The 288,358-nt window shown below is 37.7% G+C and overlaps 2 protein-coding genes and 1 long non-coding RNA gene across 11 annotated transcripts; 2 read left to right on the top strand and 1 right to left on the bottom strand.

Moving 5' to 3' along the window:
* Nucleotides 1-27,103: 27,103 nt before the first annotated feature.
* On the bottom strand, nucleotides 27,104-64,470 carry SLC35F5 (solute carrier family 35 member F5). 8 transcript variants are annotated; one of them, XM_087920340.1, is made up of 19 exons: nucleotides 64,292-64,470; nucleotides 58,189-58,256; nucleotides 56,473-56,545; nucleotides 53,610-53,691; nucleotides 52,520-52,573; nucleotides 51,675-51,941; nucleotides 50,252-50,395; nucleotides 46,713-46,775; nucleotides 44,093-44,174; nucleotides 42,183-42,373; nucleotides 36,585-36,666; nucleotides 35,441-35,528; nucleotides 33,230-33,294; nucleotides 32,747-32,851; nucleotides 32,448-32,607; nucleotides 30,699-30,789; nucleotides 28,769-28,923; nucleotides 28,182-28,273; nucleotides 27,104-27,700 (listed from the first exon to the last, which is right to left on the bottom strand). In XM_087920340.1, the coding sequence occupies exons 6-18, from the start codon at nucleotides 51,897-51,899 to the stop codon at nucleotides 28,189-28,191; spliced, it is 1,536 nt and encodes a 511-aa protein (XP_087776466.1). In that variant the 5' UTR covers nucleotides 51,900-51,941; nucleotides 52,520-52,573; nucleotides 53,610-53,691; nucleotides 56,473-56,545; nucleotides 58,189-58,256; nucleotides 64,292-64,470; the 3' UTR covers nucleotides 27,104-27,700; nucleotides 28,182-28,188. The 8 variants fall into 8 exon arrangements, with proteins under 8 accessions (XP_087776466.1, XP_087776467.1, XP_087776471.1 ...); XM_087920341.1 differs by lacking the exon at nucleotides 52,520-52,573 and having other exon boundaries at nucleotides 53,622-53,691; XM_087920345.1 differs by lacking the exon at nucleotides 52,520-52,573 and having other exon boundaries at nucleotides 51,675-51,882.
* A 101-nt stretch (nucleotides 64,471-64,571) lies between these two features.
* On the top strand, nucleotides 64,572-79,362 carry LOC148128004 (uncharacterized). Of its 2 annotated transcripts, none has more exons than XR_015740802.1 (5): nucleotides 64,572-64,730; nucleotides 67,022-67,103; nucleotides 68,838-68,886; nucleotides 76,359-76,406; nucleotides 77,008-79,362. It is a non-coding gene; the product is annotated as an uncharacterized LOC148128004 (long non-coding RNA). The 2 variants fall into 2 exon arrangements; XR_015740801.1 differs by having other exon boundaries at nucleotides 64,573-64,679.
* Nucleotides 79,363-93,745: 14,383 nt separating this feature from the next.
* Nucleotides 93,746-134,092, top strand: ACTR3 (actin related protein 3). Its single transcript, XM_026714663.2, has 12 exons — nucleotides 93,746-93,879; nucleotides 118,601-118,656; nucleotides 122,160-122,284; nucleotides 122,678-122,788; nucleotides 123,556-123,651; nucleotides 125,214-125,321; nucleotides 126,078-126,221; nucleotides 127,520-127,693; nucleotides 129,313-129,405; nucleotides 130,262-130,387; nucleotides 132,068-132,151; nucleotides 132,945-134,092. The coding sequence occupies exons 1-12, from the start codon at nucleotides 93,836-93,838 to the stop codon at nucleotides 133,038-133,040; spliced, it is 1,257 nt and encodes a 418-aa protein (XP_026570448.1). The 5' UTR covers nucleotides 93,746-93,835; the 3' UTR covers nucleotides 133,041-134,092.
* The last annotated feature ends 154,266 nt before the right edge of the window (nucleotides 134,093-288,358 follow it).

The raw sequence follows: 288,358 nt of genomic DNA on the forward strand, positions 1-288,358 counted from the left end.
CAAGCCTCTGAATTTTGCTCACATGACTATGGGGATGCTGCGATGGTCATAAGTGTGAAAAACGGTCATCAGTCACTTTTTTCAGCGCTGTTGTCCCTTTGAATGGTCACCAAATGAACTGTGGAAAGTTGGGGTTTAACTGTACTTAGGATTCAGAAGCTTATGTCCAGAATGCTAGACTTCTATACTAATGAGGGAAACTTGTTTCTCACTATTTAACTTGGGAAGGCTTCTTCATTAAAGAGTCAGTACGATGACTCAGTTCTAGAAATGTCATCCCATTCCCTGGCATTTTTATGCTCCAGGGTCTACCTTGCATCGGGGCAGTGGCTTACATGTGTATTATTATTATTATTATTATTATTATTATTATTATTATTATTATTATTATTATTATTATTATTATTATTATTATTATTATTATTCCTATACTTTAATTCTTTTGGGCAGATTAAAATATCAAAAATGAATCTGTGAGTGACTAACTTCCAGTCAGTCTAGTCCAGGGGTGTCAAACTCACATCATTACAGTGGCGTCACATAACGTATCAGGACGTTTTTCCCCTTTACTAAACCGGGCGTGGGTGTGGCCAGCGCGTGATGCCACAGGCTGGGAGTTTGACAGCCCCAGTCTAGTCTAATCCAATCCAGGCTAGACTAAATGTTATAATACTTTATTCCTAGTGTGTGCATCGGTTTTATATAGCTTTACCCTTTTAATATTGTAAACTACTCAGAGTTACCCTAGACTAAGATGAGTGGCCAATAAATTTCATAAAATAAATTCTGTATTTGAGAACCAGCAAAACTGGCTGGCATTCTCATTTGAGCTCAGGATGACATATATGATGAAATAAAGTCTATCAGAAGCATTGATTTTTGTTTGCTTTGCCAAAAATATAGGATATCTGGATCATTTTCTCCCTTCTTTCTTCCATAGATTTTACATAGTCTACATTACATACAGGAGAGTATTTTGCCTGGCCACAAATTAGACCAAACTGAAGCAGGAAGCAAGTATTTGGCCACAAACTTTTACAAAGAAACATGACTCTAAAGATCAAACAAATTAATAATTACTCGAGCAGGAAAGGGATAGAATTTTCAAATATAAGTCAAAAAGTAGCTCCATGTGTGAAATACTAAAATACCAGTAAGAGAACAGGCTTGTAATGAGATCTTACCTGAATTAAAAAGGGTGAAACACCTTTTAAGTGAAAGAAAGAAAGAGCAAGCAGTCATGTGGCCCTCTGCGTGCTTCTAGCATGGCCACACTTGGAAGAAATAGATGGATGAGTGAAATGAAGACTAAATTGATGCAGGCTATCTGGAAGGAGATAGTCCTGGAGACTGGCAAGCCTAGCTGTTAAAATTGAGTTGCTCCAAGGGGCAATTTCATAGTGTGGTTTACTGGCAGACATCAATGATAAATATTTGTATCTTGTAGAAGTGATCTCCAGAGTGCAACCTACTGTTAAAGTACTTAATTGTGAGAAAACGTTCCCAGAACTTAGGATTGATTGATAAACCCACATTAAATGTAGGATGCTTAGAAAAGGGATGTCTAGAGGGTTGGAAGACTGACAGTCTCATAAGTGTGGTATGAACGAAAAACAATTGAATTAAAGCAGACTCAATTCTGACTCCAGCAGGATAATTTTCACTATTGATATGCATACTCCTGGAATTCGTCATATAATATCTACACAAGATGTAAACAATTACTGACATTACAGCTCCTCATCATATTTGTTAATGCTACAGAGCCAAAATAGTCATTAGTTTTTGGAGCCTCTTCAGATGATAGCCAGATGAACACTGTGATGACCCGGGGCATGGCACAAAGGCAACACAGTCAAATACGCCATAAGAGTCCCTTTATTATCTCCAACTTTGCCCCCAATGTCCAGGTTACCTTCTGGCTGGAGAAAAAACTCTCCCAGGAACAGTCTTTGACTGCAGAAAATGAAGTGCAAAACAAACTGTAGCTTAAAGTCCAAACAAGCCAAACTGAAGTAATTAGGATAGGAACAAGAATTTCAGACATGAAAACAGGGCAAAACTCACACAATTGGGAAGATGCCAGGAACATAGATAAGCCACGACAATACAAGATAATCACATTTGCTCCCAACAGCCTGCATGCAGTTTGCCCTTTTTATACACGGTGTTCCCAGCTGCAGCTAATGAAGGGAATCAGAGCCCTTTCTTCTCCTGTAAGCCACACAACTCACGTTGCTCTCTTCTCCGTTCCTCCCTGTGTAGCCTGGGATGAAGAGGGGGTGGGCCTGGGTCTTCCTCTGAATTCCCTCTCCTCTGATCTGCCCAGCCGGATTTTGCCCTTCCCCAGTTTCCTCCAGAGCCAACAGAGCCACACTCCCACTCCCTGTCATCTGTTCGGCTTCCTCCTCGGATTCAGACTCCGACAGGGGCATGACAAACACCAGCATTATGCTGTTCTTCCAATATCACAATGAAGGATACAAAAAAGACTCGTACTGCCTCTCCCATTGCATTTTTAGAGTGGTGGTGATGAAAGATCAAGAGGCATTTTATTGTGGGCATTAAAAAAAAAATAAGGCATTGCTCTTAATTTAGTTTTATTATCTACATTTAAAATGTTAACTTAGGAAGCTTATGGATAACAACCGGCATCTGAACTTTAGGACAGAAGGCAGACTGTGAATATTTTAATAATAGACAAATAAAACATGATAGAACCTTTGGCCTTTATAGGAATATTCAAAACCATGCATAGAGAAAGACTAGAGAGATGTTTTGCACCTGTGCTTGGCCTTTACCACATTTTCTTGTTTTGGAGAAATAATGCCTTTGAAAGACCTATTTTTTAATAAGTCTCCAATACCTGTTAAGTACATTGTACTACATGCACTTTATTCATTCATTCATTAGATCTACGTGGCCACTCATCTTATGAAACACAACTCTGGGTGGCTCACAGCAGTAATAAAAACCAAATGGTTTAATAATCAATAGCTGTTAATCAGCTGTTAGAAAACTCCAATACGTCTTGATTAAGAATTATAGAATCACTTGTGTGCTATGGATCTCTTTGACTGGGGTCTCAGTTCAATTTCTCAATTTGCTTCTGGGCTATAGAATGGCTTCCTGTTACATATCACTGGCATGGTTCAAAAAATGGCAATCTGTTGTTTTTTTTTTAACTAGATTTGAGATGGGAGTTTGTAGGTGGGAATGAGAGATTTTTCTCACCCTAAACTGCCTACCGCTCCTAAACAATTGGAACATTATTATTATTGAACATTAGCTATTTTGATGAGTGGGTGGGGTGGCCCAGAGGTGGAGCTCTCACTTCACAATCAGGAGGCTGTGAGTTCGATCCTAGGTAGAGGCAGATATTTCTCTGTCTGGGCACACTGAGAATGTATCTGTGGAAACAAACTCTGCATTGGTGACAGGAAGGGCATCTGGTCAGTAAACACTCAGCTCCATTCAGCTGCCCAGACTCCACCCCACAAGGTATGGTGGAGGACGAGCCATTTTTGATCCTGGGGTGCTTTGGAGGCTGCAAATCAGGTGTGGGACATCATATTCAACCACAGGTAGTCCTCCACTTATGGCCATGACTGAGCCCAACATTTCTGAGACAGTTATTAAGTGAGTTTTGCCCCATTTTACGATGTTTCCTGCCACAGTTGTTAAGTGAATCCCTTCAGTTGTTGACTTAGTAATACAGCTGTTAAGTGAATCTGGCTTCCTCATTGACTTTGCTTGTCAGAAGGTTCCAAATGGTTGCATGACCCCGGGACACTGCAACTGTCATAAATATGAGTCAAAATACACGCCGGTTGCCAACCGTCTGAATTTTGATCACATGACCATGGGGATGCTGCAATGATTGTAAGTGTGAAAAACAGTCACAAGTCATTTTTTTCAGTTCTGTTGTAATGTCAAATAGTTACTAAATGAAGGATTGCAAGTCAAGAGCTACCTGCATAAGCCCTGAATGGGCTACTCATGTATTACAGCTACGTTCAGCTACGTACAATGCAGCAGTGCTAAATTATGGATGAAAAGAACCACCTGTCAAGTCATCTGCTTCTGAGCATTTCATCAAGTGAAGAACACCTTGATAGTCATGAAAAAATAAATAAACTAATTCCTTGGCTCCATAATGAATGGAGCCCTGTAAATAAACTCCAGAAAATATTGCACCCTGGGAGAAGGAGATATACAAACAACTTTTCTTTTGAGACCTAGACCTGAGCTTTCTTTGAGCAATAGCTTCCTATTCCAGCAGAACTTTCACTTGTTTTTCAATAAAGTTCCCCTTACTGTGCGTAAAACAATTTTCATACATTACTTTCTTCGTTGCTTACCCTTCGTTTGTGACAATTAAGTTAAATATGCACAAACAGTGTGAAGAACACAGCTCTTCTTCATCAATTGAAGTAATTAGCCAGCTTTTGTGGAAGAGTCATCTTCATGGCCTAGGAAAATAATGATCCACCAACACTGTTGTGGGAGTAAAGGAAATGCCACCTATTTTCTTCTAGTTGTTTTCTCTTAAAGCTATTTTCAAATGTCTTTACAAGACAAATCCCATCTTGTTTTCTTTCATTTGTAGCACTTCAACAATTCTATGTCTCCACAGTGGTTTAAATTAGTACCAACAATGCATTCTTTTATACTTTAGGCATTCTAATACTTGAAATGATGGATCCATTTTCCCATCCTTTATGATACACTCCAAAAATAACCCCCCTGTTGTGCAGCGGATCAAGGGGTTATAAGAATGAAAAGGTTTGGGTTTTAAAATTATTATTATTGCAAGGACAATTATAGCATCTGCCTTCTACATTGCCTGTAATATTTCCTTGTTCTTTTTTGAGTTTAACAACAATCCTCCTAATGGGTTTTTTTTTTTTTTGAGGGAAGAGTGAGGGAGTGAGGTGTGTGGATCTTCCTACAAATATTTTTGCCTCATCTATTCCTATTGTAACGCAAATTGATTTTAATTGTGAAGGTCTTGACTAATTAATTGAGAATTATTAGTGTTTCAAGATTCCTAGTGAAGCTTAAAAGTGCTAGAACTCCTTGAGTCCATCTGTATGGGTGGATGAGTGGTACTTTAAAATCAGTCTTGACTCCTGGCAATTGCCTAAACAAGTTTCTGTAGTTTTGTTGGCAAGATTTTTGGAAGTGGTTTTCCTGCTTCCTAGGACTGAGAGCGACTGTCCATGCTCATCCATTTAGCTTTGTACTCAAGACAGGACTAGAATTCATAATCTCCTAGTTTTTAACTTGGTGCCCTTAACTTCTACATGAAGTTGGCTGAAACTGAAGATTATTTATTTATTTATTTGTTTATTTATTTATTCATTTTATTGAATTATATTGCTGCCTATTCACCCATGGTGACTCGAGGCAGCTTACAGAATGTAAAACCATATTTTTTTTAAAAAAAAACTAACAAAAAGAATCAAATAAATTAATAAAGTACAATAGAACAAAATCTGGAAAATAAATAAGTAATCACCCCCCAACTCCCACCCCCGGCCCTGATGACAGCAGATCACATGATGCTCAAGAGTTTCAGAAACACTCTTTAAAGCACATCGAAATGCAATAGTGAGAAGATGAATTTTGTAAGAAGATGGCAATGACTGGGTATTGGATGCTCCAATGTTCATAGAAATCAGAGAGTCGTCACTGCAGTACTAAAAAGAAAGAAATCTAAAATGTATGAGACTTTTTGTGGGGGTTATACAAACTCACTAATAACACATTTTCAAGACGATGTGCTAATTTCACATCTCTAGCCCATTCATTTCACTGTTGTTGAAGTGAAATGGAGGTATAAGACATACCCAGCTTCTATTTTTTTTCCATTTTTTTGGTACTATCAGTACATTAAATGTTATTTAATAGTGACCTATCTTATAATCACCATTTATAAGATCCTTTGGAAAGAAAGAGCTTTTCTCTGCAGCGTTGTACTCATGGCCTTTGGTCATTGGATGCTCCTCCCAACACAGACATGGACACGTATAACCAGAAATTAACTTAATGCAGAAGAATGGACAAGATGGCAGAGCATGCGAAGAATATTCTAATACAGGTAGTCCTCAACTTATGACCACAATTGAACCCAACATTTCTGTTGCAAAGTGAGATAGTTGAGTTTTACCCCATTTTATGACCTTTCTTGCCACAGTTGTTCAGTAAACCGTTGCAGGTGTTAAGTTAGTCTGACAGTTGTTAAATGAGTCTGACTTAGTCACTGTCTTTGCTTGTCAGAAGATTTCAAAATGACCTTGGGACACTGCAACCATCATAAATATGAGCCAGTTGCCAAGCACCTGAATCTTTATTATGTGACCATGGGCATGCTGCAACAGTCATAAGTGTGAAAAACAGTCATAATATCAACTTCAAAATGACCAAGGCCGATGCCATATTTATTTTGCTTCATTTCTTAGTTGCCACTCTTTGGGGAGAGGAGGGGAGTTAGAAAGAACTGGATTGCAGTGCCTGAGCCCACTAGACCAAACATCCACCAGATGCTGTTTCATGTAGTGTAAGTAAGCACACTACAGGCCATTGCTGTGCAGAAACCATTTTACTAGAGAGAGTGATGAATGGGAAACGCATCACAGGAACACTAGAGAGGAATCCTAGAGTGGCAATATGATACAGTCGAGAGGAATGATAGAGCTAACAATCGAGAGGAATGATAGAGCTGCATGTAAGGTAGACATGACACCTGTAATAGATGCAGTGTGTGAACCAAGGTCATGACAACAAACATCTGCTAAGACAGAAGGGGAAGATCCTGCTGGATTGATTGGTTAACATGACCCAGGACACCTGAAAGGGGTGGGAAGGTTCTATTCTTTTTATTATTCTGAAGCATGGGAATTACCCAGAGCTAGCTTCAACTTTGTAAGTGCCGACACGATGTACTCAATAAAAGGTCTTCCAAGCTTGAATGGAGCTTCTGAGTCCTGATTCAATTGGTTTCATTGCTCAGAACCATGACAAATAAGTCACTTTTTAAGGTGCTGTCCTAACTTTGAACAGTCACTAAACAAAAGTAAGTAGAGGACCATCTCTATGCCATGTTAAAACAAATTCATGGGTTTCCTAATTGCAAAGCAAATGATGTTCAAGAGTGTGTTGTGGTATTCAAGGCTCTAAAAAGAACATCCTCTGGTTTGTGGTCTTTGGAAAGACATGTGGTGGTGGTGGGAAGACTTCTCCAATTTCAGTCTGAGATATAAATTAGCACAACTATTTTTTGCTTCCTATCCTTTTTGACAATCCTCCCTGAGGTTGCTATTCAATTCACTGAAAATGAATGGCTGCAGCATGCTTCCACAACACTCTTCAACATAAATTTTGTTTTCTGCTACGCTTGGTTGTATGGGCCTCTTGTTCTGACAACTGCTTCTCTTCATCAAACCCTTCACATGATCCTGCAATCTGCAAAATCATTGAACAAATCCTTTCAGTCATAGTGAACATGGAGGTGCAATCCAAAGGTTAGGCCACGGTGCCGATTAACTCTAAATAAAACCACCGTCAAGGACTGATGAAGCACAGTTTTTGTTAAGGCTGATATTATTTAAGAAAGGCTGAACAGCAGTGACACATACCGAGCGCACTGCAATAGCTCCCTCTGCTGGCCAAATCAAGAGAAACAACCTCCTGCAGGAAAATGAGCAATCCTGTCTAGATTTAAAATGAGGTCTTCTCTCATGCAGTTGATTTGCCTATTTTAAAGATCTCTCTGGTTCTTATGTTCATGAAAATTTAATCTGTTGTGTGTGTCCAATCAGCCTAGGAAAAAAATCTCTCATCCCAAACAAAATAACATTATTGTCAGTATACCTTTGCATGAAGAGACATGCCGTATGAGGATTTTTTAAAATTGAACAGAAGTGCCTTGTAAATGGAAAAGATGGCTTCAGGTTTACTTTCCTGTTCTTAAATTTTGAGAGGTAATATTTTGGTAGTAAAATGTTTCTATTTAATGGTGGTAAAAATATTTATATTTCAACAAGGAAGGATACAGTAAGCATATCCAAGAACTGGAAGGGATCATTTATTTTAGTCTTGGCTGGAGCTGAAATCCACATCTTAAAGTTTCTGAGGTTGAGAAGCACTGAATTTTAGTTTCCTGAGTCCAACTCCCTGCACATTGTAGAAATCCAGATTAAAATGGGCCAGGCAAATAGTTGTTCAGTTTTGGCTTACATAGAAACTGAATCAATGTGTGTATTGCTGACTTGGTGTTTTGGAACACCTGAACTAGAAACTACTTTTTGCAACTTAAGGAAAGTGGTGAGATTCAGTTGGTTCACACCCGTTCACATGAACCGGTTGTTAAATCCTTCCCTCCGCTATCAAAGTGGATCCTGGGTCCTGTGCTGTGCTGCAATGGAGAAATGAACAATGGAGTCGCTGGCATGAGGAAGGAGAAGGTTGTTTTTCGTCTTTCTTCTGCATGGTTTTCCTCCTTCCCTCATGACAGCTGCTCCATTTCCCATTTCTCCATTACAATGCAGTGCAGCGCCAAGGATCCATGGATGGGCTCCTGTGTGGCAGAGCTGGAGGATGGGGATGGGCCACGCCTCCAATGATAGCCAACCTGACCCTGGGCGAACCGGTTGTTACATTATTTGAATCCCACCGCTGATTTAAGGTCACCCTGAAATAGCAGAAAACAGGTCCTGTTTTACCTCTATGTGACACTCGCTCAGGTAATTTATTTGATTGGTCTTTTTTTAAGGGGTTTCAAATCCAGTTCTTTTTATCTTAGCTTACAATTCAGTTTCCAGTCCTGTGAATCTGATTACTACATCGCTTCCAATTTCTCCAATTGTTCCTTAAAACATGTATTTGCCATTTTTAAAACCAACTGAGTGTGCAGAGAACTAATGTAAGTGCCAGATCCAATGACTGACTTGTAAACAATCAAAATCAGGAGTATGAAGCAAGAAGCAAAACGTTCTTTGAGATATGTATATTTATGTATTCTAACCCAAGCCTCCTTCAAAGCAAACAAACACAAAAGAGATAAAAGCAAAACCTTTTTAATGCTTCTCTGTGAATTCTGTTCATTCACAGTAAAACACTATTAAAAACTAATTGTCCCAGATAAGAACAAGCCTTGCCAAGGTTGTGCAAGGCTGCCAAGAACACTAGATTAAATTGCAAGAAAATAATCAAACCCAAAAGTCTCCAAACACAAACCAGGATAGTCCGAACTTCCACAAGACTTGAAATGCAAGAACTTCTTTGCTTCCTGCAGAGAATCCCACCTCTGAGGGCTGGCTTTTATCCCTTAAAGGAAGGGCCATCACCTTGGAGCCTTACTCCTGAGTCACCCTTGCTGCTGCAGCTGCTCTTTCCTGCATGTGCACTGGGCACAGGCTCCTCGGGGTCCTCTGCATCACTGCTGCCAGCCTCCACAAGCTTCGAAGGCAGCACTCCACTCTCTGATAGTCCTGGCCCCATCCCTGCATCACATGCAGGTCTCTCACCTGAATGCTTGCTCTCCGAGACTTCAGCCATCCGCACCTGCTGCCGGTGAACCACAACAATATATCTTTGTCTGTCTGAGAGAGGAGAAGAAAGTGAGACAGCCAGAGAGAGCATAAATTTGATTGTGTAGTAAAAAAAAAAACTAAAATAATTAATATGCCATTGTCACCATGAACCGAATTATTATTAGGTTCTTCTCTGAACTCTCCATCACTTAAAGAAAAGTGGTACCCAACAATCTTCTCCTGTTAAAATCCAGTGCTATTTTATGATCCAGCTTCTTATTTCAAAGAACTTATATCAAAAAGAATGAAATGAACAAAATAGGCTGGGGGTGCGGAGCAAGGAGTGGGAGGTTGTAGAAAGAAAGGCCAGCGTGGTTCCCAAGGAGACAAGTGCATTTAGTCCCAGATTACAAAATCTATCCTGCTGTTTCCTTGTTTCCAAATATTGTTTCATTGGCAGAATACTATGATTAGCATGTTACTCTCTGTATGCATGTCTTCATTAAACTACGGAAATTAGAAAATGACATGACATTTTTCCTGTGGGAATAGTTCATCGAGCCTTCGCTCACAAGACTCATATGAATTAGGTTGCATCCTGCATTTGGCATACAATATTTTAAAGATTGGGTTTTGTTCCAAAGGTCCAAATAGCAAAAAAGCTATAGATATTATACCCGGCAGGTTCATGCACTTTTGAACCCTGAATCTAGAAATGAGCCCAATCATTCATTGATTGAATATTGATCATCCTGATTCTATGTGTGGTTTGGTTACATTTTCAGAAGATACTCAGTCAAAACTGGAACAAGTGTAAAGAAGGACAATAAGGTGATAAAAACTCATACAAGAGATTAAAGGAACTGAACATGGCCTTGATAAAAAACGGAATAAGGATGGGGGGGAAAAGTCAAGTAGCTGAAGGTTTTACTGAATTCTGAATGATTTTGAGGCTAAGGTGATACCTCGTATTCCTTATAGATATCCTGTCTTTTCTAATAAAGGTGGTTTGGTAATAATCCAATTGAAATTTCTTTGAGCTATTTTTAACTGTATGGCTGTATATCCAACACTATCTTCTATTTGAATGTGAGGATGATACCAATTCAAGCAAGATCACAGATTTATGAAACTAATTATTGGTTTCAACTGTCAATCTTTCCTCAGAAATTGCTGGAGCTTTTGCCACCTCTTCTCGATAACTTGCAATATGTACAGAAATTTCTAGGTGAAGTTTAATGTAGGTTTTCTACTCAGCCCTTTCCTCGGAGGGTCAATAGGCCTAAATCCTTTTTGTGCAATGATTTAGAGCTACAAAATAATTAATCTGGTTCTTGTTCTCCCCTCTGTCCTTAACTTTACTCAAATTAACTACAGCAGAATATTTATCTTTAGCCACTTTGTTTCTTAAATGTATTTGCGTTGTTGTTGCTTATGATTTAGATTTTTCTTCTCTTGACTGAACTGAAATGTTGTTGTATCATGAATCTTTGACAATCCTACGCAGGACAGGAAGCAAAGGTCTTACAGGGAGACATTTTCTGTCTCAACATTAAGAAAACTTCCCAATGACATGGGCAGTTCAACAGTGGAACCAATTATTAAATGAAGGTGATTGGTTCCCCTTTGATGAAGCTGTCGAGATAAAAGCTGAAATGCTTTAATCTGGATTCCTGAACTGAGAAAAGGACAGCATAATTAGCATCTTCTTACTGGGTTTATACCCCAAAACATTAAACATAAAACTTTGACTTCATTTCATTGCTCTGTGACAATGCATTGGGCTAATTGAAACTTTGCAAAATGGATCATAAAAGAGATTGTAATATTAATGAGAGTTCTGTTGTTTTTTGCACAACTATCTGCCTAATGTGACCAGGATTATTTCAGACATTATCTGAAGTTTAGTCATACAATTATTACGGATGTTTGTTTATCACCTTGAAGGGTGGGGAATTATAGGAATGCAAATCTTTCCACCTGACCTTGAGTGCACAATTATCTTTTTTCCAGATCAGCAGTGCAGGAGCGCTGCTCATTTAATGCAATTAAAATATACAGTAAAATTGTGAGAGATTAGATTTAATAGAGTATATCAGTATCAAGCTGAGAGTTGGATTATGTTTTCAGATTTTCAAAAACATAAAGGATTGGGGAAAATGTCCATTAATATAATGAAATAGACTATAAAAACCCCGTATTGAGTTGAATGTTTAAGCGCAATGGCAGGTGGCTGGCAATTAATCTTGAGATCATACTCCTGAATCTAATTGATAAACATCATATTATATGAGTCCATCCAACCTAACAAATTAAATCTCAAAGTCAGCATTAATGAAACATCAGTAGGAAGAAACATTCCATAGATAGAAGGTTTTAACCTAAATTTCAATAAGATCTGAACAAGAAAATTATCTATAAAAAAATCATAACACAATCCTGTTGTACTGGAAGAACATTTAAGGTGTGTGGTGCTCATACCCGTAAAAACAATGGACCAAAATTTAACATTTAATAAAACAAAACCAAATGTTATAAAAGTCTATCAAAAGCTCTCAACTAGAATGTTTTCACATAAAAGCATATATATATATATATATATATATATATATATATATATATATATATATATATATATATTCTTAAGTTTTAGTAGGTACTTACATGTATGGTATTCAGCTTTGTTGGGTATTTTCCCATGTCATTATAGTTGTGCTTTTAAAGTTGTAGCAACGCTTTGGCAGAATCTCATCTGCCATCATCAGGCTTCTGTATTGATCATCCTGATTCTATGTGTGGTACAATACAGAAGCCTGATGATGGCAGATGAGATTCTGCCAAAACGTTGCTACAACTTTAAAAGCACAACTATAATGATGTGGGAAAATACCCGAACAAAGCTGAATACCATACATACATACATACATACATACATACATACACACATACATACATATTTTCTTAAGTTTTAAGAAAACTTCAGCCCTAGCTAATGCCACCCACAAACCCAAACTATGATTAAGATACATCAAAGACACATTTGTGATTTGGCCCCATGGAAAAGAAAACCTAAACAATTTCCTAACACACCTAAACAGCACCCCACCCCCCAAAATCAAGTTCACCATGGAAACGAAAAAAAGCAAACAACTACCATTCCTAGATGTACTAATCTACAAAAAAACAGATGGCACACTAGGACACACCATATACCAGAAGAAAACACACACCAACTGCTACCTCAACGCCCAATCCCACCACCACCCAGCACAGATAAACTCCATGGCCAAAACACTAATCACCAGAACCAAACGCCTGGCAGACAAGACACACATAAAGACTGAATTATGCACCCTGACTAAAGTACTGACAGCTAACGGCTTCCACAAAAGCAAAATCACTGGCTTGATCCACAAAAACACACTGAGATATAATGGAGACCTAGAAGATGAACAGACCTATGGAACAGCTGTCCTGCCCTACATAAGAGGTACTACAGACAAAATCAGTAAGATACTATACAGGCATCACATCAAGACTGCCTTTAAAACAGACAGAAAAATAGCAGTCATCCTAAGAAACCCCAAAGATATAATTGACCTGGAAAACCAAGGCATATATGAAGTCCCCAGCGCATCATGCCCTGCCACATACATTGGACAGACCAATAGAAGAATAAGTACCTGCCTAGATGAACACAAAAATGTAGTAAAAAAGCTGGAACACATTTCCTCACTAGTCCAACACATGAAAGCAACAGGTCATAGCATTGATTTCAATGGTACCAAAACCCTAGCCACTATAGAAAACCCCAGCCACAGAATTATCAGAGAAGCCATAGAGATTGAAAAAAGACCTGAAAGCATGAATAGAAGAGATGATTCCACCTGGCTGTCAATTATTTGGAAGCCTACACTCACAAACAAAAAAATCTCCACACTGCAAGCCAGGCACCTGGGCACAAACAGATCCCCCCTGATACCTCCAGCTCAAAAACACCCCAACCAGGCACCCAGATGAAACCTAGCTTCCTAATAAATGATAGCCATCCATTTACTCGGAGCCAAGCTGCACTAAAAGCCTCCAATACAGGAACACAATGTTGCCAGCCAATCAAGACAAAAAAAGTCACAAAACAGACAAAAGATATTAGAAACACCAATCAAGCAGAACACAGCAAACTCCAAGACCAATAAACACAGACTCCCAACCAATCAGGATAAAGAAAAAACCATTCTGGCACAGCAGTAGGCTAGCCCCAAATTTAAAACAGAAAAGGCTGTGAAAGCCTTTCATCTGACTCACAGATGAACACAATACAGAACCTGATGATGGCAGATAAGATTCTGCCGAAACGTTGCTACAACTTTAAAAGCACAACTATAGTGACATCGGAATATACCCGAACAAAGCTGAATACCATACATATAAGTACCCGTGAAAACTTAAGAAAACACACACACACACATATATATATATTTGTGATAAATCAATAAATATTAATAATTTTCATTCTGTTAACTGTGCTTCAGTTGACTCCTATAGTTGTTAAATAACTTGAGAATGCACACTTTGTGCATGATACCATGCACCAATTATATGTAAATATTTATATTAATTATTTAATATACTGTTAAGCTTAATAAAATTGTCCTAAGATTTTCTTCACTGACCATCTATCAGTGGAAAGGACATATTTAAGGGAATGGATTCCATTGATTGATCCTCCAGGTATGTATAGTGGTGGACATATTGTCTACAAAGCAAAGCAAGCAAGAGTAAAATCCTGTTCTGGGGATTTGTAGAGATTCTTAGTTATCCGGTCATGGTTGTCCCAAGGGTGCTTTTTCAGGAGACAACTGGACTTCCTTGGGTTTTCTTTTTTTAAAGAGGTTTTGCTTCTCATCCAAGAAGCTTCTTCAGCTCCGACAGGATTGTAGGGAACCCGAAGAAGCTTCTTGGATGAGAAGTGAAACATCTTCAAAGAAAAAACAAGAAAGTCCAATTGCCTCCTGAAAAAGTACCTTTGGGATTGTTCTGGAGGTTTAATTCAAACAATATTGCATGGTGCTCAGGATATGAAGTCTTTACACACTTCCATTTCCTTCTAATGTCAGAAGAATCCTTAATAGAAAGCTGTAATTGGCAGATAAAATAACTGATGAAATGGAGTTTAGTCAATTAACATTTATGACAATAAAAATTTGTCCTTAGGATGTTACAATGTCTGTTACCCTGATGCAAATTTATGGGAACTGAAAACATTGGGTAATTTCCTTCTATTTATTGCTACTTCATACTTCCTCTCTTCTTGTCCCGTGTGTTGACTTCTGCTTGAGGGCTCCTCAGGCTATCTGCCAGTCCTTTCATACTCTGTAAAATTCTGCATGCATGGAGGTTGCTGTTAAGAACAGTACATTGGCCTATGGTTTACCTGCAGCAAAAGTATATTTCATGTGGAGTGGCATAAAATGGCAAATACATAATTTTTGTTCTTTGATCTATTTTGCAAACTTTGTTTTTCAGGGCCATCATCAACACCATCATCCCACATTAATCCACTGCAAATTATGGATCACAATCTATTAATTCAGAGCAAACTGGTACATTGAAATGTTTCACCTTCTGAGTCAAGGACTAAGACTGAGTGAATGGCCCGAAATTACCCTGTAAGCTTCAGGGTCTAAGGGAGGATAAGAGCAGGGGTGGGATTCTCTTGGTTCGGGAGAACCCCTAGCTCCAATGATCAGCTGACTCTGAAATGGTTCACTCTGCTGATCACATGGCTCCATCCACCTGCCCTTGCACTGTACTCACCTCTATCTGCTCAGGTGATTTGTGTGGCATAGTGGATTGCTGTACCTCAGCTGTGTTACTCCCCTGAAGTAACATCGAAAGTAAATAATTTTGAAAGCTGTGCATGTGCACACAGCGCACATCAGGTGCATGCAAAGCATGCAATTAGCAAACCAGTTGTTACACTGGCAGCATCCCACCACTGGATAAGAGCCTGGGCCGACCCACTCCCAGTTTAACAACTATATCACATTGCGTCTCATATGTATGCATATTGTGTAAGTATGTGAACATATCCACATAAACACTTCCCCACAAAGTATACATGTTAAATATCTCTCTCTCTCTCTCTCTCTCTCTCTCTCTCTGTGTGTGTGTGTGTGTGTGTGTGTGTGTGAAGAGAAGTGAGAAACTGGCCCAAAATCACTTAGCTGGCTTCTGTGTCTAAGGGGGGACTGGAACCTGGGTCTCTCATTCCTAGTCTCAATCTTTTAACCACCATATATTAATGATTCATATTTCTAATGTGTGTGTGTGTGTGTGTGTGTGTAGGTCTAGGTGTGTTCAGGTCTTTTCCCGTGGAAGATTAAGAGTATCTTGGTGACGTTTTGGTGAGGTCCCACTCGCCATCCTCAGGCTGGTGCTTTCTGCTTTGTGCCAGTGCAAGCAGTGTGTGATTGGAGCTGCCGTCTCTCTATAAATACTGGTGGGGTGGGGTGGTGTGCTGGGCTGGTTGGCTGCGCTACTGCCTCTTGATTGGTTGATGGAGTTGATGTTGGTATAATGGGCTGTGTGATGCCCTTGTGGGTTTTGTTGTGGAGATATCCTGGATCTTGTGCTGTAATCTCTTGGGTCGTTTGTTTTGTAGTGATCTTTTTTCCATTAGCCTCCCGTGTTTTAACAGCTTGGGTAATGGATTGTGTGATGGTCTTGAGAGTTCTTTTGTTGTGGTATCCTGGGTCTTGCGTTGTGATCTCTTGGGTCATATGTGTTCTGATCTCTTTTCCATTAGCCTCCTGTGTTGTAACGGCTTGGGTAATGGGTTGTATGATGACCTTATGAGTTTTATTGCTGTGGTATCCTTGGTCTTGTGCTGTGATTTCCTGGGTTGTTTGCTGTGTTGCAATTTCTTGAGTTTTTGTGGTGTAATTTCTTGAGTTTTCTGATGTGATATCCTGAGTGGGTGGCTGTAATGTAGTATTCTGGGTTTTGGTCTGGCTTCGAGTTTGGAGTCTGGGTCTGTGTTCTTGGCGTGTGTCAGCTTGTTTGATTTTGGAGTCAGGGGTGCAACAACTGGTGAAGCAGTCATGGTCTGGTTTCTGGACGGTGGTTGTCCTTCATTTATAGGATCGGTGTGGGCCTGGGTCTGATGAGGAGGATTGGTGGTGGTATCCCGTGTTGTTTTGGGTCTGGTGTTGGTTTTTGTTTTGGGACTCGTTTGTTGGTGAGGGCTAGTTTCCAGATGTCTGGTAGGTGGGAGGTATCGTCCCGTTTATTCATGTTTTGGGGGTGTTTCTCTATTTCGATGACTTCCCTGATTATTCTCTTGCTGGGGTGTTCAGTGTTGGATATTAATTTAGTTCCTTCAAAATTAATTTCATGTCCTGTGGCTTTAAGGTGCTGGAAGAGGGAGGAAGTATTTTCTTCTTTTCTGACTATTTACAGAGAGACAGCAGCTCCGATCACACAATGCTTGCACTGGCACAAAGCAGAAAACACCAGCCTGAGGATGGCGAGTGGGACCTTGCCGAAATGTTGCCAAGATACTCTTAATCTTACATGGGAAAAGACCCGAACACACCTAGACCTACATACCTGTACCCGTGAAAATCTACGAAAACAAATATATATATATACATAAGTTTTCGCGGGTACTTACATGTATGGTATTCAGCTTTGCTCGGGTATTTTCCCACGTCATTGTAGTTGTGCTTTTAAAGTTGTAGCAACATTTTGGCAGAATCTCATCTGCCATCATCAGGCTTCTGTATAGTGTTCATCTGTGAGTCAGACTAAAAAGTCTGCACACACACACACACATTAGATATATCAATCCCATTTCCAAGTGGTTCCAAGTCATAAAAGACAAGGAATCTTATCTCTTTAGGCTAACACTCAAAAGCTGGTATTTACTCAACTTTATAAATACGAATCTAACTTTTAATACTTTGTTTTGTTCATTATTGTAAAGGGATATTTGCAAATTGTTGTTCAGAACAGAACTTCCTATTTTGTTATCTTTATAATTTAAAGAAGTACTGGCAGCAGGATCCACGGCGGGAGGTCAAAATCAGCAAAGTCATGGATGGAGTGTCACAATGCAAGTTCTGTCTTTTGTATATGTAAGTTAATATCATATGAATATTCAGATGGGCAAGCATGCATTGCAGGGTTGTGTCTGCTCTTTTGCAGATTTTGAAGCTCTCCCCAAGGACACTATTGATTATAGATTGATAATTACGTTTCCTAAATAAAGAAGAATCCTGCAACAACTATTTGCTAAAAAAAGATTCGGCCAAATTTTTTCCTTCAAAAAAACTGGGAAAAACAACAGTACCATTCTGCACACTCAAAGATAACATAGGATTAAAATATCTAAAATATCATTTTGCTTTGTATTTCTAATCCTGCCATTCCTGGCTAAATAGGGTATTTGAGGAAACTATTATCCTGTTCACTCCAGTATTGCTGCTATCCTGATGCTTATTGTAGCATTCTGGAAAAACTTAGAATATAAACATTTTTGTTGGGATACCTTTTGAATTTTTTTTCTACTGGAGGGGAGGCGGTTCACTTCCTTTCTTTTGTACTAATCTGTCTTTTTTTTTAATTTATTAAACATTGCTTCCTTGAAATTACAAAAAAAGCCATTTAGGATTTTTTTTTCTTTTATAAATACAAAAATTGCACAATGTGAGCACCAATTTTTGCCAGCCATATTTCCTAAAAATGCCACAAGTATTTTCCCCCAAACTGTGCTAGTTTCCAAACCTTTCAGTAATTAGACACTCAGACTTAAAAGTTGAGTTTTTCTTTTGACTGCAGTATTGTTAATGCAAATCACAACTGTTTGCCAATCTCTGGCTTGGGAAAAACCTAGCATCTTAATCAGAAATGCAAACCCAGAGACAGCAATGTGTATTGTAACCAAGGTTATAGTCTAGGGACACAGTCAGGAATAAGAAAGCATGAATAAAACAAGGCAAAATACAGAAGAAGCAATGCACATGAAATAACCTAGCTAGAAACATTTTTTTTTAAAAAAAAACAGCAATAATGGGGAATGAACAATTAGAGGAGCCAGCTCATTTATTACCCAATCAGAGAAAAGAAAATTTAAATTATCTTCAACCAAGTTACTTGTTGGTAATTTGGGTCTATCCTAAATTTACCTTGTGAATGTTTTGCTAAATTACTTGCCTTTGTAATTCATCCAAAATAATGAAAAAAAAACAACCTCCCCATTTTCACCTAGAGCAGTGTTTTAAGATGTGTGGACTTCATTTCTCAGCATTCCTCAGCCAGCAGAAGTTTTGGGATTGAAATCCACATATCTTAAAGTTGCCAAGGTTGAGAAACACTGATCTAGAGGTATGGAATATTAATTTCATTATGCACACCCATTTCAGTGGAAATTGAAGTCATCTTATACAGGTGGAAAGGCTTTTTTTCGGCTGCACATGGGGTTCTTGGATAAGAGAACATTGAATGAAGTTCAAGAGTTTGTCAGAAACATTGACTTTACTTGACACAAACAGTGTAGAAAATGAGGCTAAATATGCTTCAAGATCTTCAGTTATAAATGCTTAAGATGTGGTGTACCACAAAGCACTACAAATTATTTGAGGAACTGTACGAACAATGTCTGTTGAAAGAAAGTGTTGTGTAATCTTTTCCAAGTTTCAAGATATCTGCTTGTAGTGAATGAGGAAATAAGAAGTTGAAATGAGTAAGGTTCAAGATATTTTTGTATGAAAACACACATGAATCCGTTTGCTGATTTACAGCTTTATATATTGTCTCCCCATTACAAAATTGTTTTAAATATTAAGTAGGTCTAACTTGATCCTTAACAAAATGTGTAACAAATAGCTCCCAATATTATGAAGCTAAACATTGAGGTTAATTTTTGACATAGAAAGCTAGATAAAACCAGGTGCAGATCCATATTATTTAACACTAAGTTCAGTTATAACTATACTAATGTATGTTTAAAAAATTTGGGGGGAAATTTTTTTTTACTTGTAATGTATTGCTAAAGCATGGTAAAATAATACTCTGAAAATACGTTTTATTGAGCGGATATTAAAAAAAATCGTAATGCAAGAGAAAACCAGACCTGTCAATGCCTAGTCTAACAGGTATTGTTTTAGTGTCTTTGACAAAATAAACCAAGCATATGTTTGAAACTTTCCCTCCCACAATTCTGCTATGTAAAAGGCATAGAATCATCGAGTTGGAAGGGCTATCAATATATTTTTATAAAAATAAATAGAATGAGAAAAGTACAACAAGGATTTATAAAATGTAAAAATTACATTAACATTCCCAAAATATTAAATTAAACCATTTATTCTACATTTTGCCCTCTGGAAAAAGAAGAGCAGCTTTCTTCTATACATTAACTATTCCAGTATTTGACAAGTGTTATGATATCTTTCCTCTAGTCTTTTTTTAAGACTAAACCTACTAGCTATTTCCATCTCTGTTTATAGGATTTAGTCTCTCTGATAATATTTGTGCCTTTTTCTGATCCTGTTTCAATTTGTCTAATCCTCATTAAAATGTATTGCCCATAATGGACATAGTATTTGAAGTAGGATCTAATTAAAACAGAATTGAATGATCCTGTGATTCATTAATTGTGGAATATATATATTCAGAAGCCAAAAATCAAATCTGCCATCTTTGCAACCATATTGTGATGCAATCAATTTGCAATCAACAACGGTTCCAAAATTATGATTGTAAGTACTGTTACTTAAACCAGGTACTTAGCATCCTGTAGCTGTATTTAATTTCTGTTCTCTAACTGAATAATTTTGCATTCCTTTATGTTAAACATTGTTTATTTTCAGTACTTTTATCCAGATTGTCATGATTTTTGTCTTTTGTAGTATTATTGTCCTATCTCAACCACTTGTGTTCGTATACAGATTCACAAAATATTCCATCCACTTATTAATCCAAAGCAGTAATAAAAATATTGTAGACAACCCCAGAGAAACCCCTGTGAGATACCCATTCAAACATTACCAGTTTGATGAGGAACCATCGACAAACATTCTTTAAGGAAGATTTTTCAGCCACCATAATTGGTGTACCATTGACCCTATCTTAACTAACTTCTTAAACAGCATTTATGGGGTATTATGTTGCTGGATTCAAGTTATATGCTCATAGTATTCCCACTATCTGTTAGGTGCTTACAGATTATCTATTTATACTCTATTCTAGGATCTTCCAATATTTATGTCAAGTCTTTGATTTGCTGGAACTTTCTTTTTCTCATTTTTCAAGGCAGCACCATTTACTATGAAGACATAATTTAGTCAGGAGCTATCATTTAACCATGTGTGTCTGCCATTCTCAATCAAATAGTAACATATTAATCATTACTGCATGCTTGTTTTTACTGGGGAAAACATTTGTACATTTGTAGTGCTGGTATTTCAACTGTAAGGGCAAGTCCCCATAGTTGCACTGCTGGAATTTCTTCCCATGCCAAAGCCAGTAGGATATCAAGCCATTTTAAATCTTGCTTCCCTCACAAACAGGTCGTGTACCTGGAACAGATCTGCCTTGTACTGTTCTTCATACAGTAGCTTTAGCACATGCTATTCCAGGACTCAGAAAAGCTATGAAAGCCATAACCCAATTAGCAGAGCAAACCAGCTGATTATAAATTATCAAAAATCTAAAATGCTGTTTTTTTTCAAGGAAAGCAAAGCAATTTAGTTGAAGAATAAATAGAAATAAAATCTGGGGAAGGTTTTCCATTTGCAGGGGACTTAGAAAGCCCCTGTGGAAGATGTAGCTTCAAAGTCCTCCACAGCTATCAAGAAATTGTCTTACTCTAAAGAAGAACTAATGGAATGGGATTGATACCAGCAGCCTTAAAACTGACCAAGGCCAAAACCCTTATCCAAGTTTATCTACATTTTATAAAAAGTGAGCTTATGCAAGCAAAAAAATTAGGATCCTGTGGGAATGACTTTGGAGACATGAGGAAGGGCTGCAGGGTAGACAATGATTAGAAAAGAGGAAGCTAAGCCCACAGAAGGAATGGGAGTGTGATAAATGTCTTAGAATGGACATTTGGAAAAGTGATGGGGAAACTGATGTACTTTTAGACTTGCACGGTTCTGTTGATTAGCTTCACAATAAAGATGGAACTAATTCTCCTGGGTGTGCTTTTTATCTAAGCTGACAGTTCTTTACATGCAGCCCCAAGGAGTGCAGCCCTCAGGCTTGAGAGGCGAATGCCCAAATTAGAAACAACGAATTTAGTCTTGATAGACTGGAAGCTGATTACACTCTTCCTTATTAGTTGGTTATGCAAATATTCTTGGAGGACTACCCATCAACATGGTTATCAGCAGTGAGCCAGAAACAGAGGTATTCTGGACTTGTCATGGATTTGTTCTTAGCTTCTATTTTTGATCAGGTAAGAAAGACAGTTCCCCAAAGACTGAAGGGTATCAGGTGTCAAAATGTAAGTATATAAGGGAGCATCTTCTCTTGGGATATAAGAACTCTGATATATTTTGCAAATTGCAAGTTTGTATTGTCCTTCCTCAGACTGAGAATGATTTCTTTCAGAACCAGACATATTACTACAGAATTTCTGCTGGCTAATTCCAGGGTGGCAAGGTTTAGGGCTCTCTCCCAATGCTCACTTATATAGACCTACCCCGTAGAGGCCAGTTCCCTGATCCAGCTTCTGCATAGCCAGAGTGGGATGAAAAATGAAATGGTAAGTTTCCTTCAAGTTGCCCCAGGTTTCTTTTAAATTAACTAATGTACTTATTCCCAAATCAAACAAGCATAAATACTGTCTCTTCCTACTGAGACAGACAGACAAATAGTCAAGAAAAATATAATGTATTGCCCATAATGGACATAGTATTTGCACGGAAGACAAATTCCTTGTGTTTACAATCACACTTGGCCAATAAAGAATTTATTCTATTCTATTCTATTCTGTTCTGTTCTGTTCTATTCTAATTCCATTCTATTCCAATCTATTCTATTCTATTCCATTCCATTCTAAGAAGGATCTAATTAAAACAGAATAGAGTTGAACGATCCTGTGATCAGTGAATTTGTTATTAGATGGATGAACGAAGAGTGGAACCCCCAATAGCAGTGGCGTTGTGCTCTGACTTCACAATGAAACAAAGAAACTGCAGAGGAAGCACCTTACCCTTTCTATTGTGTGAAGAAATGGGGCAAGATGGTTAGTTTTAGAATGGTGTAGTGTTTGCATAAACAAGCTGTCTGCTTTTGTCTTCATGCAACTGCTATTAATGCTATTGAGGACCTGTTTAAAATTGAAAGCATAGTCCAGAGTTGCGGGGGGGTGGGTGGGGGCTCTTTCTCAGAGAGGAAAGTGACCAAAAAAGCTTGGAATCTTTGGTTTGCAGGGAGAGCAAAGGTAGTTTGCTCTCCTGGTAGTTCAGTGTATATCTAACAGTTATGCAGATAAGTGCTTTAGTCTGGCAAGATTTCTGGCAAGCAGCAGTAAAGAAACTACTCTGAAGTAACTCGTGTCATTCTTGGTTTTTTGGGGATGACATCAAAGGAACTTGGGATCTGGTCTCCACAGCCAAAAGAGGACGAATGGATGGGGGAAAATGTCCAGGATCAGAGAGAACAGGACAATCCACAGAACCAACTGTAGCCACATCATTATTCACATGGAACATGTCCTTTCAAGTCATTTTTTTTTTCAATTACTATACCTGCAGGGAAAACTTGAGGCATGACAAGAGGGAAAATATTTGTCAGACGTACAAGAAACTTGTCTTTGAACTGCTCAACATGGATTGCCTTTGAAACCCAGGTGGGGGCAAGGAATCAGTGGGTGAGTCATGCTTGCAGTGGCTGAGTGGAGTTTGTGCAGGTTGAGCAAATTCATCTTTCTCAAGCAATTTTATGGTTTTATTGGAGAAAAAAAAAATCTGTGTCAAGTGAATGGTTGCAGCGTTATCAGGAGCCAATTATAATCAGTTTGAAAGGAATCGAAGGCACAGACTTGTCATGAACCTTCCATCAGTTTTTTTAACACAAAGTAACACCTGTCTATTTCTTTTTAAAGCTTATGTTTGAAATCTGAAAAAAAAAATACTGTACGAGTAAGACACACACAAATATTGATTCTGAAAAACAATTGAAATAGACAAAACAAAATACAATCAAAAGGCTTCTTGAATTAAGCTTTGTTTTTGGTTTATGCCAAAATGTTTCACTGCATAGGCGTTATCAGTCTCCACCTCAGGTATTTTTCCCAGTAAAGCCATCGGCTTTGATCTTAAAATATCTAGGAGAATGATTCCATCCACAGGAGGACTCTACTGGCAAAAGAATGGGATAATTTTAGATTCCCCGCTTTACCCTAAAACATGTCTAGTACAGTTGCAGAAAGTTTTGGACAGTGGAGACAGTACTGACAATCTTGGCAGAAATAATATTTCTGTTGATGAGTTTACCCAACAGAGAGGATTCCTTTGAAGAGTTAGAGATATCCACTTCCTAGTTTCTAAAATATGAAAAGAGACTGTCTCTGTGTCTCCAACATTAACTCAGTGTAAATAAATTCAGAATTTCTACCACTAAGTGAGGCAGCCATAAAGCATGATATCATGTGACCCATCACTTAGCAATGGCAATCTTGGCACTACTTGTTGTCATGTAACCGAAACCCACTGGTTGTTAAGATAGGATCTATCCCGATTCAAGCCTTCTCAGCTTGGTCCCTGCCAGCCTTGAACTTGGCCAGCAAGTCACTGGCTTCTCTTCAACTTTTCATCTCTCTGCTCTTTTGGCCTTGCTTCTGCCAGCCTTGCTGCCCTGCACAGTGGTCGCTGAGTGAAGGCCATAACTTGAAGACTACCTATAAACATTTCCTCAGAATATAGTGAAAGTACTTCCTGAAAAGGTCAACATTGTTTTAGCACCATCATCTTACATATGTAGTGCACCCTTGAATTCCACCACAATTGGGACTAGAATTTCTGTTGTAAGTTGCGATTGTAAGTAAAGTCAGACCTGCTTTTACAACAGTTTTTACAATGGTAATTGATTAATGGTGATTAAGCAAACCTACCCTTCCCAATGGGTGATTTTTGCTGGATATCAGGGGGAAAAAAGTAGCAAATTGTAATCACATGCTCACAGGATAATGCAACCAGTCACAAAGATAAGCTGGTTGCCAAGTATCTGAATTGCAATCACATGACCACTGAGGTGGTGTGATGGTCATAAATGGGAGTACAGATCATAGATCACTCCCCCTTCCAACGTTGGCAAAATTTTGAACCATTGTTGAAAGTCGTAAGTTGAGGATTAATTGTATTCAGAAGTTGAACTACAGTAGCAAAAGTCGTATGTTTGACCCCTATGGATGTCAGCTTTTTTTTCCAAGTTGGAAAACTCTTTGGTATCCATAAAACCTTTTATCCAAAAGTACTACTTGAGAATCACAGGAAAACCATATTTCTGGTTCACTGGTGATAACCATGTTGATGGGTAATCATCCAAGAATATTTGCATAAATATCCAACTCTGTAGTTCTGTTGTTTCCAGCATTCATTTCCATAATGATATGCAGAATGCTGTGTATCATTGTGTAATGTAAAAGTTATGGCTGATCAAATCAAAGCCTCTCCTAACTCAATACATTATTTTTTTCAGTTCCTTCTGTATCCAGAATATAAATACCTTTAATAGGATTTGTGAACCCCCTTGGGCTGGTTCAATGCAATTATCTGTAATACAGGTAAATGCACGTTTAACTGCTTCCTTCTTAAGCATCTGTTCATTTATGACAGTGATAAGCAATTTTATGACCAATCCTCATATTTATGACCTTCGCAAATTTGTAAAATAAAGCAGAGTTGCAGTTTCACTTAGCAAGCACTTCGCTTACTGACCATGTTGTCAGTCCCAGTTGTGGTTGCTAAATGAAAACTATCTTTATGTAGATAAAACTCCATTGACTTTTGCATTTTGTTCCAACTGAATGGTCTATATGTACTTTCCATTTTAAAACCATCACACTTATTCTGTAAAAAATAGTTGCCATAGTTAAGGAATATAGGTGGTCCTTGATGTACGGGAGATCATTGAATGATTGTTCAAAGTTCTAATGGCACTGAAAAAAGTGACTTATGACTATTTTTCACACTTATGACCTTTGTAGCATTCCCATGGTCATAGGATCAAAATTCAGATGCTTTTTAATTGGTTCATACTTACGATCTTTGCTGTGTCCTAAGTTCATGTGATCATTTTTTGCAACCTTTGGACAAACAAAACCAATGGGGAAATCAGATTCACTTAACAACCATATTACTAGCTTATCAACTGCAGTGATTCACTTAACAACTATGGCAAGAGATATTGTAAAATGGGGCAAAACTCACTTGATGAAAGACTCACTTAACATAAATGTTGGGCTCAATTGTGGTCATAAATTGAGCCCTACCTGTAGTTTTGTTCTTTCCCCGTTTCAGTCAGCATGCTATAGAATAGATAATCCTTGAGTTACATCCACTTGTTCAACAACCATTCAAAGTTCTAGTGGCATTGAAAAAAATGGAATTATGACCAGTCTTCAAAGTTCTGGCCATCACAGGGCACCCGAAGTCATGTGAACAAAATTTGAGCCATTTCACCTCTGCTGCCTTCCCTATTCCTTCAGCTGCCTTGACATGCAAAGAAGCCCTTAGCCAAGGAGCTGTTAGAAATCACCACTAGGCATCCTGGTTATGCCTGAAGGAGGACCCATAGAAATATCCCCACCTTGCTACTCAGTGGAAGGATAGGCCTGGCCGGTAGCGATGCTTGTCATAGAGGACTTCCAGCCTTGGTCACCTCCCTTCTTAGAAGGGTGCCAGTATCCAGCTGCCTGCCTGTCTATACTTCCTCTCACCTGCCTATTGCCCCTCCCTGCCTGTACTCCCTGGCTCTCTCCCTTCAGCTTCACTTGACTGGGACTCCCATCTTTTTCCGCATTGTGGTTACGTGAAGCCCTCACTTAATGATTTGAACAATTGTAAGGTTACAAGGGCATCCTGGATAGCAATGGAGTCTTGTGATATCACAATTGATGACTGCGTCATGTAGCAATGGAAATTTTGGTTCCAGTTGCCATCATAATGAGGTCACTACCTGTATTTTTGTTGTTGTTGTTAAACTGTTTCCTAAAAGCAATAAAGCTGATTTACAAACTGGCCAGTAAATTCAAAATGTTTCTATCATTAAGTCATGGCATCTTGAAATATTCAATGTGCAAGAAGAATCAATATGCAAGAACCTGGTACTAGATTTTGACCTTTTTGCATTGAATCACACAATTTTTGGTCATACATTAGCCCATATTCCCTAGTTGCAAAACTGATCTATTTTGCATTCTACCCAAAAATCTATTGTTTTCAATGGAATACGGAATGATTTAATTTGAAAATGTGTAAAACGTCTATGAAGTGAATAGTAATATATTATGAAGAAATTTTATCTACAAAAGTGAGACAGTACCTGTAACTATCTTTGTACATTATTTTTTTAAATCTTGAATTTATTATGACATAATAGATATCACAAGGCACCCATATGATTACCAACGCTTTCATATATATGAAGATATGTATAGTATTTGAAAGCCACAATAACTTCTGCAATAATAAAGTTATTCAATAAATTTGTTTTTTTCATTATTCAAGTAGAGTTTATACATCACAAAGTGATAATTCGTACCTATTACAGGTAAACTGATGTTTTATCTTTCCATTTGAAATTTTTTACAAAATTATGACTTTTTACAGAAAATGAAAAGTATTTGTAAAAATATCCAGTACTCAACAAAAATATGAATGTTTTCTTTTTTTAAAAGAAAATCACTAGAACAGCATTCTCTTTGATTTGTCAAGTAATTTCACCAGCTGAGTTCTTTAAGGCAAGCTGGTTTCGTAAAGGATTGGCATTTCCTCTAACTGGTTAAATACTGGAAACTGAAAAAGAATCTGTATATTTTTAAGTTTCAAAAGAACTGAAACATTTAAAGATTCAGAGGAGGTACTGAAACATGATTCCATAAGGACTTTCCAAGTGATTGTCTCTTCGCTGAGTTTTCATGACATCTTACGCTATTAAAAAAATGGGAAAACATATCATTAATGCTCTTGTATTACAGTATACATTTCTTTGATAGGATATTTTAATCTGTATTAATTAAACTTGTTACTGATGATTAACTGAATCCAAGCATGTAATTGTGTACCATCCTGCTCAGTATTTTACTCCATAAAGAGAACTATAGACTATAAAAATGGAAGGTATGTTTTCCTCATATGATTTGACCTGCACCATGGGAATTAACATATTTGGCATGTTTACTTTGCAAGGTAATGAGCAATTATTTCTATTTATTTTTATTTAATTATAAAATTATTTTGCAAAAGGATTCTCATCAAGGTTAAAGATATTGTTTACAAGTTCTCTAAAATGGAGCTGGGAAGGACTGGCCTTTAGCTAGGCTTGAACTAAGGGGTGGGCCTCATTCTGGTTCAATATATATTAACATATTTCTCTGTTATCACAGGATGAAGTTAGTTTACAATTACGTACCTGTTGCCTAAGAACAACCACATTCTCCATCTTCTTGGGAAACATTATGAACTGCAATGAGACTTTCACATTGCTCACTTTCTTCAGATGTTCTATAAGACGTTAACAGACTTGTGAGTCTTATTATTATTATGTTTATAAAAAACATAACTACAGCAATTACTGTATTGTACTGATGAATCTTATTTTACATGGCCAATAAGAAATTGTTAAGGACAAACAATACTGTACTTAAAATACTGTAGCAAATGTTGAGACTTCTGTTTATATTAGTTATTCAAGCAAATTCTTTTGAACAACTAAAATCAGAACTCTCCAGTATAATGTCAAGAAAAGATAGTAACACATCAAAACACTACTGAAAATAAATTATAAAAATAGGAGATTCAGTGTTCAAATATTTAGATCAAAGTAGAAGGAAAGCATACCAGTCAGACAGTTTTAAAACCAGATCCTGCAAAGTTCAGAAAGATCTCTACAAAATTCATTTTGAAATGATTTGTGATAAAAATTAAGACATAGTAAAGATATAGTTGAAAAGAAAGAAAGACGAAGTGGGTAGGAAAGAAGCAAATAAATCACCCTACCTCTGAATACGATGCTTTCGGCAGATAAATACAAAAACTCTTCTAATTCCCACCATTACTGGATCCCAATTGTTGTAGTGACATAAAAGTGTTGCAATGAAAAAGGAAAAAAATACAGGGATTGCCCCTGCAAAAAATAACCAAGAAAACTGGACCTGAAATTAAAAGATCAATTTGATATTTTATCAAGAGTAAAAGTAGGTTAATGGAAAGACAAATATCCCATAAGTTTGGATCAGGAAAGAGACATTTGGAGGGCAGTAAGGAGCTGTAGAAAAGGAAAAGGGGACATGAGAGGAATATTTAGCCAGAATCTTAAGTAAGTCATGGTTACAGTAATGTCTACCCAATCTGGACTCTTAAGCTCCATAATGACATCAACCTTGGCTATGGTTGATGCTTGTTAGTCAGATGCTTTCCACTCCTCATGCCCCGTTGTGTGTTCATGTTGAATTCACTAAATAATGGTTTCTCTCTGCTCTTTGCAATTTTATCAGAAAAGGTGAAAGAAAAGAGTGTAGAAGCATATGGCTCTCTGGGGTGTTTCTCTAATGATGAAATATAGTGTTCATTCAGACGAAATCAAATGCAGAAAAGGATGAGGCTACTTTCCATAAAGGGGGTCACACTTCTTTGATGGTTCTTCTAAATTAGTTACAAATTTCAAGTTCCTGAAGCAGCTATGCAGATCTTTAAAGTTAGAAATGTTTGATCTGTTTTGGTAACAGATGAACTTTATAGCTTGGATGGGGAAAGGAAAGTGGTAGAAGAGAATAAAGCTCACAAGATAAAATAATCTCATATCTGGGATGAAAAACATTTCAGGAATGGACACCAGATAAAGTGTGAATCCTTTAATTTAAGAGGCAGAACTGTGTGAGTAACATAGACATCAATCAAGGCTACAGCTGACAGTTAAAACTGACAGTTGCATTAAATGCTAATTTCACACTATCTGTGAAATATCTCACTTTAGAGTGAAAGTGTCACAGTGAGGGTGATTTTTACCAATGTTAGAAATAAATATGGAGAACAGATAATATTTTTACTGTTGCTGGTAAGACAATTAAACCTAACTGGGTGACTCTGGGCCAATCATTCATTCTCAGCCCAAACCACCTCACAGGGTTGTTTTGGAGGAAATAGGAGGAGGAAAGCGTTTTGGATATGTTCACTACCTTGAGTTATTTATATAAATAATAAAGAAAAAAGAAAAAAAGTTAATAAATGAATGGATGGCAGGTTCATATCAACACACAATTGACTGCAGTTACCATTACATCCTGCCTTATTCTGATTCCTGAAGCAAAACACCCCAAGGGGAGAGAACACCCTATTTAGGAAAGTATTTCATTTGGGGAATTTACAATGAACACCATGGACATCTATTTGAGGCTTTCTGAAAACAGTGGGTTTGTGTTGCAGTGCTTTTGTTACTTGCAAACAAACACCTGCATTTTATGAATGGAGAGCCAGTTTGGTGTAGTGGTTAATATGCCAGCCTGGAAAATGGGAGACTGTGAGTTCTAGGCCTCTTTTAAGCATGAAAACTGACTGGGTCACTTTGGGCTAGTCACTCACTCATAGCCCAGATCACTCTACGGGGCTGTTGTGGGGAAAACAAGAGGCAGGAATGTTAAATATGTTCACTGGCTCAAATTATATATAAAATGGTAGGATAAAATAAAAACAAGAACAGCAACAACAGCATTAAAATCCTATTATCTACAATTTAATACATTTATTTTTGTAACAGCATTAGAACTTTTTTCTTATTCATGAAGATTCCATTAGGAATTTTTAAGATTTTCTTAAATTTAAAATAATGAAAAGGTGAACTTGGTTTTTAGTTTTAAAAATTTGAATTTTAAAAATTTCTGTTGGAATTTTGTGTAATATTTACCATTGCCTTCAATACAATTTATATTACCTTTTGCATGCATATGTCAGCAATTATGGACAGAGGTATTGTAAGGCTCAGGGCAAGTGTTCCTATCAGTGATGAGGTAAGAAAGCAGCCCCTGGAAAAATGTTAAAATACAAAGATTTGAGTTAAAAAAAAATAGAGGTACAGAAACAAATTTCACAAGTGTAAACCAGAGTTTTGCAGAATTTGTAGGTACTTTGGCCTTGTTATATTGATTAAACTTGTTATATCGATTAAAGATACTTAGGAAACTCATAATTTTCTTCTTAATTTATTGATCAGATCTCTCTAGTCCTACCCTGTATTTCTGCTATACATCTTTATTTGTGTATCATGTATGCTAATTTGACACACATATATCATATCAGAGCTTAGTGTAACCTGTCAAAGAAGTCAAAGGATAACTACCTCCTCTGCTAAGCCTCAAGATTTTCAGATGCAGTTAATGAAGTCTAATGTTATGCATCTAGAATAACTGATTCCAAAAAGTATACTTGCTATCTGTAACTGCTGCTAACAGGCACTGCCATGTTTCAACAGAGGTACTCCTCATTTAGCAACCATAATTGGGACCAGCAATTTAGTTATTAAGTAAAGTGGTTGCTAAGTGATACCACAACTGTGCTTATGACCTTATTTCAGCCTTCCTTTGATATACAGATCTGCAAGATTCATAAATGAGAGGACTGGCCACAAAGTTATTTTTTGAAAACTGCAAAATGGTTGCTAAATGATGCAGTTAAACAAGAACTATGTCTCTCTCTCTCTCTCTCTCTCTCTCTCATTTGGCTCTGAAAAATTTCTTCAGACTCAGAGTATTATGCCAAAGATATACTGCTCTTGTCTTTATAGTAATATATGAAGATTTTCACCATTTAGTGATTAAAGAAAAGACTAAGTCATCTATATGCACAGATAGCAACACTTACATAGCTTATCCTTCAAACGTGAATATCCATAACTTGATTTTAAGGAATCACTTCAAACTAATTAGAAAATGTTGGCAAGATATGTCTAGACATATCTAGACATAATGGTTCCGATTAAAAACCATGCAGATAGAACTTTGCTGTTTCAATTATAAAGTTCTCCTTCTCTTCTATTGTCATTCATTTATGGCCAGCAAATTCTTCTCCAAGCAAAGAATTGGCAATGAAGTTGCACCTGCTATTAAGCTGATGTAACTTTGCTTCATTTGTGATATCCCTATAGTCTTAGGTTTGCTGGAAAATGCACAAATTTCATAATTGCACACTAGCATTCTAGGATCAATCCTAAACAATCACTTGAAATTAGTATCTACTATGTCTGGACAAGCAGCCATATGTCATATCATGTCACATGTTGTGATGGCTACTAAAACCATTGCAATATACACTGAGTTAAGCAGTAGATTAATATAGTTTGATGTGTGAACTCAGCCTTAATGGCTTATTAACCAAATTATGGCCATAATTTGTAGGTCTAACTCTAAAGGCTTTTAAAAATATGATTTATTGTATGATATATGTAAAACCATGATATCTATTTTTTAAACCACATTCTATTTTTTAATATTTAATAAGCAACGGTAGTCGAGGGTGTGTGTGACAGCAGATACTTTTCAATGTATGTATGGTATTGTGTTGCAATCAATACCAGTAAAGACAGCAGTTTCCAAAACATACATTATGGAAAAATAATTTCATTTGGTCCTAAAATATATAGACTGTTTATTGTTCAGAAACCTAATAATCAAAACAACAAACATACCACAACCAGAGGAATTCAGACAGAACAGTTCCAACAAGGCCATTAATGACTATGCACATTAAGGTTAATTTATTGGGAAATTCAAAGACTTCAAATCCAGTATAATGAAGTAGAAAGAAGCCTGGCCAAAGCAACAGCAAATTAAACAAGCCAACAAAACCTGCAGGAACAGAATAAACAAACAGATCACATAACAAAGAGTTAGTCTTACATTGCAAAATATACTTTGCAAAACTTAAATTATCAAGTTAAAGATTCAGTCCTAAGCTGAAAAACGGTGTCTTAAAATTTGTTCTTACCAAAAAACATTGGAATATCGAGCTTATCTTCTCTGTCAACTTTTCGTTTTATCATAACTATATAGATTGCATACAGCACAGCTCCCATCAGAGACCAGAGAGACCCTGTAAATAAGAAAGCAAGGTATTGCCACTGGATTAATTAAATGTAATCTATTTGTTTAACAGGCTATTAAAGGTGTTGTTTTTATTCAAATAAATAATTTATGCAAAATTAAAAAACTGGTAGGATCCTGCAGCAAATTATTTCACTTTTTTTTAAAAAAAACCTTGATTCCCTCAAAATAAATACATTTCTATAATACATTTATTTATTTAGAGGCATTTTTGCTTCTTACTCATCATAATGGCAATCAAATATCACTACGGATTCAACTATTAAAATGGAGTTTCTTTATGTATTTTTGTCATTTTTAAAAAAAATAAATAAAGCAATATTCTTCAATCACTTCAATTTATTGTGAGGAATTAAAAAAAAAATACCTATTGTATCTCTTCCTGAAGATTTCTCAGATCCAGACAAATTCACCATAACAACACCTCCAATGCTATTTTAGAAATAAAGCATTATATTCCAGTTAATTTAGTCAAATAGTTTGTATGTTAAGAGTTAACAATAAAGAGTGTTTACAATTGCTTTAATACCACATATTGTTGTAGTTCAATGGTCCTCAAAATTATATATAATTTATAGGGACTAAATAATAGTAAATTTTCTTAAAATTACAGGAAAAAAGGGAATTTTAAAGAAAAAGAACATTTCTTTGCAAGTATAGAAGGAAATTGGAGAACTAGAAAGGAAGATTATACATTAGCAGAAGCCATTCCCAAGCGCATCACGTCAAGACAAGAAGAAGAAAAATGGGAGGTTTGAGGTGAATATTTCCCTATAAATAACAAACTAGGCTTGGGAATAGTCACTTCTCAGGGGGTGAGTTCATATATCATGTGAAACTAATTATGGCTTATTTGAATAGACCATTAATCCAAATACCATCAGTGACAAACCATGGTTTACAAACCAAAACAACTATAAATTTAAGAGTTGAAGCCGGAGCTTGGTTGCTTTGGTTCTGTTTCCATGTACCACAGAAGTACAGTATATTAGGACAGGGTTTTTTTTCCTGCTTTTGGAAGAAAATAAAGTAGAAAATAGAAACCTTACAGAAGCAAAATGGGTGCACCTCATTAGCACGGCTATCACTTTTTTCCAAAGCTGCTCTGTAGGAGAGGTCAAGCACACACGAAGCAAGCTGTACAAACACAAAGTCCACAGTCCCAACTGGGACCTGCTTTGCAAATCAATGCGGTCTTTTCCCTTCTAAAAGCCAAGTTTAAAAAAACCTACCATATTGCTTCCCTCTGCTCTGCTTTATAGATTTGCCTCACTGCAGTATTTGCAGAGGGGACTCCCCCAGCTTTGACCAGCCTTTGCAAAGCTGGAAGAGTCAGACTGCAAAAAGGAAAACAAAGGGCCTCACTCTAGCAAACTGCAGTCATTTTGCTTCCATGAAGAGAATCACATCACCGGCGTGGCAGGAAGCTCTTCATGGAACTTTGCCCAGCCTAATCTAGAATAAAGTATAACATATCTTTTCCCCTCACCACTTCTGATAGGTGCCCATCAGGAGGTTTAGTGCAAATATGGGTGAAAGAGAGTAAGGTGGAACCTTCATGGTTGCGAAGTTTCCAATTCCTGCATGGTTTCAATTCCTTTGATTTGCTAGAGATTACGGTCTGCAATAAATGAATGCCTGGGATGATTTGTTGGAGGGGATAACATTGAACTATGTGAATGTGTATGCAGCACAAACAAGCCTAGGATTATGCATTCTGCTCTTCTACATTCCTCTTCTGGTGAGATCACATCACTTGGGCTCCCTGGTTCTGGATTCATACCTCATTTTAAATCAATCCAATGATTTAACACAGTTTAATTGTGCAGAGTAAATTGATGTCTTACAGATAGCTGACTTACAACCACAATTGAGCCCAAAATTTCCATTGCTGAGCAAAGCAGTTGTCAAGTGAGCTTTGCCCCGTGGTCATGTGATCGCCATTTGTAACCTTCAAAGCCAGCATCTGACAATCAAAATCAATGGGGAAGTCATGGTCATGTGACATCACTCTTAACAACTGTGGGTAATTTGCTTAACAGCCAAGCTGGAACTCATATAAATTGGCATGGTCATGTGATCTTTCACTTTACATCCCCACCACTTAGCAACGGAGTTGCCAGTCTCAATTGCGGTCAGTAAGTAAAGATTACTTATATTTGGTTTTAATTTATGTATTGTATGAATCCATCCACCACAGTTTATTCCATAAAACATGGTTAGTAAATGTTAAACCAAAGTTTAAGATCACACGTATACTTAATTTTCAGTGATGCCACAGAATTATCTGATTTAAGAAGGTTCACTTGATGATATTAAACCAACAAGACTCAAGAGAGCTCATAACGCAGCTGAGAAATGGCCACTTTAGTAGGGCAGTAGCAATACAGAAGCAGTACTTCTAGCACACATTCTGTAGATTACTTTGAATATATTTTCATGTAGCTGTATACAACTAGCTGTATCTAAAAATAGTAATAAAATCTCCATTATTAAATCCAACTATCTAGAAGAACATAAGAAAACTCAAGCCGGTTGGGGAGAAGAAAATGGAAGATTAAGGAGTCTATATTCCTACCTTAAAATGACAGCTAACAATTTTGAGAGGGTAAATCTATCTCCACTATTACTTGGAAACACTGCAGCAAGGATTAAGGTAAATAATCCTGTGAAAAGAACAAAAGAATATTCTATGCATGATCAAATAAAAAAAATGTAAGACTGAAAACATAATAATCAAAAGATAATGGTTTTAATTAATTTCAGGCCTAAATGAAATTAAAATCTAAAATCAAAAAACATTTTATTGGATTTCTTAGACTTTAAAAACATTGTATACAATTTTATTGATTTAAAAAAACTGCATTTCTTTAAGTAAAGTTAAAATATTATCAGAATCCCTTTTTAAAAATGGAATGTCTCGGATTCATATATATATATTTGCAAAAAGAAATTAAATGAGGTTAATTTTTATTTAACAAAGCTTTCACTGTTTTTATTTATTTATTCATCACATTTACAAATGAATGATGCTGACTTTCGGAAAACTATGAACACTACACTCCTTTACACTACTTTTTGGAGACTGAGTGATACCCAGAACTGAATTTGATTTGTTAATTTACTAACTGTGTTAATTTGTTTGACTTTATTTTGATCTGCTGTTATTGTACTGCTTTGGCTTAATTTTGTTGCATACTACCAGGAGGTGATTACAGTTTAGCAGCATATACATCTGATGCTTTGGTAAGATGGATGGCCAATACATTTGATAAACAAACACATAAAATACTAATATGTTCAAATGTATGCAAAAATAAATGTTTTCTTACTACAGCTGTTTGCTTTTCTTGTATCCCCACACTTATTCAGCAAAAGCAAATACTGCAGAAATTGTAACAGTCACACACATGCTAGTTTACTATTACTGCTATCACAATATGGGAATCAATGCTAAGTGACAATCAGCGTAACTTTTAAACAATCCCATTGATGAGGCTGCTGAATAAACCTCTATGGGTCTGCTTGTTGAACCTGAACTCTTAATGATGGCATGTGATACCTCACACTATAGTTTCCTTTTTTTCAAAAAAAAGAAACCCTTCAACAACGCTGTCTTCCTCATTAGGAGTGATACAAAATAGATAACTATATTTTTCTTAAATATGAGGCCATTTGAGTGAAGTAGGACAAGTGTTTTAGAATATATCTTCATTTCTTACCAGAGGTTGATGACAGAATGTTAACTATTGCCACTTGAGTGTCTGAAAGTGCTTCTTGATAAGAGAAATTTGCCAAGAACCACTAGAACATGAAACAGTAGATGTTAGCATAACATTCAATTTCTTGTTTGAATAACTGCTTTGAAAGTCGGAAAAAAAGCCTTGCAAAACATTAAAAAAGATTGTTTAAACGATCTATATTTAGAGCATAGCAAGAGCATACACACAATAACATTGGCCTGTATCAAGAAAAAAAGGAGAAGCTGAACTTATTGTAAATTACTCTTCTGATCCCAGAATGAAACCCCACAGAAAGGTTAACCCTATCTATTCTGAAAGGAGTTCTTCCTGTTCCAGAAGAAAACCCTCCTTCAGTCACTTTAGACCTCTGGCTTCAACAAAAAAAAAACTTAAAAAAAAAACTAGATAACTCCTGCGTTGGCACAAGTGTTTGTAACTGACAAGAGGAATGTAGAAATGTAGAAAAGGGCAATATCCATCAGTTATCACATCCTGATAGTAAGCGGTACACAGAGGAATCTGACTTCCGGCTGTTTGTACTGATTCCTGTCCCTGATTGCAGGGTGGGAAGTCTGAATCTTTTAGGGTTCCAAAGAGTAATTTGCTGTTAAGCTCCACAACACTTTCGGTCACCAAAAATGGAGTGGAGAGCAAAAGGATCTACTGCAGCAGTATTCATAGGGAGGGAGAGTAAAAATTAAAGCACTTTCTGTAGAACCATGTGACCAAAAGTAGCATCTGCTGAGGCAAACTGGTCTATCTGGTAATGTCTAATGAATGTAAACAATTTCATGCATGTAGTTTCCTTACAAATGTCTATTAGCAGGAGTACTTCGATGGTATAGTTGCAACGTTAGAAGGAAGCTGTTTCTTGCTGGCAGAATATTTCAACATAACGCATTCAACTAACCCCTTCAGTTGACACTGAATTGTGTAATTCTCACATTATCTGTTTTGTGAGAAAGGAAAAGATTACTGGCCTCCAAAACTCCAAGGGAACATTTGAAATATATTATTAACACTCTTAACTGATAAAGTGTCATCAAGTTGGTGTCAATTTATAGTGACTACACTGGTGAGTTTCTCCAAGAATTGTTCTCAGCCTTTTGGGACTCTCAATGGCGCACTCAATACTGTCATAATCAAGTCCATCCGCTTTGCTGCTGCCATCTTTTTCTTCTTCTTTTTCCTTCCAATTTCCTCAGCATTATAGATTTATTAAAGGAAACAATGACAATTCCCATCAATATCCCAATAGAGGATATCCCAATAGAGGATAGGCTTGCATCTTTGAAGAAGTGAGGTATTTGAATGTGGCAAGATAGAGATGCATTTGCTGAACAGAACACGAGGCAAATGCTTGTCTACACAATATGGTTGTACCCTTCTGCTAGGAACTCCAGAATCTCCTCATTCAAAAGTGCACCAAATCACTTGGTAGATGTAGATGGAGCCTGGGCATCTGATTATTAAGATGGACTCCACTGCCAAACTTGAAAAGCTGGAGCTCAGATCTTCCCACCCAATTTCTAGGTATAAATCCAGATAATGAATTGGGACTTGACATCTATTTGGTGTCCTTTGTATTTCTAGGAAAAGAACTGGCATCCATATACGCAGTCCTTCGCTTTGTTTTAAGATTTTGTATTTTCTCTGTTCTGTAGGATCCATGAGTGCTTCATTTTCCTCTTCTTGGGAAAAGAATAATAGAAAAAATTTGATGACCTTATGGAAGGTTGCCAGGTCTCTCTTTCTTCCAGCTTCTCCGAAGAGATGTCTTGAGCATATTTAGTATTGTGTAAAATCCAACCATGAAAATTAGCCATGGGACTGTTGGTGTTGGCCACTTCTACGTGAATATATTGGACCCAACATAAATCTGTTTTCAGGGTCCTAAGCATTACTGACCCTGAAAACTGGTTTGTTTCTCCTTAGATCCATCAGGGTTCATTTCCTATTCCTTTGATATATTCTCTAAAGATTCTCGATTCTTTTATCACTATCCTACCAATGTTACAACTCATGTGTTTTTACTGTTGCTGCCAGCTTTTTGGGGGGGTGGGGGGGTGTTAATGAGGCTTCTAGCTGCCATGGAGGTCACTGCTGCTGGCACTTAGTCCAAGTCCAGCTACCAAAAGATCACTTCTGCAAGCATCTCTTGGTGACATCTTAAATCACTGCTATTGATGCTGCTCAAATCTTTGTTTGATGGGAGGATGGAAAGGGTCACTCCAACTGGTGTTATCTGGTTCTTCAGGCTCTGCTTACTTCTGTTCCTCTTTGCTCACAATGATGCAGGAGTTGGAGAGGGATTGTCTGTTCCTTGGAGAACCCTTTGCGTCTTTCATTTTTCTAAGTATTTAAGGTCTTCCTGTTGTTTGCCTTAAGGAACATGGGAATACCTTTTATATCACCCCAGAGCTCTGTATTTTTCCTGGATGCCATCACTTCTGGTATGCTTCCTGCATCTAGCTAGCAGGCTCGTTAGATACCGGCATGATTATACTGCCATGCACTCAGTCGCAGCAGTCCCTACCACCTCTTATAGCAGCTTCAAAGAATTTATTCCTTTCTTCCTCCTCCCTCCCTCTGCCACAGATTCCTCCTCCCTCCCTCTGCCTTTTCTAGACATTTGCCAGAAAAATGGATGAGGAATAATAGAAAATGGAAAAGGCTCTTTTATGTTTTTTTTAACTAGAAGAGGTAGAACAAAGCCCCTTTTTTATCAACTTCCTCTTCAATGACTTAGAAGGAAAGAATTAGGCAATTATAACACAAACAGAAATATCTGGCTGAGCTTCCCTGCCAGGAGTGTATCTATTGACACCAGTCTTGGAACCTCTAGTCTCTGTTCCCTTTTGTAACTTGCTTTCAAATACATTAAAAAAAATATAGGAAACTACTACATGATGAGAAAAACTCCGGCCTCCCTTATCATATCCTTTTTGCACGTTTGCTTATTAGCCCTAAAAGGTCCTGAGAAAATAGTCATCCTTTGAAATAAAAATAAGGAGCTTCAGACCATTGCTTTATTTGTTAGTAGGCTCACCTGCTTCGAAAAAAATGACAAAGGGAAGGAGAAGTCTCAATAAAAGAGAATATATGTAGCCCAGAAGTAATCCTGAGCTGAGGATTCCTTGGTCCTGAGTTGGGTTGGTTGCTTGCAGATGTTTCATTAACCAGCTAGGTAACATCATCAATACTAGTAAGTGTGGATTTGCTCCCTGTGTGTGTGTGTGTGTGTGCTCTTTATATACAGTGACTAAAGTCCCCCCCAAACATCTTATATAAACCAAAAGACCCAGTGGCTCAAGAAGTTAAAACCAGGACTCATCTACAACATACATTAACAGTTACTATGTAGGATAGTCAGGCAGAAAATTATCGGAACACATTGATGAACACCAACTAGCAGCCAGAAGATAAGATGAAAACTTCTTAATCTCACAAGCCAGATTCAACTGTAGATTCAACTATAGGTGGAAACTGTGAGCATCCTAGACCAAGATAAATCCAAAAATATTGTAGAACTTCTGAAAACTTGGTATCAAAGAAGTCAACCGACAATAGATACATAGAGATAAACCATGTTTACATATCATTCAAGAGAGAATAAAAAAGATAGGAAGGAACCTCTCCAGCAACCAAGGAGAGATTAAATCAGACAAACAGTCATGAAGAAAACAATATCCTAGTCAAGGAAATATCAAGAAGAAAACAACACCCCCACAAACACTGACAGGGCAAGCTACTGTTTATTAATAGGGAGCAAATCCCATACTCACTAGCATTGATAATATCACTAGTTTGCAAGCAAACAACCGATCTCAGAGAACATAAATACCTAGGAGACACAGCAGCTAGAAGGGGGTGGCTGGTAGCTTTATGCTACATCGCTGTGTTATTTTTTTCCCCATATGTGACTAGGGAAACTTCCTCCTGCTTCCAGATAGTTTATGAAAATATTAACAATATGTATACATAAGGAGGCAAATGCCTGCTGTGTTGTGGTTTGCCAGCAGCCGGTGCAGATGGCAGTGGAATCGGACAGTGGAGAAGAACGGGGACCATTCGGGAAGTCTGGAGAGGACTTGGACTAGGGTCCTGTGTCCAATGCAGAGATGGGGCCAGGACCATCTGGGAATGGGGTGCTGCCTTCAGAGCTTTCGGAGTCTGGCAGGAGTGAGGCAAAGGACCCAGGGGAGCCTGTTCCCAGTGTGCGTGTGCACACAGCTGCTAGAAGGCGAGAGCAGCTGAAACAAAAAGGGTGATTTGGGAATAAGGTTGGGAGGTGATTGCCCCTCCCATAAGGGATAAAAGTCAGGCAAAGATGGCAAAACCTTTGCAGGAAGCAAAGTAGTTCAATCGGTTCCAAGTCATCCTAGAAGCTCTTTGTACTTTGGTTGGTTTTTCCTGTACTTCGGTTGGTTTCTTTTCTAGTTAATTTGATACTTCTGTTTTGGCAGCACTTTACAGAACTGAAACGTGTGTGCTTATCTTGGGGGACTGTTTGAGCTTAATTCCGGCTGGGAATGAAAACAATTCCCAGCATTGCAATAAAATAGGTTTTAAAACAAGTTTGTGAATAATTACTATTTGTGAAGCTTGGGTCAGAACATGCTGCAAAATAATAGTAATTGTAAATATATATCTAGATTAGACAGCTATTTAGCTATTTTCCTGTGAAATGCCCTGAATCATAGCAATAACTGGAACATGAAAATGCCAACTTTCAAATCAGAGAAAATTAATTATATATTCAAACAACTGTTCAGTTAAAGTCCAATTAATGTAGTTCAAACCTTTATAACAAATAAAACAAGTTAATCATGGCTAATTTAACAGAAATTAACTTTTTCCTGGATTAAAGGCACTAAAAGAAGAAATATAACTGTTGGAAAACTTAATTTCTCTGGAAAAAAACGCGTGTTTCTTTTTCCAAACTGATGAACAAATTTTCTGACATCTAAGTGAATTTACAAAAAACTTAAACTTGCAGATATATATCTCAATGCTACAATATAACTATATGTATTTTGCGATGCTGAAATTAATGGAATGTACGAACATAGCAATACCAAATAATTCTAAGATCTAGAAATGCACTACTACCTGACTCAAAAAGCCATGTGAGTATCAATGAATCTAGACCAGTTCTGGAAAATTAATCATGGAATTTTGTCACTTTTATACTAGTGGAGGCAAGGAAAATATATCTCCAAGTTTTGATGTCTGATGGATGATAGGAAACTTGAAGCAACAGAATAACAAGTAAATAACAAACAACAAATTAGTTATTTTTTTGTTTGGGGGAATTACTGCAAGAGGCATGAAAACATAAAATATAGACATCTTTTCTCACAACGAATAGAAGCTTTTGCTCATTAAAACTGTCAGTTCCATTACATTGGAACTTTAAATCAATTAGGGGATAAGCCAAAATTATGCAGTTCCCTAAATGATATGAACAAGGTTAAACAGTTGACACTCCAAATGATTTGTCTTCTATTAAGGCAATATACCAAAGTTAAAAAAACTCAGTTTATACCCTGCAACAATTAAAAACAGATGACGTACCACAAAGCAAAAGAAAAAGCTGATTTTGGCTACTTGAGGTGCAGTAAGCTTCCCTACAGCTTTTAATATTGAATCCTGCTCTTTAACTGTTGGGTAAGACATACGAGACAGCTTTGCTTCCAGTGCATGACTTGCTGGGAGTTGTCGAATCTCCATAATGTTACTGAATCTTACACGAGGTTTTTTGGGAGCTTTAGGTGGGGAAAAAAAATGGTGCAGGTCAATTTGTGTATTAGACTGGAACAGAAAAACAATCAGCAAGATAAGGTTCCTCCCCATGTTTGAACAGTTTCTATCAGCTGCATGAATTAGCTAGTATACAGGAAAGATAAACCGAGATTGCAGATTTTACTCTAAGAGGTTTTGATTTGTACTGATTGCATTTATTTAAGGAAAAAGCCAGATTTCCTTAATTTTTAGAGTAACTGATTTGCTTTCCAACGAAAATGTATTTTTCATGAATTTGATCTTTAAAACGTGATTCGTGCATTTTACATTTTACCTTTGATTTTAAGTATGGCATGACTTTTACCAACTTGTGGTTAATTCAACCAAAGGCCTACATAACTAAGTGTACCAAATTGAAAAATGCTGTTTCTAGTTCTAGATTCTTATTTTCTAAAGAAATAGGAGCAAGACAATAAAGCATCTTTTAGCTTCATGTATATATTCAAATTTAATTCCTCTAAGACAGATAAATACAAATAAACACCCAAGGTGTCTAATCCATGTTGCAAATGTGCTGTTATTTAACAGTGCTGATGTGTTATGAATGTTTGCATAAACAAAGTATTATTTTGTCAAGCATTTCAAAATAAATACAAATTGAATTGTACTACATAAATATGTATTGTGAATGGCTAGCATTGTAAGATACACTACGTTACGGTATTCTTACTGCAAAGTAATTTTATGCAAAATATCCTCAATTCAATTAATTTCAAATTAGAAATGTTCCATTTGAAATCAAAAGTTATCTTGCATTTGAAAGCATTTTTGCAAGAGGCACCGCAGATCGTTCTAGAAATGTTTCAACCTCAGATTGTTTCGTATCCAAAATAGTCTGTCAATGCAAACATTTAAAAAATGGTGAAAATAGCTCATTTGAATTTTAACCTTTATTTCAATTCAATATGGTTTGATTTTAAATCTTTAACATACTCTAGTCCTAAACAACTTCTGAATTACTGTTTCTTCTTACGATTTCACTAACATTTCACTGAAACTTGAGAAGTTCAATTTAGGAACTATTTTGAATAGTTCCTATTTCATGAATTGGACTATCAATCACAATTTCATTGTCTGCCTTGTGCAAAAACTAATGTGATTAATCATTTGATTAACCCTCCTATTTTTTGAATAAAGCCATCAGTATATTTTTGAATTTATAAAAGATTTTTTTCAGTTTACATTATATATACACACACACATACACACACACACATACCCACACACACATATATATATGTATGTATGTTTTCTTAAGTTTTCGCGGGTACTTACATGTATGGTATTCAGTTTTGTTCGGGTATTTTCCCACGTCATTGTAGTTGTGCTTTTAAAGTTGTAGCAACGTTTTGGCAGAATCTCATCTGCCATCATCAAGCTTCTGTATTCTATATAATCAATACAGAAGCCTGATGATGGCAGATGAGATTCTGCCGAAACGTTGCTACAACTTTAAAAGCACAACTACAATGACGTGGGAAAATACCCCCAAAAAACTGAATACCGTATATGTATGTATGTATATATAGTAATAAAATACACACACACACATACACATACATACTAAATATTTAACTAAAAGACAAAAGCAATTAACTACGGATTTTCATACTTCTAATGTTACATGAGCATACAGTGGGTGATATAAAATATGTTTTTAAAATTCTGATATATGTACTTACTTTTTTCAGCATCATTGTTAATGCTGCTACTTTTTTCACTTGGCAAATCATGAAACTTTACAGGAACGTACAAAGGTTCACTCTGAAATGCAAGATAACCAATTCCCAGTCATGTAACAGAGTTATCAAAACAAAATCAAGAGCTTTGGGCAATGTGACGAACAAAAAGGTACTCAACACTCTACAGAACTAAATAGAATTAAAATCCCACTGTTTAGATCAGCTGTTTATTTGACATACCCAACCTTCTCATTTCTACAGGAGGCCCTTAGGTGATCTTCCTCCAAGTAGAAAATATAGCCTCATATTCTTCATGTAAATTGAACAACTTCCCAGCATGCACAGATCCATTTTATGACTGAGCAAACTGACTATTTAATTCTGATATGAATTTATCTTTTTAGAAATAAAAGAAATTTATTTTGGTACAATAACATCAAATTGGTCCTTAATTATAAAGACACCTATATTCACATGTGCATAGGCCACTTAACAGACAAAGTGGCCCTCAGATTCCAATTGATTTTGCATCCCTGCAAACATAGTCCCTTTCTGGATTTTCAGGCATAGAACGTGATAATTAGAATTTGAAAATTCCGATAACCACAACCCCAGCCTTTGTCTCCAAGAGAACAGTGAAAGTGATCCACTCCTGCAGAAAGCCACACATGCTTTATATCTTTGCATTCATTCTGATAATACTGGCACAAGGTTTCTGTAATTCCTCAAGTCTTTGTCTTTCCATCATCAACACCTAAAGCCAGAGATTCCAACATATCAGCTTTTCTTCTGTGATAGTCAGATGGTTGCATCCTTCCAAAATCCACTTCTTTTGCCATGGCTTTTAGTGACTGTTGCTTGTACCCTCCAGAACCATCTAAACCATATTGTCTCTGCAACTTTTGGAAATCATCCTTTTCTTGTCTTCCAGTTTCTGTTCTTCTTTGCCTATCCTCTTCAATTTGAAGATGCTGTGCCAATTCTAGATCATTCAAGTTTCTTCCTTCTAAAATGCTGCATTCATCCAGGTGCAGTTCGACATGTTCTTGCAGAACTGGGTAATCGGTACAACTAAGATGGCATATAGGACATTCATATAGAGGCAGACTACTTTCAGGAAGGGGAGACGGAGCACCGGCAGGCGGGCTTCCCGGCCGACCTCTGCTGGACCCGTCCATTCTTCCACTCCCGTCTATTCTCCCGCTCCCGTCCATTCTCCCGCTTCCGTCCATTCTCCCGCTCCCATCCATTCTCCCGCTCCTACAAAGACTGCTTGAAAGATACTTCATCAGTTCCTTGTATTCCAAAAATACAAACACAAATTGAAGATGCCTGGAAAGAAGGCTTTGATCCCCAAGGAGCTTCTCATTTCAGCAGCAAATTACAAGGAACTAAAGCATGGATAGGAGCATGTGAAATTTATTTGCTCTTAACCTTTCTCAGGCTAAAGTGTCAAATTATTGACTTTCATCAGCCTACTGGCTCTTCTGGTACACACCCTCGTTTGTTTGAATGGGTATTAAACTATTATTCTTCAGGTAAAGATAGCAATGGAAAGGTTATGAGTACTTCCAAGCCACCAATTTATTTGCAGCACCAAGGTCATAGTCATACTATTGTTGGCATTCAGGAAAGAAAAAACAAAAGTTTGTGTCAACTAATATTTGATCCCAGCTGCCATTCAGAAGAAATGCAAAAACTCTTAAAAGGCATTGATGGGAACAGTCTAAAATTATTTCAAAGACTCCCAGGAGGCTTAAACCATAAGCAATATCAAATAGTGTCTGTGGAAGGTGTGCTGACAGAAGAGGGAAAAGTTGCTCGTAGGCAGGCTTCTCAATTCTTCACAGCACAGAAAATTCCTTGAAATAAGAATATCTGAAAAATGAAGGCAATTGAAGGCTGCAAAGGAGATCTGTTCATATAGGTTGCTGAGTGATGTACATAGCAATTTTTAAAAATTTCAAAATAAATATTGAAATACTTAAAAAAAAAGAATGTGATAATTAGCGTGGATTTCAGTGTAAGACAATCCTAAAACAAACTATCAAAAAAGAAAAGAAAACCCTCCCTATTGAATTAATTTTCCCTTTGATGGTGTTGGTTGAGAGAGGTACAGCTAACTATAAAAAAACCTTCTATTTTGCGTTATAAGATGGTATTCCATCCCATCACATTTTTTCTGCCATTCAGTGAAGGTCCCTGTAGTCTTCCCAACAAGGTTTTTCGGAAGTCATTTGCCATTGCCTCTTTCCTAGAGCTCAGATGAAGTGACTGGCCCAAGAGCACCCTGCGACCTTTGTGCTGCGGGTGAACTAGAACTCACAAAGTCCCGGTTTCTAGCCTGATGTCTTAATCACTACACAATAACTAAAATAGCTTTATGCAAACAAATGACTGAAGAAATCTTAAACTGTAAGATTTATTTCCCAAAGTCAACTATAAAATACCTTTGAAAATCAGAAATATCTGATACTATGGTTCTTTTTACCATATTTAATCAGCTTTTGTTTAAAGCTACAAAATATCTTTTTCAGATTTATTTTTATTTTACTATTAATTTGAAAAAAAGAATAAATATTGCCATGCAGCAATACAATGCTTAAATGAGAAAACTTACCAAAGAACTATTCACAGTATTGTCAGTTGTACAAGTGGCAAAATAACTTTCAGCATCTGCAAACTAAGCAGAAATTTGACACCTCAGATTCTATTAATATATATCTAGTACTTTGATTTTAAAAAGTACATTTAAGTCAGAGAATATTATTATCAACAATATTCAGTCAATATCTTTGACTGCGATACAGATTGAGGAAAAATGGCCCACTGACAGCCACATTCCAATTCTTCCTCCTTCTTGCTCTTGAACTGGTATCAGTTTCAAAGCCAAAACTTGCCATTGCTTAAAACTATTCCCAGAGAAGAATAAGAGTCGATAAACAGTGTCACTGCAATAAAACCAAATGTGATCAGGGGCATATGGCAAGTCGATTATAAAAGAAATCAGTATTTTGATGTCTTTTCCAATTATCCATCTGTTAGCAGTAAACTGAACACTAGTCTAGAAGCGAGCCAAAAATAAACAAACAAAAATCAGACTGTGATATATTGCTCAAAATACATTTTATTAAATCGTTTAATATTTTTTTCTTCCATAGTAAGAAATCAACTAAATGGTTTTCAAGCATCAGCATTTATGCTAACCCTGAATTCCCCAAATCACCAGATTCCCAGCTTTACAACTTCCATCAGCAATAATCACTGTCTATGCCATTTGGGAATTATGATCATTGTTGTCCATTCTTCAGCTAGAAACTTAAGTTAAAATGCTAAGCTACTTGCAAATGATATTACTTTCCGTAATATCATTTGCAAGCAATCACAGATCTCAAAAGGAGTATTTGGGAACTATAACCAAGAGCTGAGGAGTCATTCTTGTTGTTGTTAGTTGTGAAGTCGTATCCAACCCTTCGTGACCCCATGGACAACTTTCCTCCAAGCCTTCCTGTCCCCTACTATCCCATGGAGTCCATTTAAGCTCACACAGCCACTTCATTCTCTACCATCCCATTCTTCTTTTGCCCTCAATCTTTCCCAGCATTAAGCTCTTCTTCAGTGAGTCTTTGATTGACTATATGCACTTTGTTGGCAGGGTGATGTCTCTGCTTTTTAGTATGCTGTCTAAGTTTGCCATGGCTTTCCTCCCCAGGAACAAGCATCTTTTAATTTCTTGGCTGTAGTCCCCATCTGCAGTGATCTTGGAGCCCAGGACAATAAAATCTGTCACTTCCTCCATTTCTTCCCTATCTATTTGCCAGGAATTGAGAAGGTCAGACGCCATGATCTTAGTTTTCTTAATGTTGAATTTCAAGACAACTTTTACACTCTCCTCCTTCATCCGCATCAAGAGGCTCTTTAGTTCCTCTTCACTTTCTGCCATTAGTGTGGTATCATCTGCATATCTGAGGTTGTTGATATTTCTCCCAGCAATCTTAATTCCAATTTGTGATTCATCTAACTCTGCCTTTCTCATGATGTGCTTTGCATATAAGTTAAATAGGCAGGGCAACAGCATACAAATTCCTTTCTCAATTTTGAACCAATCAGTGGTTCCATGTCCAGTTCTTACTGTTGCTTCTTGTCCCATATATAGGTTTCTCAAGAGACAAATAAGATTATCTGGTACTCCCATCTCTTTAAGAACTTGCCACAATTTGTTGTGATCCACACAATCAAAGGCTTTAGCATAGTCAGTGAAGCAGATGTTTTTCTGGAACTCCCTAGCTTTCTCCATGATCCAGCGTATGTTGGCAATTTGATCTCTAGTTCCTCTGCCTCTTCAAATCCTGCTTGTACTTCTGGTAGTTCTCAGCCCACATACTGCTGGAGCCTAGATTGTAGGATTTTGAGCATAACTTTGCTAGCATGTGAAATGAGTGCAATGGTGTGATAGTTTGAACATTCTTGGCATTGCCCTTCTTTGGAATTGGAATGTAAAATGATCTTTTCCAATCCTGTGGCCAATGTTGAGTTTTCCAAATTTGATCACAAATTGAGTGTAGCACTTTCCTGCATCGTCTTTTAAGATTTTGAATAGCTCAGCTGGAATACTGTCACCTCCACTAGCTTTGCTGTTGCTCAGACTTCCTAAGGATATCTGGCTCAAGGTCACTGACCACCCCATCGTGGTTATAAGGTATCTTAAGCTTGTTCTTGTATAGTTCTTCTGTGTAATTTTGCCACCTCTTTTTAATCTCTTCTGCCTCCATTAAGTCCCTGCCATTTTGGTCCTTTATCATGCCCATCTTTGCATGAAATGTTCCCTTCATATCTCCAATTTTCTTGCAGAGATCTCTGGTCCTCCTTATTCCATTGTTTTCATTTATTTGTTTCCACTGTTCATTTAGGAAGGCATTCTCATCTCTTCTAGCTATTCTCTGGAATTCTGCATTCAATTGGGTGTATCCTTCTCTTTCTCCCTTGCCTTTTGCTTCCCTTCTTTCCTCAGCTAAGAGTCATTCTTAAATTACTGTTAAGCCATTATTTAGGTTGTGCAACGCTTTAGGGAATCTACACTTTTTCCTCAGGATCATGCAGCCTCTGCAAAGGGCACTTTTGTGATCTCAGCAAAAGCCGGCTGCTTTATAGAGATAGAGGCAGAGGCCCATGCATGCCCTAAAGTACCACTAAGAACCCATTTTGTATAGCTTCCTGCTTATCTCCAGCTATTTGGCTGTCAGGACACTTCATGGCAAATGATAATCTGAATAAAATACTCATTTATTTAAGATTCAAAATAGAGAAACTAAAGAGGAAGTGAAATTGGCATAAAATTCTATATAATACATGGAAATCTACCTAGTCTTCTAATTCAGTTCATGAGCTAATAGTCAATCCACCAGCCTAGAAGCCCGGAGATGGTGAGTTCTAGTCCCATTTCAGGCATGAAACCCAGCTGGATGACTGGGTCAGTCACTCTCTCTCTCAACCCATCCGTTACAGTTGTTATTGTCGGGAAAATAGGAGGAAGAAAGAGCAGTGTGTGTGTTCACCACCGTAATAAAGGTGAAATATAAGCAGATAGATGATTATAGTTATAGAGCTATTCGTTTTCATGTATAAACAAGATTTGTCAAGAATCTAATGTATTTTCTAGCTGTGAGAGTTCAGAAACAGGAAAACAACTGAATGAATTAGTCAGCTCTCATTTTCTCATGGAATATTGTGAGTAGCTCAATGACTGAGTTCACTACATTTTATCAGTAGGAAAACTAGACTTCTTAATAAAGAAATAAAATGTGATAAAATAGTTTTTCTTAAAACAACATTTAGTGTGATATCTTTGTAATGAACTATTAACTTTTCAGCTAGAGGCAGAATATCACAAACAATATAAACCACAGGCTAACTACTGATTTCAAGGACAGAGAGCTTGATGTTCATATCAGTTCCCCTAAGAAACATTACTGCTATTTTTTGTTTATGTAAAGACTCGCTTTGAAATGCTAGACTTATGGAACCGTTGCTGTACACTCTGAACATTTGGAAGGGACCTTATATTAGTTTGTGTGGACGTTTATCTCTATTTTACACTTTGATATTGTGTATAAAAAACCCACAATACTGACAAAAATCAATAAACAGAACAATACTTACAAAAGCTGCATGCTTTCCACGAAGCCCACGCGTACACTGTTGCCTCCATGGTTTCCAGATGATGAATCCCAAGAGGTAAAGAACAAACATGGATGTTTTTGCAAACGTACTGAAGAATGGTTTTTTGTACATAGTAAAAACATACTGCAGAGAAAAGAGGAAAAAGCCATCACTCATAAACTTATTAAGCTACATGGACCTTCAAACATGGAAAAGTGATTTAAGAAATACAGCATTCCTGGATTTGTATTCAATCTCAGTCAAGACCAAGATTTGTATTAGTTACTGTTCTCCACGCCATAAATTATTAGCATATTTCTGGGCTAGCAAAAATAAATATACTGATTTATTAAAGATTCTAACGTATGTACTTTTGCTACTTGCAAATCCTTTGCAAGGTTATCTGTTGCAGCTGAAATTCCAAGAGAGTGGACAAGCCTAATGGATCACATTTTAGGATAGTCTCTTGAAGTAATGAAACATCTTGCAGAACAACCGATGGGACACCAAATTCCTAGTAGATGGATTTGAGAAGAAGTGATTGTGCATAACTTGCTTATCTATGTGGTCGCTCAGAATTGACAATGACTTGATGGCACATAATCAATCAATCAAGAAGGGAAAATTGCATCTAGCTAACAAAATGTGATATATCTATGTAGTCCTCAACTTACAACCACAATTGAGCCAACATTTCTGTTGCTAAACAAAGCAGTACTTAAATGAGTTTTGCCCCATTTTATGACCTTTGTTGGCACAGTTAATCACTGCAGTTGTTAAGTTAGTAACGTGACTGTTAAGTGAATCTGCCTTTCCCATTGATTTGCTTGGCAGGAAGTCACAAAAGGTGATCAGATGACCCTAGGACACGGCAACCGTCATAAATATAAGCCAACTACCACACATCTGAATTTTGACCATGTGACATGGGGATACTGCAATGGTCATAACTCAATTTTATCAGTGCGTAATTTTGAATGGTCACTACATGAATGGTTGTAAGTCGAGGACTTCCTTATGCACTCAGAATATTTTCCCCATCTTGGAAGGGATAAGTATAGCTTTTTTGGAGGGGGAAACAGGAGGAATTTACAAAACTTACCATCTATCTAATGGTGAGATGCACTACCATGAAAATTACAAAATTATTCTACAAAATATAATTGGTGCATGATATTTGTTGTATATCTGCATGCTTCAATAAGTTGAAATATTTCAGTGGGGTGTATTCGCTTTTTCACATGATTGTATAATCTAAGGCTAGTTCTAAAACCTTACAAATCATTTTCAGAGTAACTGGTTTAACAAATAGTGGCTAACAATGAGATGGGCGGTATTCCATGAAGTCCTAAATACTACTAGTTTCACTTAGATTAAAAAAAGTTAAGATCACAATATTGTTGCATTATAGCATGATACTTACCGATGTGAGTTCGGAAGAAGCAACCCATATGACATCAACCAGAAGAAGAATGACAATGCCAAGAGCCATTCGCTTACGCTGAGTCAGAGAACTGCTTTGCGGGTTCATCCGATTCATGATAAAAATCCAAACCATTTGTAACTTGTCAAACAACAGCAGTGACAACGAGTCTTTTAAATGAACTGAAACAGGCTTTATCCTCCAGGAACTGGGTGGGACAGGCATTCAAATATTAAAGTACAGCAAAAATGTAAACCAATGATCAATCTGTATGATATGAAACAAAATTGGACACAATTTATATTACTCCATAAGCAGAATATTAAATCCCCCCCCCACAAAAAAAACCCTAATCCTTGAAATTTTGTTTTGTACTGACATTGTTACCATCAGCATCTAATGATGTTTTCCTGCCCGTTCCTTTGCAGGCAATCTATTTTGGTGGCCCTGATGTCTCTGAACATTGGTAGTACTGTATAAAGATAATGTTTGGTCTGCTAGTATGAGCTAGGAAAATATGGCTGTCCAAGGGAGAGGAAGAGGAGGGGAAGGAGTTGGGTGAGAAGACACTACATCTGGATGCTTAGTTGCCATGATTTCTCTGCTATGCAAAGCATGTAAAAAACAATAAATGTAACATATCTAGGCAAAGGAAGTAACGAGAAAGAAAAGCAATGAAGAAAAAAAAAGACAAAAAGAAAGAAAAATATCTTTGCTTGGTAAGAAGAGAAAAAAATAAATAAAAATGATTGGGTAGCTCCTAACGGTAGAGATTTCTTAGATGATCATCCAGTCCAGTAATATTGCCAATTATTATATTTTGGTTAATGGGAAAAAAAACCTACCCTGCTGTGTAGTCTGAGTGAAATGGTTGTTTTGCAGATGTTTCACAAGCCTCTCTGTTTTGTAATTTTTAAAAAAGCGAATAAATTTAAGGGTGCATTGTAATATTTGTTTTTCACTTCCCACTCAGTTAAAATCTCTGTGCCACTGTATTAACATATTTCAATGCTTCAGACCCTAGTCTGAATTTGAGACCTTTGGATTAAAGCATGGATAACTGAGGTAAAATTTGATTTCTCTATAAAAAATCCTCCCCACCGCCCACACTTGACTAAAGATAAAAACGATAGAAAGCACTTCTAAAATGCAAATTGCTGCTTTAAAGATAGTATAAACCTATTCCCTTTATGTGTAGCAAGTGTCTTGTCATGATAAGCTTTAATTTGTTCCTCTTCATTCACATAAAGCTAGAACTGAGACCAGTAGTGGTTTGATGATTCAAATATGAAAGGAAAAGAGAAATCAGAGTGCCATCTGCATGTTGATGGCACCAATATCTCTGGATATAACAAACATTATTTGATGCCTCGTCAGAACAGAATACAAATACAAGCCATTTATAAGCCTGTGTGCTAGACAATTGCTAGCACATTTAAGTCTGTGAGATTGAAACACCCTTACAATGTTCAGGCTTGCAGCCAAATACATTTGTCTTTTTAAGTGGCTGACATGTAAATTAAATATGAATAGTGGAAATGTGATGTATAAAAGGCCTAAACAGATTATTCTGAATTTAATTGAGGAAAAGGTTAAATACCCACACTCCTTATGTCCGGATTAAAATTGGAGCACAGAAAATAAAAGAAATACATTGTGCGCATATTTTGAACTGCATCCATTTTCATCTAAACAATTCAATATTTTGTTACTTATACTTTATCCCAGGGGTCTCTAAACTTGGCTACTTTAAGACTTGTGGACTTCAACTCCCAGAATACCCCACAGCCTGTATGAGGCTGAGGAATTCTTGGAATTGAAGTCCACAAGACTTAAAGTTGCCAAATTTGGAGACCCCTGCTTTATTCTAATAGACTTGTATTTTGGATAAGCAAACTATAGAATGCCAATTATTTCCAATGATTATTTTCATACCTGTTCTCTAACCTTTTAAGAATAAAATAATGACTGGACTTCAATGAGCTTCATGGCATCATGTAAAGATGAAGAGTATCTCCTAAAAATAATAATAATAATAATAATAATAATAATAATAATAATAATAATAATAATAATAATAATGGGTGTCAACTGCCTACAGGATAGTAGGCTTTTCCAACTTTCCATCAGATCTTAATCTGCCATTTCACCAATTTTGCAATCCAAGAGTCCCATTTTGAAAACACAGACATGATATGCACAATGCATATGCAAACATAGGGCGTGGGAGTGTAATTGACAAAATGTGTCTTATGACATCTTGATGCAATTCTGTCTGTTATGTATTTGCATGCAACGTTGTGATATAGAAAGGGCAGAAATTGTGCTATAAAGATTTATTTTGGCAAATTATAGCTACCTGTGGATGCCTATAGTTATGTACAATAGTAATATAATAACAGCCTCCTCCCCAGCTGAATTTGGGTGTTAATCAAAAACTACAATTTAGATAAAGTGGTAGAATAAATATCAACTTTAAATATGTGATTTCAGACAGAGATATATTGCACTAGAGCCGTGATGGCAAACCTATAGCATTTGTGCTGGCACGCGAGCCATAGGCAAACTTACCTCACTGCGCATGCACGCGCCTCATAGCTGATTTTTCGGCTGGCTTGAGGCCTTTTTCGGCCTCCCAGAGGCTTGAAAAAAACCTCTGCAGGGTTTGCAGGCCAAATAATAGGCCCGTTTCATAACTTCCTGTAATACCAGAAGTGATGAAATGGCCCTATTATTAAGCCTGCAAAGGCTTTTTTCAAGACTCTGGAAGGCCGAAAAAGGCCTCAAACCGGCCGAAAATCAGCTGTAAGGTGCAGTGCAAGTAAGGGGCCGGCAGCAGGGGGATTGCGCGCACATGCGCAGAGGGCGTGGGGGGGCACACATTGCCTTCTGGGTGCTGGCATGTGCACACAATTTTTGGCACAGGATCCCAAAAAGGTTAGCCACCACTGCACTAGAGTATCAACTACAGACACCCAGTATGTGGTAGTTTTTTAAAGTCAATATAGGTAAATTATAGTTGGAAACCAATCAACAACTAGCACAGGGTTCACAGAATTAATAATTCATGCCCCCCCAAAACTGTAGCCAGTAAATAAGGGCTAGCTGGCATATTCTGGACTAGTTGCAGTTTTCAAGAAGTCTTTAAGCACATTTTAATAGTCTGTCTAGTGCATTAATTACTATACCCAGGTCCTCTTGTACCAATTGGTAGACTAGCCAAAGTCAGGCAAAAGCTCTTTGAGAGTGGAATCTCTGCAAAACAGAGCTGCCAAAACTAAGTCCCATAAGTACAGTAAGATACCAGATGATGGCATCAAAACCACAGAGAAATTCAAAAGTATGCAGAAGAGTTCACTACTTCTATCCAGGTCTTGACTCACGTCATCGTGAAAGAGATCAATACTATCAGGCACGAAACTCAAATGAAAAAAGAGGTGCAGATAATCCATTTCTTCTGCCATCACTATCTCAACAATCTTTGTAAAAAGGAGGCTGGGCACCTGTCAGTAGTTACCTCCAACTACTGAATCCAAGAATAGTTTCTTCACAAGTGGACATATCACAACCTACTTCAAGACTGCTGATAATTATTCTTCCAGCTAGGAGACACTGACAATCTCCAGGTCCAGGTGGTTAATTCTACAGCAAAAGTACTTTTAACATGATCCTCATTATATTTTTCCAAATACCTCTACATTCTGATAAACATGGTGGGTTTGTTTTCAGGCCATAAGGATGGCATATCGACAAACATCACTTCTAGAAACCTCCAAAAGCAGTTACTAGATTGTCATTTCTGATGTGACACAAGGATAAAAATTATTAAATATGTGACTGGAACAGTCACCTTTCTTTTGTTATATTTCTTTTGTTATATATGTTATTATACTTAATAAAATTATTAAATTTATGACTGGACAGTCATCTTTCTTTTGTTCTTTCTTTTCACCTGCTTTTTAGACTGCTGACAGTAGCATGCCAACTGTGATCCCTGATAATAATAAAAAGATATATGGACATTATTTTATTAGTTGTACGAGGTGATAACCCTTTAGGCTACATAGGAATGAGTAGTCCTAAGCTGGTTAGAATTAGAAGCATTGCTTTCAGTAATAGTTTTATTTTTATCAGAGTCCACAAATTACATCTACAAACAAATACTATTTTCATAGTCCCTAGAAGTGCAAAGCGAATAAAGGATCTCCTTCCTCTTGTTATCCCTTATTCTGCTATAAAATGTATTATTCAGTATCATTAACATTTGCATTCATCAGTAATATATCACATACATTTAAACAGCTGTGAACCAATACTATAATTCTTTATAAAAAATTATACACACGTCTATTTATTTTCCTCATGCTAGTTACACAAAATGCCTTTTTGGAGATGGAAATAAGATCCTGAAAAGTTGAGTTTGTATGCTAGAATGTAATGAAACATGCAAAACAGGACTAACTGCCTGTGTGTGTTTTCTAAAGAATTATCAGCTACAGTTCTAACTACCCTGCCCAAATAAATCATCTGGTTCAGTTTCAGTAAGAACCTAAATGATTTTTTGCTGTCAAAAAAATGCACAGCATAGGTAACTGATGAACATTTGTAACGCTCAAATAAAATAGGAAGAATTAATAGTTATTTGGATGAAAAGAGAAACTCATTTACTACATGCTCTATTTTTTTTTTACTTTAGAGTCTCACAATTTAATTAAAGAAATATTAAAACATGGTAAAACAGATTTATATTTATTTTGCTATTTATATTAATTATATAAGGTATCACAGTTTTCCTTACCTTCTAGATTTTTGTAAACATGACACAGACATATCCCATGGAACACTTTTTTATCTATATTCTTGAGCGTTTTCTGCAAAAATTCAAGAAGAAATAAGTCCTTTGCATTTTCAACCATTTATCAATGGTTATTGTTCTGTCTTTTATTACGATGTATTAGATAGAGTAGATAAATTCTATATAGATAGATACACATCAATAGATGGCTTTCATTTACTTACTCAAACGTACAAATATATTTCACTTGATGACAGTTCCATTTTATAGTAAAAATATATTACTCAAACAATATCATTTAAAATGAAAATCTTCTGCAGAGATTTTTCTTTACTTCTTCAGATTAATGTCATAAATCACACTCACCATAAACTACCCTCTACTAAATATTAACGTTTAACCCTATTCCACAGTGGTGGTATTCAAAAACTTTTACTACCAGTTCTGTGGGCATGGCTTGTTGGGCGTGGCCATGTGACTGGGTGGGCGTGGCTTTTTTTGCAGCCCCCGCTCATTTTGGGGAGCTTCTTAGCATTTTTAGTGTTTTTACTCCCCCAAGGCTCCTCTGAGGCTCTGGAAGAAAAGGAACAGAGCATGGGAGGGGAATGTAGCACCCCTCCAAGCTCCGTTTTGGGAGCTTCCTAGCCTCAGAAGAGCCTCTGGGGGGCATTTTTGTTCCCCTAAGGCTCCTCTGGGGCTCTGGAAGGCAAAAAATGGAGGGAGGGGCTGAGCTCCTCCCTCCATTTTTTTTGCCTTCCTGGGCCTCAGCAAGGGGAATCCCAGCACAGCTGATCTTATCTACAGCTGATTGTCAGGAGGGAAAAAAAAGAAAGAAATACCTTAGGCAAATGTCAGGCAGGTGGGCAGGGTGAGCGTGCATTGGGCAGGAGGGCGACCGGGTAGGGGGCGTGGCCAGCCAGAACTTACTACTGGTTCGCCGACCCACGCCAAATTCTTGTTACCGGTTCACCTGATCTGGCGCGAACCGGCTGAATACCATCACTGCTATTCCACATATTCACTTTTACAGAATGTAAATGACACCTTAGATTTTACCAACTAAAGATAGATGTTAATCTCAAATATTGACAGAGTTGGCCTACAACCTTGAGATTATGCAGAAATGGACTTAAATTTGCCACCAATCCCTAGTGATTTCACAGAAATGGAATGCACACAAGTCATTTTCATAGCAACTGATCAAAAGTTCTAAAGCTTCCTGTATATGGTACATTTAAAGAAAACCTTAATAATGTATATTTGGGAAACTAGGCCAAAAATACTGTCTAAAAAACATTTGTTTTTTCTCAAGTTATAATTTCTCAGGACTAAATCAAGAATGAAAGCCACTTTATTTTACTTTTTAATGAGATATCCAAGAAAATAAATTTTGTTCAAAGATAAAAATTTGAAGGATTAACCTGAAGAACTAAATAATAGGTTTGTATTGTATTGTAGAATAGTCAGTGGCAATTCTGTCTTTTTCCTGACAGTGGAGACAACATTTATAACTGATGGTTATGTTTCTAATTAAGAGACATACAGATATATAAAGGTACCCACTACTAGAACACAAACCTTTCATCTGCATTTTATTAAGTTTTTTTTTAATTTCACGAGCTATAAATCTTCTCATAATTGCCCAGATTAAAAAGAAAAAAACACAGTGCATTGATTAAAAATGTAATGCATTTTTAAAAATCACTAATTCATTCTTACCGAGATATTTTGTTGCCATGGTAGTGGCAGGTCTTCCAGTACTGTTCGATGTAGTTACTTTCAAATATCTATTTTAAAAAAAGAAGATAAAGCTTGATATTATTTCTGAAATTATCAGTACTAAAATTTAACTTAGCATTTCTTTAACTTTTAATATCTATTACACGCCTCAATTATCTTATCTTGACATTACCATGTAGTTAAATAAAAAAGGTCTTTACAGTATAAATTATCACATGCTTCTACATGTACTTGATCAAAGGTAATTTAGAGGATGGTATGTTAAGCTGAAGAGCAACAAGGTAATTTTTACTTGCTGCCCAATTTCTAATTATGGTGACTTCTCATCCTCCCAAAGTACAACCTTCAGATTGCAGTAGGAAATATACTACTGTTGAATCAGAATGTTCATGTTTGTAAGCTGGGCCTAGTCGCACAACTTGTGGTTTTTTATGAAGATATCAGTGGTGGGATTCAAATTTTTTTACTACCAGTTCTGTGGGCGTGGCTTGGTGGGCATGGCAGGGGAAGGATACCGTAAAATCTCCAGTCAGAGGCGGTATTTGCCAGTTCTCCGAACTACTCAAAATTTCTGATACTGGTTCTCCAAAACTGATCAGAACCTGCTGAATACCACCTCTGGAAGATATGAATATTAAAAAGTACTGTTTTTATTTCTTCTACACTTTGAGATAGCTTGGAAGAAGTAGATTCAAACCTAATACAACCTAAGCACCAAATACGTTTTGTGGCTATCATATTATTATGATATACCAGTACCTTTTTTACAGAGGTATGAAACTATTCAATTATACAGAAGGAAGCAAAATGTTTTATTATACACCTCATAGCATGTGACACCCCACATGTAGCTTGGAAACTAAGCAAGAACTAACATACCAGAGTTAGTACTTGGGAGAATTTGAAAAACATAAGGGAAACCACTAGGCTTGGAAACTAAAAAAAAACCCATCCTAGAACAAGACAATGGCAAACTACAGCTACAAGGAAAACTATATGACTGCATCTATACTGGATAAACCACAAAAAAGTCAAGCTTAACTTGAAGAAGACTATAATTACAGAGACAGCTGGGGTTACAACTAAGCTTAAAATTGCAGTCAATAAACATTCAAACAATTTTATCTCTATTATCTCATTCTGAAATTTAACAAATATGAGATCAAGTTTTGGAAACTGGCTTTGCTTCCAATACCAATAAATAATATATACATTCTGAAGCAGAGAACAATTATAATAGGTATACAGTATTTTTGAATTCCCAGGGAGGGGATTAGATTTTTAAGGCTGAATTATCTGCAATCCATGTTATTTTTTGATACATCAATAGGACTTCCCATTTACAAACAGTTTAACAGCTGCAAAAACAAATGTAAGAAAAAATTCCTTTCCATGATTGAAATTCTTTGTTATTTCCAATTATTTAAATTGTAGTTTTTAACCCATCTGGAAGCATTAGCTGAGAAAAAATTGGCCCAGATCTTGGTGTAATTCTCTTAGCCAGTTCAATGTCAGGTGAGAATTCCGGATCCTCAATAACTTTGGACTCTTTATCAGGGTCATACTAATCCAGTCTTTGAGATGAGAAAAAATATATTGACATAACTACACTGCCCTAATACTTCAGTACCAAGGCTGAAACACAACAGTGTTTTGAAACTTTAATGTGGGACAAGCTAAAGAAAGCAATTGGTGGATTATCCAGGTAGCTTTTTCCCACTCTCCCATCATCACCGAAACATGTGAAAATCAATAATTATTTTCCTTACTATATGATGAAGTAGGGATGAGTGCATCAGTGAAATGGAATTGAGTGATGGAGGTTTATCATTTTCAAGCTGCTCAAATGACAGGTCAATAGGCTCTGCACTGGTATCTGTCAGTTGGTTATTTCTGAACAAAAGTTTGGTGTTGTCCTGGAAGAATGCTAGATACTTTGGTTTAAACACATGTCTACCATTTTTCTGGAATAGAACTATTATTTTTGTTCAAAAATATTTGGTTTATATTTAACAGGAAGATTCTACAGAACATTAGAATAACTTTCTTCCACTTCAGTCCTTCCCTTGGCTATACCCATCATCTATATGGTTAAAACTGAGAACAGTCAAATCTCTTGTCTATTCAACCCACATCTCATACATTCCAAATCATTAAAGGAATGGCCACTTCAGCAATGAGGAACCAAGCCCCTGAAAGTACAGTTAGTCCTCCCTTAGTGATGGTATTTAGGATCAGCAACTTAGTCACAGTCATAAAGTATGAAATCAGGCGACCACATTGATTTCCAAGGGTAGTAGCAGTAATTATTAGATGAATCCCTTGTGGTCCCATAGTCAGATGATCACCATTTGTGACTTCCTCCAGGCTTCTATATATTGATTTTGCTGGTTGGAACTGGCAGTGAAGGTTGCAAATGGCAATCATATGTCTGCGAAATGCTGCAACATAATTGTGAGTTGGTTGCTAAGTGCCCAAATTGTGAATACATGAATGTGGGGACTCTATAATAACTGTAAGTACAAGTAATGGTAGTAAATCCCCATGCTCAGCACTGTCATAACCTCAGATGGTCACTGAATGACCAATGGTCACTGCATGCAAAATGGCAGTGGACTTGGCCATGTGAAGCTTATACTTTTGTAGAAGCAGCAGAAAACCTGTGTATAACTATAAAAAATCAGTTGGCAGAAACAGTATTTCTTAAAGACAGATCTCACTCTTTTTAAGGACTGCTGAACAAGGTCTTTAAGGAAACAGTTTCTGTGTTCTTGCAGAACATCATATCTATTTTAATAAGGAGCCCATTCAACATATAACAAATGCTTTGAAAGTGGCATAAGGCATAACATTGAAGCTAGATGCCTGGTCTCTCTTTCAGCCCAAACTAAAATAGCCATTGAATGCAATATTAAGCTACCAGAGAGAAATGCCCACAGCAGCTGGGGAAATCCCAGCCCATGACTATGTTATTACCAGCATTGTTAGTGAGCTATTGTAGATCATTCATAAAACAAGAGTACACAACTGTATTGAGAAGAACTATAACTGCTTCTGCCTCTGGTGATGGGATAAAAGTGACATGTCCTTTAAAAATAGCTAGCAAAATATTTTCGTTCTGTAGTCAACAAGATGCAAGGATGACTTTTTAGATGTATCAAAGTGTCATCCTCTTTTCCCATCCTCTTGTGCTTGTTCTCGCCATTCTCATCATGGTGGAAAGTATTTTTGGGAAGGGTAGGCAAAGAAATTTGGAAGTACATGCCACAAGTATATATTCCCAGCAGAGTCACCCAAGGTGTGAGGTTATCCCAGCTGTCCTGCTAAACCAAAGATGTACCTATATTGGGCAACAATGATACAGGAGGATGCTGGAGGTAGATGATATTTTAACAGTGGCCAACGCATCAATTCACTTTACACAGGAAAAGGCAATAGTAAACAATCGCTGTACTTTTAGCAAGAAAACCACATCTTTAGTGATTTTCTTGCTAAAAGAAAACATAAAATTGATTATATAGTGTTGGATGTTGGGTCCCTCAGGTTAGATGACACGACTGAGGAAGAGCTGAGTTGTAATGGTGTTTATGATGGGTCTAAATTAAAGTCTTTGGGATGTCTATTTGTTGAAGTTGTCATGCAAGAAAATACCAAGCTGTAAAGACTGGGATCACACTGGGATCATGAAACGTAAGATACATGAACCCAGGAAAGTTAAACACAATAAAACTTGAAATAAAATAACTACAGATGGATATCTAAGGCATCAGTGAATTGAGCTAGATTAGGATTAGACAATTTTGCTCAGAAGATTACACTGTTTTCTGCTTAGGATACGAAACACAAGGAACAGCACTGTTTTTATAGTTAAGAAGGGTGTAGTAAGAAAAAATATTTGGCTACAATGTGATCAATGACTGAATAATATCAGAGTTCATGAACAATATGAATTTCACATGCTAGCAAAATAATGTGTAGGATCATCCAAAGCAGATTAGAGCCTTACATGGAAAAGGAGAAGCCAGATGTTTAAGCTGGCTTTAGAAAAGGCTGGAAAAAAAACAAGACATTGCTGATGTACCCTGGATAACTCAGAAAGCTAAAAAACACCAAAAAATCAGTATATGTTCATTGATTATACAGAAGAAATATCTTAGATGGTGTCAATCACATCAAGCTGTGGAATGTGCATAGGAAAACAGAAACCTCAGAACAGCTTGTTTTCCTCATGCAAAATCTATCTACTACACAGGTTGGGGAGCCAAAGTAAGGCTACATAACATGGTGAAATAGCAAATGAGAGAAGGTTGCACTCTCTCCCCTTGTGTACTCAATCTATATATATTAAGGAAAAATGTATTAGAAGAAAATCAGTGTGGTTTTAAAACTGAAGAAAAAACATCAATAACATGCGGCACAGTATGCTGAAGATACTATTGTACTCTGATAAACAAAAAAAAAAACATAGAATCTGTAAATTCTAGAAATAAAGTCAAGTAGAAAAGTGAAAAATGAGATTCAAACTAAATGTAAAGTTTAAACTAATGACAACCGGTATAACAACAAGCTTTAGAACTATCAGTGAAACTATGGAAATGGGAAATAGTTTCTGTCTTTTAGGATCAACCACCAGCAGTAAAAGAACAAGCAGCCAAGCCACAGACTACCCTGTGGTAGAGTAGCCATGAAGGCTTTGGAAAACACATTCGGATGCTGTGATGTGTCTACCTACCTACAAAGATCAGAATTGTGCAGGCCCCTGTGACATTCTATGGAAGCCAAAGTAGGACTTTGAAAAAGCAGAATAGAAAAAGTATTGATGCTTCTGAAATCTGATATTGAACAATGTTCTGAATACTGTGGGTGGACAAGAAAACAAGCTAATTGAATATGTCAATCCAGAGTTCTCATTCAAAATACAAATGACCAGGTTCAAATTATCCTACGGTTGTTTTTGCAAGATGTTGTTTAGAATATTTTGGAACTGCACCATGAAGGGTTTTAAAGTTTGAATGAACTGGGCCCAGAAGCCCAGTAGCAACCCGTAGAATAATTTCAAAGTGTTATCCTAGCTTGCCAGAGTAGTCCAGTCAGGAGTCTAAGCTATAGAGCTTCTACAATAAGCAACTGGTGAGAAAGAGATGGATTACCATCACCAAGACAGCAATAAAAACTGCACCAGCCAGATTTGAGCAAAGGCTTGCCTGATTTCCATTTTCAAAGCAGGAACTAAGAAGCCAGACACACACCTCAAATTAAAACCATTCCCTTAGAGTTTTCTATATCACCTTGTTAAAAATTGAGTGGTGGTGACACAGAATTTTGTAGCCTACATATGGGAGGCTCTATTCAAAGGAACCAAACTTGCAAACATGTGGCCCTCTTTCATTCTGTAAACTACCTTTTCTTACACTGACTTCACTTTTCCACTGGTCTAGTTAGCGGATTTTGAGCTTGTCATTCTTTAAATAATAACAATAATCCAGCTTGCCCAAAGCCTGCTGTCCACCTCTGCTTTGACATATCGTACACGAAGAGCGAGCTTTGAAACTTCCCCCACTCCGCACGCTCTTCGCGGCCAAAGAGGAAGTACAGCTTGACTTCTACACACACCGTAAACGCGCACACACACTTCACACAGGAACACAACCGTCAAACCAAGCTAGTCTCTGACCCCTCCGCGGGACGGCTTGAAATTTGCAACGGAGAAATCTAGACCAAGCGCGGTGGGGTTTACATTATTGTTTGACAGGACGCGGAGAATAACATTAGTGTGCGAGTAGGGGATCCACGCGGGGGCAGAGCTGATGGTGTGTGTAAAAAAAAGAAAGAAAGAAAAAGTTCGTTTGCTCAGTTCCCTTGAGGTTCGCGGAGCTCGTCCCGCCGCCTTTCCTAAACTTGCTCCCCCTTCCACACCTTTTGGCTTCAGCCCGGCTGCCACAGCCGCATCTGGAGACGGGCGGCTTTCCTGCCGACATCCTGGCGGGAGCTTGACGGGAAAGCGGCTTGGAGAGATCTCCAGCGTTCTTCACCCGACGCTCCGGGGACCCCACCAAAATGGACAGCCCGTGGTTTTGAATACCTCTGCGGGAGCACCTCTCCGTCCCGTGCTTTGGCTTGCTCGGTCGCTCGCTCGCTCCCTCACTCGACCGGAGCCCCGTTTTCCCAAAGATGGTGGCCAGCCCCTCTCCTCTGCCCCGCTCTCGCCGTCCCAGCTGACTCGGCCGAGGACTTGGCCGGTTGCCTGGGCCGAAGTGAATCGAGGGCCGAAAGGAGGAGCCACTCGCTCAAGCTGTTCATCGAGTCGCTCGGAGCTCTATTGGCGGCCCTGTATGTCGGTTTGCCTCCGCCCTTCCCCCCCTCCTCCCCGCTCCGGGCCTTCTCGAGACTCTTGGGCGCGCGCTCCCGCCTTGCTTGCTTGCTTGCCTCGCCCGTGGAGAGAGCAATGAATATAGGGCGTTGAGGACGGGGTGAGGCGAGGCGAGAGAGGGCGAGGGTGGCTCGTAGGAGTATTCGAGAAGGTAGTAAGGAAGGCGGAGGGTGTGGGGGGAAGGAGCTGTCTTTTGGAGGAATATTTGCATTAACAAAAACCGAAATGATGGTTGTGGAGGAAAATGAGAGCTACTATGAGAACTGCCCCCCCCCAAAGCCAACACAGTTCTAGGGTGCATTAACATAGGGATAGAATCAAGATCACGTGAAGTGTTAGTAGCAATAGCACTTAGAAGACTTATATAGTGCATCACGGTGCTTTATATCCCTCTCTAAGCGGTATACAGAGTCAGAATATTTCCCCCAATAATCTGGGTCCTCATTTTGCCCACCTTTGGAAGAATGGAAGGCTGAATCAACCTTGAGTCTGGTGAGACCCAAACTGCCAAATTGCAGTACTGCAGTCTAACCACTGCATCACCATGGCTAATACCACTTTATGATGCTTTGGTAAGGCCACACTTGGCATACTGCATCCGGTTTGTTGTTGGTTGTCATGTTATTTAAAATGTTGAGACTACAGAGAAGAGCAACAAAGAGGATTAGGGAATTGGAGGCTAAAACATAAAGAGTGGTTGCTGGAATTGGATATGGCTAGTTTAATGAAAAGATGGACTAGGGGAGACATGATCAGTGTTCCTGATATCTCAGGTGTTGTCACGAAGAGGGAGTCAAGCTATTCTCCAAAGCACCTAAAGTTAGGACAAGAAGCAATGAATGGAAACTATTCAAGGAGAGAAGCAAGAAGAAATTTCCTGAAATTTTTCTGAAATGGTATAGGGCAATGATGGCCAACTTTTTGTTGTTGCATGCCAGAAGTACACATGCGTGCACACGCATGCATGCCTGCATCCATAATAGCAATAGCAATAGCACTTAGACTTATGTACCACTTCATGGTGCTTTTACAGCCCTCTCTAAGCAGGTTACAGAGTCAGCATATTGCCCCCAACAATCTGGGTCCTCATTTTACTCACCTTGGAAGGCTGAGTCAACCTTGAGCCTGGTGGGATTTGAACTGCCAAACTGTAGGCAGCTGGCTGCAGAAGTAGCTTGCATTACTGCACTCTAAACACTGGGCCACAGAGTCTCTAATAATGCAATACACACATGATTCCTTGCCCCGCCTACACTTGTGTGCGGGCCCCCTTGCATGCCATGCGCCTCTGCATGCATGCATGACCCCCATGTGCCGCATGCCTCTGCATATGCATGCGCATATGCATCTTCGTGCGCGCTCTGCCCTCCCCTGCACATGTGGGGCAGATACCTGATGGCTGGTGGGAGGCGCACACGCATGTGCAGTGGACCTGATTCGGGCGATGGCTTGCGTACCGGCTGAGATGGCTCTGCGTGCCACAAGTTCTCCATCACAGGTCTTGGGTTTCCTGCCTGAGGTGGGACTTGAAGGCCTCCAAGATCCCTCAAACTCTGTTATTCTATTTTATCCGTAGGCTGCAAAAAATCCGGATAACCACTAGACAGCAGCAGAGATGCCTAGGAAGTTCTGTCTTTTTGCTGCTGTCTAGATTTTTGCTGGATAGATACAGTAGTGCTGCACTAAATAACTTAGGGTTGCGATCTTATATGGATTATTGTATTGGGAGTCCCTTCATTGGAACAGATGGGTTCATCAGATCAGTGAGCATGGACAGGATCTGGGCTGGAATTCACGCAAAGCGTGATGCTACAATGGGATTGGCTGCTTAGTGTGTTTCACATACAGTCATTTATTCATTATTATATCTTATTCATTGCAATTATGAAGTTTGAAGGAGCCTTAGGGAGACTGCACAAAGCCTCAGAAGGATGTCTTGCTTCAATAATATCTTGTGATATGTGAATAATTTGGAATTATCCTGTCTTTAAATAAGATGTTTTATTTGTTTTTTTAGAAAAGATGTTCTATGTTATTATATTCTACGTTTTGTTTGTTTGTGTATTGTTTTTTAAAATTAATAAAATTTGGTTTTTTTTAAAAAAATAACTTGAATTAATATGCCTTTAAATTTGTTTTACAATGTCCCTTAACATGCTAAATAACAAAGTACAACTGCCAGGTTGTTTTGCTTTTTGTCATATATGTACCTGAAGTTAAGGTGCACTATTATATATCTACTGTATTTCCATGACCAATTAAACTGGTTATGCTGTCACAAAAAAGAGATTGGGTTGGTTTGGCAAGATTTACCCTGGACAATCACATGCTGATTCTTGCCAGGCAGTGGTCACAAAGATTGCTTAATCATTTGTTGCCTTACACTGTCTTCTATTATTATCCTTTTCGCTTGTAATTGAGCTTTCAATATCTTCTTTTTAGGAACTGGCTATATTAGAATTTTTTCCCATTTCGTTTATTCTGCATGGAATCCCACACTGCAATATTTGCACTGCTTTTCAAGGTACATATTTGAGTACACTTGTCTTTAGATTCCTGTAAAATCAACTAAACCAAACTTTGAACCACATCAACCACCTACTAAGGCTTACCTGGTTGGAATAAAGTCAAGATCTTCCTGTGCCCTCTTGTGCCATCTTCTACCCTATGAAGAACAAAGTTATCAGCAAGGCAGCTAAATCTTGGAGGAACCACATCTGACAAATGTTGGCTTTCAACAGATGTTAAGGAAATAAATTGGTCTAATATTTTCTTTAAAAATCTTTCTTCCTATATTATACAATGAAATAAGACACAATTTACTGCCACTGGTATATTGTGTATCCATTGTAAAAACACATTTTACACAAGCTGTTGCCTACATTCTTCATTTGAAAGAAAAGAAAGAAAAAAAACCACCACAGTATTCTTGCAAAAATTACCAGATATTTTAACATTGCTAGTGGGTTATACTCTTATCTCAAGCATTAGAAATTATCAGTCATAGAATTCAAAAGCAATAAAATGAAATGTGAAATGCACACTTTGTGTTTATAAACCTGTGACACAATAAGAAATATAATCCATTTATTGTTACTACAGTTGTGAGTTGAATAGAGTATGCATGAAAATAGAAAATATGCAAAATAATTTGCATAATTTCAAAAGCATCTTAAGCATTGCTCCTGTTGGGAAGACTAAGTTATAAATATTGTGACTTATTTTGAGAATGGAAAGCCACCTGGAGCCTACAATAGAATAATACAATCAAATATTGTAGTTTTAAACATTTTTGAGTTTGAGATTTCCAATCCCTTACAATTAAAAGTAGTTATTGTCAGACTCAGTTATTTCTCTTTATTATTTTCTTGGTTTATCCTACATTGATTGATTGATTGGGTCAATTCAAGGCAGCTTACATACCTAATGCTCCCACTTGTATTTTTCCTACAACAGCCCTAGAAGATTTGCTGTTCTATCTAGGATGTCTTATAAAACATATATTGTAGTCTAGACTGGCAGAAGAATATCATGGCTAAGAAGAGGGAGGGAGAAGATGGCACTTGGAATGTCAGGATTTGGGTGACAAATTCTGGTGAGAGACGCAGAATCATAAAACAAGTGGGTGGGATATGCAGTGCCTATAATTACCTGTTTCGGGTGAGGCATACACCAACCAGTCTTGTCCTACTAGCTCCATAAAATTTATTGAGTTTTTGCAGATTTTGTTTTATCTGAAGCTCAAAGTATAGAAGCATTCTGTATCCAGGTTTGAAACGAAGTGTTTTGTGTGGACTCCAAGTTTTGGGGTTAATCTTTAAAGTTCTGTTAAGATAGTCAATATCTTGAATAAAAGAATGTAAACAAAAGAGGCACTTTTCACATGTATCTGCACTACAGGCTTGAAAATATGGGTCAGAATATGTTTTTGAGAAAGCAGTGGAGAAGTTGAATGTAAATTGAATGAGATTTAGTGATACTGCTTTTAAAAATGAGAGTTCGACCACACTGCTAGGGTTTCTGTTCTTTTTCAGTTTAAGCAGCAAAGAGAGGCAGGGCATATGACTCACCCATCCCATGATTCTCTTCATTAGTAGCTTGTGTTTTCCCAGTTTCTGGCGGATGACAGACTTAGTCCCTGGTTGAAATTGGAGACAGATGTCATCCTTACTTCCAAAAGATTTTGAAAAGGAAAAAAAAAGTTAGACTCAAAGCCAAGTTGGGAAATTTACCTTTATTGTTGCATATTTTTTTCTAGGCTAAAGGTCACACACTGATTTTGAATACCACGCTGCTCCTGAAACTGGGTGAGCCAGAATCAAAACTGGTTTAACATTTTGAATGCAGTACAGTTAGAGTTAATATAGTTGGTATCAACCATGCATTTAATGATTTTCCTCATCTATTTCATTACAATTTGGTGAGAACTTCTGGAACACCTGAGGGCATAGACATGTAAAATGCATGGGGTGGATGGTGAGAAAACTGTCCTGCGTGCTTATATTTGAATCCAGGTTCATTGCAGCAAATCAGTAGTGGGTCATTTCTAACAAGAAAATGTCACTCAAATGTGTTAATTTTAAAATGTTTTTACTGCTATATTTAATGGATGTTACCTTTTTATTTTATTTTTTAAAAAGGGTGATTTAAAGATTCTTTAAACAAAATGTAAGCATACAGCAGGGGTGGGATTCAAATTTTTTTACTACTGGTTCTATGGGGGGCGTGGCAGGGGAAGGATACCGTAAAATCTCCAGTCAGAAGGGGTATTTGCTAGTTCTCTGAACTACTCAAAATTTCCACTACCGGTTCTCCAGAACTGGTCAGAACCTGCTGAATATCACCTCTATAACTGTACAGATTAAATGAAAGAATGCACTATAAATAGATGTGGAGAATCAAGAAAGCCACACTTGTGTTGCAACATCATTCTACCAGTGAGATGATGATGATTATGATGATGATGATGATAACTGCTCTTGAGTATTAAGATTACTCACCACTACTATTTTCACAAACTAGAGTGGAAGGATTTACACAGCTCTAATCAAAATCTGTTATGACTGATCTTGCTCTACATGCTGGGGCAGAAATCATTTGCTTTTTGTTAATTTGCCGGATGTGGATTTTGGATGAGCTGTCAGTCATCCCCAGAAGCAGAAATATTTTTCTCACAATAATTTAACATCCTGCAAACAGTGGAGATGATCGTGCTACAGTGCCCAATTTTCATCTTCCCTAGGATGAATGCGATTGGGGTGTCTGAAGGAAATGGCTCAGTGAGATAATAACTTTTAAGTGGATAGTTTTAGAAGAAACATCCTATAAAGTACAAGATTTTAACTGTCTTTTGGGCTACATTGACTTTTCCTGCCAAAGTAGTTAAGTGAATCACTGCAGTTGTTAAGTGAATAACATGGTTGTTAAGTAAATCTGGTTTCCCATTGACCCTGCAACCATCATAAATACATGCCCGTTTGCAAGGGTCTGAATTTCAATTACATGATCGTCAGGAAGCTGCAACAGTCTTAAGTATGAAAAATAATCCTAAGTCATTTTTTTCTGTACCATTGTAACTTTGAACAGTCACCAAATGAACTCTAGTAAGTTGAGGGCTACCTGTGCAAACCATAGCACTTTGTTTCTGAAATTAAATAAAATTATCAGTATGGGTCATGCATTTTATTAGAAACAGTCAGGGGTGGGATGCTACCGGTTCGGCCCGGTTCTAAAGAACCTGTAGCTGCAAAGAGCAGTTGACACCGAATCGGTGTGGTGTTTGGCCCAACCGGGCTCTAGGCTGTCCTTTATTCCTTGCTTTTCCCTCCTCAGCTGCTTTGCGCAGCACAGCTGAGGTTGAAAAAGCAGGAAACGAGGATTTTCAAACACTGCGCCCCCAAGTGTAGCACTTGTCAGCTGTCTAGGCGGTACAGCTGATGATTTCTTGCAAACGTTGCACACACGATTGTCTGCAGTTCGAGAACCAGCAAATCGCTCCATTGGCTGGCCCCTCCCTCCCCTCCCACTCCTTAACCTGGCATGCGAGCCATCCAACTTGCCTGTTTCGATAAGTTGCTATTTTTCCTCCCCCCGACCATCAGCTGTTCTACTCTGCCAGGAGATTTAGATTAGCTAGAAAGCAGGAAATCCTTGGATTTCTTGCTTTCTAGCTAATCTAAAAGCAGAGCTGAATGACTGAAGCTTTTCAGTGCAGACTCAGGTAGCCGATTGCAGATAGATAGATCTCTAAGTTAATCTCTGCTTCTGTGAGCAACTCAATCTGCCTGCCTGCTTTGGGGTAAAAGTTGCTCTTTTTTAATAACAAATTCAATTTTTACATGCATGGTGTGTTGTGAGTTAATTTTGTGAGTTTGCTTGCAAGCAAATTTTATGTGACAAGACTCAGATAGCCAATTGCAGATAGATAGATCTTAAGTGAATCTGTGATTCTGTGAGCAACTCAATCAGACTGCCTGCTTTGCCTGCTTTTGGGTAAAAGTTGCTCTTTTTTAAATAAAAAAAAATCAATATTTACATAAATATTTATAATATTTACATACAAGCCATGCCCACCCAGTCACATGGCCACCAAGCCACGCCCAGTCAGCAAGTCACCCCCACCCAGTCACATGACCACCAAGCAACACCCACAAATTAAGCCACATCCACAGAACTGGTTGTTAAGAAATTTGAATCCCACCCCTGAAAAAAGTTCCATTGGAATGCAAAGAACAAATAAGAAAATGGATGGTCAGATTTCCTGAAAGTAATATATAGAGCACTTGTGACCTATTGTAGGTCTTATGAGAAAAATGTACTGTATATAGTATACAGAAAACATGCTAAGTATTCATCAAAGCACAATTCTTTCATGTTAAGCTCTTGTGCCGTAAGATATAAGGCAGTAATAAAATAAACATTTGTTTTAATTTCCAAAAGATGAGGATAAGGATAGATGTTCTTTCCCTATCAAAGGTCAGCCATTTATTTAAAAAATTAGAATAGATGAATTTCTGCTTGTTTCCACTGGTATCCTTGAAAAAAATCAAGGTGTGGTAATTTCTTAATATTTCAGAACAGTAGGGACAGAGGACCTAATCTGGTTTGTCTGGCTTTGAGTTATCTTAAGAGAAAATTAGTTCCCATCATGAATCTTTTCTGAGAATTGTGTGAGCCTCTTTAGTCTATCGACACATTTTAGAGTGCAGCATGACCTGCAGCAACCAGTCCTTATGCATGTTTACTCAAAAAGTAAGTCAGGGTGTGTTCAGCTGCAGTGACTGCACCCTATGAATGAATGTCTCTGATCCCAGAGGGTCTTTTGAGAAATCATGTTGTGCCATGTCCTAAAGTTGCAAATATGTACACATTTATAATAACAATGAGACTTAACTTTAAGCAAACAGGTAGAATTGTACTGGCTAATCTGTGTTGCAAATATTGATGGAAGCACACCGTGTGAAACATTTTGTTTACCACATTGTGGTCATTCTGAATTTGGATAGCCAGACCTGGTAGCTCTCTGCTCCTAGAAACAAGGACAGATCTAGCCTCTTAGTTTGCACGCTTGACTTTTTGTTTGAATAACTGTATTATCTCAAGTGGCAGCTACGGTATATTCCAGCAGCTAAATAAAAGGGATAGATTACAAATTCCAAGTACACAACACAGCAGAAAGTACTCTGGTTACTTTGTGGCTTTTTTTTTATAGCTGATTCTGATGTTGGCCTTTATTTCTGTACTCTTTACAGAAGCTAATTAATACCGTGTTTTTCCAACAATACGGCCTCCCCCAATAGGAAGTTCCAGCATGTTTTTTAGGCATAAAATGAAATTAAGCCCCTCCCCCAAATTAAAGCTTATATTAAACATGCAAAATAGGGGGAATGGCGGAGGGCTTGCTGTTAGGAAGTACTTTTGTTGCATACCCAGATATGATACTGCCAGCGTTGACCTTGGTGTTGGAGGGGAACTTCATATCAGGAGACGTTCCGCCACCCTTGCTTTCCCTTCTCCCCATACTGCCGCAGCATTTAGAGCAACGCCGCGGTGTTTGATGCAGCCACGCAGTATTTGGCGCAGCCATGCATGGCCAGCCAGGCCTCATCCCTGCAACCGGAGCCCGGTGGAGACACTCGGCTTCAGGCATTCCTGTCACCGCCTTCCTGGGCATCGTTCGAAGGCAAAGCCCATTCTTTTAAAAATGACGCCCTATTACGACAAAGCCTCCCCTGACCGAGAGGACAGCTCAACCCCACGTGGGGAGGCGAATCTCTTGGGGCCGCAGCACAGGATCGGCCCACCCCAGAAGCGCCCAGCCGCCATCCCTGCCTGGCGCTGGGCAGAGCACAAAGAGCTTTGCGTGGGGTACCCAGCGCAGCCAACAGGTGGGCCCTCCTGCTCGGTGGCGGAGCTCTTGCCAAGGCAGCAAGCGCCTCCACTCTGGGCTCTCCACTCATCCTGCCAGGGCCGCGCTGGAGCCGGGCGGGCTGGGCAGAGCCGGGAAAGTGAGCTGCGGGTACGCGCAAGCCTGCCAAGCGAAAGAGCTGGGTCGACCCGAGCTTGGCTTCCCAAGTCCCTCCAGCCCGAACCCAAAGGGGCCACCGGGAGAGGCTGCCCGAGACAGTGATAGCGCCCACCCATCCGCGGACAGGAAGGCGAGGCGATGGCAGTGCTGCTACCCTGGCCGGTGGGTCCGGTGGAGAGAGCCTGAAGCCACCCGTCCTTTCCACCCCTCGCCCAGCCCGTCCCCATCCCCACGCATCTCCAAAAGTGCTGGCAGCTCCAAAAGCTGCAGCGGGACAGGCATCAGGCAGAGGCACTCATTCGGCTCAGCTCAGCTCAGAGGAGGATGCAGCGTGGGCCGTTGCCTTGCCTCCCTGTCCACAGATGGGTGGGTGCTATCACTGCCTCAGGTGGCCTCTCCCAGTGGCCCCTTCGGGGTTGAGCTGGAGGAACTTGGGAAGGAAGCCAAGCTCAGGTCAGCCCGGCTCTTTTGCTTGGCAGGCAGGCATGCACCTGCGGCTCGCTTTCCTGGCTCTGTCCAACCCGCCCGGCTCTGGTGCAGCTCTGGCAGGATGAGTGGAGGGCCCGGCGGGGAGGCACTCCCTGCCTTGGTGAGAGCTCTGCCAGCAGGCAGGAGGGCCCACCTGTCAGCTGCTCTGGGCACCCCAGGCAAAGGTCTTCACGCTCTGCCCGGCGCCAGGCAGGGATGGCGGCTGGGCGCTTCTGGGGTGGACTGATACTGAGCTGCAGCCCTGGGAGATTTGCCTCCCCACGTGGGGTGGGCTGCCCTCTCAGGCAGGGGAGGCTTTGTCATAGTAGGGTGTCATTTTTAAAAGAATGGGCTTTGCCTTCAAACGATGCCCGGGAAGGCGGCGACAGGAGCGCCTGAAGCCGAGTGTCTCCGCTGGGCTCCGGTTGCAGGGATGAGCCCTGGCCGCCCCTGCGTGGCTGTGCCAAATGCCGCGTGGCTGCGCCAAATGCTGCGGCGTTGCTCTAAATGCTGTGGCAGCACGTGGAGAAGGGAAAGCAAGGAAGGTCTCCTGATACGAAGTGCCCTGCTAACACCGAGGTCAACATCCAAGCCGTCGCCGCCTGCCCACCCAAGGATGCAAGGTGGGGAATTAAGTCACCCCCCAAAAGACAGCCTAGCTGTTTTTTCGGTGGTCAAAAAAATAAGGCCTGGCCTTATTTTGTGAGAAACACGGTATTTCTGACATTGGTTACTTTCGTGTATTCCATAAATACACAAACATTTCAGATATCTTTTCCAGAATTTGTATTCATACAATTTTAAGTATTTTTTCCCCAAGATTTAGGGCAAAAATGCTTTGAGAACAGCTTACAGAACTCAACCCTATATATAACCTTGCGGTTTAAAAGAGATGTTACAGAACAAAGGAGTAGGGAGAGAAGCTGCGTGGGGGAATCAATTTAAATAGCTTTTAGCATCAAACTGTAGTTATTTGCATGATAGCTATAAACAAATGAGATTGCAAGTGAGAAAGAACCAACAGTATTGACTTTTCAACAATGTTGGAATGATTCTTGCTTCTCATTCCCAGCTATTCTTCTGAATCTCATTCCCAAATGAATTGCACTCATCCCACAAGTTTTTGCAGAATCAATATGCCTGGGGCCACACCTTGTGCTAAATGACAATGTGGCATCTTTTAGAGTAGCCTAAATTCATGAAGCTGCTCTTTAGCTTCATCTTATGCCTGAACCAGACCATATTGGCAGTGACGCAGTGGTTAGAGTGCAGTACTGCAGGCTATTTCTGCTGCTGGCTGCCTGCAATTTGGCAATTGGAATCTCACCAGGCTCAAGGTTAACTCAACCTTCCATCCTTCCGAGGTGGGTAAAATGAAGACCCAGGTTGTTGGGGGCAATAGGCTGACTCTGTAAACCCACGTAGAGAGGGCTGTAAAGCACTGTAAAGTGGTATATAAGTCTAAGTGCTATTGCTATATTGGCTTATTTTTACATTTCTGGCTTACAATATCCGTTGGCTCTCACTGCAGCTAAAAAGATTTGACAGACTGAATGCCTGTTTGCAATCCTAACTTATTTGCATTTTGAGCAGTCCCTGTAGTATTGGAGAGAAAGACCAGGCAAAGTTCCCAGGAGTCTTTTCTGGAGATGATAAAAGGCACACACAAATGTGTAAATAATATCAAAAAGGAACTTACCATTTTGAATCAATCCAGCAATTATCAATGACACCTGGATATCAAACCAAACAAAATGGATTCACCTACTGAATCAAGAGGTCTCCAAATCAAGTCTACTCACTTTCTCCTCCAATCTTTCCCCTTAAGTCAGGGGTGACAAACTTACATTGTCATGTTGGCGTCACGTGACGTATCAGGACTCCCCCCCCCCCCTTGGTTAAACTGGGCATGGGCGTAGCCAACACGTGACGCACCTGGCCCATAGGCTGGGTTTGACAGCCATGCCTTAGGTAGAGGAGCTCTCTGTCACTTGTCTGATACCTAAAGGATATTTTACTCCAGTGAGAACCTTCATTGTTTCTCTGTCTCATCACCCTTGCCTTGCCAGCTTTTAATTAATAGTTATGGCCGCTATAATTATTTCTTCCTGCTCTTCATTTCCCTGAAGAATATCAAACACAACAGGGAGTGAATAACAACGCTGGAGGATGGTTTACACATGTGCATTAGTTGAGCCATTTCCCCCTTGGCTTTCATATTTTATCTTTCAAATCTGGCTTTCATATTTTTTTAACAGTATATACATGGCTGATTGTGTAAACATATATATAATTACCAGGATTAGTTAGTAATTAACTTTCTTTTCATATTTTACCTTTGCATTTCGTACTTAGGATAAAGTGCTTCTATATTTATTATTATCCTTGCCTACATGTTAATGTATTTTGAATAAATCTGAGTAAACCTGCATATGATATTAGTGTCCCTGGCTGTTCTAACCTTGGCTTTGTCAAATAGTATTCCATAACTATAATTTTCTAACAGTAGGCTCTGTAATCAGAACTTCATTCCCAGTTAAGTTTCCTTATTTACATTGGCTGGGTATGTTTCCCATCCGGTTTTCTTTTTTCTTTTTCTTTTTTAGTGAATTCTAAAAACTTAAGAAAGCAATTCTTTCTTCAAAACCCACTGAGTCTGTTTGCACAGCCCATTCAGTCTGTTGCATTCCCTGATAATTTGTAATGATGTTATATTTTCTTTTGTACTTCAGTTGCAATGTTAATATTTAAAAACTTTCTTCAATTTTTCTTCATCTTTAAAAGAGCCACTGCCTGAATGCAATTGAGATGGTCTGGGAAAGGAAAGAAGAGGTGAGAAAAATTCCTTCCACTAATACGCATGCCAAAGCGGATCTTAGGATCTACTTCAACTATTTATAAAGCATAACATGGTCATGAGTTTATCTGAAGAAAAAAAAAGTCCATTTTCTCTTAGACTGTCTTTCCATTGGAATGACAAAGCTTTGTGTCAGGATTCAAAAAGGATATACGATCATAAAATCTAAATCTAAAATTCTTTTTTTTTTTAATGTTCAAGTGTTTTAAATAAAATATAGTATTCGGGCATGCCCAGTTTTCTGTATGGCTCTATATGCTTATTCTTCACAAATCATTAACTTTAATCATTAACCGTGATCTCTGCCTAATTTATTGTTCTGAACATGAGAATAAAGATTAAACAAGTTTAGTTTTAACTACCTGTATCAAGGGCACAAATCTGTTGTGAATGTAACATGGCATTTATTTTGTACAGAAACCCCTTTGCTGAAAACGGAAGTGACTGTATTTTCCTGCACAAATGTCTGTTTTGAGGAGTGTCCATCCTTTATTGATAAATGATAAAATGAATGGAGGCTGTTAATTATTAAGTGCTGGCATGAGCTTTGATAAAAACCTCTCTTCTCTTTCCCAGGGTTTTTCCTGAAAAAGTGCTGATTTTCTGCCTGTAATGTAAATTCTGAACAAGCAGTTTCTACCTGTGTAAACCAGCAGTGACTTCATCCTTAGGTCTGCTCTATTATGAATTAGTGAACAACTCTTTGCAACCTCACCTAGGAGTGACAAAGCATTTGCTGCAAGCGATCGCAAGATGGCAGTACAGAAGTAAAATCTTTTTCACTGAAGACTTAGAATAAAGAATAGCTCCTCTTGGGATTAATTACATTTCTTCACATGGGTGAATTTCATGCTTGTCCACAGCAGTCAGGAAAGCTCCTTTTCCTGTGCTGATTAGTTACTTGCTAAATGTTTTAAACATTTCTCTGCTGTAGGAAGTGAAGGCAACTTTTGCCTAATGAAAACAAATATAAATGTTAAGTAATCCACAGATGGAGTTCCAGAGGAATCCTCAAAGCTGCAGTACTATACATATTTTAGAAGTGGGTTGCATTGTCTATATGATTACACTGTAAGTGTCCTATTCCTAGCCTTTTGACTATTATCTAGTAGAAAGAATACATTAGAGATCTGTTTCTTGGTTAGGATGCTGCGAGAGATGCCATTGTGGTACAAAATATTATTCTGATATTTTACCCCAGTGTAGGTAGTCCTTGAGTTTCAAGCACAATTGGGACCAGAATTTCTGTTGCTAAGCAAGACTGTTAAATGAGTCATGCCCAATTTTATGACTTTCTTTTGCCCTGGTCGCTAAGCAAAATGGAGCAGTTGTTAAATGAATCATGTGGCCATTAAGTGAATCCATCTCTCCCCTTGGAGTTTGCTTATCAGAAGCCAGCTGGGGAGATTGCAAATGGCAATCACATGGCCCCAGGACACTGGAACTGTTGTAAATACATGCTGGTTGCCAAGAAACCAAATTTTGATCACATGACCGTGCAGAGGCTGCGACAGTCCTTAAGTGCAACAGCCCTAAGTCACTTTTCCCTGTCGTGTTGTAGCTTTGAATGGTCACTAAATGAATATTGTAAGTAAAGAACTACTTATATCTGGTTAAAATTGCTGGCTATCTACTCAGGAAGATTTTTGCATTCCTCCACTTAAGCCTGTTCCTTCTGTTTCTGACAGGGAAATTTTTCAAATGGCAAGAGAACAGCAATTTCTTCCTCCTGATGCTGGATAAGTGGAGAGCATCATTCAATATGTGCTCTCTTGCCATACCTATGATGAGGTTGGGGTGGGCTTCAAAAATTTTAGCAAAGGGTTCTCTACCTGGTTGCTGGGTGGGCAGGGCCCTGGTGGGTGGGGCCCTGGTGGGCGGGGCCTAGTCCTCCTCCTGCACCAAAGTTGGCGGGGGGGTTGCTCTCCCGGGCTCTGGAGGCTCTGGAAGCCAGAAATGGAGCCATTTCTGGCCTTCCCAAATTTCTGGGAGGCCTGTTTTTTTGCCTTCCCCAAGCCTCCACGCGCCCTGCACTTACCTGTATCCAAAACAGGCCATGTGGGGACTCCTGGGAGGGGCAGGGTGGGGTTGGCGGGGCCAGCCAGGGGTGGGATTTGGAGGTTCTTGGAACTGCATAGAATCTTAGCTAGAGGCTCTCCCAAACCCCTGCAAATCCCCAGCAGCCCACCCCTGGATGAGGTTAGATGGAAAAACATACATAAAGCTAGGGAGTTACATACAGAATGGTGGAATGATCTGTTAGCAAAAGTGCTTCTCTTTCTTAGCAGTCAAGTTAATATTTTTTCTGACAATTGGAAATAGATTTTTATGCTCTGAATTGTAGCACTGGTTTCTTGTTATGAATGTTGTGTTTCTTTTTATTACTATCATTTTATTTTATTTTTATTATTTCATGCTGTTTTGTTACAATCTGCAGTTGCAACAGTAAACTTAGTTCATACTTAACAGCTACTGTACCTTAAAAACCAACCAAGCAAGACTTATGACCTTTAATTACCTGAAACACAATCTCTTCTGATTGCTTCCCCTGATGCATGGCAATTTTATATAATTATCTTCATATAATTCCCACACTTGAATAATCAATTTACTTATTCAGACCAATCTGTTACATTGCAAGTAACAAGAATTAAATCTGTTTCCTTGCTTGGTTGTTTTGAAGTTAAAGGATTACACTTTAATAAGTAAGTGGATAATTATTATGAGCTTTGATATAGCGTAACAAAAGAAAAAAAATAGCCATTGATGCCAAGTATATTTTATGTATTTATCTGCACATTTTCTAGCTCCTATTTTGGGGGAAAGGTGTATACAAGTAGCACACTTAAGAATATTTTTCTTAAAAAATGATATTTTTATGATACCACACATTCTGTAGAAGCATAATAATAAATTTTACTCTTGGTGATTACATTCCTCTTCAAGGGTGGTTGTTGTTTTTAAATCTCCCAGTCAAGGGACAACCTTTGGATTTTTTGGTAGTCTCCCACCCAAGTTCTAAAAAGATTTAATCTTCTATTATCTTTTTGTGTGTGTGTATCTATTGTTATTGTTTTAATCAGCTACAGTTGGTTTGAAAGCCAGATTGGTATGGTGATTTTAAGGCCCCACGCTAGAAGCCAGAAGAACTTTGAATTCTAACTTTGCCTTGGGTACAAAGCCAGTTGGGTGATCTTGGGCCAGTAGGTCTCTCTTTCAGCCTTAGGAAGAAGGAAGCAAAGGTAAAACCTCTTCTGAAGCCTTGGCGAGAAAACTGCAGGGACTTGTCCAGGTAGTCAACACTGACTTGAAGAACCACAAGAAACAAGGTTAGTTTAGTGATATCACAGGCTTAAGTTAGCGGCAGAAGGAAAACATTATAAAAGATATAGAGAGCAACCATACTAAATGAACATTGTATTAATTAAAATAATTCAAAAATTTTGTCCTGGACTTACTTTCTTGAACTAGTGCCCTTGGCCACATTTCGGACTTAGTCCAAAAAAGCCTGCACAATCTGTCTGGAAGAGATCTTTACAAATTCTTCTTTGCAGTCATCAGTTTTCCAAAGTGATCCAGAAGCATCCAAAACACATTTTTGAGGAAGAATAGAGAAACCCAAGAATCTTCTCTTCCCCGTTCCATTAACAGAAGCTCTCAATTGAATTTGTATCTTTTTCAGACAGAAGAACTTAGTTCCAAGTTTACTAGAGGCAATTGGAATGTGGCAGCCAGATTGTTAATGGCTGATTGTCAAGAACATCATTCCAGCTGTTGAAATTTCTCTGAGAGATTCTAGTTTGCTCCAGAATTCAGTTTATCATCCTGGACTGTTTGTTATCTTCCAAGCAGCCTGAAATTAGACTGTTAGTTAGTGGAGAGATGGCCTTTTCTGTAACAGCATTCTAGTTTATGGACCGTTATATATATTTACCTATTTGTTTCTTTACCATCTTTTAGGTTCCAAGCAAAGAATGAAAGTTGTGTTCCTTTGCATTTATATACTTTAAAAAATTAACAATATTTTAATATTTTGAGATTATGAGAATCTCAAATAAGGTATACCTAGCAAATGGCTTGCTAGCCTCTATTTAAATAGAAGTTATGCTATTTGTAAAACATTAGATGCTCCATCACTGTTCTAAGCATAGCAGATATATTGGGGAATGCATTGATGGCAAATCAGTTTTAATGGAAAAGACACAGGAGGAAAATGATTGAAAGGGGGTGGGACCATCATAGCACAGAAACAGTACAAGTAAGATCACTTGCATTTGTAAATCAATCAGAATACAGCTGGAAGGGACCTTGGAGGTCTTCTAGTCCAGCTCCTTGCTCAAGCAGGAAGTCCTACACCATTTCAGACAAGTGACTGTCCAGTCTCTTCTTATAAACTTCCAGTGATAAAGCACGCACAACTTCTGAAGGCACGTGGTTCCACTGGCTAATTGTCCTCACTGTTGGAAAGTTTCTCCTTAAATCCAGGTTGCTTTTCTCTTTGATTAGTTTCCCTTCATTGTTTCTTGTCCTGCCCTGGTGCTTTGGAAAATAAATACTCTGTGCCCCTTGGTCCTTCTTTTCTCTAGACTAGCCAAACCCAAATCCTGCAACTGTTTGTTGCATGTTTTAGTCTTCAGGCCTTTAATCACCTTAGTTGTGCTTCTGTGCACTTTTTCCAAAGTCTCAACATCTTTTTGACCAAAATTGGATGCAGCATTCAAGTATTTTCCATTCCTTTCATTAGTATCTATTAAAGCAGCTTTATAAAAATATCAGATTTGGTGCAAATAACTATTCTTTTCTTAACGATGGGACGGGACGAATGAAACATGACCACCCCTACTATCCTAACTTTGGTAATGCTACAACACAGCATAGATATAATGGTGCTTTAGAGTCTTGGCAAGAAGACAGTGATTTGTAAAAGCTTTTATAAGCAGAGGATGTCACTCTTTTCTATCCTCATCTAATAACAGTGGGGCATACCAGTGGGCTAATGGCCAGCTATGCTATTTGGGCTATTGGAGTTATCTATGACTAGTGTGGTGATGTAAGGATATATTGTCAGATGCAAAAGACTAGATTCACATTGATTCCTAAAAGCCTATTGCACAAGAATCTTCTCAACTAATGGTCAGCAGCTCATTACACTTAGTAAAAGATCAGCGGTACTTAAGGGCGGGGGAGTTGGACTTAATTAACTTGTGGCTATATAGGGATTCTAAGCTGATCCACCTTTGACTCCACTGCTAGGTTCTGCCATTTCTTCTCCTAAGTATATGGTGGTAATGAGCAGCACTGCCATGACTTCCTTGACTCATTTCAGGTACGGATAGTATCTTCCCCCCAGGGTGGGCAATACTATGCTGGTATTTCTAGGAAACTGGGAATCTGCAGTTTGTCATCTACTTGTTCTTGTTCTGTATTTTCACCATTAGAGATGAATCAAGGTCTGCTGGGTTACCAGCTACAAATTAGTATGATGTGGTGGGCACCAGACCAGGAACTGAGAGACTGTGAGTTTTAGTCTTGCATTGGCACAAAGTCAGTTGGTGATCTTGAGTCAATCTCTCTCCCTCTCAACTCAACTTTCAACCTTCTCAACAGTACGAGGAAGGCAAGGGCAAACCACTTCTGAAATTTGACCAAGAAAATTGTAGAGACTTGTCCATGCAGTCACCAGTAGGCAACACTTATTCCAAGACTCTCCCCCACCCTTAAAAAAAACCCCAAATCCGATTCAGAGGAAAAAAATACAGAATAGCAGCACAAGGAGACACTATGGGTCTCCACATCAGCTCTGGGAGAACCCTCATATTCTGGAGCAAAACACATGGAGGCTTTGAGGATATAAGAGGATGAAAGTGTTATGTAGCAGCCAAATATATCAATAATGGGTGCCACTAATGGTATATGTGATGTCATAGTCAACCATGCCCTGATATTTGATAGTTCTGGAAGTCCAAACCTTATAACATGATTCTAGATGCCAAGGTAACTTTGTGTAAAACAACCACACATGTTCATAATTATCCCTGTGTTGTGGGACAGGGACTGAACAGACACCAGCTGTGGATTTCTTTGAAATATTTAGGACAGGAATAATTTGTATAAACTGCACAGTGCAACTATGAAAGCAGAAAAAAAATGGAAAATTTATAGCATGATGCAAGACAGGAAAGTTTCAAAAGAAGAGATAATAGATATGTACACTACCTTGTGATGTTATTCTGTATTCAAATTGTAGGAATCCTGTAATAAGAAAATAAGTTTTAGATAACATTAAAAAAAACAAAACCTGATACTGAGAATCCAAGTTATGATGACCAGAATTTTGTAATGAAAATTAATCATTTTTCTAAGTTTTTGCTTATTTGTAGTTCCCAAACTGCATTTGTACAAGAGACTTTGCTATCAGATGGTCACTCAGAATCTATTAACTTCTTTTGAATCTTCAATAATACATTACATTGCAAGATCTGCTTTACTAACACCAGGAAATCCTCTACTTACAAGCACAGTTGACCCCAAAATTTCTGTTGCTAAGCAAGATAGCTATTAAGTAAATTTTGTCCCATTTTATGATATTTCTTGCCACAATTTTTAAGTGAATCACTGTAGTCATTAAGTTAGTATCACAGTTGTTAAGTGAATCTGGTTTCTCCACTGACTTTGCTTGTCAGAAGATCGCAAAAAGTGATCATGTGACCCCAGGACACTGCAACTGTCATAAATATAAGCCAGTTGCCAATTATCTGAATTTTGATCATGGGAGCATAGAAATGTTGTAACAGTCGTAAGTGTGGAAAATGGTCAGAAATTACTTTTTTCAGTTCTGTTGTAACTTTCCCTAAATGAAAGGTTGTAAATTGAGGATTATCTATACCTGACATGCAACAATCAAGCTTCTGTGCTACTACTTTAATGCAGAAATGAACATATTGTGACATTCTAATAATCTCTATCAGATTTAGAGAATCTCCAGCTTCCAGTTGTTAAGCAAGAGCAATGAAGTATAACTCTAATCCTGTTCTAAATTATACAGCTGGAATGTTGAATGTGTGGGGTAACAGGATTATTTTCATCTCTGTCAGCTCTACTTATTTGGTCCTCAATAAATTCCTGGCTTCTGGATGATTTCCTTCTGGCTCTGGTTGATGGATCTTGGGATGCTAGTAAAAACAAAATAGATTGCGCAAGTCTGAAATCTGCCTATAGTGATGTAAAATAGCACCAGAAAATACTTCTTTTTTCTTCTCTAAAAATGTCTCCATACCTCATATTCCATTATGGACAGAAGGCTTTTGCATAGTAATAGCACTTAGACTTATATATCATTTCACAGTGCTTTATAGACATCTCTAAGCACTTTACAGAATAAGCTTATTGACCCCAACAAGCTGGCTCCTCATTTTACCGACCTTGGAAGGATGGAAGGCTGAGTTAACCCTTGAGCCAGTCAGGATCAAAGTGCTGGCAGTCGACAGAATTAGCCTGCAATACTGCATTGTAACCACTGCGCCACTATGGCTCAGTTTTTTCTGTATGTGCTTTTTTTTTCCCCGTGGAAAAGATTCCATCATTGAGGCAAATGATTTGTTTAACTATCAACAAGCAAAATTCTTTGTGCATTTACTTGAGATGCCTTTGGGGTTTAGTATGGTTTATTCCCTTTTAACATGAAAGTGTTTGCTATACTCTCCTTTTGTACAGGATAATTGCTGTGGCTTTCTGAGCAAATAAACCATGCACCAAAAATGTGAGTTAGCTATCAGAGCTACAGGAAAATAATGGGCTGAGTACAAGGCTGATATAAGTCTGTAATGAGTTTTGAGGACATTTATAAAAGTTGTTCAGTTATACCGCATACAGACATGGCTCAAGAGTTGCAATTATTTCATAGTCTGTTTCCTTTGAAACATTTGACTCATTTTACTTTTCTTCTGGCTTGGTATGATTCTGCTTTGTTAATTATTAGAAGCTCACAAACGTTAGGCAAACACACAGCACACCTTTGTGTAAATTGTTGAGTAGGATACAAGAACTGGTCAGGATACAAAGAACTGATTCATCAAAGGCCTTGCACACTTTGGGCTTCCTGTTTTAGGACAGAAGATCCAAGTTGCCACATATTAGCTGTCTTTTGAATTGAAAAAAAGAAATGGGATTTAGATTTAACCTCTTTCCACTCCACCTTCAGCTGCCAAATTCTTGATAAGGAGGTTCAAGCTAACAGATAGGCTGCTCTAATTATTACAATATCTGATCTTTTTTCCTCAGAACTCCTTGAAGGAAGAGATTCTGAAGATGGTTGCTGACAATTCTGCTATAGAAATGAAACAGAATTTGTCAATATCAACTTCGTTTAGAATCGGAGTTTTCAATAGCCATTTGAAAATTTACAAAGCCATTTGATTATTTATTTTAAGACAATAGCTTAAGCTACACTGTTTACATTATGGTTTTGGGCTGGGGAAGGTTTGAAGATTGTGGGTTAATCAGAAGGATGAGCAGCAATGCTTCTGTTCAGAAAAGCGCAATAGCAGAAGATAATAAAACAGAAGCAGAGAACCAGCACCTACTGGCATTGCCATCCTCATTCATGATCAACAATACATCCAAATGCAAAGAAGGGAATACATGAGCTAAGTTACCTCATGTCGCATTTACTAATAAGCCATTCAGGTAGCTGTGGTTGGTGTAAATGTATATGCACACTGGGATATCAATATGGGGAAGGTATCTATCCTCAATTCCCAAATAGGTGGCTGGAAGACACATGAAGAAGGAAGCCAAAAATTAGCCTAAAAACTTCAATTATTTTCATACTTTTAACCTGCAAAGAAAAGGCACAACGTACTAAGGTCAACAGCAGGCAATAAACAGGCAAATATACTTTGGTATATATATTTTTTGATATGTGCTTAGATTGAAGAACTGTCCCACCCATTTCTGTAACAATACCCTGAGATAGGTTGGGTTGGGGGAAAAAAACTTATCAGCCTTGTGAAGTAATCTAGACAAGAAGCACACCCAAGGTATTATATTTTAATTGTAAGGTTGTACTAACAGAATCTTACCGTTTGAAAGCGCATTTATCCCATTGCCTTTACGGTCCAAAAAAATTATAGAAAAACCCCTATGAGATGTTTGCCACTGCTTCATTCCTTTTGTGGGCTCAGTTGCTTCTTTTCTGACATTGCCTAGCCCACAGCTCTTCCTCCTGTCTGCTCAGCTCGTTCACACATTCCATTACAAAGACTGGTCCCACATCACCAAGGGAGCTCTCATGCTTGCAGGTGGGTTTTCCTTTGCATCATGTTGGCTCTCTGTTGAAGGTATAAATTCTGTAATGTTGTCAGTCCACCCAGTGCATACACTTTATTCAGGGGTGGGATTCTACAGGTTCTCACCTATTCGCTAGAACCGGCTGTTAACTTTCTAAGCAGTTCGGAGAACCGGTTGTTGGAAGAAATCTCCTTTTGTTTTTTCCACCCTTCTTGCATTCTTGGTAGTATGCCTAGACTTACTGTCTCCAAAGGAGTTTTTTTTTTCTTTGCTAGTACTTTCGTAAAGGGGAAGGGTTGTTTTAAGCTTTTTACACTGCTGTTGGGAGGAAATACTCCCCTGTTGGAGTTAGCACATTGAAGAAATAATTTAATAAATGAAGCAGAGCTGCCAGAAAGCTTTTAATGACAAGGAACCAAGATGAGTGACATTCAGCAAGGCTTCTTGACTAGTGAGAAAGATTGACATTCAAACGTGAGTTTACATATCCTTTTTGTTTTGGTCTAAAACTGGTGACCATTCAAAGTTACAATGGCACTGAAAAAAGTGACCTATGACCATTTTTCACACTTACGAACGTTGCAGCATCCCCACTGTCATGAGAGGCCGGGTGAGGAGAAGCACCCCTTGATGTGAGTGATGTCAAGTTGGCCACACCCACACAGTCACATGATCAGCAAGCCACGCCCACCAATTAAGCCATGCCCACAGAACCGGTTGTTAAAAAAATTGAATCCCACCCGTTATTACCTACAGTAAAGAGGCCATTTATGTCAAAACTGACAGCCCTTTCTCAACAGAAGGGGAGGGATAAGATGTCATCTATCTCTAGTCTATAAAACAGTCCTTTCAACAGTTCCAAGAAAGCTCCACTTCATTTGCACCACTCAGCGATCCTGACAACACAGATAAAACCTCCAGGTGGTCTCAATGACTCACTAAAAGAAGGCAAATGACCAGCTGTCTGCAAGGAGTATAAATCCTTCCATTCCCCACACCATCCAGTCAAAGCTGAAGAAGCTTCTTATAAAGAATCTCCATAGACATTTACCTACACTAACAGAATAACAGAATTGTAAAGGACCATTGCTTCTTGTCCTGCCTTCAGGTGCTTTGGAGAATAGCTTGACTCCCACTTCTTTGTGGCAACCCCTTAGATATTGGAACATTGCTATCATCTCAACCCATGTCCTTCTTTTCATTAAACTAGAGATACACAATTTCAGCAACCATTCTCTATACGTTTTAGCCTCCAATCCCCTAATGCAGAGTTCCCCAAAGTTTCCAGCTTTGTGAACTGGCAGAGGGTGGGAGACGGGATGGTTCCACTCAAGTTTGCGCAAGTGGCATGCATGTGCGTGCCTGCTTCTCGTGCATGTGGAGCATGTACACACGTGTTCATCTATTGCTTGTGCAAGTGAGGATGCAAGTGCGCCTCTGCTTGCCGGCCATTTCCATGTCCCAGTTGCAAACTCCTCATGGCCCACTAGTGGGCTGTGGCCCACACGTTGGGGTCCCCTGCCCTAATCCTCCTTGTAGCTCTTCTCTGATGTTTCAACATCTTTTTTACACTGTGGCGACCAAAGCTGAATGCAGTATTCCAAGTGTGGTCTTACCAAGGCATTATAAAGTGGTATTAACACTTCACGTGATCTAGATTCGAGAATACACTAGAAGAGCCTTCTGCTCCTGAGAATCCTTCTCCAGCTAATTTGTTTCCTAATTGAGTACTTTCAGCTTGCTGAGATCACGGTTTTCAGAATTCCTAAATCCCTTGGCAAAGTCTTAGCAAGGACTCGTGTTGGGTGGGAATCAGGGGTGGGATGCTACTGATTTCGCCTGGATCTATAGAACCGGTAACTCTGAAGAGCAGCAAACACCGAACTGGTTCATTGCAATGATCTTTTGATCATCGGTTTGGCCCACCCAGGCTCTTGGATGTCCTGCTTTTTCAACCTCAGCTACTTTGCGCAGCACAGCTGAGGTTGAAAAAGCAGAAAAGAAGAGGATTTTCAAACGCTGCGCACCCATGCGCTGTGCTTATCAGCTCTCCGGGCGGCACAGCTGATTTTTTGGGGAAATGCTCTACACACATACGCAAAACACACTCTCACCAAACCAGTAGTAACACCGGTTGAATCCTACACCTGGTGGGAATTGTAGTCTTAACCCTACTACAGCCTATTAGATTTGGGAAACTTCTGTTAGTGGATGGGAGAAAAAAAATGCTGATACCTGCAGTCAACTTTTCCAAGCTTCTTCTCAGGGAGCTGGATCCCCTTCAGCTGAAGCAGAGCCAACAGTAGCAAAACAGGAAGAGTGGTAGCTTTCTGAAAACAAAATCTACCCAGGCAAAATCCAGAGGGAAAGGAAAGGAAGGACAAGAAAGGCAAGGTTGCTGCTTCGAACAGCTGACAAAGCTCCCATGCAGAAGACAAATGAACAGATAGATGGGATATTAAAACGATGAACAATGAGGACAATATGATTTTTAGCAGGATTAAATGCCGGAGAGAATAAACAGTTTTCAAGTGATCGTCAAAAGTTTACAAGGCTTGGGAATAGCCAAAATGGATCAGGGAAAAATTGCCAAAATGGCGGCACCTGTGTCAGATTGTTATTCAGTTAATCCCTAGCAAGAATATGCAAAGTCAAGGAAGGCTGTCAAATTAAGCCGATGATGGCAAATCTATGACACACATGACAAGGGTAAGACATTTTGGGTGACATGCCATTGTTCACCAACATCCAACAACTATTCTTGAAAGCCTCCCTGATCTTGCATAATGTGCAGAGATTGAGCAAGGATGGGGTGTGCTCTCACATGGCCTTTGGACTCTCTGGAAGTTGCATGAGAGGGCCATTGTTCTTGCCTGGCCTCTGGACCCTTCAAAAATCACAGGAGGATGGGGCACTGTTTTGTGTGGTTTCCAGAGGCTGTAGAGGCCACAAAAGTACATTCTCTAAAGCTGCTTCAAGAACCAACACTTCGTGCAACCCAGAGCAGCCATAGGAGTCAGTTAACAGAAAGAGAACACCACCTGAAAATAAGAGGAATGTAGCAGACCCTGGGGAGTGCCAGGCTGTGGCAGAATAATATTGTTTCCAAGGTTCGCTGCCTTGGGTCATGGCATGAGGTGGCCTGTTTCAGTGGCAATTATGGCATTAGGACTTAAATCAAGGCGCAGGCCTCTACTGTAGGCCATAGCACTGTCAAGAGCTAGTGTTCAAGATGATTTAAAAGGAGATAGAGAATTGTTTCATTTTTGTTGGGGTTGGGTGGGATATATCTCAGCCTTTATATCTTCATTTAATGCCTGGAAAGAAAGATGCTATTAGCTTATACTTTGATGATACAGTATAGGCAGGGGTGGGTTTCTACCGGTTCTGTCTATCTCTGTAGAACCGGTAGCTCTGAAGAGCAGCAGACATAGAACCGGTTCTATGTCTGCTGATGTTTTTGCCCCGGGCTCTTACCTGATCTTTATTTCCTAATTTTTCAACTTCAGCTGTCCAATGAGGCACAGCTGCAGTTAAAAAAACAAGAAGAGAGGGCTGTTTCGAAGGCTGCTTCTCGGCACGCAGCGTACTAATGACGATTAACAGGCTCACAGCGGGCCGGGAAGCTCATAAATCCCGAACCGGTAGTTAACCCTGTCGTATCCCACCCCTGAGTATAGGTCTTCCTGACCTGGCCAGGCTGAGCATTGGATCTGCTAAAGACAGCATAATCTCATATATGAGTCTAAGTTTCCCCTAGGAAACCCCTGCCTAGTCTAGGCAGTCATATTCAGAACACAACTATCAGAGGAAACTAGAGAACTGTGTGATCGAGGGCAGGGCCAGAATGTCCAGCTCACTGCCTACAATATATTTGTACTGTATTCAATAAAGTAGTTGTTTAAAGATAAATGTGGGAGTGGTAGATAAGTCAGCCTTGTGAATATGTTTAAATTGGTTTTGAAAATCAGTGCATATTAAACAAAACATAGACATTTCTAGGATATATTCCTATTTGGTATAATTGATGAGAACGAGTTTTGTGCAGTGATTAGGGCAACAAGTTAGAACAGGGGTCTGCAATCTTAAACACTTAAAGAGCCATTTGGACCTGTTTCCCACAGAAAACCGCCACAAAACCCTTCCCATGCTTACTATTTCCTAAGTGGCCAAAAAACTAGCATATGTACTTGAATTAAACATTCTGTTTTCTTCTGAAACTTTTGTTTTCTTTTGAAACTTTTGTTTTCTTGGATTTATCCATGGTTGGCCTCCTGGGGTCAAAAAGCTCAATAAATCATGTGCCGGCAAATGTTGTACATTGGCGGTTGTGACACACATTTTGAGTGACAGGGAGCTGCAACAGAGGAATGAAAGAGCCACATGTGGCTCCAGAGCTGCGGGTTGCTGACCCCTGGGCTAGAACAACCCCCGGGCCATGGCCCACTACCAAGCGGTGGCCTACTCAGAATGGGTGGCCGGAGTGTGTGCAGGAAACTCAACTTGTATAAGCAGAGGGTTGGCAGGCACTTGTGCATGCAAGGGCTGCAGGCGTGTGGCCCAGCTCTCCTCCCCCAGCTGGGCCATCAAGCAACAGAGGTTGGGGACTGCTGGGCTAGAAACTGGGAGACTGTGAGCTCTAGTCCCATTTTAGGCATAACTCTAGGTGTCTTAGGGCCAATCACTTTCTCTCAGTCCTAGGTAGGAGGCCATAGAAAAACCCTTCTGCAAAACTTTGCCAACAAAATTGCAGAGACTTGTCCAGGCAATCGCCAGGAGTCAAAATTCACTCTAAGGCACCAAAAAAACAAAATAAAAATCCTATATAAAGTAAAATGTACCAGATAACATCACGAGGGAACAATCGAATGGAAGAAAAGAATGGTATAATTGCATTGGGAATCTTTAGTGACTAATGCATAGCACTGCTGGGGAAGAAAAAATTGGAAGATGTTACAATTTTTTCAAAAAAATTGCATACATAATCATTGATGAAAAAGAAAGTTTTTTAAATATATGCAACATTTTTCAATAAACAAAAATCTACATTAATGGATTTGAATCCATTAATGGATTTGCATTAATGGATTTGAATCTATTTGACTTTGAACTCTGTTTGCTCCATCTGGCTTTGGATTATAAAATGCAAGTAGTTTAAAGAAAGATGGCTGGAGCTTTATCTACTCCTTGTCCCACCTTGCAATGTAATTTGCCAGAGACTCCTATGACTTTTGACATACAATATTAAAATATATTCTTAAATGCCATGGGGAGAGAAGGAAGAAGGGCTACAGTATAAAAGAAGAAATATTAAATTCAAGGATTTTCTTGTGTAAGTGGAGGTGCCACTCCACTTGCACTTTGGTTCTAGCAACACACACACACACACACACACACACACACACACAGAATTAATATTTATATTAGAAGCTACATAATTACTCATCAAAGGCCTATGACTTGAGATGGAGGAAGAAGACCTATAATTTTAAATAGATTATTTGCTGTCAGTTAAAACACACTGGCTTTCAATATTAGAACATTGCTTCCAATCATTGACCTCAACAGCACTTACACTAATGCAGTTTATGGAAACTATCCAATAGATATGCTTCATTGGTCCGCTGTTTTCAAACATTTAGAGGCCAAAGGTGAAGAAAAAATATATCTTGTGGCTTGTGAAGAGGTATGCAAGCACAGAAAAGCAATTTCAACCACTCATTGGTTGTTTTTATTTGCAATATATTAGACATATAAAAAAAGTTTTCTAAAATGAAAAAAAATCTTTATATACTTTATTGGGAACCATGCATATTAATCTATGTATGTCTAAAGACTGACTTTAGACACTAGCCCATGTTTACCCACATTATCATTTGTAAAGGCCAGCACTTCTGCTGCAGTACAAGATTAAAAAAAAATTACCATGCCATTTAGTTCACATATTTCTCCTCCTTAGAAACAGCCTAAATCCCACAATGGAATAATCTCAAGCCAAGAGTGAATGGGGAGGAGGTAATTGTGAGGAGATGTTCATGTCACAGATAGCACTGGCTCACACAGCAATGATAAATATGAGGTGAATATGGAAAGGAGGCACATCAAACTGGCAACCAAATGTGGGTTAGTCCAGTCTGTGGTGTTGCCCATAGCCACCTATTGTGAAAATCGGATCTTAGAAAAGCAAGACAGTAAGAAAATTGACTTGTTTGAGCTGTGGTACTGGAGAAGGCTTCTGCATACTCCTTGGAGAGAAAAGGTAACCAACAAGCAATATTGTCATTAGAAGAAAAAAAAATCATGAAACTGCACCTGACTTATTGCAGCCATATCACATGGGGAAGAATTGGCAGTAAATGGAAACCAGACCGCCAAAGAGTACGGTGGCTGGACACCATCAAAGCTGACACTACCAGAGCACAAAAAAATTCCAAAGTAGTAGTGCAAGATCGGAAGATGTGGAGAAACCTGGCCTATAGAATCGCCAAGAAGCGGACACGACTGAATGGATAATATCATTGTTCAAGCAAACAAGGTGGCTTGCTATAAAGGTGATGTTGGTATCATATCCTGAATCACAAAGTAGATTTTGACCTAATGTGTTGTGAACTAGGGTGTTTAGTTATCTGGACCAGGAAAACTGAGGTATTGAGTAAATCGTTGGTCACTGAATCCTAGAATACATTTACCGAAGCACAAATCAGTTTTGTGGTCGGTCCACTGTTTTTGGATGATCTGTTCTACCTCTTAATCTCAAATACATATTCAAGATTCATTTATAAACATGTTTATAAAAAATGAAATTGAGTATGTTGCTCCCTGGCTTTGAAATATCCCTTAGAGGAATTGCATTTAGTAACTACTTTCTCTGCCTTTACAAAAGCAGTCAAGACACATTTCTTTTGTCATGCTTTTAATGCTGAAGCAACTATTCTGATAGATTAATTATTTATATTTGCTTTATTGTTTTTTATATTTCATTATTTCATCTTTACAGTTGGCAAGCTTCAGTACAGGATTCAGGCTAGTAGAAAGATGGGGTATAAATCAAGTTGATAAAAAAATCAAGGCTGCAAAAACTGTTCAACATGCTAATCCAAATGCAACTGATAGGCAATCTAAAAAAATGTAATTTTGAGGAACCTATATGCTTTTGTATGTTAAGCTATATGACAGTAACTAATTTAGTCTGTACTCCAAAAAGCACTAAGTCAGATCTAATTAATCTTTGGATGGAAGACCACGGGGAAACCTCATGTTTGTTTATATTGGAATGTAAGAAAAAATCCCACAAATTTAATGATTTTCTAAGAAGAAACTTTACGAGGCACCCCAATTAATGTTATATATACTTGGTTGAATATGACGCCGGCGCCTTGTCCTTCCCCGTGTATCCTGGGCTCTTCAGGGCGAGATGGTTTTAGAAATACGGATAGAAACGCCGGTTCAAGTCGAAAAAGCATCCGACAAAGGTCTTCCTTTCGCTCTGAAAGAGGCGTGAAAATTCTGCCTAGTATTGCAAGCACTAAGGCTACTGCAGCTCTACAAAATGCCTGCCTTTTATAACCGGGATTCTGGGGGCAGCCAGTTAGGAAGGTGGTCGAAGAAAGAGGATTCCATCACGTGCTGAATGCCGTAAAAATTCAACCGTGGCTTCCTAAGATGCCAATCTCTGTCACTGGATAAAGCGAGGAGGGCGACTCAAGTCAGCGAGAACCTCCAGCCCCCAACAAAGTGAAAGAAGAAACGCGAGAGCACAGCCCGCCCGCGTTTCTTTGCCGACCCCGAACAGCGCGCTTCTCTTCTATAAACGCCTGTTTGGTTTGCCGCGCCCGCCCGCCCGCTCTGCCTCTTTCCGCGGCGCCCCTCCCACGGCCGCGTTCAGGGAGGGAGGGAGCGACGGAAGAGGCGGCCATCTTGGGCTCCCTCGCCGGGGCTGTGCGTGTGCGAGCGGGGGGGTGGGGAGGGAGGCAAGGCAAGGCTGGGGTAAGGGAGTGACTCGCTCCTTTGCGGAAGTGGTGCCTTCACTCCCCTAGAGTGAAAGGAGGAGAACGAGAGAAAGAGGCCCGCGGGGTCGTCGGCACCTTTCCTCAGCGGCGTCTCAAACCCGTGGAGGATGGCAGGGCGGCTCCCGGCCTGCGTGGTGGACTGTGGCACCGGGTGAGCCCAGAGAGAGAGAGAGAGAGAGAGAAAGAAAGAGAGAGAGAGAGATGAATGGGCGATTGGGCGCGCGGCAGCGGCGGAGGCTGACAGTTGGCTTCCAGCACCGGAGAGGGCGGGGAAGGGAAGCGGCCGGGCTGCCGCTGCCTTTCATTGGGGCGCGTGGAGCTTCTCTTGCCGTTTCTTCTCCCACCCACCCGTCGCCGGGCATGGCAAGGCTTCCTGCCTCTCCCTTAGCCACCCACCTCCCCCTTTATCGATGCAATTTGGGGGTGGCAGGTGGAGGGGTGGGGGGGAGGAAAGGGTATTCCCGACTGCCGGGCCGACTGGCTTCTTCCCGGCAGCTCTTTCCTCTGCCTTTCGGCGCCGGCCGTCAAAAAGGAGAGGTTTTCGTGGGCAGAAAGGGGCGAGTCACGCCCTAAACTGCCCGGGTTCAAACCGTCCCCCCGCTTTCCAAGCCTGCGGGAGGCTCCGGCCTTTTGCCAGAAGGAGGGCTTCTCATTGTCTCCTCCTGATCAAAGTTACCCGAGGTGGCCTGCGATCTTAATTCATTGTGTGCTTTTCCGAGGATGACAGAGCACCTTCAGTGCCTGGGAAGGAGACCCTTTTGCTCCGCTGAGTCTAGCATTTCCGAGATCTCCCCCCCACTTGGAGGGAGGAGGGTTGCAAGAGATTAGGTTTGGATTTTTGCTGTTGCATCGGTCCAGGCGTTTTTTTTCCTGCATTGCTGTTAGGATGCAATTTTGGAGAAGAACGGCTGCAGCCTTTAGGAAATAGCCAGGGGGGGAGGGGGGTGGGCTGTTCGCGAAAAATAAAAATAAAAATCAGGGCCAGCCTTTCTCGGGTCAAACTGGCCTGTGTAGCATTTTCAACTAAGTTCAGTTTACGGGGACGAGGGGAGCCTTCAGATTGGTGGCTTCCTTTTGCAGTGCCATGATTTGTCCATATGTGCCATTTATTCAGCATTACTTCTCTCTGTGTGGGTGGAAAAAAAAAAGTCTGCCCTCTCTGATGAGCAAGCGCAGAAGAACTTCCTTAGTTTTGTCAAAGCCGCTTCCTCCTTTCAGGCTTTTATACCTTATAAGGCAGTTTTCAATGACAAACCTGAACCAAATCCTTTTGACAAACCACTTTTCTTATTTTGTAATTGCCAATAAATGTGGAGAAAAGGCGCTCAACGTTGCTCTTTTCTATAAGTGACATGTTAGAAAATATTTTCTAACATGTCCCTTATAGAAAAGAGCTTCAATGATATTTCTTTCAGGGAAGAGCAGGCATGGAGGATAGATAGCACTGGAGGTTTCTCTAGGAGGCAAAGACTTCCTGGTACATAGGTACTTTATGGCCTTCATTACAGTTTCTTAAGGAACTGGGTTGAAGCGACTTCATTTTGTGCTTTCACTTTGCTTCATGCTAATAAAGATGGGTTTCATAGAAAATTTTGCATACAAGTTGGTCGTTGCAGCAGTAACTCAATATAATTGCAAGTAAAACATTCATCCATCAGCCATAGTTTTCTGTTTAAAAAAGGTTAATTACATTTTAAAAAATATTTTGAGAAATGTGTCATCAAACAACATTCTTTGGAAATTGTGACCTTACCCAGTTTCAAAAACAAACCAAAACCTAAATGTATTTACATAAGGAATATGATTGGGATAGTTCACTTAAATGGAGCACAGAATAAACAGTTGGGTGTAAAATTGCCGTAAATTACAACTTGTACTGGTTGCTGTTCTGCCTATAGTAACTTACAAGACATGTGTAGGTACTGTACATTGAAATTACAGTAGTGTTCATTGTAATGCACTAATTAAAGAATGTCCTTTTTTTCATACGAAGCTGTTTTTGCATATTGAGAAGCTAACTGTACCAATAGGGATCTCTGGTGACATGTTTCATTTGTAAATGAAAATGATGGAAAATAATCAAAAGAGAGAAAGGGATTTAATTTTAGATTCTGCAAAGGGGGCTATCAATGAATTCACAGTCATTGGTGTGCAAAGTGCAGCTTCTTTTAATTAGTAACTATGATCACACAATTACTAAATTGAATGTGTCAGTGGCCCTGAAAAATCTGGACTCTGAGATTACAAGCTTTAAAACTTTAGATCTGAACATTAGAGAATTAGAATTCCAGTATGTTTTAAGGACTCAACTTTTTTATAATCTGTTTTAGTATCACTGTACAGTGATAACCTATATTTCTTGAGGAGGTGACTATATGCCCCAATTCTATATGTGCACATGTAAATTTGTGCAAGTTTCCATTGTATTCTGCTAGTCTTACATATTGGTCTCAGAATATAAGGGTAACAGATTAGAATATTAAAGGGAAAAGGATGGATGTTTAGCCTGTTATAGAAATATGTACAACATGAAAATGTTTTAGAATTGCTTTAGAAAATTTGCCACATATAACTTTGGGTATAGCTATAAAGATTTGAATAATTACTAGTTTCCACTGTTGGTTAAAATGTTTCGTTATAATACTTTTTGCAAATGTATTATTACATTTATGATTGCTGTAGTTTACAGTTAAAAGCGCAAAAAAGAATTACAGGTAGTCCTCAACATACGATTACAATTGAGCCCAAAAGTCATGTTGCTAAGTGAGAAATTTTACAACTTTTCTCACCACATTTGTTTAGTCAATCACTGCAGTTCTTACACTAGTAACATGGTTGTTAAATGATTCTGGTTTCCCCATTGACTTTGCTTGTCAGAAGGTTGCAAAAGAGGATTACATGACTGGGACATTGCAACCATCATCAATCTGAACCCATTGTCAAGTATCCAAATATAAATCATGTGACCATGGGATTGCTGCAATGTTCATAAGTGAAAAATTGTCATAAGTCACATTTTCAGTGCCGTTGCAACTTTGAACAGTCATTAAATGAATTGTTGTAAGTTGAGGACTATCTGCAGTGGCTTTCCAGGGCACTTATATTTTGCAGCATTCACTTTATGTCCAAGAGATGTATTGGAGAAGAGCAAAACTAAAATACTTCCTATTGCATTAGGAATACATTGCGGTTCCTGAATTAAGTGCATGGGAAGTCTTAAAATGTGACACTATGTCTATTGAACTAAAAAATTAGAATGTGACAAAATTAGAATGTTAACATATCGAAGTGTAGCTTAATTCAGGCATTGTATTAAATCAGGTTTACTATATAAGTATGGACTAGATCAGCGGTTGCCAACCAGTGGGCTGCAGTCCACTGGTGGGCCGCAGAGAAGTCTCAACCCCAGAGCACCCCCTCAAAGCAATTAATCCAGGCTGCGCAGAAACACGAGGCTGCGCCATCCACATGGCCCGCGGGAACCCTCCCCGCCCACTCCTTACCTGGCAAATTTGCCTGCTAAATTTCTATTTTTCCTTTTTCTGACCATCATCTGTTCTGCTGTGCCAGGAGATTTAGATTAGCTAGGAAGCAGGAAATGGTTGGATTTCTTGCTTTCTAGCTAGTCTTTAGATCTTTGGCTCTGCTTTTAAGTACAGTGAACCTCCCTTAGGACTGAAGGTTTGCTTGCAAGCAAATTCAGTGCAGACTCACGGCAAGCAAATTTGAGAGACTGAGCTAGCTGATGGCAGATAGATAGGTCTCACAATGATTCTGTGAGCAACTCAATCTGCCTGCTTTGCCTGATTTTGGGTAAAAGTTGCTCTTTTTTATAAATAATTCAATGTTTACATACATGGTGTGTTGTGAGTTAATTTTATGAGTTTGCCTGCGAGCAAATTTTATGTGACAGACTGAGCTAGCCGATGGCAGATAGACAGATTTCTGAGTGAATCTGTGATTCCGAAAGCAACTCAATCTGCCTGCCTGCTTTGCCTGATTTTGGGTAAAAGTTGCTCTTTTTTTTAAATAAAAAATTCAATATTTATATAAATACTTATAATATTTACATACAAGCCATGCCCAGCCAGTCACATGACCACCAATCCACACCCACAAATTAGGCCATGCCCACAGAACCAGTTAGTGGTCCCTGGGATCTGAAATTATGAGTTTGATGGTCCCTGAGGTCCAAAAGGTTGGCGACCCCTGGACTATATGATATTAATTTGGTCTGCTTTAATTTGGAATCCTGCATTTATCAGGAGATCAGTGACAAAAGTATGCCTCCAATTCTGGGATTGATGACATAAAAGTCTGCTTCAACTTCCAGAATTCTGGGATTGCAAAATACTGTTTGAATATTTGTGAATGATTTGAATATGTACCTAAATGTGCTTATTGAATTACATTTAGAGAAAAGTAATATTTCTGAATTTACCATATTTTATAAATATGTAACCTTTTTCATCTGGATATCAGGATGTTTAAGTGAATGCTTATTATGGGTTGTTGTTGATTTATATTTTGAATTACTTTTGAGATGAAACATCCTATGTGATATATTACTAAATATGGTTAAGATTGTAGTTGCATTAAATGAGAAAACATGTTGCATATTCATTTATCAATATATTTTATGAAAATTGTGCACTTGGATGCTTATGCACAAATTCTGCTAATTGTAGTGCTTTTAAATATGTGTAATCAAGCTCCAAATTGTTATACATGAAAAAAATAATGGCTGCAGAAAACAATGGAATTTGTAAAAACATGAATCAAAAGCCTTATAAGTTTGTATCTTCAGGCCAAGCTGCACAAGTGATGTTGCATTGTATGCTTAAAGACCACACTCCAGAAGTAGAAAAGCAGGACCCCAATGTGGTAAATGGTTTTCAGGAGTAAAATAGTGTATAAAGCTTCTTTGTAAATTCATCGTTAAGGGCTCACTTTTTTCTGCTTTAGGCCTCCGAACTTTTTCAAGAGGCCATATAAATATTCTACTCATAAAGCTACATTTTATTCCCAATAGATAATATGGAATGGTGAAAATAAGATTGAAAAAAAAGTTGAATGGTTATGATTTGGGCTTCCTAATAAAACTACATTCTTTCCAATAGTCTCTACATGTTATCAAAACCTGCCTTGGTTTTGGAATATGGACGTTAGATGATTTTTAGGGATATTGTACACAGAAAAGCAAGGAGGACAGAAGATCTCATTGTATATTATATTATACCATATAATACCTTACATAGACCAGTGTGCCGATAACTAGTGAGAAATAGTTTCCCCAGCATTGCTTACTAAGAAGTAGTATGAGTTGTTTTGCTGGAACAGTTATAACTAACAATTACTGCAAAAAAGTGCTTTATTTTAGAAAGACGCTTCGGACTTGATAGCATAAATGAAATAGGTCTCCTGCCTAATTTTTTTTTTTAACATTACAGAATGAATAGGAAATGTACCTCACTGAATGACTGTGAGGTAGTCACCCAACCTATCTCAGGGCATGTTTATAGGGAAAAATAGAGCATATGCTTCTATGCTACTTTGAGTGTTTGAAAGAAGTTGGAGTATAAATCTAACACATTTATATCCTCTCTTTTATGCAGTACAATAAATTCATTGTTTAGCAGCATGTTCTCTTTTAGTGGATATAATGGATTATATTTATGTACAGGGATACATAATTTGTGGTTATTTATATATTTATATATAGAGATAGATATATAGATATAGATATAGATATATAGATATAGATATATATAGTAAAATCAATAGGTATGTTTAATAATATAAAAGAAAAATGTAGCCAATTAATGATAGTGTAGTATTTGTAGTATTTTAATGATAGCAGTTCAGCTATAAGTACATAATATTACAAGTGTCACATATATCCTGCTTTTCTAAGATTTGTTGTTTTCATCATTTTTATCAGGTAGCAATGTTACAAAGCACAATTGACCAATATCTCCAGATATATTGAAAAAAGATATCCTTGGTGGAGGTTCAAAAAACTCAAGATGATGGCCTCTGCGGAGGTCCCTGATGTTGAGATTATTGCTGTATCTATTCCTTTACATCACACCTTTATTATTTCTATAAATAAGTCAAGACAACAAACATACTTAATACTCCTTCCTCTTTCTATTTTCCCACAGCAACCACCTTGTGAGGTAGGTTTGGCTGAGGGAGAATGACTGGCGTAAAGTCTCCCAGCTGGTTTTTCAATCTAAGGCAGGACTAGAACTCTTATGATTTCTAGCCTGGTGCCTTAAACCAGGGATGTCAAACTCACAGCCCATGCGCTGGATGCATTCCGCGTTGGCAACCCCCACCCCTGGTTTAGCAAAGGGGAAAAAAGTTGCAATATATCACATGATGCGTGGTCACGAATTTGACACCCCTGCCTTAGTGCTGAAGTCAGTGGCATTCCCAGTACAACTGAAAGCAAACTGGGAAGACTGCATTATGTAATCCATATAAATAGCAATGACTTTAACAATCCTTTAAACATTTTGTTTGCTTAGTAGGTATACTGATTTTACTAGTTACATCCTGTTTATCAGGTCAACCTGCAGTAAAGGATAGTTTATTTTATTAACATTATTTAAAATAATCAAACAATGGCTTCCATAACAAGGGAAAATGGAACTACTTTAAGAATCATGCACAACATGTGAAATAGGTCCCTTGCTATGCATGAAGCCTGTACAGATCTACTTTTTTTGAATTATTAAAGCAGCTACATTTTCAAGCTTGCTGGGAACAAACCAAAGTGTTCCTGTGCATTCATGCACTTGGAATCAATTAGGAGTACCTTTTGAAGCAGCTGTAAAAGCCTTTTAAACAATTGCTTTATCCATATTACTTGTCAACAAATAATAGTTGTCAATGTTCCCCAACATTGATATGTTGTGTAGAATTCCTTAATAACTTTTAAAAACTGACAATACATAGAATACATAGTGCAGTATATAGAGTCAAATCTATTATAGGGTGAATAACCATAATGAAAAATGTTCAGTAAACAAAGCATTCTGCAGAGTTCATTTATGAGCTTACGTGCTTTCTTCAGTAAAATAATCCATGTGATTTCAGATCTGGTACAATGTTACAGGGGCTCCACTTGGTAGACTTCCGTATCTGTAACCCACTGCTTTCTGCGAACCTTTTCTTATTTGCTAGCTGGGAATGTGAAAGTTGTAGTCCAGCAGCAAGTTGGGAAGATGTTAAAATGTATCAGACTGGATAAAGTCATTCAGATGAAACTCACAGGTATGGAAGTGAATAGGTCTGTTACTTCCTGTCACTTGAATTATTGTTCCTTTACAAGTGTCTCATTATAGTACTGACAAGAGTTTGGCATGCATTATTGTATACACATTCTTTCCTGTCTTTCTCAGATCTTAATTCCAATTTAATTTCATAGGCTGAAAATATATTTGGGTAGTTTTAAAAAATTGTAACATTCCCTCCACCCCCAATCTCTTCTGCTGATTCAGTGTCAGCTAAGTCCACATTCAGAGCAATTGGGCAGACTGATTTGAAAGGCCCTATGCTAGGACTACCAGATCCAAAAATCCAGGAATCAACCAAATGCCACCCCAGATGTGGTAATGCTACCATTTGCTATAATGATCAGTGATAGCCATTGAAAAAATTATTGTTTTAGTTTTTAGTCTTGAGTGTTTATTGACCTCTGCAAGTATACATATACTGGGCCATAAGCTTATGTGTAAATATTATTTGAAAAGACTAATACTTGTTCCAATAATAATTATTGAACCGAGTAAGCCAGACTCTGGTCTGTCTACGAAGTGTTGCCTTTATTCCCTCTTCCTCTTTATAAATTAACAAAGGGTTATTTGTCTGCAACCTTCAAGTATTAGTTTCTTCTTCCAACTTCACACAAACTGCAGAATTGAAGTTCCTTATTTAAATCATTATTAGTTTAAGTACTTAATCAACTAAGAAGAAACCTGCAGACCAATATGCACCATCACAGCACAACCTTGAAAAGGTAGTTTGGTGAATGTTTTAAAGCAAAACCTACTTTTTAAATGAAGTAGATATTGCTTATATTATTTATATGAATCTCACATTACCTAAATTAATTTTCAGCTGATTTGAACATGATTTGAGTTATATCACCGTGTCCTATATATGAATAATTTCAGAGCAGGTATTTGTTAGTTACTATTTAGCAATACTGAAATAATATTTGAATTCTAAACATGTTATTTCTTCAATTGCATTCTTAGCTGTAATTTGTCTTAAATTTTTATGAACAAGCTATATTGGAGAATTTCATTTTATAATACTAAACCATTAATAGTGTGATTAAAAACTGTAAAAATAGCAAAAAGTAATAGTGAATAAATAATTGAATATTATCACGGGTGCTAACTCAATCAAACAGCACTTAACTTTTGAAAGCCCAGTGGAAATGTTTGTCTTAAAAACTTTAAAAAGGGTGAACACCAACTGGACCTCTCTGGAAGTGAGCCAATTTCCTGAGGTGCAGTCCACCACAGAGAAGAACTTTTCCTAGGCCTCTGCCATTAGCACCTCTTGAATCTCAGAAATGGCCAATATTCCCTGTTGAGGTGAGCACATTGGACAGGTTGGTTCTATTTGGAAGACGTGTTCCTGCAGATATAGAGCTCTTAAGGTTAATAACCACACACTGAATTGCAATATCATATCATTTTCTGCAATATCAGTGTTATATGCTTGCAGTTGTTCTCATCTGCTAACATGGATCTATACCAGGGCTGTGAAGCTTGTGGCCCATGGGCTGGATGCATCATGCGCTGGCTATGCCCACGGCTGGTTTAGCGAAGGAGAAAAAAGTCACAATACCGTGATGCTGCTGTGACAACACGAGTTTGACACCTTTGATCTGTACTAATGGCAGTTTCCAAATAGTTGCAGTAATCTGTTGTGATGCTAGGAGTATGAACGGGTGGGATACGACAGGTTTAACTACTGGTTCAGGATTTACGAGCTTCCCTGCCCGCTGTGAGCTGTGCACCTGTTAATCGTCATTAGCACACTGCGTGCAGAGAAGCAGCCTTTGAAACAGCCCTCTTTTCTTGTTTTTTTAACTGCAGCTGTGCCTCGTTGGGCAGCTGAAGTTGAAAAATCAGGAAATAAAGATCAGGTAAGAGCCCAGGTGGGCGGGTGGGCAAAAACATCAGCAGACATAGAACCGGTTCTATGTCTGCTGCTCTTCAGAGCTACCGGTTCTACAGAGGTGGACAGAACCGGTAGAAACCCACCCTGAGTATGAATAAGCATCACCAGAGCCTCTTGCAGGTATATAGATTTAAAGCTGGTAAATCAGACACAGTTGGTTTGTTGATTAACAATCATGATATTGATCATTGAAATCAAATGAGTTAATGGCTAGGAAAACAAGTTTAAAACATCCACAATAGGAATAAAATCAGCATTAAAAAAGTGATGGTGAATTCAGATACCTGCTTTCTAGATTCATGCCTCTGTTGGCTAACTAAAGCTGCCTGGTGGTGATGGGAGGTCAGGGTTATAACAGCGGTGAATTCCTCCGCTGGGTGAGGAAGTTGTTCTTCCACTTCTTGAGGAGGTACTGGTTCACCCTGTCTTAAAAATCATAATTGGACCTTCTAGTGAAGGTAATTGAGAAGGTAGTTACAGAGCAGCCTCAGGACCCTGGATAAAGAGAATTAATTGGACCCCTTTCAGTTAGGATTCAGGCCTGAGTATGGGTCAGGAGTGGCATTGGTTAATTTTCAGTGACCTCTTGCAAGGACAGGACTGGGAATCTGCATCCATCCTTGCCCTGCTTACCCTTTTGATGGTCTTATGTACCATTGGTCATTATATCTCTCTGGATTGGCTCCCAGGCTTGTGGGGTAGGTGGCACAGTGTTGTACTGGTTCACCTTCCTCCAGAGTCAATTCCAGTTGGTGCTGATTAGGGAGAAGATGTCTCACTCTTGGCCCCTAGTATGTGGAGTGCTGCAGGATTTTTTGCTCTCTGACTGGTGCAAAATATAGTGGCATGGGTACAGCTAGAATGACACATTACACCTCTCCTTTCTGAGCTGCGTTAGTTGCTAGTTTGCTTCCAGTTCAATTAAATATGCTGTTTTGACCCTTAATGTCTTTTTATTATAGGGGTTGGATTATTTGAGGTAGTGAGTCATGACTTTTCCCAGTTATTTCTGCTCATTCCATGAAGTGGGTCCTATCTGCTAAGGAACTACACCTGGTGGGACCCAGGAGGCAACGCTTTTCTGCCAAGGCCCCTGCCCTGTGGAAGAACATCTCCCCCAGGGTGAAATTGGCTCCATCTTTGAAGTCCTTTCAGAAGTTCCTCAAAAGCATCACTTGAACACCATCAATTGCAAAATTGACGAGTCAATTGCAAAAGGCAGCGTTGCTTGTAACATCTTACATCCTTGTAACGCCTTACTTGTAAGTTGTTACAAACAAACCTCCTCCCTTTAATACTATCCAGCAACAGTATGTGCTTATCCCAGATCCTTAGTGGATAAATAAGTGGATAAAAATGCCAAATCCACTCTAAACATTTGGCTGACTGTTTGACAAACCATAATAATGTTTTTAATTGTAAATTTTAAAAAATTACTTTATGGTTTTTATTATACACAGCCCAGAATCACAGTTTGGGAGATGAGTGGCATATAAATGATAAACATGACCGTTCAAAACAAACATGGACTGATCAGAAAGAACAGCATACATCTTTCTAAATATATGATCAGGGAGGGCCAGCTTGATGCTTCAGTGAGACTATTCCTCAAAAATTGTATTTCTGAGAAGGAATGTATTCTGGAGAAATAGCAACACTGCTTGTTAGGGTTGAAACTCAACTCCAACTTGTCCTATGCAGACTTTCACTGCCTTTAAACTTTGAGTCAGGAGTTCCACAGCATCTCTGGCCTGATCTGGAATGTATAACAGATGACCTCTTACCATGGACTGAACAGTTAATCTGTCCCTTTAGTCTTCTGTGTTTGTTAAAAAGTGGGAAAGAAAAGAATGGTTCCAAGTAGCATAGTGGCTATTTAATTATTTGTTCAGTGTGTTTCCTCTGTATTGAATTGGAAACAATTGGAATATTTTAAAGCTTATCCTTTCTTCGCAGTGTAGTCTGATTCAGTTCTTTAACTTAAAAATCTAGGAAGGTAAAAGGAATTATTTATCTGGTCCTGCAAAATGGCATTGGAATACTTCCAACTCTGAATCGGATATAATAATTTACTCTCTATAATCTAAGTTGTACATTACCTACTCAGAAAATAGGAGATTATAACATATTGCCAGTAACAGGTCTGCCAGATAATTAAGACTAGTGTTTGTAATTAAATTGGAAATTAAAGATGTCTCATGATGATTCTTCAGAGAATTGTATGTCTTTTTCAGGTTTTAAAATAATGTGCTGAGATAAAAAAATTCTTAAATATATTTGATTGAGTGCATCATTTTCTTTGAAAAAAAATCTAGATCTATGTATTGCTGAGTATCATTATTTCTCCTGTTCTACTTGTCCATTACTTTCTTGCACAATATAATTTGATATCTGTCTTATTCTGAATGAGAAATTACTGTTTAAAATGAACTTTACGTTTTTGAACAGTAAAGTAGTAAAAGAGCAAATGGGCTTGGTATTAGGTGTCCTCAGTGTCTGCCAATAACCATGGTTATTTTCATGATTCATTCTTCTACATTTTTGCTAAAGTAGCTATGAATATTTTTAGAAATGCTGAATTGTGCAGTATAGGGTTTACTGGAAATAAGAGTAACGTTTTTTTCCTAATCCTTAAAATACTTTGCAGAGGATATTTTCCTTCATAAGATACTAAATTTTATATAGTGAATCTATTTTAGTTTTCCAAATTTATCATTTCTGGATGTTGGAGTATTGCTTGACTTACGTTCTTTTATTGGATCTTCTTTTCTACTAATAGTCTGATCTCAAAGAGTCTTTAAAGTAACTCCTGATTAGTTTAGTAATATTATGGTATCAAGCAAATAAGCAAGTGTAGTACTAAATACTGAATATTCAGTTTCTTAGGTTATTTCAAAACTTACTAGCACATGTAATCCTTGATTAACAATTGTTCTATTTAGTAAAATTAAGATGGCGCTGAAAAAATAATTTTATGACCAGTCCTCAAACTTATGATTATTGCAGCATCCCTGCAATCGTGTGATTACTTTGGAGGCTTTTCAACCAGTGTGTGTTTATGACTGTTGAAGTATCTCGAAGCCATGATTGCAATTTGGAAGCTTCACAGCTGGCTTCTGACAAGCCAAGTCAACAGAGAACCTGGCAAGTTGCAGTCATGTGATGTCTCCCTAAACTGTGTGTGATTTGCTTAATCGCCATAATGGTGTTAAGCCGGCATGATCAAGTGATGTTTCATTTAATGACCATGTCAATTAGCAATGGAATTTCTGTTCCCAGTTGTGACTGTTAAGTTAGGACTACCTGTACTTTCTAGCATAAGATTTCTTATCTTCACAGGTAAACTTTTTGTGATCAAAATTTGGGTGCTTGGCAGCTTGCCCATGTTTATGATCTCTGTGCAATTCAACTCTCCCACCTACTTTCCCCTCCTTCATCTTTGCCCTTCTGGCAAACCCTTCTACCACCTCTGCCTACCTCTGCCTCTGCTCTCTTTTTCCTTCCACTGCGTTTTTTTTAAATAAAAGTTTTTTATTTTTATCACAACAAAAACATAAAACCTTCTTTCTGTTCCACAGTGTGTCAGTTGAGTACATATTTCTTTGTGCACAAAATAATATCATACATATTTAACTTGTATATATTTATAATTGTTCTTATCAATATTTTATATCACATTTGTCACTTATTCTATTATCCTTAACTTTTAAGTCCTTAACTTTCAATAATATATTTCAAGTTCATTTTCTTGTTCTGTCTAACTCATCTATTTATCAGTAACAATATGTTATACTATACTTATATAATTCAATTCTTTACTCTTCTATCCAACCATTCATAAAATAAATTCCAAATTTTATAATAGTCTCTTTCTTCTTGTTCTCTAATCTCCATTGTTAATCTACTCATTTCTGCACATTCCATTATTTTCTTAATTATTTCCTCTTCTGTCAGAATTTTTTCATTTCTCCAATTTTGTGCAAATACAATCCTAGCTGCTGTTAAAGTATTAATAAATACGTTATTTCTTTGTTATAACCCTCAGGCAAAATTCCTAATAAAAATGTCTCTGGTTTTAAGTCTATAGGTTGTTTTATCATCTTCTCCAGCCACATGTGTATTCTAGCTCAATATTTTTTAGTCTCTGTGCATGTCCACCACATGTGGTAATATGATCCTGGTAACTTCTGGCATTTCCAACACTTCGCTGACTTATCTTCAGACATCTTAGCAATTCTCATTGGGGGTAGATGCCACCTGTAAAACATCTTATACAAATTCTCTTTATAGGCTGTTGACATAGTTAATTTATAATTTCTAGACCATAATATCTGCCATTTATCAAGATGTATTCCACATCCAAAATTTTCCCCCCATGCAATCATTGTTTCTTTTAGTTGTTCATCCTCTAACTTCACTCCTAATAGATAACCATATGGTTTTTTAATCAGCTTCTCATCAGTGCCTGTTAGGATTTTATTTAATTCAGTCAATTCCTTATAAAACCCAGTCATCTTAATGTTTTTTTCATACCTTGTATGTATTTGCAAGTATGAGTACCAATTTATATTTATCCCTTGTAAATCAAATTCTTGCTTTGTTTTGAGTTCACCCTTTTTGTTTAAAATTTAATCATATCTAATTATGTGTTCCTTTTTAAATAGCTGTGGATATGAAAAGGCTTCTAAAGTTGATAATCAGACTGGTATTTTCAAATAATGATAGTCTCTTATCTTTTCCCATGCTGTTAATAAAGCATCTCTAATATAATGTCTCCTAAAATATCCACGTGCCTTACTTTCTTTATACCATACAATGCATGCCAACCCAATTGTAAATCATGTCGTTCTAACGTTAGTAATCTGGAATTTTTCAATACAATCCATTCCTTCACCCACATCAATATTGTTGCCTGATAGTATAATTCCCTATTGGGTAATCCAAAACCCCCTCTCAACCTTGCTTCCTGTAATAATTTTATCTTGATTCTTGCCTCCCCCCACCCGCCAAATAAATTTCATCATCATTCTCCCATGAGCTGTTCAGAGCATCCAGTGATGGGAAGGTACTTCAGTCCCTTCTAGGAAGGCTGGGCTTAAACTTGAGGACACTTCTCCTCCTCCACGAGACTCCTCCTTAGCGCCCCCAGTTTTAGCTCAGCCTTTCTTCAGACAGGTTGTGTTATTGTTTTCCTGGTCAGAACAGAACACTGGATTTAGCTGATTTAGCTGATTTATTTCTCAGGTCAGGTAATACCATAGTTTCTGTCACCAACCACCCCCCTGGAAACCTCCAAAAGTCATTTCGCTCAGTTTTTTGTTTTTGTTTTTTTACGTTCCAGCCTCCCGAGGCTAAAGCCTCATAAACGGGGAGGCTTATCTTTCCAATCTGCCCTGAGGGTAAAAGCCTCTCCTTTCAGAGACATGCTGCTTTAAACTTCTAAACAAGGAGGCTTATATCTCCGATATCCCAGCTGGCTGAGTAAATGCTCTGTCCCTTCGAGGTTTGAAACTTCCATTTAAAAATGCAGCCTTTCCCCCTTTTTATTATGTGGCTTTGCCTGCAGAACACCTCAGGGCACGGAATTAGCCCTTGCGCCTTCCCGCTGAGCGGTTTTGCTTTCAGCAGGCCGGGCGGTGATAGCTGCTTTTTTTATTTTGCCACGAGGCAGCCAGCATTTTAAAGGCCGTGTGGTTAAATTTGCTGAGTAATTGTTACTGTCTATGAGACAAGTTACCCAACAAGGTTTCCCATTTTGGGGACCTGGGAAGGGGAGGTCCCTGCTGAATGATAGAGGACTTGAACTGCTGGATTCCACAGGCAATAAGTGCAGCTAAACTGATCTAATTATCAGTTATAGACCTCTGTGCCCTCATATAGGTGCCAGGTCTGGAGGGGGGTGTTCTGGTCTCCATATTTGATATTACAAGTACTTTATTCAAAAATTGACTTGATTGACTTAAATTCTACAAATCTTTTAAGTTATTAAAAGATAGATAGATAGATAGATAGATAGATAGATAGATAGATAGATAGATAGATAACAAAGCAAAACAGAACAAGGAGACATTTGCTAAAGGCATCGGGGAACTATTTATTCCAGGATCCCCTGCCGCTTAAGGGAGCAGGCCCCTAGGTGTTCCAGCCACCTAATTTCATAGCCTCTTTCCATTGCTATCAATGGAGGCATTACCATGGCCAGCAACTACAACTCCAGATCTAGACTAACTGCTAAAACTAGAGATAAGTCCACGGAGCTCCAAAAGACCTTTAAGGCAGCAGAGAAAGATGCATGCAGATGCCGTCAGGCATTAGAAAGGCAGGTGGAAAAACGTACACGAGCAGCTGCACAGCCCACCTCTTCACCACTCATCATACCCTCGACCTCATAGGCCCAGAACCCTCCAACCGCCTCTCTGGATTTATCCAGAAGGAGCAGCATATTGATACAATCTCCCCAGGAGGCTCTTTCTAACATTCTCTCCCCAAGGAGGGCCCCAGAGGCAACATTTACGCCAACTGCAGCTGGCCTCAGACAAGAGGAGGAACTTCCGGAGGAAATCCCTGCCAACATGAGGGCGTGGATGGAGCTAGCTATCCAGAAGGGCATATCAGCAGGCATCCAACAGGCTATTCAGGCAAGACGAACACCCTCAGCTTCGGTTTACAGATCTCTTTCTGAACGATCTCTGGGCATCACGGATCCACATCTTCATCAGGTACTCCCCCCCCCAGAACTATCCTTGCCCACTGGCCGAGACCCTCAGTACACACAGGATATGGGAGATCAAGGGGATCCAACGGATCAAATGGAGGAGGGGTCGGTACACACCATTGACCAGGTATTGTCAGAGGTGGATCTGCTAGAAAGGGGTATGTCTGACGATGAAGGCCTCTCAACTGACCTCCCCATATTTACAGGATTATTCTGCCCACAATTATTTAAATCCTTGCTGTTTAAGGCCAAGAACACCGTACGGCTGGATAATACGGGTACCCTTCCCCCACCAAATACTCCAAGGGAAGCAGAGGATCTCATGTTCTCTCAACCAGTCACTGAGGCAGAGGTTATCCCTGTGCCACACATGTTTTCCAATTTAGTACAAAAACAATGGGCTGCAGCAGCCTCATATCCTGCTCCCACAGGACATGATAAAAAATACTATAATTTGGCACCCAAGTTCTCTAAATTTCTAAACTCTGGAAGTGGATGAGCCTATCATTGCACTTTTATCTTCTTCAGCCATCCCAAGTGAAGCTGAAGAGGCTCTCAAGCCTAAGGAAAAGAGGGCGGAACTAGTCCTCCGCAGGGCACACGTCTCGGATGCATGGGCCATCAGAGCAGCCACAGCCCCCTCCTTTTTCACCAGATCATCTCTCAGATGGCTCCGCCACCTGAGGGATACCATTCCAGCCTCAAACATTAGGGCACATCAAGATGTGGCTAAATTAGTCGCCACTGCAGAGTTTTCAGCAGACGCTACTTTCAGTGTAGTTAAATTTTCCTCTAGGGCCAGGGCTTCCCAAATTGCAGCTAGAAGGTTACTTCGGCTTAGGCATTGGCAGGCAGATGTCAAGCACAAGTGGCGGCTTACCTCAGCTCCCATCTCGGAGAACAAACTATTTGACGGTGCGCTTGAACCCCTCCTAATTGAAACCAGAACCAAAAAGAAAATTCTTCTTTCTCTTTTTTTTTGTCAATCAGAGTCCAGATCACCCCAGCCCTTTCATAGGTTCCTTTCGCCCCTTCTACCAACCCTGCTATCCAAGATTTCAAAGACAGCCTGGATTCAGACAACAGGCAGATAGAATTAAACCTGGGGACAGATATAGAAGGGGACTCCATCCTAGGAGTCAATTTCGAGGAACAGGATTTAGGCCCTTCCACAGGTCCAAGTAACAACCACAATGAGATTCCCATTGGCGGTCACCTAAAAAGCTTTGCCAACCAATGGGACTCCTCTACCACTGACGCATGGGTTAGAAACACAGTACGATTTAGTCTGGCACTGGAGTTCAGCTCCACCCCACCCCACCCTGGATTTTTTTATGAAGTCCCCAATTTCCAGGGATGCAGAAAAAAGGTTTCTCATGGACACAGCCATAGCACATCTAGAGATCCGGGCCATACAATCCATCCCTTCTAATCAGAAAAGTCTTGGTTTTTATTTGCACCTCTTCGTGGTTCCTAAAAGTTCAAAGGGATGGAGGGCAATCCTGGACTTAAAACGTCTAAACCAATATTTAGTTTACCGAAAAATTAAAATGACCATTTTCCAATCCATCTTACTCAGCATCAGAAAAAACGATGTCCTTACCTCCATAGATCTCACAGAAGCTTACTTACATATCTCAATTACATATCCTCACATTTCAATTCCTTCGTTTCAGTTACAACAACGTCCATTACAAATATATTGCTCTCCCATTTGGCCTAGCTTCAGCTCCCAGAACTTTTACAGGCCAAATGGGAGAGCCTTAGCATCACTCAGAGGCCGAGTTTTACATCAGAGATAGGTCCATCTGACTTCAATGCTAGTTGGATGACATTCTTATTCTGGCATCTTCCATCAATCAAGCAAATTCAAACACTCAAACTACGCTTGTAACCCTACAACAACATGGGTTCTCAATCAATTGGTCAAAAAGTCATTTAACACCCTCTACTAGACTCATTCACCTTGGCGCCATCGTTGACACCCTGGAAAGCAAAGTTTTCCTCTCCCCTGACACAAGAACGCATTAGAGATTTGGCTCAACAGATCAGAACTGTTAGGAAAGTACAACTATGTCTTCTTTCTAAATTGCTCAGAAAAATGATTTCTTGTATTTCTATTATCCCTTGGGCCCGGTTCCATGCAAGAACCCTGCAATGGTTCTTGTTGCCATCCCAATGTGCCAGGAGAGATGACGCCAGGACTTGGGTAAAAGTTCCATCAACCATTCTCAGGTCCCTATGATGATGGACACGACCTGAAATCAACAAGGGATGCCCTTTCAAGGATCCACACAGGTCGATTGTTACAACAGACGCCAGTATAGTGGGATGGGGGGGGGGCACTTCTAATCACATACAGCGCAAGGCCTTTGGATGGATTCAGAGAAGGCACACAATATCAACTGGCTAGAACTGAGAGTGGTGTACTTGGCATTTCGACAATTCCTCCCTCATCTCCATTGCAAACGTGCTCGTCTTAACAGACAACGTAACTACAAAGGCCCATATCAACAAACAAGGGAGCACTCATTCCAATCTACTAATGAGGGAAGCAGAAGGACTATTCCTGTGGGCCGAAATCCATCTTCTCTCTCTAAAGGCGGAGCACATATCTGGAGTAGTGAATGTACAAGCGGATTGGCTCAGCAGAGCTACGTTAGACTAATCAGTGCCATCTGGATCGCAAGATATTTCTGGAGGCTACTCGGAGGTTGGGCCAACCAGTAGTCGACCTGTTTGCCTCCCCACTCAATACACAGCTTCCCCGATTCATTTCTCATTACCCATCGCAGGGAGTGGAGGACGTGAATGCCCTCAGATGTCACTGGCCCACTGGACTGCTATATGCCTTTTTTCCCCTCCGCGTGATCCCCAAATTGATTCAGAAGTTGCTGGAAGAAAAAGTGGACCTGCTATTAGTGTCTCCTTATTGGCCAAGGCGAGCATGGTTTGCGGACCTGAAGGACCTCTCGAAGGTACCACCGTGGAGGATCCCATCATCGGTCATATCGCTGTCTCAAGTGCTACATCCGGACCCCCAATGGCTAAACTTAGCCATATGGAAGTTGAACGGTGACGTCTGAGAGATGAACACCTTTCTACTCAAGTTATTCACACTATTCAGTCGGCTCGACATCCTTTGACGAACCGAATCTATGAGGCCATCTGGTGTAGCTTCTGCCGTTGGTGTCAGAAGGTTCAGATCAACCCCACTTCCCTATCAGCGCAGTTATTAGAATTTTTACAGGAGGGCCTAACCAAAGGGTTATCACCCAATACTCTGTGGAGACAGGTGGTGGCCCTGGCTTCGGTCATATCTTGGGATGATCTTACCTCCATATCTTATCACCCTCGATTCGCAGTTTTCTGTGCGGTGCCAAGAACTTGAGCCCCGCCGTAGTGCACCGATATCCACCTTGGGACTCTTCGAGCCACTAAGGACCTCGACGCTTCGATTTCTAACCTACAAAGTAGTTTTCCTGATAGCAATTACATCTGCCCAAAGAATCTCCGAACTAGCTGCATTATCGGTGCGCAAAGATCTCTGCATTTTCCATTCGGATAGAGTGGTTCTCAGACCAGATCCTCCTTCATTCCAAAAGTTAATTCGGCATTCCATAGAGCTCAAGAGCTGGTGCTCCCAAATTTTTGCTCACGTCCATCACACAGGCTCGAACACCAATGGCACCGCTTGGACGTAAGAAGAGCCTTAAGCATCTACATAGAGCACACGGCACCTTCCAGAAAGACAGAAGCCCTCTTCATGTCCTTTCAGCCTAATACCCTGGGGCGCAAGGTTTCACCCTCTACCATAGGTAGATGGCTAAGGGCCACCATCGCTAAGTCGTATGACTCTCACTTGATTCCAGTGCCCCAAGGCATTACTGCTCACTCCACTAGGAGTGCAGCCACCACAGCAGCATGGGCAACCCAAGCTACAATAGAGGAGATTTGCCGAGCTGCAACCTGGGCTTCTCCATCTCCATTTATTAGAAATTATAAAATTGACGTATTTGCTTCTGCTGAGGCTTCATTTGGTAGGTGAGTTTTGTAGCAAGTTATTTCAGAGACAGTTAGGTCTGCAACCCAGATGGGAGTCCCTCCCTTAGGACAGTGCCAAGTTTTGGTATGTCCTATCACTGGATGCTCTGAACAGCTCATGGGAGAAAGGGCATTGGTACTTACCTGATACACCCGTTCTCTGTGAGCTGTGAAGAGCATCCAGCCCCTCCCTTTTATTCCATCTGGTAGGGGGTCTGTTCCGGCCAGGGTTATTACATAGGCTTAAGCATATAGGGTATCAATACCTTGGCTTCGCAAAACGGGACGCTAAGGAGGAGTCTCGTGGAGGAGGAGGAGTGTCCTCAAGTTTAAGCCCAGCCTTCCTAGAAGGGACTGAAGCACCTTCCCATCACTGGATGCTCTGAATAGCTCACAGAGAACGGGCATATCAGGTAAGTACCAATGCCCTTTTTATTTAAATCTCCAAAGTATTTTTTTTTTCAGTCTTATTGGAATCGTTTGAAATAGATACAATATTTTTGGCAGTATGTTCATTTTAATTGTCGCTATTCTACCTATTAAGGATAGTTGTATATTTTTCCATTTTTCTAGATCTATCACGATCTGTTGTAATAAACTGTCATAGTTATTTTCTTTAAGTGTTCCACACCTAGCTGTCATTTGTATCTCTTAAGTATTTCACTTTTTTTGTAATTTGAATATTTAATTTGTCCATTAGTCTTTTGTTTTTCTGTCATATTTTTCACCAAAATTTTTGTTTTTTCTTTTTTTATTTTCAGTCCTGCTACTTCACCAAACTCCTCTATTTCTCTAATCAACTTTGGGCCTTTTCCAATGGTTCTTCCAATATAAAAACCAAATCATCTGCGAATGCTTGTAATTTATACTCTTCATTATTTATTTTCATTCCCTTTATTTCTCAATTTTTTCTAATATTTCTATTCAAGACTTCCAATGTCAATACAAATAATAGTGGGGATAACGGACAGCCTTGTCTAGTTCATTTTAAAATATTGAAGCTTTCTGTCAATTTCCTTCCGCTGCTGATGAGATGCACCTGGCCTCTTGCGATCTCTATGCCAGGCATCAGTAGCAGGAGAAAGAGGATTGGGATCCTTCCTCCCTTCCCTTCCCTTCCCTTCCCTTCCCTTCCCTTCCCTTCCCTTCCCTTCCCTTCCCTTTCCCTTCTTTTCCCTTCCAATTAGTAGTACATCAGTGATATAGATAGACAGAAAAACAGACATATCCATGTGTGTACACATGCACACACTATAAAAACCTGGCACCAAAGTGAAGATTTCATATGCAATTTTCTCATCCACCTCACCATATCCCATACCTGGGCGGGGGGGAAAGCCAGGTCTTTTCAGAAGTCTAGGAGCATAAAACCCTGTCAAACTTCAAGAGTTGTGCAAATAAGTCTTGGAACTATATCTATTCACCAGTTTTATTTTCTAACATCAAAGACATTCTCTTAAATAGGGATGATAGCAAAACCTGGTTATTTGGTTTCTGAGATGCCAGTTTCTCAATCAGTGTTTTAAAATAAGCTTTTAAATAAAAAAAAAATGAGCAGGGATCCTGACAAGCACTAAGAGTGCCCATAGTTACCATAGAAACATATTGCCTGTTTCTCTTATATATAGTTCACAAATTAGCTTTTTAGATAGGGATGTAATAGTATTGTATTGCATGGCATCATTATATGAATGACTAAAGACGTACAAATAATAACCCTAACCCTCTTTTATGACTGATCTTTAAAAATGTCAGGTACAGGAAAAAGAGGAGGAGGCAAATTATTCAGATCCAACATACATATACTTCATTGAATGCCAGATGGTGAGAGCAAATTGGATTCTGAAAAATAACAAATAGAAAGGCATTTCAAAAATCTCCATGAAAATCTCCTGCTTTTAATTAGGGAATATGGCCCATTTGAGAACCAAGAGCAATCAATGGTGCAGCTATTGCAAAGGGGAAAAATGTGATATTTACAGAGAAAGATGAAAGTTAATGCAGACAACAAAGACAGGACAGATGAACTGTTGAATACATATGGATGAGCAACAAAGCTGAAGTGAGGGATAGATTTGCTAATTTGTGCAGTACTAAATATGACTGAATCTTTGTAGTGGCTAGTATAGTAAGGTACATTGCTTACGGACACAGGTTCACAATTTTTGGCTTTATAACTGACTTAAATATCAAGCAATTCTGGAAACTATTTAAATTTTCAGCCTCTCTTCAGCATAATATGGTGTTTGATTATTGCATTTATAGTTTACCTTTTCTTTGGGAATTCAAGACACAAAGATAGGGAACTTCTCATTTTATCACTACATCAAGAATCCTGATGTAGGTTTGGAGGAAAGTTGAGTTAAGCATTCATTTCACAAACTCCATAGTTGAATGGGAAGTTTCACTCAAATGGCATTTAATGATGACATAGAAGACGATGAGGCTGTAACTGAAACATTTGATTTCAGTAGTGGAATAATGCTTCCTCTACTTCTTGGAAAGTAGGATATTTATCTTTTTTTCCTTAACAGCCTAATAACGTGAGGCTAGAACTATAAAACCAGGCAGGTCTCAGACACATTTATTTGTAGGACTTACAGGTAGTCCTCAACTTATGAACACAATTGTGACCATAATTTCTGTCACTATGAGTTGTGGTTGTTAAGTGAGCCACACATAATTTTATGACCTTCTTGCTGTTAAATGAATCACATGGTTTTTAAATGAATTTGACTTCCCCCATTGACTTCATTAGTTGGAAGTCCCCAGGAAGATCAGAAACGGTGATTGTGTGACCACCCCCCCACCCCCCCGGGTGCTAAAATAAAAAATGGTGATCATGTGACCACGGGCCGTTTCAACAGGCATAAATGTAAGGACCGATAGTCAGTTTTTTCACCACTGTTGTAATTTCAAATGCTCACTTAAAACTACCTGTATGTGGGTGCCTATTTCATATGATGACTCACAATAAGAGAATGATTTTAATTACAAGCAGCACTGAAAAAAATGACATGACTATTTCTCATACTTAAAACTGCTGCAGCATCCTAATAGTGACATGATCAAAATTCAGGTATTTGGCAACCGGTTCGTATTTATGATGGCTATAGTGTCCTAAGGTCATGTGATCAACTTCTGCAATCTTCTGACAAGCAAGGTCAATATGTAAGACAGATTCATTTAATAACCATGTTACTAACTTAACAAATCCAATGATTCACTTAACACCTGTGGCAAGAAAAGATGTAAAATAGGGCAAACTCACTTAACAAATGTTTCAGTTAGCAACATAATGTTGGGCTCAATTGTGCTGGTAACTCAAGGACTATCTGTATATGGCTCATCAAACTAGTGTATTCTAAATGGAAAAGCTTTTTTTAAACTTGAATGTTCAGTTGCAGTGAAGCTTTAAACATTGCTGAGTGGGTGTGCCTCATTATCTGGCTGCCACATTTCACAAGAAGTTCTTTAACAGCTACAGCCAGTGTCAGTGCCGTAAGGCAGCTTAGCAACCATAGCTATCTTTGTTCTCTAATTCTAATCAATAAGGTATACAACAGCAAAATAGTCCCAATGATTAGATAAAGTCGGAAATGTTCCCTTATTGGAACACATATAGAAAAGTTTCAAAGAAAGGATCTTGGATGTTGCTGCCCATGATGATATCACATCTGCCACAAATTAGCCTCCCAGATGGAAAAGTATTTAATAACTATTTAGACCAGCTTTTTACTAGAGCACATTTTAACAAATAGATTCTATGATAAGGTATGGAAGGTTCCATACAGTTCTGTTTAAAGAAAGACTATAAATGGGGCACTAGCTGTTAAGGCATACCTTGCTTGAATACAAATAGTATTCACTCAAGAAAACTGAAAATTTCTTGCAGGTAATAAACCTGCGTATCCCTAGCAAGACAGCATTTTTTATATCAGACCATTTTGAAGAGAATAAACCAGTGGTGGTGAACCTTTTGGGGCTTCTATGCCAAAAATTGTGTGCATGCTCGCACTCGCATGCCAGCACCCAGAAGGCAATGCGTGTACCCCCACGCCCCCCCCATGCATGCATGCGTAATAACCACCCACTGACCGCTGCTGCCCCCTTACCTGCACTGCGCTTGGCAGCTGATTTTCGGCCAGTTTGAGGCCTTTTTCAGCCCCCCAAAGGCTTGAGGAAGGCTTCTGCAGGCTTTGCAGGCTGAAAACTAGCCCCGTTTCATCACTTCCGGTATTTTCAGAAAAACAGGAAGTGATGAAATGGGGCTGGTTTTCAGCCTGCAAAGCCTGTAGAAGCCTTCTTCAAGCCTTTGGGAGACCGAAAAAGGCCTCAAACCAGCTGAAAATCAGCTGTGAGGTGTGCACATGCCCAATGAGTAAGTTTGCCTGCAGCTCACGTGCCGCTACAAATGGCTCTGCGTGCCACCTGTGGCACACATGCCATAGGTTTGCCATCACGGGAATAGACTATTTAGAAGAGATTGGGATTGACTGGAAGGGTGACAGTTTATTATAAATATGCTCTACAATTTTTTTATTGTTTTTATAGTTTTTTTGTTATGGTCAAATAATTAATCAGTACAAGATATTGTATTATATTATTTCTGTATCTGTGTTCAGTATATCTTAGGATTGTCACTTGGAACAAAAATATTATCTTGTGCTGTCTGACTTCACAGTTCTTATGGGCCTTGTTTTGACAGATTTATAGTTGGTATCAAGCACTACCTTTTCAGTACAGTCCTGAAAAAATTAGGCTAATAACCCTCAGTGAGGAGACTGTGCCTCAATCTTGGCTCTTATTTTTTGTACATCAGTATTAGATCATGTGATTTTGATTTGTAAATGCTGCAATTTTGCTGATCATTTTTTAAGTAGCTTGTTTATATTGCTTTGTCTTACAGGTATACTAAACTGGGATATGCTGGTAATACAGAGCCACAGTTCATCATTCCTTCATGTAAGTGTTTTGGGTACACTGTTGTGATTTTAAAGGATGTAACTGCATTATCACTTTATTTTAGCTCACAGTTTCAAGAATAGTCATACTTTTGAAATCCCATTTAAATGAGGTTTTATACTGTATTTTATAGATTTCTTTTTGACACCACTTTAAATGTGCTTTCAGATTACTTGATACATTTAGAATTTACATAATGTTTGAATTTATAAGGAGGCAATCATATTTCGCCAATGAACTTTTTGATCATTGTATTATTTGGCTAATGGAAAAACCTGAAAAAAATATGTAACAACATTAGTAATGAGTTTATTTAGGCCCTCTTTTGCTGTTTATCAAACTATGTCTTTTAGTTAAAGCTATTTTGATTAGGATATAGAACAAAAATTAACTATCTGTTCAAAAATTTTATCCTTTCTGGTAGTTTGGCACTAGTTGAATGATTAGTTGAGTCTTGCTGGAGCAAGACAATTCATTTCACTGATTAATAAATAGAAGCAGGTGCTATTAGAACAAAAGATGATTAAATGAGAAAGTTTTATATCAATTGTCAGGAGAATTGCAATCATGGCTCTTATACTGAACCAGGATTTTATTATTCCCCCTTCCTTTTTTTGGTGCTTGGCTATTCTGGATTAGTAATAGCATTATTCTATGGGGGACCAGCTGGTATGAAATTGCTGGTTTGATTTGACTTATCTGCATAGCAGTTTATCTTTGGAAGCCTTTCCTGGTTTTTCCTTTCCTGAAATTTGGTTTTTCCTTTCCTGAAATTTGGATGTATTCTGGGGAGAAGTTTTTCATAACAGTTTAATTTAACTTACGCCTGGTTATTAAGCATGTCAAAATAAATTCCCAAAATACAGTGAAGAACATATGTATGAGAAGCAAGAGAATGGGCTATGTCATGCCATTGTTGAAAGGATAAATAATATTCTCCTTGACGATGAGTTGAAGTAGTCAAATGCTGAAAGAAGTCAGAGTGTGGCCATTGGTGAATAAGAGAGAAGAAACAGTATGTTGAAGTAAAAGATAGAGGGATTCAAAAAGTTAAGTTGAACATAGAGCATCCCAAACTAAATCAGAAAACAAAGTAAAAGAAAAACAAAGTAAAAGAAAAACAAAGTGAGAATTGAATGGGATCGGTTGTACCACAAACTGCAAGATGTTTGAAAATGAGAACTAGAGTGATTATGTAATGACTTTGCTTGGTTGAACCCCTTAGCAAGCTCTTATAATGTCCTAGATTTATTTTATTATTTTATTTTAAACATTTATATAGCCGCTCATCTTATATCAAATTGAAATTATGAAAAAGCCTATTTGGCCTAAAAATGTCATTATTGTTATGGGGTAAGGATTTTGTAAATATTTTGTGGCAGATCCTACAGTGTCTCGAGAGCCATTTATTGTGATGCTTTAATTTGGATATTTGAAGTGGGCAGAGGGTTTCGTTCCATGGCCCTTCTGTCTCCATGACTCATCGTAACGTTTTGCCAACCGTATCATTGGTGTCTTAAATAATGCCTTGCATACATAGCACAGCAAGTGGCAAGCTCAAATCCACTTTAACTCATTTTATTAAATCTAAACATGTTCGAACTAAGTTGATACAGGGCTTCAAGAATCTTTCCCCTTCCAATAACTTGGATGTTGGAAAAAGATACACTGGAAAAAGGCAGTAACAAATCACTTCCAAATTGCCTATGAGTTAGTATGACTATCTTTGTGCAATCATTAGGTAAAACTCTATTTGGGATAGATTTTACTTTTTACCTTACAAAAGGCTATGTATTTTACTGCAGAAATAACACATTCATTAACAAGAAATTTAAAAGTATCTACAATATTTTTTGAAAAATCTTTTGGCTTGTTTTCTTTGCTATTGTCATATATTCAATAATTTTTCCTCAGTATATGACATTTCAATGTAAAAATGCTAATTTATTTTTATTCAGCACACTGAGCATTTATAGATTGTAAAATCATCAACAATATATGTAATTTGTATGTTTTACTTATTTTAATAAGCTTCCTTTACATTTTATTAATTATCTTTAAGAGGTTGGAGTAATGACTTAATCATTGAAAGTGCTTAAAATATCATATTTGTTTCAGAGCTTTTTAAAATTCTCACGCAGCATAAATCCAAGGCAGTCATTTTATATTGCAGGAATAAGTCCTGTCTTTAAACACCATGGTAACCTATTTTTTTTAATTATCCAGATATAATTTTTAGTTCACAGTGTCAGATGCGTTTCTTTTTTCAGATCTATTTTTCTTTTTTAATATCTTAATTAGCCATTGATCTTGCATGATTTACCAGCCAGATTTTATATTTTATATATGATAGCTTGTTATTTCTGTAATCTAGAATCAGACAAATAGATAAGTGTCATTAGTAGTGTACTTGAGAAATAGAATCTGATAATGTATTTCAGCATTGGCTAAGGGCCAGGAAGTGAGGTGGAGGAAGGAACCGAGGGTTTATAATCTGTTCAGGCAGTCTGTCCTTCCATTGATTTATCACTTATCAAGTATTGTGATAATTTGATTATTTCTGTTCTCTTATTATTATTTCTATTATTTCCATTCTGTTGTTATTTCTACTCTCTGTCTATTCAGACTATTATTTATTATTTACATCTTTTAATGAAGAGTGTTAATGCTCTGTGTTAAAGATAAAAGTTTTGTCTGTTTATAGTGATCAATTGATTATATACTATCAGGTTGTGAATTCTCAGTGATCTCTTTTCTAAAAATGGCTTCAGTACTTTTTAATTTATAATTATGCATTTTTACACATATTTAGAATGCATAGTGAACATTTTGACAAACAGAGCATGGATAATAAATGTTTGCTATACAAAAGAAAGTTAAGAAATAAGAAGAAAGCTCCATGAAACAATATTCCTAGAATTTATTGTTAAATAACTGGTATTATATAGGCTGTGTTTCTGGTATAATTGTGCTTGGCATAAAAAATAAGATTCCTACTCCATTTATATATTTGAAGCATACTATATTTAAGCCCTTTTTATTGAATCAAAAATAGTGAAATTACAATTTGAATGTTTAATGTAGAAAACCAGATTTGTACGTTGGCTTTATCCCTTAAAGTCCAAAGTTACTGAGGTGTGTCTGTATTGTTGGTTCTAGTACTTCTGTGCAGAATATTCTTATCTCTCAACTCTGTTTGATTCAGGCAAACATTTAATACTGCCCATATCTATGAGCTTTGCACACTTTTTTTATAGTTAAAAAAAATAACATGTCCCTTCAGATTTAATGGACATTTGCAATATCAACCCCCACCCCCCATTGTAATGTTTCTTTAAGTAGAGGGTTGACTTGTATTTGAAATGTATTTTTTCTAGAAAACTGGATAAATATATCAACAATAATATCCTTCAGAGTAACAAATCTTTTTAGAAGAATTAACTTTTTATTAAAAATTAAGGGTATAATTCTATCTAATTTGCCCTTGTTTTCTTATAATAAAGGTATTGCCATTAAAGAATCGGCCAAAGTTGTCGATCAGGCACAAAGAAGGGTTATGAAAGGTGTGGATGACTTAGACTTCTTTATCGGGGATGAAGCAATAGAAAAACCCACATATGCAACAAAGGTATTTAAAATAAAAAGTGGCATTTTAAAATCTTTTTTGAGCAAAGAAAGAAAAATTGTCTAACTTTCAAGGATGAGTAGTAATTTGAACTTAATTTTCCTCATACAGATTAATGTTTTATTTATTGTATAATTTATTATAAACAGCAGTATGCTAATATTTCAGGTTAAGATAAAGTTTTAAGATGCTTATCAGTATATTTTAAAACAAGTTATGATAATTGCTTTAATTTAAAAAGAGCAATATCATGTAAAATATAAACTGTATACTAAGTAGTGTACAAATAAGCTAGAGCTAAGTTGAAGGCTGCCTTGTATATTTATTCATATTTATGTGATTCTACCATAAGTTTAAATTTAGTATTTTATTTAATAATGTGCACATTTTAAACAGTGGCCCATTCGCCATGGCATAGTTGAAGATTGGGATTTGATGGAGAGATTTATGGAACAAGTTATCTTTAAATATTTAAGGGCAGAACCTGAAGACCATTATTTTCTTTTGGTGAGTATAAAATGGATTCTTTCCATTTAGGAGGGAGTTGGATTCAGTAGCCCAATTGTTCCCTTCTATATCTATAATTATAGCAATTATTGTGACAATAACAAACTTAAAGTATTCCTCTAAAGTGCTTCTGCATTTTATAGCTTTAACATCTTCAAATAATATTTGTAGTCTCTGAAGCCAGGTGAGAGAAGAAAATCAGAGCTTACCTATGTAACGGCTGTAAGGCTATTATAACAAAATACATAATTGCAATATATGAAAGAATATGTAAAATTGCTGACCTCATTTAGCTCACTAAAGAATTCTTAAGGAGCAGTCTTGATTTTTAAGACAAAATGTTTATGAAGTTATGTATATTGTCTCACTATTAAACATTTTCCTCACTCATTAACATTAACAAGGTTTCCAATTTGTATGTAGAGTTTCTTAACAGAGTTAAGAGAATTAACAGAGTTCCTCTGTTGTTTGAGAAGGTAATGTCTGGAAATAATGGGACAACAATGTTCTGTATTTGCAGGCACTACTTTCTTTTTGTGGGGGAAAAATAAGCATACTTAGGAAGTTAAAAAAAAGTCTCAACTCAATTCAAGCACAATATAGCAAAGAGAGAACTTATAGTTCTTTTGGTAAGAAATCTGTTCATCTGTGGTGTTGGATATATTAGATCCTATAAAGGTATCAAAACAAGTAAAATGAAGTGTAATTTATTACATGGCCTACAGAAAGTAGATTAGATTGAGCTGAATAGTTATTTTTCTTCACAGACTGAACCTCCTCTAAATACTCCAGAAAACAGGGAATATACTGCTGAAATCATGTTTGAATCCTTCAATGTTCCTGGGCTTTACATTGCTGTTCAGGTGAGATGTAGAGTTCTGATTTCATTAAGTAATACTCCTTAAGAAACTATATGTATTTTGTGTCAGTTGCCCTAGAGTTAGCCTGTTCTGCATCAGCTGCACTTAAAGCTTTTCTTCTGGCATCTGACCTAAATGATAATGGTAATTTTATGGGAACTTCTTTCCTGCTATGTCCCAACTGGCCCACTGGGCGGACAATGAGGTCATCCCAGTTTAAGGTAAGAGGCCTTTTGCATGAAACTCAAGCATTTGGAAATGTTCCCAGATATGTTCTGAAGTATAATATAAAGTTTTGTAAAGTCTGTGTTTGAAATGACTAAAATGCACTCCTTTATCAACTTTGTTTTCTTCGGAACTTTAATTTGGGATACATAAATCACTGTTCCTAGTATGAGGCATAAATCACTGTTCCTAGTTGGGGCATTCTTTTTCCTTTCATTGGATGGCATGCTTAAACAATGAGCACTAGTGATGCTGCTTGGGAGGGGTGGCTCATAGTTTCTGTACAAAACGCACTAACTGCCTCTTATGATTAGGTGTGATATGGAAATACCACCAATGTGCAAATCACACTAATGTAGAATTTCATAAAGTAATACAAACTAACTTTCTATCAAATCGAGGTAAGAGCAAAATCATCTCATAAAGTATAGTTGACTGTGTTTTACATGATCTATAATTGTGTGTGAACTCTGCTTCTTGGAAAAAATGATAATTAGCGCAGCAATTGCTATGTAAATTGTCAATCAGAATTTCACTTCTGCCTACTTTAGGATATAGAGCACCTTATAATAAGTGTTTATTGGATAAAAGAGCAGATGGCACCTATAGTTTTATTTTTTCTATACTTAACTCTTCTAGAGTATGTCCATGGTTTAACTACTACAGTATTACTTGTGACAGAATTTATTTTTTGTTTAATATTTACAAGATATTTGTTATTACTTTGCAGTTGAAGATAATATTTTAAGTTATGATTCTGACATTAACATTTCTTATAAATATTTATTGAATATGTATATTACACTTCTTAACAAAGGAGTGATAATAAACCTAATTGCTATATTGGAAAGATTACATAGTAAGAAACTAATTGTAATACAGTGAATAGTACAATAAGAAAGGATATTCTTAACACAATACTATGTTGAGTTCTTCTTATACCTGAACTCATCATATTTGCAATCACTTTATGCCAGAAAGGTAACATGAAAAAGAATATTATATTTTCAGCCAGTTTAAAATGAATGTAGCTTTAGTGAGATAGTGCTGCTTTCCATCAATACTTTGCCTACTGAGATTGTCTCAGTGCTTGAGTGTGAATTTCAGAAGAGTTCTAATTTTCTTTTCTACAGTGCTGCTGCAATTATTTACAATTTAACAAACTGTATCTGTATCTGTTCTTATATGTTCTTCATTTTCTTTTGCACTTTAATCTTGTAAAGTGTATAATTTTCTTGGGCTATGTAATGCAATATAAATATATTGTATGATTTTGTCTCATGTAATATTCATTTTTTGGTGATTATGAAACACTTATGCTCAAACTGCTTCCTTGCTAGGCTGTCCTTGCTTTAGCTGCATCTTGGACATCAAGACAAGTAGGAGAACGGACACTGACTGGAACGGTTATAGATAGCGGGGATGGTGTCACTCATGTCATTCCTGTGGTAAGATATAATTACACAGTTTCATTTATTAAAGTACAGTTCCTAATACTGTAATTATTATTGAAAGCACAATCTTTTCTTTCAGCCTCTTCCTCATGAGTTCAGAGCTATATAACTATCCTCTACAAATTACAAAGTATGCAAAATTTTAACACTTTTATTATTTTTAACTAATGTTAAAATATGTTTTCTTAGTTTAGAAATTATAAGGCACTTAAACTGCCTGTTTATTTTATTTAAAAATAATTTAGTGATAGCTAACCTGGTGTCTTCAAGATGTTTCATTAACAATTTCTAAAATTCCATACTTGTGGCTGATAGAAATTAAGTCTAAAATATCAGCAAGAACACCATTTGATATATCTGCTGAAAAGTTATGCTCTTCAAAGATTTCATGACATAGAGAATTCTAATACTGAAATTGTTTTGGTTCTCTTATTCTTGAGAAAGTGATATTAGATATTATTATTAGATTGGGCTGTAGGCTGCCTTGAAAGTTATATAAATAGAAAGGCAGGGTATAAATGCATTATTGAAATGTCCTACAGGTGATCTGTAGCCCTGTAGGGAGTGGGAGGAAGGGGGAAGGATTATTAGATTATTATCTTTTCACCTGCTTAATGTGACATCATCAAAATTGCTTCTGATGAGGTAGAGTGGTCAAGTACATTCCTGCCCAGGAGTGCACCAGTGGGAAGCAGAAGATCAAAGATAGTCTTTATGATTGTCTATTGAGAACATTTCTTTTATTTCCAGGCTGAAGGTTATGTAATTGGTAGCTGCATCAAACATATTCCAATAGCTGGACGAGATATAACTTACTTTATTCAGCAGCTGCTAAGAGAACGAGAAGTAGGAATCCCTCCAGAGCAATCATTGGAAACTGCTAAAGCAGTCAAGGTAATATATTTGGTTAATTTAAATGGACGTATTCCTTTACTTTTAATGAATATTTATTTATTAAGACCCAAATGCAAATTGATATATTAAAATGCAATGCCTGACTTTGCATATGTATATTCTGTGCCATCCAGCAGCCTTCATAGCAAACTGGAATGAAGCTCAAAAATGACAACCCACTCTACAATTACGCACTTGCATCAAGATTTTGTGATGCACCAGAAATGGCTACTTTCAGTCTGGTGCTCTTTAGATGGCTTTTATTTCTGCTTCCATAATCCAGAGCCTCAAAATGTACATCCAATCTTTTCTATCCAGCTTCTGCTGAAGGTTAGCTATTTCTAGTTTGAGCAGAGAGTAATGAAATGGAAGGAAAATGACAGAGATAATCAATAGCTGAAAAGAGTTTCTCCTTCTGCTCCCAATAAAGCCAATGGCAACAGTGAGGAAGATATTAGAAAGGTCAGGAACAATAATCTGGAAACAACTAGTTTTTTTGTCTACTCGGCTCTTTACAGTCCTGTATTATTTATTTGGATTGCTTAATTTTTTCAAGACGTTTGCATTCCCTGTAGCAAGATTCCCTTCATGTTTGGGTATACTACGGCTTTCTAACTAGAGCTGCCTTTGAAGAGTGGACATTTTAATAGGTTCAGTATCTTCATGCAAAATGATGACTCAATCTTTGTACAATTCTAAGTTACAAGAATTTGAGTTTAACCCTGTATTGTAAGTCAATAATTGCTTTACATCACTAAGTTAATTTTATTTACTTGTCAACTCTGATAGATTTTATGCGAATCCATGAATAAATAATTCTAAATAGACTTCTGGTTTTACATTGCAAAGACCTATAATTCCTTTCCTGGAAATTCTTTGTCTATATTTTCTCATAAACACATCTTTTATTGATAGGTTTTTAGTTATACAAGACTACAGTATGTTACTATAGCAACAATACGTATGATTGCATTTTTCCGTTACTGTCTTGCTGTTGAAAGAATTAAAACTATTTGAGCTCTTTGGATTCTATAATTTTTGTTAATGAGGCATAAAATGTATCTACACTAAATACCAAGTACTTATTATCTAAACATAGGTGATTAATATTTATTTTTGATATCCTCCCATTATGCCATTTGTTAACTGCCTATAGTCACTTAGATGAGAAATAAATAAATACTAGTCTATATCTTAGTTTTCAAAGAAACTTTTAGTCCTGTTATATTTAAAAAAAGATCAGATAGAAAGCTTGGATATTTAATCATTTTGATAAATATGTGTACTTGTTTTTCCAGGAACGTTTTAGTTATGTCTGTCCTGACTTAGTAAAAGAATTTAATAAATATGATTTAGATGGTACCAAGTGGATTAAACAATATACTGGAATCAATGCTATCTCAAAGAAAGAATTTACCATTGATGTTGGCTATGAAAGATTCTTAGGACCAGAAATCTTCTTTCATCCTGAGGTAAGTTGAAGCATATTATGTGTATGTGTGATTTCTTCCTAAATAATATTTGAAATAAAAGAAGATATGGTTGTTACATTTTAAATCTACACCAATAGTGTATCTCTCTTCCTGCAGTGAATTGGTTTAATTATACCACCAGTGTAGATTTTGTGCTGAGTTGTAAGGTTCAGTGTTTCTCCCAGCTGATACCATTTTTTATATTGAACTGCTTGATTCATTGCTTAGTATTTGAGATGTGTAGGTGGACTCTGAATTGTTCAGCATAAGATAACAGCAGGCAAAATAGAAAGAGGAAAGTGATCAGAGGACACATTCTGGCTTTCAGTGGGCTGAATCTGGCCTTTACAAATGCCCTTTCTCTCAGAACAAATGTTTCTATTCTGTTTTCCCTCTGCAGTTCTGTGTGGCCCTGCGTTCCACATCTGTGTGCATGATTAAGCACATTGCATCCCTTTATCTGTATTAAGAAACTGGAATGTTTCGCTTTAAATCATAATGATACTGTTAGTCACTTTTGATGTATGGTTAAAGGGCTGAATTGCATCCTCCTAGATCAAAATAAGTTTATCTGAGATGTTAGATATTTGAAAGCAAAACCCTACCTCTACATTTATATATGTCTTAAGAATGGGCAACTAGGTACTTTAGAGCTATATTGACCTAAAATTTCCACAATTGCTGAAAATTGGTGGGATGGTTTCCATTATTTAGAGGTAAGAAAATAATAAGTCTAGTATAAGTTCTCAAATACCTTAACAGAGCTTTTTAAAAAAATGAAGGAAATACTCAAATTTTAGCAATAGCACTTACTTATATACTGCCTCATAGTGCTTTATAGCACTCTGTAAACAGTTTACATAGTCAATATATTGCCCCAACAATCTGGGTCCTCATTTTATTGATCTCGGACGGATGAAAGGCTGAGTCAACCTTGAGCCAGTCAGATCAAACTGCAGGCTATGGGCAGAGTTTGCTGCAATACTGCATTCTAACCACTGCACCACCACAGCTCAGGGTATTTTCCCTTACAACCCAAAGCTATTACTGCAGAAAACATGTTCCTATCTATTTTATATTACTACTTCGCCACAATTGTCCTAGATGTCTACAGACATGTTAAATACAATCACAAAAAGCTTATCCAGGCCTATTATAACGTGTTTGTTTTCTTTCACTTTTCTAACTTCACTTCCTTTTTAATTAGAAATAATTCTTCCCTAAATCATGCCATTTTTAATATAAAACTCTAGCCAAATCACAATTTCTTTTCATACATTGATTCCCATTTAATTTCTGGGTTAATTATCTCTAGTTGTTAAATTTATTCCATCTTTCTTCTAGTTTATTTTCTTGAGGATGCTAATCATATCCTTTTTAAAAAAAAATGTGGGATAGTGATTAAGGCATCAGGCTAGAAACCAGGAGACTGGGAGTTCTGGGTTTGCTTTAGTAATAAAAATTGGGTGATTGGGCTAGTCGTTTTCTGTCAGACCACCCTCCCAAGGTGGTTGTTGTTGTAGGGAAAACAGAGGCAGGAATATTAGGTATGTTACAAGATAAAATACAATAACAACAACAACAACAATAATAGTAGGAATACCTACTTTTGTTTTCAGTTTGCTAATCCAGACTTCACACAGCCCATCTCAGAAGTAGTAGATGAAGTTATTCAGAACTGTCCTATTGATGTTAGACGCCCACTGTATAAGGTTAGTGAAATGAGAAGGTAAGAAATTATGGATGTAAAAAGGTGTTGCAAAGCATCTATTTTTTTCTATTTCCTAAGAATTTCCCTCCCTCTCTTTTAGATAAAAGCAGTTTTTAAAAAGTCTTAATATAGATAGCTAAAAATATTTGAACGTATGGGGGTTGTATTTATTATTTGATATAAATGTCAGGATAATAACAATTGAGCATGGTATTAGCTGATTCTGCTTTTTGCTTTACCTGTGCTGTCTTCCACTATGTCTGATGGGATTTGTACATGAAAAGTACAACTTTTTGATGTGAAGAATTAACATTTTGGTCATAGTCAAACATAGACAAACTTCTGAAATCAGTTGTCATGTGATCAGGGGGCCAGTTTAGTTTGTGAAACTGAAAAAGGGGTTTTGTGATCTCTAGATTCTGACTCTCCCAGAATAAATGTCTCCTTGGAGACCTTTGCACAGGAATCCCTGGGCCTTGAGGATAACTCTGTTAGCTAGCTTGGAAATGCTTTTTGTCAACAGAAGGTCATTTTATCTCATCTGAATCCTCTCAACTCCTGCCTGACTTTTAAAATTTGCTTTTGTTCTGTAAATTTGTTCGGTTCAAATTTATTAAATTTTGTTGATTGGTGAAAGCATATTTGAGCAATGCTATTCTCCCTTCTTCATAGTGCTCAGTGTGTTACTTAAAAGATACAACGTTGCCTTCTGTGTAGGAAATAAAGTCTTAGAAGAGGTCACATGTATGGAAATTGCAGCTGTCTTTTATGACTGGTTAGAAATGTCATTATTACAACTATTCCTAATTCCAGAAGTGAATATCTCATTTAACTTTGTTTGTGCAATTTTAATTCAGAATATTGTCCTTTCTGGAGGCTCAACAATGTTCAGGGATTTTGGACGGCGTTTGCAGCGGGACTTGAAAAGGACTGTGGATGCCAGACTGAAACTCAGTGAAGAACTGAGTGGTGGCAGACTGAAGGTTTGTTTCTTAGACAATGGAATGCATTGATGTGGATGGAGTGCCCTCTTGGTTTAAATGCTTGTTCGGAATGGAAACTTTTAACAACGTCCTTATAGTACTGAATAGAATAGTATTAATCTGATTTTCCTTGTTATCTTCGTAATTTTTTTATTACTGTAGAAAGTACTCAAATCTGACTTTTGAAATGAACAGTTATGAAGTGACAATCTTTACCACCTGATGCAGGCAGCTGAATACTTGGTGTTTCAGAAATTCATAGGCAAGCGATCTTTTCATCGCCTAGTGCTTAGGGTCCTTCATTTTCTCTCTGCACCTCTTCCAGTTGGCTCAGTTTCATTTTACCTCATTATTTGATAGTGTTTACTTGATTTTATTCATTATTATTGTATTTAATTTCTGTATTTTTCATTATCTCTGATGGATGATGTATATCCTAAAACATGAAAAGCAGATACTAAAAGCATATTCCTTTTAGTATTATTCAGCAATTGCAGTTAAATATTGTTTGGGCCTGCAAGTATTAGTGAGCTAATAGTGGCAATAACCAGCTATGGCATTCATCTATCACAAGGAAAGTTTTCATTCTCTGTTAGGAAAGAAGTTGCCATAGAAGCTTCAGTACTACCCCCTACAAAGCAAGTATCAGAAATGATTAATAAGATTAATTTGAAGCATCTCAATTTTGCAAATTTTTAGTGGCCTGTTCTATACATTCAGAAAGTGTTTTAAGTTTGAAAACCAGCGACAAACAATCCCTTACCTGTTCAAAATACCCTTTCAAGATTCACACCTCTAATTTTGAGAATCTTTTTCTTGTTTAAAAATTCATTTTGGTCTTTACTAACATGTACTAAACTAGATGTTATTTTGCTTCAGCTCCTGATGATGCTCTGACTCAAGCAACATATTAGGAATAACCAGTATTTAATTGAACAGTATTCTCTATATAGTGATTACAATAAAATGTGATAAACTTAAAATAAATTTATTAGAATTTAAGAAATAAATTGCTATTATTATATGTTACTATTATAAATAAATTTAATAAGAGTGGCTTGGTACTTTGTTAAATTTTAACTGCTAAATTATTTTGACTACTTTTACGTGGAAATGCAGTAGAATTCAAACAGATATTCCCAAAGATAGAATACAAGTATTAATATTAATTTGAGATAAAATATTGGAACCTTATTTATATTACACTATATAGACTATTTACCAGTAAGGTTTTTGCTAAAAATCTACCCTATTCTTTTTATATGGAAGTGCCAGGAATTAAATGTAGAAATTAAGCCTCCAAAGTATACTTTTTCAAATAGGAAATTGATTATTGATCTATAAATTATATTTTTAATGTTATTTCTTAAAGCTGTTCAGCAATGAGACTATATGAGAATTGGGTTACAAATAATCAGAGTCAATCTTCCTCTTCTCTAGGGATATGCAGATCATATTAATCAGTCAAGCGATTCTTGTTAAACTAAACAAAAAAGTTAAACAAAACTGAATAAAAATTGAGTTAAAGTTGTGTAAATGTATTCTCAATAGATTGTAAGTGTGGAATAATGTTAAAGAATTCATTTTTATACAAAGTAATATTGCAATATAGTAAATTTTATATGTAGTTTTGTACTTTTTGTGGAATTAATCTTATATTGATTTTGTTTTCCACTATAGCCAAAACCTATTGATGTACAAGTTATTACTCATCATATGCAAAGATACGCTGTTTGGTTTGGAGGATCCATGCTGGCTTCCACAGTAAGTTTACAACAATGGAAAAGGAATCTGAACAATTCACTGCAACAGTTATTGTAATATTACAATAGGTAATAGGCATAACAATAAATGTTGTAAAAATATTCAGAAAGAACTTTAAGATTTCTTTGACGGGAGCTGCCCAGAGTTGGCTGAAAGATGCATGGCTATATCAATGTTTTAAATAAAAAATAAATTTTGGTAAATAGAATAAGATTATCAAAGGCCCAGTCATAACTGCATAAGTGTCTTTTTCTCTTCCTGGTCCAGTTGATATTCTGAAGTTTTAGAACAAGCAATAGATAGCACTTTTATCCAGGATAAGCTATAACACTTATGAATTTGTAGAAGCTTACATTATTTGGCTTTAAGACTTTTCAAATGGGAAAAAACACCAAACTCTTTGAGTAGTTCATGATTTTTAATAGGAGTATGAGTGCCTCAAACCACTTGAGATGGCTTCCTGAGAATAAAAGGAAAGACTTTAAAAGTTCAGGTCCATCTTCTCTGAAATTCCATATGCCTAGCCTATGTATATTAAAAATGAAATGTACATTAAAAACTGAAAAAAATATTCAAGAACACCAATTTACCACTTATATCTTCATTTCAAAGATTGGAAACATTTTTATAGGGTAGCTTCATCATTTGCGATGCACATAACACAAGGACAAAAGTCTCATCTTTTTTGTGGAATTTTTTTTGTCCTTTTGCCAAAATGTTTATTTTAATCAATATAAAATTGCAATATGATCCAGTGCATTAATTTAATTTTATCTTATGTCCTTTTTTTCAGCCTGAATTCTACCAAGTATGCCACACCAAAAAAGATTATGAAGAAATTGGTCCTAGCATCTGTCGTCACAACCCAGTTTTTGGAGTTATGTCTTAAATCTGACATTTAATGAATTGAGTTTAGCGAGGCAAGGAAATGGTCTTTCTCAGTGCTTGTTTGTCTGGATGGTCGAAATTAAGATAAGAAACATGACTTGAAAATAAGAAAAAAAAAGACCAAACACAATTAAACAGGAATATTTTAATAACTGTCTCAACATGCTGATATAGTGGGAAGCCAAAACAATTCAAAGTGTTTTTTTTTTTCTTTTGACTGAATATTTGAAGCTGTGCATAACAAAACAAAAGAAGTTGGTCTTTGTTCTTTTTGTGCCCTAATATTTTGTATATTAATGGAATATCCAAGATTTGATGGTATGTAGATAGTCAGCTCTATAATTCTTCTATTGTACTCTTAATTGTGTACAATGCAAGAACCTGTTTATATTTCCTACTTTTTTATACATTGAGAAAAAATATCAGTGATTGAAAGTAATGTTAATATTGACAAGAAAAAATACCAGTGACCAATTGGAGGGGAATGTGAAAATTAATAATGCCCACATGGAGTTTCATCATGTAAATCTCTAATAATGTCAAAATATGACCAATCTTCCACTTGCATTCCATACACAATGCAACTTGGCAAATGTTTTTGGACCTGAGGGACTAGAATCTTGGATTAAGTGATGCCTGCTAGCGCTTTCTGATTATTCGGTGCATTTTCATTCTATTTCTTGCTTGGGGAAGGGGCGGGAAAGTAAAGACAAGACTGTTGGACAAGTATTGCAGTTCTGTAGTGTCATTTTTAATTGCAACCAAATATTCCAATTATGAAAATGGGTGTATTCCACCATTCCAATAAAGACACAACATTCTTTTTTAATATTCATGTGAGGCCTTTCAATTTCGTTGTTTAATCATTTGTGAAGGTCCTTCTAATCTGCAATTACAGTTTCTCACTCCCTAATTTGGAAAAGATGAGAGGGTATACATGTATGCAAGTGGTGTGTTATCTATTTAATAGCATAATGCAGTTTTAGAAGCGTAATTCTAATTAAATATATGTTTTTCATGAGATTTTGGTAAATAAAGCTGTTGCATTCCTGGCGTCTAGTGTCACAGATTTGATACTGTAATTCAAGAGAATCAAGTATAAGAACTATATTGATAGTATGTTTAGTCAGAAGCAGACTTGGTGGGGCTGAGTGAGTATCAAGTATGTAAATTATATAAAAATGGAAATATTGCTGCATTTACCTGAATGTCATGACAAAGCTTTCCTTGACTGGAAGCCTTGAACAGAGAAAATTTCTGATCATTCAGATTTATAATAAATTTCCATCTTAAACATTTAGGTAAGTGTTGGGTGGTCATAACAGAAGACTGGAACTTAAAGTGCATCTTGGCTGTGATTCAACTTTGCAAATGTTGAATGTCTGAACAAAATTATAATCAAGTATGACATCTGAATCTAGAAGTTAGATATGCTCACACAATGCAGGATAATAAGCTTGCTAGGGTTTATTAAGGGCTTAGCAATCCATCTTAAAATCTATTTTTTAAAAAATAGTTTTTATTGAAGTTTAAAAATGCAGAGAGAAAAAAAACTAATGCAAAGTAAGAAAAATACAAAAAAACAAAAAACAAAAAAGTGCAGAGAGAAAAATAGCAGGGGAGAGAAAGAAGAAAAAAAAAACAGTCCAAATTTGGATATACCATGAAACTATCCCCATACTGGTTGGTTTATCTGCTGATGTGAAAAAACGAGTAAAGCAGAAATTGGAACCTGCATGTAAATGACTTCATTCACAAGTCAGGATTCCTTATGTCTTAGTGTAGCTCTAACACTTGTTTCCTAAAGAATAGGGGTTTCTTCACAGTAACACAGACTGAACTATATGTAGCCTGAAGTGAAGTATCATATATGATAACCTATCTATTTTGTGGATTTCCTCATGGAACCTGGGATTAGCAAATTGCCATAGATTTGTGCCAGAAGATACCTTTTGGTATCTAACTCTGACTATCAAATAAACTCACCAGAAAGAAGTTGTGCTTCTGTGTATTTAAGATTCAATTATATTTTTTTCAGTGAGTTTAGTTTAAAAATTAAGGATATTTATATAAAATCTTGATTTTAAGGCCAATTATGTGGAAGAAATATCCATTAAATCTATGTTTACATAAGTGATATATGTATGTCACTTATATCATTATGGAAGTGAAATAATTACATAATTTGCATAATTATGCAGATCAAGTAAATTGCATCAGTTACATAATTATGGAACTTGACATAATGTTACTTGTCTGAACTGCTTACAATGGACATTGGGGGGCTAAGATATGAGTTGACTTTGCATTTAAGGTTGGCTGAACCAGGGATTCATAAAATCTTGCATCAAACTGAATAATGATTTACTTAACATCTGGAGAAACAGTACTTTACTTCAGGAGCTACCAGCTCTTGATTCTGAAAAAGTCAATGGTGTTACACATCAATCCTATACAGATTTGCACAGAAGTAAGTTCTATGTTACACAATTCAGTAGGACTCACGTGGAATTCTTTGTGGTCAAGTTTGCACTCCTGGTCTTCAAGTAAATAATCTTGTTTATTTTTGCATTGTAGAAATGATGCTGAAACCTGTTCCTCATCTCCAGTTCTTTAAATCTTGGTTTGTAAAACAGTTACTTTTAGTTACCAGCTGATACGATTCGTTGGTAGTAACCTGTGTTTATAGCAACTTAAATTATTTAAATGCTTATTACAGAAATAAAAAGAATCAAATAAGGTTTTTCTTCTTGATAATTTCTATCAGTCCATCCTGCATGTGTTAATAAGTAAAAGTTAATGGCAAGAATTTACTTACTCTAAGTAACTTGTAAAGGAACTGGATAATTACTTGTTTTTTGTAGCAACTGGAATGCATTAAATTAACTTTTTTTTTAAAAAAAATCAAAATTTCAATGAAATATTACTTATAAATGAAAGCCTCTGTTCAGTACCTTAATAAACTCATTGTCAGTAAAATGTATGGATTTTCTATTTAAAATGAAATTTGTTGAAAAATTATATGAAAATCCTGTGTAATAATAATAAAGAATTGGCATTACCAGAAAATTGTGAAAGACAATTTTGAAAATAATATCTTGCGTGTAACTGCTAAATATTAGATTATATATATTGTACTGTTCTAATCGTTAATAAAAGCTTTTGCTGACTTCTAGAAAGCTGATAGCAGAGAAAATTCTGCACAAAATATTGGTTCTTATCTCCTAAACTTCAGCATTTAAAATATGACCTTTGTCAGTTTGCATCTGGAGAGGTTAAAATAGTATATTTTTTATTTTATGCAGAATTGTAATACTAGGATTTCTCTTTTGGTGTACCTACATAGAATTTGTCTTTTACCCATGAAACTATTTCATAGAGAGGACTAATTTATATGTTGTCTGAAATAGGCTGATGATTATGAAACAAATTAGTATCAATTCCAGTGTAATTTTGGGCTTCCAAGACTCCTTGAGGGCAGAGCCTTCCAATCTAGGATAGGTGTTTTCTAGGCAACTTGAATCCATATATAAAGTTAAAATATTCCCCACCCCTGTCCCTATGATTGTGCCTTCCAATATGAATATACCTAAGCAAAAATTTTAGGAAAAAATTCATGGTTAAATCTTTTGAAGTATCAACAAGGGTTGTTGGTTTTTTCGAGTAGTGCTTTTCATTGCCATTCTAACTGTCTCTCTGTTCAATAGTCAAATCATTGGGGGAGGAAATGGTTTCCAAATTGTGGCCCTCTACTTTTACTGCCTTATAAAATAACTAAGGAACCATCATAATAAAATTCCTCTGCATGATTGTCCTGTTGAGATTCATCACTGACCCTATAATGCAGCTCGTAGTCTTGACAACTAGGTAAACTTTTATTATGATGTTATTTATTCAGTGTAATACACTGAGGCTTTTAAAAGGAACATATTGATTTCCCCCTTAATAAGCTGTACCATATTTGAAAATCTGTTTTTAAGAATGTTTAAGAGAAACTCTGAAGCATTTATCTTAATTTTGGAAGCTCTTTTTAAGCTCAGAGAATTAGGGAATGAGATCTAGAGACCTTCCGTGGCCAGACGAGGCCCTCAAATCAGTAAATAAAAAGCCATTCTGGTTCAGATTCTGTGTAGTGTTTATTTTTGAATATCATGTAGGGAGACCTTGTTCTGCATCTCTCTGTTTTTCTACCTGTTACCAGTTGTATATACTGTATAAACAAAAGGATGCACACATATGAAGGTATCCTTAGTACTGAAAGCTAATTCCTATTTAAAATGCTCTTTTGATAGCATTTAGGCTGCAGTTTCAAGTCCACAACAAATAATTGTGTAATTTGTTTATTTGACTATAATAATGTTCCCCCTTTTATTTTTTAAAAGCAGTCACATTGCACTGGAATTTAATATGTAATAATACAGTATTGTATATACAAATGCAGGTATGCTTACCAGCTTAAACTTTGCATATTTATTGAACACAGAAATATGTTAATTGCCATTTAATTGTAGCAATTGAACATGAAATTAAAAGCTACACATTGATACAATAGTATTAAATTATAATAATTAACAATGAGATAGAGTCCTGACATAGAAATCCACAGGTTTTTTTATGTTGTATGTTCAAAATCACCTCCAATTTCTCTAAGGAATGCAGCATTTCTAAATGAATAGTACTCTAAAATCTTTATAATACTTTATTAGAAAAAAATTAAATCTATGCTAATCTCTTTCTTCTTTTGAACCAGTAATATTGATCTTTAAACTAGCTACATTCAATATTCCTCATTTCAGCATTATTATAAAATAACTTCTGACTGAAGAATCAGATAAAAATCAGTAGTTATTAAATCAGAAGTAGTGATTTCCATTGGTCTTTGGAGCCAACTTTCTGCTTATACTTGGAATATTATGCACTTCTGCAATATATATTTTCCAATATCTGTTCTGAACTTTATAATGAATCTGGAATCTGAATACGGATGTCTATTATTATAGTGACAGCCACAATAAGCCTCTTAAAGCATGCTTCCAACATAAGACTAGAGAATGCAGAACTCCAGTCAGTCCAAGTCAATGATACTTGTAGAAAATGATTATTAGTCCTGAATTTTTAGATTGCATATCTTCAAAGCTATCCTTATGTCAATAGCACCAACCATCTGATAAATGTTGGCTGACATTTTAACAGCTCACAAAGAATCTGAATACATCTTCCATTTCTGAAGAGGCTTAATATGTCGGAAAGAAGTAGAAGCCAATGCTCTATAATTGGAAGTATGAATCATTTATTAAACATCTTGGCACTAAGACACTGATATGTTAATTTTTATCCTGATAGAAATCTTAAATGTAGATACAATCAAGTGGTAAATATGTTGTTAGCTCCCCATTTAACTATAGATAGTCCTTGATTTACAACAGTTAGTTTAGTGACTGTTCAAACTTGCAACGGCACTGAAAAAAGGGACTTATGACTATTTTCACACTTACGACCATGGCAGCATCCTCATGTAATTTACATTTGGATGCTTGGCTATTAACTCGCATGATGATCATATATCCTGTGATCCCCTTTTGTGACCTGACAAGCAAAGTCAATGAGGAAACCAGACTCACTTAACGACCATGTTACTAATTTAACAAGTGCAGTGATTCACTTAACAAATATGGCAAGAAAATTCGTAAAATGGGGCAAAACTCACTAACAAATTTCTCATTTAGCAACATAAATTTTGGGTTCAATTGTCGTAAATTGAGGACTACCTATAATTGCGGAACAAGGATATTAACATGAGAGAAGAGATGTTTTCTCTTTGCCTTGTCATTCAATCAGCTATTCAATCTGGATTTTAAATAAGTAAACAGAATTGTGAGATTCTCATTTTACCTTAATTTTTTTTTTTTACTTAGGTTCGTAATTTGGTTTATTATTCACTTTGGGAACTAACCCTTTGGGTCCCTCTCTCAATTGCATTTTATGTCTTAATTTGCTTTTCTGTACAAATTTGTTTTTCTGTAAAAAATTCTTGTTCCAAACCTAACTTGCCTATCTTAACAATAAAAGTATAATGTATAATTCTGGAATGCAAGTCAGTATGATCTAATGTGTGCATAGCTGTTGTTTTTCTCTTTTAATTATTATTTTATACAAAAGTGTAATCCAGCTAATCACATGAATGATTCATGCTAGAAAAGAAATATATGCGCACAAAGTGCTTCAGAATACTGTAATTGCCCATTGAGAAAAAATAAAAACTTTAATCTTATGATTTATTTAAACCTCTGGACACAATGCTTATTCCACCCCACTTCAAGAGACCCTTGAAGAGTTAGCTCTTTCCTCAGCCATCCGATAGGATGATATGTCTGCCCGTGGTTGAGGCTGAATTGTGAACTGTGTGATAGTTTTCCTTCCCCAATCTTGTTGAAACAATGCTGTTTTGTTTCTGTTTTAATTGTTAACTAAAAGGTTTGTTTTTAACTTTTATTAGCCACTGAGAGTTGAATATGAATGGAAAACCATAGAAATAGAGGTGGGGGGAGGGAGGGAAAGATTTATATATTATTTAGCCAAGGAAGTGAATACTCTTATACCACAGACTGGCAGGATCAATTCAAAATGCTATCCTTAATTCCCCAGTTGCCTAATAACTTAAATTTTTAATCTGTCCTGAACATCCCATTTTCATTGGATGACCCTGGCTTCTATATGAGAAAACATTTTCCTTTTTCTCTTCTCCATAGCTCCTAATGTACCTGCCTTTGTCAGATCAATTCTATACTTACTTCCTTTTTTCTTCCCAAAGTCCAAATGTTGAAACCATTCAACACAAAAAGTTACTCTAGTCTTTGGTCACCTTAGTTGCCTACTGATGCCCAATTTCCAACTCTAGCCAATCTTTCTGATGGGAAACAATAGGCAATGTAGAATATAATTTTTTTATTCACCACTATTCTAAGTTTTCCTTCCTGATCAATTGCTGCATGCCAGATGAGATTTCTTCAGAGTAGATTGTCAGACTCTGAGGTGTGTGCATTAATTCCCAACCCCACAGTCTTACAGAGATGCTTTGAGAGTTTTTTGTTTGGACTAGTCTGAATAAGGTGTCATCAGTAAAGTTGGCCACTCTGCTTAATTGTTAGATGTTTAGGAACAACTTAAAACACGCTGATCCCCACATTCTTTTCCGCTGTACTTAGTGTGCATCTTTATCTGTTCTTCAATGAATGATTCATAAGAGACAAGTAACTTGTCAACTGCAGGCAGACCTAGAAGAATTTTTGATAATTTCATCCTGCTAAAACTGGCTTCAGGGTGAATGTACAATGGGGATCAGAATGGGAGGGAGATGATTGAGGGTTGTCTTTTACCTCAGCTTTTTCAGTGCTATCCAATGTGCCCTGCTGAATCTTTAGAGAGAGCTAGGAAGAGACGCTACTGCTTCTCTCCGGTAGATTTCAGACTATATTATATGAAAACTATGTTTTTTTAAAAAAAACACACCTGTGGGGGCTCTGGTGTTTCTCCAGTGCTTTTCAATATCTATATGAAAATGCTGGAACCTCACAATATTTACAGCAATTTTTCTAAAATATCCATTTGATGACATACTTTTAATAAATGTCTGCTTGTAAAAAGGTGAGTTAAAGAATGAATGATTCTTCCCTTCTTGTGAGAGTCACAGCTCCAGGGAAGTAGATTTTTATGATTTCCCAGGAGATGATTATATATGATTTGTTGTGGTATTTTAGGATCCAAATCTCTCTGGTTCCTTTGATAGAAGCAATAATCAAGACTGCTTTGTGTTAATTTGATACACCAGCCACATGTCTTTGTGGAAGAAAATGTCTTTAATACTGTACATGGGCTATTCATCTCTAGGTTTCACTAGTACAATGAATTCTTTGCAGGGGCTCCTCTGTATCTAGAGTGGAAAATTTGGTTGGTACAGAACTGGACAGATAACAGAAATAGCTGCTAAAAACTGGCAACTTCTTTTCTGAGTAAAATACAAAATACTGGTTCTTCCTTTCTATATAGCTATTTCCAAACCTGCCCATTCATGAGATCATTGGATGAAAGTCAGTTAAATTTGCTGTGATTCTTCTTGTGATTCTTCATACTTGGAACTAGCCCAGGTCAAATGTCATCTGCAACAAAACTCAGATAAGAAGAGGTTCCTGCTGGGAGGGTGCCTTTCCAGTAGGTCTTATAATGATGACCATCAAGGACAAGCAATTTGGTGAAAGGAAAAGTGCTCCTTCTGATAACCTCATCTCATTTTTAAATCAGGTCCAAAACTTCATTGGTAATCAGAGCCATCGTTAAAATACAGATCTTGCATTGTTCTTCTGGGATTGTATGCATCGCAGAAGTTTTTGAAATTGGTTTTAAAACTGGTATTACCAGAATAAAAAGCAGAAAAGAATTTTCTCAGTAAAAGAATGGATAGCTGGCAGCATATAAAATGGTATTTCTACTTGAAGGAATCCAATAGGCCACTATATACCTGTGCATATACAGTATAAGCACTGTCCCATTATGTAACCACAATTGTGGTTTGTTTTGTTTTCTTTAATATCAGATCATCAGCTATGCGGAAACACTGATAAAACAGAAGGGGACTATTTCATAAGGCTGCTTTTTTTTTTTTTACTATTGATTTAAAACTGCTTTCTGTAATTAAACATTGAGCAAGTTGCTGGGAATTTGTGCCTTGCACATCCATGCCTGTTCTAATTGGGGTCATCTCAGAAGGATTACCTTTTCTAAATATTTAAACTTAAGAATTCAGTTCTATAAATGTTAAAATCTTGAAGAAATTCTCCAGAATCGAACACAAGTAGCATGTCAGGAGGAGGAATGAATAACTTAGCATGAGCTATTTAAATATAGCACTGGAAAGTATTACAAAAGCAGCATGTTCTGGAATAATGATTAGTTTGAAGAGCTAATACACAGACTCCAGCTTTTCAGCTATGCCTTTAAAATACAGCACTTAACTATTGCAGTCCTGAAATTGCACTCATAATATTTTGGAATAGACTAGATCTGTTTCAAGAGGCAATTGGACTTTCTGGTTTTCTTCGAAGACGTTTCACGATGTCTCTTGAAAAAGCACATTTGGGACAACCATGACCTCGATGACTGAGATTCTCCATAGACATCTAGGTCTTTATACTTTGTGGCCATCATAGATATGAAGCAAACTTATCAGAGGTTTTAAGCAGTGTTATTATCAGGTTGTGCCTGAAGTAACGTCATTAGTCACTGCCAGCCGCCTGAAGTGATAAAAGTCACCTCTGGTCATCACAAACTGGTGTCATCAGTTGCCACCTGATTGCTCTACTAGTGGTATATATAACTCTTTTCCCCAGATGTTCATAACTCCTCCCTCCCCAAGGTTTGATATCTTCCTGGAATGGAACTTTTATTACAAGCTAAGCCAATCTAATCAATTTTTTAAACTTGTGAGCAAAATAATGGGACTTGTTGGGGGTAAAATAATGTCAGACTTATGATTCTGTGAAGGTGTGATTGTGACATCTATTAAGGGAGAGGAAGGGACAGATAGGATGAATTTACTGGCTTGTGCAGACTTGTTATACAGTAATCCACTATTCTGTGTAGGTGTTGAGTTATTGATGTAGTCACTATAGTTCAAAATTCCTGCACGCTTTTGAAAAATAAGATGGCAGACTCTGATGGGGACTTGTCTGAGGTAAAACAATCAGTGGTGAACTCTCTGTGGTCTCTGGGCAGTCCAGAATCCAGTGGCTTATTACTACAGACCAAATGTGGAGATGACATCCAGGTCATACATCAAGGTCATCCAGGATGCATTGAACATGCCTGATATAAGTTTGCTTATATTTTCTAACAGCTGTTGAATGCTGTCACAGTCACCCACTTTTCAAAGACAAATGCCACCTCTTTCTCTCCATAGCAATTTCAAATGCCCATCTGAAGTTAACATATTCCAGCTATGTAGATACCCTCCTACTGTCCACAAGTCCTGCTTCCTGAGTGAGCCTGGAAAACCCGGATATCTTGCTGGTTGAGTAGTAAAATTAGAACTTTTATTTCAGGCAAAAGCTGTTGTCGATGCGTTGCTGGGAAGGGTGATATAAAATCCTGCCTTCATCTTAACCCAAATGATGAACTTCTCTACTAGACAATCCTTAAACTAGAATTTTTCCATGTTTTTCACGTCCTCCTTTTTGATCACTTTTTTCAAATAGAATCTTTATGAACTCTCAGGGTAAAAGATCCCTTTATAGGATTGTTGCTGCAATCTTTTTGTCTATAGGCCATGTCATTCATATAATTTGCTCATACCCCTAAACGATCTGGATACTCGAAACAATCTCCCCCCTTAACATATTTTTAAAATCTTTTTAACATTTCCTTATACGGCTGTATCCACATTTCCCTCTTGTAAGAGAAATGTACAGTATTGGGAGCAGTATGGATGCTACATACAGTATGGGAAGGGCTATTGTACCACTGAAGAAGAGCAGGTAAAATGTCTTCCTAACAATGGCTGTTTCTAGCTGTAAAATATCTCCACATTTTATTTTTTCAGAGCATGATTAAGCTTTTATATAATGGGTGATTGAGTCTCATTATGGATGACAAAATTATGAATGCCATAATGCATAAGACATAGTAAATGATAGGAGTGTCAAACTCAAGGCCCGGGGGCCAGATTTGGCCTGCAGGATGCTTAGATCTGGCATTGGAGCTTGGGAGTCCATTTTCTCTGGCAGAGCTCTTGGGCCACCACAGGCACCCAGACACGAATGATGTTGAGTTGGGCACACCCATTCTGGCCACAGTCCCTAGCCCTCCAGAGGTCAAACACAACCCTGATGTGATCCTAAATGAAATCGAGTTTCACACGCCTGCTATATTATACATATAATATTTAAAATGTAAAACCCAAGATTAAACAATGTACAAATTAAACAGATCTTGTCCAAAAAAAACAACCAGATGTATAATAAATAACCCTTAGAATATTTTCATATTTCATTCTACCAAAACACCACTGACAAATCACACATTTTCCTTTAACATATGATTTTATTGGTAACTAAAAGTTGAGAGTGGCATATTTATGCTATTGGAAAAAATACCCTTCATCATCACTAGAAAATAAAGTGTCAGAACATACTATTTTACAGACTGTATCCTGCAATCATGCCCACAATCACAAGCAAACACACCTTCAGTTGAATTGCAACTCTTTAATAGACAATAGCAAATAGAACCTGTCCCTAAACTGATCTTCCAACAATCTTACCTATCCCCACTGTAATTGAATTGCTGCTTTCCATGTTTCCCGGTATTAGAGTCTTCTCCAGAAACCTAGGCTTTTTCCTAATGTGTTTGAAGAAGGATAATTTTGAATGAAGCCTGGTAATTTTTGCCTCTCATGGCAACTTCAGATTGATTTGTTGGATGATCTGTTGCTTTGTTTTCTTGACTGCCACAGGATTTTTCACCAACACCAAATTAAAAAAAATATATCAATACTCCTCCTGTCCTGTTCTTCAAAGTCCAACTTTCACTTCCATAGAGCATCACCGGGAACACCATGATTTACAGGTGTCTGGTGTTTATAGGTATAGACACATCACAGCATCTGAATATCATTTCCAAGGCCTTCATGACTGCTCTGTCAAGTGCTAGTCTCTGGTGTATTTCTTGACTGCTTGTTCCTTTGTTGTTAATTGTTAACTTTAAAAGGCAGAAGCTATCCACCACTTTGATATTTTCATTGTCAGTTCTAAAGCTGATTGACCTACTTGTTATCATTAGTTTGGTCTTGCTCATATTTAATTTAAGACCTGTTTTTTTCCACACTACTCCTTGACTTATATTACCAGCCCTTGTAGATCCTTTTGCATTTTTGGCTAATAGTTTAGGGCCATCAGCATAGACTACTAAGTGTAAATAATAGCCATAAGTTACTTTTTTCAGTGCCATTGTAACTTCAAACTATCACTAAATGAATGGTTGTATGTCAAGGACTACCTCTATTGCATACAGGTTCCTGGGTGTACAAAAGACTTCAGGATGAAGCAGAAAGCTATCAGCCTACTTTGCAAAGGCTGACAGGTCTGTGATTACAGCACTGATTAAAAATTGCACTTAGCAATGAAAGTTAACTCAGGATCTTAGCTAACATTTATCCTAAGGGTTGGCAATGCCTTCAAGCTTATTTCATTGCTCATTCTGGTTGAGCTGATAGGGATCAAAGTACTAAACATTCAAAAGGTACTAGATTGCTGACTTTGGAGAATGTACTGAAACAAAACTCTTTCCTGCCATATAGCACAAATAAACAATCATTGGCTCTCCAGCTTTAGTTATGTGGCGGTCCTGAATATATTTATAATATACCTACCATTTATTTCTGTCAAATGTATAATTTATTGAAAATGTTAACCATGGTTTAGTCAAAGCAAATTTTGAAATATGGTTTCAGTTCTAAATACCTACTTTTTTTATTTAAACCACAATGACTAAATTTTGAAATAAATCTATTCTTAATGCAAGGCAGGAAAACTGATGTCTAACAATTATTGCCTACTCTGAGCAATTAACTCCTTTTTAACTCCAAATAACTGACTTGACTTTTAATAATTTTGCTAATTTTACAACTAATTGTGTAGTCAACAAGTATCCATGTTCTATGTTACCACCACAATTCTTTTTTATTAGATGTCTTAACCCCATTTTCAGAAGGACCTACATTCTCCTTGTGAAAGCAAATTTAGAATAGAATAGAGTAGAATAGAATAGAATAGAATAGAATAGAATAGAATAGAATAGAATAGAATATAATATAATATAATATAATTCTTTATTGGCCAAGTGTGATTGGACGCACAAGGAATTTGTCTTGGTGTAAATACTCTCAGTATACATAAATAAAAGGTACATTCATTAAGAATCAAGAATCATAACATACAACACTTAATGATAGTCAGAGTACAATCAACAATCAAATCATACTAGGAAACAGTTAAGTAGGAGGGGATGGGTGATAAGGAGTGCTGAGAAGATTATCGGTAATAGTAGTGTACACTTTGTAAATAGTTGAACAGTGTTAAGGGAATTATTTGTTTAGCAGAGTGATGGCTTTTGGGAAAAAAACTGTTCTTGTGTCTAGTTGTTCTGATGTACAGTGCTCTATAGGCTAGAAAGAAGGAAATGAGAGGGAGGGAGGGAGAGAGTGGGAGAGGGGGGGAGAAGGAGGGGGAGGGAGGGGGAGGGAGAGAGGAAGAGAGAGAGAGAGAGAGAAATTTTTAAGTTGTTGTATGTATGTTCCTATTGACCGCAAAAGATTTCCTTGAACAGTTTGAATCCTATTTATGGCGATTTTCTGTGGATTAATCAGTAACTGTAAAAAACCATAGAAGAAACAATTTAACAAATACCAGAATAGATGTTCCTTAAAAAAAATATTCCACTTTACATTAAGAACAGAAGTAGAAAATAAACTTGTAATATAAGTTCAAAATTCACCAAATCTGTTGAAATTTAATTACTTTTTTTAGAAGTTCCTTTTTGCCAATCATTGGTACTGCCAGTTGTTGATTAGTTTGCAACAATTTTTGTTTTGCAATTTTTGTTTTTAAAAAGTGCATTTTTATATCAAGGGAATTTGCATTTGATCTATTTCAATAAACAGAAATCTAATGGTTGTGCCTATGTTGTTATAGATATAGTGTTTTTATTAACTCACAAAGCTAAATATGAGTGGCCTCCAGTCAGATCTGGATTAAGACCAACTAATACCTAAGCACAGCCCAACAATGGCATCCCTTGATTGAAGCCAAACTCTCAAGATATCAGATGGAAACAATTGTGATACGTGAACATATTCAAACCAAACTTCTGAACTTTATGTACTGTAGGAAAAAAAAGAGTTAATATTGCAGATTAAAAATGAACATGGCAAATAAGGACAAATTACATAACATTTGTGTAAAGCTGAGTGTACAGAGAAAGAGTGAAAGGCATGGCATTTAGAGAAAAATATCTGTGGTATTTCTTCCCCTTGGTGCCCTAAGCATATGCTTATTTTGTTGTTGTTCAGCCTCTTAGTTATGTACGACTCTTTGTGATCCCATGGAGCATAGCATGCCAGACTCCTCTCTCCTCCACTGTTTCCTGGACTTTGCCCAAATTCAGGTTCGTTGTGTCAATGACACTATCTAGCCATTTCATCCTTTGCCGTCCGCTTCTCCTTTTGCTTTCAATCTTTCCCAACTTCAGAGTCTTTTCCAAGGAGTCCTCTCTTCTCATTAGGTGCTTATTATTGGTTAATTCAGAGCTGCCTCCGGTACACGAGGATTGATTGCACTTAGACTTAGCAATAGCATTTAGTCTCATATACCAACCCCACAGTGTTTTACAACCCTCTCTAAGCGGTTTACACGGTCAACATACTGGGCCCAACCATCCTCATTTCACCTACCTCAGAAAGATGGAAGGTTGAGTCAACCTTGAGCCAGTCAGGATCGAACTCCAGATTGTGGGCAGAGTTCTCCTGAAATATTGCATTTGGACCATTGCACCACCATGGCTCCTATGATGGACTTTTGTCATAGTTTTCATGCTTTTACTTTCTATTATCCAGAATAGAAATAAAGATAAAATGTTTACATAGCTGAACATAAAATCCCAATGCTTCTCAATGGACTCTTCCCATTTTCACTATCTCAGGTACCTTTACTTTTTATATTCTTCCACCTAAATGAGAGACAGTACCACACAGAACTTGCTGCAGCATTCAGCATCTTCTTTATTTCCAAGACTAGAACTTCTAGACTCCATGCAATTTTAAAAAATGAAACTGTTAAATGGCTGCAGCCCAGAGCTTTGTTTGGCACTGTGGCCAGTTGCCTAGGTTTTTTTTTAAACTGCATTATACGGGTAGTCCTCAACATATGACCACAATTGAGCCCAATGTTTATGTTGTTAAGCAAAACACTCGAGTGAGTTTTGCCCCATTTTACAACCTTTCTTGCCATTGTTGTTAAGTGAATCACTGCAGTTTTAATAACCTGGTTGTTAAGTGAATCTGGCCTCCACATTGACTCGGCTTGTCAAAAGTTTGCAAAAGGTGATCACATGACCCAAGGACACTGCAACCGTCATAAATATGAATCAGTTGCCAAGCATCTGAATTTTGATCACATGATCATGGTGATGCCACAATGATCATAAGTGTAAAAAATGGTCATAAGTCTTTTTTTTTCTAGGATTGTTGCAACTTTGAGCAGTCACTCAGTGAACTGTGGTAAGTCAAGGACTACTTGTAATCACTTGGAGGCAGCATGTGACTTATTAGCAATCATTGGATGTAAGACAGATCTGATTTTATAGAGTTCTTTTGCCAGGGATTAAACTCAAGGATCTTTGCACTTTAGATGACTATATATGGGGCATTTGCTTTAGGAAATGTTGAGATCCCGATACTCATCAGTGTGGCAAGAATTGATACATAAAACAAATCAGAATGGTGAGAGCCAGTTTGGTGTAGTGGTTAAGGATCAGACCAGAAACCAGGAGATTTTGAGTTCTAGTCCCGCTTTGGGTACAGAGTCAGCTTGGACCAGCTATCCTTCTCAGCCCTTGGAAAGAAGCAATGGCAAACCATTTCTGAAAAACCTTGTCAAGAAAACTGTACAGATTTGTCCAGGTAATTCTGGAGAACTGGATATGATTGAATAGAAGCAAAAACAAAATCAGAATGGTATATAAACAACTACCTTTCCTTACAGTCAGAGTTCCAGTTCATTTTGTGGCCAATCATTTGGAAAGGACAGCATAGGGGAACGGCAAATACTGTCCCCCATTAATGATATTCTAAGCAAACTATATTAAAAAGGTAGCTGTTCAATCTTATCTTTAAAAAAAGCAGAAGAGAAAATTCTACTGTATTCTTTGCTTAAGGGAGAACCAACAGCTACCGTAGGAAAAGCTCAAATTCATTTTTATATTTTGGGCAGACAGTTAACAATTAAAGTAATGGGCTGGATTACTGCTTTGGGGCATTATCACCCCAGTTTGTGTAATGCATCTGTAAACATGGCCCAGGTCACGGCTGAATTAAATAAATCGTTAAATTAAATTGTGTTAATGTGAGCTACAGCTATTAGCTGGATTGGGCCACAGACCCATTTGTACTTTCTGGAGAAAAAAAACATCATCTCTAGTATTTCAGTAATCTTGACAATGAGGCTACAAGATGGGGAATTATTTTATATCTGGAACACCAGAATAAGACAATTAATCATATGAATTTCTGTGTAATATCTGTATCATTGCATGGGAATCACATTAGGGAAAATAGCACACACACACACAAAGGAAAATTGGGGCCTACCTGTCAAAAGTTAAACGGCATTCCTCATTAGCATGACATAATTTGTAGTGTCCTACAGCAGTTCAATTTGCAGCAGATAGAAGTAACTCATTTATACAGCATGAAGTAGCGGAATTCTTTCCATAGACTGTTCCAAGTTATTTATGAAATATGAACTATAATGGAAATACTGTTTTAGAAACAAATTTGTTTTTGGTCTCCAGTGTGAGTTGCTATATTAGAGAAGTACTTCATACCAAGGTTATCCATGCTCATATATATCTGATATCTTAGGCAGTATCTAATACTTCCTCCTCCTGCTCCTATTTTTCCCACAACAACCACCGTGTAAAGTGAGTTGGCCTGAGACAGAGTGACTGGCCCAAAGTCAGCCAGCCAGCTTTCATGCCTGTGACAAGACTAGAACTCACAGTTGTACAGTTGTTGGAGATTTCAAGGCAGCCAACAAAGCATTCCTGTCATTTATCAACAACCCTGCAAGGTAGATTGAACTTAAAGATGGTGAATTGATAGAGAACCACCCAATGAGCCAGTCATGGCTAAATATGTATGTGAATCAGGGTTTTCCGGCTCATAATCAAACTCCTTTGCCATTATACCACACCGGATCTCATATTAGTATATAAATATAAATTTAACTAACAACAGTTTGAAGACTTTCTTATTGATATAATTAAATAAATGTTTGTTTATTTAACTTTGACTAAGTCACTGGGCATTAGAACATGACATGACTTTTTAATAATTCACTGACAGTGTTGATTTCCCTATCATATCCTCAACTATAAATTAACTATAAATATGCTATTCTACAAGTACTGCTAGAACTATTTCCCATAAGTTGCTGGGGCTGCTGGAAATTACATCTAATTGCATCTCTCATCTTTGTGAAAGACAAATGGTAACTTCTAGCAAATCAGCCACTCTATCCTTTGGAGTGTCTAGGAAGATTCATTAAAGATTTGCAAAATAGCTACTCTGCTTATTCCAGAACCCACTATTTTAGAATTATCTTCTCTCCATGACTTGAATTTAAGACATAAGTGAAGAAAAAAACAGATGTCATATTGCGGTTTTCCAGAATGGAACAAAAAGAAAGGAATGACCTCTCCAGCTTTGTAAGACAGAATGGGTGGAATTCTTCCTAGGAGTATCAAGAACAGAAGCTGAAATATATATATAACAAATTACTTCTGAAAGCTTTGAAAACAAATTTTTGAAGACCAACTTCAATGGGCACTAGAATTGAAAGGTATTTTAAACTTACAGAAAGGGTTAAAAAGGAGAAGAATAACTCCTTGCTCCATTTTTCTGGAATTTTAAAATAGTCTTCAAGAGATATCCCGAGGATGGAAGAATAATCAAAAACATTTTTGTTTTTTCTTTCAGTGGTTTGTCTTGTATATTGATATTGGCTGTTTATGCTATAAGTAATTGGATTTGCATATTACTTTTTAAAAAAGTAACAAAACCGATATCCCTTTGGGCATAAAAAATAATTATAAATATAAACTTTAGTCAAAGTTAAAAGTACATTCACTTAACCAGTACAACTACAATTAATAATAATAATAATAATAATAATAATAATAATAATAATAATAATAATAATAATAATAATAATAATAGCATATTTACTGCATTTCTTTCCAAAGCAGCTTATTAAAAATGAATTGTATTGTAGAGGGAATGGAAAGGTATTTTTTTGCCCATTTCCTATTTCTGGTATCTAGTTTTTCATGAATATCCATTTTAAATAATTTGGTACCTTCTGAAACAATGTTTATTTATTTATTTTAATTTGTTACGCAGTCAGCCAAATGTTCACATTGGATTTGGCCTTTTTAATCCATTTATTGGTTCCTTCCCAAGGACCTGGGAGAGATAGACGTTATTTGATGACATTAGAGGTAACCTCTCAGGATGTAAGCAGAATAAAGCTACCTTTTGCAATTGACTGATGGTGTTTTTGTCAACACAAAAATGATGCCCAAGACAGAGGTGGTATTCAGCCAGTTCTGACAGGTTCTGGAGAACTGGTTGTGGCAATTTTGAGTAGTTTGGAGAACCAGTAAATACCACCTTTGGGTGGCCCTGCCCCCATCTATTTGCTGCCTCCCGAGTCCCAGCTGACTGGCTGGGTCTTCTTTTGTTGCCCTGCATAGGAGAACAGAGCTGGAAATCAGGTTAGTGGGGTGGGGTGGGAATGGGATTTTATAGTATCCTTCCCCTGGAGTGGGGTGGAAATGGAATTTTTACAGTATCCACCCCCACCAAGCCATGCCCACAGAACCGATAGTAAAAAAAATTGAATACCACCCAGATATTTTGAGATTGCACTCAATGCACACTCTCATACTATCTTTGCTTTCCTGCTATAACCACTATCCAGACATTTTTCCCCTTAATTGTTAAGTCTGGCATGTTATGCAGGAGATGCCTCTCAGTTTGAATTCTTATGTCCCAGAGCACTTTTATTTTATATTAATATATCTTTGTCTTGTTTTACTCTTTATGTACCACTGAAAATATTTTAATTTTTTCAGTAGGAAAAGAAGAACATTCTCTTCAGGGAAGATGTTTCAGAAGTAGGAATGAAACATTTTTAATTCCCACATTCTGGGTGCAGTTTTCTGCGGATTCAGAAATCTTCTGTTGGGATCCACCCTCCAAAATAGGAGGAGACATTACAGCCTCCAAAATAGGAGGAGACATTACAGAAACACACCTTTAGAAAAAACAGATGAGTGGTAAGTCACATAACTATATTCCCATTTCAGAATGAATGTCATCCTTTCTATGGCATTTCCCAAATTAATATATGTAAAACATTCAAAACAGGCACTTGGCAATTTTACTTTGAATTCTTAAAGCAGCTGTATCTTTAGTGTGGTGGTTTCAAAAGCTGTTCCTTGTTGCCTGCACAACAACGCACACGCTAAGATTATCTGCAAAAGAAAGCAACTGCATTCACACGTATGTGGTTGGGAGAGAGCCGTGGATAATTTTGAAGCAAGTGCGTGCATCTTGCGAAAGCATGACAACTTGAGTAAGTCAAAAAGAGATGCTAGAACGAGTTGTGAAAAATCTTTGCCAGTCAGTTTGTGAAGTGATCAACTGAATATTTCTACAGACTATTGCAGTTTCCAAAATTTCCACTAGGTGGTACTTTCTTACAAGAAATTAATATTAATACACTAAAGTCTTGTAAAACTTGATGTACAATTTCCTATTTTGGCAGTCTTAGATGAAAGCAAATACTTTTGAACAGGAACCTTAAATGAGGATTTTATTTAAAACAAACAAAATTTTCTGCTGAAGTGAACACAATAACCTAGTTTATATAAAAATGTCGAACAACAAAGAGTTAATTGGCAAATTCCTTCAACTGTCTCAATGCCATTATAAATTGTTTTTCAGAAATTTCATATCTACATTTTACCGCAGAGTACAAAATTAAATCACATTAATTTCACTGTCTGTCTAGCTTTGTGGTACATTGTGGACAGGGAGTAGTTGTCTATCAAAATCCAAATATGCAGGCAACTGAAATTTCTACAATTTTATGAACATAATAGAAATTGAAATGGTTATGAACAATAATTTTAAATAAATGAGAATTTTTATAAGGTCAGAGCAATGTGTAATTTTATTAACATACTTCAATTGTAGAATAAGATTAGCTATCAGCTACATATGGCAATATGTTGTCTAAATTGGCAATATATTTTCTAAGGCAGAATATATATCTTTTCCTCCCTTGAGTATGCATATAGACATATTAGGCTTGTGCATGCTTGGAAAATGGTTTAAAGGAAGTACTTTGCACCCTATGTGGATAGTTCAACTCTTTGCTGTTCATTAACGCTGCTGTATGTTTTTCCATTTGGAAAAATAATCTGTTCTGCAAAAGAGTTACTGCAGTGAGCTCCCACATTGGAGAGAGAGAGAGAGAGAGAGAGAGAGAAGATTAATATTAGTATTCATTAATTGCCTATTTATTCAGCTATTTTTGCTGCAGGAATTTTCTGACTTTATATGAGTGCAGAAAATATAGCTGAGATACACGTGAGTATAGACAGACCACTTCTCTACTAAGTCCCCTTGGCAGGTTAATTATTGGTGGTTCTTAGTAGCAACATGCCATCTATAGCAGTCATATAATTACCCATAATACCCTGGTGCAGCCCAACAGCGTCTTGGGAAAAGGAAACTGGCATTACAAATGAGCTTTGTTTTCCCATTCAGTAAGCCTGGGGCCAAACCAAGAGGCTGACTTTAAACCAAAGAAGTTTTTAACTATTCAGCCATCAAAATCAGCAGCTGGCTGAGTAGGTTGCTTGCAAAACCAACTATGTTATATTTTATTATAAAAATAATATTATTTTTTATTTTTTTATTAATCTTTTGTACAACATTGTATGTTTGATAGTTATCTTTGATAAATAAATTGCATTTGGAATATCCCAGCCATTAAAATACACACAGGACTTACTAACTTCAACTGATGCTTTCTCTAGTGTGTACACAATTTTTTTCTCTTGACCATTTAGTTCTGGGTTGGATTCTCACACACTGAGTTGAGCCATGACTTATTGTGAGCATGTTTTCAGTCTTCCTTTTGACCCATTCATTTTTCCTCCCTAGACTTGCTCTGCTATTTGGTACTAAATCATTCTCTCTGTATGAGCAACCCACCTCAACGTACTTTGTTTTGCACTGGACACTTAGTGTAAAAGTGTGAATCCCTAGATTGCAACCTGCTAGCCATAAGTTTAAGAAGGTCAGTGAAAAACTGAAACATACCCCTTGGAAATATTTACAGCTCAGAGGATATTCTGTATTATCTTGTATTTGAAAGATTCCAGCCTTGTAGTATCACCTCCTCTTTTTCTGACATATTAAAATACAATGTAGATTGGAAGCTTTGATGCTGAATGTGTAGAAGCCTTAGACAGCCAGAGATGTTTGGCAGCCATCATTTTTGTTCTTCTCCTCTTATTGTAACATTTTTGACAGCTTTAACAAGATAGCTGCTTAAAAGCTGTCCTTGTATCACTTGTCATTTCAGTTATAGGGAGATTATAAATCTCATTGCATTTTCTGTGTAGCAGCTTTATTATTATTATTTTATATTGTATAAAGAGGCAAAACCCCAAATTGCATCTAGCAGAAGGTTTAAAAGTGAACTAACACAAACTTATGTGCATTTTCTTGGGGGATGGGGAATGTCATTCTGAATTCAGGGGAATTTCGTTACAGGGTTGGTTGTGTAGATTTGCTTCCTCAAGTTGCATACTGTGAATTTAATTTCAGAATCCAGTATTTGGGATTAAGCAAGCATTGGAAGTCATCTCTTTAAAGTGTTTAATTAAAATACTTTGATATTGCATAAAACCCTTTCACAGTTACAGGACAACATTCCTGAAAGTCCAAACAATTTCTTTGTTGATAACGGGGCTGTTGGGACATAATGGTCAATTCAATTATCAAAGCCAGAGGCTGGAAGGATTCGGATAATCACTTAACTTCCCTATTAAATTACAGCACTGCAATTTTATGGCAAGCATCAAAAAGTCAAGCGCTCACCTGCTGACCAAGCATTTGAATGATAGCCTAATTAATTTCATTACCTGGTGCTTCTTCTGCCCTGGTCTTGTTTTGTGGGTATTTATCTACAGTATGAGCTACACAGAGCGATTAGCAGGATGTCTACAGACTGAAGAGCGTGGCCAGACAAAACTAGAGTCCTACTGTTCAGATAGGATTTTAAGCAAAATTGGTCATGAATAAATTATACCTTTTGCTGCCGCTTCAATTAAACCCAGTAGTTCCCTTAAAAAGAATCTTGGGAGGTGATCCTGCGACCGGTGGTTAGAAGGAGGTTTCAAAAATTAAAGCTGCAATTAAATCAAAGCAAAGATCTAAAGCTGTCTAGCTCTTTGAGCGACTTGATGCTTCCCTGTAGTACATGAGAAAGCACGAAACTCAACCCTATTTTAAGACATAAATGAATGAATAAATAATTAAACCTGCCATGCCCAACCTGTTATTTTCTTCCTTTCTAAAAAGTCGCCTGGCTAAAGGACATATTCCCTGGACAATTCTTTGAATAATTGCCATCCTCCGAGCTAAATGAAATGGAAGAAAAGCATACTTTGTAGCATCTCTCAGAGAGCTGCCAGTCGTCAGTTTAATTCAATAAATCGCTTAAAAAACATGTGACACCCAACTTTATGAGTGTCTGTGAGCATGAGATATATTTACCCATCATACCATTGATCAGAAATGTGTCACATGTACCTGTAGATATACCACTGCCCTGTCTTCCTGATGAATTTACTAAAGGATCCATCATTTTTAAAAGAAAGAATTGTGCTGAGGTTCACTCTAGCATGGCAGTATTTGAAGGGGCTTTAAAACATATACATACCAGAGGTAAACTTTCCTTTAATAACACATTTGCAAAAATACATATGTGTGCATGGTGTGTGTGGGTGTGCGTGTGTTATTTTAAAAGTAAAGCAGCCTTGTGGAATTTGTGGTACAAAGCAATAATTCTTTATTAGAGCTCATTTATCCTGGTCTTTTAGTAACACATTAGAATTAATCCAAGAACTAGGCACAGCCAAGACAAAATCTTCATTTCCTTTCATTGAAATGACTACAATTAGAAACAGTAGTTTACAATTTCCCCAATTTGAAACATTACAATCTTTTGGCAATCTTGAAAGCGCTGAGGATCATAGCCAAAGCTTTCAGTGATCTCACACGTCCCCGGGGCCTGAAGTTGCACATCGCTGACTTACAGTGTAATGTCAGAGCTTTGCTTATCTAAATCACACTCTTAGTTTGCTATTTGTATATCCCTTTTAATTATTAAGATATCAGCCACTTTCTTATGCCCAGTGTAACATCTTTTTTCCGTGCTTGACTCTTTGAATTCATTGACATCTTGCAACTCATTTGGAGGAAAAATTCCTGAAGTTGGTGTGGCAAAAGTTGGTACAGTCCAATGACTCTTTGACTTTCTGCCTAACCAATTTTCCTCTGACTGATGAAGTTGCTTGGATGAGCAATGAAACATCTCAGATTCACAAAGATTGCCCTAGTTGCCATGTTTCAACCTTTAGACACCTTTGGCCTGGGTGATTGAGTCTTCATTGACTTTTTCCATGTCATTCTTATAGCCCATCATTTTAAAAAGCACTTTCAAATCAGTCTTAAATTTGTTGTTCTTTGTAATATCTTTTAAATTCAGCATAACTATAGAGGCAAACACTCTTATAATTACCTTCGTTGTCCATTGTTTAAAAATAGACTTCAATATGTTCACGGTTCCACTAAAGGAGAATATATCTAGCTCTGGGTGCTTTATATCTATGTATCTCAAAAAGCAGAAAAAAAAATCCATTTCATAATGTATTTGGTCAGTAAACTCCTTACAAACTACTGTATATACAGTTTCCAAAAAAGATAGAATCTCTTTGTCATAATTATCCTAAGGGATCAACAAAAAGTAGGAACTTATAACCAGTGGTTTCTTGTGCCACCCAAATTATTCTGGCACTTGCTTTTCATAACTGCAACCAGCTCTTGGGTGATGGACATGTCTACTTTAAGATTAACAATAACATGTTCCACCAGCCCCCCTACTGTTTTGTGGCTCAGTAGAAATAAAGACAGAGTCCAGGTATATTAGCCTCAATAAGCTACACTTGTTTATTCAGCTGAATAAAGACAGGCCCCTCTCAGCAAGAGGAAACCCTTCACATACTTTGACACTCCACCCAGAAGGATTGGCACACCCCACCTAGACAAGGTGACACACTCTAAACAAGATAAAGAAATACAGAAATAGTCATCTACCTGCTTTGGAAGTCTTCCAAGGACATTGAGTGTCATCTCAGGGACATTGGTGTTTCCTGAGGACCTTCTATGACCTTAAAGGCCTGCAGAGGAACATATGGTCCCCTCAAGATTGTCAAGAGATGATTTCCGGTGACGAGGTATGGACGAATGGAGGTGCTGAAGCTCGCTCTGGGTTTTATGTTACCTTTTCTTGCTGTTGGAATGACCCTTAGGGGTGCACAAATCCTGTAGAAAAATGTGCCAGTGTGGGGAGACTCGAGTTGAGGTGTGGAGAAGGCGATTCTCATCATGATGCAGAGAGACCCTGTAGAGACCGACATCAAGAGACCGCTAGTAATGGTGGTCCCGAAGTCTGGATCATTACATACAAGAGGAAGCGAGTGAGTGACAGACTGTGGTGAATGAGGAGTGCGAGTGAAAGAATTTACGATCTTGATTGAGCGTGGAGTATTGGAGAAAATCTGTCAGAGCGAAGCCCGAAAGCAGCAGCCAAAGTAGATACGAGTGGCAGTGAAAACGAAAGGGCTCGTGAGATGGAAGAGGGTAAGGACACAAGTGGTCAAATAGAGAAGATAAGAAAATCAAAGAGATTTCAGTGACTGACAATAACTGGAGAGGGGGAAAGAACAACGAGCTTAATTTTCAGGAAGTGTGAGAGACTTGATTTGTGGATTTTGGGAAGATTGGAAGGATGGATCTGAGACCGGGGAGAGATCTGAAGTGAGGAAACAAACAGCTTTATCATAACTTTAAATATTCCTTGAATGAAACCTAATAACTTACTGGACTCTTTTTGGATTATTGGCTTGGAGCTGTAATAAGTGGAGGAGATCTGTTAAATGAAAAGACTATATGAAATTTACAGAGTGACCTACAAAACTTTTAAATGAAAGGAGGAACGGTTATAGCAGAGAGTGCGGTGAGACTGTAAAACCAGAGACATTACTCAGCAAGATTGTGCTTCCGGTGTGTTTGGTGAAGGAACTCTCTGATTTAGAGACGAAGAATTGAATAGCTATATCAAGACACTTTATGCCTTTAACTCCTGCTGATTGTATTAATTATTTCTGGACACCAACTCAACTGTTTTTCAAATGTGGTAAACATGATTGATATATGGTTTTTATTGATGTATTAGTAAATATTGACGTTCATATCTGGGTTTAATACATAGGGAAAAAAAGAGGTGATAATTAATTAATTATTTAAGTATTGATATTTGACCACAGGAATTGATTGTATTAGATTAAATAATTAATTGTGATTAATTGTGATTACTACAGATTAAATAATTAACTGTTGTATAGCAAGGTTAATATATCTTCAGTTAGATTCGTAAACATTTGAAATACTATTCTATAATATTGATATTTAGATTAGGGATTTCATAGCACTTATAGATATATAGATTAGTAGTACTTAAAATATAAACAGAGGAATTTGATACAATGTTAAGATCTACAAACCCAGGTATTTGACTTAGAAAATAGCCTTAAAACTGTTTTGGAGAATATATATATTGATAAGGGTGATTAGTTTACTAATATATTAAATTAATTAGAGCAGTAGCCATTGCCATTTGATACTCTTCAATAGCGAATGCTAATTTGGGATAACGTATTTAGTATAATACAAAAACAGAAACAAGTTACCTCTACAACTAATACAACGCTTAAATCTGGGAAGAAGATTACCCCAACACGAACAACTGTGTGGCATCGCCCTCTGCGATGGCACAACAGACAACTGAGGAAACACTATCTGGAGAGAAACAACTTCCCATCATGAATGCCAATATCCAAGTGACTCTTCTTACTTTACAAGAATCTATACTGAAACTTCAGGAAATGATGATGAAAAACCACACTGAAACAAGAGCTGATACAAACGGCTTAAAAGAAGAGATGGGGAACTTAAAGGCAGAAATGAAATTAGGCATCTTAAAGCTGGATCAAAAAATTGAAATAATACAGCAAGCACTAGAGAGAAATGAATCCACAATAAAGGGGGTTGAGAAAAGGACAGAACAAACTGAGAAGAAGCTGGAAATGGTTGGTGAGCAACTAAGAAATGTGAGCAAAGAAATGGATGACTCCTTGGTCTATCTGGAAATGGACAAGGCTGCAGCATATCTGAGATTCTAGAACATAATGGAACAAGTGATGGCAGGAATATTAGCAGAATTGTTGGAAAAAGATAAGGATGATATTCTGAAAGAACTAGATGAAGTCTACAGAGTGAGCACAAATTATGCAAGATAAATATCCAAAAGAGGTCCATGTAATATTTTCCAGAAGAAAGGTTCAGGATGTTATATATAAAATATCTAAAGAAGAAACAATTACATATAAAGGAAAAGAAGTCTTGGTGCTTAAACAAATCCCAAGAAGAGTGAGAGATCAAAGGCGAGACTATAAATTCTTGGCAAACCAATTAAACCAGGCTTGTCCAACCCACGGCCCGCGGGCCGCATGCGGCCCAGGTCGCCTTGTAATGCGGCCCAGTGCCCACCCCAACCTTCGTGCCAGAGCCAGCGAGGAGGAGGAGGAGGAGGAGGAGGAGGAGAGGCAGGCACGAGGGGGGGAGAGGCGAGCACCACACCAAGCAGCAACAGAAAAGGCGGGCGCTGTCAGAGCACCACCTCCTGCTGTTGCCACTGCCGCCGCCGCCACTGCTGCCCCTGCCGGCACTGCCGCTTCTGCCCCTGCTGCCGCTTCTGCCCCCGCTGCTGCCCCTGCCGCCACTTCTGCCCCCGCCGCCGCTTCTGCCCCTGCCGCCGCTTCTGCCCCCACCACTGCTGCTGCTTCTGCCCCCCCATCGCTCGCCGCTTTTGCCCCGTCGCTGCCCCGCTGCTTCTGCCTTCCAGTCCTGCCTCATCCAGCTGGGCCATTTGCAGGAGGAGAGGTAGGCGCGAGGCGGGCGAGCTTTCCCCCGCAAAATTTGGCTGGAAAATAAACCATGGTAAAACGTGATAAAAAATAAATAATTTTTAATAAATAATTAATAATAAATAATAAATAATAAAAACATCTCACTAACTTCATTTCCAAATAAATGTAATATGTTAACTATGTTTTCTATGTTTTTTTTGGATGATCAGGTATCGTTACTGTTATTTTATTTTATGTGCGGCCCAAACCAAATTTTCTTCTTCTAATGTGGCCCAGGGAAGGTGAAAGGTTGGACACCCCTGAATTAAACCAAAAAGGCATTATTTTTAGATGGCTAATCCCAGAGGGGATGTTAATTTCATGGGAAGAAAGAAAAATCAGAGTAGATTCCATGGAAAAAGCCCAAGAATTCTATGAATGATAGGTAGGCCCCGAAGAATCGAGTAGTAAAGATGAACTAGAATCAAGTTCGCAAGATGATCAAAACTATCAAAAGAATAGAGATAGGAATTTTAGGGATTCAAAAAACATACAACAACAACAAGAGAGAGAAGAACCGAAGACACATAATCAGCTACAAGGAGAGACAGGAGTAACTACAAGACAAAGAGCAAGAATCAATTAGGTAATGGACAAGGAAAAGAAAATATTATCAATTAATATAAATAGCCTGAACTCTAGGATAAAAAGGAAAAGAATACTAACCAAACTAATTAAACAAAATGCAGATATAATATGCTTACAAGAAACTCATATAAGGAAGGAAGATGAAAAAAATCTAAAATGCCCCAAGCTAGGGAATTTGTATAAGTCACCAGCAGACCTTGGGAAAAAGAGAGGGATAGCAGTATACGTGAAAGAGGATATGAAAGCAGAGATAATTTGGACAGATCCCAATGGAAGAATTCTGGTGTTACAAATTTGGATTAAATCAATCCCAATTCTACTAATAGTAATTTATGCTCCTAATGACAACCAAAAAGAATTTTTTAAACAACTACATGGAAAAATAGTGGAACTAGAAAAAAGGAATATTTGTGTCTTGGGGGACTTCAATGCCATTGTGGATCATCAGAAAGATCACAGTAGCGGGGGGAAAAAGAGGAAAAAGAGAGAATTACCGAAAGCATGTGAGGAAATGATGATTGAACTAAATTTGATAGATATGTGGAGGAAATTAAATCCGGAGAAAAAGCAATTTACATTTTATTCCAATCCACATCAGTCATGGACACGAATTGATATGGTGTGGATGAATGGTGAGTTAGCAAATGAGTTAAAAGTTATTGAAATTTTACCTAATGAATGGGCAGATCATAATCCAATTCAGATAGTGTGGAAAGGTAGGAAAAAACCAAGGAAAAGGTGAACTCTAAATACACAGCTAATTAAAGAGAAAGAATTTATGAATAAACTTAAGGAGGAAGTAAACTACTTCTTAAAAGAAAATAATAATGAGGCAACTACGAAACAGAATATTTGGGACACAATGAAGGCAATAATAAGAGGCACAACAATATCATACATTGCTAGGAGAAATAAATAAAAATATGCCGAACAAAACAAATTAAAACAAAGAATTAAAGAATTAGAAATCCAGTTACAAAACACCCCAAAAGATCGTAAATTGCAAAACCAGATGATAATAACTTAAAACAAATTAAATTTAATTAAACAGGAAGGAATGGTTTCAAAGTTGAATATAGCTAGACAGATATACTTTGAACAGGCCAATAAACCAGGAAGATGGTTGTCCTATCAACTTAAAAAAGAGAAACAGAAAAGATTGATTTACCAATTAATAGATGAAAATGGGGATGCCCAACAGGGAATAGAACAGAAAAAAGAAATTGCATGTAATTTTTTTGAAGACCTGTATAAAAAGGAGGAGGCAAATGAAGACATGATAAGAAATTATTTGGGTGCAACAAAAGATAAAATAATCAGGGAGGAGATGAAGGAAATGTTAATTAGAGATATTACTTGGTCTGAGCTAAAAACAGCAATAGAAAATCAAAAGAACAATAAAACCCCAGGACCTGATGGGATTCCAGGGGAACTATATAAGAAAATAGGAGAACAATTAGGACCTCCCATGGTGGAAGTATATAATGAGGTTCTACTTGCAGCTAGAATGCTGGATTCATGGAAGGAGACACTGATCTCGTTGATCCCGAAAGAAGACTCACATTCATGACTCATACAAAATTATAGACCAATCTCTCTGTTAAATATTGATTATAAAATATTTACTACAATTATAGCAAATAGACTAAAAAAAATACTGAATGAATATATACATAAAGATCGAAATGGATTTCTTCCCAATAGACAAATTAGGAACAATTTAAGAATAGTGTTAAATGTCTTGGAATACTACGAAGCCCATCCAGAAAAACAAATATCCCTTGTATTCTTGGATGCACAGAAGGCCTTTGATGACCTAAATTGGCAATTTCTAATTCAACAAATGTACAATATGAATTTAGGCACTAAATTCAGAAACATCGTGACTACAATTTGAGACTCACAAAAGGTGAATATTATAATCAACGGAGAGTATACACACTCAATAAAAATAGAGAAAGGAGTTAGGCAGGGGTGCCCATTATCTCCTGCTCTTCATATTATCTTTGGAAACATTGCTTCCATGAATGAGACAGAACCCAGGAATAAAGGAGCTAAAAATTAAGAAAGAAGAATACGAACTGCAGTCATTTGCAGATGATATGGTTTCTTTTTATAGAGGAACCAACTGAAACAGGTCAAGAACTACTGAAAGAGTTAGATCAATTTGGGAAAGTTGCAGGACTTAAAATTAATAGGGAAAAATGTTATTAATAACTAAAAATCTAACAGAAAAACAGAAATTAAAATTGGAAAGGATAATGGGACTACAAGTGGTTAAAAAAAAAATACTTAGGAATTTGGCTGACAGCTCATTGCAAAACCCTAATGGAACATAGCAAATTATTACAACAAGTCAAAAAAGACTTAGAGCTATGGGTTAAATTGCAAATCTCCCTATTAGGGAGGATTGCTACTATTAAAATGAACATTCTTCCTAAATTTATCCATTTATTCCAAATAATACCAATAAAAATACATAAAAATTATTCTGTGGAACTTAATAGGATAACCACCAAATTTATTTGGCAAGGCAAAAAACTGAGGATAAATCTAAAGGCAATGCAAGAAGAGCAGGGAGGGGTATGGCACTCCCAAATTGGGAGCTATACTATAGTGCAGCCTCCTTACTTTGGTGGAAAGAGTGGGTAAACTTGTCGAATAAAAGAATTCTATTCCTAGAAGGCCATGACTTACAGAGGGGATGGCATGCATTTTTATGGGACACCGGAAAAACCAAACAGAATTATTTCCACAGACATATAATCAGAGACTCCTTACTGGCTAATTGGAATAAAAAAAAGCCCATTATCTAAAAATCCCAATTCGGATCTCAACCATGGAGGTGATGATACATCCAAATAATTTGGATCTTAACAAGATGATAAAATACAAAGGCCTTCTAGATGCACAAGGAACTTTAAAATCTTGGCAGGATCTCTAAGAACAAGGGCTACGAGTAGACCAGTGGGCTTGCCTGCAAATTCAAAATAGATACAGTCAGGATAAGAAAAATTTCAGAATTTATGGTAAGCTACAATGGTAAGCTAATAAAATCTTATTAGGTCCAGATTAAAAAAAAAACAAATTCTATAATTATCTATTAGAGATAGAATTAGAAGAGGAAGTAGTCAAAGGCAACGATAGCTTGGAGTAGAAATATAGGACGTAGCATCACATTATCAGAATGGGAAAAGGTCACGATCAGGAATAATAAAATCACAAAATCAGCAACATATAAAGAAAATGCCTATAAAATGTTTTATAGATGGTACTACTCCCCTTCGAGAATAGTGAAGATGTCTCCTAACATGAATCCGAATTGCTGGAAATGTAAAAAGAAACACGGAACATTCTTTCATGTGTTGTGGTCCTGCACTGAAACCCAAAGATACTGGCGTAGAATAAAAAAATGGTTAGAGGAAATAATGACGGAGCAAATTGAATTAAAACCAGAATTCTTCCTATTAGGGATATTTAATAGACAACTTTCTAAAAAAGCTAAATATATAATATTGCACATTCTTACTGCAGCCAGATTAGCCTTTGCACAATGTTGGAAGCAAGCTGACATTCCAACAGAGGAAATGATCATTCAGAAAATAATAGCCTGTGCAGAGATGGATAAATTAACCCTAGCACTTAAGGATAAAGAATCATCAGAATATTATAAAAGCTGGCAATGTTGGTATGATTGGATAGAAAAAAAAATAGAAAATATATTAGTAAATATTGTTAAATTGTAATAGAGGTAGTAATTACACATTTGCAATAAGACTTATTTGTAAATATGACACCAATAATGATAACAAATAAGGAACCACAGACTGCTGATAATGGAATTGTTTGTTTTTACTCGTTTTCTTTTTCTTTTCCATTTTCTCCCTCTTTATGTTGTGTATGTGTTGTTTGTTATTTTAGTTGTATAATGAATAAAGTTTGCTTTTTTTAAAAAAAAAAAGACTGTCAACAGAAATATTACATTCCTGGTCAACACTTCTAGAAATATATAGTCAAGCATGTCATTTGCCTCCCATTCTAGCCCTAAGTCTGAGGTATTAAGCATTCATGTAAACATGTTCAAGGTGAGGTCCCATAGAGATCTCTGGGGAAGAACTGCTCCTGCCCTGGTCCTGCCAAAGATTACCTGAAAAATGCAATGAATGTCATCTCAGTTTTATGTCTTGGTCTGATTTCTGACTGAAAGAGATTTGTGTGCATACTATATGCATGTGTACCTTTGAGTGAGTATTGACTCCTGGCAATTGTTTCAACTATCCCCTAGGGCCTAGACGTTTTTGGGCAAGATTTTTCCAGAAGTGGTTTGTCCTTGCCTACTTTCTAGGGCAGAGAGAAAGTGACTGGCTCAAGATGGGACTAGAACTCACAGGCACCTGGTTTCTAGTTTGATGCCTTAACCCACTATACTACATCGGCTCAAAGGGGATCCAGATATGATTTTATTATCCCATTATCGTCCTAAATAATGTTTTCTTCTTTTTAATTATCACAGAAGCAGCGTTATATCTATTTTGTTGTGTACAAGGGATGCTACAGGTGTTTTGAGTTTGAACTCAGATGTACTCTCATCTCAGAACTCAGTATCAATAGGTACCTTATATGGTGTTTTTTTTTTTAATGCTTGATGTGAAAACATCTCAAAAACATCTTGAAAACAAAGCATCTGCCTTAAATTAATGTTGTTGCACTTTAACGTTGCTGCCATTTTCACAACACATTTGAGAAAGGCTAACCTTTGTTTGTTAAACAGCGCTGCCTCTTTATAAGTTTATTAACATAATCCTTCAGGGATGTGATAAAAGTATACCAAACTAAATTGGTAGCTTCTTTATTATCATATAAAATGAAACTGTTTAAACTGGACTGAAACGATTTTTAGATGGAAAGCATATTTAGAACTGGGTGGAGAAAGCTTTGTGTGGCAGAGTTTTTTTTTCTGCAATTCAAAATATAGCTAGATGGCTTTGTGAGTGTGTATTGATCTCCACAATTAGATGCTACTAGTACTACCATAGCTGCACTGAAAATGTTGAGATGACCTCTAGATGGTAACAAACAGTTCCAGAACCAGTGATGCTGCTAAATATTTCCATAATGGTTTGCTGGCTCCATTGATGCCACCACATTTTGTTACTAGTTACAGTAGAACAGCTGATTGGCACACTTGTGATAGCGACTCACTTCTGCTGTCCATTAGTTTGCAAAATTCCAGAAAATTTAACTATCAGTGTTTATAAATTGAGCCAGCTTCAGCACTCCACTGACCAGAATGCTCAGCTGTAAACTCTTGGATACTATCCTGTGATTTCCTTGGTTTTTTTTTTTTTTTTTTTGCAGCCCTGAGCTGGTTTCCAATGAATGTAAAAGTTTGTTCAGTGCTTGGTGTCTGTGAGTTGCTCTAGCAAAGGTTTTGTCCAAATAGAGATGCTGGGTATTTTTCTTCCAACTTCTATTGCTTTCTGAAATGCTCTGACAGCTGCAAGAAAGACAAATGTGCTTTCAGTTTTTGGCTTCAATTACCTGGGAGCTAGTCTTTTCACATGATCTATGTTTCAGTAGACTTGCATAGTACTGCCATGCTAGAATCTGGATAGCACAGCAAAGCAAATGATAAATGGCTGAACATACACTGTTGGTATGACATCTGAACATAAATTCCCTAAAGAGAAAAAACTGCTTAGGGAGTAAGATAGCGCATACATAGTCCAAAAGCAAAATTAAAAATTAAAAAAGGGGGGGACAGGAGAATACACTGGTGTAAACACAGTGTTTACATCATCATTCAAAGCAACTGCCTAGAAGAACCAGCCACATCCTTGGTTATATGGCTGGTTCTTCTAGGCAGTTGCTTTCTAAGTCCACTGATTCCGCCATAATTCCTTTTCACCTCAAAAAGGAATGAACCACTGTAGACTTTTTATTTGAAAGTAAAAGACAAGATAAGCTTTCCTAATCGAAGGGGCTGTAGTAATTAGCAGGGAGTTATTGTTTTGCTATCTTTGATTCTACCTTATCTCTTTGGTTCAATGACATCTAAATTGCAAAGTTAATAAACAAGTCGAAGCTGAAATATTTTCAATATTCTGATGGCACTTTTATCTTCAGCTTCAGTCTGTTTGAAATGATTGGAATGTGGCTCTAGGTGGAATCTAGGCTGAGGCAAGCAATATCAGTATGGTGCCAATCATTTTAAAAGTAACTACAGTCTTCCCAGACTCAGCTTAAGGCAACTTTCCCCCAAAGGCCTAAATCTGGCAATTACTGAAGCCAAAGTATAGTGTAATCATATTCTTTTGATTTAAATATCTGGACCTTTACCTTTAATGCCTGAGGATAGTTACAAATACCATAAAATAATGAATGTGATTTGATTAAATCATATAACCTAATCTGTGGACCTATGGCAGGATCTGCTGTTACTACATTTTCTAAAAACCTTAAACCACATTATTGTGATAATATAAGAAGGATGAAGGAACAAGATGATAATGTCAAAGATTCATGCAAAGAAGGGATAATTTAGTACAGGATGCTTTGTTTGAAAAAGAGGAACATTCCTTAGTCAGGGGTTCTCAACCTGTGGTCCATGGACCATTGCGGGGGTCATAATATCGACACAGAGGGTTCCAAAAGGCTTAAAGAAATGTTATGATTTAAATCCTGAGTTAAGTCTTGGGTATCCATGGCCATGGTTCATAAAGGGTTTTTAAAGGGGGTCTGTGGTGAAGAAAAGGTTGAGAACCACTGCTTTAGCTAATAAATAGTTCACTGACCATGAAGTAGAATCCTATTACATAAATACTTAGCTCCCACCCCCATATTTCTTCAGTGAAACACGCCATTAACTGTTTATTTTTGTTTCAGAAGAAAGTCATAAAAATACATTTTTCTAACTTACCTTCTGCAACTGTCACATAAGCAAATTTACTGCTTATCATTGAGTTTCCTTTCAACTGTAACTAAGCTGGTTACAATCTGTTTATAAGCACAGTAAAATTTCTCAGAATGTTCAGCACATTATTTATACTTAAGCAGACATGCCTGAAATGTTTGATGATCTGTTCTGTCAATAAAGCCTATCCGAAGATAAGACTGAGAAGCTGAAAGGAGAAAGCGAAATCTAAAACACAATTTTGAAAGCAAAAATGGAAAGCATTGAATACAAATTGCTGAAGAAATGTAAAACACATGCAAGAATCTATTAAATATGATCTGTCCACAAAACCATTTACAAGTCAAGCATCGCAATAAAAATGAATTACATTTTACTTATGCCATTCCCCTCATCTGGACAAACTGTGTGCTGTCAAAATTTCCGAGAATATATTGAATTGTGAACCTTCTGAACAGATTACTATTTACACATGAGCTTTCAGCCATAGATACTGGAGTCACTTACACAAATGTTTTGGCACCAAACATACTTGGAGAATTTTCTGCCGAAGCAAGAGGTGGGGGAAAATGCAATTTTATTTTCAAACAACTCAATATTATGGAGTGATAGTTGTTCCCTTAGGAATTTAACATCTTCAGATATCCAGATAGTGGCAGCAAGTCTGTTAATTTAAATAAGCCTTTTTTTTAAAAAAAACTGTCACTAGCTTGGGCCTTCAGTTATTTTATATTAAAGTATAAATATCAGAAACAAGGACAAGTTACTGCAGGTTGGGGAAAATGTGTCCAGAAATGCTGTAACACTAACTTTCATCACCCTTGACCTTATAAGGACTGCAAGATTTTAAGTCATAATCAACAAAGAAGTCTGGAGCAGCACAATTTCTACTTTTATTGTTTCCTCCATCAAGAAGGTATATTTCGTCAAGCAATTTTGAAGAGTAGAATAAAGGGACAAAATTGAAACTTGAGATTGACAGAAGCATAATCAGAGAATACTAATTTACTTTGAATAAATTTAAATCTCCAGGACCAAATGAAGCAGTTAATTGTTTGTCTGAACCTTCTTGTATTACTTAGACAATTTTGGAAAATGGATGACACACCCAATTACTGGAAGAGAGTATATATGGTCCAAATACCTCCAAAAAGAGAAACAAGAAGGATCCAAGGAATTCCTGACCAATTACTCTAACATCACTATCCAGGAGGTGTCTAGAGTAGGGGTGTCAAACTCGTGACCTGCGGGGCAGATGCGTCACATGCTGGCCACGCCCATCCTGTTTTAGCAAATGGAAAAAAGTCACAATATGTCACGTGATGACAATGTGATGACGTGAGTTTGACACCCCTGGTCTAGAGCATGTCGAGCTTCATCTGTAAGCATCTGGAAAACAATACAGTAATTTTCAGATACTGGCATAGATTTGTAAGCAAGTAACTCTTTAATCAATAATGGGAATTTTGTAGTCATAGCATTTAAACTTTGATTAAGTATTTGACAAAATACTTTGACATGGTAATTAGCAAGCTAGTTTAAAGTGGGCTAGGTGTCATGACAATTAAATGGATACATAGCTGCTTCAATACTTAGAAAAATTCTCATCAATTTGAAATGAGGTATTGGGTGTAATGCCACAAGGTTAATTCGCTATCAAATCTATCAAGTTAATTCACCATCTCATTGGATGAGAGAGATCCAGAAAATAAAAATAGCATTGAAAATGAACTGAAAAGATTAGAGCAATGAACTGATATTTAGGTAGAGAATGCTACTTTTGAACATTATATGAGAAGAATAATTGTTTAGAAAATGAATTGATATTATGATATGATATGACCTTAGAAAGGGCAAATCATAAGGAAATATAATGTTACTTTATTGAGGCCCCATGTAACATTCCAACTTTCTTACACTAGCTAATATAATTCATGTGAAATTAACTGTCAATGGATAATGAATATTGGCCATTTTATGTTTTGTTAATTTTCTTTCTTTTTGACTATGTAGACTGTTGAAGTTTATTTCTCAGTATTTTTAATGTCTGTTGTACTGGTCAATGACCATGTTAGTTATGCCATTAGTTATATTAGTGAACCAGTTATGCTATCCTCGTTTATCTGGATAAGCTATAAGTTCCTGGAAGAACCAAAGAGAATGTTTGTGTCTATAGCTTGATGGCTTTTGATTAAATGTATCCAAATCCAGAGCAAGGGATTCCTCGGCAGAGACTTCTTTAATATTTAAGCTGTTGAAGTGTTTATAGTTTATTCAGCTGCTGCCAGTTAGATGTTTATTTATCTTAATAAGAACATGGCTTCTCTCTCCCTCAGCCATGTATTTGCAATGCATATTTTATTTAAATACATCATCCTGAGAAAGCAATAAGGAGCTTGTTTGCATTCACATTAAGTGAAAGGCTGGAGAGGGGAATAGAGAAATGTTTCAAAGCTGAGAAGATAGAAAAGCAACTTCTGACTTCTCTTTGGCTGGGTGACCCAGAGGTAGTAATCTTCAAATTTAAAATCATTTCCAGTAAGAGCCAAGAGAAAGGGAAAAAAAATGAGAGAGGGCAGGTTTTGGAGAATTCAGAATATTTTGTTTGCTATAGGGATTAAAAGGACAAACTATTTAAGAAACAATAATAAGCCAAAGGTATAATACTGGATATGTATCTACATACTTGCATGTCCAGTTTATGAAGCAATTTTGAACTGTGATTTTTCCTGAGGAGCACTAGATTCCATGGTTAGATTCCATATGGTCAATACAGTTAGCTAACCATATGGTCAATCATTAGTTATTGTCAAGAAAATGCAGGGGTGGGCTTCAAAAATTTTAGAAACTGGTTCTCTGCCTGGTTGCAGGGTGGGTGTGGCCATGGTGGGCATGGCCTAGTTGGCCTTGTGCACCACAGTGGTGGTGGGGTGCTTTCACCCTCCCCAGGCTCCAGAGGCTTTCCTCGAGCCTCTGGGAGGGCAAAAATGGCCTCCCCAGGCTCCAGAAACCTTCTGGAGGCCAGAAACAGGCCCATTTCTGCCTTCCAGAGCCTCCGGGAAGCCCATTTTTTCACCCTCCACGTGGGCCCTATACTTATCTGGGATCCAAAACAGGCCTTGTGGGGACTCCTGGGAGGGGTGAAGTGGGGTGGGGTGGGGCAGCCAGGGATGGGATTTACTGGTTCGTTGAACCAGCCATAAAATTAGTACTGGTTAACTATGTGTTTTCCTGAACCAGTAGAAGCCCACCCCTGAGAAAATGATATGAATGTGTCCATGCAGTCATGAGGATACTAGCTCAACTCAGAGGAGAACTTAACATTAACAGTCCCACTTTAAGAGAGAAAACCTTACCCTAAATAGAGGTACGTTTTGTTGTGTTTGACCTCCTGAGCTCCATTTTTGTGACAGAGGCACCAAAGGCTGGTCCTTCACTATTTCCAGGGTAGCCCCACAGGACAGATCCAAGCATCCTGTGGGATGAATCCGGCCTGTGGGCCTTGAGTTTCACACCCCTGCTTTAGATGCTATTTTTTAAAAACTGAGGCTGGAACAAGGAAGCCGAGCAGCAAATAGTTCTTTCCTCTCTTCTTTCTTCTTCACTTCCAGAAATAGCCAGCAGTCTGTCAGATATTGTAGAACTAAGGTTGATTGCTCTGTTTTAGTAACTTCTGAGTCTTGCTGCACTACCAAAATGTGAACTTGAGAATAAACTGTTGGAGTAAAATTGTAAGGTAAGTGCTGTTGCATGCCTCTGCCCGTGGCTTCCAAGAGATATCTGCTTGGTTAGGAATCCAATGGTGGACAAAATAAGCTTTTGATTTGATCCAGCATAATTTATTTAGTATTTTTATGTATAACATAGAGAGTTATTGTTAGATCTGGGAGGATGGTTCAAGAACGGAGGCAAGACTCAGATAGCAACAACAGCTCTTTATTAGTGACTTCAGATCTGAGCAACTAATCCCAGCTGCAGCAGCCCCTTATATAGGGCTGGCTGCGGCTAGGCAGCCAATGAAGGCGATTTGAGTTTGCCGCTCTTGGCAGGGCCAATCGCGGCAGCCCGTTTACTGGCCAATCGCATCAGTCTATGGCGACCAATCACGATAGGCTATCAGCGGGCCAATCAGGTTTGCAGGCTTTCGAGCCTGCTAGTTCGGAACAGTTATATTTATATTTGGTCTATTGGTCCATTTACCTCATTTTCACACATATTTCACACATTTTCACACATAAAAAGGTCTTTCTTTTATTTAGGACACTACGATATTTTACTTGAGAAGAGCAGGCAAGCTTCTAATCCAGATTAGCACCACTGTATGTGGCGAGACAGTGTGTCAACCTTCTCCCAAAAATTCCCAGCCCCCCCCAATTCCTTCAACTAGTCCATGTTTTTGCAGTTAGACAAGACAAATGTTCATATTCCCAGTTTTTAAAGTTTCAAGTGAGAAGCTTGGTTTGCAGATTTAAAAAAATAATACTTTATAAAACCTCATTTCCTTCTTTTCTTATCCCCATATTCTGAAATATATTTGCATTACTGGAAGAGAAATAATGTTTTGAAACTTTAAATCACAGCAGGGTATGCTTCTGTTTTATATCAATGCCTTTCAAAACAAGGTATTTTATACAATACAACTATTGTATAAAATTAAATATTGTTGTTTAACATTTTTTTCATAAAGCTAACAAAATATGTTGAAAACTAAAGGATATTTTTTTAAAAAGGACTCAAATTGAATGAAATGGTAAACATGAAAATGTACAGATTCAAAGACATGATTGAGCAAAGGGGCTGATTCATAATAATAAACAAGAACCATAAATTCACTGATATTAAATTACAGTCTGCCAATGCCTACATGAAAACAACAACAGAACAATGTTCATTCTGCTGACAGGATTTACTAACAATTGAGGCATATATCCATCAGGTTGAATGCAGCTTCTATCCTGATTACGTATGGAGTGGTTTTCCATGATAGATTAATAATAAAATTATGCTATTATTGTACATTTTTATTGAGAGAAAGCCTACACCTAAAATGCATGTATTCAAAAAAATGGGATGCCTTCTGTTAGAAACATGAAGCAATACCTTTGAGAAAAAGTGCTGCCAATTATACAAAACCAATTATACAAAACCAATCAGTAACCAATTATACAAAACCAATCAGTAACAGGAAGAATTGGGTTGCGTGAAGAGCAGGGGTATCAAACTAAATTTCATTGAGGACTGCAACAGGGCTGTGGTTGACCGTGTGTGTGGCCAACTGGGTGTGTGTGGCCAGCTTCATGCCATGCCCCAAACTGCTGGCATGTTTCCTTTTCAAATTGGGTAGACCGTGCCGAAATTACATTGGCCTGATCTTTCTACTTTGCACCAGGAAGACCGGGCTGAAACTACTTTGGCCTAATCTTTCTTCTTTGTATTGGGTAGACCGGCTTGGCTCTGCTGGCTGGATCTGACCACATCGCGGGCCTTGAGTTTGACACCCCTGATGAAGAGATAAAACCCCTGTCCAGAACCCTGTTAGGTTCTTAAGTGGTTGGTTCCGAATCTGAATACTAAGTGAATTTCTTTGCATTTCACTTTTAAGCAGAGAGTATCAGAAGTTAGATTCATTATACAATATTTGCACTTTCCCATTGCTAGGGAGAAGACAGATCATCTGTCTTTTTCTATATTAGGCATCATGGTAACTTGAGATTTGGATACTATTTAACTTGATTTAGTAGACAAAGGGAAACATTTACTGCCATTAAATATTTGTTTGTAGAGAGCCATCTTTTCTGTATAGATCTAATCCTAGAGCTGATCAGATTCTGTAAAAATGAATTTAAGCCACTCAAAGTGATTCCCGAAGACCTAATGCAGGACTGAACAATGGACTACAAAGTTTATTTAGGTATCAGGAAGGCACTTTGAAAAATTGAATGGGCACCTGGGGCAGAAGCAAAGCAATGGATAAAGTCAGAACAAAATGTAACTTGAATGAAATTTGAATATCATTAATTAAATATGGTTAACATTATGACTCCTTTATGGATCATTACAGTGTAGTAGCAAAGAGAGTTGTGCATCTTTGATCAATTGTCTTCTTTTTCCCCCTGAAATGCTTTGAATGAATGAAATGAATGAATGAATGAATGAATGAATGAATGAATGAATGAATACATATACTATGAACTGGTTGAAATGTATATGTTCGAAACCAAATTGCATAATCTGGACTTCTTTCCAGATTTCATTTTATGAAGTCAATGTCGTAACTGGAAAAAACTGTGATATTTAGAAGCTGCAGTGCTTGTTACTGTGCCGAGTGTTAACTTGCAGCAATTTTCTCGACTGCTATTTCCCTTTCCTGTTGTTTATCATCTGTCCTAAAAGCCAGAAGCCATCCATCACTACAATATCTTTTCTGTCAGTTCTAAGCTGGTTTCTATGCCTGTGGTCATTAGCTTGATGGGTTTTTTTTACATTTAATTGTATTCCGATTTTTCAGACTGTGCTCCTTGAGTTTAATGGCCAGAGACAACCTGGGAGAATATTAACATAATAGTAACATGATGAACAACTCTCTCCCCAATTTGTAAGTTATCCAATATGTTGGGGAAGATTAGAGGGCAGGAATGACAACCATTTGTGCTTATGATGTGGCCAGATTAAGCTGAAAGGACATCTAACGACTGATGTGCCCCAAAGCAAATAGAAAACACAGGGCTGAGAATTATATACACTGTTGACAAGTGGAATGTCAAAACCATGAACCAAAGCAAGGCAATCTTGATGTTATCAGCCCAGAAATATTAGATTTGGACATGAAATTCTGGGAACCAGTGAACTGAAATAGACTGGTCATTTGTCATTTCAATTAGGCGAGCATTGGATTATCTATTGTGGCTTGAAAATGATAAAAGGTGGATGGTGATGATGATTACATTTATTATTATTTAAAATGTATTAAAATCTATGATGAGATACAATCCCAAAACAATTGCACGGTCTCAATTTCAGTCCAAAGCAATATTACAGTGATCTAAGTTCGTTATTTAACAACAGATGTAGAAAAAGTTACATGATTTGAAAGGTATATGACTTGCAGCACTTTTCTTTTGTAAAGATAGGCTCAATAAAAGCAAGTAAGCCAAAGGAGAAAGAAAATATAAAGAAGGGATTGTACGAATGCAGAAGAACTTACGTTCTTCTAAACTAAAATCTAAGCTAAAATAAATACAAAAATCAATTATACTTTATCTCGAAAGTAGAGCTAGAAGGTATTCAAAATGAAGTTAAATGGGTCCTGGAAAATACCGTTAACAAGAAAACTGCAGGAGTTGAAATACTAGCTACACTACTTAAAACCTTGCCAGATCATGCAGTTAAAGTGCTCCATACAGATTGTAAGCAAGCATGGAAAACACAGCAACGTCTGAAGTATTGGAAAGAACAATTTGTATTTCAATACCTCAAAACACCATAAATAATAAAAAAAATCAGTCAAACGATGCTGAAAGTATTAAAAAATTGTACTTATTTCATATGTTAGTAACATAATGGTGAAAGTTTTGCAATCAACAATACATGAGAATTACTAGATGTACAAATCAGTTCAGAAAGAAAAGTGGATAGACTTCAAAAACATGGATATGCTAGGCCACTTCACTTGTTGAACAATTCGTGTGGTAACCATGAAGTAGCACTTAGAATAGAATACGGAAGAACTAATTCAACAATTGGGGAAAAAGTGGGCCAGGACTGTATATCATCCCTTTATTTAACTCAATATATATGCAAAATTTATCAAGAGAAACGTTGGACTAGAAGAAATATAAACTGGAATGGAAATTGCTGGCAAAATCATCATATTTGATGACTGGAAATGAGAACACTTATCGAATGCCTGGTTGACAAAGAAGGAGGAATGTTAAAGTCTGGTCGTGCTGAGCATTAAACAACAAAAACCTCAGGAACAACCCTAGGATGATAGTAATAGTTATTAGAATCAGATTTCTGAGTGGGCAGCTAGCAAGTAAGCTGGCTTAGTCACTTCACAGCGGGACACTAGTGAAGCGGGGATTTTCTGCATTGCATGAGAAAGGTACATCTTCCTCCCCCTGTCCTTGCCACTTTCTATTGAGGGATGAGAGCATCCTGTCATTTTGCATTACATTCTGGTTTGCAAGCATTACTGCTTCAGACAGGAAGGTGGTGCAGAGAATGGTGAGGATGGCAGAAAAAATTATTGACAGTTCAGTCCCTTCTATTCAGGACATGGCATATATAAGCACTACTTAGAGCAAGGTCTGCAGGATTGTCCTCTTCACAAACTGATTTCCTTACCTTCTGGGAGGGGGCTTTGTGGTATCCAAAGCAGAGCATCCAGATTCAGCCACAGTTTTGTATCAATCTTGTGAACACTCAAGTTTCCTCTTTATGTTATGGATTCAAGATGGACAATGATTAATATTTATATGTATTTATATACATGGATGTAGGTATATACATATGCATGTATATAACATATCTATATGTGTGTTATATATGTGTACTCTTTGAGAGCAGGCAACAGAATTTCATGTTTAATACGTGCCACAACGCTCACAGAAAAAAATGACAATACAGGTTATCCTACCCTACCCTACCCTACCCTACCCTACCCTACCCTATTCTATCTTATCTTCCCACCACAATATGTGTAGAAGATGTTGTACTAACAAACTTTATATCCTAAATTCAAAGCATGGTGACTAGCCATAAGATCAGGGATGTCAAACTCAAGGCCTGGGGCCTGGATTTGGCCCATGGGTTGCTTAGACCTAGCCTGTGGGGCCACCCTGGAAACAACGGACTGGTGTGGTGCTTCTGCCAGAGAAAAAAGCTGGAACACACTTCCTCACTAGTCCAACACATGAAAGCCACAAGTCATAGCATCGACTTCAGTGGCACCAAAACCCTAGCCACTATAGAAAACCTCAGCCACAGAATTATCAGAGAAGCCATAGAGATTGAAAAAAGACCTGAAAGCATGAATAGAAGAGATGATTCCACCAGACTGTCAATCATTTGGAAGCCTGCACTCACAAACAAAAAAATCTCCACACCACTAGCCAGGCAAACACCTGGGCACAAACAGATCCCCCCTGATACCTCCAGCTCAAACACACCCCAACCAGGCACCTAGCTTCCTAATAAATGATAGCCGTCCATTTACTCGGAGCCAAGCTGCACTAAAAGCCTCCAATACAGGAACACAATGTTGCCAGCCAATCAAGACAAAAAAAACAAAACCACAAAACAGACGGAAGATATTAGAAACACCAATCAAGCAGAACACAGCAAACTCCAAGACCAATAAACACAGACCAAGACTCCCAACCAATCAGGATGAAGAAAAAACCATTCTGGCACAGCAGTAGGCTAGTCCGCAATTTAAAACAGAAACAACTGTAAAAGTCTGACTCACAGATCAACACTATACAGAAGCCTGATGATGGCAGATGAGATTCTGCCGAAACATTGCTACAACTTTAAAAGCACAACTACAATGACATGGGAAAATATCCGAACAAAGCTGAATGCCATATATATATGTGTATGTATGTGTATATGTATATGTATATGTATACATATGTATATATGTATATGTATATGTCTTAGAGCGGATAAATCACCTGAGATTGGCCTGAAGTGTCTGCAGTCGTCCAGGGAGAAGGGGCTCTGGTGGACTGATTCTTGGCATCTGTGAATCCCGAGGAGTTTAACGATGGAAACAAGGAATCTGTAGAGCTGCTGCAGCTAACCAGCTCATCCAGGGCATCGACCTGGCTAAAATATAATAATGACAAATAATAAGTAGTTTTCCCAGTTGTAATATGTGGCTGAGAAAGCGGGATTATCAGAATAAAAATGGTTGCCTTTGAACTCTAATGTTTGAGAGTGTCCTTGAGAATGCCTTGGAGCACTAGAAGAACAAATTAATTAATACCAGAGAAAAGGGGGAAAAAAGAAATTGCTCATTGGAAACACTGATAATAAAGCTAAAGCATAAATATTTTGGTCAGGTAATATGAAGTCAAGACTCATTGGAAAGAATCCAATGCTTCAAAAAAAAAAAAAAAAGGAAAGAGGAAAAAGAGTCTGACAGAAGACCATTTTGTAAGATGCAATTATTAATTATATAAGGATGAGTTTACAAGAAACTCAAGGAAAGTATTAAAAAAAATCAAGGTTAAGATCTCAAAGAATAAAGAACAAAAATATGCTTCTTACAATTTTTACATGAGAGTAATTCAATAAAAGTCTCATTTTCATGGTTACTGGACACCCAGATAATGTTTTAAAAGGGTTATCTTATAACCTCATAAAACTCAATATAAAAGCAGTACAGAAAGATAGAAATAAAGCAGTCATGACATAGTATAAGAGCCAAACATCTCAGAAGTGATGGATGCATATCAGGCTCCACAAGCAATCTGGCCCTAATGCTTAATGGAAAAAACCAGCAGTGTTAGGGCTGTCCATAGGGCAGGCCCTGCAATAGAGAAGGTATGCCTGCTAAGTCCCACAAGATGGATTTATTTTTTACAGAAGGGGATTCAACTATCAGATTTGGTGGGGTAGGCAGAAACTACCAGAGACAGTGGTCACAAGAAACCAAAAGCTGTGCCATGTAGGGTTTTAACAGTGGTAACCATCCCTTTGAATTGTACATGGAAACCTACTAGCGCAGCTCATGCAACTGCAGTGTTGCATGGATAAAACTAGGTGTACCCAATGCTGCATATGATGCTGCATTCTGGACCTATTGAAACTTCTGAATGCTTTTCAAGGGTAGCCCTGTCAAAGCCCGTTATTGGATTTGTGGTATCCAAACCGGAAGTGACGATGCTGTGTAGATAACTGAAAGCAAAGTCTCCCAATCCAGGAATGGACGCAACTAGTGCACAAGATCGATTTATGCAAAGGCCCTCCTAACCATAAATTCTACCATTCCTTAAGCAAGAGTCATGAGTTGAAGAAGACTCTCATCATGGAAAAGTTCCAGAATTGGTCGGAGGGCAAAACCAAAGACATTACTAGGGTTGAGTTGCAACTTATTCATTCCCATCCAGAACTTCACCATCTTCAGGCACACCCCATTTTGTGATGATAGATGATCTTACCCAATGGTTTTGGGTAAATATTAAAGAGGATGCAGAGACATTTGATGGGTCCAGGATTACACCTTTTCCCCATACTAACACAACTGGACCAGCTTCAGAGGATCTGTGATTTCCAACCTTCTAGTCAGTCCAAAAGGATATCATAATTGACAATTCTGGGCTGTTTTCATGAAAGATGTAGTACATGTGGGTTTCTTGCATACATGATTTTGAAGATACATGCTGCTAGAATAATTTAACAAGATTTTCCCCCCTGTATAATACCTTCTCTTATTGTTTGATTTAGTTCAATTCTGAGTAACTCAAAATAAGAATACAGTTCAGAATATCTCTGCAGACTAGAGGATGATTTTTATACATACTAGTCTCTGAAAAGATTTGGATCTGGAACTGCTCTTTATACTGCTCTTATGATAGTACAGCACTAGAAGAAAGAAAAAGAGCTTAGAGAATAGATGCATTTTAGATTCAAACATAGGCAAATTGATTTAGAAGTCATGATAAAGCTACTCAAAGGTTGTATATATGTATGTATGTATGTATGTATGTATGTATGTATGTATGTATGTATGTATGTATTTTCTTGTGTGAAATTTAGAGTCCTAGTTGTTGTTTTTTTTGCCAAAGCAATGGGTGGTTTTACTATGTTTAAAAGAATTATGGAACAAAAATGAGCAAGCTCAATTTGTTTTTACCCTAATTCAGGTTTTTCAAGGGTAGCCCCAAATATTGTATATTACAGAAATAGAAATGAAATGAAATGAAATGAGGGATGAGTCAGGAACCAATTGATGAAGAAAGTGATTAGCTCTTGCAATAAGTGATGTTGGAGAAAGAATTAATCTAACTTTCCAGGAATAGCAATGGATCTAAGAACACCCTCCAGCTCAGGAACCTCCAAATTCTTCAGTTCATCACTCCTTTCATAACGTTTCAGATTGCTCATGGACTTGCCCCCCAAATTATTATGTGAAAATAATTTAATAAATACAACTTTAATAATACTATGAGAACAACAATAATAGATAGTCCCATCAATCCTTGAGAGTTAATATTGGCCATTTGGGGGAACCCTGCTTTAGCTACACATCTTCTCTATAAGTAGGAACGTAGATCAAAAGGATCTTGCTTCATTCAAAGAACCCACAATATAGATAGATAGATAGATAGATACATAGATAGATAGATAGGCAGACTGATTGACTGACTGACTGTTAGTTTGTGCTAGTGTCTCCAACTTCATCAGGACAGCTGCTACACAATTCCCTGACAGAATCCATCAGGAAAAAGTATTAATGTAGCCAATAAATAATGTATTATTTTAAATTATTTAGGCAATAGTATTCAATGTAATTGAATGCATTCTTCAATGTAAAACTTCACAAATTCTTTGTTGTTTTGTTAATTTTTTTAGCCAAGGCTATTTCCTGAGCTTTTCAATATTACTGAGCCAATGAAATACATATTTCAATTTTCCAACTTGGCAACTAGAAATGTAATAGCAAACAGAACCGAATTGATTTCTTATGTAGGATTGATTTATCTTCATTAGGCAATACAGACAATAAACCAATCTCAGGATCCATTATGTAAATTTATGTGAATCTATTAAATTTATTTTTAAATCATTTTTGCAGCTTCCTTATTCCTTCCCCAACTTCTCTGAATTCTGGCACTGTACCTCACAACTGCCCATTTCTTTGCGTTATTTGGACATTATCTATCTATCCAAAATCCTTATTTCTTAAAACCTGGGAATCAACTCAGTTATAACAGAAATAGAGGTAACTAGAGATGTAAATTAGGAGTTTAATATAACTGTTAATTAAAATTAATATTTAATTTCCAATTGTCCACTTTTCATTTTTTATGTGAACCTATTCCCATATAATTATATGATGGTAAGAAATTACCAAATGTATATACTTGACATAAATTGAAGCATACAAGTATAATATGCACCCATCTCCTTCCTTTGGCCTCTCTTAATGATAAATTTTATGTTTTTTGTTTAAGCTATTATGCTATTTGTACTTGGAATACATACTTCATGGTGAGGACATGTTTGCTTATGGTGTGGAAATCAAAGCTAAATTGAGTCATTATGGAAACAATATTCTCCCCACTCTCCTTGTCAAATTCCTTTTTTTATCCCAGGAAGTATTTTTATATTGCAAGATTGAGACTGCGATTGAGAGAGAATCGCTCTATTAATTCTGCCTAATGGCTTGTCAGTCGGCTTAATTGTCTATCAGTCCTATCAATAATTATTACAACTATGGAATTTTAGTCACTCCAAAATGTCTTAGTTTATTTTTTTTTCCCCATTTCCGAATGTTATCTTTTGTTAAGTATTTGGAAGCAAATCCCAAGGCCATTCAGTTTTTAGGAAATACAACAAGCTTTCACTGCCTTGATTATATGAACCTGATTTCCAATCAACAGCTCTGCAAAATCATCCCAGAAGAAGAAAAAGTCTGAGATTACTTTGGCATGAAAATAACACTCTTTACATGATTACAGAATAAGTCTGGAAAAAAGTCTCTGTGAAAAATGTATATAAAATTTAATGGAAATATCTAAGATCTCTGTAGAGTCTGCCTGAGAGGTTTAAGCTCCAAATATTATGTTAATGAGATCTCTCATTATTCTTGCCTGGAATTCATTTCATTGTTGCCCTATTAGGAGGACTGGAAGCCTACAACTAAAGAAGTTTCATGATTCTCACTGTTCACCTCAATAAATGTGATTTAATTAAGTCCAGGATTTCTCTGATTGTTACACAAGACCAAGCTGATCAGCTGGGACTCAGGAGGCAGAGAATAGATGGGGGAGGGGCCAGTCAGAGATGGTGTTTGCTGGTTCTCTGAACTACTCAAAATGTCCACTACCAGTTCTCCAGAACTGGTCAGAACCTGCTGAATGCCACCTCTGGTCCACAGGATTTTTAGGCTGTTGAGGAGTGAAGGTCAAACCTTTATTTATTTATTTTTAATATATTTTTTCCTCAGTAAAAGAGAAAAATGGTTTGTTGATCTGTTTTGTCTTGGGTCCTAGTTATTTTCCTTCTACTACATTACTTTACCTTGCCATCTGCATGGCTGCCTTGTGCTTTTGTCTTTGCATCTTTAACTTTCCTTCATCTTTTATTTTACTTTAGCAGATATTTTTAAAAAAATAGAACTTAAAAAGAGAAAAGAAATTTACAAGCTAGAAAAAACCAAATAAAAAGTTTGAAGCGAAAGAACAGTGTTATGTGTTAATGTTTATTTTCCAATTTGACATTTCAAAACCATTATTAAGATCAAGTCAGTATTCAATAATGAATTAAAATGGCTCATGTAATATGCATAGTGTAATGAACTATTGACAAAAGTTTGTATCTAGTCTAAGAATTATATATCTAGGACAATCTAGAAGAAGCTTATAGAATGAATCCAAGAGAAGTCTTAATTAAATTAAAACCTTAAGAAAAATTCAAACTTTGAATATATGGGTCTATGAGTGAAAATTGAGTTCAATAAATGATTTCTAAGTTATATTAGATTCTTTATTAGACATGTTCTTCAGATATGATTTTTGAAAGACATGTATACTCCTACAATTTAGTTTGCCATTCTTTTAAAGAGCAAATTATGTGTGGTTTCCAATAAAGACATAAAGTGGAAATAAAGTCTCCTGACAGCTGTTATCCTATAGAACTAACTACTAACTAGAACTAATTTGATACGTAAGACATGGTAATGTTTAGCAGAAAAACAGCTTGGGAAAAGAATTATCAACCTTTAAAATTTGTTTTCTTCTATAATAAATCATCTTCCAGAATGCTAGGTTTCATAGTATTCATCCAATCTTTGAAATCCCAACTATGTTTAGGAAAGGAATTATCTATTTTGGCAATAAACACTGGATAATATATTGGTGGTAAAACATATTAGTCTTCTCTAAGTTTTATTGTTTCATATTTCAATATGCCCCTAATGTGGATCAATAATATGAACTCTGGAAGATGCATGGAGATGATCAGCCATGGAATCTTCCTAATGTTTGCATTAGTCTGCACTGAAAAGCTTCAGTCCTAAGGAAGGTTCGCCTCTGCTTTTAGATTAGCTAGAAAGCAAGAAATCCAAGGATTTCCTGCTTTCTAGCTAATCTAAATCTCCTGGCAGAGTAGAACAGCTGTTGGTTGGGGGAAAAAAAGGAAAAATAGCAACTTATCAAAACAGGCAAGTTGGATGGCTCACATGCCAGGTTAAGGAGTGGGAGGGGAGGGGAGGGGCCAGCCAGTGGAGCGATTTGCCAGTTCTCTGAACTGCGGACAATCGTGTGTGCAGCGTTTGCAAGAAATCATCAACTGTGCCACCTGGACTGCAGACAAGCACTGCGCTAAGGTGTACAGCATTTGAAAATCCTTTTGTTTCCTGCTTTTTCAACCTCAGCTGCACCACGCAAAGCAGCGGAGGAGGGAAAAGCAGGGAATAAAGGACAGCCTAGAGCCCGGGCAGGCGGGTGGGCCAAACAACGAACTGGTTCGGTGTCAGCTGCTCTTCGCAGCTACAGGTTCTATAGAACCGGGCCAAACCGGTAGCATCCCACCCCTGTTTTTTTTTCTGCAGGGGTTGTAGATTAAGAACATTAAGTATTTTAAGTAAACTTCTGCTATGCTTGGCAGATCTGCTTTAGCAGCCTCTGCTTTAAGATAGATGATTCTCATAATGTCAGTTCGCTGAACTTTATGTAACAGAAGCACACACATACAACCATTCCAATAATTGTGTAATCGGTGCACATGTGGAATTATCTATGAGCAGGAATACTTTCTTAGGCAGAGGAAGCAGAGTGCTGGAGCGGGCATTAATGGAGATGTAATTCTCTTAATGCTGTGCTGTATGAATTAATTTGGCATGAAGCCTTGGGTGAGTCGAGGGGGGAGCAGTTCCATTCACCTTCAGTAAAGAAGAATTCAATTTTATGAGAGCCTAGGAGGAATATTTAATGCATATAATCCATGGTGACTAATTTCTTTTTCCTTAATTGGTTATGAAAAAGTGGGTGCTTATTGAGGCTTTCTGCTGCAGTGAGTGACATACCTTTATTTTAGAAAGAACAAGGAGTATACTCTAGCCCCAACTGAGCACTTTAAAAAGATTTCTATAGGAGATGTTTGTACATATCCCAATGTCCTTTTTCAAGCCACTTATATAAGGACTTATCTGTGACAGCACACTGCCCTCAAGGCTCTGTCTGGATTACTTAATATCCTTTGGAAACTTTACAGGCTCCCTCAGAGAGAAAGAATGTCAGGGTTTACACTGCACATGGCAAACTGGTTTGCTTCTAGGTGCAATTCAAGGTGCTGATAATTATCTATGTACTTAGAAGTCTCATCATTTTTTAGAAGACTGACTCTAGGTAGAATTTACCTGCCCAAGGTGTTTATTCTGGAGTGGTTAAAACCACCACTCCTTGTGAGCACAAGTGGTATTCAGCAGGTTCTGACCAGTTCTGGAGAACCTGTAGTGGAAATTTTGAGTAGTTCGGAGAACCAGCAAATACCATTTCTGACTGGAGATTTTACAGTATCCTTCCCCTGCCACGGCAACAGAACTGGTAGTAAAAAAAAAAAATGAATCCCACCACTGCTTGTGAGGTATGGTGGGAAGAAGATGCAAAGCAAACATACTCTATGGTCTCCTCACCTCTGGAAAAAGCTTATCTTCTTAAAGGGATTGTCGCTGTTGTTTTTACCTACAGCACAGAAATGAATGAATATCAATTATTCTGCTAAGCCTTCCAGATCCTGGGATATAAGGAGTATCATGATTTTATTTTGTCCCTAGATGAGAGGGACATAATTACCTACCTACCTATCTTACTATAATGTTATTAGTTATAGTCTATTGTTACTGTCTTTTGGTTGCATTATATAAGTGACTGCCAACCATTTTGACTGAAGCGGCATAGAAGTTGGGTGAATTATAATTCATCACATTGTGGAAACCCTGTTGTTAGGTTGTCCAGTTGTTTGAATTGTGCTCTTAAGACATAGTAGAGGCTATTTCAGCATCACTTGTTACATGAAAACTGCAGCTACATTTGGTTAAATCTGATATAGCATTTAAAAGGTTGTATGAACCCATTCTAACATTGACTATTTTACAATTCCAGAACAGGGATATTTTCATGCTAGAATTTTTTAGTGGTACTATTGATTGATGGGACCCCCTGGTCAGGATGTTATTTGACCTTCCCCTTGCCTCAGGATGTTCTATGACCTAGCTTGCAAGATTAAACTAGTGATTATGTTGACTTGTTTGGTTAATGAAATGAAATGTCTGCAAGAAAACAATCAAGTTCTGATAGCACCAAGGGCCCCTCATTCTATGGCCTAATTCAGTTTCCCCTACATATTTCTTCTTAAAAATTTGGGTGGTTTGGTTGCAAAACAAGCTGAAGCTGTAATTGTTCTCTGAATCTTCCTTTCTTCATGGTGCTTATGAAGGGTAGAGAAAGGAGATGACAAATTTTATATATCCCCCTCCCCCCCAAAACCCCTCTACTTTGGATTTTGACTTTGTGGGTTCTGTAAGCTTCTGGCTCCTGGATCGTGCAGGGATATCCGGACTTAACAGCACTTCAGCATGTGACGAATTGCATGTCGATTGGAAACTTCCATACATTTTTACTTTTTATTATTTTATTTTATTTTTATTTGTCAATTGCTTACAAGATAATAGGTATAAGTAAAAACATAGGTATGAATACATGGATGCATATAAGAAAAATAAAATATATATAAAAGAAACAATAGGACAGGGATAGTAGGCACGTTGGTGTGCTTATGCACCCCCCTACAGACCTCTTAGGAAGGGAGTGAGGTCAATAGTAGACAGTCTAAGGTTAAAGTTTGGGGGATTGGGGGAAAAAAACCACAGAGTCAGGTAGAATATTCCAGACATTGACCACTCTGTTGCTGAAGTCATATTTCCTGCAATCAAGTTTGGTGCGATTAACCTTGAGTTTGTATCTATTGTTTCCTCTTGTGTTGTTATGGTTGAAACTGAAGTATTCATTGACAGGTAGGACATTGCAATGTATGATTTTATATACTATACTTAGATCAGACTGAAGGTGGCATAGTTCTAGGTTTTCTAGGTCTAGAATTTCAAGTCTGGTGGCATGAGGTATTCTGCAATGCGTAGAGGAGTGGAGAACTCTTCTTGTGAAATATTTCTGGACTTTCTCAACTGTGCTAATATCAGATAGATAATGTGGGTTCTAGACTGATGATCTGTATTCGAGTATTGGTCTAGCAAATGTTTTGTATTCTCTAGTTATTAGTGTAATATTACCAGGGAAAAAGCTACGTAAGATTAGGTTAACAACTCTTAACGCCTTTTTGGCTATGTAGTTACAGTGGGCTCTAGCACTTAGGTCATTTGAGGTGAGTACTCCAAGATCCTTGACAGAGTTTGGATCATCAACAAGGTCTTGACTATTCAGACTGTATTTTATTTTCTGATTTTTTTTTTTGCCAATAGGTAGGACAGAGCATTTATTTGGTGAGATTTGAAGTTGCCATTTGTTTGACCATTCTGATACATAGTCAAGGTCTTTTTGAAGGGTAGCAGTATTGTCTGTGGTGTTGAATAGCTTTACATTATCAGCAAAGAGAACGCAGTAGGTTGTTTGTTTTTAAGTGGAGGATGATGGATTGGTTAATAATTGATTCCATGATTTTACAGGTGACGCAGCATAAAGAGATTGGCCTGTAATTTTCATCTAGGCTGGGGTCTCCCTTTTTGAAGATGGGGATGACTGTGACTATGTGACCATAGTTTTGGTAAGGAGCTGGTCCTGAAAGATTTTTCAAAGATTATGCTTAGAGGTTCGGCTATGGCAATGGATAGCTTTTTAAAGAAGTAGGCACATATTCTGTCTGGTCCAATAGATAGAGAAAGGTTTTTAGATTGCATAGTGCTTTTTCAACATTGTCTTCTGTAAAATCGATATGTATTAAATCATTGTAGTTGTCTGTGGTTCGACTAGGAAATACTGGGCATGGTCCATTGCTGTTTACAAATACTGAACTAAAGAATGTGTTAAAGAGGTTGGCTTTAATAGTGTCATCATTGCAGTCTTTACCATTAGGTCCAATCAGGGGTGGGTTGGGCCTTGAGTCTTTTAGTTTGTTGTTTACAAAATTGCAGAAAGCGCGGGTGGAATTGGTGCATAGAAGGTTTTCCTCTTGTTTAATGTGATAATTGGTGCATTCAGTTTTTATCTGGTGGCATAAATTTTTGTATTGGCTTTTGAAGTTGGCAACGTGACCAGATTTGTTTTTCTGCCAAAGTGATTTCTTTTTGGATTGAAGCTTCCTTATTGTTTTGGGTAATTTGTTTTTTTCTGGTTTTGGGAGTTGTTAATAGTAGATATAGTTTGATGACTCTTTTGACTTCAGGTAAAAATATGTTGTAATGGTCTTCTACAGTATTGCATCCAGTGAATAGAAATTGCCAATCAAGGGATGAGAGATCGCTGTTTATAAGATCATTGTTGCCTGTTTCGAAGTTATAATTGGGAATTCTGTCGTGGTGATTATTTTTGTGTTGACGTATGTTGAGACAAAAGTCTATCATGTTGTGGTCACTGTTGGAAAAGGGTTCTTTAATTTGTATTCCGTAAATTGAATTCAAACTATTGCAGAAGATGAGATCGAGCCAGTTGTTAAGTCTGGTGTGGTTGGTTACAAGTTGTTCTAGTCCCACGTTTGTTACTACATTGTAGAAGGATGCATGTGTGGGTTCAGTTGTACATTCATTAAGGGTCCAGTTAATATGAGGTAGATTGAAGTCACCAAGAAAGATAAAAGCGTGTGGGCAGGATGCTGCCCATGTTAGTAGTGTATTTAGCTTGTTTGCATGTTTGATGTCATAATTAGGGGTTCTGTAACATAGTAAGAACCGAAATGTGATATTTAAGGACAGTTCACAGACAATGGTCTCAGGAATAGCAAGTTCCTGGGTAACCTGGATGTTTTTTAGATGTAGGGACTTTTTATAGAAGATAGCAACACCACCTCCTCTACGGATTTCACGATCTGATCGGTAAACATGATAGTCTCTTACTGTGGTAATGGAGTCAGGGAGAGATGCATTGAGCCATGTTTCACAGACAAATATAATGTCAATTTAGCCATATTTAGTAAGAGGAGAAATTCAGGTATTTTATTTACAAGGCTTCTTGCATTGAGTAGCTTGCATTTAAGGCCAGTTGTGGTTGGAATAGAGGTAGTTAGGGGCGTGCATGCCTAGTTTTGAGTAATGTTGGATTGGATGGGGTGGGGTTGGATGCGGAGCTGTGGGTTGTGTGACTTTCTTTTGATGCAGTCAGCTCTGTAGTCAATGTATAGGTCCTTTTCTCCATTGTCTAGATGGTTTTTGAGTTCTGCGTGGAGTTCAGGGAAGCGGATTCTTTGCAGTATGGATAAGTCTGGTCTGAGCAAAGTTTTTTGTGGTTGGGACTGGTTTTTGCAATGGCATTTATTGTATGAATGAATATGTGATGGTTTCAAGACATTTGAAACATGTGCAGGAGTCTGAGAGGTCATTGGTAGAGATATTTTTCTTTTGTTTTGGTTTGGAGTTTTTGGCTGGCAAAAGTACAGTAATCAATTACAATGGCTAGTTAATGTGATAGACATTTACTTAATGAATGTTGGTAATTAATAAATGTTAATTGATATGTTAGAGAACAAATCAAAAGTAAGGTTGCTTATTACTAAAAAGTAATCAATCAATCAATTGGTTATTCAAATCACTCTAATCAAATAATTTTGCTAAACAACAAACAGCCTAATTATTACAGTAATTACTAAACACACCGGTCAATTAAATTCACAAAATCACTTATTTTACTAATCAGATATTCAGTAATTACACTATATACACTAAACACTCAATCATACTAAACAATAAAAATGATAAATCAATTGATCATTTGATAAAAATTAATTATTTTAAAGAAATTGATTTTTTGAGATAATGAAAGTAATGAAGTAGTATTTAGAATTTGTAAGTAAAGGGTTAATGCTTTGCTTTGTTTTGCTTAGCTGTTGCTGATATCTGAGAATAGGTTTATAACCCTTGATAAACTGGCAGGAGGTCTCTTTTCCTGGGCTGTTTGAAAACCATCAATGAGCAAGGGTTTACACTCTCTTGTTTTGTAGATTGAGTTTTTGAGATAGTAAAGATGCAAAGATGTTGAAGGAGGGATCTCTGGCCCCTTCTTCAGCAGAGATAAACAGAACAATTCACTGGGAGGCAACAGGAAACTTTTTGTTTTGTTTTCCCTTGATAAATGGGATTTCTGGCCCCTTCCTAGTTAATTTAAAGACACTTTCAAAGTTTGTTGCTTTTAAGAGAAAGAGAAAGAAAGATAGTTTTGCACTGGTAATTTGAACAGTTTATATTTTTACTATGTAGACTCAGATTTGTATTGAGCATTCGCTCCTGGCTTCTATATACTTCTGCTTCTATCGCAGGAAATAAAATTGCTTCCAATCTTCACAGGAGTTCAGTTATAACAATACTTCCCTACTTATTGAAAGTCCAAAGTTACTGTCCTTTTAAAGAGGAAATCCAGATTAGCAATTTGATGAAGAGGGAAGAGGGAAAGAGGGGCGGCAGGAGGGAAGCAGTCTGTTTCTCACCATGGCTGCAAATGTCTGAAGACCGACTCACAGCTCCCGGTGCTCACTGCCCTGCAAGGATGGGATGAATCTCACCGTCTCACCGCTCTGCAAGGATGATCATTGAGCCCCCCGGTACTGGCGAGCCCCAATGCCTTACCTTCTAGTAAGGATGGGTCGAGTCGCAGATCGTTGAGCGCTTTTGAATACAGCACTCTCAAACTGAGTGCACACTGTGGAATGAGTTCCTTACTGGTGTGCTGGTCAAGGATGGGAGGAATCGGAGATCTCCGAGTACTTTTGAATTGAGCGTTTGCTGAGGAATGGAGCTCTTTTCTGGCTTGCTGGCAAGTTTCAGATGTTAGGCTTTCCACCTTGCCTGCTGGAGTCGCAGGGATTAGAGGGCTTGTCACCTGGCACTGCCCGTGCCCGCTGGAGCTCCTCACGCTGCCTCTACTGCTGCCACCATCTTGAGGGCGAAAATACATGGCATGCTTCTATTGAGAGCTTTGTCGTGAGTGGGTGGGCAGCAGATTTTTCAGGTAGCATGTTTATATTAAAAAAATAAAAATAAAAGAAACCCTGTTCTTGTGTTTCTGATATTGCTGTTGGCGCTGAGATAACAGTTTTGTAATTACAATATATTTGATAGGATCTGTGTTCCTATTATTTGCTTTAGAAGATATTGTAGATCATGACTGCAGAGGAAACAGCTTCCCACTTTTGCAAATAATTAGCATTACACAAACCAAACAAGCTGGGCTTTTCTCATAAATAATCCCTGCTGGGAAGTATATAATTTGCCAGTTTCTCTACTTGTCACAGGATTTACTTTCAAGAGTTAGTAATAGGTGGTTAGGAAAATTAACATTTCTCTACATCAGTGAATCCCAACTTGATTTTCTCAGCATGCTGGGTAGAATACTACTCAAAGAATTCCCACTCAGTCATCTTGGGAACTGTAGTCCCAATGAGCCTGGAGTCCACCATGTTGAGTGAAAGGGTGGTTTCCTGCATAATGACAGAGAGAATTAGGTTTGAGTAAATATGTTTCTCTAAGTAATTGGAACTCATTTGTACTAGCATGAAAAACAATCCATGGACTTCTACCTCAGAATAATAGATGATTACTATTCTGTGGAAGTCAAGGCCCACTTATGGGACCTGGAGCCTGGGTACACTCCCACAAAGCATATCCCCAAATTGTCATTGAATTGTCATTTTTAAGGTGACAGAAAGGAGAATTTGTAAAATGCATGGCTTCAAATTTGGCTTTTGGCTTAAACTCACTCATTTTGGGAAAGAAGTACCTGGCATGCTACTAAAACACCCAGCTGCATTCCTTTACCCTGAATAAAAGTTGAATTCAATTGATCGAGGAGAATAATAACACTAGCAATAGACTTAAAGTACATACCATTTCATAGTGCTTTACAACACTCCTTGAGTTAATTACAGAGTCAGCATATTTCTCTCAAAAATCTGGGTCCTCATTTTACTGGTGTTGGAAGGATGGAAGGCTGACTCAACCTTGAGCCAGTCAGGATTGAACTCTAGGCTGTGGGCAGAGTTGCCTGCAATACTGCATTCTAACCACTGCGCCATTGTGACTTGATTTTTTTCTTCAAGTCCAAGCTTTAACAGGGAAGCTAGAACACATATTTATATATTTCATTTCCAATTTAAAGAATACCGGTAGTCCTAATTTAGGTGAATGTTTGCCTCAGATAACAAGCATTCACAGTTATAATACTGGTGAAAATGTAACTTGGAAGCCAGTCTTTGCCGTTTTGGCCTTCACAGGTCTGTAAAGGAAAGAAAAACTGAAGATCATAAGCACTTTTGTAATTTAGCAACTGCTTCATTTAATGACCAAATTGCTGCTCCCTATTTTGGTCAATAAACAATTAATTTATAAAAGCCATAAATAATAAACATGAAATACAATTAAAGTATCAGGGAGAACAAGCAGCTTTTATTGTAATACTGGATTGTAGTTTCCTCCATTTTTTACCATCACTCATGGAGTTTAGTAACATTTGGAGAGCCATACTTTTCCTGGATTTGGCCTGAATATAAACTAATTAAGGTACTAAGAACTTCCATGTGTAATTGCTTCATTTTGTAATTGCAAGTGCTTCATGTGAGATGAAGAATATGATCCTGAAGGAATGATTTTATAGATATGTACAAGAATGAGTATGCATCTGCATTCAGCATGTTTGGCATGGATGGGGCTTCCAGGATTCAAATTAAAATTATTATTTGTCCCAACACCACTCTGAGGAATGTGTATCCTTGTATGCCATTTAATAACTATAAATACAAAACTTTCTCCAAGGAAAGTTATGTAGTCTATCAACTTGCATTTGCTGAAAAGTTTTTAAGTCAAGATTTTAGGTATTTCAGGCACAGGAATCCTCCTCCACCTTTTATTTAGTGGGCTGGTGCCTCCTTTTCATCTTGTTTGAACCATGGCTTCATAATACATTGGTTGTGGAGGTCATTATAGTTATTCTCACTCATTTTGTAAATATTACTGGAGCAAAGTAGTTCAATCTCTCCTTCCCTTCACCCTCCCTTCTTTCTCTCTCTCTCTCTTCTTTGAAATCTGGAGGTTTTCCCAGTCATAGCAGGCTTTCTAAATCATTCCATAAATCATGAGGAGATACTTCAAGGCTGGGGGCAGCATTTGCCATATTGTTAATTCAGTATTCGGAATCAGCTCTACCTCATGGAAAATTCAATCTATCTTTTCCTTGCAGCATGAAAGTGAAAGAACACAAAGAAGCTCACAATGTGGGGGCATCGGTGGCATTTTATTAAAAGATGTTCCCACAAATGTTTTCTCTCAAAGAGGAAATAATTGAGTTTGAATGCTCCTTGTCTGCCTTCGATAACAAAGAAGGAAGAACAAATTTCACAAAAGAATTTCTCAACATCCAGCTGTGTTTCAGACCACATCAGGTATGAAAAATAAAATATTTTAAAACCTTTTTAGTATTTTGTCTCCACCCCTTCTATTTGACTGATAGACCCAAAGTCAGACACATCCGTTTAATTTTTCACTTTTTAAAATAAGGCCTGGACTGTAGAAATATATTATATTATCATTTTTTCAAATATTAAACTCATACAGACCTGTTGAATATAAACAGGGAATTGTTGCACAAATAGCAACTTCCTCAAATACACAGAATTATTTTAGTTATAAATAGTAAATAATTACATGTACCATGTGTACATGTACCATCTACTGTTTCTATAAATGTACATGAAAACTAATTTTAAGAAGGGAAATATAACTCAAAATAGTGTGATAGGCATAATATTTCACTTAGATTAGGTAATATAAGTCTGAAAATGAATATTGCACCAAAATGGTTGTGTGTGTGTTTGTGTGTTAGTGTTGAGTCCTGGCAACTGGTTGTGTGCATGTTTGTGTGTGTGTGTGTATGTGTGTTCGTGTATGCTAGTACTGAGTCCTGGCAGCTGCCTGCATAAGTCCCTGCAGTTTTCAGAAGTGATTTGCCATTGCCTTCTTGTTAGGGCTGAGAAAGAGCACCTGGCCCAAAATGATCCAGCTGGTTTTGTACCTTAGGTGGGACTTGAATTTATAGTCTCTCGGTTTCTAGTCTGATGTTTTAACTATGACACCAAATTGGTTCTCTCAAAAATGGTTCCTTGATGCTTTGGGGGAAGAAGTAGTGAACTGAAAACTGCTCTGCTAAATGCAGAGCTGGTGACTACCGTAGGCTGAAGAGCCAGAGAATAGACTGGTCCTTTATAATTCCTCTCAGGGAAAGGAGAGGACTTGAGATTGTCCACAAGTGCTCCATAGGGTTGCTTCTCATAAGAAGACTGCAAGATAGCAGGGTCAGGTGGTTTTATAGTAGGGATCCCCAACCCCTGGTCCATGGACTGGAACCGGGTTGTGGCATGTCTGTGTCTGTCCTGTTGAGTTGCAGAACCAAACCAGACAGTTATAGAGGTGCAGATGACAGACTCAACAATTCCTCTGTAGAACTGGATCAGCAGCTCCTTGGGCAGTTTGAGCTTTTTGAGTTGGCACAGAAAGAACATTCTTTGTTGTGCTTTTTTGATGATGTTTTTGATATTAGGTGTCCATTTTAGCTCATGTGATATAGTAGAACCTAGAAATTTGAAGGTCTCTACTGTTGATACTGTGTTGTCTAGTATTGTAAGAGGTGGTAGTATGGGAGGGTTTCTTCTAAAGTCTACCACCATTTCTACGGTTTTGAGTGTGTTCAGTTCCAGATTGTTCCGGTTATACCACGAGGCAAGTTGTATAACCTCCAGTCTGTATGCAGATTCATCGTTGTCTCGAATGAGACCAATCACTTGTGTCATCAGCAAACTTCATTATTTTAACAGATGAATCATTTAGAGCACTGGGGCCTGAGAGAGCCATCATGCAATGGTGCTGAAAAAAGTGACTTATGATAATTTTTTACACTTACAGCTGTTTCAGCTTCCCTGATTCACATGATCAAAATGAGGATACTTGGCAACTGAGATGTATTTTTGGCAGTTGCAGTATTCCAGAGTCATATGAATATCTTTTGTGACCTTCAAAATCAATTATGGAAGACAGATTCACTTAACAACCATGTTACTAATTTAGTAACTGCAGTGATTTACTTAATAACTCTGGCAAGAAATGTCATGAAATTTCCTTAACACTGTCTTGCTTAGCAATGAAAATTTTGGGCTCAACTCTGGACATAAATTGTGGTCTAGCTGTACTTCCCTTTCTAACTATATTCAGAAATTGCCTGTTAAACTGCTTTTGAGCTATAATGAACCTTTGGATTAGCAAGCTTTATAACATTGGTTGACTTTCCTTCAATCGTTAGTGAAAGAAGTTTTAAATGTAAGTTTAAGGAGATATTATTTTTCTTTTGGAATAAAGAGCAAGTGGGTAATTAAACTTTTGGATGTTGGAAAGTTACAAACGGATTAAGGGTCCAGATGGATTTGAAATAAAAAATTGAATATAATAAGAAGCTACGGGAAAAGCTTTTGCTTTGAATTCTCTTTAACAAAATGATAGGATAAGACTTTGAAGGTTGGATTCCAGAGGGAAACCAGAATGAATTAAAGATTACAGTTAAAGGAGATGAAAAGTCAATTTACCACTACAGAATGGAGCAAAATATTTTAAGGTTAGCTGGCTTTTAGCTAAATTAGCCTGATTGGATCCTGAGTTTTGGATTCAGAAAATCTATCATAGCTTGCTATAAAACCAGAAATTAGAGGCAGCATAGAATTAACGTTTTCTTTTTGTTTGTTTTTGAATATTTTTATGCATTGGACAGGAGAGGGAGTCTGGACTGTTTAATGTTTCTGGCTGTTTCACTCTATTTGAAATGGAAAAATCTGTCTTGGTGTTAAGTGGCTCTGCCTGATGTCTGTCAAGCTGTTGGTCTTATCCTGCTTTTCTTCCATAAGAAGCATTTGTTTTTTTTCTCACTCTTCTATGAAGCATTTGATTTTTACTGACATTCAAGTCTTCTGAAGGTGTATAGTCCTAGATGTCTTTTTTACCCTGGAAATAAGGAGAAATTTTTCTGACAGTGAGAACAATCAACCAATGGAACAGCTTGCCTTTGGAAGTTGTGGGAGCTTTATCACTTGAGACCGGACTGCCATTTGTCAGAAATGGTATAGGGTCTCCCACTTGGGAGAGAGGTTGGATTAGATGACCTACAAGGTCCCTTCCAACTCTGTTAATTTAACCTAACCTAATCTAATCTAATCTAATCTAATCTAATCTAATCTAATCTTTTCCCTTTATTTCACCTTTTTTTTCCTTTTTAAAAATAAGATTCCGTCCATGTATGAAATTATAACGGAATGTATAGTTTATGTCCGTGATGGCGAACCTATGGCACGTGTGCCACAACTGGCACACAGAGCCATTTGTGCTGGCACACGAGCCGCAGGCAAACTTACCTTACTGCGCATGCGCACACCTCACAGCTGATTTTTTTTTCCGGTTGGTTTGAGGCCTTTTTCGGCCTCCCAGAGGCTTGGAAAAAGCCTCTGCAAGGCTTCTCAGACTGAATTATAGGCCCATGACTTTTTCCAAGCCTTTGGGAGGCCAAAAAAGGCCTCAAGCCATCCGAAAAATCAGCTGTGAGGTGCAGTGCAGGTAAGGGGGTGGGGGTGGGGATTGCGAGTGCATGCGCAGGGGGTGTGGGGAGGGGGCTGCACATTGAATTCTGGGGGCTGACATGCGAATGCGGGCGCACTGGCCTCTCACAATTTTTGGCACAGGAGCCCAAAAAGGTTAGCCACCACTGGTTTATGTAGTGTGTAGAAGAAAACCATAGGATATTTTAGAATCAAGCAAGTCTTCAAAGATATGGGACTGAACCTGTGACCTTTTTCATTAACATAATAATGAAAGAAGCATATATGTATTCAGAGTCATCTAACTAGTAGCATATTAATGGTGATATATTATGACTACTAATAATTAGATTATTAACATTCATAAGGATTGTGCAAAATGCTTTGCAGTAACTCCGACAGCTGCACATTTTGGAATGCAAGTTTTATTTTTATTTATCCCCTTGTGCATTTCAAGATAGTTTTTAAATTATTGTTATTATTATTGGTGAGGTCAGGAAAATTTATGTTATTCAAGAAGGAATTGTTTGCCCGTTTGTTGAATTTACGAATATATTGCTGAATTCCTTAAGACAGCAATACCCAATCTTTGCGGCTTGGTGGCTTGGCTGGGGGGGAGGGGAGGGAAACCAGGCAACATGAGTGGTGGGCCGACACATACACACATGCAGCCCCACTCACGCAAGAGAGAAGAGAAGCCTTTAGGGCACGGTCTCAGCTCCTTCAGGCTTCTCCCAAAGCTTTTGTAAAGGGATGGAAGGCCTGAAGCAGTGTGAGATTGGTCCCCCAAAACCTTTTATCTGTTCACAAAAGCTTTTGGCATGGAGGAGAGAAGCCTTTGTTTTAGGAATGTAAGCTACCTAACAGCTATTTGGGTTGGACAATATATAAACCAGGATAGACATTTTAATACTGTCTCTTTAAGAGAATCCTAAAAGTGTAATTGGGTGCGGCCATAAGATGGAGCCAGAAACCTGGGTTGTCTTAGTCTTAGTCTCAGAATAAGTCTCAGTGAGTCTCTGTTTTCCTTCTATTGGAGAGTATTGCCGTTCCTCCTAAATGGACCGTTATTCATGGATTTGATGTAAGTCTGTTACTGAACTGTTTTTGACACTGGACTTTGTTATTGGATTGTCCCTGGACTAAAATTGACTGTCTTACCTGTGAATGACTTTGGACTGTGTTTGAACTTCGCTTAACGTTTCTGAAAGTAAAAACCTACACTTACTGTACAGTGTATCTGTGTGCTGTGTGTGTATTATTCAAACACTTCTCTCAATACGTCTCCCTGTATGTGCTCATTCTCCTAACGGGGAATTACCTCAACATTGGTTATGGACCCAGGCCATACCAGGCTCAGATAACTGAGAGTTAGTGTGAATGCACAGTACTGTATACAGACAGCTGTTTAGATTGTGGGTTACTATCCTGGTAAAGATGGCACAAGACACTTCAACAAGTCTATCACTGATAACCCAGTTGGATGGAACAAACTATGTTTCCTGGTCTATGAAGTGCAGTCTACTTCTGCATAGAGAAGGTTTATGGAATGTAGTTCAAGACCCACCGGATGTAAATGCTTGGGATCCAGCTAATGAGGATGATGCCAAGAAGCTTGCTGACTTTAAACAGAACAACGAATGAGCTCTTTGTATAATTGGACTAACACTGAGTGACCAGCAGCTAGTCCATATTCATGGAGAAGAGTCTGCTGCTAGGTGTTGGGAAAATTTGAAGAGGATTTATGTTCGTGACAGTGTAGGTGCACATATACATTTTACACGTAAACTGTTTAGAGCACGTCTTCTGAAAGGTGGAGATATGTTAGCTCATTTGAACTTCATGAAAAGAACTTTTCAAGAGCTACATGAAAAGGAACTGATATATTCAGAGCTGCATCAAGTTTACATCATTCTTTCCTCATTGGATGAAAGTTATGATGATTACGTATCTTCTGCCCAGAGATAAACTGACATTGACTGACATAACCGGAAGGTTGCTAGAAGAAGCAAGAAGATGGCTGGATAGGGACCAACTGAGGAAGGAACAACCACAACAAGAGGATTTGTCTTCAACTGCCTATACTGTTAGGAAATGTTTTTCTTGTGGGGCTAGGGGACATATAGCTAGATTCTGTAAGAAAGGAAAACAACAGAATACTAGTAAATACCAGAAGGCTAAGAAGAATGTTAGTTTAGCTATGTCCAGCAATTCAACTGTAAACCATGATTTGTGGGTTGTTGATAGTGGAGCATTGTAATGCATTACTAAAGATAGAAAAAGGTTTGTAAAGATGTCTATGAGTAAACAACATGTACCATTGGCAAATGGGTGGAAGATGAAAGCATCAGGTGAAGGTACTGCATATTGTTCTTGTATAAACGAACATTTAACTATGTTATATGCACCTAAACTGAAATTGTTAACAAAAGATTCCAAATTATGTTGAAATTGGCTGGTGTTGAGCATAAACGTTCTGCACCTTACAGACCACAACATAACTCCTTTGTAGAACAAGGAGGGCAAACATTACAAGCCATGGCTCGCACTATGTTATCTGATTCAGGTTTACCTGAAACACTGTGGGGTGAAGTCATAATGTGTAGTAATCATGTTTTAAACAATGTAGTTAACACAACAACTGATGAATTGCCATTCACTCATTGTCATGGCAGAAAACCAAATTTAAGTTACCTACACACATTTGGAGCTCCAGCATGGGTACATATTCCCTCACAAGTAAGAATGAAAGGGCAACATAGAGCTAAGAAGTTATTTTTTGTAGGTTATAAGGCCAACCATAGATCGTTTAGATTCTGGGATCAAGGCACAGCTCATGTTTATTGTAGTGCTAATGCAAAATTTCTAGAGCACATTGGGTGGGATAAACTGGAACAGGAATCCAGCAATGATATCATTATTGACACACAAATAGCCCCTAAAGATAAAATAAGTAAACCACAAATAGCCATTAAAGAGGAAGGACAGGAGGAAGTAGGAGAACAGACACAGGAGGAGGTAGAAGAACAGGAGCAGGTGGCACAGGAAGGTCCACCAGTAAGCCCTGTAGTACCAAGACATTCAACCTGAGTAACATGATCACCTGATAGATATCAGGCTAGTGTTGTATGCCAAGTGAATACAGTTCCAAGTAATTATAGTGAAGTAAAACTGTATCCTGCTAAGGATCAGGCTGCTTAGCAGAAAGCAATGGATAAGGAACTGGAATCATTAAAAAAGTTGGAGGTATATGAAAATGTTAAGTTACCACAAGGTAAACATGCCATAGGATGTAAATGGATACATAAGCTAAAGACAGGTGTAGATGGGACTGTTACTCATAAAGCCAGGTTAGTAGCACAAGGGTTTAATCAGACAGCAAACAACTATGATGAGGTGTTTGCACCTAGTCTGAAGGCTACTACATTAAGGGTAGCATTAGTGTGGGCAGCTAAGGAGAAATACATTATAAATCATTTGGATGTAGAGATGGCATATCTGCATGCACCATTGCAACACACTATATATTTAAAGAAACCTTTAGGTATTAAAAATGATAATACAACTGATTGTTGGAGATTGAAAAAGAGTCTTTATGGCTTAAAGCAATCAGGATATGAGTGGAACCAATGTATAGTTAAAGAATTAACTAAGATGGGCTTTGTAGCTGGCATGGCTGATCCATGTTTGTTTAAAAGAGAAAGTAATGGTATAATTTCATTGTTGCTATTGTTTATTGATGACATAGTATTAATCACTGAAACTGAACAAGAAGCTACTAAAATAATCTCACAGTTAGAGAGGAAATTTAAGATAAAACAGTTAGGAGAAATCAAACAATATCTTGGATTAAAGATAGATAAAATTAGGGGAGGATACAAAATCTCACAGGCAGATAAAATTAACCAATTACTAAAAAGCTTTAAAATGGAACTTTGTAAGCCGTCTAAGACACCAATGAGTCAGGAGTTTAGCCATAGTGATGTTCAAAGTCCTATTTTGATAAGAACATTTATCAGTTGGTAGTTTATCTTATCTCAGTAATTGGTCAAGGCCAGATATCGCATGCAGTGTTAATCAATTAGCTAGATTTAATGCTGAGCCAACTGAAAGGCACTGGCAAGCTGCTAAACGTGTGTTAAGATACCTAAAACAAACAATGCATTATGCATTGTATTTGGAGCCTAAAGATGAACTGGAGTTTAACTGCATATGCTGATGCAAGTTTTGCTACAGACATAAATACATGAAAATCTACATTAGACACTGTAGTATTATTGGGAAAGGCATTGATTGGATGGAGGTCTATTAGACAGAAACATCTAAGTTTGTCAACAATGGAGGCTGAATTCTCATGTTTGTCTTTATTATGTATAGATTTAGTTTTGTATAAGCAATTATTAATTAATTTGGGAATTGATGTAACAGATTCTATTGTTGTTATGAAGATAACCAATCAGCAGTATGCATGACTTCAAATATTGCTGTTAAAACAAGAACAAAACACACAGATTTAAGATATTTAAATGTGAGACAATGTGTGCAAAGTAAAATGATTAAGCTGGAATACTGTATGTCAGAAAACAATATAGCAGATCATTTTACAAAGGCCCAAAGTCTGTAAAGTATAAGGCATGCTGTGAAGATTATGGACTTAAAATATAAAGTTGTATATATTGTCCTACCCAAAAGGGGAGAATGTTAGGAATGTGAGTCACCTAACAGCTATTTGGGATGGAAATATATAAACCAGGATAGACATTTTAGTACTATGTCTTTAAGAGAATGCAAAAACTGCAATTGGGTGTGGTTCTGCATTTGACCATAAGATGGAGCCAAAAAACCTGGATTGTTTAGTCTTAGGGAGAGTCTCAGGAAATCTCAGAAGAGAGTGTGAGTGAGTCTCTGTTTCCTTCTGTTGGAAAGAGTTGCCATTCCTCCATTTTTCCTTATTGACTGTTATGTAAGTCTGTTACTGAACTGTTTTTGATACTGGACTTTGATATTGGATTATCCCTGGATTGAACACTGACTGATTTAACTGTGCATTGACTTGGATTGCTTGTTTGGACTTTGCTTATACGTTTATTGAAAGTAAAAACCTACATTAGCTGTACAGTGTATCTGTGTGCTGTGTGTGTATTATTCAAACACTTCTCTCACTACGTCTCCCTGTATGCGCTCATTCTCCTAATGGGGAATTACCTCAACAACCACCTTCCCAAGGATCTGGAATATGCAGATGTTATTGTTTAATAATATTGCAGGCATTGTTACAGGATGTAAGCTGTTCAATGGAAAGCTGCCTTTTGCAATTGACCGATGATGAATTTGTCAATGTTGATAGTGCTCAAGTGGTGCTCCAAATGGTTTACGATTGCATTAAAGGCACTTATTACTGGTGCTGTCTTTGCTTTCTATTGCCCCAGTTGTCCTAGTTATGTTGCCTGATTCCTAATGACACTGCAATGTTTAGACAGGAATCTTCCTTGATCATATCTAGTAAAGCTGAAGTCTGGAGCATTTTGCGTGCAAAGAAAATTCCTCACTCTTGAGATAGACACTGTTGCTGAAATGAAGCTAGTTATTGGTTCTGAATAGAAAATAATCAGTGACTGTCATAACTTGTTTTTGTTTTTTGATAAACCACAATATATCACATATTTGTCACAGTTTGTTTTCACAATGTTGATTCAAAGGATTCGCTTTGTTCGAGACCTTTAGCAATAAAATCTTGGTGAGCCTCAGAAGACATGCAACCCAATTCTAATTCTAGAGCTTTACAATTAAATGAATAAATTGTTTTTAGAAGTTTAGACTATATTCTCCCCTTTAATAAATAATTTGAAAGAATACAATAAAATTTGTAAATAAAAATAGTGACAGTTCATAAAGATTACTAGGTACAAATAGAAATACATACTATTTCCATAGCAAGGAAGATAAAGCAGGAATGGTTAAATTGAATACTTGATTTAAAGAGGAAAATACTTTCGTATTTGGATATCACTTCTGGAATTTGTGCTTGTGAGGAAAAAAATGAAACTTTGATTTTGATTTTGTTGATTAGAAAGATGTGGTGTTATAGAAATGGCTAGTTATATATTAATATGTAAAACAAAATGTTGAGGTTGGAGTGTATCTATGTTGTACTGTACTGTGCTGGGAAGAGTTGGAAGTCAGTGCCCCCCTTTCTTTCTTTTTCTCTTCCCTCTTGTATTTCACAACCCTTTTTTCCCATTCCCTTTCCTTCCCTTAATTTCCTATTTTCTTTTCTTTTTTGTGTATTTTATACAATAAAAATAAAAAAACAGATTGATCAAAAAGAAATTTATACTGTACTGAATCCAAGGATGAAATCTTCTCATAGATACACCACTGAGTTCCATAAAGTAACGTATTTCGAACTTTGGCCCTGACAAAAATATAAAATTGCATGAAAATGGAGTTTGTCTGCTGCTTTGTATGGTAGCATACAGTAAAGAACACTGCAAGTGCACTTCCAATAGAGATCTCACTTGCAGAGTAAAACAATGGCTTAGTCAGGGTCTCCAAACTTGGCAACTTTAGGACTTGTGGACTTCAACTTCCAGAATTCCTCAGCCAGCCATGCTGTCTGGGGAATTATGAGAGTTGAAGTCCACAAGTCTTAAAGTTGCCAAGTTTGGAGAGCCCTGGGTTTAGTGAATGTCTTACTCTGTAAGAGTTTAGTTAGTGAATGTCTCACTCTGTAGTTTTGCAGCATCACAGAATTGGACTATTGCATTTGGTTGGAGAAGTCTTGGATCAGATCTGTTCTTAGCCCTTAAACTTATTGGATACAGCATTCTCAGGTAATCACCTTCACAGATAATCACCTTCTTTTCTTTGGAGAAAAGAAGATCAGTGCAGGCTGTGAAGTCATGAAACCTGCCAAGGGGTTATACAGAATTGATACGTTGCTTTGTTTATACAAATAAAAAAATGGGAATTTCTACAATTTTCTACAAAGCATAAACATGGAGAAGGCTGTGATCCTCCTCTCCTGCCAGGACACCAGCTGCTTATGGCTTTATGAAAAGGAGCATTGGTACTTACCTGACAGGCCCTTTCTCTGTGAGCTGTGAAGAGCATCCATTGTTTGGGATGATGCTTCTGTTGCTCATTTGATAGGCTGGGCTTTAATTGAGAGGACGCTCCTCCTCCTCCACGGGACTCCTCCCTAGCGTCCCCAGTTTTGGCGAAGTTGAAGTGATGAAATATTTCTTCTCCTTCTTCTCCTCCTTCATTTCTTCTCCAGCATTGGAGCACCACAACTTCTGGAGGCAAGTAGTTCCACTGATTAATTGTTCTAACTGTAACACAGTCTTCTTCAATGTGATACCAACCTGATGAGTTAAAGTAGGCGAGCTGGAAGTTCTAGGAACTGTTATCATAAAGCTGCTGTCTTGAAAAAGGCTGAAAATATAGGAAAATGCTATTAAATGTTTATAAGTAACAAGGTGAGCATATTTTTCTATGTTTGAAGGTGAGATCTTCTTATTGAGCTGAATTTCTAAGTTTAAACTTTCTGAGAAACCACCAGAGAAAAGAAGCAGCATGAGGCATAGGGAGCAGATATATGAGTATGAAAAATCTAGCTTTTATTATAAAGGGGAAAGAAAAAATACAGGGAATAAATTGAGCAAAAAAAAAAAAAAAAAAGGAGGAACGTAGTTTATAAATATATCTGTCCTCCCCCTCCTATATAACCACCATATTTTGCCTAGAATTACACGTGTTCCAGCTCTCTTCCTTCTGGACAATTAGTTTTAAAGGCCATTAAGTTAGGTCAATTGTGTCAGTTGACAGGAAGGTGGGTAAAGCAGCTCATTTATTCTTAGCTTTATGAAGATGGCGTCAAGGGTTTGAATTCATTATTACACTTAATAGCAAAGCAACGGCTTTAGTTATATGATGATGACTTCAAAGCTATTTTGCTTGGATGTTTTTGGAGCCTATGGGATAACTATAAACAGATTGCTGGCAGCTTTTTCTAGGCTCAGTTTTCCATGGCAAATTCATCCTGTAAGAGTGTCAGCTTTATAATAATTTTGGGAAACTTTGTGAGGTTTATAAAATTCAGTTTAATCACACAGGCAACATCTTAAAACACAAACACATACAGTACAGATAGATGTGTGTTTAATTTAATAATCAGTGAGTTGCCTGATTTATATGCTTAACTACATGCATTCGTACAAACAAACATATAACATATATTTCGTGAGGCTTATAAAATCCAGTTGATAGATAATTACTAATCAGATGGGTAACTCCTTGATTATTAGTTTTCACACATGTATAATGTATATACCTGCGTGCACGGACACACATATACAAACATACTATGTGGAATTCACTTAAGATTCATTTAATAGGCAATTATTAATCAGATGGGCAATTTCTTGATTAATACATTACCAAAACATACACTGCTCAAAAAAATAAAGGGAACACTTAAACAACACAATGTAACTCCAAGTCAATCACACTTTTGTGAAATCAAACTGTCCACTTAGGTAGCAACACTGACTCACAATCCATTTCACATGCTGTTCTGCAAATGGAATAGACAACAGGTGGAAAGCATAGGCAGTTAGCAAGACATCCCCAATAAAGGAGTGGTTCTGCAGGTGGTGACCACAGACCACTTCTCAGTTCCTATGCTTTCTGGCTGATGGTTTGGTCACTTTTGAATGCTGGCGGTGCTTTCACTCTCGTGGTAGCATGAGACGGAGTCTACAACCCACACAAGTGGCTCAGGTACTGCAGCTCATCCAGGATGGCACATCAATGCGAGCTTTGGCAAGAAGGTTTGCTGTGTCTGTCAGCGTAGTGTCCAGAGCATGGAGGCATAACCAGGAGACAGGCCAGTACATCAGGAGACATGGAGGAGGCCGTAGGAGGGCAACAACCCAGCATCAGGACTGCTACCTCCACTTTTGTGTAAGGAGGGACAGGAGGAGCATTGCCAGAGCCCTGCAAAATGACCTCCAGAGGGCCATAAATGTGCATGTGGCTGTTCAAATGGTCAGAAACAGACTCCATGAGGGTGGTATGAGGGCCCGATGTCCACAGGTGGGGTTGTGCTTACAGCCCAACACCGTGCAGGACGTTTGGCATTTGCCAGAGAATACCAAGATTGGCAAATTCACCACTGGCGCCCTGTGCTCTTCACAGATGAAAGCACGTTCACACTGAGCACATGTGACAGATGTGACAGGGTCTGAAGATACTGTGGAGAACGTTCTGCTGCCTACAACATCCTCCAGCATGACCAGTTTGGCAGTGGGTCAGTAATGGTGTGGGGTGGCATTTATTTAGGGGGCCGCACAGCCCTCCATGTGCTCACCAGAGGTAGCCTGACTGCCATTAGGTACCGAGATGAGATCCTCAGACCCCTTGTGAGACCATATGCTGCTGCTGTTGGCCCTGGGTTCCTCCTAATGCACGACAATGCTAGACCTCATGTGGCTGGAGTGTGTCAGCAGTTCCTGCAAAACGAAGGCATTGATGCTATGGACTGGCCCGCCCGTTTCCCGGACCTGAATCCAATTGAGCACATCTGGGACATCATGTCTCGCTCCATTCACCAATGCCAAATTGCACCACAGACTGTCTAGGAGTTGGGGGATGCTTTCTTCCAGGTGTGGGAGGAGATCCCTCAGGTGTCTATCTGCCACCTCATCAGAAGCATGAGGAATAGTAACGTCACACAGGCACGTGGAGGCCATACACACTACTGAGCCTCATTTTGACTTGTTTTAAGGACATTACATCCAAGTTGGATCAGCCTGTAGTGTTTTTTTTTTTTCACTTTAATTTTGAGTGTAACTCCAAATCCAGACCTCCATGGGTTGCTAAATTTGATTTCCATTGATAATTTTTGTGTGATTTTGTTGTCAGCACATTCAACTATGTAATGAACAAAGTATTTAATAAGAATATTTCATTCATTCAGATCTAGGATGTCTTATTTTTGTGTTCCCTTTATTTTTTTGAGCAGTGTACATACATATGCACACACACACACACACACACACACATCTATGTGTGTGTTTGTGTGTACAGACATATAGACACAAAATAGCTATATGTCAATATCCAAGAAAAATCACCAACAAAAAAACTCCCTATTGAAGTAATGTTGCACTCTTATTTCCATATCTGGTTAAAAAAATCCCAAGGAAACACAAATTGAATTCTTTCAATGAGTTATTTGAGACCGGTCCTGTGGGAAGTTCTCCAAAGAGCTGCTTTAATAAATATTCTGTGGTAAGGAAGAAATGGCTTTTCCAGAACAGGCAGAGAAGGATGGTTCTCAGAGCTGTTAGGAACCTGCAGGCTTTGCCAAAGGCTTGAAATAGGTGCTTGATTGATTTCCCGTGAATGCAAGCACAGCATTACTCTGTGCTGTGTTACAGTAACTTCTTTTTCCACACCACCTGTGCTGGGGTCAGGATCAAAGCGTTTTCCTGAGTTTTCCTTTTTGAAGCACGTACAGTCCAGCAACTACAGCTCCATAAATGAAATAATTCATATTCATTAATGTAATCTCAGTTACCAGCATAAGCCCTCACAACTCACTCTCCTATTTTATAGCTTTCTTGTAAAGAGCTGGCCATATGGCATTTCGTCAGTATTTCTCTTCCTTCCCGGGCCGCCCATTCAGGCAAAAAAAAGCTGCATGTCTTTTTTTTTTTAAAACTGGAATGTAATCTCTTTCTGATCCTGATACTTGTATGTAAGTCCTTAATGCTTGTACAGGAAGTGACTGGATTTATACATTGAGGAGAACCATTATTGTGTGGATGATGGTTTGCTGAATATGCCATAATGGTAGAATTACACAAGGTGTGAACCCATCCACCATGATTTATGAACTACGGGAGGAATTTGCACAGCATACTAAACTGGATCCATCCATCTCACACGCTGCTTTAGTGTCATGCTCGGACCTTATCACACACTTATTTTTTTAAGCACTTGAGAAAAACAGTGCAAAGTGTCATGGGCCCCTAACAACTGGCTCTAAGTCTGAACACTTAGTGATTATTGAAAGCCCTCAGAAATTTCCCTGTCTACCAATGAACTCCCTTCAATAAGGGGAAAAATGACAACAGTTGACCTTTTTCTTTTTTAACCTTCTGCACTTTTCTGATTTATAGGTAGCATAAATGTACTGTATAGTCTTAGGAGAAAAATAATTCACACATTACTTGTGGAGGAGTATATAAAGGTAACCTTTGACTTAACTATTCGTTTAGTGTTTGTTCAAAGTTACATTGGCGCTGAAAAAAGTGACTATTTTTCACATGTATCCCCATGGTTCCTTGAACAAAATTCGATTACTTGGCAACTGGCATGCATTTATGACAATCACAATGTCCCAGGGTCATGCAATCACCTTCTGTGACTCTCTGACAAGAAAAGTCAGATTCACTTAACAACCATGTTAGTAGTTGTTAAGTATGGTGGGTGAGTCCCATGAATAGGCGAGACTCGAGTAGTGAACAACAGCTCTTTATTTAACAGGCACATTCTGAGACTGGGAAACCCGTGTGGCAGCTCTTCTTATAGAGCCGGCTGCGGCTAGGCAGCCAATGACAACTCTTTGAGTTTGCCGTGCTTGGTTTCAGCCAATCGCGGCAAACCCTGTATGAGCCAATCAGGAACGTTCAAGCCGTCCAATCACAATCCGGCTTTTCTAGACCAATAGGAACGCAGGGTTTCAAGCCTGCTAATATGGAACAGTAGTAGTAGTGAGTTAACAGCTGCACTGGTTCATTGAAGAACTGTGGTGAGAAAGGTTGTAAAATGGGGCAAAACTCACTTAACAACTGACTTGCTTAGCCATGGAAATTTTGCACTTAATTGTGGTTGTAAGTTGAGAACTACTTATGCCAGTGGCGGCTAACCTTTTTTGGCTTCTGTGCCGATAATTGTGCATGCGCTCGCTTGAGCGTGCTCGCATACCAACACCCAGAAGGCAATGCGTGCTGCCTTCCATGCCCCCTGCACATTTGTGCATGATTCCCCCTCGTGCTCAGCACGTCTGCGTATGCGCGTGTGATTCCACTGCTTGTGCACCACGCACCTTTGCTCATGTGGGCGTGATTCCCCCTCGTGCGCTGTGCATCTTTGCACATGCGTGCATAATTCCCCCTCGCGCACCGTGCATCTTTACGCATGCACACGTGATGCCCCCTCGTGTGCCACATCTGCGCCTGCATGCATGGTTATCCCTCATGCGCAGCACATCCCTGCACATGTGTGTGCATCTCCTGTGCCCCGCTCTACCCCCCTGCGCATGTATGTCAGATACCCGACAATCAGCTGTCAGGCAGCGGCATGTGCGCTCATGAGCATGGGGCTCTTCTGGCTGACCTCTCATGTGCCAGGGGAAATGGCTCTGCGTGCCACTTCTGGCACACGTGGCATAGGTTCACCAACACAGACATATATCATGCTCTTGGAAAAACTCTAGATGTTCTTTGGTTACTTTATTTTAAAAATGGGCTTCTTTCAGTATAATATTAGCAGAATGAGTATGTGGAGTAGCTAAAGGATATTTGCAAGTTGTGTAGTTTTAAACAATTCCACTTCAAATTTATTCTAACACCTTAAAAGCAGTTTTTTTCTAAAATAAAGATTGTTTTATTCTTTTACATCTTTTATTTTTTACAAATCCAACACTTTTGAAATAATATCAAAGAGTTTCAGTGTCATAAAATCACAATAAAGTAGAAGAAAAAAGCAAGAAGAAATAATAATAAGAAGATCCTGATGAAAATTTCTTAATAATTACCAGTATCGTGTCCCTAGAAGGATGTTCTTTGCCATTTACTGTTTATAGATGGACTTGTCTCTGATCCAACAGTGCACGCATGACAATCAAGAGTTGCCCTTTCCAAAATAAAACATCCTATCAAACCACTGCTAAATATGGAAAATGGAAGTGGGAGGAACAAGTGTAGCCTTTGCTGTGCAGAACAGCTAATTACTGAATTGCTGGCTTTTTCCAAAGGGTTTTGTTTTCACAGTTATCACAGGCTTATTTGGCTGGACACAGCTTGCTTTGCACAGTAACGTGATGGTGTGGAAGCCAGATTCTGAGCGTTTAGATGTTAATTTTGATCTCTGTCTCTTTCGGTGTTACACGGGGACCATTCCATACCCTTAAATTATTTAGGCGAAGAACTCTTCTAAATTGGACGATTTCATTTGTTATGATAATTTCTACCAAACCTATTCTTTTCCTTTTCCGTCTTCTTCTAGGACTAACTTTGCAGTTGATAAGTGATAAGTGCATTGCAAATGCTGTTTGGCATTTTAAAAAAAAGTAACGTATGCAGGATAAAAAGTTCAAGAAAGTCATATCAGTCTATATGCTACTGGCAATTGGGCCCTTCTATCCCTTTCCCAGGTGACCAGCCCGACTCAGGCACACCAACATGTGGAGAAAGCTGCATGCATGCGTTAGGTGTGCATGCGTTAGGTGCATGTGCACGCATGTGATACCATGTGAGGCAAGGCAAGACCAGCAGAGGAGCCCAGAAGAGCCAGCAATCCAAATGCTGTTAGTCAGCTGGTGTAAAGCAAGTTTGCTTCCTGTGGTGCACCAAGGATAGGTTCATAAGTGCCAAACAGAATGAACTAACATTCCAGGCTGTCAGAACTGCATTGTGTATCTAACATGTGTGTAGATTTCCCTGACAATGTATGCCATATGCTAAATAAATAATCTTCCCTTGCTGCGGAGTATGTCCTTCTCTCAGGGCCTCTTCACCATTCCAGGGGCAAGGCCCCAACCAGCCAGCCAACCAGGGAATTCTCTTAGTAGAACAGGCTATATATGGAATTATGTGGTGGGTATATATTCATCTGTTTGTCTCTAAATACGAATTAACCTGAAAAATGGCAGTAGGGTAGTTAAGGCATCAGTTTTATGAGATACAGCCTTATCTTCTCCTAATTTTCTGAATTCAGAATTATTGTTACAAGAAAAAATTGAAGCCGGCATAATTATTTGTACCTTCAAATCTGCCATTTTGCATTTCTGTGACAAGATTCTTTCTCAGAGCTTTACGAAATGGTAGGCTGTAAAGTTCTATTGGTATGAGATCCTTGTTTTCTGAACTATGATGATCAATTTTAAACTTTTTAAATTAAATTATTTGAATAAAGAAACATCCAACTAAGTTGTCATAACTAAGCTGATTTCTAGGGTGGTTAGATTTCATTGGTCACATAGTAAAATCTCTAGCCTGAGTCAATCAATGGGCTGGATATTTTGCATGCTGAATTCAAACATGCTGAGACAGGAGAAAGGGTCTCAATCTCAATCGTTTTGGATTGTGGGAACATTTTGTATTGTGAGAAAACAAAAGTAGGCTGCCATAAAGATGGATGCCTACTCATTATACAGCTGCCATAGAGAAGGTGATCAGTCACAGTATGACAAACTACTGACATGAATATTAAAAAGTACCTAAATGAAAGGCATAGATGGAAACTTTCAGGAATAAGCCTGTTCTATGAAACCACTGTTTCAGTAAGTTCAGTAAGCTTCAGTAGGCAATATTTTTGTTTGTGCCAACTAGTCGATCAGACTAGGAAACCAATCCCATGTATGATAATGCTACTTTTTTTTTTGTAATGCTATAGTAACAAAATTTTGCAAGCCTCAATGTGCTTCCTCTTCTCTCCCTTTTATCTTCATGTGAACTAGGGTTTCTGAGACATTAATTCAAACTTGTTTCTTGACCTGGATTCTTATCGTCTTATCTGACCATTGCCTTACTAGTAATGCATCCTCCTGTCCATTGAAGCTATTCCTTCTACAATTTCACAGTCACGTCGTCTTTTGAATAAAAGAGCAATTTTATAGATCTGCTATGTACCAGTAGCACTGAACTGTTAAGTCCCATTAACCAAAGAATGCTGAGGCACCTATTTGTCTAAAGTTTCCTCAGCATTCTTTGCTTAATGGGGCTTAACAAATCATTGTATTTTTGCATATTCTATCCTGTTGTGTTCTTGAATCTACCCCATGGAGATTTTTGCCAAATTTCATCAAACCTGTTTAAAGTACAGATTTTAAACGCACATAGGCAGAATTAGAATCACTGGGTAAAAACTATTGGATAAAAGCACTGGATCAAATTCCTACATGTCTTTGATGATAAAGCAGCTGAAGTGTTGAGGCATTTCATGAACATAACAGAACCTTCTTAAATATCAGATACAACATATATTGCCTGATCTATTAAGTCTCACAGGCCAACATTTCTTCGGGGATGAGGAAAACTCAATATCACATGTCAGATATAAAATATTGTACATATATGCTTGTTGTAGCTGTATGCTTGCTGACTTCAATGCTTACCTGGCTTTTCAGTGAACAGAATTCTTTCCAAAAGATATGCAATCTTTTAAAAATGATTGTTTTGACTTCATTTCAAAGCATTATGCTTTTTTTGTTTATGAGATAGAAGAAATTTTTTGACAATAAAACTATGTTAAGAAAACAGCAGCAGCATCTAGCCCAGTTAGAACTAATGTAGAGGTTAGAAGGATAGAAACAGCTCACAAAAGTGGATAATGTGCATTAAAGCTTTTCAATCAAGCATTTGGGAAGAGTTTTTTTTCCCTGTTGAAATAAACAAATAATAATTGAAGAAGCACTTTCTCTTAGAAGCTGTTGTCTTTTCAGAAGTTGGAGGTTCTTGCAAGCTAGCCATAATTAAAATAGCAATTTCTCTTTCTTCTTTCAGCTGTTTTAAAGCAAACAATGCTCTGCTGGAAACACATTTTTTCTTTTGAAAAAGGTAAACTTTGCAGTATGTGTTGCTGTGTAACTTTCCTTCCTCTCAGCTCTGAAATGGTGGCAGCAGCAGCAATAGGAAAAAACCATGAGTTTGTCAGGCAAGCATTAGTGAATGCCTGCCAATTTAATTATCTCACAATGTATTCCTTAATGATGCTACCTTATTTTTATTTTATTTTATTTATTTTGATTTGTCAATTGCTTACAAAATAATAGGTATAAGTATAAACATGAGTAAGAATGCAGAAAATAGGTATGATTAAATGGGGACAATAGGACAAGGATGAGGGGCATGATGGTGCACTTATGCATGCCCCTTACAGACCTTTGGTGTGTAAACTTTGTAAACTTTGGGCCCCTGAATCATTGTAAACAAATAAACAATGGACAACAACTACACTCTTGTGATGAGAAGGCCAGAACAGGACAGTTATTTGCATTTCGGGTTGACAGTGGGTTATTTCAATAGGTTGGGATATTGTCACTATCTAAAGGAGTCACTGGATGCTGAATCTGGTTTGTAGCAAATGCTACAAACATTTGCTTGTAGCAATAGCAGCACTTAGACTTATAAACCACTTCATAGGCCTTTACAGCCATCTCTAAGTGGATTTACAGAGTCAGCATATTGCCCCCAACAATCCGGGTCCTCATTTTACTTAGAAGGATAGGTTGAGTCAGCCTTAAGCTGGTGAGACACAAACTGCCAAACTACTGGCAGCCGGCAGTCAGAAGTAGCCTATAGTATTGCTTTCTAATCACCGTGCCACAGCAGCTCTTGTAAAACAGGTGCTACCAAATTTGGGCTGCAAACATCAGATTAGCTACTAGATGATAGGAAAGAGTGGACATTTTACAGCCTGTATGTCATAGCCATAATAAAGCAATGCAGATACTTCATGTATAGGTATAAATGGAAACACTAGGGGATAATCTGTATTGCCATAGTTTGTTATAATGATTAAGACACAGGAGACAGTGAGTTCTAGACCCATCATAGGCACAATGTCAGCTGAATAATCTTGGGATAGCCACTTTCTCTTAGATCTAAGAAGAAACCTCTTCTTTAAAATCTTGCTGTGATGACCCGGGGCATGGCACAAAGGCAATACAGCCAAATAATAAGCAGGAGTCCTTTTATTTGCTCCAAATTTGCCCCCAGTGTTCTGGTTACCTTCTGGCTGGAGGAAAAACTCTCCCAGGAATAGCCTTTGGCTGTAGAGATTCAAGTCCAAAACATTGTCAACAAAAACTGTAACTATAAGTCCAATCAAGGCAAGGTGAGGTAATTAGTCTGGCAGGGCAAGAGAAGGAATTCCAGATGTGAAGGAACGGCAGTAAATCAACCCAGTTGGGAGGATGCCAGGAATGCAGATAACCAAAGTCAACACAAGATAAACTCACGTTTGTTCCCAACAACCGCCACTCTCAGCTTCCACTTCCTTAAACTTTCTTCCCAGGTATGCCTAATGAAGGGAATCAGGGCCCTTTCCTCCCCCGTAAGCCACACAACCCATGTTGCTCTCTTCTCCATTCCTCCCTGCATGCTCTAGGATGAAGAGGGGGTGGGCCTGGGTCTCTCCCTTGTTCTACTTCTTCCCTGCTCTGCCCAGCCAGACTTTCCTTCACAGCCAACGGAGCTACACTCCCATTCCCTGCCAGCTGTTCTTCTTCTTCCTTGGATTCAGACTCTGACAGGGCATGGCACTTGCCAAGAAAATGCAGTGACTTATTTAGGCAGTTGCCGGGAGTCAGCATACGTGCATGCATACACACCCACACACCCATACCTGGATTAAAGTAGGTGTAATTAACTTTATCTTTGAATATGGTAGATAGTTATGTCTGCAAATGGCCCACTTTTTTATAGTTTAAATCATTTTAATGCCAGGTCCTAAAAAAATAAAATTTGGCTGGATGAGAGCTGCCCTGTTTTTTTCATTCTTTATACTCACAAGAACCATATGCATCTTTCTAAGATGTGCTGTCCAAACAAACTTGTATATATGAATGCTTGTATGTTTGGTATATTTATTACACTTATATGTTTGATACCATAGTAGAGAAAATGTTTCCTCTTTATGCTGCTTGGTCATATAATGAAATGGGATGCTAAGGAAGAAAACTAAGCTTTATAGCTGTGGATTAATTAATTGAATTTTGTAGTCAAGTGAATAAGTACTGTTTTGTTTCTAGCCCTTCACAGATATCTGTTAATATGTTGGAAGTTGAAACCCACTCACCTCCTAGAAAATTGAAATATCCTAGGACAGTGGTGGCTAACCTTTTTGGGCTCCTGTGCCAAAAACTGTGTGTGCACCAGCGCGCACACACTCGCATGCCAGCATCCAGAATGCAATGCACGCCCCCTCCCCACACCCTCTACTCATGCACATGCAATCCCCTCTCCCACCACCCCTTACGTGCATTGCATCTCACAGCTGATTTTTCGGCTGGTTTGAAGCCTTTTTCGGCCTCCCAGAGGCTTGGAAAAAGCCTCTGCAAGGCTTTTCAGGCCAAATTATAGGCCTGTTTTGTCACTTCTGGTATTACATCCTAAGAAACCCCAAAGACAAGATCCAGCTAGAAAACCAAGGAGTTTATGAAATACCATGCAACAATTGCCCAGCCACATACATTGGACAAACCAACAGGAGAATAAATGCACGCATCGCAAAACACAAGAATGCAGTCAGAAAAGAAGAAAATATTTCCTCCCTTTCCCAGCACCTTAAAGCCACAGGACATGAAATTAATTTTGAGGGAGCCAAATTAATCTCCAGTACTGAACTCTTCAATAAGAGAATAATCAGGGAAGCCATCGAAATAGAGAAACACCCCCATAATATGAATAAATGGGATGATACCTCCCACCTACCAGACAACTGGAAACTAGCCCTTATCAACAAACGAGTCCCAGCCACAAAAACCAACATCGGACCCAAAGCAACACATGACACCACCACCAATCTCCCTCACCAGACTCAAACCCAAACCACCCTATAGACGAAAGGCAACCATTCTCCAGAAACCAGACCATAGTTGCATCACCAGCTGCCACACACCCCAACCCCCAAACCAAGCAAACTGACACATGCCATGAACACATAGCCAGGCCTCAAACTCGGAGCCAATCCAAAACTCGGAACGTCATATCACAGCCACCTGCTCAGGATATCACATCACAAAACCTCAGGATGTTACAACACATCTAATGATCCAGGAGATTACAGCACAAAACCCAGGATGTCACAACAATAGAACTCAGAAGGTCATCACACAGCCTATGACCTAGGTCATTATAACCCAGGAGATTACAGCACAAGACCCAGGATGTCAAAACAATAGAACTCAGAAAGTCATCACACAGCCCATTACCCAGGCCGTTACAACACAGGAGGCTGATAGACACACAGCCAATACCTCAGCCACACATGTTCTTATGAAAAAGCCAGCCAATCTGCAAACATCAACTCCATCAACCAATCAAGAAATGACAACACAGCCAACCTCCCCACCAGTATTTATAGAGAAACAGCAGCTCTGATCACTCTTTGCTCGCACAAGCATGAAACCGAAAGCACTAGCCTGAAGATGGTGAGTAAGACCTCATCAAAATGTCACCAAGATACTCTCAATCTTACACGGGAAAAGACTCAAACATGGCAAGACCTGCAGATAGATAGATAGATAGATAGATAGATAGATAGATAGATAGATAGATAGATAGATAGATAGAGGATACTACTTATCCTGTATCTATATCTATATCTATATCTATATCATCTATATCTATATCTATATCATCTATATCTGCCTCTGCCTCTATATCTATATCTATCTATATCTATAACTATATCTGCCTCTGCCTCTATCTATCTATCTATCTATCTATCTATCTATCTATCTATCTATCTATCTATATCTATCTATCCTACTTATCCTGTATCTATGCTTGAAATTAAATATATGTGCCTCATTCCAAGAATTCTCAAAATGTAGGTTGTGAGCAATTCAAAGAACTGGAATTTTTTAAAAAGATGACCTTGCTTGTGCTCTTTGCAGTGGAGAGCAAAACCTGGAGCAAGTTTTCAGATCTGGTAAAATCCATCTGACCAAATGGCAAATTTATCCACCGGATACTTATCGAAAATCCTATTTTAAATATTTAATATTTCTGATTCAGTTATTTATGTATTATTTAGCTGTCTTATTGAGGGATGCTTCACAAATTCATTTATCATTTTGTATTATTGCAGAGTTTGAGAATTCTTGCCCTATGGGTTGAGGAAAATGAACTCTTCTCCCATTACAATTCTTACCTTTTCCTTTAGGAAAACGGATCGTTAAATCTGCAGAGACTAAGTGGCTCTCGGCTGCAACATTTACAGTAATTGCTATTTCCCCCCCTTCTTATGGTGATAGCAACTTGGTATTAGTAGCTCCATTAGCCCTTCAGCCTGTATTGAGGTGGTTTGTGGTTAAATAAAACAACAGCTTGTTCTTCAGTTGATTGAATCAGACCATGGATTCTCAATAACAGAAGCAACCAGTAGATTGAGCTCTTGAAAGGAAAGGCATTTCTTCTGGTTTTTGGAGAACTGCTAGATGGCTAATCCCCCTTCCCAAATGTTGGGTTTCAATCTGCATGGTGAATGTTCCTCTTTTTCTGAAATATTTTACTAAGTCTAAATTTCATTCCCCTTGGAGAATTGTGTAGGAAAACAAAACACGGAAATATTTCCTCCTATCAGCTACTACGCTTGAACTGAGTTGAGAAATGCTATGTATCACAGCTTCTCCATCCGTTTGGAGGAGTAGATCAAAAGCAGAAGAGAAACTCTTCATTCTGCATTAGGTTTTTGTGCTCTAAAATTACTACTTTCTTTGGTTCAGTCCTGTCCTTTCTATGATGAAAATATATTGTCACCAAAGTAAAAACCAAGAGCTCTTGCTTCCTTAAGTATTAATTGCTTAATACTTATTAATACTTAATACTGGTCCAAGATCAAAGTGTTGTGATTACTGAAGGTTTGTGACTAAGGCGACTTTCCCATTTCTGCTTCATGGTTTGCAAACCCTTTTATGGCTTAGATTATAGCAGCTGCTGGCTATAGATCAGAGCTATTGGTTATGTGTTTCTCTAAGATATTTCTGCGCTGGAGTGATTACTTTTCCATTTGGATCCTTTTTGCATAAAATCAAAATCCCAAGAATCTGAAAGGACCTTAAATGTTTCTTACCTTTTAGAAATATAGCATGTCCTTAGAAAGCTTAATTGAGCAGCACAGAGCTAATTAGCTGTCCAAAGACATGCCATTTAATTCACAATCCTGCATTAATTTGTTCTACTGAATGCGCTTATCTGGTATAGAAACACCTTTGCCCTCTAGCTTTCAAGGCAGCTGCAATGCACAAGGCAGACAGATAATTCTTTCATTTCAGAACTGCTTCTTTTCCTTCAGCATAAAACAATGGCACATCAATGATGGCTCAAAAAACAAAGAGGAAGAACTTTCTTCTTTTAAATGTGAAAGAAAATAAGCTGCTTTGATAACTGTCTTTTCCCCCTTAAGTATCTCTGCCCAAAAATTGCTATGTTCAACATTTGTTTCAATTATTTGCTAATCTAAAACCATAACTCAAAAGATATTTTGAGCAACTGATTTCAAAGCTTTCTCAGAACAGCAGCCAATTTTCTTATGATTGTTCCTTCCTACAAAACAACATAAACTGCTCTGATTTATTTACTGAATATAATTTGTATGAAAGAGTTCTTTTTTAAAAAAAGTTCCTCTTTGAAACATGTAATACTGTAGTCTAGAAGCTGCTAAACAAATTTATTCCTTTCTATCTTCAGAAAGCCATTGCACTGCAGAAAACCTATAAAAAGTGACTTTGAGATTTGTGGATTAAACTGTAAAATCCTGCAGGTAAATGGTATACATGTGGCAAAGCTAAGAATGTCATCTATGTATTTTTCCACGCTTGATTGTACGCTCAGAACAACATGTCACCATGAATAAGTCACTTTTCATTCATTTCAATGGAGATTTTACCTGGGAGATTGTATTGTTATGTTCTCAATTCATGAAAGGAATGGCAAAGGAGGAAAAACTCTAATAGCTGTTTGGATTGTCAGGAAACTGCTAATGAATTATGCACTGAGCTTGTTGAACATTGGTTATACCTGCATTTTTTTTAAAAAAAAAAAATTCAAATGCCAGCATTTTTCTTTTCATTTATTTTAAAACCCCGGGGCTTTGGTCATCCTGTTAATTCTTCTGTTTGACATCCCAACTGCTTTAAAAACATATGCCAAATCTATAGGGTCAGGTGCATAGTTTTTATGGAGTTAATGTGCTTTCTTGGGCAGCAGGAGATTCAGAGCATGAAACGAGTTGGATCAAATCACATTTGACAGAAAAAACATTACTTGTGTTCCTTCTACTGATTTTTTTGGGGTGTGTATGAAGTGTTCTTTTTTAAAAAAAACACAAGCCAAATTTAGTTAGTTTGACACTGTAGGCACTAACAGTTCAGTGATGATGAAAAAGAAAGAGATACAGCAAGGGACATGAGGTAGGTTGCTCTTGGGGAAGGCAGTTTCACTCTGACCTGGACTCCCTTTGTCCAGTTGAGTTGATTGAGGTACAGTCCGGCAAGATTATCTGGGAAGAGGGCAGAGTTCTTAAAAACAGCTTTTATCATGGTTCATTATTAGATCTGTGCCCTTCCTAGTTGGTTGAGGCCTCCAAGAAGAGGCATCTGGTGCCGGATTCATCCTTCAGAGATGGCTGGGTTCTGCCTCTTTTTAAAGAGTGTTAATCTGCCTCCTTCTTAAGAAGTCATAACTGGGCCCAACAGAGTTGAACAATTTCTGATCCGTCTTTGAGGAACATTGTTGAGAAAGTGGTGAGGGTGGAGTTTCAGGGTGTTTTGGATGAAAGGGATTATCTGTATCTTTTGGTTGGATTCAGGCTTGGCCCCAGTACCAAGAGAACATTGATCCACACAGGGGATCAGGATAGGGATGCTGGCCCTCCTTGATCTTTTAATGGCCTTGGATACTATTGATTGTGCTATCCTCCTGGATGCATTCTGTAGGGTGGGAATGAGAACTATGGGGTTATGGTAATTTTTTTTTTATCCAATATTAATTCCAGTCAATACAGTGGAACCTCGGGTCAGAATGCTTCTGTTCGCAACCAAATCAGGTGGTGAACAAGAAATCCACCTGATTTTTGAATTGGGACATGATTCAAAAATTGGGTGGTGAACAAAATCGGCACAGAAAGATTTCCTTTCCATGCCGATTTCCCCTTTGACGCCATTTTTTTTGTTTGTCCATGCATGCGCAGACAGTCGTGCTTCTGGTCACGACCAAATCGTGTTGCAGCTGAAATCCTGGAATGGATTACAGTTGCAACCCGAAGCTCCACTGTTTTTTTTAAGGAAAGAGGTTCAGTTATTGGCCCCTGTTTTGGCCAACCCAGGAAATCTTAGTGTCTAGAGGCTATGACTCAATTCTAACAAGGTCAAGTTGCTGTGGATTGGGAACTGCCTGAATTCAGGAATCTAATCTAATCTAATTTAATCTAATGTAATCTAGGCATCTTTTAACTTTGGGCAGTGTATAAATGAAGATGCTTCTGACACAGTGTATTTTATTATATTTTTTATATTTTAACATTTTATTGAATATAATGATTCTACTGTGCTGGTTTTATTTGTGTATGCTACTCTAAATTGCATGTTGATTAAGTCGTTATATACATTGGATTACGTACATAAATCTGTTTTTATGGGCTTCCCATCTCAATACATAGCATTTCAAAATGAAACTGACATACAGAACCAGAGGGACTTTGCGGTGAGAGTGGGGCACAAAAGCGTATTGGGGAGATGTTTAAAAATCTTGGGACAAAGGTTGTTCACTGTTGCTTTAGGCAGAAGACTGTAAATACCAATAAGGCAGAACAATAGTATGTGGAAGGTCATGCTTTAATGGGGCCATTTCAAATTGTCAGCAGTGAGGGTCCTTTCCTTTTACTACAAACAGTTTTTCTTCATTCCATGCTTTTTTTTCCTCCAGCCATTTCTGCTATTGTTGTTGCTGTTATAAAGGAAGGTGATAATTCATCTCACCCAGAGACTGTTCAGCATAGGTGATTGTACTATAAAAATATTTCAGAATTACAAAATATTTTAACTAGGGACCCTAGTTTTAGAGCTAAATATACATGCCATGTATAAGTAGCTCCTGGCTACTTTTTATGCTGGAAAGATCTGTTTGCCCTCTGGTACTGAGGGAGGTGACAATGACAGAATAGTTTAAATAACCAAGTTAGGATTCTAGAAAAGCTATCCAAACTCCAGTTAAAGGCCAAAGGCCATTTGATGATCTTCACTGTGGCTATAATATATAAACACACCAGCAAAAACAATATTCATAGCACAAATTTTGGTGGCACACATCTCATGCAAGTTTTTAAGATGGTTAATGCTTATTATTTTCAGACCCTGTTACAAACTACTAGTCATTGGTATGTCATTACAATACCCCCTTAAATATCTAATAGAAACTTTTAATAAGCCAGAGAAGAAAACTTGGACAATATCTTGTTTTGTTTTGTTTTTAAAAAAATCTGGTCTAGCTGAGGCAGTTACCTCACTTTTATGAATAATAGGTTGCTACCGTCTAAGCTAATTTTCACTCAATACATCTTATTGGTTTAAACCAGACTTTATGGGAAAGGGAATTTTCTGTTTTTCCTGTCCCTTCCCCTTTTAAGAAAATCCTTCACATTAATATGGGAACAAGAAAGAATACCTAACCTACTTCCAACCTGGGACTATGTCATGGAAGCAAAATAGTTGAGCTACATGGAAGATCTAAGCATCTCACTGGTGGTGGGAATGATTCTGATACTCTATATTTTATGGCTTCTAGAAGTATCAAATTGCTCATCTTGCGTTCAAAAATGTTAATCTACCCAGCGTTACCTTTTGCCATTGAAATATTTCAAGGAGGTGTTTATTTTATACAATACTCCAAAATAAGTGTTCCAAAAATATTTAGACTTTGCAGTACTGGGTCAATTTATATATTGGAAAGATAAGAGACTGATTTTGATTTCATTAAACAAACATACTAGAGGTGAATGCCACTGCTTCAGTGGTGTTTAAATACAGTGTCAGGCTTACCTTAATGGATAACATTCCTCCCTACACCAGCTTCTACTAATCCTTCATTTTGTCAGCGGCTGTAAAAAATATTATGTTTATTTTTTTTATCGCTTATGCTCCTTATGAGAGTTCAGGGGATCCTTTCTATTTATTAAATAGCCACATTTATGGACGATAATTTATAGTTCCACTGCTAGGGGGAAAAAAAAGAGAAAGAATAAAACCTTTTGTTTTATTATGTTCCCAGACCTGCTTATTGGAATAAAAAGGAATAAAACAACTCATACATCTAAGGGGGATTACTGCCCTATCAGGCAATACACCTGCCCAGCTGATGAATAGCAGCTAGAAGTAGAGTTAATAAAAGCCTAAAGTTATTGGAAGCTCAAGCATGGCAGAACAAAGCTGTGCAAATGTAGTTCATAACTATGTCACCATCATAATATGAAATCTGAAGATTTAGCAGTCAATTATAGAAAATAACACCACTCTATTAAACCCATTATAGCTATTCAGCTTTGGAATCTAATGGTTTCCATACTGCTTTATAATATAATAAAGGAGATTGTCTAATATGTAGCTTTTATACTTGCCGAAATGCAGCAATTTCATATAAAAATGGATGGATGTAACTAGAAGAATTTATGTAAAATTGTAATATCGATCAAGAGGAAAGTTGAAAAGTCTTCCATTCAAATTTGACTTTATCTAGGGAATTACTGGATATATGAGCAAAATACTAGTCTTTATAGGAATGTTTTATCAGCATTATTTAATTAAAAGGCCCAACCTAAAACACATGCTATATATAAATTCAAGACTTCCATTTATTTTTCCAATTTGAGTGGCAATTGTGAATGACTCCATGCTGAAGTGCACGACTGTTCCTCCAAAATCTGAAAATCTTTCTTCTGCAGTTTTTACTTTTTCATAGTAGTCCCTGAGCAACAGTTAAAATCAGGGAAAAAGCGATGCTGTCTTTTGAGCAAACATTTTCATAAATGCTATATATGCTTGTAGAAAATCATAACTTTTTGTTGTAGCCCAAGAAAACAGAGTTTATCAGTGGCAGAAAAACTCAGATGTGTTTAGATGTCATTGTTCACTCAAGCATTTTCCTTGTGTCTCAGAAGTTAGTTTTGTGAAACCTAGCCATATTTCTCATGGAAATAACCTATATTGCTCACCTCAGAATGACTGGTTAAAATAAAGTTGATATTAAATCCTAAATTATAAAATTGTATATTTATCAGTAAATAAATAAGTTTACATTTAATAAGTTATTTATTAAATAAAATAAATGCTGTATTAAATTAAAGGGATCCAGTTTGGTCTAGTGATTAAGGCACCAGAAGATTGTGAATTCTTTTCCAGTCTAGGCATGAAAGCTGGCTGGGTGACTTTGGGCCAGTACACTTTCTGTCTCTCAGTCCAATTCACCTCACAGAGTTGTTGTTGTGAGGAAAATAGGAGGAGGAAGGAATATTATGTATGTTCACTATCTTGAGTTATTTATAAAAATAATAAAGGTGGGATAAAAATAAAATAAATATGCATATGATAATGTAGACATATAATTTTTGAAATAATTACTATAATTTAAATGAAAAAAAGCAATTTATCTCACCATATAAAAGTTCGGTTGTCTCAAAAAAAGAAAAAAAGAAGAAGCCGCCTTTGGGAAAGTTGTAATTCAGTCATGACTGAAATATTTTTAAAGAAATAAATTCAGAAACTGATAATTTCTTGCATACTAAATACCATAGAATAACTTTTCTTTTTTAAAAAAAAGGCATACTTTCAAAAATGTGATTAGAGTTTACAAAAAAAAAACAAAGCTAAAAACTAAAAACCATCAACTGTCAATTTAGACTTTTTTTTCCTTTCTAGTTCTAATTATAAAGAAAATAAGTGGAATGTTAGCCTTGACTATATGCTTGGAATAGTTATTGCTTGTTCCAATAATTGGCTAGCAATTTCTTGTTATTTTACACAAAGTAGTGAGAGAAAGAACTGAAATAAAAGAGATCAGGAAGTATGCAATGAAGATTAAGACAAGCATTCTGTAAAGCAACACACACAAACACACAAACACACACACACACACCAATCTTTTCTAATCTTAGAACCTGTATGATTTTCATTTTCATTTTGAGGCATCTTATCTTCTCCCTGTTCTGTTATTCCTTCCTTTAAGTGGCAATCTCATGCAAACTCAAGATAAATCGCACCAAACTCGATTGCAGAACCTTCAGCAACAAGTGGTCAGTGTCTGAAATATCTTCCTGACTATGTGGTTTCTTGCCCAAACACTAAAAACTTAGACGGTCTACTGTTGACCTCACCCCATTCCTAAGAGGTCTTCGGAAGTAAGCAGTACCTTCTTCTGTATGTGGAATTTTGGATCCTGAACTATGGATCCTTTTCAGTCACTGTGCTGTTTTATGACTCTGATTGAATTGTCTTCCCCTGGACTCTGCCCCAACCTTTTACTTTCTTCCAATTTCATTTGTAGGTCTCCAACTGTTGTTTTTCTTCCTGTTATTTTCTCCCTGCCGTTTCATTGCGGCTTGTGCAACCTATGACTCAGTACACTGGAGAGTCATCTGACGCCTTTCATCCTTCAAAATGAGCACTCTTCTTTCTAATGGAAATCTGCCATCTCTTTTTTCTCCCGATGCCTGAAGACATCAAAGCACTGGGAATACTTTGCTTTTCAAAAGATGTGATATTTCCACTAATCAATTGAAGCCCATTTGGAGTTCCTTCCTCCTCCTCATGAAAGGCCCACAACGAATCTCAGGAGCATTGTGCCATAAATGAGCAAACATTAAGGGACGGATGACAACAAAACATACTTCACATAGATGGCTCACACATTTGATTTTGATCAGGGGAAGAATGGGAGAGGGAACACCTTTAACTTTCTCCTGTTTTGTATAAAACAGAGAGCAGCATCCATATGAAGTCTTGAGATGAATGGAAATGTCCAGGCAGATAGCCTCAAAGCCCCTACCAATCGCTCCTCAAGGCATAAGCTGTTTTGGCAAATCAGTTCAGGAACAGTTAATTCCATCATTCATGAAGGATCCCTAGAAAAAGGGACCCTGGTGAGAAAAACACCCCAGAGCCAAAAAAAAAAAAAAAAAAAGAGCTAAAAGTAGGAGCTGAAAATTCAATTTAAGAAAACTATACATTTTAATGAAATATCATGTGAATGCCATGAGATCTTCAAGGGAAAGAAAAATATATATCTGATTTTGTAAAAAAGAATATTGAAAAGACGCAGCCTTTATGAAATAATTAACTAAAATAGAAGCAGGTAAAATTTCCCCCTCTCTTTCTGTCCCTTATCTTAAATTAATAGAGAGATTAAGGTAATTATTTAAAAGCACCTTTGCAAAAGTAGTTGCTTTTTTCTATAACCATTACTTGGTAACTCCTGAAAAACATGCTTTTGTTGTGTATTATACTTAATACATGATTAACACAAAATGACCTTTTCACTCAGTAGATGGCAAATGGTATTACCTATTGTTCAAGATTATTAATGATAGTGGTGTCTTTTCATTTGACATTTTACCTAAAGCATTGCACGGGACATATTTTCAATTCCCCTACCTTGACATGCACACTCCTCACCAAGGCAATTAAGTGCAATGTTAATAGAGAGGGAAAAATTACTTCTCTATATGCCAAAGTAATTCAAACCAACATTAACATGTTTTAAGGAGCTGGGAAATAGGCTTTAATATGTGTGGTCCCTTACCGGATTGTTATGTTGTGTCTCTAGATCCTAATGTGAGCTATTATTAAGGCCTTGAACCTGCTAGAATTAGAAGCTTGAGATGTGCAAAAGAGTTATACAGGAGAGCAAAAGGCCATTCTTCCCTATATAACTATACTACCATCTTCCTGAACTTTCCTCACTGTGATATTATTATTTATTTCCATCTCTCTCCCTCCCTCCCTCTCCCTCTCCCCCCCTCTCCCCCCCATCTCTCTCTGTCTCATCTACTATTTATATCCCTGTTTATTTCATACGACATTCTGGTGGCATACAGCAAAATAACAAGTATAAAAACAATACGCATGTCAAACAGTCAAAAATGCACATACACACAAGATTCAACCAATAATAGAACCACTTGAAGATTTCTTGGAACCTGCAAGGATGATAACAATTCCAGATCTTGAAGGACTTCCAGAATATAAGGAGAGATGGAGCTGGGCCTCCATTCAGGAGGAAGAATGCTCCATAATAGCAATAGCACTTTGACTTATATACTACTCCATAGAGCTTTACAGCGCTCTCTGAGCCGTTTACAGTATCAGCATATTGCCCCCAACAATCTGGAATGGAAGGCTGAATCAACCTTGAGCTAGGCAGGATTGAACTACCAGAGTGAGCAATGAGTTAGCCTGCAGTACTGGATTCTAACTACTGCACCACCAGGGAATAATGACATGCATCCAAATGCACTTACTTGTAAGGGTTTAATTCCTCTCTTCAAGAGATCCTGAATTTTGCAGAATCCTGGAAGCCCCCCCTGTTTTGTGTGTTTTTCACTTTCTTCTCTTTGTTCCATTTCTCTACCAAGAAAGGCAGAAGTAGCAGTCTGGGCTGGCGGGGGTAAGGGACGTGCTCTTTGTCCCATTCATTTTGCTGAAAAGGAGAGAGATTTTATTATGCATCTTCAGAACAAATGCAAAGAGCAACCCTTTTGTGTCATAAATGACTCTTCAAGTTTAAAAAATGCAAGTGAAAAGCAAGTGTAAGCAGTTTTTTAAAAATATGCTTTTGTATAATCATTTACATCTCTATGCTTTAATAGAAATCCAAAGAGTTTCCATAAATCCAGTTCAGACTTTGGACAGCTGCCTGCTTAAATTTAGTTTAATTTAGTTTGGTTTAACTTAGCTTTATTGCTCTCTTAGAGAAGAATTCAGACAACTGCATGTATTTGATTATTCTCATTGGGATTACAAGATTGTACAATTATGGTTTTAAAATAGAGGATAGAGATGACATACTGTAACTTAAGCTGTTTAGCTGTGTACATTTGTTCTTTTTCTCTACTCATAGTAGGAAGGTAACCAAGGAGAAAAGATAGATACATCTTGTTGAACTTGACTCTTGGATTGCATGGCCAAACTCAGGTAGGTTTTTTTATTTTTGGCAACAAAACTGAAGTGGCTTGGCAATGCCTTCTGCTGAGAATTTTCACCAAATTCTCAATGTGGCCTACAGCCTGGGTCATTTTTGGAAGTCTCATCTAAGCACTAACTAACCAGACCCAACCCTGCTTAGCTTCCAAACCTTGACATAAGTCAGCCATATTCTGCCACTTATTAAAACAAGATATTGATAGTTGTGATCAAGTATTTGCTGTTTTGGCACTTCAGTGCTGCTGGTAGATTTAGAATTAATTTGAAAAATTCTCTGCTTAATAATATGTGTACCGTCCTTGTTCCATATATTGTAACATAAAACAAAACTATAAATCAGGCCTTTACCCTCCTTCTATTCTTGGTTATTCTGCCAACTTTTCTGAGTGGTTCCCTGGTTAAGACAATAAGACCAAGTTTGTCAATCATTTAACACTCAAGCTTTATCAGATAACATTTCAGAAAGGTAGCATTTTCCCAGACAAAACGTGTAGGTTATTCAGCGCCATTCTCCTGTTGAAATGTTGGAGAGACTTACATAAATAAAAGTATCCTTGATGGTTTGCATTAGATAGGCTGTCTAAATTGCAGGAGAAAGGTTTCATAATAATAGTGAAATGTGGGAGGAAATGGAAAGCAGCACAATTTCTTTCAGTGTTGTTAAATAGTTATTCAAGATTTGAAGAAAAGAAGCAATCTAGAGACTTTATTTTTCATAGGCCATCCATTTCTTTCTTTCGACAAAGGGGCAAAGAAAAAAAAGTGTTGAAGTAATAGAGTCAGAGTTTGTGGATTAGTCTACTGCAGGGGTCTCCAAACTTGACAACTTTATGGACTAACTCCCAGAATGCTGGCTAAGGAATTCTGGGAGTTGAAGTCCACAAGTCTTAAAGTTGCCAAGTTTGGAGACCCCTCATCTATAACATGATTTTCCAAGCTTCTACTCTCCCTTCTTTTTTAATTAGGATTATCCTTTTTGATTTATATTATTTGATTAATGCTATATATACTTTTGTTAACTTTTGTTTAGAATAAAAATATGATTCTAAATATAATTTAAAATCATACATGCATTGATATTTCTTTTTTAAATCTGTGATTGTTATTTCATTGCTGAGAAAAAAAAGTGAACAATCAGGTCACAAGAATCATATAACAAACAGCCTAAATAGCATTCCTGCTATAATCCTCCAGGTTATCAGGCATAAAGTACCATGGATGAAATGATATGCTGATCAGAGTAATGTGTTTATTGTTGCTTGCCTATAGAGAGGAATCTTGGCAGACTAAAGCACACATTGCATTAGTCAGGGGTCCTCAAACTTGGCAACTTTAGGACTTGTAGACTTCAACTCCCAGAATTCTCCAGCCAACTATGCTGACTGGAAAATTCTGGGAGTTGAAGTCCACAAGTCTTAAAGTTGCCAAGTTTATTTTATTTATTTATTTATTTGGTTTGTCAATTGCTTACAAGATAATAGGTATAAGTAAAAACATAGTTATGAATACGTGGAAACAATAGGACAGGGGCGATAGGCACATTGGTGCGCTTATGCAAGCCCCTTACAGACCTCTTAAGAAAGGGGTGAGGTCAACAGTAGACAGACTAAGGTTAAAATTTTGGGGGTTTGGGGAAGAAACCACAGAGTCAGGTAGAGTATTCCAGACATTGACCACTCTGTTACTGAAGTCGTATTTCCTGCAATCAAGTTTGGTGTGATTAACCTTGTGTTTGTATCTATTGTTTGCTCTTGTATTGTTATGGTTGAAGCTGAGGTATTCATTGACAGGAAGAACATTGCAATGTATGATTTTATATACCATACTTAGATCAGACCGAAAGCGGCATAGTTCTAGGTTTTCTAGGTCTAGAATTTCAAGTCTGGTGGCATGAGGTATTCTGCAATGCGTAGAGGAGTGGAGAACTCTTCTTGTGAAATATTTCTGGACTTTCTCAATTGTATTAATATCAGATACATAATGCAGGTTCCAGACTGATGAGCTGTATTCGAGTATTGGTCTAGCAAATGTTTTGTATGCTCTAGTTAGTAGTGTGATATTACCAGAGAAAAAGCTATGCAGGATTAGGTTAACAACTGTTAATGCCTTTTTGGCTATGTAGTTACAGTGGGCTCTAGCACTTAGGTCATTTGAGATGAGTACTCCAAGATCCTTGACAGAGTTTGGATCATCAACAAGGTCTTGACTATTCAGCCTGTATTTTATTTTCTGATTTTTTTTTTTGCCAATAGGTAGGACAGAGCATTTATTTGTTGAGATTTGAAGTTGCTATTTGTTTGACCATTCTGATACATAGTCAAGGTCTCTTTGAAGGGTAGCAGTATTGTCTGTGGTGTTGAATAGCTTTACATCATCAGCAAAGAGAATGCAGTTGCTCTTAATATTATCACAGAGGTCATTTATGTAGAGTATGAAAAGAGTTGGTCCTAGACAACTGCCTTCGGGGACACCACTGTTGACAGGTACAGAATTTGATAGGACGCTCCCAATTTTGACCATTTGTTGTCTGTTTGACAGGAATGCTTCTATCCAGTTATGCAGGTGTCCAGAGATACCATAAGATTTTAGTTTTAGGAGTAGTTTGTCGTGCACCACTGAATCAAAGGCTTTACAGAAATCTATGTAGATTGCATCTATTGCTTTGCCCTAATCAAGTTGTGTAGTCCATATGTTGTTGCAGTGTAAGAGTTGCAGATTACGTTTTTTCTGAAACCAAATTGTTTATCGGAGAGTAGGTTGTTTGTCTCTAAGTGGAGGATGATGGATTGGTTAATAATTGATTCGATGACTTTACAAGTGACGTAGCATAAAGAGATTGATCTGTAATTTTTAACTAGGCTGGGGCCTCCCTTTTTGAACATGGGGATGACTGTGGCTTGTGATTATAGTTTTGGCAAGGAGCTGGTCCTGAAATATTTTTCAAAGATTATGCTTAGAGGTTCGACTATGGCAGTGGATAGCGTTTTTAAGAAGTAGGCACATATTCTTTCTGGTCCAATAGATAGAGATAGTTTTAGATTGCGTAGTGCTTTTCAACATTGCCTTATGTAAAATCGACATTGTTAAGTTTGAGCAATGAGAGGCTGAACCAGAGCATGAGTGCAACAGTACTTTATTTTACAAATAAAGGGCTGACCGTGCTTGCCAAGCCTGGAACTGGCTCGCAGCAATCAGCAGCCAGTTGGACCCCGCAGCCTGCTTTTATAGCTGGCTGTTGGGGAGAACCAACCAATGGGAATGGGGGAATATCGCCCACACAAAGTGAGTGGACCTGAGTGAGAACTCCTTGAGTCCTCAGGACATAACACCCCTTCCCCCAGATGCGAACACGCATAGTCCTTGAGGTAGACGGGGGTTTGTGTTGGCGCCCGGAGGGCGCAACTCGGGAACATTGTCTGTCTGTTCGGTATCAGTCTGTGACGGTTGAGCTGGCATAGTGTCGCCAACACTCTCTCTGGACTGGGCATCCTCGGAAACCACCGGGTTGGTTTCTGGGGTCGAGCTCTTGTGGGTTGGATCAGGTTGGTCAACTCTCTGGGCGCTGTTGTCCGAGTTTGGGCTGACCGGACGACCGCTGGCGCAGACTGGTCGCTGGGTGCGGTGTGGCTGGGCGGCGGATGAGACGGTTCCCCTCGACTGGAGACTCTGGATTCTTGTTTGCGAGGTTGCTGAGGCGCCTTCTGAGTTGGTCTATGTGTCTCCTCCAGACGCGCGACCATCCTCCAGCCTGACTCTATACGATCTCGGCCCGGTGACGGCGATGACCTCGCCCGGAATCCAAAGTGGGTCCCCAGAGAAATTCCTTGCGAATACCGGCTCCTGTAACATAAAATGTCTAACCCCGAAGTGGAAGCGAGGGGAGAGTCAGGGCAGTATTGTGGGTGCAGTCTATCTAATACAGTCCTCATGCGCCGGCCCATCAGAAGTTCCGCTGGGGACTTATTGGTGACTGCACAGGGGTTGAGTGCTGGCTCATCAGGAACCGTGAGAGTTTGTGGTGCCAGTCATCTCTGCCAAACCTAGCGAGGGCCTCTTTGGTAGTCCTGACGGCCCTTTCAGCCAACCCATTACTCGCAGGGTGAAATGGGGCTGTGAAAATGTGGCGAATGCCTAGGTTGGCTGCAAAACGGCTGAATTCTACTGATGCGAACTGTGGGCCATTATCGGAGACCAAGGAGTCGGGTAGTCCATGTGTAGCGAACAGGCGCGTTAACGCGTTGGTGATTGCTAGTGTGGTGGTCGTGGATAGCTGTGCCACGTCTATCCATTTGGAATAAGCGTCCACAACCACTAGGAACATCTTTCCATGCACGGGCCGGCCAGATCGATATGGATTCTAGACCAAGGGCGCTGGCGCTCTCCCATCTGGTAGGGGTGGCGATGGGGGAGCAGGACGGGATTCCTGGCAAATGCTGCAGGAACTTACCCAATTGACAATGTCCTTGTCTAGACCCGGCCACCACACGTAGCTGCGTGCCAACGCCTTCATTCTCACAATGCCGGGGTGTCCCTCGTGCAACGCCTCCAGGACTCGGGTACGCAGCGAGGTCGGAATGACCACTCGAGTGCCCCACAGTAGACAACCCTGCAAACTGGACAGCTCCTGCATGCGAGTCTTAAAGGTGCGAATTTGTTATCAACGTTGCCTCCCGGCCACCCCCTCCTCACCCAGTCGAGCACCTGGGCGAGCGTTTGGTCTGCCTTGGTTTTGGCGGCGATGTCAAGGGCGGTGATGGGCAGGTCCAACTGGGTGATTTCAAAAATGGCATTGACAGGAGCTGGGTCTTCAGCCGGAGCGGGTAAGGGGCAGCGACTGAGCGCGTCAGCGTGGGATAGAGTTTTGCCCGGGCGGTGGATAAGTTTGTATGAGTAGGCCGCTAGGAAAAGTGTCCACCTTGTCATCCGAGGGGAGAGGACTTGAGGTGTCTGTTTGTCGCCGGCCAGTAGGCCCAGGAGGGGCTTATGGTCGGTGACCAGTTCGAAGAAATGGCCAAAAAGGAATTCGTGAAACTTTTTCACGGCTGCAACAGCTGCTAGGGCTTCCTTGTCTATTTGGCTGTAATTTCGCTCCGTGGCCGAGAGCGTCCTGGAGAAAAAGGCGATGGGGGCCTCGGTGCCATTGGTGAGTCGGTGACTAAGGACCGCCCCAATTCCAAAAGGGGATGCGTCTGCTGCCAGTACTAAAGGAAGGTTGGGGTCGAATTGGATGAGCACTGCTTCTGACGTAAGTAGTGATTTGACGGCATTAAACGCCTGGTCTTCTTTGTGCCCCCAGTGCCACGGCGACTTTTTGTCTAGTAATCTGTGTAGGGTTCGGCTACTGAGGCTTTATGGGGCAAGAAGGATGCATAAAAGTTTAGGAGCCCCAAGAAAGCTTGTAGCTCCGTTTTGGAGGTCGGTGTGGGAGCTTCGTGGATCGCCCTAACCTTGGACTCCAGGGGTGAATGCCAGAGCGTCAATTTTATAACCCAGAAAGTCCACCTGTCTAGTGGCAATGGCGCATTTTCTTTTTTTAACTTGAGGCCATGCTGTCTGAACCTCTCTAACACTGCTCGCACTCTCTGGAAGAGTTGGGGTCTGTCCCTGGCCGAGACCAAGATGTCGTCAAGTAGGGTACTACACCAGGGAGGCCCTGTAAATCTGCTCCATGAGGGACTGAAAAATACCGGGGCAACACTTACGCCAAATTGGAGACGCTTGCATCGGAAGGCACCCCTGTGAGTGACGATGGTCTGAAGTTCCGCTGTTTGGTTATCAACAGGGAACTGTTGATATGCTTGAGACATGTCCAATTTAGCAAAAATATTGCCCGGTTCGAATGTGTGCAATAAGTGCTGAATGACGGGCACAGGGTAGGCGCTAACTTGTAAATATTTATTGATTGTTGTCTTGTAGTCCGAGCAAATTCTCAGGCTACCATCTTTTTGAGGGTGTGACAATGGGCGTCTCCCACTTGGCGAAATCTGTTGGCTCAATGACCCCTTGTTTTAGTAGTTTATCCAATTCAGCGTCTAGCTTTGGTCGAATAGCAAATGGAACTCTACGTGGTTTTAATCTGATTGGGACTGCCTGGGGGTCAACGGTGAACGAGATGGGGGTTCCATTATAACACCCCAGCTCCTCGCTGAACACATCTGCGTAGTCAGCGAATAAGGAGTCAGTGTCTGAGGTTGAGACAGCATGGACTCCTGTTAACCCTAGGCCGAGGTGGGGAAACCAATCGAGCCCCAATAAGGTGGGTAGATTGCCGTTAACTACCACTAGAGGTAGGTGGCCTTTAAAAGCTCTAAAACTGACAAAGAACTTGCCTCTGCCGATCACGGGAATGGCCTTCCCTGGTAGTCCTTCAGACCGAACTGGCATCTCTGAAGCCGGGTAGTAGATAGGCTGGGGTGGAGTCTCTTGAGGGTGTTCCACGAGATTATTGAGAGCGCTGACCCTGTGTCAACCTCCATGTGGCACGGTTTACCTTCTAGGGAAACGGAGAGAGAAATTTTACTAACAGTGTGGCCAGTACGCCTGGCAAGGCGGTGCGTGCGACAGTTTAATACTTGCCTCTGTGGTCCCGAGTGCGAGGATGGGGTCTGTGTGCAGCGCTTTGGGGGCTTGGCAGACTCTCGCAATGTGCCCCCTCTTATGGCAGTTGTTGCAAACGGCTCCTTTAAACTTGCAGGTGGCCCTTTGATGTGATCCCCCACAGGCTAGGCACAGCGTGATGTGCTTGGGTGGACCGTGTATTCTTGTTTGGCCCCTACCTGCGACCGTCTGTCATTGGTGAGGCGATGGACATCGTTCTCATCGTTGTGGGCTTCCTCCGCTTCCACCTCTTCGGAATGGACTGGGAACGATGCTAGCTTGGCACTTGGGCCCTGAATTTCGGTGGCTGAGTTCGTTGCTAGCTCGGCTGCTAGGGCCTACTCTACCGCTTGCGCAAGGTTGAGGTCTTTTTAGCTAGCAGTCGCCTCTGTAGGTTGAGATCCTTGACCCCACAAACTAATTGATCGAGGAGCATGTCCTCCAGGTATGTTCCAAACCCGCAGTGCAGGGCTGCTGTTCTGAGGCGGCCATATATTGATTGATGGTCTCCTTACTTGATTGCTTCCTCATACGGACGTGAACCTCCTGGCGATTTGTGAAGGCCTGGGAGCGTAGTGGTTAGTGAGGATCTCAAGCAACTCGGACCACGGAACGTTTTTAATTCTCTCGGCGCTACGAGCGCTGCGGCGCGTATCGTAAACGGTGGCTCCGCAGTAGATTAGGAAATAGGATTTTTCCGATGCTCTCCCGCATCCGCCAGGCCGACCGCATCGATGTAATGATTGAAACGGTTCTTATACGATTCCCACTTCTCTTCGTCTGGTTTAAACGCTGGGAATACTGGGTTGGAACTCATGGTGCTGGAAAGCGGCTGGGCTACCTGCGGAAAAAATCTCTCTGGGACTACGAGCGCCCGTGAGTTACCAGTGATATCAGCTCTGGAGAGGTTTTTTGCTAACCTCTCTTTCTCTCTCTGGGTTACCACGTTGGCTGCTAGCCGTTGGAGGTGTCTAGATTCGCGCCAAAAAGTGGGCGTTAGTGACTCTCTACAGCGCTGTGCTGTGATTCCTACTGGCTCGAAATTCAAATGACACCCGTTTGAATTTCGCGCCAAATGCAGAGCGGCTGCGGCTCGCAGCGCTTCACTTTCCCGTAGCGGGCTAACAAGCGGCTACAGACGCTTCTAACTTTGACTCAGACCGCTTTCTCTGGCTGCGGATCTGCGTTTGCTCTTTTTGATCGCTCGTTTTGTTAGCTGACCGCTCTCTCTGGCTGCGGATCAGCGTTTCCTGCTCGCCAGCCGATCGCTCTCTCTGGGCTGCGGATCGGTGGCTAGTGACTCAGCGGTTGCAAGGTGCATCTGGTAGCCATCCCATCCTCGTCGCCAGTGTTAAGTTTGAGCAATGAGAGGCTGAACCAGAGCATGAGTGCAACAGTACTTTATTTTACAAATAAAGGGCTGACCGTGCTTGCCAAGCCTGGAACTGGCTCGCAGCAATCAGCAGCCAGTTGGACCCCGCAGCCTGCTTTTATAGCTGGCTGCTGGGGAGAACCAACCAATGGGAATGGGGGAATATCGCCCACACAAAGTGAGTGGACCTGAGTGAGAACTCCTTGAGTCCTCAGGACATAACAGACATGTATTAGATCATTGTAGTTGTCCGTGATTCGACTAGGAAATACTGGGCATTGCTGTTTACAAATACTGAGCCAAAGAATGTGTTAAAGAAGTTGGCTTTAATAGTGTTGCAGTCTTTACCATTAAGTCCTTTCAGGGGTGGGATGGACCTTGAGTCTTTTAGTTTGTTGTTTACAAAATTGTAGAAAGCGTGGATGGAATTGGTGCATAGGAGGTTTTCGTCTTGTTTAATGTGATAATTGGTGCATTCAGTCTTTATCTGTATCTGGTGGCATAAATTTTTGTATTGGCTTTTGAAGTTGGCAACATGACCAGATTTATTTTTCCGCCAAAAATAAATCCTTTTTGGATTGAAGCTTCCTTATTGTTATGGGTGATTTGTTTTTTCCTGGTTTTGGGAGTTGTTATTGGTACATATAGTTTGATGACTCTTTTGATTTCAAGTGAAAATATGTTGTAATGGTCTTCTATAATATTGCATCCAGTGAATAGAAATTGCCAATCAAGGAATGAGAGATCGCTGTTTATAAGATCATAGTTGCCTTTTTTGAAGTTATAATTGGGGATTCCATCGTTGTGATTATTTTTGTGTGGACATATGTTGAGACAAAATTCAATCACATTGTGGTCACTGATGGAAAAGGGTTCTTTAATTTGTATTCCATAAATTATTGTAAACTATTGCAGAAGATGAGATTGAGGCAGTTGTTAAGTCTAGTGTTGTTGGTTACTAGTTGTTCTAGTCCCAGATTTGTTACTGCATTGTAGAAGGTTGCCTGTGTGGGTTCAGTTGTACATTTGTTTAGAGTCCAATTAATATGAGGTAGCTTGAAGTCAACAAGAAAGATGAAAGCATGTGGGTAGGATACTGCCCATGTTTGTAGTGTATTTAGCTTGTTTGCATGTTCGATGTCATAATTAGGGACTCTGTAACATAGTAAGAAACAAAATGTGATATTTAAGGACAGTTCACGGAAGATGGTCTCAGGAAGAGCAAGCTCTTGGGTAACTTGGATGTTTTTTAGATGTAGGGACTTTTTATAGAAGATAGCAACACCACCTCCTCTCCAGATTTCATGATCTGATTGGTAAACATGATAGTCTGTTACTGTGGTAATGGGGTCAGGAAGAGATGCATTGAGCCATGTTTCACAGACAAATATAATGTTGAATTTAGCCGTATTTAGTAAGAGGAGAAATTCAGGTATTTTATTTACAAGGCTTCTTGCACTGAGTAGCTTGCATTTAAGGCCAGTTGTGGTTGGAATAGAGGTAGTTAGGGGTGCGCATGCCTAGTTTTGAGTGATGTTGGATTGGATGAGGTGGGGCTGGTTGCGGAGTTGTGGGTTGTGTGACTTACTTTTGATACAATCAGCACGGTAGTCAATGTATAGATCCTTTTCTCCATTGTCTAGATGGTTTTTGAGTTCTGCATGGAGTTCATAGGAGCAGATTCTTTGCAGTATGGATAAGTCTGGTCTTGAGTGAAGTTTTTTGTGGTTGGGATTGGTTTTTGCAATGGCGTTTATTGTATGAATGAATATATGTTTGCTGGACTCATTTTTGCATACAACTCTACAAAATCTTGAGGCCACAGAGCCGTCATTGTATTTGTACTCAGGGCCATCTCTGGTTATTTCAATGATATCTTCAGGAGAGATATTTGTTGTATTTGAGTTGCTTATGTTATCATGAACTTTGGTGATGTCATCTGATTCGTTGGTGTCTTCGAGACCAAATAAGATGGCATTTGGACCTTTCTGTTCACGCTCCATGATGTGTCTGATGAGTAAGGGGATATTATATGTGGAATTATTTGATGGGATAGTCATTGTTTATGGCTGTAGTTTGGTGGTTATTTTAGGTTGTATTTGTGTTTGTATGTTGAGGTAGTGGTTGTGGTAGTTGTGGGATTTGATTTTGAGCTGATAGGTAATCACTTATCTGTGCTGTATTTTTTTTTTCCAAGAGAGATTAGGGTTGCTTGTATAGTTGTTTTAAAACATGTTGCTAAGCATTCTTCTGTTGAGTGCATGAGTGATTCTATGCTTTCAACTCTGTCAGGCAGGGTACTTAGTTTGTTTAGCTTAAGAAAACATGATGGACATAGACAAAAGAATGTATCTGAATTTTTAACGATATCAGCTAGGCTTTTGTTTGTGTTTAAGCAGGCAGTTGGGCTTGATCTCTGGCCTAGCTAGAAAAATACTCCAAACTTTTAGGAGCATTCGTCTTCAGCCTCTTCCTCCTCCCAAGGGACTTAAGGCTACTGAGCGTTTTTGCTCCTCCCCTCCCCTCAGTACCAGATTCCACCACATAGATACTGAAGCATCTATGAGTACTAATACGTAATGCTAATACAGTAAAATAAGACAAATTCAAGTAATGCCTCATAAAAGACTGACACTGTCAATGACATGACTGACATTCACCTTACCAGGGGAGACACCAAGTAACCAGCAATGGAATCTTGCATTTTCCTATAGAGAATGGAATGGAAATGGAATGGAAATCACACGTGCAAAAACCAAGATGTTAAAATATGTACGAAGACATTACAACATTAAATATTAAAATCCTCTTATTAGAGACCTGACTGAAGAAAAGGAGCTCAAATTTCCTTCTAAAGGTGAAAATGAGTCAAATCTACTTCTTAAGCAGCTATGTCATAAGGAAAGGAGCGTGGTGATAGTTAGAACAGCATTACAAATTACAGCTCAAGCCTTGCCTGTTTTGTGCATGCATTGTGATGCTGCTGTACGCACATGCGAAAGGGAGAGAATTCGAAGCTGATTAAAGCAGCAAGTAGCAATAGCATTTAGACTTATATACCGCCCCATAGCATTTCACAGCATTCTCTGGGCTGTTTACAATATCAATGTATTGCCCCTAACAATCTGGCTCCTCATTTTACTGACCTTGGAAGGATGGAAGGCTGAATCAACCTTGAGCCCTGTCAGGATCGAACTCCAGACTGTGGGCAGAGTTTGCCTGCAATACTGCATTCTAAGCCCTGTGCCACAGGGCTCAATGGTCTTGTGGACCTTCATGTTTCTAAAGAAGTTCATTCTATAGTTGGGGAGTGATGCAAAAGTCAGCCCTTGCCTGCATCTCTAGTAGATAAAAGAATATTTTAACAGGTTCTGTCCTTCTTGTATTGGTGGATTCATTATGAGATAAACAATCATGTATTAAGTTGCAAAGGTTTTTTTTAAGTCAAAATGAATGCTTTAAATTATAGAAAATGACAGACAGTCAGCTGTGATCTTTTAACATGGTATTGTATTATTCTCATATTGTAGACAGATTAGCAGCTAAGCTTCACTTACTGAAGGTTCTAGATAGCCCCATTAGATTAAATTATAAAGGTAGAAAACATGATATAACCTCAGGTTATGAAAGACAATTGAAATCTCATTAAAAAATAATAGTTTTCAGGCTTCACAACCATTTAAAAAGTGTTTTAAGTTCTCGGACTGTTCCTCCTTTTTGAGTTAGCAAAAACCTGGCAGAGCACTTGGTGGCTTTGGTCTGCTGAGATACATATTGGCCAACTCTATCTTGGCAACCTCTGATTCCTGCCCTAACTTCATCCCTTATATTAGCAAATGAAAAGTAGAACTTGTTTTTCAGATCCACTCAATTCTTTTTTTTTTTAATGTATAGTGGCAATTCAAACCTAAAAGAGAAAAAAACCAAGATGATGTTTGTGGAAACAAACTAACTTTTCCCCAATCTTTGCCAAGGTACTAAATTCCAAAATGAGTTGGAAGTAATTTATTTGATTAATTTATCTAGAAATAATGGGATTCTGCAATTGAAATACAGTTTTTCCCTTGATCTTCTTTCTTTAAACTTAATAGCATATGACACTTGTTAATAAAATGATACCAAATAATGAACTGAACCAATGCATTTCTTTCATAGCATTATTGTGCAAAGGCTAATTTTTGAAGCTAGTTACATAATCCCTATGATAATAAACATCACATCTATTGCTTCCATTTTATAAATAGAATTTCATTGCCCACAAATGAGTCAGTTCAAATTATATAAAGCATTAAAATAGCAAATGGGAACATTTGAAGATATAATAATTATGACTCAATAAAGGGAGTGTTTTTGTGTGAAATTCAAGAAAAAAAAAGGCATTTCTATCATTTTTGTTATTCTTTTTTTACCTTTTGGAAAAACAACATTATTATAACCTTGTCTTACATTCAACGGTAATACAATGTATAGGCTTGCCCTGAATGCCGTTAATATTTCTCTTTTAAGATTATATTAACTTCATGGAAGTCAGGAGTGCAGGAACAAGAATGAGATGCAAAATCCATCTAGAATTTCAAATAAAGAATGATCATGCTTCAGGAATGGGAGCATTTATCTCATAAATATTGTATTATCCCTGCTTTAGAGTTTTTCTACATCGTTTCTGCTACATAGAAAAGAACACTGCATATTGACTTTGATAATCAAATTTGATCTTGTTTTCATTTGTTTTTACAAGTTACTTATTAGCAATAGCACTTAGACTTATATACCAGTCCACAGTGTTTTTATAGCCCTCTCTAAGCGGTTTACAAAGTCAGCCTATTGCCCCCACCAATCTGGGCCCTCATTTTACCCACCTTGGAAGGATGGAAGGCTGAGTCAACCTTGAGGCTGGTGAGATTTGATCTGCCAAATTGCAGGCAGCCAGCTTTCAGCAGAAGTAGCCTGCAGTACTGCACTCTAACCACTGCGCACTGTGGCTTTTAAAGAAAGCATCCCCAGAAAAGGTGTCTGTCCACAGGGTCATTTAAATATATAATGTAAATTATACAGTATCAAAGTAAAATGAAAAAAAAGGTGGTTCCAGCAATAAAAATATGATGGCTGTGAAGTTCCAAGTGTCTGTCCACAACTACCTACTACTTTTCATCTTTCAATTCCATGATTTGTCTTCTGGTCTATCTAAGTCATTAGCTTTTTCAATTATTACTCAGAAAATAAGCAGCAACTAAAGGTACTTATCACCATCTCCATCATGATCATCACTATTTATTTTCAGATGTGAGAATTCTCTTGAATGACATGGACACATTTTTTTCTTATTATTGTAGAATCAGAATGCTATATAAGTAAACTACAAACGGAGTTTCGAAAATGAAGAGAGGAAGGAACAGAATAATTCTTTTTAAAGTATTTTTTTCCTTACAGTTTCCACTTTAAAAAACCTAGGAGGGAACTAAATGGATACAGAACAGTCCCAAGAGTGACTTTTTTTTTTTTTTTTTTACAATGTGAATACATCTAGATAGCAATAGATTATTATCTGTTCTGGGACTTGCAGATTGAAGTTGAACATTTGTGGAAAAAAAATCGATATGATATCAATTGTGATTGGAAGCCTCTGAGTGATATTTAAAGAATTTCCTCAGTGTCTGGAAATACTGAATTGATCAAACTTGAACACCTACATTAAAAAAAAAAACACACACCTCTGCCTGCATTCACCTCTATTTTTAGACACTACTTTAATAGTTCTTAGGTTCTTGATTAGGATTTAAATTAGTAACTTTCCACCAGTTTTAGACTGTAGATTTAGCTGTAGATTACCTACACATAATAATGTAGGAAGGAATACATATAAATTTAATAAAGAATATATCTAAATGTGGAAATTGCTAAAGACAAAATTGAATGGTGGATACACATCCATCAGCACCTGGGCCATACTTGAATTGAATTGAATACTTCATTGTCATTGTACGTATGTACACAGTATACATACAAGATTCACATAACACCGGACACTTCTGGCTTGTGGTGCTTCGGTGCAGGCAGGATTCCGTGACTGTGCACGGTTTCTGCCTGTGTTCACTGCCTGAGTGCCTCGAGCCATTTGGCTTCGGGGCTAAGCCACCTTTGTAGAAGGTGGTGAAGACTGGGGGGTTCTGGCAGGGACGAGAGACATCGCATCTCTCTTCCCCAGCCGACTAAATCTCCCTCTCCGATGGCAACTGAATGGCGGTCTTAATGGCCGCCACTTAGAAGAGCTCAGCCGGGAAAAGGAATGTGCTGGAGGGGTTTGTGAAGAAATGAAACTGATTTTGCTGACCGGGACAAAGGAACAGTGAAAGTATCCTGGTATTTAACACCTACTAAAGATACATTGTTCCCAGACTGAGTAAGCAGTGAATGGATATCAAAGGGAAAACTTTTTTCCTTTTCACTCTCCTTCAAACGGAACAGTTTTGAGAGAAATCGGAAACCCGCATTGAAGGTATGCTAAATGCTAAAGACTATGCTAATGCCAAAGGGATATGGATTTCTAAATATTTAAAGAAAATTTTTTCTTCTGCTGTGAGTGGGAAGGGAGAGGAAAAAAATTGAAGTTGAAAATAGGGAGCAGACTGCCTAGAATTTTAAAGAGCCATTTGAACATTAATAAGACTTCAAAAGACATACTATAATTGGAATTTTGTGATTTAATAGGAACCCTAGAAAAAGAAATGGAAGAAGAGAAAAAGTGCTAAATGAAATAGTCTATCTGGATTGTTTGGTGACTTTGCATCTTTTGGGAAACTTTTTTTCTTTGTTTAAAAACACTCGGGTGGTTGTTTTGGGAAAATTTTTTCCTCTTTATAATGGCACCACTTTTGGATGAATTTAAAACTGAATATCTAAAATATAAAAAGGAAGAACAAGACTGGAAAGATACCTTGGACATTCTTTTTCAATCTCTAGAAATGGCGGTGCGTTCCTATGGAGAATTGATTGCGCAGCAGGATAATTGGGACAAAGAAGGAACCATTTTTGATGAACATATGACCCTATTGGGGGAGAAGAAGGAGGAAGAGGAAAAGGGAAAAGGGATTTTAAAACCTAAAAAAGCAACCAAAAAAGATAAAAATGAGTTGAAGGGTAGATATAAGGTTAGAAAACAACAGGAAGGGGGAAGCACAAGAAGAAAAGGGAGGTGGAAAGACAAAGGGGAAAAAAGGGTAAGGAAAAGAATAAGCAAGGGAGAAAGGAAGGGCTGAGAAGTCTCAATGAGGGGAGGCAAGATTTGAAGAAACAAAATTTATTTAGAGACAATGGGTAAATCTAATTGAAAAAGGGATTCTGTAAGGTACATAAGATTGTGTTATTATAGGCATTTATAGAATAAAATGTTTAAGATATAAATATATAAATAAGTATCAATAGGTACAATTAAAATGGTTTGACAGGGGTACTACCTATATTATATATCTATAAATTTCTTTGTTATTGTCGTTCTTTCTTTTTTCTTTTTCTCTTTATATAATATATTGTGTGACTTTAGGATGTGCTAAACAGAATCCCAATACAAGTTATGTGTGATATTAAGTATTATTAGGTTAGGGGAAAGAGTTAAAGGCGTCATACTCTAATTAGTGTACAGGAGAGGTTTTGTTTAAAGAGAAAAATGAATGGATAGCTGAGAACAGACAAAGAATGTTAAATATTATGACTTGAACTGAGATAAGTAGAATAAAACTAAGAGAGTTAAAAAAAAGGAAGAAGCTATATAGAAAATGGAAAACAGTAATAAGATATGGAATGATATATAAAGGAATATGATTTTTGAAGAGGTGTCTGTACGATGAGTTTTAACCCGGGATCAAGCAATTTTCAGAAAAGATGTTTATGTTTTTATGTTTTATGTCTTGTTTGTTTTTTTATTGGAAGAGAATAATGAAAATGTATAAGACAGATGGATATAAAAAATGTACACAATCTAAAATCTAAAGTTAAAGAGATATAATTTGAATAAATAGAAGGAAAGGAAGTAATAAAGAGAAGTTTGGGATGAGATATGAAGATGAACAGATAAGGTAAATATATATATCAAATTGTGCTTGTTTGGAAATGTGATAACTTGGAATAATTCTGTCTTTAAATAAGATGTTGTATTGGCTTTTTAGGAAAAAAAACTCTTATGTAATTATATTTTATGTTTTGTTTGTCTGTGTATTGTTTTGGAAAATCAATAAAATTTGTTCAAAAAAAAAAAGATTCACATAATACCCAGAGACCAGACTCAACATACACACACACGATAATCCCCAAACACCTCCCCACCTGCCAAAATCCCCCACTTCCTAAAAACACACAAGCATCCACACAACAGACCAACAACTCACTGATGGTGTCCTTAAGTTCGTTGTTAAATGCAATTATAGCTCTGGGATAAAAACTATTCAGAAAACGTGTGGTCCGAGTTTTAACTGTTCTGTATCTTCTGCCAGAAGGCAACAGATCATAAAGATTGTAAGCTGGATGGGAAGAGTCTCTGAGAATGTTGTGAAACTTCCTCAAACAGTGAGATGCGAAGATGTCATCCGGGGCTGATAGCTGGAGCCCAATGATATTCTGGCAGTTTCAGTGATTCTCTGTAGAGCTTTTTTGTCCACTACAGAGCTGCTCCCATACCATACAAGAGTGCCATATGTCAGGACACTCTCAATGGTGCTGCAGTAATAGGACAGAAGTAGTCTATTGTGCCTTCATTACAAGCATGTTAGCATTCATAGTCCATGAGAGATCCTCCAAGATATAAGTGCCCAGAAATTTAAAATTACCAACCCTCTCCACCTCCTCACCATTTATGTACAACAGTATAATCATACTTGTGATTCTGCTGGAATTATCAATGGGATAGTTTGAGAGGAAAAACACAAGAAAACACGATTATTATCCACTATGCATTATATCTGTATAGTGATATTGGTAGATCATGTTTGCCCTACAGAAATGGAGGCAAAGGTTTATTTCAAGTCTAACAAACTATCGAAGAATATAAACATGCATTGGGTGAGTATGTAAAAGTATTCTGGAGCCTGTTTCCTGTCCTCACATTTAGTCCAGAGCAAGCATAATTATTGTGAAGAAACTCAAAGTAAGGTTTGTTTTTTTTGTTTAAGTTCTTTCTTTAATTTCATATTTCCCTGTACAACAAGGATGAATGGCTTTGCATAGGCTTTGGCTTCTCACAAATCTCTGGAAAGCATGAGTGAAATGCACATAAGTAACTTGCTGAAAGTGGGGGGCGGGGTTTGTGGAAAAAGTAAAGGTTATTTGTGTTCTTTCACACATTCCCTATATCTACTCCTGGCACAAGATCATGAATGTCTTTTCCTTCTATTTTTCTTAATCCTGTTTTGTTTTGAACGACTGATATTAACATTAAATATTGCCGCTAGCATTTATCTGAGATCAAATGCTACTTATTCTTTTTAATTTCTTAGTTTTGATTTGTTTCAGTCACACAGCGTTATTTGTATGGGTGTTTTTAACTTTTGTTAAGTTGTTGTTTCTACTCTGTAAGAATATCCTAAAACCTTTGAATGTATAAACGATCTGAGGAAAAGCTTTACTATTCTCCTCTGGTCTTCCATTCCTTCTCCAACAATTATGTCTATCTGCAGAGTTGAAAAAAATCATACAGTAAGCTGCAACAAATATTTCTTTCTCTGTTTCATACATTATCTAGCTCCAAAGCAAACTATTTATTTCCTTTATCCATTTCAATATAGCATTGTCCTAGGAACGACAATCTAATCCCACACTCATTAGTTAAAAATCTAAGAACTATCATGATTTTTTTGCCTGCTTTTTGAAATGCATCACCTCTGAACCAAAACATTGCACTTTTGTCTCTGAATTCGTGCCTTAGCCTTGAACTCAAAACACTTTGAAAATAATTAAATTGGCAAAACGCAACTTTTTTCAAGGTTTTGTGTGAGCTGGAATAAAGGGAGTGCTGCTTTCAGGACAGTATTCATTTTACTGGCTGAATTAATGAGTGGAGAGATTCATTACAAAGAACAAAATCACTTATTTATTCTGGATAATTTTCCAAGCACTTCTTTTGAATTCTCCTCAGACTGGAATGCAGCTAATTAACTGTTATCCTTTTCCTATCCGAATCATTTTTCGGAAATCTCTTTTCTGTTATAGCTATAAAACCTGTTTCACTAATCTCAGGAATACTTGAGCTTCTAATGAGTGATATTAGCATATATCCAGAAACAGTCCCCATTCTCTTAGCTATAGCAGTAGCATAGCATTTAGACTTATATGCCACTTCAGATGGCTTTACAGCCCTCTCTAAGCAGTTTACAGAGTCAGCATATTGCCCCCAACAAGCTGGGTCCTCGTTTTACTGACTTTGGAAGGATGGAAGGCTGAGTCAAACTGCAATCTGGTACGATTCGAACTGCCAAATTGCAGTAAGCCAGCAGTCAGCAGAAGTAGCCTGCAGATATTTATAGCCATGCAATAAAAAGAAAGTCCAGACGAATACAATGATAAAATGAATTACTAAGGTTAACTGCAATTATTAACAATTGAGCAAAAAGAAAGCAACCAAAACAGCCACTTAGGTAATGCATTCACTGGCATTAACTAATGGGGCAAATTGTGTTTTATTTTTCTTTTGGAAATTTCTGGAAGCCCCACAGGATTGCATTGCTTTACCTATTGCAGTTTTGTACTGAAAAATTAATAAGAAAGTTAATTTCCTGACTGGAAAAAAATTGCTCAGACCTGACTTAAAAGGTTATTCACTGGGTAAGTTAATTCTTGTAGGTTTTATATATTATAGGAAATTTTAAAAAGTGACATTTCCACCCAAGGGCCTGGCAGAAAATATCTAATGTAGCTTATGGAATAATTTCAGAAATGTTGAAAATGGAATTGGAGAATAAAAATGGAACATTTTCTAATGTACACAATTATTTAGAATCATAAAGTTGGAAGGGACTTTGGAGGCTTTCTAGCGCAGCTACTGACAAGAAAGAAATACTTATGCCATCCCTTTAGGATTTATATCCTCCCCTTCAAAGAGATCCATATTATGCTCACCCTTGGAAGAAATTCGGACAATTTGATTTTGCACAACTTATTAAAGGACTGGTGATTCTCTCAGGTCCTGAGCTAAGAGCTTCTTTGGTTTTAGTTCTGCAGTAATATATATTATTTTATTTTAATTTTATTTTTAGTTGTAAGCAATGTCATTTTAGAATTGGGCTGCTCCCAAATTGAAATGTTGAAATTGAAACGAATCTGCACTATTCATTTAAATTCAATTGAAATGAATCCTTTGGGACAACATTAGAAGACTGCTGTCATGTCTCCCTTAAGCCTTTTCTTCTTGAGGTCAAACATATTCAGTTCTATAACCCTTCTTCATAGGATGGAGCTTCTAAGAAGCTCATCAATTTTGTTGCTCTTCTCTACAATCTTTGCACACTAGAACGGGACTCATTATTCTAGAATTGTGCAGCATACAGCAGAACTAATTAAATTGTTAGTGCTTAGACATATCTTGACACTGACATTATGATCCAATTTTAGAAGCATAATATGGCATGCATAGTGGATTCCTGTATAATGGGTATTCAGGACACACAGCATTTTTCTCTTTTTGGTACCAGAACTTTTTCAACATAAAGATTGAACATTATAAAAAAAGGGAGGGGGGGCAGTTCCAAGATTATTTCTGCTTGAATATTATTTCTACTTGTTTCTGTCCAAGCTAAAATGCATAGCATTCAATGGTTGCCAAATTATTTTTATAATGGCAAAATGTATCTGAAATAAGGACCTTGCGGTGGGAGACAAACATACAAATAAATAAATAACATCCCACAGAAGCAATCTGATTCTAGCTAGGCACTGAATCCCTTGCATGTTTACATATAAATTTTTAAAACTTCAGGAAAAGTATATTTCTGAAGAACTATGCCCAAAATTTCAGTTGCATCGTGTATGTATTGTCTTCTCTATTTTTATTCCAGTTCCAGGATTTAATCCATTTGACCTCTGCTTCCAATGTAGATAGAAATGTCCTGACTGTTCAATACTGCCATATTTTTCAAAGTATGATCCCAAAGCAAAACATGCCCAGGAAGTACCAAGCAGGTGAAATCAATAAATGAGCCCTTTCACAAATCCTTGAGCATGCAGAAAGTTACGCTAGCATAAATTTTGCTCTTTCAGTAGTGATCCTTTGCCTCACACAGGGCCGTTTTCTTTATTTATGGTGTATTAAGGATAGCGATAGGTGGATTTCCCTGGCTTCCACTCATCCTTCTTAATATTTGTGGCTGGAAAAGTGTTAAGACTTGACACATTATTAGACAAATGGGTTTAGCCACCTGTGAAAACGTGCTCTGATTTTGTGTAAATATTTTGTGGCTGCTATGTTCAAAAAGAGTCTATGAACTCAAAAGCACTAAATTCATGTTAAAAAGCACCCTTGCCTTTGATCAACCGCTATAAATTGAAAGAGATCTGCTGTGATTTACTATTTGAAGAAACCAGGTTTCCTCACTGAATGCATGCATGGCCTTGGAAAGGCTGGAGGGTACGGCACACCTTCAACAGCCTAGCGGGGCCAAAAGTGCCAAGTAATCCCATGCTCTGGAATTACTTGGCTGCAAAGATGGCTATACTGACATCAAATTAGATTACATGCACAGCAAAACTGCAACAATCTGTTATCTGCTTTTAAAGTTGTAGAAGTCAAGGACAACAATGTCGGCCAGAGAAAGAGAAAAAATAGTAATAAAAGTATTGGTGGGGCATATTCATGACACAGCAAAATAGAAACAGAAAAAGTTTCTGTATGTTTTTTAATGTTCCTTCCCCATCACTAAGGCATTTTTTCTGTCTGCTCAATTTTTGTTTTTGTTTTTTACTAATTTTATCTTTCTTGTATTGCAGGAAGCAGGAGTGTCTGCAGAGGGACAGTCACAAAAATCAAGATGGGATTCATGATGGTGTGATTGAAGCTCTGCCCATTTTCACGGGTGAAAGTCCTGGATGGAATCATGATCTTCTTGAAGTCAATCAAGGACAAAGTCATCCTGATGATAGAAAATATCAACCTTAGAGACTGCTTCTTTCATTTGCATCCCAGAAACTGGGAGTTTCTTTGTTGTCTGAACAAGGAACAGGGGAGAGAGAAGAACTTTATGAGCAGTGGCACCCAGGTGGGAGATCAGTCCAGTCCTGACAAAAGTAGCATCATGACAATGCATATCCAAAAGAAGCAAAGCTTATTGTACAATGGCGATGATTGGCTCCCCTGTCTGTCTCAATTAGGGCTACCATATGTGGGCTGCTAAATCTGGACAACTATTAATTGGTAGCAAAGCGGCTGCACAAATTAAATGTTTGCTCCCATCTAGTGGTCATCTGGATATTTGCAGCTCAAATCTAGTAGTCCTAACCTGAAACGATTACCAAACCTTCTTTTCTCTTCCTCACTGAAGTCCTGGTCTGTTTTTTTACCTATGTGCAGTAAGATTCAAAATTAACATTGTTCTGGGAAGAGTCTCTTCAGCTAGCTGAGTGTTTGCTTCACTTCTGCTGGTTTAGGATTTAATTGAAGACGAGTTGTTCAGTAGAGAGCTGTAAGCATTAATATTGTGTTAAGGCTTGGTAATTCCTGGTCACCAACATAGCTGGCTGAATTTTTAAAAAAAGTAAAGAAAAATAGTATTCAGTCAAAAGATCCCAAAATTACTTTATGTTAAAAGAACATCTATCAAAGAAAAAGATTCCATTTGCTTGGCAGTATCCATTGTTGTATTTCTGATGTAATTGGGGTTTGTAGCAAAGGTTGAAAGAAGACTCCTGATAAATGTATTTGCAGAATTAAAGTAGTTGCATCCAACTATATAGGAATGGTGATGGAGGTAGGCTTGTTGAAGTGGAAAATGTGAAATGAAGGTTGTCAGGAAAAAAAGCGATAAAAGAAGAAAGTGGAAATTAATAAGGGAAAACAAATAAAAGGAGCATAAAATCTCATATGATTACTCAGCCAAAGGAAGCTGAAATGTTTGTCATAAAGGTAAAAAAAAATTTCCACTGCTGAGAGAAAGGTTTAATGGACACCATTCCTCATAATGGTTCTTCTGAGTGTGTCGCATAGCAATATATTAAGCGCATCTGAACATCACAACCTTGGGACTAAATAAAGAAATGGAAATACATAATGCAAAAATAGACTGAGCATTTCCCATCATGAATTACTCTAACTACTTCACATTATTAGGGCTATTCTTTGAACTGTGTACGTATTTTAACTGCAATTTATTTGTGTATTAGTCTCCAGCTCACAAGAAGACAGAAAAAGTTGGTTGAATGTATGTTAACAATCTGCCAAAGGAGATTTCTCAAAAGAAAACAAGGTAATGAAAAACAAAAATGTTGCTTCTGATACTACTTGTTTAAGTGCTAAAAATGAAGGGATTCTTTCTAATAACAGAGAATATTATGTAGAAATCTGGGAAGCTCTTGGATAAAATGTTGATCCATCTAGTAAATGGATCTCTAATCCATTGGATCCATCTAGTCAAGTGACGGTAACTCTCTTATGTTTTAATGTAGGACGTTTCCAGTTCCAACTGGAGAAACTACGGAAGGAACTCAACAATTTGAATAGAGGTAGCCCTCAACTTTTGACCACAACTGACCCTAAAATTTCTGTTGCTAAATGAGACAACTGTTAAGTGAATTTTGCCCCATTTTATAACCTTTCTTGCCATGGTTGTTTAGTGAATCACTGCAGTTGTTAAGTTAGTAATATGGTTGCTAATTGAATCTGGCATTTCCCATTGACTTTGCTTGTTAGAAAGTTGCAAAAGATGATCATATGACCCTGGGACACAGCAACTATAATGAATCAGGTGCCAAGCACCTGAATTTTGGTCACATAACCAAGGGGATCCTGCAACAGAAGTAAGTGTGAAAAATGGTCCCAAGTCACTTTTACCAGTACTTTTGTAACTATGAACGGTCATTAAAAGAACTCTTGAGGATTACCTGTGTTTAGTACTCAAGTACAACGTGCACAATTGTAAAGGGAATATATGTTGAGACAAAAGGAATTCTATCTTTATATGTTGAGACTCTATCTTTGCAAAAAATTATCTTGGGTTTGTGATGACTACAGCAGGGGTAAAGTTGCAATAAAAAGCAAATCCTGTATTGAGCAGTATTAGGAAAAGAATGGAAACTAAAGGTGTCAATATTATAGTAATGTCACTGTAGAAACTGGTGGTGATTTGAAAAGAGGGATTCAGTCCGGTCTGTCTGTTAAACCGGAAAAGGTTATTGAAAAAAATGTTGTGGAAAAGAACCTCTCAAAATAAATATCCTTTGAGAAAATATTACAGTGTTTGGGGCTCTGAATAATGGAGCTGGTATAAAAGTTATAGGTGTGGGTAAAGCAACTGGCTAAGAATTCTTTCTCTTTTGTTTAGTACATTGTAAGCTAATTACTGTGATTAGTTATTGTAGCACATTAAACTATGACATTTGATTATGAGATCAGCAACTGGGATGACTTTAAGAAGGAGTAAACTAATTCATGGCAAATGAAAGCTATCAATCAAAGGCTGTTTTATGTATCTATATAAACTACTGCTGTATAACACTCATTTTCAGTGTTTCTTCACAGCTGCTCACAAGTTGATGGGAAACATGAAAGGAACTGATTGCTCACCCTCCTTGCCAAGTTGCCACTAGCAAAATCTTTGCTGGTGGAAAGGTTGCAAGGAGAAAGTTAATGCACAAGACATATTATTAGAAATATGAAGAATACTTAAGACATTTATTACTTATCAGGATATGTAGTTGCCCATCATTAACAAATATCACAGTAGTAAATATAACACAATTAGTCATACAACAATAAAATGCCTTAAAAATAAGCTAGGGCACTAAAATACTGGTAGAAAGAAATATAATTCATTTGTAAAGACTGATCAGTTTTAAAAGCCAGAGGTCCTAGTTTTAATGTGGTACAAATCTTACTAGTGATTAAATTCACAAGAAGGGCAATATAGCAAAGCTTTTTGCCACTGTTATGTAATTGGTTGAAAGTACTTTAAAATAATTTTTCCTTCAGATTTTCAGGGATGACAGCATTCCTTCTGATATTGACCCTTTTTCATTGGCATGTTCCAGATGATGGTGTATAATAAAAGGAGAATCAGAATTGATAATAGCTTCCTTGTATTCAGTAGTATGCCTAAATGAAGTATGATAGATTTATTGTAACAGGACAGTTCAGATATATGGATCAAGTGAATCAGCACCTATTCTGCATGAGGATTGCTGAAGGAAATTATTTATTTAAGCATACAATTTAAGTTAATCATAGAAAATTAAATCACTTGCATGATTGTCGTGGATCACATTAACTCTAAGGTCAGCTGTGGTTTCTTTTGTCCTTAAAAGAAGTTTGATGTAATCATGTTAACTAAAGTGCTAATCTTATAGTTTGGGTTTTAATGCTCAACCTGCTTGTACTAGAAATGTTGTCACTTGCAACTATAGTGTTTCTCAAGGATCACCCAGTTCATGTTTTTGTTCCTTGCAGTAATGAATCATGGAGATTCATAACCAGACCATTGAGTAAGATCAGTAGCTTACTATGGGATTACAAATGCGTCAGGAAATCTTGAACCGCAGGGCTGACCTTCAATGGTTGCTTGACATAAATACATAGAAGTTTATGCCTTTTAAAACCTGTAGAGCTTGCATTAAAGTTTTGGTGCATTCTCTGAATGCCTGCACATTGCTTACACTCAGTATTATTAATGTCAGTGCTGCTCATTGATTCTTATATTCCTTAAAATATATTCCATCTCTTTTTCAACTAGTAAGTAGATTTTACCTTTTTTTTTCTTCAATTAATGGAATCTTGCCCAGTAGTGGATTTTTATCTCTCTATCTTTCCAAGGCTACTTGCAATATTTATTTTTCTTTATTGCAGCTGTTTATTGCCAAACCTTCAAATCTATATTGGTAAGTAATACCTATAGCTCATTTTTAAACCCACCCTATAATTTTTTATGGCTATATTAAGAAACAGGAAAGTAGCTAGGAGATCTGGATGTTTTGCCATAAATGAGAGATTGGAACTAGGACCTACAGAGAAAGTGCATTTTGTAACTGAGGTATCATAGCTGGGTAAAGGCTAACTCTAGCACAGGGGAATAGCAGTTCAAATGTTGGTGGGTCTAGCATCTGAGTTAAGTCCTATTGACCTTGAAAAGAAGGAAGTTGCCTTTATATCATTCACCATGCATCATTAGGACATATATCTGTTTTGAAATGCTGATATATTAGATTAATTGGGTGCTCAGATTCTGGGCATGTGTTCTGTCCATCCGTTAGTAATACAAGCCAGATCTCAAGTGAACAACCTGGAGACTTCAGAATGATGGATATAGTGCAACTCCTACTTGTGGAGTTCTCATCTCCTATCCTTTATGGGAAGAAGGAAGATGTCACCAGTTTTGTATCCATTTGTCAATCTAATATTTTTTTCTTTTATAAAACTATTAAAGACACAGTGGGATTATATAGTTACTTAGTTAACATGGAAAATGATGGAGGAAGGGTGAATGGACAGTACATAGAGAGTTAAGGTACTTAAAATTACTGGAACTGTCACAGTAATTTATGTGCTCAATAAACATGCTAATTAGTTGAGTTGGACAGAATTTTCCAGGGAATGTGTCGGATCCCTTCATATTATTCTTGAATGGAAACATTCCCTTATCATATCCTTAGCAATGAAGATTGCCTTTACATCATTTCCTGGAATTAGACAGTTGTTATTGACATAACGGGGGAAAAGGGACTTAATAAAATCTGATAGCTGGCTGCTTGTCCTGCTAACATAGATTAAGCCTGCACCGCATGTGCATTTCAATGAGCTAAAAGTAAAGGAATAATGTTTTTACCTTTTACAATCTTATTTAGCAAATAACTTTGAAGAAGAATACATCTGTGAAAATGGGATGATCACATTCTTATTGTGTTGGTGTAAGCAATATATGCTAATATTATAAATTTATAATATTATAAATTTATAATATTATAAAAAAACTAGATTTACCAATTAGCAGAATTCAGTTGTTTAGCATTTCTTCATTTGAGAAACATTTTAGAAATCTATTCCTGTTCTACATATTTTCCTTGTACAATTTTCTTCTTTTTCAGATGCTCAGAATTAACATCATTTATCATTTCTTACTCTTTTCTCTCCTTCCATATCTATTTGATTTGCATACCTGGTTTCATAGCTTATGACTTAAGTATTTACATAATTTTACTTTAGATGACAGTCGTTTTAAAGCAAAGCAGATAAAAGAATGATGGCAGTGATTGATATTTATAAAAGATGGCAGTGATTGATATTTATAAAAGATAAAGACATTGCCATGCTATTACATGAACATCATTTATATTATTAGTATATTATTTATATACAGATAACTGTAAACTTTGCATTGCTGTGTTACATTCTCTTAAGAAACTGTGAATCATAATATTCTATGCCCATCCTCAGAGAATTCTTTTGCTCCTTTTCTAGTTCATTAACCTTTCTGAACATTTCTTCATTATGGCTTTCTGGGAAAGGACATAGTTTATTAAAATGTATGAATTTATTTTCTGGATGCATAATTGAGTAAAAACAATCAACACGATACAAAATAATATTCAGACTTTTGGATTCTCTAGGGTACAATTCAATTAAAATTGAATTGTAGTTTGGGGAAAAAGTAAAACAAAACACAAACTAAAATTAGTCATGTAGTTTACAGTTCAGTCTGAAAGGAGTTTGGTGGATTGAATATATTTGTTAAGGAGAGATGTCACTGATACCAGTGTGTAATTTATTTCCAAGGGTATGAAGATTGATTCTTCATCCAGCTCTGATAACACAAAGTTCTTTTCCATTTCTGTGAATACAAGCAATGCTTTGAATAAGTTAATAAACAATGATTAAAATAAGATTAATGTAGATTGACTTTATTCTACAAGCTCTCCAAAGGAGTGAGAGATTGTACCTGCCTTTCAAAACTGTTTCATCCATGCAAAATATCACTGTATTTCTATTTGTAAAATAGATAATTTTGGTTGCTTTGTAAGGTTAAGAATCAACAGCCAACAATTTAAACAAGCATGGCCTTGCTAACCCAAGCCAATCATGATTTCTGACAGGTCACTTAGACGACTTGGCACACTTTTGCTTATTGAATGACATTTTATTGATTGATTGATTTATATGCTTATAAATCTTTATATTTATACTCCACCTACGTGACTCTGGGCGGTGTACCAAATCATTAAACAAAAATAAAAAGGAAATAAAGCAAGCCATAACAGTGACATTGTTCAGGACTAAAATATATTATAACTTTACCAATTGGGAACTCTGCTCACCCTGACCCAAATTCCCATGGAAAGAGCTGGGTCTTGGCTTCTTTTCTAATGGTCTGCAGGGTTGGGAACAACTGTGTATCTTAGGCTGCTATCAAGGAAGCACTTCTCCTGGGTCCCATAATGTACTCTTATTTCTGAGAAAGGGCCTGGAGTGTGCCCTCTCTGGTTCGTTGATATGGGACAGGGAGATATTATTGAGAGAGGGCATCCCAGAAATAACCCAGTTTTATGTCTTGCATCTTTGTAACCAACGTTTTGAATTGTACTCGATATGGAACCAGCTCAGCTTGCAATGTACAGATGTTTATTTATTTATTTATTTAATTTAATTTATTTTATTTTATTTGTCAATTGCTTACAAGGTATAATATACTTATATATTATATAAGTATAATGTATTATATAATATATAATTATTATATAATTATATATTATATAAGTATAAACATAGTTATGAATCCATGGACACATATAAGAAAAATAAAAAAGAAACAATAGGGCAGGGACGGTAGGTACATTGGAGTGCTTATATAGACCTCTTAGTAAAGGGGTGAGGTTAATAGTAGACGGTCTAAGGTTAAAGTTTTTGGGGTTTGGGGAGGAAACCACAGAGTCAGGTAGAGTATTCCAGACATTGACCACTCTGTTGCTGAAGTCATATTTCCTGCAATCAAGTTTGGTGCGGTTAACCATGAGTTTGTATCTATTGTGTGCTCTTGTATTGTTATGGTTGAAGCTGAAGTATTCATTGAGAGGTAGGACATTGCAATGTATGATTTTATGTACTATACTTAGATCAGACCAAAGGCAGCATAGTTCTAGGTTTTCTAGGTCTAGAATTTCAAGTCTGGTGGCATAAGGTATTCTGCAATGAGTAGAGGAGGGAGAACTCTTCTTGTGAAATATTTCTGGACTTTCTCTACTGTGTTAATATCAGATATGTAGTGTGGGTTTCAGACTGATGAGCTGTATTCAAGTATTGGTCTAGCAAATGTTTTGTATGCTCTAGTTATTAGTGTAATATTACCAGAGAAAAAGCTACATAGTTATGTTCACTGGTATAATGAAGAGTACATCTAGTGCATTCTGAATATGATCTTCAAGGACAGCTCCATGGGAAGTTAATTTCAGTCATTGAATTGGGAGGTAACTGAGGTGTGAATGACCAAAAATGTATGCAAAGGGCCCAAAAGATGAAGACAGTTTTGCTCCTAGTTTTCCTCCAGTCATCTGGAGGAATTGCTGCTACTTTTTTTCTGGAGGTCCTTTGTAAGTGGGTACACAGTGACTTGTGCACAGTGAGAATCTGCAGAAGCTGGATAAATCTGCCATCAATGCTTCATTCCAAACACGTGCTTTTAAATGCAGCATGATCAACAGACAATCTTTTTTCCATTTTCTTTTCACTTGTGGTTCCACCTGATTCTGTACATTTCAAGACAGATGCTATGAGTGATAGACTTCCTTTCTTCTATTCTGATACCATATCTTTAGATAGATTTAAGAAAGATACAAAACCTCATAAAAGAGAAGATCTGTGGAAGTAGATGCGAACAGCTAGTGAAAATGGGGTCAGTAAACTTAGTACAGTTGTAAATCGTAGAAGTAAAATTAGATGGCAGGTTTATAGGTTTAGTGTTTTCACTTGTTAATTTTACTTGTGATAGGAACACAACCTAGTAGGATAAATTATAAAATTGTGTTATTTTATTTTGTTTGTCTGCACAGTATTACATAATAGTTGCCAAGAATAAACCTCAGTTTGTTTAATTCTCCCTCAGTTTATCTTTCTGAAGAGGCAACTGTTCTTTGGATGGCCAAATGCAATATTTTCAAAGGACTACAAAAGAAGTACAGTTCTATCAATTAATTTTTAAAAGGCCAGACTTCTAGAACATCATTCTATCTCATTCCTACATAAATAAAGTTTCTTATAGGTAAATGAAACTTACTCTTTGGTAAATACATTGATACAATTGATCTATTTTTCCTACCAATCGGTTATGATATACCTTCCTTTAAACAGATACTTTGAAAATTTTGGTTTGAAGGTCATTGGGAGAATCAAGTGTTTTTAATTCTCACTACCCAAGAGCATCTGTTGTGGTTATTCTAAATATAATATATTCTTCCAAGGATTTTATCAGGAAAGCTAAAAGCAAAGTTTGTGGTAGAAAGGGTTTTAACGATAATGATTATTATTAATACAGTATTTTGCTTTGAGAGTCTTATTATAGAATTAGAACTTGCTTAGAAATAATTACAACACCTGTAGGATAGTCAATAGTTTTGTGATTGACAATGATTTTGTATTGTTGCAGTCAACAAGAATGCAACCATACCTTTAAAAATATTGCTGCTGAGATAGTAGCAGTGGTAATAGTGATATGGGCAGAATAACAAGTGGTACAAGGTTAACCAATTTCTGTGAACCAATAAAGTATTCTGATGAGCTGATAAATCAAATGAGTAAGAGAATTCTCTGGAAGCTACCCTGCAACCTGGAAAATTACTTGTCATGGCAACAGGCAGGCATTACTGCTGAGATTACAACCCTGGAGCAAAGAGATTGATCTAATTTGCACAATGAATGAGGCTTACTTACAGGAAATCTATAAGAAGTTTGCAGTGGGGAATAGCAAAGAAGCATAAATAGTTAAAATCTGGCAAATATTCTGAATTGAGAAGAAGGAAAATAGCTTTAGAAAATGACAAGTAGGCGATAAGCTTGGCCAAAGGCAAAAGAGAGAGAGAGTAATGTTTTGAATACATGCGCGCATGTATACACTCACGTGTACATACCTTGCTTTTACCATCTTCATTAAGGGGCACAAAAGGTGATTTTATAAGCATCTGCTATGCTTTTTAAAGAGTTGTGCTCTTCTATAGTAGAGAAAAGTAATGGGGGAGGGGGAAGCAAAACTACTTATTCTGACCATGTTCAAAGGAATACAGGCGAAGAAGAGAATTAAAATTCTCTTTATCTTTCACCACCTTTTCTTTCTGCGTGCATAGATTAAAGCTTAAAGCATGTAAGGAATTGTTGTGTACCATGCAGAGTTGCCTCTGGTGAGATGGGTGTCTATATATTAAATAAAATCAGAGGGATTATTGTGGGTGAATCTCTAGCGAGACTGGAGGGAAGTATAAAGAGGGGGCTGAGCTCAGAATCCTGGCACTGCAGAAAACAGCATAGGCCAGATCTCCCCTGGAATCCCTGGAATGTTATCTGACCCTCCCGAAGGGAATTTATTTAACCCATCTGATGAGATTCTTGTAACATAGATGACTGTTGGGACTATTCATGAGTGGTTCATATTGCTAGCCCCTGATATAACTCTTATGACCCAGGTGGGCAAGGCAAGGCAGGCCTCTAGAAAGAGTCCCTTATTTCTTTCAACAAATGGTCCAGCAAATGGCCCTCCAATGACCAGTAAGGCCCATGTTACGACAAAGACATTCACCCTCAGTTCCCCACATAACTGCCCCCATAGTACAAACAAAGCCCACAGAGTAAGGAGTACACTCACAAGGCAAGGCCCAAGGTTCCAAGTCCAGTCCACAAAGCAAAGCCGAGACACAAAACAATGGCAGTCCTCAGGGCAAAGATCGGGTCCAAAGCAAGAAGCAGTTTCAAGGTCGCAGTGAAGCAAAGGCCAAAAGCAGTCCACCAGAGCAGGGCTAGATCCAAGACAAAAGGCGAAGAGCAATCTTTGAAGCAAGGCAAACAGCAACAGGCACAAGTCAAATCCAGGGGAGTGTAAGCCAAAGCAAACCATTGTTCCTGGCAAAAACTAACTCTCCACAGCTTCGTTTTAAATTACTTCCAGGTGTTCCTTGTGAGAAGAGGTGGGTGACTTTCTCCTGAGTAGACTTGCAGCCCTTCTCTGGACTTGCCTACACTCCTCTCTCCTTGCCCTTGAATCAATTGGAGGAGCAGCTGTTCCTCCTCAGAGGAGATCTGCTGCCTTGTTAGCACCACTGCCTGTCAATAGCCAATCCTCCTTGTGTCTGTGCAGGCAGGCAGGCAGGCAGCTCTCTGTCTGGTTGACCACTTCTCCCAATGCCTGAGGGATCTTGGATAGCATTATCCTCAGTCCCTGGCCACTCCAAACAGGCCATCCCTGTCAGATGGTCCCAGTTCCAACTCCTCCTTCTCTTCCTCCAACTGGGCTCTGATGGCCATGACAATTAGTCCCCCCCATCTCCCTCCCCCCTGTCTCTCTCTCTCTCTCTCTCTCTCTCACACACACACACACACACACACACACACACACACACACACACTATATGTTCTGGACTAGCAGGCTCGTAGCCTTCAAATCTGATTGGCCCGCTGAAAGCCGATCGTGATTGGTCGCCATAGACTGATGCGATTGGCTAGTAAACGGGCTGCCGCGATTGGCCCTGCCAAGAGCGGCAAACTCAAATCGCCTTCATTGGCTGCCTAGCCGCAGCCAGCCCTATAAAAGGGGCTGCTGTGGCTGGGTTTAGTTGCTCAGACCTGAAGTCACAAATAAAGAGCTTTAGTTACTGTCTGAGTCTTGCCTCCGTTCTTGAACCATCCTCCCAGATATAACACTATACACAGGGTCGAGCCATGAAATGTACAACATTCTTTCTCTGCACATATTTTATTCATTTATTTCTTAACTACCCATCTCCCTCCCTATAATTCCCAGCCACCCGATCCAACATGGGTAGTGATGAAGGAGTTCACTATGATCTGTTCCTAGCTTCTCTATCTAGAGTATAATATTAATCTGCTTTGTTATCAGAGATTGATATATTTCATAAAGTTTTATGGGAATCCTTCAGAGGTAGTATTCAGCTGGTTCTGACCAGTTCTGGTGGACCGGTAGTGGCAATTTTGAGTGGTTTGGAGAACCAGCAAATACCACCTCTGACTGGCCCCACCCTATCTATTCTCCGCCTCCCATCAAGTCCCAGCTGATTGGAAAGCAGGTTAGTGGGGTGGGGAGGGAATGGGGATTGTGCAGTATATCCTTCCCCCAGGAGTGGGGAGGGAATGAAGATTTTGCAGTATCCTTCCCCTGCCACGCCCACCAATCCACGCCACAGAACCGGTAGTAAAAATTTTTGAATCCCACCACTGGAATCCTTGCTTATCTCTCTTGGCGATAAATACAGGTAGTCTTTGACTTATGACCACAATGGAGGCCCAAATTTATACTGCTAAGCGAGAAATTTGCTAAGTGAGTTTTGCCCCATTTTACGACTTTTCTTGCTACATTTGTTAAACGAATCACTGCAGTTAAGTTAGTAACACAGTTGTTAAGTGAATCTGACTTCCTCATTGACTTTGCTCGTCAGAAAGTCGCAAAAGGTGATTACATGACCTTGAGACACTGCAAAGGTCATAAATATGAGTCAGTTGCCCAGCATCAGAATTTTAATTGTGGGGATGCTGCAAGTCACCTTTTTCAGAGTTGTTGTAAATTTGAACGGTCACTAAACTAACTGTTGTAAGTTGAAGACTATCTGTAGTCTTACTTGTTCAGAATCTCTTCTCCACTCCCAAGTCTGAAAGTTAGACAAAACTCTAGGATGGGGGTATCTACATTTTTTCCCATCACAGGTCTCTTTAGAATAATCTTAGTATGCATACCTTCCCTAAAGATTCAAACGGTAAAATGATCCCAAATAAAAAGTTAATACCAGGCAATAAAACTTGAAGTGTAACCATGAAGTGGTGGGCGTGACATGGCGTGGCTCTATGAGCGTGGCAGGGGAAGGATCTCCATTCCCTCCCCACCCCACTAACCTGCATTCCAGCAACAAAGTAAGACCCAGCTGATCAGCTGGGACTCAGGAGGCAGAGAATAGATGGGGGTGGGGCCAGTCAGAGGTGGTATTTGCCGGTTCTCCGAACTACTCAAAATTTCTGCTACCGGTTCTCCAGAACTTGCTGAATGCCACCTCTGTAACCATGTAATTAACTGATTCTCCACACATTCTCTGGGTTCTGCTTGCACCTTCCCCAAGGGAAGAGCACCTCACAACTTGGAATACCCTACTCTAAGGTCTCAATTTCATCTTTGGGAAGTGCCTTCAGAATCTTTCCAAAGTGTGACTAATAAAGACAAATAATAACTGGATTTTAACTTACCTTGATTATACAATGATTTTTCAAATGAAAAAGGACATGGTTAAATAGGACAAGCATCAATGAAAGAATTAAAATGCTCAAGCACATTCCAGTATGATGGAACTGTTAGTGTTGAATTTGATCTACTGGTTATTTTGTATTTATTAATATATGCTTATATAAATTTATAAAAAAAATGGAAAAATACAGCAATGTGACATGTAGCAAATAAATAGGATTAACTGAGATTGATGTTAAGAAAACTACGATAAACACAACATGTAATTAACATTATCTGAAAAGTATGATAGACCTTATATGAAATTACATTGCTATAGCAGATGAAAAACAGCTTCTAGAAATAACTACAGTATGAACCATAGAAATACTCTGGGAAATCAAAGTCCAATCAATTGTTTTGAAATTCCATTTAGATTTGCCTAATATAGATATAACTGTACCGTATGTCCAATTATTTAGTGAAAATGAAACTATAGTCAGTCCTAGTTTTATAATGCATGAGGCTTCAAACGTTTTATTGTCTCTTTGCATATTTTATTAAAACAAGCAACCAGGGTAGTATCTAAAGTTATAATGGTATAATGGTATTTCATGCAGGTTAATTAAACAAAATCGGTAGAGACCTTGCCAAGAACTTTTAGGTAGAAATGTGGTGTTAAAATGAAATTGAAGGCTATTTGTAGATGGATTCAGTTGAATCTTAATTAAAAAAAGTAAATAATCCATAGCAGATAAATTAACAGGTTTGTTGCTTATAATAAATCTTTGATATGTCCAAGCTGGTATTCAGCAGGTTCTGACCAGTTTATTTTATTTTATTGATTGATTGATTGATTGATTTGATTTGTCAATCACTTACAAGATAATAGGTATAAGTATATACATAATTATGAATACATGAAATGGGTACATATAAGAAAAATAAAAGAAACAATAGGACAGGGACGGTAGGCACATTGGTGCGCTTATGCACGCCCCCTACAGACCTCTTAGGAAAGGGGTGAGGTCAATAGTAGACAGTTTAAGGTTAAAGTTTTTGGGGTTGGGGGAAGTTCTGGAGAACCGGTTGTAGACATTTTGAGTAGTTAGAGAACCGGAAAATACCACCTCTGACTGGCCCCGCCCCCATCTATTCTCTGCCTCCCGAGTCCCAGCTGATTGGCTGGGTCTCCTTTGGTTGCCCTGAACAAGAGAACTGAGCTGGAAAACAGGTTAGTGGGGTGGGGAGGGAATGGGGATTTTGCAGTAACCTTCCCCCAGAAGTGGGGAATATATATCCTTCCCTTGCCACGCCCACCAAGCCATACCCACAGAACGGGTAATAAATTTTTTTGAATCCTACCATTGGATATGTCCCTTGAAATTTGCACAGGAGCTATCGTGTTGACATTTCATCTATGTCATTCACCCCCTGCCTATGTTTTGGAGACAGTTTGAACAGTCGAGTTGGATATGAAAGAATCAAACCTTGCATGCAGTACAATGGACAAAGAATGACAATTAAGGCTGGACGCCAGCCAACAGTGCAAATATTGCTTTGCTTACTGTTATAAACCTGTCACTGCTATGTGGAAGTTGGGCCATTCCAATTTTCTGCAAAGTATATTTGGGCTCACTTTGCCCCAGTTAGTTTCTTTTGGGGAATCTCCAATCTCCATGGAACCATGCTTAAACCATTCTTAAATCAAGATCTAGTTCTTGAGTCTTGGCTTAATTTTCTATATTACCTTCTGGTTGACTGTCTCCTCATATCTCCTTTCTCCATGGTTAATCCTGGAATCCTTACTGCATAAGAATGTTCCTACTCAGATATATCAGCATTTATGCCACATCCCAATAAGAAATTATAAGAAACTGCTTGTTAAATTTCAGAAATAATCTGAAAGCTACTTAAAAAGGAATGTCAAAAGGGTAGTCAACAAAGTGTTCAAAACATATTTTGATCATTTATTCTAAATATGTATAATTCCTTGCAAATTATCTAATATTCCTTGGCTCAGAAGATGTTGTTTCCAGGATTTTAAACTGGATCTAATCAACAAAAAGAAAAAAAAGTCATTTCTATAAGAAATTTTAAAGGACTTATATCTTCAATAATTAATATATTTAGGAAGGGTAAAGGAAAAATTAACAATTAAAAAAGAACATATTTCCATGGCAGAAAAATAATATATTCTTTAACCAATAAGAGACTGATATTATAATTGCCAGCATGTATGCCTTCTGTATAATCCATCTTTTAAAAACATGTGTTACAAATGTTATTCTATTACTGACATAATTCTCCAAAGCTATTCCCCAAAGCACCTGAGGGCAGGACAAGAAGCAATGGGTGGAAACTAATCAAGGAGAGAAACAACTTAGAACTAAGGAGACATTTCCTGACAGTTGGAACAATTCATCGGTGGAATAGCTTGCCTCCAGAAATTGTGAATGCTCCAACACTGGAAGTTTTTAAAAATATGTTGGATAACCATTTGTCTGAAGTGGTGTAGGGTTTCCTGTCTACGCAAGGGATTGGACTAGAAGACCTACAAGGTCCCTTCCAACTCTGTTATTCTAATTCAGATAATTAATTTGTTTCTCAAAGGACTAATTGATTGATTCATGGGTCCTTCCAAAAATGTAAATATATTAAGTATGAAAAATTGTGGGTATTTACACATACCTAGTGAATAACATGCACAGTATTAATTAGGCCTTGTAATACAATCAAAATAAAATAAACAACCCTTTGTTTTCCAAAACTTTATTAACTTTCTGTAAAGTATAAAATATAAACAAGCAAAGAAAAAAGAACTAAAAAGAAAGAGGGAAGGAGAGAGAAAAAGCAAAATTGGGGAATTAAGACAAAAAAGGGAAAAAAAACTATACAAAATTATGTCCTTACTTTTTTTGGTACAGATAAAAATCTAAACATCATTGATGCTTTGAATTAAAATAAGCCATAACAAGCAGAACGTCTATCATCATAAACAAATGTAATTATCAAAACAAGGTAAAAATTCATTTATTTCAGCTTCAAGCAAAAAATAATAATAATCCAGGAGTACCTAGATAAAGTCTTTTCTTTAATCAAAGCAATTAATTTTACCATCTCTTCCAACTCCATTAATTTTACCATCCATTCTTCCAGACAATATATGTGAGTTTTTCCATCTCTGCACACAGAAGGCCTTGCGGTGATTGTCATATGTAAGAAGAAAATTCCATCCCCCACGCCAAATCAGTTCATCAAACTTAAAAGCCTCTGGCTTCAGTTGTACATTAGGTTTAAGAATTCTCTGAGTTAGAATAATATCTAACTCCAATAAATCTTCACTTTCAGATTTGATAAAAATGCCTTCAGATTGTTACATTTGTAACAACTTTATACATCCTTAACAATATATCATGTATTAAATGCCAATGGTACATCATCTTATAAAAAACAAAATAAACCATCTTAATGACTTTTGACAGATTTTTCTTTTCTTTTCATTGCCATGAGATCCTACGGATTATATATGTAACTGAGAAATGCCATATTTATCATTATTTTATTTATTTATTTGATTTGTCAATTGCTTACAAGATAATAGGTATAAGGATAAACATAGTTGTGAATACAAGAAATGAATACATATAAGAGAAATAAAAGAAACAATAGGACAGGGATGGTAGGCACATAGGTGCACTTATGCACGCTCTCTACAGACGTCTTAGGAAAGGGGTGAGGTCAATAGTAGACAGTCTAAGGTTAAAGTTTTGGGGGTTTGGGGAAGAAACCACAGAGTCAGGTAGAGTATTCCAGACATTGACCACTCTGTTGCTGAAGTCGTATTTCTGCAATCGAGTTTGGTGCGGTTAACTTTGAGTTTGTAACTATTGTTTGCTCTTGTATTATTATGGTTGAAGCTGAAGTATTCTCACCAACAAAAATGGTTACATAGTAAAACAGCTTTAAGAGTTTGAACTAGATCGCCTATTACTTCCCAAGAAGGCAGGTGAAATGTATACCATATATTTGTCAATTCTATGGGGAATGCCAGTGAGAATAATATATATTTATTATTAAAATTTATATTCTGCCATTCTCTCTGCTGGTCCTCTTTGCATTGTTAACGAGTACACTGCATGTTTTCTGTAGTTATACCACATTTATATTCCACATCAGTGTTTCCCAAAAATAAACCTCATCCATTTTCTTGCTAAAGTAAATCTTTACAACAGTCTGATCATTGTATCAAAAAAGATATTCAAAATGAAGGTCCAGTTCAAATGCAATCTGGCAACCATTTTTCCAATATTTCTCGATTACACCTTCTTACTCCCCCACCCCATCCTATTCCTTCACCAAGTCATATCAGATGTCATTTAACTGTATAGAATAATGAGCTCCTATTTGTTCATATCAAGGGAATTTGCTTAACTTTAAAGCAGAGCATTATGGTACTTGTGAATTGTACTGAATTACAATGTATTTAATAGAGTCCATTCTTAATAATTGCTTTAGAAATATGCCATTCTTAGCACAATTAGTTTGCAACTGTTAAGTGTTGCAAGTTGAATACTTAAAAATCTTCAATGGATTTTTCAAGTGTTCAATTTGAACGTTCAAGCTGATCAATTTTGCCTGACTTGATTATGCTACGCTGCCTACCATCACTTTCTCTGCTCCCAAGGATGAATCAAAAAAGTTATTAAAGAGATAAGAGCAAAACAGGTAGTTGAAAGTTAAAAAAAAGTAATTTGCAGAAAGAGATGCAAACATTTTCTATTTTAACTGAGCAGAATCTTATTGAGAGAATTTGCTGGACTGTACAACTCTGGTAGTTATTTTTAGCTGAAAATTATGAGTACAAATGGTTTCACAGATGGAATTGGGATTGCATCATTGATTTGAACAGAGTAGTTGCACTATAAAGCACATTACTCCATCTCTAAACTATTTCCGGGTGCAATTCCTAATTATAATTCATTGTCCACCGTATAGTATAAAAGTAGGCAAAACCGGCTTTGATCAGAGAAAAAAAATATACTTGGCAAGGCATTTATTTGATTAGATGTAATTCTATGTGGGAAAGACAGGGGGAGAGGTACTGTCTAGGGCAGGGGTGTCAAACTCAATTTCATTGAGGGCCGCATCAGGGTTGTGTTTGACCTCCAGGGACTGGGGTGGGTGTAGCCAAGATGGGCACAGATGCTCAATGTCACTCTTGTTGGGGGCTCCTGTGGTGGCCTGAGCTCCATTTTTGGCTGCCGCAGCCTCCTGCAACCCTCTGCCAGTGAAAACAGGAGCTCAGGAGGACTGCATATGGCTCTCCCGAGCTCCGTTTTCGCTGGCAAAAACATCAAGGGCCGGTCCTTTGCTGTTTCTAGAGTGGCCCTGTGGGCCAGATCTAAGTACCCTAGGGGCTGGATCCAGCACCCGGGCTTTGAGTTTGACACCCTGGTCTAGGGAATGGTGAGGGCATAGGCAATAGCTGCATAACTTCTCAGGCTGTAAAAGAGACCGAGGGAGATTTCTATTATTAGAAGTGCAAGATTCTATGAATTTATCTTTACAATTAAATAGTATTTAGTCATTTGGTCATGTTTCCTTTCTGGTCTGCCCGGAAAGGCTAATATCAACAGAAGAGAGGTTTTTTTTTTTAATTAAATGCCAAGGATCCCATCTACAGGAGAAGGACGGGTGTAAATCAAATAAATAAATAATCTTACAGTTTTACAGAGTTTTCCTGCAGCAGTCAATATATTGATTGGGTGATAGCATAGAACTTGACTATTGATTTGATTAAAAAGATACAAACCATATAATTCTTTTTTTCCTGTGGCAAAATTGGAAATATCAGTAAAGCGTGAGAGGGCCATTACAGAAGGCATGGCTTGCCCTTTTCTTGCCTTCTAGCTTTCCAGGATAAATATGTTTTAATTTGGAACGGATTAAGATATGTCAGCCATGCAATGGCAAAACATTAAACCTGGTAAATGCAAAAGTCTGACAGTGCTGTGACATAAATATCTTCAAGAGATAAGAGGCCATGACATGCTTATATTTGGTTTCCTCTTCATAAAGGAAAGGAAGAACTTTTATTTCTTGGAGATCCAGAAATCAAAACCTTATCTGTTAGGATTTTCATCCAAATAAAAAGGAAGTTATGATCCAGATTAATGGGATCTGATCACTTTGAATAAATGTAAGCTTTAATCATAATTTAAACTTGGGCCACAAATTAAACCACTACAGTTCTTGTTAACCTCAGCTGAAGTGTCAAATTTGAAAAAATCTTAGGGGATATGAGGATACATCCTACAAATTTAAACAGTATTATATTTAGTGAACTAAATTTCTGGTGAGTACATTTTGGAGAACCACACAATTCACTTGAAGCTTCTTGGTTTTGTTTCAAAAACTTCTAGGGCAGCCAAAATATAAATGTTTCTTCTTGCAAGGAAACATCAAAGAATAACAACCATGCTTCTTTGAATGTGTTCAGCAGAGGACTGAATATATTTGGGCATGCCTGTATTGAACGTGGATGGTGCTGTTGTAGCATTACATCTACTTTAGATAAAAAGTATAACTACAACATATACTTTATGTCAGACATGAAGTGTTACTATTGAGAAAAGCCTACCTCTGTGGAAACGATGCTTCAGTTTACAATTTGTCTCTCATGATCCCAAGCTACAAAATCAGCCTCCATATCAATTCCCTAGGACTGGTCCGAATCAGGAAGTATTAGCAAGTACTGTCCATTAGAATGCAAGTTCAAGTATCAGGCTATAGCCATTTGTAATATAAATCCCTCACCTAATTACCAGCATTAGTTCCTGATAATTTCTTCAAAGTCATAAGGGTAAGCCATGAAGATCTTCTATTAAGAGGTATATCAACTCACTGCAGAGTCACATACTTTACAGGATGTGATTTGTTTTTAACTGGAAGGTACTGCATAATTTCAATACTTTTCCAGTAAGTGCAGGAACATATGTTGTCATCCATATGTTTTTCTGCCATCTACATACTTGAACAGTTCTTCCACACTCCACCAAAAAGTTTTTGATGTACTCCTTCTCTCACAGGATGAAGTTTAATCTGACAAAAAGAAAACAAAAGTTGAAGCTAACTTGTTTGTCTGTTAATGTTCTTCAAACAATTATAAAAACAGAATGACCCAACATCCCCACCTCCCCAGCAAATAATGCTGGGCTGTTCTTTCTTCTCTGCTGGTGAAAGACCAGGTCCCTCTCCTTCAAAATCTCCTTTATATCCCAAAGGAAGATCTTTATTTTCATCATATTCTGAAATAGCCATGTCTACCTAGAGATCAGCTTCTGTCAATCTCCTAGCATCAGCATATGTTCCGGGCTTCTGTTCCCTCTCTAGAGTCTGAAAATGTCATCAGAAACTATCAAAACATCTAGAATGGATATTAAATCAGATTCTATGAGCAACCAGTACTTTGTTGCTGGGTCATATTGAACATGGGTCCAAATCTGATGAGGACTGGGCAATATCACATGTTTTGCAGATATATATATATATATATTTCTGTTCAAATTTGCAAACACAGACAATGGGCAGTTGAGTATTGAAGAGGTATTGACAGTTTCAAGCTTGTTTGCATTCTTTGAGAGAAGTTTTTCCACCTCCCATCTGACACCTAAAAGCAAAATTACCAAATGAGGATTTTCCCTTCTGAGTTGTATTTGTTCTCATAAGCATTCTAAGGAAGCAAATCTTAAATCCTGTGTGTGTCTATGTTATGTGTAACCCCCTGCTTCAGTCCGTAATTCTTAACTTTATTCTATTTATGAATGTACATTTTAGGCAAGAGCATATGTGATTAATAGGCACTGTACCATCTAGTATCAAACTGAAGTGATGATAAAAGACTGGTTAGTTAATTCTCTGGTAGGCAAAAAAATAAAATCAAAATATAATAAAATAAAATAAAAACCCTTGTTTTTCTGCAGTCAAATCTTAGGATTAGCTAGCTATTTGCTCCATGACTTTTTTTCATTTTCAGTTGTCTTCTTTTCAGGATATGCCCTCAAATGCTTTGGTAAGTTGTGCCTTGATCTCACCCCAAAGTCTATAAATTATCATTAATATCAAGTGCTCCATTCTTTTTAGGTTTACCAAACACCCTTACTCTGGATCAGGGCTGTCAAATTCATGGACCACAGGCTGGATGTGTCATGCACTGGCCACATCCATGCCCACACCCTATTTAGTGAAGGGGGAAAAAGTTGTGATATGTCACATGACGACACCATGACAACGTGAGTTTGACAGCCCTCCTCTAGATGGAGATCATTAGAATTTAGTCCAGCTTCAGCATTACTACAATTGGGTCCCCAAATGTGGCAACTTTAAGACTGGTGGACTTCAACTCTCAGAATTCCCCAGACAGCATAGCTTTTTAAAACTTTTTTTTTTGAAAAGTTGCCAAGTTTAGAAACCTTACACTAGCACATATAGCTTCTCGTTAGCTCCTCCATTATTGAGTTTCTTCTTCCTAAAGTTCTTTCTGATCTTAAGATCTCATCCTGTAAGTTTTTTATGGTCCTCCTTCTACTATGTCCCATAGCAACTCTTCGCTATCTTCAGTTTCCTAACAGCAAAGCAAAGCATAAAGAATATTGTTAGGGTTTTTTTTTTTTCTCCTCCCAAGGCCAACTGCAGAGTCACCCAGGTGCAAGGATGCTTGCTGAGATCTCGCCAAAGCTTCAGCTATATTTTATGAACCTCCCAGTCACAAAAAGCAGCTTTAGCAAAAAGTAAAGACGATGCGGAGTCACTGAGCTTCCCTGGTAAGTGACTATTGACTGCAGTGATGTGTGACAGCTGCACTACACAAATAGCTATGCTTTAATGCCTCCGTATCTTCTTTTATTTACTGTCCAGCAAAATTTTCTTGCCCTTTCTCTTCCTTGAGGCCTCTTGTAATCAAATCCCAAACATGTATTCTTGTAGTTTCAGAGTGTACTGAGTCCTTTCATTGCACTTGATGAGAACAATACCTGAATAGATGAAAAATAAAGCTAAATATTGGCCATGCATTGCAAAACCTAATATTGGAGAGCATGAGAAAAAAAAAAAAGATGTGAGTAATGAACCAAGGGCATCTGGGACAACAGAGAAAATGATTCTAGAGCTTCTGGAAGTTTCTGAGAGATTTGTGGGAAAGTAGCAAGAATGTACGATTGTCACTTGAAAAATATCAGGAACTCTTCCAAATTCTTTTCTATTACTGAAAGTACTCTTGACATAAAGTTCATGGTAACCTAGAGTAGGTTTTAAAGTTGAAAGACTACAAACTCTATTCAGTTTTGGCCCTTGAAACAAATGCCTAGGCTTCTAATTGTCCAGTTCTTGGAATGAGTTTTGAGCCTTGGTCTGGAGGTTTCTGAGTACTCATAACTATATCTCAAATGTGGCAAGCTTGAATTCAGTGCAACTATACTTGAAATAAAGATTAGAATCAGGAAAAACAAACTCCCTCATTCTTAACTCCAAGATGAGTAGCTGAGCTCTCCTGCCATACTCTAGGGCATTGCTGACAGCTGTTTGCCTTTTGCTGCATGCTGGGACTGTTTACTGTGAAAGAGCTGGTTCTCTGATATCTTATACAATCAAGTACAAGAATTCCCCTTGCCTTTAAAATAAAGTTTGGTTTTACTGCAGGCTTGAAGACCTTTTCTATAGAATAGGGGCAGACATAGGTCCAAGATAGTCAGCAACATTCTTCCTCTCCTTTCCCACTCTCTGCCAATTGGTAGTTTTGGTATGAAATGGAACAAAAAGCATCTATAGATATTTAGGGTTCAGTCAAGAACCTGGTGGTTGTGGTGGGGAGGGAAGCCACGGCCATAGCTCGCCTGTGATGGTGCTTTTTAAAAAATGTTATTATTTATGGATGACATTTTTATTTTATTTTTCTTCCAGAGAGCTTAGTGCAGCCTGTGCCTTCATTTTAACTTTCCAGTATTCCTTTGGGATAAATTAGGCCGGGTTTCACTCAATCTTCTGAGAAGCAACATAGCTTGTTTCACTTTGGCTTGATGGATTGTAGAGGCTCAGCCACTGGGATGTGTAAACCAAGGCTTATGATTTAGTGTGTTGTGCAGATTCAGCCAGTTGGGGTTTATTCAGTAAGTGATGGCTGACAAAATAGTGCCAATTCAGTCAGTTTGTAGCTATTCCAAGGTCAGAACATTGCTTTCCCTGGTCCTAGTCATCCAAGCACCACTGTCATAATGGCTCTCCAAAGCATGAATGTCTTCTTTTGGAGATATATTGGCCAAAGAATATCTGACCTTTAGAAACATACTCTACAATTCCAGCTGAGAATCACTTGTTGTAAAATAGGGTAGGGATGCTTTTTTTGGGGTACTTTAAAAGGCAGGTGCTTGCTTTTGTTTTAACTTCTAATTTGCTTGTGCAGCACCTACTCAAATATTTTAAATCCAATCACTTAATAATTAGACTAATAGTCTATGGAGATTCTCAGTCATCCAGATCATGGTTGTCCCAAAGGTGTTTTTTCAAGAGGCAACTGAATTTTCAGGCTTTTCTTTGAAGGCGTTTCGTCAGGAATTCCCCACCATCCAGTCAGAGCCGAAGAAGCTTCTTAGATGAGAAGCAAAACATCTTCAAAGAAAAACCAGAAAGTCTAGTTGCCTCTTGAAAAAAGCACCTTTGGGACAATTAGACTAATAATTAGTCAGGAAGGGCTGAAACCAGATACCGGTAGATGATTGCTCTAATGTTTAAGTGGACATATACACATGTTGATATATTTTGTTAATTTGAGTTTCTGCTCCAACTAAAGTGAGAAGATTTTCTCTTTTAGAGTTCCTGTATATATTATTCTTGCTTCAAACCATCTCACAGATCATTTAATTTTTTTTCATTTTAGATGAAATTATGTGTTTGGATTTTTTTTTTAAAAAAATTGGAATGCAGAAAGCCAGCCCTTATGTTTTCTCTCTCCTGACCATCCTGTTGAGTTGTGGGTTAGGGTTGTAGAGAGAATCCCATTTCTTTTCAGTGAGATACTTCACATCAGAGAGGTATCACATTTACATCCTCTACAATCTTCCACGTTGTCCTGGGCCTCATTTAAGAATTCCAATAGCTGACAGAAAGAGATAAAAGTTATTTCTGCACACACACACTGTGTTAGACGAAGCCTTGAACATCACCAAGGTTTTAGAAGAAGGGTGTTATTCTTGAGAAACAGCCATGAAAAATTGTGTTATATAGTCCTTTGGTGAAGTGAAGCTTTCCCTAAATTTTTCACAGTCCGACTGTTGATGATGACCCCAAATCACAATCTTGCTATACAGTTTAAAGCTGGACAACTTAACATTGCAAAATTGGCTTTGTGATTTCTTAGATTTGTCCTTATGAACATCTTATGGTCTTGAACTTTAGTTACAGAGATTTTGTTTTGCTTTTCTCTTTGTGTTGTTTTTGAGGTGTCATTATTGCTAGATGAAATGAAGGATCCCTGTCTATTATTTCCACTGTGTTTTCTGTTACACAGTTGTCTATTTTGGGAAACTCCTATGGCTAACAACCATTCTACATCTGAAAAAGTTCACCAGGAGGCTTTCTGTTGTTATTGTTGTTGTTTTTGAAATAAAAAATAAGTGAAAGTTTATTTGCAAACTTATTTCAAAACTTTGAAACTAAGTGAAGCATGGAAAGCTTGGGACAGTGCAGACTCCCAGAGTAAATACTCTTTTATGTAGTTACACACATACACCTTAACTCACATCTGAGCATCATATTTGTTAAGTTCGGGAGGACGGCGTTCAGAGACGAGAGACTCGGTTCGGTAACAACAGCTCTTTATTAGCAGGGTAAATCAAACTGGGGAAATAGCAGCCCCTGCGGTTCTTTTTATAGAGCTTTGCCGAGGCTAGGTGGCCAATGATGTTGCTTTGAGTCTCCTGCGCTTGGATTTAACCAATTGCGGCAGACTCTTAGCGAGCCAATCACAACCATCCAGGCTAACCAATCAGGTAGCAGTTCAAACGGACCAATGGGAATGCAAGGTTTCAAGCCTGCTTATACGGAACAATATTAATTCTACTTCACTGAAATTTTCATATTTAAAAGAAATGTAAAGGCGACATGGTGGTGCAGTGGTTAGAATGCAGCATTGCAGGCTAATTCTGTCGACTGCCAGCAGTTTGAGTCTCACCAGTACAAGGTTGACTCAGCCTTCCATCCTACTAAGGTTGATAAAATGAGGACCCAGATTGTTGGGGGCAATAAGCTGACTCTGTAAACCTGTTAGAGAGTCCTGTACATTAACAAATTGTTCTCTGTTTGTGAGCACGCGCACAACTTCAGTGCTGAAATGCAGCTTCAGACATGCTGCTAATCTACTCAGGCAGCTCCGGTGAGTACAGCAGGCACCGTGCTGAACACAGCTGGACAGCGTGGGCAGGGGGAACAAGCCAGAAAGTTAGTTAATGGAAAGGATAGTGCAAGGGTAAGTGGGGCAAGCCCAGCCAGTGATCACAATTACTGGTTTGCCCGAACTGGCCTGACCAGGCAGCAGTTCACCACAAAGCACAGCGCAGCAGTATATAAGTCTAAATGCTATTGCTATTGCTAAAAAACAATTTTTATACAAAGAAGGGGAGGCAAAATATGCAGAATATTTTTTTTTTTCTACATAGCACTAATTGCTTCCAGAAGTAGGATATTATCAAAAGTGGGAGAACATTTTCCCAGGGACAAGCACCAGACTGTTTCTTAGATTGTCCTTCCGAAATGGGGTCACAACTAACTGGAACATATTACTTTCTTTCCTTTCATTGAACTGTAACAAATTAATTGAGGAGAGTTAAATAAGGAAAGGACTCTGACAGTTTTTTTCAGCAACTTCACGGAAGGACAAGACAATCTGTTCATTCTTTCTCCTTTCTCCTTTTTTTATTTTTTAAAAAGTGCTTATGTGGAAAAAACACTTTTTCCACGTGCCAAGTAAGCATTAATTGCTCCACAAATGATCTGCAGTTTCTAAAGGATAGACCCTTCAGCACATTGTAGGCCTTTCAAGCATGCCACAGACATGAGACAGTTTCATGTTAATTGCTTACTTGCTGATTAGATTTATACAGAATTGTCAGTCCTTCCAGCCCTCAAATAATTATTCCTTACAAAAATAAACATTAACAATGCCATTAACTTTATCCCTAGTTGGTTTTTTCCAAAATGAAATTTCCTAAAAGCGATGAACTTTTATTGCATGTTTAATTTATTTGCCCCTAAAGCCAGGAAATGTCTTCAAGACTTATGTTGGTGGTTTTTGGTAATTTTTCCTTAAATATACATAAATATATTTAATCTCTTTCTTTCTTTCCTTTGGGTCTTCAGGAAGAAGGATACTTCCAAATGTTGTTCCTTAGAGTGTCAATAGCAGGAAGATAGAAAATAATTAAAGAGCTTCTTCTTCATGCAGATATTTTGAGTTATTTTTACTATTAGTTTAATAATAGATTTTTATTTGTCATCCCACTTATATGATAAAAGCCCAAGAAATTATCTTAAGGTGCCCAGGTTTGTGCCTTTATATGTGCTACTCTTCTATTTATAGCTGAAGATTATGACTTAGTTACTTACTGTTATTTTATGTTACTTTATTTTACTATCATAGCATGTTTGTCCCTGTACTTTTGCTAAATTTTACTCTACTTTTTGATACATATATCAAAAATATATGTATATATATCCTATATCCATACTTACTTATCAATTGACATATATAATTAAATTCATTTCCTTTTGCGGGTTTTTAATCACTACTTTCTGGCCTTATGGCTGTAGTAAAGTTGATTTGATTTAATATGATTAATAATATATAGAGAACTTAGAATTTCAGGCTCAGCAAGTTTTTGTGACCTATGGTTATACTTTTTAAGAAATAATTTGGGGGCAGTCAAGCGTTACATCAGTCAGACCTTCGACTTCATAAGGAAATCTGAATAGGCAGAGCTTTGGAGAGAGTTAGCATACAATATGGATATAATTTTGTTATGGTTTAATATCCATTAATGTGTTCATGTTTTGTGGGGGAAGAAGAATAGTGTGACATTGAAAGTTTTTACCATGAATCTGGAATTTATTCCTACAGAAATAACTTTGGGATTTACTGAGTGTAGAGTATAGTGGGAAAGATCCAGTGGTGGTATTCAGTAGGTTCTGACCAGTTCTGGAGAACTGGTAGCAGAAATCTTGAGTAGTTCGGAAAACCGGCAAATACCACCTCTGACTGGAGTTTTACAGTATCCTTCACCTGCCATGGCCACCAAGCCACGCCCAGAATCAGCAGTAAAAGAATTTGAATCCCACCACTGAAGAAGTCACTTTATTATAATGGAAAGAGTGCACCTCAGACTGACAATCTTGAATTCTCCTGGCTTATGAATTGATTTGCTAATGATGTAATGGGAGGGCTGTTTAAATTTAAGGCTGTGTCTGAAAACTGAGCATCCACAGGGAAGGGAACGTTTAAAAAAAATCCAGAAGCTGGCTGTGACTTCATGATTGAAGCCCTCACCCTTGTTTAGATGTATTGCATAGGCATATGCTAAAAAGGGGTGGGGCTTCGATTGCACAGATGAAACTGCCATATTCAGCATTTTTTTAAACCTTCATAGATGCTCTGCATCTTAAACAAACAGGTTTTTGTTTATCTGATATTCAGTTTACTTTTTGTTGTTCATTTTTTGTTATAATAAAAATAAGATGTATATGTCTTAGCTGACCTGGGCTGCACTTGGAAATGTAAGCAGAGTCATGTAAACATTTGGAATGAAAATCCCAGGGTTGCAAGCTGTAATGGGAAGGTGTTGTTATTGTTATTGCTGTTATTATTGTTATTGTTGTCATTTTTGTTATTGTTATTGTTCTTCTTACTACTACTACTACTACTACTACTACTACTACTACTACTACTACGATTATTAAAAAACATTTGGAAGAAGGCAGTTACCAACTCCTTTCTGATGCTGTCAAGAAAACTATAGGGACAAACGTGTTCATGAAGTAACCAGGAGTTGAATTCAATTTGAGAGAATTGAGAATTGAAAAGAAACCCTCTATCTTAGGTTTAACCGACATTCTTTCTGTTTTGATTCTGATAAGAAATAATCTACAGTTTAGTTGGGGGGAGAGGAGAGGGAGAGAGGGAGATGTGAAGCAGCACTGACATAGCAAGTAAGGAAGAAGGGGAATCAGGCATACAAATCAATTTAATGTTCCAGATTAAAGGATGACTCCTCTAATTAGGTCCTCATTATTCCATACCTGTTCTTGACAATGTCAAAAATCAAAATAAAATGAGCATGTACAAAGAGCATGTACTTTCCCCATCTTGTTACAAAATCTTCAGTTTGTCTTTAAAAACAGATCTGATTTCCTAACCTGATTACAGTGGTGGAGATGCTAAATTGAACCATAAAATCAGAGAAGGTTTCGGGAGTGAAGGAAATTAATTAGAAATGATCAATTGTGAGCAATGAAACATGTTGATGAAATTATGTTTCTTATGTCTTGAAGCAGAAAGGATTCAATTAAATGAAGGAAGCAATGCAGGTAGTTCTTGACTTATTACCACAACTGGGATCAGAATCTTGGTAACTAAGCAAGACAATCATTGAACAAGTCATCACATGTCTGGATCCAATTTTATGAACAATTTTTTAAATTGTAGTTGGTAAGTGAATCACATGTCCATTAAGTAGATCTGGCTTCTCTTGTTGATTTTGCGTGTTAGAAGATGGCTGGAAAAGTTGCAAATTGTCACCACAATGCTGCAACCATTGTAAATGAGACCTGGTTGCAAGCACCCAAATTACAATTGTATGACCTACTGTGGTGATATGATGGTTATAACTTTGAGGATGAGTCGTAGATCACTTTTTTCAATACTATTGTCACTCTAAACCATTATTAAATGAATGTATGTATGGGCAGCAAAAAGAAGTGTTGGTACATTCCTTTTCAGCTTTTAAAAGCCTATTAATAAGGGAGCATTGAACAGCAGCTGTTAAGCAATTTTGTGCATGTAATATGCAGCTAGTCTTTCTATTTTGACCAGCATCTATCTTAAGATGTATTTGTTATTTTCACTCTAGAAACGCCAATATTCTAAGTCAGGTCATTAAAACTGGTATCTACATTGCAATTCTATTCCAAACCATTATGAACTTTTAATCTAACCAAAATACCCTGATTTTTTTTATTAGGAAGTTTGATTTTAAGAATTAGCAAGGATAATTCCATATAATTGGAAATATATATATATATATATAGTGTGTGTGTGTGTGTGTGTAGTTATATATAGTTATATGTATAGTTTTATATATATACATATATATTATATAGTTATAGTTATATATAGTTATATAGTTATATGGTCTAATTTTAATAATCTTAACAATTTAATTACTTTTATATAGGTTTAAACCTATGTAGATGGTATTTGCTTTTAATTAAGTTTCTTAAAATTTATATTTAGTTTACATTTTAACTATAGTAACATTTTTCCTCCACTGCATAATTCACTATTTAATATAATTCTTCTCTTCTCCCTTTTCTCCTCTCTGTCTCTTGCACAAACACAAACACAGATACAGACACAGACACAGACACATAGACACACACACACTTATTCATTCAGGAGTTAACAATATGTTCAGATTTCCTTCCACTTAGGCAAGAACCAGTTAAGAAGGAAGCCTTAAAACGGGTCTTCAAACTTGACAGTTTTAAGACTTGTGGACTTCAACTCACAGAATTCCTCCTCCAATCATGTTAGCTCAAGAATTCTGGGAGTTGAAGTCCACAAATCTTAAACTTGCCAAGTTTGAAGACCCTTGCAAAAGAACTTTAATAAAAAATATTTGTGGAAGGGAAAGTGTTGTATTTGCATACTCATAATGCTACGTTCCGATTGGACAATCACTACCGCCTAGTGATTGGTGGTTAACAACAGTTTATGATTGGCCGCCCAAATGGCGGGAGGTTTGAAATAATGCCATTGGTTGCGAGCCGCAAGCAGCCGCTATAAAAGAGGCTGCCGTGGCTCGAGTATAGTTGAAGTTACTGACAGTTAAATAAAAGAGCTGAACTCAACTCCGGTCTCGAGTCTATATTTGTTCTGGCGATAGAACAGAAAGGATACATTTAGAATAGCAGGTGCTCTAATTTCAAATCAAGCATCTATTTATTAACAATTATAGTGGACAAAATCTTTGACCAGTTCTTTGCAATTGAAAGGGCTTGAAAATGGAAAAGAGGCCTGGTGTCTTTATAAAGAAGATGCTCCTTATTTTGGTAATTTAGTCTTGTTATTAGTCTGAAAACCAACATCAATCATAAGCTATTAATCTTTGCATTTAATGTTAAAGGGTTGTTATTCCATTCCTTTTCTCAGAAAGGACCTGATAAATATCGTGCTTCAACTTGCTGTCTGTCTGCTTTCATATATTATGCTAAGCCCATAGCGATTTATTCAACTAATCATGTTTTGTTAAAAAAACTAACAACACCATGACTTAAAATATGAACTCTACCAGAATGCGTGTTCGATAGCACATATGTGCTTGGTCAGCAAAATAAAGCTTGGAATTGCTATGATATAGATATGGCTCATAACTGACTCCATAATTATAAATTATCAGATAATTTCATTAAGAGATTACTGAGTTTAATTAAAAGTTTCAAGGGGGATCTGGATTCCCTCACTCAGGGGAAGGCAATGAAAGAAGCACCAGTTGGCATTTGCAAGGACAGAAGGTCAGATGTTCTTGGGTTTTCTTGGTTGGTGACATCAGCAGATGATTGAAGTTATTACTGGTACAGGAAAAGATTGGTGATCAAGTTGTGACCTTGAATGTAAACGAGGATCACCAAATATAATTATTTATTTCTTCAATTTATACTCTGTCTTTCTGCTCTGGCAAGTATTCAAGGCAGGGTTAAATGCATCAATATATTAGGAGATGTCATCCCTGTGCTTCTTTTACCTAATGCTCATCCATGTCCGATTCCCCACTCTTGTTTTCATTGTGACAGGATTAATATATAGAAAATGAGTGTTGAATGACCATAATGGAACTCTCTTGATTTTTCCATACATGTAAATATAAACATCTATTGAAAAAGACCCAAAGATGTGAATAAACTGTAAAATGAGCTTTTCTTGATGTACAAATATATGATTGCTCCAGAGGTGGTATTCAGCAGGTTCTGACTAGTTCTGGAGAACCGGTAGTGGAAATGTTGATTAGTTTGGAATACCACCTCTGACTGGTCCCTACTCCCATCTATTCTCTGCCTTCCGAGTCCTAGCTGATCAGCTGGGTCTTGTTTTGTTGCTCTGCATAGGAGAACGGAGCTGGAAAGCAGATTAGTGGGTTGGGGGGGATGGGATTTTGCAGTATCCTTCCCCTGTCATTCCCACCAAGCCACGCCCACAGAACTGGTAGTAAAAAAATTTGAATCCCAACACTGGATTGCTCCCCAAAGAAGTTGATAGATGGTTATTATTGAACAGGTAGGACATTTCATTCAACATTTATTTCTATCCATAACCATGTCTATGTAACTGAGATATATTTGCATGGCTTGAAAATTCCAGATGTCAGGAAGGAATTGCTGATTTTATAATCCTTCATAGCTGAAAGAACAACCTCTTCTTTAAAGGTTTGCTGAAGGAAATGCATTCTAAACTTCTTTAATCAAACTATCCAAAATGCAGGTAATTTAAAAGTACTTTATCTTGACAGAAGCAGCAATACAGAAAAAGTTTCTTAACAACTGCAAGGAAGAAGTAAAAGGGACTAAAGAGAGAGAGGGAAAGATTCTTACTGAACCTAAGCATTGTTTTGATGACAAAGGCAGGTTGTTTTTTTTTTTACAATCTGAACTAGTTAGTAACTTGTAATGATCTTCCTCCAGCTCTGCTGGCAGAGTAAGGAACCAATAGTCCCATTTTTTCCCATATAGAACAATTGCTCTGTTTGCAAAATTGAAAGCAAGTGGCATTTAAGTGGCAGTTCCTTATTTATTGACTAGCTCACCCTTATTGAATTTCCTGGTGAGAAATACAACCAGAAATCCCTGTTGTTGCAACGGCAAATGTGAACTCACTCTGCCCAACAGAACTTGCAAAATGATGTCTGGCTGTAACATTAAGCTTAATTTAATCACTATTGATGTTTGTCTGTACAGGGAAAGGAAGCTAGGCTATTGTATTTTCAGAGCCGTGGGAACACACATTTTCTCGTTCCTGAAACTAAAATGTAAATTGTTCCCAGTGATACTTCCTAACTAAAAAGTAGACTTACTTGTAAATTCCTCTCAGTCACTGAGCATTGGGTGGCTAAAAGGCCTCCTCCATTTTCTTTGCTTTTCTTTTGGTTCTTTTCCATGACCACATCATACACGATTCTAGAGAAGCCAAAAGTTCATATACTGTTTTTTTGTCATGCAGAGTGGGTTCAGTTAACCTATTATTCAACTATGCATCCAGACAATGAATTCAGTAATTTTAATACACTTATTTTCCCCAGCAAGTCAACAGTTATCAGTTAAAGACATTTATAGATAGGTTTGTGAACTCACATAGGACAAATGAAAAACAGACTAATGGAATGCACTAACAAACATAATATGTAAATGATTACTGATAGTATTTCTTGTTAATAAGCACAGGCATTTATTTATTTAATTCAATTGCAAGACTGCCTGACTTGGAGCAAAAAAAAAATTTTGACTCCAAATTAACAGATGGCTCCACCTGGAAATTTCATGTAGTTATTAAACAAAAGAAGAGAGAATGTTAAACCTTGAGGTATCCCTAGTCCCACAACTGCAGGACTAGAGACAGAGTCTCTCCCCACCTGTCAATATTGATTGAAACTGGTTAAGGGAAAAGAAAGAGAACCACATTAAAATGGTGCCTTCCACCCAACTGCTAATGGCGGTCCGTTAGCAGGATACTATGGTCAATGCTGCTGAAAGCCATTGGGAGATCAGGGAACACAAGGATGAGCACACCAGTCCTATCCTGGCTCTGCCACAGTTCATCAGCAATTGCAATATGTGCACTCTCCATACTAGTCTGAAAGCAACTGCAATGAGTCCAGATATACTGCTTCTTCCTGGAACCTATGAAGCTGAAGCCCTAACATTCTATCCACCATTTTCTCTAAAATGGGGACGTCGAAGACCAGATGGTAATTGCCCAGAACCAATGGATGGCCTTTTGAGGAGAGAGTGCACCATAGCACTCTCCATCAAATAAATCAAATCAAATCAAATGTTTTGTATCACCATAGAGCAGCACAACTCTTCTTCAAAGCTAATCAGACCATCTCCTTATTCAAAAATGCTGATACCATTTCATGGAACCAAACTGTCAGTCCTATGAGATAAACTAGACCAAGAAAGAGACATTGTGCAGACCTATAACTACATTTATTAGAACATCTGTTATAACAGAAGCTTCCAAATGCAAATGTACTTCCTTTCCTTTTTCTTTTGTCTCCATAAGAATTGGTAGGGTGGTAATGGTGGTTCTCATCCTCCTTTAGCTAACTTTGGGTCAGCCACTCTAGCTCAATCTCACACTAGGAATTAAAAAAAATATATGTCCTGTTCTCCAGGTTGTGTTGGACCAATGTGATATTGTAATGGAATGTGTGGATGACCTCGGGGAATGAAGGGAATAGATTCCATTTAGGAAACAATCAACAATAGAGGCAGGAGGGCCAAATGGCTTAAGGATTAGAAGAAGAAACTTAAGAAAGACTTACCCAAATGGATCCAACAGTTACAAGTTACAGCAGGAAAGTCTGTACCTGCAGACTTGCAAGATTCTGTTAATGTAGCCTTACAATAAAGTAGAATTAGTTCATCTAGTCATGTTTATGTCTGATTTACCTGGGATGGCTGACAAACACATAGGTGTCAACAAGGAGGCCTTCATTCTGCAGTAGATCAAATCAGGCTGATAGTACATCTTGCTGACTGTGCGATGAACCATAACTATGTGTGTATTTGTGAATGACACAACACACACATATAGGCACTTCTTTCTCTTTCTAGTTCTCATTAGAAGATTTGAAAGACCAGGTTAGGAACAAATCATCATGGAAAAATATCTAACTACATAGTTGCTAAAAATTGACACTGATGTGATGGCACATAATTTATCAAAACTTTACATATGTCTTTCCTATAGGAAGGATGTGATTGCCCATTGCTTCCCAGGACCAGAATAATAAGAGGGCAAGACAGCAACAGAAGTGTAAAATGGGACTATGTGATAACTTTCAGTTCAGACCAAATACTTGTAAATTGTTACCAAAGTTTTATTTGTTTCCTAGTGTGTTTTGATTGCTTATTAGTAATCTATGACTATCACTAAATGTTGTATCTTATGATTCTTGAGGAATGTATTTTATTTTTCCTTTATGTACACTGAGAGCATATGCACCAAAGACAAATTCCTTGTGTGTCCAATCACGCTTGGCCAATAAAGAATTCTATTCTATTCTATTCTATTCTATTCTATTCTATTCTATTCTATTCTATTCTATTCTATTCTATTCTATTCTATTCTTCTAAATGTCTTCAGGCTGGAAAGGATTTGTCTTGGAGTCAAGAGACAACATGAGCACAAGATTGAAGCAACTTAAAGGTGCAGTGCAGATATGTCGTTAATAAAGGTAATACAATCATTATATATGAGTCATCCTGTTTTTTTAAAAGCAAAACAACCTCATCTATGCTTATTTCTCTTCTCAATAGACATATAAAAACCAGGCTTTTGGGTTTGCAAAACAGCCACTCTGACCAGTAACTGACAGGAAGTGCCCACAAGTGAAGAAGTCAAGAATTGACTGAAAGAAAATGTTTCAAAAGTCTGTTTTTCATATATTAATAGTGACAGAGGGTTGCAGGATGACTAGTACCTTACAGCAGTAAATTCAGACTGAACATGAACTCTCTGTGTCATTTTTCTGCATGTGTGAGAAAAAGGGAGGTACGGATATTTATCCTTGTGCTAAGTAAAAAAAAAAGAATTTTGACTATGGAACATGTTATGCATTAGAGGCAGAAGATATTTGATGACGTTACTCAGTGCATTCATTCATTCCTTCACACCTCTGTCTAGAACTATATAGCTTCTAATGGCTTCAAGGCAATCAATTGAAGCTGAACAGGCAGGAGTTAAAAAAAACTGCTAAATGGGAAAAAGGAGAAGAAAAACATTAAAAATTATTAGTGACTATTATGGGATAGAATAAAGGACACCTAGCAAGCCAATAATTGACAAATAATGTCAGTGAATATGGAATGACGATCAATAATTAATTTTACCTTCATTTTAATATTTTAGCCCTAGTGCATACTGGGTGTAGTAAAAAAGCTAATTTAAATTCTGAGGGTTTGTTTTTTAAGTGTTATGATGGGACTAGAAGAGATGGGTTCCTTCCCTCTCCTATAAAAAGCTAAAAAAAAAAAAGACCAGCTGGAAAAAGGCAGAAATGATCCTGAGAACAGACGTACATTTAGCATCTGTTAATATTTGATGTTTGAAGAAAGGGGAAAGCTTTATGGAGCTAGAGAACCTTGACAAAATGAAGTGGGAACAGAAGCTAATTTTAGAGGAACGTTGAATAAAAAGTTGTTATATAATGGACCTTCTTCACTAAGCAGAAGGTCATAACTAATGCAGGAGACTTGTAAACAACATAACGTACTCAATCCTAATTTACAGCCAATAGTTGATGAGTGATGTCTGAATTAATGGTCTACTTGACTATATTATTTGTGAGATAAGAATGACATCTTTTTAGAGGGTATTGTCTCTGGGTAATATTTGGATGCTAGGAGAAGCTTCTGCATTTCTGCTTTAAGTTGTAAAGAAATGTAGTCATATAATTATGAAAAAAAATATATGCATTCCCATTGCATGTTAGACATGAGTGTAGAAAGAAGACATACAGGGTCGTTCTGTGCAACATCAGAAACTGTCTTCAAACATTCTCTTTCCCGTGTCCCAATATGTATGGAGAAAACCAGGTGGGAACTACTGTCCTAGATTCCAGAATTTAGATAAGCTTTTTCAGTCTTGTAGATCTTTTGGGATACTGACTTTCAGAATCTGTCATGGCTGGGAGTTTTAGAAGTTAGAATCCTGATGTACCTGGAAGGTACCATGTTGGAAAAACTGGCCTGGTAAGCTGTATGTTAGTCAGTGAGGTAGATCATATTAAGTCACTGGGGCAAATAATAGTAACACCAAAACAGTAACTTGTGACATCACTGCCATCCTTACAATACTTGCATAAACCCATTTTTTTTGAAGTTTGCCCGTATTAACACAGAGCCCCCTCTCTGAGGGAGATAGGCAGTTAAGAACTATGAAATATAAATAAAATGAATAAATGTGGCAGACTGCAAGGATTACTATGCTACAGATTTTATGACCTTAGGATGAAAACTGAGAAATTGGTTCTAAATGTTTCCTATAATAGAACCTTCAAACATTTTTGCATTTACTTCTCTCAGGATCAATTCTATCTATGTATAGAGCAGTTTATTCCATCCTTACAAAAATCTTTCTTTTTTCCAGTTATGCATAGCCATAATTCATAAACAAATACTTCCAGGTTTCCTGTAAATTCTACAGGACAAAAGCTGACAATAATATTTCATTGTGTTAGAAATATTGGGTGAGACACCTGGTTTGTACTGATGCTAGTTTAAAGAATGTGATATAACCAATGATATGCCCTTGCCTTCTCCTTTATCCTGTCATATTCATTCTGAAGATATTTCATAGATTTTGGTTAAACAAGTGTAAGAGTCAAATGAGGAACAGAATTTAAATTTCTGCAGCTGAAGTCACAGATTACAGATTCTTATAGTCCTGCTTTGCATAATAGTTTTTGAATTTAAGAAGTGATGGTGAATTCTGATGCAAATGAAGTGTTAATGTATACAGATGCAGTAGCTCATACAAAGCAGGCTGCCACATTTATTTTGGAAATATGATAGGGTCAGGTTTTTGTATCTGCATTGTGTTGGATATTGCCTTCTTCTTTATCCTGCCATATTCAATATCCAGGTAGTAGAATTTGGTCAAACAAGTTAATTGCATAAATAAAATCATCACTTTAAAAGGTACTAAGAAATATGTATGCATCAAAGCATTGTTAATGATAGTTTAACATCATATTATTCTCCATTTTAATCCATGTGGAGTCTCAATTTAGTAGTTAAATGGAAAAGTGCTCATATTACAGAGTGTATCTGTAGGTTGTGTGTAGAGTGTATGCAGCTTATAGATATAGGACCAAGGGCTTCTATAAAGTCAATAATGAGGCTAATGGTGAAGGCCAAGAGATATCACTTTGTTGTACTGGTGAACGATGGCAGAAAAGCCATCAGAGTGACTTTGGGCCAGTCATTCTTACAGGATTATTGTTCTGGGAAAACAGGAAGAGGAAGCAGTATTATGTATCTTTGCCACCTTTCATTATTATAAAGTAGTACACGATAGAAATCAAATAAATAAAGAAGGCTTCCACATACATTTTATTCAACGCATGAGGAAAAAACTGTCCTTTTCTCACCAGTTATAATCTAAGTTATCATGTCAGGTAAGGAATAAAAGAAAAGGGAAGACAGAAAGGGAAAAACCATAGACACACGTCTTTATAGTGAAATATTATTGTTTATTTATGACTTATACCTAAATTCTGTAGATCAGATCACAAGCCTCAAGGCTCAGTTTGATGTGTGGAAAAACACAGCTTGATGGAGCTCATCTTGTTCCTCAAGGAATTTCCTGTGACACTAAGAAAATGATTGCTGTTCAATGCTACTCCTATATGGCATCCACTTTGGCAAATCCCAGACTATGCTATCACTTTGGCAAATCCCAGACTATGTCTCTTTTAGTGAGCATACCGATTCTGCCCCCATTCTGTCTCCCCTCAGGAGGGGTGGCTTTTTCCTAAATCTTTTTCTGCCTTGCTGTGTTCCCAGGCGCTGTTATATTTTAATTCTTTCTCTTAGTTGGAGTACCAGCTCAGACCATTTCAAGAAATTTAGTATTGATCTGACACTACAATTTAATTTATCTAATGGTCAGCATATGCCATGTTGGTTATATTGCTGGTTGAGTGTGATTATATTTCAGGCAGTATTAAATAAAAGTTATGCCGATCAATAAAGCAGGTAAACAGTTTAAACTTAGTCAAATTTGTGTGACATTTGAAGCATGCCTCAATGTCAGTTTATTGTGTTGTGTGTGGAAACATGGGGCCAATCCATCATTCGGATGACATTCTGGAAGGCGCAGAAAGCTTGGTTTATCTTGCCAGGCCTTGGGGTAGGATTGTGGTAAGTGCCTATGAGATTTGGTTTTGTTTGTTGTGATTTTCTTCCTCTGACATACACCTCTCTGTTCTTTGACTTTATTGCTCTGGCTTTTAATAGTGTGAAGTGCCCAGAGCCATTGGACGTCAGACTTTAAAAATAAAGAGAGAAGGAAGGAAGGAAGGAAGGAAGGAAGGAAGGAAGGAAGGAGGGAGGGAGGGAGGGGGAGGGAGGAGGGAGGGAGGGAGGAAGGATGTCCCAGCCTCAGCAAAACTTAATTTGGAGAAGTATGTGAAGTTATCTTAAGGAAACCACTAAGTGCATATGTATTTTTTTAAAAGTGTTATGTGCATTACTTCAGGAAAGATGAATATTCAGTTGAGGTGGTCTCTGTTCTTTCTTAGATCCTGCCATATTGCTTGGGGAAAGTGCTCCAGCACTCCTGTGCTAAAATCTCTTAAAAGTTATTTCGATACACCACTTATTTTATGGCATACTTGAAGGTCACAGGCAACCCCCTAAGTTCCCTCTCTCGTGACAAAAGCTCTATCTCATCACTGGGTGGTTTGCTTTCAGATATGAGCTGAGTGGCTGATGCTATTAAAGTATTATTGACTTTTAGTACCCCATCCAAGCAATGATGTTTAGTAACCAACTTTTTCCAGAGATTGCTAGTAAAAGCTTTTATTTGAGAGTATAAAAAGTGCTCTTGGCATTGGATGCTCTCATAATTTAGTGGCCTGAGTAAGCTAGCATGTGGTTTGTGATCTGTGGTCTGAAAAGATTTTAGGCAGGAGACTGAGTAGACCACCAGAATTATTATTATATAGGTAATCTACAATTAGATTCAGTCAGTGGAAATGTAATAATGTAATAATTCATGACCTAACCAATGTCCTAAGAATGATTAAGGTAGTAGCTAAAGATACAGATAGTTCCAAATAGGGTCTTGTGTTGTCTTTTCATAAAATGAAGGTGTTCAGATACTATAAATGAGGTAGGTTGGGCTGAGAGAGAAGAATTGACTCAATTCTGATTTTTTTGTGCTTAATTGGAGACCTTGAACTCACAGTGGCTCTCATATATGTGCAATAAATTAGATATAGGACATAGGTGTCCTAAATCATAACCCTTATTCATCCAACATACAACATGGATCCCAGCATTTTATTCTACTAAATTATATATTAATTTATTTGATACTGTATTAATTTATTTGATTTTACGAGTTTTATTGTTTTAAATTGTGGTTTTATATGTTGTAAGCTACCTTGAGTCGCCATGGCAAATAGGCCGCAATACAAATCTAATAGATAGATAGATGATAGATAGATAGATAGATAGACAAATAAATAAAATATTTCCTAAATCTTTCTTCACATACCACCTGTGCATCTACTTCTTGTAAACAGATATTTGATTTGCATCAAAATTCACAGTCACTTCTAAACTCCAGAAATGGCTTTAACTATTATGCAAAGGAAGGCTTTAGGATGTTTTCCAATCTGTAACTACAGCTGGGGCAGATTTAATGCAACCCCCAACTGGATTCTTACACTTTTAAAAAAAAAAAAATCATCCAGAGTACTATTGGAATAAATATTGCAAGATGCAGCAGAAGGCAAAATGAGAGGTGTGAGACAGAGCACACATCATACTTTTCCTTTAGACAATAAATATTTTTTTGTATTCCAGTAAGAACAGAAATGTTGCTTTCAATTTCTAATTTTTAATACGCTGTAAATTTGGTTTATGGTGAGAAACCTATCCTCAATTTCTTTCTCTTTCTCTAAAAAACAAATATAAATGGATGTTTCTTAGTTTAAATATCTAATAAATTATGTTATGTAGGTTAACCCATAGTTCCCTTCCCTCTTACTTTTTCAGAAAACAAAGCCAACTATTTTAATTCCATTTCAATATGAATAATAATGTCATTCAGAGTTCAGGCTGGGCTAAGTATTGAGATAGGATTGGTTCCACTTGTGGAATCTCTCAGTGGAGTTTGATACAATGTACCATGATATTCTGCTGGACTGCTCTAGAGGTCAGACGCTGCTTTGCAGTAGTTCTTCCATTTGGTGTTGTTAGGAGAACAAAGGTCCCTGTTAGGAGAGGAATTCCCCTCATGGGGAATCTTTCTCTCTCTCTCCTCTCCTATTTATCACTGATATGAAACTGCTGGGTGAAATCATTCAGTGTGGCATGTAGATAATACCCAATTATAAAGCTTTATAATTTCCCATGTTGGGCAAGTGGTATTGTTCAGGTGTTGGCTGAACAGTTTTTGGGGTTTGAGGAAGAAACCACAGAGTCAGGTAGAGTATTCCAGACATTGACCACTCTATTGCTGAAGACATATTTCCTGCAATCAAGTTTGGTGCAGTTAACCTTGAGTTTGTATCTATTGTGTGCTCTTACATTGTTATGGTTGAAACTGAAGTATTCATTGACAGGTAGGACATTGCAATATATAATTTTATGTACTATACTTAGATCGGATTGAAGGCAGCATAGTTCTAAGTTTTCTAGGTCTAGAATTTCAAGTCTGGTGGCATAAGGTATTCTGCAATGCGTAGAGAAGTGGAGAACTCTTCTTGTGAAATATTTCTGGACTTTCTCAATTGTATTAATATAAGATACATAATGTGGGTTCCAGACTGATGAGCTTTTATTCAAGTATTGGTCTAGCAAATGTTTTGTATGCTCTAGTTAGTAGTGTGATATTACCAGAGAAAAAGCTATGCAGGATTAGGTTAACAACTCTTAATGCCTTTTTGGCTATGTAGTTACAGTCGGCTCTAGCACTTAGATCATTAGAGATGACTACTCCAAGGTCCTTGACAGAGTTTGGATCATCAACAAGATCTTGACTATTCAGCTTGTATTTTATTTTCTGATTTTTTTTTTTTGCCAATATGTAAGACAGAGCATTTATTTGTTGAGATTTGAAGTTGTCATTTATTTGACCATTCTGATACATAGTCGAGGTCTTTTTGAAGGGAAGCAGTATTGTTGGTGGTTTTGAATAGCTTTACATCATCAGCGAAGAGAATGCAGTTGCTCTTAATATGATCACAGAGGTCGTTTATGTAGAGTATGAAGAGAGTTGGTCCTAGAACACTGCCTTGGGGGACACCACTGTTGACAGGTACAGAATTTGATGGAGAAGATGGATAGTGATGGGTGTTTAACTGCCCAGGGTCAAGAGATTTGATTCTGGACAATATAACACTTTCCAGGATAGAATTGGGGTGCAATTTTGGGGTCCTCCTGGACTTGTGGTCCCAGCAGGTGACAGCTGTAATTAAGGGGACTTTGCACAAATTAATCCTGAATGTCAATTGTGTTCATTCCTGGACCAGAAAGGGTTCCTACA

Source organism: Pseudonaja textilis, chromosome 1 (assembly GCF_049901715.1).
Source record: "Pseudonaja textilis isolate UNSWEBS1 chromosome 1, rPseTex1.2, whole genome shotgun sequence".
NCBI classification, from domain to species: domain Eukaryota; kingdom Metazoa; phylum Chordata; class Lepidosauria; order Squamata; family Elapidae; genus Pseudonaja; species Pseudonaja textilis.

Bases quoted from the DNA above. Each gene is read 5' to 3' on its own strand.
- SLC35F5 (XM_087920341.1), bottom strand. From the start codon at position 51,899: ATGCCTGTCCCACCCAGTTCCTGGAGGATAAAGCCTGTTTCAGTTCAT. The intron at 35,529-36,584 runs GTAAGAAATGAA...TTCTTTTCACAG, and splicing joins CATTCTGTCATCAACCTCTG to GATTATTTACCTTAATCCTT. The intron at 28,274-28,768 runs GTAGGGTGATTT...AACGTCTTATAG, and splicing joins CGAAAGCATCGTATTCAGAG to AACATCTGAAGAAAGTGAGC.
- ACTR3 (XM_026714663.2), top strand. From the start codon at position 93,836: ATGGCAGGGCGGCTCCCGGCCTGCGTGGTGGACTGTGGCACCGG. The intron at 123,652-125,213 runs GTGAGATGTAGA...CTTCCTTGCTAG, and splicing joins GGCTTTACATTGCTGTTCAG to GCTGTCCTTGCTTTAGCTGC. The intron at 132,152-132,944 runs GTAAGTTTACAA...CCTTTTTTTCAG, and splicing joins GATCCATGCTGGCTTCCACA to CCTGAATTCTACCAAGTATG.